The sequence below is a fragment of the Tachyglossus aculeatus genome, chromosome X2, assembly GCF_015852505.1.
Source record: "Tachyglossus aculeatus isolate mTacAcu1 chromosome X2, mTacAcu1.pri, whole genome shotgun sequence".
Taxonomy (NCBI): domain Eukaryota; kingdom Metazoa; phylum Chordata; class Mammalia; order Monotremata; family Tachyglossidae; genus Tachyglossus; species Tachyglossus aculeatus.
Genome location: NC_052100.1, coordinates 21796664 through 22073813, shown reverse-complemented (window position 1 = coordinate 22073813; position 277150 = coordinate 21796664). Strand labels below are relative to the sequence as shown.

The 277150-nt window shown below is 43.2% G+C and overlaps 2 protein-coding genes across 3 annotated transcripts; one reads left to right on the top strand and one right to left on the bottom strand.

Moving 5' to 3' along the window:
- The first annotated feature begins 33758 nt into the window (after positions 1–33758).
- FOCAD (focadhesin) lies at positions 33759–230869 on the top strand. 2 transcript variants are annotated; one of them, XM_038770570.1, is made up of 44 exons: positions 33760–33934; positions 37915–38004; positions 39374–39445; positions 39905–40059; positions 52569–52673; positions 70997–71098; positions 75870–76074; positions 82603–82809; positions 85699–85786; positions 86523–86725; positions 92850–93107; positions 114674–114778; positions 117851–117952; positions 118396–118526; positions 126033–126159; positions 144848–144982; positions 146350–146400; positions 149011–149094; positions 154591–154714; positions 157634–157822; positions 159329–159450; positions 163190–163282; positions 167380–167468; positions 175467–175508; positions 176853–176961; positions 177750–177866; positions 179987–180225; positions 190269–190358; positions 197000–197147; positions 199727–199846; positions 201033–201155; positions 201935–202012; positions 202505–202576; positions 204802–204904; positions 206856–206936; positions 213135–213263; positions 214695–214810; positions 216904–217164; positions 219508–219597; positions 220449–220626; positions 223281–223378; positions 225818–226078; positions 229186–229261; positions 230527–230869. In XM_038770570.1, exons 2-44 carry the CDS (start codon positions 37948–37950, stop codon positions 230598–230600), a joined length of 5409 nt encoding a protein of 1802 aa, XP_038626498.1. In that variant the 5' UTR covers positions 33760–33934; positions 37915–37947; the 3' UTR covers positions 230601–230869. The 2 variants fall into 2 exon arrangements, with proteins under 2 accessions (XP_038626499.1, XP_038626498.1); XM_038770571.1 differs by lacking the exons at positions 220449–220626; positions 225818–226078; positions 229186–229261; positions 230527–230869 and having other exon boundaries at positions 33759–33934; positions 223281–223372.
- A 5310-nt stretch (positions 230870–236179) lies between these two features.
- On the bottom strand, positions 236180–265647 carry HACD4 (3-hydroxyacyl-CoA dehydratase 4). Its single transcript, XM_038770572.1, has 7 exons — positions 265549–265647; positions 262263–262366; positions 253679–253806; positions 245368–245480; positions 240977–241083; positions 237098–237229; positions 236180–236654 (listed from the first exon to the last, which is right to left on the bottom strand). The coding sequence occupies exons 2-7, from the start codon at positions 262357–262359 to the stop codon at positions 236572–236574; spliced, it is 660 nt and encodes a 219-aa protein (XP_038626500.1). The 5' UTR covers positions 262360–262366; positions 265549–265647; the 3' UTR covers positions 236180–236571.
- Between the last annotated feature and the right edge of the window lie 11503 nt (positions 265648–277150).

Sequence of the window (277150 nt, the reverse complement as noted above, 5' to 3'; positions counted from 1 at the left end):
GTAATAATAATAATAATAATAACAACAATGATGGCATTTATTAAGTGCTTACTATGTGCAAAGCACTGTTTTAAGCACTGGGGAGGTAACAAAGTGATCAGGTTGTCCCACAGGGGGCTTAATCCCCATTTTACAGATGAGGTAACTGAGGCACAGTGAAGTGAAGTGACTTGCCCAAAGTCACATAGCTGACAATTGGCAGAGATGGGATTTGAACGCATGACCTCTGACTCCAAAGCCCAGGCTCTTTCCACTGAGCCATGCTGCTTCTCAGTAGGTGCTCAGTAATGATAGATGGTGGTTTCCAGGTGGTTTCCTCTCTACATTTTATTCTTTAAAAAAATCTAGGTTAATCCCCGTACATGGGATGGGGTCATTTCATTGCTCCTCATATAAGTCTGGTTAATAATAATAATAATAATAATAATGGTATTTGTTAAGTGCTTACTTTGTGCCAAGCACTGTTCTAAGCACTGGGGTGAATACAAGGTAATCAGGTTGTCCCATGTGAGGCTCACAGTCTTAAGCCCCATTTTCCAGATGAGGTAACTGAGGCACAGAGAAGTGAAGTAACTTGCCCAAGGTCACACAGCAGACAAATGGCAGAGCAGGGATTAGAACTCACCCCCTCTAACTCCCAAGCCCGTGCTCTTTCCACTAGGCTATGCTGCTTCTCAGACCCCTGCTTGTCTTACCCTCCTCTTGCTCCATTTAGTTTCAAGCTACTTGAAAAGCAACATGGGCTGAAAATAGTAAATAATGGTCAGAAAACCTCATCTTGTGTAGAGATCCATCTTTTATAAGCTTTTCAGCTGTTAACATGATACTCAATTCGAACTACTGTTCCCTGAAAAACTGTCAGTCTAGAAAGCCAATCATTAGGTGCATCTTTATCTCTGAGCTCCTCCTGAAAGATCTTTATGTGGTTTTCCTTCTTTAGATGAAATATGAACAATAGGAAAGTAACTTTCCATTCAGCTTTTACCAACTTTTACAAACCAACTTGCTTGGGAAGTACACTAGTAAAAAGATGTCTCATGGACCCCTCATGCAAATCTATTTCAAATCCCTTTTATCATTTGATTCCCCTCAATTTTGGCCTTCATTACTCAATCAATAGCATTTATTGAGTACCTCCTGAATACAGGATACTGAGCTAAGTGCTTGGAAGAGTCCTATAGTTAGTAGATATGATCTCTACCCTCAAGAAGTTAACAGTCTAGTGGAAGGAGTCAGAACACGAAAATAATTTTCAGCTAGGAAGAAGGAAAAGTGGTCATGTGTATGAGTTAGTGCTTAAGTAATAAAGTAAAATAGGTATGTAAGTGTTATGGGTGGTTGCAAGCTTGCATGTGCATAGTAGACACCAAACTACTGAACTTCAGGGAACTTCAGAAATTAATTGGAGAAAGCCTCTGGAGGAGGTGGAATTTCAGAGGGTTTTAAAGATAGGAGTCTGGCTGATTTGAAGGGGGAAGGAGTTCCATACAGAATTAAGGGCATAAACCAAGGGTCAGAGAGCCAAAAATGAAATGCAGTGAGAAGGTGAGCATGGGAGAAATGGAGATTTTGAGCTGGGGTGTAGGAGAGGGTGAATAGGTAGAAAGAAGAGAACTGGTCTTGATGCTGACAGGGATGGGCATCCATTGGAGGTTTTTGAGGAGTGGGGAGGAGTGTGCAAAATGATTTTTTAGAAAGATGATCCGGGCAGCAGAGTGAAGTCTGGACTGGAGAGGGGAGAGACAGGAGGCAGGGAAGTTGGCAAGGAGGCAGATGCAGTAGTCAAGTTGGGATAGGACAAGGACCCGGACCAGGGTGCTGGCCATTTGGGTGGAGAAGAACGGGCCAATCTGGGAAAAGTTGTGGAGAAAAAAATGACAGGATTTAGCAACAGACTGTGAGAGTTGAAAGAGAGCTCGAAATCCAGGATAACAGCAAGGCTGCAGACATCGGAAACAGAGAGGATGGTGATGTGGTCAACTGTGATGGGAAAGTTAAGGGGAGGAGAGGATTTGGGAAGGAAGGTGAGGGGTTCAGTCTGACCATTTTTCCTCTCCCCAGGTCGCATTCTCCATAGTATCATCTCAGAACGTTTACATATTACTTCTCAATGCATTTTTGTACAAATTGTTTTCCATACTATACTATTTGAACACTTCCTCCTATTGGTAAATTAGTTTAGGTTTGTGATCTCACTAGACTGTAAGCTCTCTATAGGCAAGGATCTTCTTCTTTTGTACTCTCCAAAGAACTTGCCCTGCACACAGTAGTTGTTCAATAAATATTACCGATTGATTAATAGTATTTCACCCTTTCATTTACTTATGATATGGAGACAGAAAAGAATGGCCTGCCTTATTATCCTAAAGAGAAGTGGTAAAATGGGCAAATATTGAAAGGCCAAACAGAGAAAAACTTAAGAAATAAAAAAACCCTTAAAATTTCTAATCTATTATATAAGTGAGAATGATTGAAATTGTTCCCTAGAATATAGGTTCCCGACTAAACTTGAGACTGTGTATGTATTGCAGTATTCTATTTATTTTGTTCATTCCCTCTAAATAATGCACCATCGACTCCAAAAACTATCCAAAATTAGAAGTTTACGAAGAAACTCTCTGCCAAATCTTTTGAGAGCAAGGAAAAAAAATGTATGTGGTTAATTCATTCAGTAGTATTTATTGAGAACCTACTATACAGGAGCTTGGGATCAGAGAGCAAAAGAAAAAAAGACACCATCCCCCTGTTATTTGACATCTATGATTCTCTCAGAAAAGGTAACATTGATGCTGTATCTCACAGGCTAACTTATCTTTTCACTTGGGTGGTTGTAAAGCAGCACAGAACAAGGTGCTTCGCAATACAAAAGTCTCCTCTGCCCTATCCGGTATTAATTTACTGTAACACTGGTGTCTCTGAGGTCTGGCACTAGTCACAAAGCCTGTCACTACATAAAATAGAGTGAATCAAACAACAGAAAATCACCAGAGCTTTCCTAGAAGAGTGGTAACAATTTTAGTAAGTATCCAAATTGCTGGTGGCATAACACAGAGGTAAAATCACTTCAAAAGCAGATTTTCTTTACCATTCCCATTTTAAGATCTAACCACATTAACATTTTTTTGTTTCTTGCTCTTGTTTTATGTCGCTTTTGATATTCTGGTTTTATTACCCATTCAACATATTCAATTAACCTTTATTGAGTGCCCTTGGGGTGCCCAAGACTGTACTAGATGTTATTAGACCCACAGAGAACGTTATAGCACTTTTCATTCACAGGATCTTCGAAGACAGTTTTCAATTTAATATGTTGGAACCTGTTCATGTGTAGTGCCTACTAGGCAAATAGTTGTTTATTATATACTCAACAATAGTTCCCATGAGCCCTTGGATATTTGAATCTATCTTTGAGAAAGACAGAAACGTAAAGAAAAGATCGGTTCCCAAACTGGAAATATTCCTGTTTATTTTTTTTAAATGGATAATAATTTTGATCTTCCACATTCAGAGATTAAAGAGCTAAGACCCCAGTGTAGAGCTTCAACTGACAAAGACAGTGAGCTAATTTCAGATGGCTACAATTGTTTTTATTATTTGTTCTTTTGCTGGTGAGCATTATAGTAAGATCACTGTTACTGGGGTTGGCATGAGAAAAGCCTAACACAGATTGAAAAAAAAATGTTTCTAAAGCCCCACGTTTCTCAGCATCCTTTATTCATTCTTGTTTATTTCTCAGCTAGCAAGAGAGGAATATGATCCTAGTATGTTTTTGTCATATTTAAACATAGGAGGGCTAAAAAGTGTTAGGATGAAGTTGTACAGACAAATTACTTTCTCCATGAGACTGTATCCTCATGCCACATGAATGGCTAGGGAATCTGCCCAATCAACAGTTGTTGTTCAGGTATACAAGCCTTTTCTCTCCACTCAAACAGCTGCTATCCTGATCAAAGTCATAGTCGTATCATGGCTAGAATATCGTATCAAGCCTCCTCACTGGTCTCTCTGCCTTCTGCTTCTATCCACTCTAATCTATAACTTCACGCTGCTGAATGAATCAAGGCTATCAACTAACTCACCCCACCTTACATATCTGCTTCCTTCACCTGCTACTCCCCTCTTCGCTCTTTTCATTCCTCCCAAGCTAAACCAGCTGTACCTCGCTCTTGAATCTATTCCCTTGTGCAGGTTTTTCCCCTGCTTAGAACTCCCTCCCTCCCTCTCTCCCTAAATCCAACAGACTCCGCCAACCAGCCTTCCCCATTTAATTCTTGGTGCCCCAAGTCATATAAAATCCACCAGCTATGCCTCACACTCATGTACTCGTTTACTGGCATACAAGTAATCAATGGCATTTATTGAGTGCTTGCTGTGGGCAAAGCACTCTACTAAGCATTTGGGATACTACAATAAGGTAGACCCAATCCCTGCCTTCAGGGAGTTTCCAATCTAGTGGGGACAGGAAAATCCACCCGGCCGGTCAGCAGATTGGAAAGTGAACTGGCTGCCCAATATCGAGGGCCAGGGAGTACGGGAGGAGAGAGCAGAAGAGGCAGGTGGAGAACTTCCCTCCCCTTAGGACAGCAGGACACTCTTTTATTTATTTATTTATTTTTTAATCGTAGTATTTATTAGGCACTCACTACAGATACAAGATAATCAGGTCAGACACTGTCCCTGTCCCACATTGAGCTTACACACTCACAGTCTTTGGGGCTTTACTCAATTGTCTATTCAATTGTTTATCTTGATTACTCTAGTTGTAAATATTTTTAAGTCTGTTGCCCCTGTTAAATAAAAAATAAATAGTCTGAAGAGGATGGACCAGGCCATAGCGGTGGATTTGGGACAGAGACTCAAGGCACTTAAACAAGGCCCCCTTTAGGACGAGAGCGGGGAAGATCCTTCCCGCATCCCTGGATCCACCGACCTGGAATTCCCTCCCCCTTTCATATCCAACAGATATCACTATCCCAGCTTTCAAAGCCCTAATAAAACCACATCTCCTTCAAGCGGCCTTCCCCGACTACACCTTCGTTTCCTCTACTCCCCCTCCATTTCGGCGTCACCCTGGCACTGGGATTTGCACCTTTTATTCACCCCAACTCAGCCCCACAGCAATTACGTACTTATCCATAATTTATTTTAATATCTGTCCGTTCCTCTAGTTGATCAAAATTGTATGGTCCTCTAGACCATAAGCTCCCTGTGGGCAGGGAACGTGTCTACCACCTCTATTGTATCGTCCCCTCCCAAGCGCTTCGTCCAGTCCTCTGCACCCAGTAGGCGCTCAATAAATACGACTGACTGATCCAGACTGGTTGAAGGCAGGGGCCGGGTTCTGGCAGGGCTGGGGCGACACTGCCATCTGGTGGCCAGGCCCTGAGATTGTAGACCTTTTGCCCCCCTCCCCTCTGCCCCCACAGGCAGGGCAGCCCTGGTTTGTAACAGCTGGGGGGAGAAGAGGAGGGGGACAGGCACATCTGGATTCATAAGGCCAGAGCGGTTTCCCCAGGAGAGTGAGGCAGAGAGTGAAACCAGGCGGAGGAAGAGCTAGATGGGTCTGACACCCTCAAAGAGATGGGCTCTTTGTGGTCTGCCATCTCTACTATACTGTCCTCTCCTAAGTGCACACAGTAAGCACTCAAGAAATACCATTGGTTGATTGATTGAAACTTTTCCCTTCCATTCTGGGCCGATTTAACCCAATCTAGTGGTGTTCATGTACACTCACTTTGTAGCCAGCAGGACCCACGAAAGGGATAGTGGTGATAGGGTGTAGTGGTTAGAGTACGGGCCTGGGAGTCAGAAGGTCATGGGTTCTAATTCCTGGTCCACCACTTGTCTGCTGTGTGACCTTGGGCAAGTCACTTCACTGGGCCTCAGTTACCTCATCTGTGAAAAATGGGGGTTAAGGCTGTGAGCCCAATGTGGGACAAGGACTGTGTCCAACTTGATTAACTTGTATCTACCTCAGTACTTAGAAAAGTGCTTGGCACAGAGTAAGTGCTTAACAAATACCATTATTATTATTATTATTATTTAGTCTCTCTACCATTATTCTCCAAACTCCAGGAGCAGGGGTAGGCTGAGTGCCAGATCTGGACATCTCCACCACCCCCCACAGTATACCCCATGATAAGCTGTGATGTGTCCCTCAAAAACATTAATTTGGGCAGTCAATCAATTAGTAAGTCAGTCAATTGTATTTACTGAGCCCTTACTGTATGCACAGCACTGTACTAAGCGCTTGGGAGAGTACAATATAACAATAAACAGACACATTCCCTGCCCACAATGAGCTAACAATCTAGAGGACTTTATTATGAAAGGCTGTCTCTTGGGGTAAGTTATCCCATTTAATTACATGTTAAAAATTGGGATCCATTACAAAACCTTCAGGGAAATGATGTGAAATTCCTTTGTGTGCTATATATGGTTACATTAAGCCTCACTAAACGATAGTTCAATATTTGTTAAATTCAGAACATATCATCATCATCATCATAATAATGGTATTTGTTAAGCACTGTGTGCCAGGCACTGTACTAAGTACTGGGGCGGGGATACAAGCAAATTGGGTTGGACACAGTCCCTGTCCCTCCTGGGGCTCACAGTCTCAACCCCCATTTTACAAATTGGGCATTGTCATAGGATTAAATAAATTTTTGCAGGGGGCTGCAAAAGTAGAAGCTTGTTCTGCTGACTGGGAGAGTGGTTACTCAACTTTCGTGTAAAATTTCTCCAATTTAGATTGGACAATAGCTCCTTCCCCTCTTCACAGAATACCTCGAAGCGACTAACACCTTTTGAACACCTCTTCTCACCTTTCAACTCCTCTTTCCAACAGGGATGTCTTCTTCAAACATTTTTATACCCTTTTCTGCTTTCTTTAAACTTGATGCGAGACTTGTTAATCCCCAAATTTTAGCTGGTGGTAGAGAGATCATTCATTTATTCACTCAATTGTATTTATTGAGCACTTACTGTGTGCAAAGCACTGCACTGAGTGCTTGGGAGAGTACAATATAACAACAGACACGTTCCTGCCCACAATGAGCTCACAGTCTAGAGGGGGAGACAGACATTAATATTAATAAAGAAAGAAAGAAAGGAATTACAGATGTTTACAGATATATACATATGTGCTGTGGGAATGGGAGGGAGGATTAATGAAGGAGCAAGTAAGAGCAGTGCAGAAGGGAGTGGGAGAAGAGGAGAGGAGGGCTTAATCAGGGAAGGCTTCTTGGAGGAGCTGAGCCTTCATAATTTCACAAGGTAACTTCATAAGACTCCCAAGCCCGTGCTCTTGGTGACCTCATTCGCTCCCACGGCTTCAACTATAATCTCTACGCTGATGAGATCCAAATCTACATCTCTGCCCCTGCTCTCTTTCCCTCCCTCCAGGCTCTCATCTTCTCCTGCCTTCAGGACATCTCCATCTGGATGTCTGCCTGCCACCTAAAACTCAACATGTCCAAGACTGAACTCCTTGTCTTCCCTCCCAAAACCTGTCCTCTCCCTGACTTTCCCATCACTGTTGACGGCACTACCATCCTTCCCGTCTCACAGGCCCATAACCTTGGTGTCATCCTCGACTCCGCTCTCTCGTTCACCCCTCACATCCAAGCCGTCACCAAAACCTGCCGGTCTCACCTCCTCAACATTGCCAAGATCTGCCCTTTCCTCTCCATCCAAACCACTACCCTGCTCGTTCAAGCTCTCATCCTATCCCATCTGGATTACTGTATCAGCCTCCTCTCCAATCTCCCATCCTCCTGTCTCTCCCCTCTTCAATCCATACTTCACGCCGCTGCCCGGATTGTCTTTGTCCAGAAACGCTCTGGGCATGTTACTCCCCTCCTCAAAAATCTCCAGTGGCTACCAATCAACCTACGCATCAGGCAGAAACTCCTCACCCTCGTCTTCAAGGCTCTCCATCACCTCGCCCTGCCCTTTATGGAGCTCCCAATTTAGCGAGGGAAGACAAACGTTAATAATGAAATATCACCAATAGCATGATAACCTCTGAATAAGTGCTGCTTGGCCAAATTGCTTGAGTCCCCCTTTCCACTCCAAAATTTAATGAGGGCATCCTAGGATCCATAATCACATAAACCCATTGGCCATCTCTAAGAATAACAATAATTATTATGGTATTTGTTAAGCATTTACTATGTGCCAACACCATTCTAAACGCTGGGGTAGATACAAGTTAATCAGGTTGGACATGATCAGGTTGGACATGGCGCTTATCAATCAATCAATCAATCATATTTATTGAGCACTTACTGTGTGCAGAGCACTGTACTAAGCGCTTGGGAAGTACAAGTTGGCAACACACAGAGACGGTCCCTACCCAACAGTGGGCTCACAGTCTAGAAGGGGCAGACAGAGAACAAAACAAAACATATTAACAAAATAAAATAAATAGAATAGATATGTACAAGTAAAATAAATAGAGTAATAAGTACGTACAAACATATATACATATTTACAGGTGCTGTGGGGAAGGGAAGGAGGTAAGGCGGGGGGGTGGAGAGGGGGAGGAGGGGGAGAAGAAGGAGGGGGCTCAGTCTGGGAAGGCCTCCTGGAGGAGGTGAGCTCTCAGTAGGGCCTTGAAGGGAGGAAGAGAGCTAGCTTAGCGGATGTGGGGAGGGAGGGCATTCCAGGCCAGGGGGATGACGTGGGCCGGGGGTCGACGGCGGGACAGGCGAGAACGAGGCATGGTGAGGAGATTAGCGGCAGAGGAGCGGAGGGTGCGGGCTGGGCTGTAGAAGGAGAGAAGGCAGGTGAGGTAGGAGGGGGCGAGGTGATGGAGAGCCTTGAAGCCGAAGGTGAGGAGTTTCTGCCTGATGCGTAGGTTGATTGGTAGCCACTGGAGATTTTTGAGTCTACTCATCCTCAGCCCTTATCCAAATGCATTTATTCAACTGTTCAATCAATTACTTATCTTGATTACTGCACTTGTCAACGTTTCCTTGTGGGCAAGGAACACATGACTTGCTCATTTTGTAGTACACAGTGGGCTCTCAGTAAACAGTGAAGCAGAAAAGCAGTATGGCTTAATGGGTAGAGCATGGACTTGGGAGACAGATGGACCTGGGTTCTAATCCCGGCTCCACTCCACCACTTGTCTGCTCTGTGACCTTGGGCAAGTCACTTCACTTCTCTGTGCCTCAGTTACCTCATCTGTAAAATGAGGATTAAGAGCTCACAATACGGTGCTCTGCAGGCTGCAGTTACGGCATCTATTATGTCGAACATTAATTTTGCCCCAGGCAGATATTGGCAAACCCCCAATTTTTCTGCAAGAAAATTCTTTTCAAAAATTACACCTGCCTCATGCAAGCATGACAACTGGAGAATAGTAGGACAAGGAAGAGTAATAATAGAGAGATTCTATGTTGTTGAAAATCCCAAGCAAGTTCATTTCTGATCTCATAACTGTCTCGTTTAAAGTCTGTTTGCATCTTTACCAGTACACCTGTTTAACAGTTCCATCTTTTGCTTTTGGTAAACACTCTTCCAGTTTGGGGATTGGAACTGACTTAATCATGAGTAATTTTGTTAGCTTCCAAGTCTGTGGGAGGCAGCGGTTGTAATGGCAGCGTGGCTCTGGCAGTGTATTTTCATTGATAATTGCCAATACGGAGCCCACAAAGGGAGCACTGATGTAAACTATGGAGTTTTGTGAGTCCCATAGAAGCAGACTTTGTTCTGGAAAAGGGATCTTCATCTCAAGAGTATTTATGATAGTGGAGGTCTTCCCTCATCAGTCTCTCAGCAATTCAAAGATCATTTAATTTTGTAAATGGTGGTCCCCCTCAGACATTTCTAAAAATGAAGATCTTTTTTTAAAAATCAGCATTCAGGGATTGGCAATATCCGTATTGTCTAATTCAAGAGATGGGGTTTTTTTCTAGTTTCTCACACTGACTTTCCCCATTTTTATGGCTCAGGGGCAGGTGGGTGAGCAGCTTTGGCTCATTTTAAACCACCTAATGCTTTTGTTCTCAGTTAATATTTTTTTTAAAGGTCACCTATCTCTGCCACCAGCACTTGACTTGAACGCCAAGAAGAAGCACTTTGTCTTGATCACTGAGAAGCAGAATGGAGGCAGCAGCTTGGAAGGGGCTGCAGAAAGTCTGTACAAGTTATGGCTTTGGAAAGCTCAAAGACATTTCTGGGGACATTTTGTCAACAGGCAAGAAGGAGAAGGAAGAGAAAAGAGAGAAGAGGGAAGGGCAAAGAGCAAAATCCTATTCTTCCTTCCCCAGAGGGAAAGAAAGGCTACCACGGGTTGCCCTATTTCTTGAAAATGTCTGTCAAGGGAAGAGAATGCCTAGCTACACAAGTGAAATAAGTAAAATAATTTCCTCTCCAGAAGAAGGGAGCTACATAAATCCAAATAAATGAACAAGGCACATGCAAACTGCTTCTAAAGAGCCAATTTCAGCCTGGGTTAAAAATTGTTTCTTTGATTGCAGGGGAATTTTTTAAAGCTGTTTTTTGCCTCTGACTCAGTCAGATGGATTTTTTTATACCATAAAAATGGTGCATAGCATGGCTCATACAGTTTCCCAAACAATTAGTCAATGTACTGTGATTCCTAGTTAACTGTGGCTATTCCCACCCCTCTACCCTCCACCCAAGGGGGGGAAAAAAAGCATTACAATCGTCATTTAGCTACAGAGAAACTCTTAACATTCCTTTCAATTAAGTCCCTTGTTCAGTTGTATATTTAAAGGCCGGAGCAAGATTTGCTCTAAACCAGACTGAAATAAATAAACAAGCTGAACTAAAAGTACTGCTCATACACACAAGGCGGAAAAATTAAAGAAAGAAATATGCAAAATGACAAAAGTTGACAGGACATTCTACTAAAACATTCTTTCTAATTTTATTTTTCCCTGTATTCATCCCACCTTTGCACAGTAATCCAAGCTAGAATCAGGCCCTCAGTTCTCATCTGTGCCTAAGGTTTCCTTGCTAAACTTTTACTTTCCAAAAATAAAATCATCAATGGTAAAATTGCATATGCCACTAGATTCAAAGATCTGCAAAATGAATGCCCGGATACTTTAGGGAAAACATGAAACTGTCAAGTATTCCTCACCTGAATATCAAAATAAAAAGAGGAAAAGCAAATACGTTCTGCAAACAAAGTGATAGCATTTCAGCTATATTCAAGGTAAACAATTAAGAATGAAAGAAAAAAGAAAGAGGGGGGAGAAAGAGAAAGAGAATTAAAACACACCTCCCCACCCCAGTTCTGTAGGGACACATGAGGAAACCTGTTAAGAGTAGAAAATCCTGCTAAAATAGACTACACAGAAATATTTAACTTTTGATTTCCTTAGGATGATCTATTCCTTGGCTTGTCTTCTTGTAAGGCAAGAGATCCTATATAAAGAAAGTGCTATGGAATTTGCTAGAAATTTAAGCAACCTAGAGATGGAGAAAGCAGGCAAAGGATGGTAATTCACCACTAATGTTCAATTATGTCAGCGTCACTGAACTGCAATCAGAACCTACAGGGCAAAGAAAGACCCTGCTAGCCAGGGTAGGCCAGAATCTAGCACTTCTGATCTGATGAGTAGAAATCACCAACTGCTTTCCTGATTCTTCTAATCTGAATTGTGAGGGTTGGGATTTGTTTTATAATGTGTCATTTTATGTGGGGGTCCAACTCTGAATACTGGGTTTGAATATATTCTATTTACAGAATAGAATCGCAGAACTGTAATTCTCCTCTAGACTGTAAGCTCGTTAGGGGCAGGGAACATGTCTGCTAATTCTGTTCTACTCTCCCAAGCGCTTAGTACATTGCTCTGAACATAGTAAGTTCTCAATAAATATCACTAGTTGACGGATTGGTTTCGCTAGCCCGTTTACTCTTACATAGCTGGGGAAAGGTCTTCAAATGTACCTGGCTAATTTATGCACAGTAACATTGAAATTTGAAAACCTTGCCACCTTCTTAAGTAGGACTGCTGCATGGACCATGATGCAGGTTCTTGCTCCTGCTGTACTGTCCCAAGCCCTCTGTACTCAGTAGGCACTCAATAAATACCATTGGCTAAATTACTAAGAGAAGCAGCATGGTGTAGTGGAGAGAGCACGGGCCTGGGAGTCAGAAAGTCCTGGGTTCTAATCCTGGCTCTGCCGCGTGCCAGCTGTGCGGCCTTGGACAAGTCACTTCACTTCTCTGTGCCTCAGTTACCTCATCTGTAAAATGGGGAGTGAGACTGTGATCCCCCATGTGGGGCAGGGACTGTGTCCAATGTGATTTGCTTGTATCCACCCCAGTGCTTAGTACAGTACCTGGCACATAGTAAGTGCTTAACAAATACCATAGTTTCCTCGAGTCAGTTGTGCATAACAATGTTGCCCTGCAAATAGTAAGTGCTCAATAAATATGACTGAATGAGGAGAAATCCTGGTTCTTCAACACAGTTCTCAAAAGGATATTCTTTCACCACTAAATATTTGCCTTCCAAAAGACTTGGATTATCCACAGCAGAGGATCCCAGAACAACAAATTGGAAGTAACTTCAAGAGAAATTGTACATCACTAGGAGAATAGAAAAGTGCACTACCAGGAGTAATTTTTTATGGTATTTGTTAACCACTTACTATGTTCCAGGCACTATACTAAGTGCTGGATCTACAAGCTACAAGCTTGTATCTACAAACAAATCAGTTTGGATATGATCCATGTCCCACATGGGGGTCACAGTCTTTTAATCCCTATTTTACAAATGAGGTAACAGAGGCACAGGGAAGTGAAGTGACTTGTCTAAGGTCACACAGCAGACAAGTGGTGGAGGCAGGATTAAAACCCAAGTCCTTCTGACTCCCAGATCCGTGCGGTAGACAGAATAGAGATGAAGAACCAAACGAGGAGGCCATCAAACCCCACTTTGACTCCCTACTTAACTTCCCCTCTTTCAATAATAATGATGGTATTTGTTAAGCACTTACTATGTGCCAAGCACTGTGCTAAATGCTGGGGTGAATATAAGCAAATCAGTTTGGACACGGTCCCTGTCCCACATGGGGCTCACAGTCTTAATCCCCATTTTACAGATGGGGTAACTGAGGCACAGAGAAGTGAAGTGACTTGCCCAAGATCACACAGCAGACAAGCGGCAGAGCCGGGACTAGAACCCAGGTCCTTCTGATTCTCAGGCCCATGCTCTATCCTCTAGGCCATGCTGAAGGGGGAGTTTCAGGAAGAGGAGAGAATGTGGCCAAGAGGTCATCAGCGGAAAGATGAGAACAAGGCACAGTGATTAGTTTACCTTGAGATTAACAAAGAATTTGAGCTGGGGGTGTAGGGGGATAGGGAGAGTGGAGAGATAAGAGGAAAAGAGCTGATTGAGTGCCTTAAAACCAATTGTTAGGAGTTTCTCTTTGGTGCAGAGAGGAATTGGTGGTTTTAGAATAGTGGAGAGAATGTAGACAAACATCCAAGCAGCAGAGTGAGGCACAGACTGGAGAGGGGAGAAATTAGAAGTGGGGAGATCAGCAAGGAGGCTGGTGCAGTGGTCAAACCAGGATATACCAAAGTGCCCAGACCAGTGTGGTGGTAATTTGGATGGACAGGATAGGCCAGATTATGGAAATGTTGCAGAGGATGAACAATGGGATTTGATAGCAGACTGAATTTGGGGCTTGAACGAGAGGGAAGAGGCAAGGATAATGCCAAGATTATGGGTTTGGGATATGGGGAGATGGTGGTGGTGTTGACTGTGGTGAGATTAGTTCTTCCCCAATTAATTTCTAATCTTCCTGTGTTATATCAACTGCCATTTCAGCACAATCCTAAACACCTGTAACCTCTCGTAGTGCTTACGTACATATTTTCCAAACCCTATTACTCAAGCATTTCCTCATGTACAATAGGATAAGAGCCCACCAATTGAAGCGTGAAGGTGGTAAGTTTAAAACAAAATGCCAATACACTTCTTTTTCCCATGGGCAGCAAGTATTTGGGATCTGTTATCCTAGGAGTCATGCAGGTCAAAAACATCAGTAAGTTTGAGGGATTTGGATACATTCATGGAGCTGTCCATAAAATTGGGGATGAAGAACAGATGTAAAATGGTGTATCTCTAAATCATTAGATGGATGTTCCAAAACCTCTTGGATCTTAGATCTTTCCAGTGAGGAAATTAGTCTTTGGGAGTGATGCTGGAGTCTCATGGGAAGAGAGGAGGGTTAATACTTTCTCTGACCGTGCTTCTCTCTCTGCCCATGTGAGAGCGGCCCTGGCTATCACCTTTTCTGACACTTGTAAGCCGAGGGCAGAAGTTTGCACCTCCTGGAGGAGCCCATTTTGGTTGAGTCTTCTGTCATTACTAGACCACTTCCTCTCATCCTTGTGGGTAGGGACTGGGTCTTCCAGGTCTGTTGTTTTGTTTTGTCCAAAGCACTTAGTACAGTGTTCTGCACATAGTAAGCACTCAATAAATACCACTGATTGACTGATTGATTGATGGCTGGAGGAGGGGCACTGTACCAGAGGCCTATCACTGTCTCAGGCACAAGGAAGCAACCCAGAAACGTAAACAAAGGGAGATATCAGAGGAAAGATAAGCACCTTTGAGAAGGGGAGCTGAATATATGCGTAGGAAAGGACATATATACATATATAAAATGTGTGTGTGTGTAGGTGGATTTAACTGTGAGAGCATGTGAGTAGAAAAATCTGAATCTTGAGGGGCAGAAATGTGTTTTGAATTGAAACTCCCATTGAAGCATTTGTTTGACTCTGAATCCACATGGGGCAAACTTAATCTTCAGTACCAGTGTATAATACCTGGGATTGCTCTGTGCAGACAGATGAAATATTTCGCAGCTTCAGAGCTTGCCTCATAAACTCTGATGTCAACACTTCCACCTGAATAACAGGCTGCATTTCAGCTTTTTCCACCCACCAGTCCTTCCCTCCCTCTTTCTTTGCCTCAGGCCATTCACCTTCCCCATTGCTACTCCATGAAATCTTGAGCTATCACTGAAGTGCAGACAGGCTGACAGAGGTAGAGGTTGAGAGGAGCCTTATTACTGGCCCCTCGTCTCTGGAAGGATTAGGTGAAGTAGATAGTGAAATAGTGTGCTGCTATGACTTCTCTTTCTTCTCAGATAAATTGAATGAAACAGCAGCTAAAAAAATAAGGCTTCCCCAAGGGTTTCTCCTGTACCCATAGGGAAGCTATTACAAAGACCAAAAATCTAAATAGAAAATCCTTAAGAAATGTGAAAAAAGCAGCATTCCCAGGGTAACAGTTGTCAATCAGGTAATCTTCTGGGCCAACCAGGAGCCACACCCAAGGATGTAGTCTAATAGATCTGCTAGAGAAAGAAACCCAAATTGGTCCCACACCTTCTCCCTCTTACCCCACCGCCTCTTAATTGGCACCAGGGAATAATAATAATGATACTTGTGGTATTTGTTAAGTGCTTACTATGTGCCTGGCACTGTACTAAGTACTGGGGTGGATACAAGCAAATTGGGTTGGACTCAATCCCTGTCCCACATGGGGCTCAGGCAAGAGAAGAGGGAACAGGACCCACACCCACCCACCCACCCACATACACACACACACCCATTCAGTGGAATTGGAATTGAGGCAGTGGGAGCCAAAACAATGATCTTGGCATGGTTGCAAAATTAATCAGGTGTACAAATTTTTGTACGATTTTTCACTGTGCTTTTCAACTTTACATTAATTTCTTTTCATTTCAGCCCTTGAAATACAAATCTACATTTGTGCCTAGTAGTAAGTGGATGTATGCTGAATGAGCCTCACTCTCCCTTTTAATGAAGGCAAAAGCCAGTTGTCAAATTTGTGGAGGGAATCCCTCTTTGGCATTAAATGCCAACACTTTATTTTAAGAGATGGGGCAAAAAAGGGGACAGGGATTCTAGTGGGGGGTGATAGGCTTCAAAGAGCTAACAGGCCTGAAAGCCACCATTAGGGGTCTTTTCAGCTTTGACTGGAAACTCTCAGGTCTATAAGAAACAGAAAGGGGGTTTAGAGAGACCCTTCCTCTGTCTCCACTTGCACGCCACCCCAAATTCCAGGTTCCCCCCAGCCCTTTCTGGGATGAATGAGGATGGGAGTCCAGCTCAGAAAGCTATTGGGACAATCACCCCCGCCGACCCATGAAATTGGCACTTATGCAGTCTATGGGTTGATGCAGGGCAGGGAAAATGTCTTCACCCCTTTCCCCCCACCCTCCTTACGTCCTCACACAGACACACACCTACACTGCAATTACTCTCCCCCATCTTTTTCATTCAATTGTATTTATTGAGCGCTTACTGTGTGCAGCACTATCGAAGGCACATCTCCTCCAGGAGGGATTACCTGACTAAGCTCTCTTTTCCCTTTCTTCCACTCCCTTTTGCATCACCCTGAATTGCTCCCTTTATTCATCTCCCACTCCCAGCCCCACAGCACTAATGTATATATCTGTAATTTATTTATATTAATGTCTGGCTCCACTTCTAGACTGTAAGCTCGTTGTGGGCAGAGACTGTGTCTGTTATATTGTTATTGTTATTGTGTCTGTTAAGCTTTTTGTACAGTGCTCTGCACACAGTAAGCGCTCAATAAATACGATTGAATGAATGAATTGTTATATTGTACTCTCCCAATCGCTTAGTACAGTGCTCTGCACACAGTAAGTGCTCAATAAATGTGATTGACTGACTGCAGTGTTGGGCTGAATCAAAGAGTGGGTGTGGTGTGTATGTCTGTGGTTAGGGTAGATGCCACCCAAGGAACATGGTAAAGGTAGAATAACTCAAAACCTAGGTTGATTTTGCCACTGTGCTCCTCTGCTGCTCTATAAGAGCACAGAGCCAGCTTTTCAGTGCTCAGAAATTTCATCATTCTTTCATTTCTCAATTTTACTTGAGATTGGGATGGAAACTGAGAAGCTCACTAGGAACTGCAGGATTTTCTGGGACCGATTGGTTGCAAGTCTGGCTGACCTGGGTGATCAAAGAATAAGGGTGGAGAGAAACTTTTTTCTGCTCTCCGAGGTTTGGTACACAATCCAAAACTGAAGGGGAGAATCAATCTGAGTGTATATGAGGCATGTTGCTTTAGAATTTGAATTCCCATAGGGCACAAACCATACTGTGCATAAGTTTTCTCTGGTGTACGGCACATATTAAATAGTAAATGATGGCAACATCCACAAGTACATTTACGTGAACAGCAAGCAAACAAGAATATTTCACTGACAGCTGTAAATTAAACTCTTTGGGGTGGAGCTGTATTTTAGGTTCTTGTTCTGGTCCAAAGTAACTTTCTCACTGAGAAGATAAAATCTGACAGTGCTGATGATGACTAAGTTATAAAGACCCTAACCCTGAAATTAAAGGGTAAGGACTTAGTCGTCTTAAAGAAAGGCTGAGTCTGTGTTGGTGAAGTGCAGTGTTAGAGCTGAGAATTTAAATCCCCAAATAAAAAGTACCCAATAAATAGCTCATCTCTTGTGTTCCCATACCTACCTTAATCCTACCCATTTGGCCATATCCATGACAATAAAGTCTTTTATTCCAATGATAGAATGTCACCCATGAGTCTGGGAGCATCCCTGGGAAGACATAAAGGAGTTACCAAGGAAACCACTTGGGAAATTCCAAATATCTTTTAGGTGCTTTATAACTAACAGCTAAAGGCCTTTTAGACATGGTCACTGTTGTGATTGGGAGTATTGTTTCAGATGTCAGACAGTGCAGTGGAGGGACTGTATATGGATAACCTTGAACTTCCAGAAAGAAAGAGAGGAATTTTTTTTAAAAGCCCTCATATGGAAAGAGATTAGATTCTCTATCCTTCCAGATGGTTCCAAAAGAGGTCATTCTCCTGATTGGAGGACAACAGTGGAGCCTGATTGCTAATTTTTTTCAGGTTGTCCATAGATACAATTAGAAAGGCTTTAAGCGTGTTCCGGCCATAATGAGCAAATACACTTTCTCTTCCGTTCATCGTTCGCTTAGAGTAAAGGCTCTGTTAGATGCTTCACTTATAACGAGATTTAAGTCTTTGGTTTCCTGTAGATAAATATGTTTCCATATTTAATGGGGTAAAGAATGTCCCTGCTTATTTTTTTTCCTTCATCTGTTTTAAGTTGTCCCGAGACCAAAGCAGTAAATTGTAGCTGGACATCTATCTTATTTTTATCCATCTGTTCTTGTTACTGATTTGCAATGCTATAAAGGATTATAAGGATTATTATATAAAGTAATTTGCTCTTGATAACAGGCTTCATTTTTACAACTAGGTATTGCGAATTTAAGGAGATCAAGGTGCTTCTCAATTTATTGGAGCTAAATGAAGGCTTGGTGACAGCAAAATCCAATACATTTAGATTAGCGAATCATGACCTTGACAAAGGTTGACTCTCTGTTTGGGCCAGCTGGCCATTGACAATTACGAATATGCACCAGAACAAAATATTCTGGGCAAGTTGAATTTTAAAAGCAAAGTTGCCATTTTCTTATGTAACATCATCTGGTATCATTCTACTGCATAAAGGAAAGCCTTGGGGAGAAATTACTTCACTAGTAAATAACCGTTTAGATGGAATTCATATATATCCAGTTCTTCTCTAACGAGGGGGTTGCAGAATCCCTCATTAAGGAAAACGTGCATTGTATTACTCACCTCATGTTTGATGCCACGGACACACACACAACTGTTTCTTTCTACACTGCCTTATGCTGTGTCCGGACAGATGTGCACTGTCAGAGAAATGATTCCTATTTCTGCTGCCACGATCTAGCCAAAATGCACAGTCAAAATAAGACGTACGTCCTGGAAGAATTGGGCGCATCTCTTAGGTTTTTTTCTGTTATGCCACTGAAGTAATGCCCTGGGTGAGAATTATGGTGTCGTTGTGAAACACACAAATGAGGCAATCATTAGATCAGATAGCCCCCCCAAATCAATCAATCAATCAATCATATTTATTGAGCGCTTACTATGTGCAGAGCACTGTACTAAGCGCTTGGGAAGTACAAATTGGCAACACATAGAGACAGTCCCTACCCAACAGTGGGCTCACAGTCTAAAAGGGGGAGACAGAGAACAAAACCAAACATACCAACAAAATAAAATAAATAGGATAGAAATGTACAAGTAAAATAAATAAATAAATAAATAAATAGAGTAATAAATATGTACAACCATATATACGTATATACAGGTGCTGTGGGGAAGGGAAGGAGGTAAGATGGGGGGATGGAGAGGGGGACGAGGGGGAGAGGAAGGAAGGGGCTCAGTCTGGGAAGGCCTCCTGGAGGAGGTGAGCTCTCAGCAGGGCCTTGAAGGGAGGAAGAGAGCTAGCTTGGCGGAGGGGCAGAGGGAGGACATTCCAGGCCCGGGGGATGATGTGGGCCGGGGGTCGATGGTGGGACAGGCGAGAACGAGGTACAGTGAGGAGATTAGCGGTGGAGGAGCGGAGGCTGCGGGCTGGGCAGTAGAAGGAGAGAAGGGAGGTGAGGTAGGAGGGGGCGAGGTGATGGAGAGCCTTGAAGCCCAGGGTGAGGAGTTTCTGCCTGATGCGCAGATTGATTGGTAGCCATTGGAGGTTTTTGAGGAGGGGAGTAATATGCCCAGAGCGTTTCTGGACAAAGATAATCCGGGCAGCAGCATGAAGTATGGATTGAAGTGGAGAGAGACACGAGGATGGGAGATCAGAGAGAAGGCTGGTGCAGTAGTCCAGACGGGATAGGATGAGAGCTTGAATGAGCAGGGTAGCAGTTTGGATGGAGAGGAAAGGGCGGATCTTGGCAATGTTGCGGAGCTGAGACCGGCAGGTTTTGGTCACGGCTTGGATGTGAGGGGTGAATGAGAGAGCGGAGTCGAGGATGACATCAAGGTTGTGGGCTTGTGAGACGGGAAGGATGGTAGTGCCGTCAACAGAGTTGGGAAAGTCAGGGAGAGGACAAGGTTTGGGAGGGAAGACAAGGAGCTCAGTTTTCGACATGTTGAGCTTTAGGTGGCAGGCGGACATCCAGATGGAGATGTCCTGAAGGCAGGAGGAGATGCGAGCCTGGAGGGAGGGGGAGAGAGCAGGGGCAGAGATGTAGATCTGGGTGTCATCAGCGTAGAGATGATAGTTGAAGCCGTGGGAGCGAATGAGGTCACCAAGGGAGTGAGTGTAGATTGAGAACAGAAGGGGACCAAGAACTGAACCTTGGGGAACCCCCACAGTAAGAGGATGGAGGGGGAGGAGGAGCCTGCAAAAGAGACTGAGAAAGAATGACCGGAGAGATAAGAGGAGAACCAGGAGAGGACGGAGTCTGTGAAGCCAAGGTCAGATAGCGTGTTGAGGAGAAGGGGGTGGTCCACAGTGTCAAAGGCAGCTGAGAGGTCGAGGAGGATTAGGACAGAGTATGAGCCGTTGGATTTGGCAAGCAGGAGGTCATTGGTGACCTTTGAGAGGGCAGTTTCCGTGGAATGAAGGGGACGGAAGCCAGACTGGAGGGGGTCGAGGAGAGAGTTGTTGTTGAGGAATTCTAGGCAGCGCGTGTAGACAACTCGTTCAAGCAGTTTGGAAAGGAATGGTAGGAGTGATATGGGACGATAACTAGAAGGTGAGGTGGGGTCAAGAGAGGGTTTTTTTAGGATGGGAGAGACATGGGCATGTTTGAAGGCAGAGGGGAAGGAACCAGTGGAGAGTGAGTGGTTGAAGATGGAAGTTAAGGAGGGGAGAAGGGATGGAGCGAGAGATTTCATAAGATGAGAGGGAATGGGGTCAGAAGCACAGGTGGCCGGAGTAGCACTTGAGAGGAGGGAGGAGAGTTCCTCTGAGGATACCGCTGGGAAGGATGGGAGAGTAGCAGAGAGTGTTGAGAGCCGGGGGGTTGGAGAAAGGGGGGAAGAGACTTTGGGGAGGTCGGACCTGATGGATTTAATTTTGTTAATGAAGTAGGAGGCCAGATCGTTGGGGGTGAGGGAAGGAGGAGGGGGAGGAACCGGGGGCCTGAGAAGGGAGTTGAATGTACGGAAGAGCTGGCGGGGGGTGATGGGCATGGGTGTCAATAAGGGAGGAGAAATAGTTTTGTCTGGCAGAAGAGAGGGCTGAGTTAAGGCAGGAAAGGATAAACTTGAAGTGAACGAGGTTGGCATGGTGTTTAGACTTTTGCCAGCAGCGTTCGGCAGCTCAAGCATAAGAGCGAAGGAGGCGGACAGTGGCAGTGATCCAGGGCTGTGGGTTAGTGGTGCGAGAGCGGCGAAGGGAAAGGGGAGCGAGTGAGTCTAGCTGAGTAGAAAGGGTAGAATTGAGAGCAGTAATCTGATCATCAAGACTGGGTAGAGAGGAGAGGGCGGCGAGGTGGGGTGTGAGGCGCTCCGAAAGATGGGTGGGGTCCAGAGAGCGGAGATCTCTGTGAGGGAGTAATACGGATTTACAGGGGAAAGGAGTGTGAGTGAGGAGGCAGGTGAGAAGATTATGATCAGAGAGAGGGATTACAGAGTTGGTGAGGGTGGACACAGTGCAGCGGTAGGAGATGATGAGGTCGAGGGTATGACCAAGTTGGTGAGTGGGTGAGGTGGGGTGGAGGAAGAGGTTGGCAGCATCAAGGAGAGATAGAAGGCGGGCGGGAGAGGAGTCGTTAGGGATATCTATGTGGATATTGAAGTCTCCGAGGATCAGAGTGGGCATGGAGAAGGAGAGAAGGAGGGTGAGGAAGGGGTCAAAGTCGTTAAAGAAGTTGGAAGTGGGGCCGGGAGGGCGGTAGATGACGGCTACAAGACTCTGGAGGGGGTGGTAGAGGCGAATAATGTGGGCTTCAAAGGAAGGGAAGGAAAGGGAAGGGGGAGGAGGGATAGTGCGAAAGCGACATTGGGGGGCGAGAAGGAAACCGACACCTCCTCCAAAAAGACTCTCCACTCAAAAATACAGGGTGCTGAGCAACTTGGGAGCTAGCTAAGTGGGCTTCCTTTGGTAGAATTGCCCTATAGAATGCCCTGACGTGAGAAGGGAGAAGGAGGACAAGATTAGGAAGAAGATTAAGTCTCTCTGTCTCTGCCATGCCATGATGCAGCATGGCCTAGTGGAAAGAGCCGCAGCCAGGGAGTCAGAAGGACATGGGTTCTAATCCCGGCTCTGCTACTTGTCTGCTGTGTGACCTTGGGCAAGTCACTTCACTTCTCTGGGCCTCAGTTACCCCATCAGTAAAATGGGGATAAGAGTGTGAGACCCATGTGGGGCAGGGACTGTGTCCTACCTGATTAACTTGGGTCTACCCCAGAGCTTAGAACAGTGCTTGGCACATATTAAGCACTTAACAAGTACCATCATCCTAAAATAAAAGGGAATAGTAGGAAGAAGGAAGGGTGTCATTTGGAGATATAAGCAAGGGTAGATTTTGTGGACAAAGAGAAGACAAGTGTTTCCACTCCACTCATCAGTAATACCACCTTTGATGCTTTATAACTGGATAGACAGATAAGCTCACCTCTTTTATTCATCTACATTTTGATAGGACAATAGATTTACTTTATTAAGCAAGGTGAGTCTATCTGTGCTCTAACCCAACAGTTGCAGTTCCCAAGGACACTATTTATCAGTGATCCAACCCAAAATAGACCTTCGAATTTTAGAAACTGACTGCGTTGGTCCTTGCTCAGGTAGTTTTGCTGCCACACAGTGGCCAAACTGGAGAAAATGAACTGATCCCGGTAAAGGGCCAGCATTCCCTAATTCCCACCCCATCACTGGAGCCCCTGGGTAGGAAGAGGAGGGGTGGGGTGGGTGTGATTTTCTGCAGTGTGGTGGTGGGGGGGCAAACAAGGCCAAGGTGAATCACTTGCCTACAGAGAATCATGCCAGTAAAATGGGGTGAAAGGGGATATTTGTAGCACATGGTTTAAAAAGAGGTTGCCCAAAGCAAATGAAGAGGACAGAGAGAGAATGGTAGAGTTCTGCATACCGCCGCATTAGACTCTGACAAAGGAATAATATAAAATCCGGCCACAGGGTAGTCCTTGGCCAGGGACACAGCATGATTAATCACAAGGGGCTCAGGTTGGGCCTCAAGTGGTATCTTGAAAGGAAAGCCTTGAGTAGTGGACCCAATCCTTCCTGCGAGAGATGGTAGCTGCTTAATGAATAAAAATAATAATGATTATGGTTATTTGTTAAGCGCTTACTATGTGTCAGGCACTGTTCCAAGCACTGAACGGGACCCTGCTTCACAATCTGATCCTGAAGCTTGTTCTAAGTGGGAAATTGCTATGGAAGTGGACATTCTCTTTGGATAATCGCTGCATAATTGGACCTTATGACAACTTTCAAGGAGAATGAACTGCAAGTGAAGGCCATTTCCAGAGTGGGAAATATCTCCTTCTCTGCAGCCCCACATTTCCTCCTGCCTTTAGGGCATCTCTACTTGGAGATCCCGCCTGGACCATAACATGTCCAAAACAGAACTCCTTATCTTCCCACCCAAACCCTGTTCCCTTCCACCCCTGTCTTTCCCATCACTGTTGACAGCATCACCATCCTGTCTCACAAGCTCTTAACCCTGGTGTTATCCTTGACTCACCTCTCTCATTCACCCCACATATTCAGTGTCACCAAATCCTGTCAATTCAGCCTTCACAACATCACTAAAATCCACCTTTTCCTCTCCATCCAAAGTGCTGCTACTTTAATCCAAGCATCTATCCTATCCTGCTTTGATTACTGTATCAGCCTCCCTGCTGACCTCCCTGCCTCCTGTCTCTCCTCACTCCATTCCATACTCTTCTGCCTGGCTCATTTTTCTACAAAGTGGTTCTAAGTCCATGTTTCCCCCCTACTCCTCAAGAACCTCCAGTGGTTGCCCATCCATCTCAGCATCAAACAGAAACTCTTTACTACTGGCTAGAAAGCACTCCATCAGCTTGCCCCCTCCTACCTTACCTCACTGCTTTCCTACTACAACCCAGCCTGCACACTTTGCTCCTCTAATGCCAACCTGCTCACTGTACCTCCATCTGGTCTATCTTGCCGCTGACCTCATGCCCACTGGGGTAGATACAAGTTTATCAGGTTGGACACAGTCTCTGTCCGACTTGGGACTCACAGCCTAAATTGGAGGGAGGAGGACTTAATCCCCATTTTACAGATGAAGCAATTGAGGCACAGGGAAGTTAAGTGACTTCCATTAGGTCACACAGCAAGCAGTTGGCAGAGGTAGGATTAGAACCCAGGTCCTCTGACTCCCTTGATTGGTGTTGAGATCAGCATTAAATTAATGCAGATTGGGGTTGCTTCTTTGTAAATATATGGAATTTGAGATTCTGCAACAAATTCTGATCTTTGTTCCCTTTTTCCATTGTAAAAACATTGAAAGAAAAGCACCAAAAGAATAAAATTGCCAAACATACTTTTCACAGCCTCCACCACCTCCATCTTCACCCTCACCACTGTCTAAAATCATATTCTTACAACATTATATGGGGTAAAGATCTAGCCAACTAGTGATCAGTGCTAGAACTGGTAGTTTAAAATCTACATTTTGAAAAGAAATATTTTTGGGTTAAGACGTTCTATTTTTTATCTTGGATCAAAGGAGGCTTTTATGATTAAGTTAAATATGTAAATATGCCTTTTTCTTCAGACTTCAAAAGCACAAGTTATGTAAACAGATTAGATAGATTAAAGGAAACACCACCTTTATTGCAGGAGCACTGCAATAAGCACTTGGGAGAGAGTACAGTAATGACAGGATTGTGAGCACTTTCCCTGCTCACAAGGAGCTCACACCCTGCCTGTATTTCCCTATTTTCTTTCTTTTCGCCTGCCCGTCTCTCCTGCCCTTCTCCTCTCCGTAATCTCGGACCACTGGTCCAACCTCTGGAAGACCCAGTTCCCGACCCGCTTTGAATGGCAAAAACTTTAGCCATCTGACTTCAAGTGGGCTTATTTTCCTGTTTTGAAAGCAGAAGGCAGTGAAAACAGCAAAAGGTGCTGCAAATGGTAAACTGATCAGCCCCACATATGACAATTTTTACCTGCTTACCACCCTCTGGTTTGGTTTGAATCTACCCCTTCAGACTTCAGTGGATGCCCCCCTTGTTCTGTTGGGGTTGCCCACACTTCCTCTAGATTGTAAGCTCACTGTGGGCAGGGAATGTGTCTGTTTACTGTTATTTTGTGCTCTCCCAAGTGCTTATTACAGTGCTCTGAACACAGTAAGTGCTCGATAAATACGACTGAATGAATGAATGAATTTGGCTGTGTACATCCTTCCTAAAACGTGGAAACCAGAAGTGAAGTTTGTGTTTCATTTTTATTTTCCTTCCAGCATTTTACAGGCTTTTTCGACTCTGCCGCCACACACTGGACCGGTGATTCGAATGAAATCAACAGTGACTCTGAGACTTCTTTGAGTGATCTCTGGTTAGCTCTGAACCCATCATCATGTAGTTATAGCTGTGATTATTTTCCCCTAGATGCATTGCCTTGCATTTGCTCACATTGAAGCTCATCTGCTTTATGAGGTCTTCCTGTAGTTTATCTCCATCTGCACAGCAGTTTCGCCATCTGGAAGGGCTTAGTGTCATCTACAAACTCGGACATTTTACGGCACACCCTCTCTTCCAGGTGTTAAAAAGCATGAAGACATTACGAAGATGTTAAATCCTAGCATAGATATCTGGCAGCACTCAGTATTTATGTCTCTCCATCCTGAAAAATTGCACATCCTGCAGGAGTTCTTCCCTGATTAAGCCCTCTTTTTGAGAAGCGGCATGGCGTAGTGGCTAAAGCACGGGCCTGGGAGTCGGAATGTCATGGGTTCTAGTCCCGGCTCTGCCACTTGCCTGCTGTGTGACCTAGGGCAAGTCTCTTTACTTCTCTGGGCCTCAATTACCTCATCTGTAAAATGGGGATTGAGACTGTGAGCCCCACCTGAGACAGGGACTGTGTCCAACCTAATTTCCTTGTATCTAGCCCAGTGCTTTGTACACTGCCTGGCACATAGTAAGTGCTTAATAAATGCCATAACTTTATCATTATTATTATTTTCCCCTAATCTTTCTCCCTCCTGCATCACTTATCCTTTTGGTTCTGTACTCTTCAAGCACTTGCTTTTCACCCCACCCTAAGCCCTACAGTATTTACATATCGCTCTGTAATTTATTCATTTTAATGTCTGTCTCCCATCCAGACTGTAAGCTTCTTGTGGGCAGGGAACATGGCCATCAACTCTGTTGCATTGTCCTCTCCCAAGCCTTTAGTTCAGTGCTCTGCACACAGTACCATTGATTGAGATCCCTTCATTTCCTATCATTTAGCCAGTTCTCTAACCATAAGAGAACAGTCTCTTCAATCCCATGATTACTCAGTTTATAAAAAAACCCATTGGCGTGGAACCTGGTCAAAGGCCCTTTGAATCAAAGTATGCTATGTCCTTTGGTTCCCCTTTATTTATATGCTAATTGACTCCTTCACAGAACTCCAGCAGATTAGTGAGGCATGATTTTCCCCTTTCATAAACCATGTCTTTCCCTCAACAGATTGGGTTTTATAAGTACTCAGTGATCCTAAACTCAATTATACATCCTCCCAACATGCCAGGTATGGAAGTGAAATTCCTTAGTTCTTATTTCCCAGAATCACCTCTGGGACCTTCCTTATGGATGGGAGGTAATTTGGAGATCCTCCAGTTTTAAGTACCGTGGCCATTTTTACATTTTTGCCAAGAGCTCCCAAACTTTCCTACTGATTTCCTTCAAACTTCTTGGGTGGTTGTCATTTAGGCCTGGTAATTTGTTTAAAGCTTGTTTATCAATTTGGTCTACAATATCTTGTGAGGTTAACACAATTTCATCTGTCCTGTCTGCTACAAGAAATAACAGGATGAGGGAATCAATGGTCATCAATGGTATTCATTGAACACATACTGTGTGCAGAGCACTGTACAAAGCGTTTGGGAGAGTACAATGCAACAGAGTTGGTAGACACGTTCCTAACCACCAGCTTATTGTCTAGAGGGGGAGGCAGATATTGACATAAATTACGGGTATGTACATAAGTGCTGTGGGGCTGAGGGTGGGGTGAATAAAGGGGACAAATCCAAGTACAAGGGTGACACAGAAAGGAGAGGGGGTAAGGGAAATGAGGGCTTAGTCAGGGAAGGCCTCTTGGAGGAGATGTGCTTTTAATAAGGCTTTGAAGGTAGGGAGAGTGGTGGTCTGTCAGATAGGAAGGGGAAGGGCGTTCCAGGCCAGTGGAAAGATGTAGGCAAGGGGTCAGCGGCAAGATAGATACGGTTGAAGTTGAGCACTTACTATGGGCAGAGCACCATTTTACATGCTTGGGAAAGAACAATAGAGGTGGAAGACGCTCACTGCCCAAAATGTGCTTACAATGTACAGGGGAGAGGGGGGAGACTGAGAGCCAGTAACGTTTCTGTCTCCCCTTTCTGTGTGTGTGTGTGCGTATAAAGTCTCTCACTTATGCCTCCCTCTTTCCCCTGCACCTACCTACCCCCACCCCTTTGTACTTAGTAATAATAATAATAATAATAATGGCATTTATTAAGTGCTCACTATGTGCAAAGCACTGTTCTAAGTGCTGGGGAGGTTACAAGGTGATCAGGTTGTCCCACGGGGGGCTCACAGTCTTAATCCCCATTTTAGAGATGAGGTAACTGAGGCCCAGAGAAGTTAAGTGACTTGCTCAAAGTCACACAGCTGACAATTGGTGGAGCTGGGATTTGAACCCATGAACTCTGACTCCAAAGCCTGTGCTCTTTCCACTGAACCATGCTGCTTCTCTAGTACCTTGGGAGGGAGTGGCACAAATGCCAGGTTGTGAGCTCAGCAAAGTGGAGGAGGAATCGGTAGGCCCTTTTCACCCCACTGTCTTATGCTGTCAAGTCATAGTGAAAATAGTCTCCCAGCACGCCCCACCTCCAGCTGCAATCATTCTAGTAGTGTATCCATAGAGTTTTCTGGGTAAAAATACGGAAGTGGTTTACCATTGCCTCCTTCCATGCAGTAAACTTGAGTCTCCACACTAGACTCTGTCCCATGCTGCTGCTGCCCAGCATGGGTGAGTTTTGACTCGTAGCAGATTGCCTTCACTCGCTAGCCACTGCCCAAGCTAGGAATTAAAGGGGTATGTCTCTACTTGACTCCCCCTCCTGTAGTCGAGACTGGTATAGTAATGGAAACTCTCCAGGTGTGACCCTGAGAGGGTTCCCACCCCATATCTCAGGGTAAAAAATGTCTCCAAGAGGTTTTATTAATTTTTTAATGGTATTTGTTAAGTGCTATGTTCCAAGCACTGTACTAAACACTGGGGTAGATCCAAGCTAATCAGGTTGGACACAGTCCCTGTCCCACTGGGACTCACAGTCTTAATTCCCATTTTACAGTTGAGGTAACTGAGGCACAGAGAAGTGAAGTGACTTGCTTAGGGTCACACAGCAGAGAAGTGGCAGAGCCGGAATTAGAACCCAGGTCCTTCTGACTCCCAGGCCCCTGCTCTGTCCACTAGGCCACACTGCTTCTCTAGGAGGTGAGGTGGATCTTCCCACTCTGACATAAAAAGAAGCAGCATGGCTCAATGGAAAGAGCACGGGCTTTGGAGTTAGAAGTCATAGGTTCAAATCCCTGCTCCGCCAATTGTCAGCTTGTGATTTTGGGCAAGTCACTTAACTTCTCTGTGCCTCAGTTACCTCATCTGTGAAATGGGGATTAAGACTGTGAGCCCCTTGTGGAACAACCTGATCACCTTGTAACCTCCCCAGCACTTAGAACAGTGCTTTGCACATAGTAAGTGCTTAATAAATGCCATTATTATTATTATTATTATTATTATTATAAAAACCTACTTCAACGGTAAATAATTCTCAGTCTCTTTGACCCAAAGTGGTCCTCAGACTAAACCACTTTGAGAAATGCTGCTCTAAACACTAAACACTCAATTGAAACCTCGGATATTTAGCCCTTCCTTAAATATGTGCCATTAAAATTGCAAAGATAGCAATTAAAAAAGAAAAGCACATTTTAATTCTGATCCCAAAATTACCAGATGTTAATATTTAAATTTTCATCTACTTTTAAACTTTAATCTGCTTCCTCCATGACTTCCTTGTAAAGCTCCTATCCACTTAGAATGTAGGAGAGGAGGAAACAAAAACTGAAGGCAGAAATCAAAGAAAACAAAGTCTTAAGGCCCTCCTTTTTGGACCCAGATTGAGAACATCCTTCATGTATTACGTGCTTTCTGAAACCTCTCCAGTTCCGTGACCTCAGACCGGGAACAGAGAGAAGGCAGGTGTGGCAGTCCCCAATGCGAGTAGTCTCTTAGACTGACTCAGCTAAGGATCGGTACTAGGAAAATAGGAGTGAAATATTAAGATGATCTCCCCAGTAGAGTAGTTAGAGCAATATCTAGGAAAACATGGCCCCTGGAAAGAAGGTGGTAAAGGCAACAGGGGCAGCCCAGATGCTTCTCAAGAGCAGAGATGCCAGTAGAGGTGATGAAAGAACAAACAAAATGAATATAGTTAGGGGAAGAGAATGATAATAATAGCTGTGATATTCGTTTGGCGCTTACTATGTGCCAGGCACTGTACGAAGCACTGGGGTGGGTAGAAGCAAATCGGGTTGGACACAGTCCCTGTCCCACGTGGAGCTCACAGTCTTAATCCCCATTTTACAGATGAGGTAACTGTAAGCCCCTTGAAGGTAGGGATCATGTTTTTTAATTACTTTGCTCACCCAAGAACTTCTCTGCACCCAAAATGTACCTAATGCCATTGATCGATTGTCTTTTGATTTAAGGATGACCCTGCTGATGATGCAATGAGAGACAATCTCATCCACAAATGCCCATGAAAATACAGCTGAGCACCTTTTGCCATTCAGGTGAGCAACTGGTTAAGAGGGGAACGGTATGTTCACTGCTAGCAGAGCGCAGGCTTGAGTTGAATGCACAGTAAAGGTGGAGGCTTCATTCATTCATTCAATTGTATCTATTGAGCGCTTACTGTGTGCAGAGCACGTACTAAGCGCTTGGAAAGTACAATTCGGCAACATATAGAGACAGCCCCTACCCAACAACGGGCTCACAGATTAGAAGGGGGAGGCAGACAACAAAACAAAACAAGTAGGCAGGCATCAATAATAATCATAATAATAATAATAATAATAATAATAATAATGGCACTTATTAAGCAATAGCATCAACATAGATAAATAGAACTATAGATATTGTGCTGAGTCAGTCATGCTCTCCCACCAGGTCTCCCTATGTCCAGTGAGCTGGTTGGTCAGGACAACAGAAAGAGCCTCAATAAATACGATTGAAAAAAAAAAACGAGCCAGAGAAAAGCAGCGTGGCTGTGGACATAGGTTCTAATTCCGGCTCTGCCACTTGTCTGCTGTGTGACCTGGGGCAAACCGCTTCACTTCTCTGGGCCTCAGTTACCTCATCTGTAAAATAGGGATTGAGACTGTGATCCCCACATGGGACAGGGACTGTGTCCAACCCAATTTACTTGTATCCATCCCAGTGCTTAGTACAGTGCCTGGCACATAGTAAGCACCTAAAAAATACCATTATTAATTAACAGGCTATATATAAGCATTGAAAAACTTTATATAAATAGAACATGTAACACTTACAAATATTTCACTTTCCCTCCAGAAAATCCTGGTGGAGATCTCTCCTGTTAGGTCCATTCAATCCTCCATTGGAGGCTTTTCTGCTACGAGTGGTCTAGAGGGGGACTTATCCTTATCCTAGCCCTCCTTGACTCCTTGTTGACCTCCACGTCTCATGCCTCTTCCCGCTCCAGTCCATACTTCACTGTGCTGCCCTGCCTGGATCATTTTTCTACAAAAGTGTTCAGTCCACGTTTCCCTACTGAAGAACCTCCAGTAGTTGTCCACCCATCTACGCATCAAACAGAAACTCCTTACTAATGGCTTTAAATCACTTAATCGCCTAGCTGATTTCCTACTACAACACAGATTGCATACTTCACCTCTAATTCATTCATTCATTCAATCAATCGTATTTATTAAGCACTTACTGTGTGAAGAGCACTGTACTAAGCACTTGGGAAAGTACAATACAACAATAAGCAGTTCCCTGCCTACAAAGCGCTCACAGTCTCTAATGCCAGGCTACTCACTGTACCTCAACTAAACCCTTATTTCTCCTACTCCCTTTCCCCTTTCCATCACCCTTGCACTTGGATTTATACCCTTGATTGTCAGTCAGACAATTGTATTTACTGAGTGCTTTCTGTGTGCAGAGCACTGTACTAACCGCTTCGGAGAGTACAATTTAACAGTAAACAAGACACATTCCCTGCCCACAACGAGCTTACAGTCATCCCACCCTCATCTCCACAGCACGGATGTACATATTTGTAATTTATTTCAATGTCATTTCCCCCTCTAGACTGTAAGCTCCTTATAGGCAGGGAACACACCTGCCAACTTGGTTACCTTGTAACCTCCCTAGTACTTAGTACTGTGCGCTGCACACAGTAAGTACTCAATGAAATCGCCAAGATCCTCCCTTTCCTCTCCATCCAAACTGCTACCCTGCTGGTTCAGTCTCTCATCCTATCCCGACTGGATTACTGCATCAGCCTCCTCTCTGATCTCCCATCCTCCTCTCTCTCCCCACTTCAATCTATACTTCACGCTACTGCCCGGATCATCTTTGTGGAGAAACGCTCTGGGCATGTTACTCCCCTCCTCAAAAATCTCCAGTGGCTACCAATCAACCTACGCATCAGGCAAAAACTCCTCACTCTCGGCTTCAAGGCTCTCCATCACCTCACCCCCTCCTACCTCACCTCCCTTCTTTCCTTCTACAGCCCAGCCTGCACCCTCTGCTCCTCTGCCGCTAAGCTCTTCACTGTGCCTCGTTCTTGCCCATCCCGCCGTCGACCCCCGGCCCACGTCCTCTCCCTGGCCCAGAATGCCCTTCCTCTGCACATCCGCCAAGATAGCTCTCTTCCTCCATTCAAAGCCCTACTGAGAGCTCACCTCCTCCAGGAGGCCTTCCCAGACTGAGCCCCCTCCTTCCTCTTCCCCTCCTCCCCCTCCCCATCCCCCCGCCTTACCTCCTTCCCCTCCCCACAGCACCTGTATATATGTACATATGTTTGTACATATTTATTACTCTATTTATTTTACTTGTACATATTTATTCTATTTATTTTATTTTGTTAATATGTTTTGTTTTGTTGTCTGTCTCCCCCTTCTAGACTGTGAGCCTGCTGTTGGGTAGGGACCGTCTCTAGATGTTGCCAACTCGTACTTCCCAAGCGCTTAGTACAGTGCTCTGCACACAGTAAAGCACTCAATAAATATGATTGAATGAATGAATGAATGAAAATAATTGATTGGGAGAAGAAGACTTAAATGGGATACACTGGTTAAGTGAAAAAGATAGGAGAATGACAAAGTTATAGCCTCAAACACCTGAACCATAACCAGTATTTCTACTTTCCAGTCTCCTGGAGTCCTCCTGCCAGCCAAATGGTAGCAGCTACACCACCTAACCCAGGAAGGGCCAGGTGATCTGTTGGGGGTTGGATGCTGCAAGCCAAATTTCAGGAGCAGCAAGCAGCTCAGTTCAGATGAGGCTACTGATGGGGCTCCTGAGCCCTGACTTCTACCTCACTAGTCAGATTCTCTGGCTAGGCAGGATTAAGGGAAGCCTCCATCCCAGTTAGGGGCAAGAGAAACTTTGCAGATTTCCCGAGCTGTGACCTGTTGATAGGGAGAAAACAAATTGGTGTGGGGTGGAAGCTCCGCATCGCCATGTACATGGCACCCCAGGAAAGGCCTTTAGCTCCTAAACCCTATCTTAACCTACCACCACACCATAGAAGGCAGCGACAAATGTTCTCATGCCCATTTTACAGATGCGGAAATCAAAGCGGAGAGGTTAAGGGACTTGCCTGAGGACACCAGCAAGCTGGGTGGCGGGGGGGTGCGCTCAGGCTATTAATTTGATCACTAAATTGGCTCTGCCACTAAATTGGATGAGTGTGATCAAAGTAAAACTCACATTCCCTTCAAGGCCCTACTGAGAGCTCACCTCCTCCAGGAGGCCTTCCCAGACTGAGCCCCCTCCTTCCTCTCCCCTTCATCCCCCTCTCCATCCCCCTGTCTTACTGCCTTCCCTTCCCCACAGCACCTGTATATATGTATATATGTTTGTACATATTTATTACTCTATCTTGTACATATCTATTCTATTTATTTTATTTTGTTAATATGTTTGGTTTTGTCCTCTGTCTCCCCCTTCTAGACTGTGAGCCCACTGTTGGGTAGGGACTGTCTCTATGCGTTGCCAACTTGTACTTCCCAAGCGCTTAGTACAGTGCTCTGCACACAGTAAGCGCTCAATAAATACGATTGATGATGATGATCGTGCCTCCTTTTTTGTGTCTGAAAAACTTTGCCAAGACACTCTTACTCCGGTTCTCCTCCCCGAGGTGGGCTAAAGAACAGTGCTAAGCAGGTCAAGCGCGCCCGGCCCCACGTGTATAAAACTACGAGCCCCAGAACGCATTGCTTTCTGCACCACTCGTAGCCGCGGCAGATTGCGAGAGAACTACAAAACCCGCCCCCCGCCTCCTTCTCCTGTCTTCCCATTGGCTGGTGCCGTCCGGAGGACTTCATTTCCCAGAATTCGCGGCGGTGCCGCCATTTTGAGAGCTTGCAAATTCACCCGGAATGAGTCCCATTCATTTATGCTAGGAGGGTGGGGAATCCATCAGAACCGAAATTCGGCCGCATTTTCGTCCGCAGGGACGGGAAAGGGGGCGTCCAGACCCACCCCAGCCCAACTCGGTAGGACGGCCGAACTCGGACCCGCCGCCCCATCTGATCTGGCCAAGACTCGGCAACTTTGCATCTGAAAAAAGGTATCAGTCATGAAATCCTGTCTGATTTAGGGCCTAATTTTGCCCACCTGCACCACGCTGCTGCTATGTCTTTCTGCACTTAGTGTCCTAACAGCCGTAGCAGCTTTTTCGGTGATCGGGAAGTCACTCTGGGCTCGTGGAGAAGACCCGCAGGCTGCAAACCTCTTATTATCAATGACCGATTACCAGTTTCCGTCGTTATCGTTCAGAAAATGCAGTCCGATGCCTGGTTGCAGCCATTGTTTTAGAGCTTTAAAGCCATGCGCTTAGTTTCAGTAGCTTAAAAAATAGCACGGCTTGTGAAGTTCTGAAGTTAAGGAGATGCAGATGTGGTCCAGGTGAAATTTGTTTTATTCATTCTAACCTGCTTATTGCATTTGATGTACTTCGGAGTCTAAATCAAATTGTGACAACTTTACTGAAGGACTGGCCAAAGAAAATGCTGATTGTCCCACCCTTTTATTTTTTTTTAACATCATGCCTGTATTTTGTCACGGATGAATGTGAGTTCGAGATGACGTTCTTCCTAGGACTGTAGGAGAGTAATAATTGTTTCCAGTAATTGAAAAGTTCACTTACAACCTGTCTCATATAACAGTTCACACTCCTGGTGGATCATTTTCACAGTTCCATATTTTTCATACTTAAAAATAAAGGAGAGGATCAAAGACTAATCTTCATCAATCTTTGGTAATGTAACCTAACCCATTAAGTTTGTAGTGATCTGCAATATAAACATCATTTGTTTACATTTAAACTATACGAAACACACTGCAGGGGAAGGAAAACCCCCAACCGACACACATTATATGGGGAAATTATACTTACATTTTAAAAACTGCTGCAAAGTGAAGTACAAAGCTGTTGTGCTGTGAAATGCCAAACAAGGAAGATGTCATTAAACTTGTAGTGCAGACCTCCAGCACGAAGAAGGCAACTGTGGTTTGTAGCCCAAGAGCAAGGACCTGAGGAATGGTGCGAACTGCAACTTGGGGTAGTGTTCCTGAGCATGTCCTGGCCACTTGTTGGAAGAGATAAAGACACCCTCTTAGTAATAGATTAAAAAAAAAACAACCCCTTACCCCCTCAACTGTAATCAGTCATGCAGTAGAATTTGGGTGCCTTTGGGCAGAGCTCTGGTAGGGGCTTGGATGAGTGTGATAAAAGTGAAACTTACATGTCTGTTCTCTCCATGCTTAATCTTTCAGTGTAATGCAGTGATAAGGATCGTGCCTCCTTTTTTGTATCTGAAAAACTTTGCCATGACACTTTCACTTTGGAATTCATTTCGGGGAATACTGAGATCACCCTCTGCTCTAGAGGAGTTTAAAGTTCTTTAGTGGATCGGTGGAATCTGTCAAGAATGATGGGTGAACCTTGGTCCTGAGCCTTCAGGACCCAGAACCTGTTTGAAGGAATTGATTATTATGCTAGTGGTTTGTGTGGTCTCCCTCATCCTCGTTTTCCTGCTATATTAAAGCGTATTTCTGTAATTTAAAGAAGTTCTGCTTATTTCACTGCGGCTGTGTTAATCGAGTGGATTTAGCATGCAGCTGGGATTCAGCGACCTGAGATCCGTTACTGATTTTTATTCTACCAAGTCTCTTATCAGATCCAAGCCTCAGTTTCCCCTTTTCTGAGTGTTTATATTACACGCAGCTGTCTTTTGATGATGCTGCTGATGGTGAAATTCTGTCCACGTCTGTGTGTGACTGTGGCTAAAATTACAGGTGCATGGCTGACTCTCCCCTCCATATTATGTACATATGGTCTGGGCTGATGTGTTTATCTCCTGGGAGGCCTATTAGTTTTCTATTTGTATCTCAAGATTACAGTTCACCAGGTGGTGTTTTCTAGTGGGCTAGTTTTGAGTTTGAGAGTGGGAGGTTTTTGGACACTCTCTTTAGTCTTCCCTTTCTCTCCCCAACTCTTCCCCTCCCCCTCAACTCTGAGCATGTAATAGAGTCTCCTTTCAGACAGATGAAGCCTTGTCATGATACTTCATCATCATCAGTATTTTTTAAGCACTTACTGTGGGCGCTTAGTACAGTGCTCTGCACACAGTAAGTGCTCAATAAATACGATGAATTGAATGAATGGGCATAACAATGGACTGAGTGCTTGGGAGAGTACAGTAGAACGGAGCTGGTGGCACTTTTCCTGCCCACGGTGAGCTCACAGACCAAGGACCTGCATGGAGAAATTGATTATAATGCTCACGACTGGCCCAGTCATGCTCCCCATGGGGCACGGGGGGCAGGGAGCAAGTAGGCAGTCAGGGCTGTAGCACATTGCAAAGTTCATGTCCAGAGTCTGCCCACATTAGTAAGTTACAGGCAGGACCAAAACTAGAATCCCAGACAGTTCCCCTTCCATTGCCTCAACAGTGGGGCCTAGTTCAGGGTGAACAGTTCGTTTCCAAAGCAGTATCTCTGAACATCACTGCTGCCTATCAGTTATCATGTGAGTGATATCTTGGACTGCCTACTTTTCTTTAGGAATACCTCGTGCCAGGGGGACATTCGTTTGAGTTGTTTTTCCAGTAGCAGTGATAGTTTATTCTGAGCCATCTACCTTTTTTTCTTTCCCCAATGGTATTTGTTAAGCGCTTACTATGTGCCAGGCACTGTCCTAGGCCCTGGGGTAGATACAAGATAATCAGGTCGGACACAGTCCGTGTCCCCCATGGGGTTCACGGTCTTAATCCCCATTTTACAGATGAGGTAACTGAGGCCCAGAGAAGTGAAGTGACTTGCCGAAGTCACACAGCAGACAGGTGGTGGAGCCGGATGAGGACGCAGGTCCTTCTGACCCCCAGGCCCGTGCTCTATCCACTAGGCCACGCTGCTTCCCAGCGTGAGAATCTACCTTCTCTTACTTAGTCCCTCTGAGTTTAGCAGCACAGGTGGCAAGACAGCCAGTTGGGTTTAAGGGTCTACTCTGTGGTCAAGACCCCTCAGGATGGCACCTTTAGAGTTTCCAGTACTCTACCAGCCTCAGCTACAGGAGGGAGAGTCAAGCCAGAGGCATACCCATTCCATTCCTAGCTTGGGCAGTGGGTAGCGAGTGGAAGGCAATCTGCTACAAGTCAAAACTCACCTGTGCTGGGCAGCAGCAGCAGCATGGAAGAGAGTTGAAGGTGGAGACTCAAGTTTGCCGCATGGAAGAAGGCAGTGGTAAACCACTTTCCTATTTGCACCAAGAAAACTCTATGGATGCACTACCAGAACGGTTGCAGATGGAGGTGGGGCGTTCGGGGAGAGATACTAATAGTTATGCAGTTGCTAGGGTTGGAAATGACTCAACAGCGTAAGACAAGACTGCGGTCAGAAGACAGAATAGCTTTGTGTGCCACCTGCAGCAGCAAATCCTGCCCTGCCCTCATCCACTTTTAATACCATAATGGTGGCATTTCACAAACAGCTGAGGGATTCTACATAAGTGCAAGGTGTTAGTCTTGCCATTTTTTTTGACCCCCTTTTGGGGAGAACAGTGAATTTCAGTGAAATGAAGGCATCATGGGAACTTTCTGAGGATAGCTTTGCTTTATCCCAAACTCTTGGCCTGAGTGAATAGTGCTTAAAACTGAAGCCCAGTTTTGGAGCCTTTTGAAAATTGATGTCTCTGTAATTTTGAGGGTTGAAGTTTTACTGTAAAACAAAATTGCAATGCCTGTTGGTGGTTGGTGGATGTCTTATTTGGACTTGCTCTTTGTGACATAATTTTGTTCTCTGTAGTTTAAGTCCTAGTACGCATTTGTTTGAAGATTAGTGAGAATGGGAAAAACTAAGAATTTGAGTGCTTTTACAGGTGCATCTAGGATTTGTAGAGGCCTACCTTTTAGTTCACCTGTTAGGGATCTTTGGAATGCATTTCTTTGGACTGTGAGAATGTTTTTTGGGGGGAGCGGGGAAGAGCAGAAAATGTGCCTTAACACCCATTTTTAGTCTTAACCAGCATGCTGTTATCCTCTCTTACAGAACCTGCATTAGTATTATGTAAGATAAGCAGAAATGTCAGACGATCTCAAGAAACGATTTGAATTTCCCAACACCCTTGTCCAGTCACAGGTAATTTCCCCTTTGCATTTTGACAGTGTCATGTCATTTTTCCATTTTTGACAATGCTTTCCATTGTATAACATTAGTGATTCTCTTTAAGATGCTTCACATAGCTTAATTTGCACTAGGAGAGATGCCAAAGAGAGGCACTTTTCCCAATGAATTAAATGTCTTTGCTTGGTTCTGGCATTCTTGAGGAAGGACGGTTGGAGGGGGTTATCTGAGGAGCCCTTGATTCTTGCTTGCGGGTAACTTTGTCATCACCCCTTAAGGGGCTAAAATGGTGCCGGGGTTTGGGCATGTAAATGAGGCATAAAGGAATTAAAATTGCTATCCTGGAAAAGTAGCTAGGGTGGTAGCCCTTGAGAATCGCAAGCCTCGAGTTTTTCCTCGATCCCAGAGTATTAGGAGAGTGTATGTACTATGGTTACACTTTGGCATCTCCTGTGTGTGTTGGTTATTGGCATGATCTAATTCCTTCCTTCATGCCCTATGCACAACTACAAGAGGGGAAGCATTAGGCAATGTACAAATCTGGTGGGAAGTGATCTAGGGTCAAGTTAATGATGAATCAATAGTGTAGCCCTTTTGTTCCAATAGCGAGCACAATTTTGGAGTGCCTAAATGGGAGTGTTTTCTATGGGGGTAACTGTGAGATCCTTCTCTCAGACTGTGGTGTGAAGCCCAGTGATCTAATTAAAGAAGGATAAAAGTTTCAAAGATGCCACAGCCGTAAGAAAATATGGTTTACCATCGAATATTAAGGGAATTTGGATAATTCAACTAAACAATACTAAATACTATATATTAAGAATATGAAGGCCAGATTCTGTCAATAAGTAAGGATTTCCTGGCCATATTGGACACTAGAATGGATTGCTTAGGAAGTTTCTGGTTTTTTAATAATAACAATGGCATTTATTAAGCGCTTACTATGTGGAAAGCACTGTTCTAAGCGCTGGGGAGGCAACAAGGTGATCAAGTTGTCCCACGGGGGGCTCACAATCTTAATCCCCATTTTACAGATGAGGTAACTGAGGCACAGAGAAGTTAAGTGACTTGCCCAAAGTCAAACAGCTGACAATTGGCGGAGCTGGGTTTCGAACCCATGAACTCTGACTCCAAAGCCCGGGCTCTTTCCACTGAGCCATCATAGATTCTTACCTTGTTGGTTTGGGGATAAAGGGCTGGTAGGGGGATCTTAAATGAAGTCTTGCCTGAAGCCAGGAGGATGGAATGGATGGCCAATCTGAAATTTTATGATTCTTTCCATCACTCCGGCAACTTTGTATTATGTCTTTATCTGCCTCAAGTTAGTGGTAAGAACCTGATTTGAAGGAGCCTTTGCACAAATGCATTAATTTTATGTGTTTTCTAGGCTGTGAGTTATCTAATTGCTGCAGTGATAAAGGAAAATGTGTCAAAAAAGATATGTGAGTCCACCCTTCAGGTATGTGTTAATTTGCCTGTGTATTTTGGTGCCCTTTTCCTGCATTTCTGACTCACTACAATTTCCCCTGCTGTTTGGATAATGGTAGATGGGACTTTTGAAGAATGAAAAGTCCAAAGCTTCTGGTTGTTACAAAATGTTTTGCTTGGTGACAGAGCAATTCCCCCTATTCCCTTATGACATGCTATCTTTGATTAGTTTACAAAAAATGCCATTTCTTAGCTAGCATCTTTGCTAGGATAATTAAGTGCAGGGAATGGGCCCCCTTTTGAAGCTGGCCAGAAAAACAAATTCTATTCTAGTTGTATCCCTGTGTTCCTTTCATTGAAGTGGATTTATTTCCAGGTTTTACATATTTTAAAGTTTTGGGTTTTTTTTCCCCTCTTCAGAATTATTTGACGTAGGCGTACACACACTCTGAACAGCTCAAGTGAACTTTACTTGTTGCTTGGGTTTCAGACTCCTGCTTTGACCTTGCTTTGGGAGAAGTGCTGCAGTGACAATGTGATTGTGCGATCTACCTGCTGTGAAGGTCTGGTGGCGCTTGTTGCACAGGATTATGCGGAGTTCAGCTATATACTGGATGGAATACTCAATCTGATTCCTTCAGCCAGGTATTCTCTCCGTTAGCTGGTGTTGGAGTAAAAGCCGTTTTTACCCATGGGTGTGTACAAACAACAATATGGTGTGACCTAGTGGAAAGAGCTTGGGCCTGGGAGTCAGGGGACCTGGGTTTTAACTCCAGCACTGCCCCTTGCCTATTCTGTGACCCCGGTCAAGACACTTCACTTCTCTGAGCCTCAGTTTCCATACCTATAAAATGGGGATTCAACACTGCATCTGTCTCCTACTTAGAGCCCCCTGAGTGGGACATGGGCTGTGTCTGACGTGATTAACTTGGAATATGATTAACGTGGAAGCAGCATGGTGTAGCAGCTGGAGCACGGGCCTGGGAGTCAGAAGGTCGTGGGTTCTAATCCCAGCTCTGCCACTTGTCTGCTGTGTGACCTTGGGCAAGTCACTTCACTTTCCTGGACCTCAGTTACCTCATCTGTAAAATGGGGATTGAGACTGTGAGCCCCAAGTGCGACGGGGACTGTGTCCAACCGGATTTGCTTGTATCCATCCCAGCGCTTGGTACAGTGCTTGGCACATAGTAAGCGCTCAACAAAGACCATTGGTATTATTATGAGGTTGTATCTACCCCAGCTCTTAGTAGCGCGAAAAGCAGCGTGGCTTAGTGGAAAGAGCACGGGCTTGGGAGTCGGAGGTCGTGGGTTCTAATTCGGACTCCGCCAGTTGTCAGCTATGTGATTTTGGGCAAGTTATTTAACTTCTCTGGGCCTCAGTTACCTCATCTGTAAAATTTGGATTAAGACTGTGATCCCCCTGTGGGACAACCTGATCACTTTGTAACCTCCCCAGCGCTTAGAACAGTGCTTTGCACATAGTAAGTGCTTAATAAATGCCATCATCATCATTATTATTACTGTTAGCAGTGTGACATCGGGCAAGTCACTTAACTTCTTTGTGCCTCAGTTCCCTCATCTGTAAAATGGGGATTAAGACTGTTACGAATGAGGTAACTGAGGCGCAGAGAAGTTAAGTGACTTGCCCAAGGTCACACAGCAGACAAGTGGGGGAACTGGGATTAGAACCCATGACCTTCTGACTCCCAGGCCCATGCTCTATCCACTGTGCCATACTGTGAAACCATCCCTTCGAACCTTCCCCTGGTTTTTTTTTCCTTTAAAAATAGTTTTGAAATAGTTTATTATCACAAAATAGCTTATGGCATTTTATATTCAATTTGATTTTTTAAAAAATCCCATAGCTTGGGGCAATATTTTGTTTTAGATTATGGTAAAGATTGACTATGTGCCAAGTACTGAAGTAACTGCTGGGGTAAATGCAAGATAAACATTTCAGTCAAGGTTCATGCCCCACAAAGGGGTCATACTCTTAGTTGGGCAGGACAGGTCGGAAATAGGAATAAATTACAAGAAGCTGTGAATTCCATCATCAAAATTTGAAGAGGTTAAATAACTAGGTAAACTTCAATCAATCAATGGTATTTATTGAGTGCTTAGTATTCATTCATTCATTCAATTGTATTTGAGTGCTTACTGTGTGCAGAGCACTGTACTAAGCGCTTGGGAGAGTACAATAGAGCAGAATTAGTAGAAATGTTCCCTGTCCATAATGAGCCTATGGTCTAGAGACTTGAAGCGGGGCAATCCTCGGGCTCCAGTCTGCGGTTCTTAGTTGCAAATGACACAGCCTCTCCGAATTGCTTTTTTGCAAAAGTAAAACATACCCGTGTTAAACACCGTGGTGTTGCTTCTGGAAAATTTCCCAGCCTCCCTTTGCACTTAAAGTCTCATCCAAAAGGAAATGCATCTCATGCTGTTTGCTGAAGCACACCACCCTTTGCCTTTTTCGTGTGTTGTTTATATATATTTTTTTAATTCCAGTAATCATTGTTTTTTTTTCCATTTTGGTGTTACCAGCTTATTTCAATGTGTATTTAGGATTAAAATTGCTTTCCATTCACATTTTCACACGTCAAGTAATAACACTTCACATGTCCTTCCTTTTTTGCCATGCTTAATAGTCCTGCAGCAACTCACTTGTACTAGTTTACTGTACTATTTTTTGTTGTTAAAAGCACTTGAGTTCTGGGAGTATCTGAGGAAACTCCTATGACCCTGAAGTGGTGGTGGTGTTTTGTTGTTTTTATTGTGTGTGTGTGTGTTTTTTACTGAGGATAGAGAAGCTTGTTTGCCTATGGGTAAACAAAATCCACCCTGGAAAATGATCCCAGGGCACCTGTAGACACATGAGCTTAGGAGTGACAAGTATTTCAGCATTGATTCTCATTTTCAGAAGCCTCAGGCACCAAATTTTCTAGTTGACACTTGGTCCTATAAAAGTATTGTAAGGCATTTTAAAACCGCTTTTCTTGCTAATGATGTTATTTCAATATCCAGTACACTTGAAAAGTTGCCTGTGGTCCTGTTAAACAGGTAGCCTTTGAGTTCACGTTCAAGATGCATTGCTCTAAAGGAAGTAAAATTTGGTCTTTTGGAAAGGTAGCCTCCTAACTGCTGTAGTTCGGAGAGCTGGGTGTCATAGATTCAAAGTCCTCGGAAGAGGGTGTTTCAAGAACCTCCTTCTGGAAGCAATTCCAGATTTCATTCTGTTGGGAAATCCTGGTGACCAAATTCCACCTGCTTCTGCTTGAGCCCTTTCTTCTCCATTCCTACTAAGTACAGAACATCTGGCTACCTTCTTAGGTATAATCACCCATCAACTTGGTGCCTCTTAAATCCTCTCCGCTTTCTCTTCCATCCATACAACTTCAACTAAGGTAAGAAATGTCAATAGTGGGGCAGCCCCTTGGTCTATTCAGTCCAATATTGGGTCTACCAAGGTGTCAATAAGATGTAATGCTTGGGATAACATGGTGAGGGTCACTCTCCTTGCCAGCTATCCTAATGGTTAGGACTTTACCATCTAAAATTTCAACTGTTTCCCCTCTGCAACCCAGTATAGACCTCTTACGTAGTGATTTATCCAAAGCAGGCATGGACTTGTTGATATGTTTACACTGTGGGATCCTTTAATTTGTTTTGAACCTCCCTCTTTAATCTTCAAGGGCTGCTGCATTAAGCTGCCTCCATTGATTTCCTTGCCTCCAGTCTCTTCCCTCTTCCATCCATATTTCAGTCTTCTGCCCAGACTCTTTATCTAAAACATTGTTTTGCACCCATGGCCCCACTCTTCAGAAACTTCCAGTGGATGCCCACTCCTTTCTGCATCAAACTCCTCCCGACCATTGACTTTAAGGCACTCCATCAGCCCTCTCTCACCTACTCGTTCATTCTCTTTTCCCACCGTACTGTGGTCCTCTGATGCTAGCCTACTTACTGAGTTGCATTTCCATCTCTCCTACCTTGAGCCCTTGCTCACGCCCTTCCTCCTGCCTGGAACTTTCTTCCCCTTCGAATTGCCAGACCACAGCTCTCCCCATCTTCAGAAGTCTTCTGAAATCTCACTTCCTCCAAGAGTCTTTCCTTGTGAGCCAGTTGCTGGGTAGGGATTGTCTCTATTCGTTGCTGAATTGTACTTTCCAAGTGCTTAGTATAGTGCTCTGCATGCAGTAAGTGCTCAATAAATGTGATTGAATGAATGAATGAGAGAAGAAAGGGAGTTCCAGGAAAGGGGTAGTGGGTGAAACAGATGTTTCTAGACTGTGAGCCCATTGTTGGGTAGGGACTGTCTCTATATGTTGCCAACTTGTACTTCCCAAGCACTTAGTACAGTGCTGTGCACACAGTAAGCGCTCAATAAATACGATTGAATGAACAAATGAGATCAAGGGTCAGGTAGTAGATTTGTGTTAGAAGAGTGAAGTGTGTGGGTTGGGTTGTAGTAGGAGATCAGTGAGGTAAGGTAGGAGGGAAAGGACTGATTGAGTGTCCTAAAACTGACTACAAGGAGTTTCCATTTGACGTGCACATGGATGGGTAGAGGTTTCTGAGACGTGGACTGAACAGTGTTTCAGAAAAATGTTTCAGTCACAGAGTGAACTAGAGTGGGAAGAGGCAGGGAGGTCAGCTAGGAGGCTAAGGTAGTAGTCAAGGTGGGAGAGGATAAGTTCTTCAATCAGCATGATAGAAATTTGGGTGGAGAGAATGGAGTGGATTTTAGAGATGTTGTGAAGGTAGAACTGCCAGGATTTCGTGACAGACTGAACGTGCAGGTTGAATGAGAGAGGTGAGTCGAGGGCAATGCCAAGGTTATGGGTTTGTGACACAGGGAGGTTGTTGATGTCTATAATGATGGTAAAGTTTGGGGAGGACATGGTTTAGGTTGAAATATGAGGAGTTCCGTTTGGGATGTGTTAAGTTTGTGGCGCCAGCAGGACTTCTAAGAAGAGATGTCCCAAAGACAGTAGGAAATGTGCGACTTGAGATCAGGAGAGGGGGAGGGCTGAAGCGGCAGTTTTGGGAATCATCCGTGTAGAGGTGGTAGTTGAAGCTGTCACAGCAGGTGAGTTCTCCAAAGGAGTGGGTGTAGATGGATAATAGAAGATCCGCCCTTTCCTCTCCATCCAAACTGCTACCTTGCTGGTTCAATCTCTCATCCTATCCCAATGGGATTACTGCATCAGCCTCCTCTCTGATCTCCCATCCTCCTGTCTCTCCCCACTTCAGTCTATACTTCATGCTGCTGCCCGGATCATCTTTGTGCAGAAACGCTCTGGGCATGTTACTCCCCTCCTCAAAAATCTCCAGTGGCTGCCAGTCAACCTACGCATCAAGCAAAAACTCCTCACTCTCGGCTTCAAGGCTCTCCATCACCTCACCCCCTCCTACCTCACCTCCCTTCTCTCCTTCTGCAGCCCAGCCCGCACCCTCCGCTCCTCTGCCACTAAGTTCCTCATTGTACCTCGTTCTCGCCTGTCCCGCCGTCGACCCCCGGCCCACGTCTTCCCCCTGGCCTGGAATGCCCTCCCTCCACACATCTGCCACGCTAGCTCTCTTCCTCCCTTCAAAGCCCTACTTAGAGCTCACCTCCTCCAGGAGGCCTTCCCAGACTGAACTCCCTTTTTCCTCTCCTCCTCCCCATCCCTCCCCCAGCCCTACCTCCTTCCCCTCCCCACAGCACCTGTATATATGTGAGCCCGTTATTGGATAGGGACCGTCTCTATATGTTGCCAACTTGTACTTCCCAAGTGCTTACTACAGTGCTCTGCACACAGTAAGTGCTCAATAAATACGATTGAATGAATGAATATGTTTGTACAGATTTATTACTCTATTTTACTTGTACGTATTTACTATTCTATTTATTTTGTTAATGATGTGCATCTAGCTTTATTTCTATTTATTCTGATGACTTGACACCTGTCCACATGTTTTGTTTTGTTGTCTTGGCTTCTCCTTCTAAACTGAGCCCGTTTGTTGGATAAGGACTGTCTCTATATGTTGCCAACTTGTACTTCCCAAGTGCTTAGTACAGTGCTCTGCACACAGTAAGCGCTCAATAAATACGAATGAATGAATGAATAGAAGGGGACCCAGAACTGAGCCTTGAGGGACTCCCATATAAGGGGGTGGGAGGCAGAGGAGGAGCTGGTCAAAGACATTGCGGAGTGGCCAGAAAGGTTGGATGAGGAAGGAGAGGATGGTGTTGGTGAAGTCAAAGTTAGATAGTGTTTCCACAAAGGGGACATACTAATTGACTGATTGCCTCTTCGTCCTGGTGGTGTGAAATTCCATAAGCCTTTTCTCGTCTATCCCATTTTGCCTTTGGAATTCTCTTTAGGATCCAACCAAGGTAGCCACATCATTTGACAATTATAGTGACCATAACTAGACACAGTACTCCAATCAGGGTTCTGACTTGTAGTACTGAGTGTAAAGAAAGGATGGCCTCTTTGGTTCTTGCGTGTTAAACTGTACTTCCCTGCTGCAGGTTCTTGATGAGTCTGGGGCATGAATTCTGTGTCTTACTTTGGGGACTGAGCTACTCGGTCCTCTGTCATAAAATGCAGGCGTTGTTATTTCCTCCCTCGTGTTTTTGTACTGCTCTGACATCATTAAATGTCTGTTCTAATTACAATAAGGTATCAGTCCATCAATTGTATTTACTGAGCACTTACTGTGTGCAGAATATTTGGCCTTCTGGGCAGGGATTGTGTCCTCCAGAGGTGCCAGGTTTTCTTTCTGAGTATGGCGGGGGTGGGAGCCGGGATTAGGGGGAATGAGGACCGGAAAGGGACAGGCTTCAAAGAGCTAATAGGCCAGAAAGCCACCGTTTTGGGTCTTTACAGTCTGGATTAAAAACCTCAGGTGTTGTCAGAGATTTGGGATTAGGGAGTCTGGGAGTCCAGCTCTGACAGCTATTGCCCTCGTAGAATGGACACCTATGATGTTTACTGTGTGACCTGTCATGTGGGCACCTATGGTGTTTACTGGGTGTCTGCTGTGTGACCCTGGACAAGTCATTTAACATCTATACTTCATTTACCTCATCTGTAAAATAGGGATTAAGACTGTGAGCCCCATATGCCACAGGGACTGTTCAACCTAATTACCCCTGTATCTACCCCAGTGCTTAGAACAGTGCTTGGCACATAATAAATGCTTAACGAATACCATAATAATAATAATTCTCTTGTACTCTAAGCATTTAGTATAGTCCTGTGCCCTGTGCAGATGCTCACTATATGCTTTCTATTGGATTGATTATTTTCCTTCATTTAAACTCTGTTACATTCCCTTACCTGTCATTTATTTTAATGTTCATCTCCCCTACTTGAGTGTAAACTCTTTGGGAGCAGGAATTAGATCTATTACTACTCATAATTATAATTAATTAATAATTATGCCGTTGTTAAGCATTTACTGTGTGCCAAGCCCTGTTCTAAACTCTGGGGTAGATACAAGGTTATCAGATGCAAGGTTATCAACTTAGGTAGGAGGGAGTAGGATTTAATCTCCGTGCAGCAGATGAGGAAACCTGAGGCACAAAGAAGTGTAGTGACTTGCCCAAGGTCATACAGCAGACAAGTGGCAGAGCTGGGATTAGACCCCAGGTCCTCTGATTCCCAGGCCCATGTTCTGTTTCTACTAGGCCATGCTTCTCCTCTATTTTACCCTCCCAAGTCCTTAGTACAGTGCTCTTCACAGCATAAAACCTCAAATAATATTAATTTAATATTGTGTGTTGTGGCATTTGGTTTTCACTAGCTTTCTTGGACTTTGCCAAAGGGCAGTAGGGAAGGTTTCTGTTTTGTAAGCAGAAATTTTAATAAGACATAGAGCCGTTCTTTATTATTTTTTTTAAGTTGACTTTGTTAGGATTCTTAGGAGACTACATGTTATATAAATTATCTGATGGGGGAAATGGAGTTGCGTGGACCCTCGGTGCTCATTTTTTAATGTTTGTGAAGGATTTTGAAGATGTGCTAAATATTTGTTATTAACAAAAAACATAATAGGCATATTGTGTGGAAGAACAATGGACAATTTCTTAATTGACTCTCTCTGGTAGCAGAACTTTATGGCATCTCCTCATTTCTGGGGAGTGTTTTTTGGGCAATTACTTTGCCTGTATGCCTGTGTGTTTGTAGGCAAAACAGAAACAGATCCAATTCATGAGCCTCTTTGTTTAGAAACAGTTGCTTTGATAATATTACAGACCATAATAGGAGAGGCTGAGCTTTGCTCCTGGGTAATGATGTCTTCTCAGGGAGTTTGTGATTGCCAGTCCCACTGCCATAGCAACTGACTCCCTGTCTCAGGAATTGCGGGGAAGGGGGAAGCTGGAAGTAGTTTGGGAGCCACAGTGTTATTACCCAGTCCAACTTGGAAAAAGGCTTGGGGGATGCAAAGCTCATTGTCTGAACTCCAGGGAGTGACTGGGCGAGTGTCATTTTGCTCCAGAGAACGTCCTCTTCGAAGGAATATGCTTGTTTGTTGTGTCCTGCTGTATTCTTGTTCAGTAATAACACAACATGAAGCAATTACAAGTTTGTTCTGAAATAACTTCTGTAGACAAAGAAGGGGTATGAAGCTTTAAAAATGTTTTCTCTGGGTCGGTTCAATGTGTCTTTTATTTGGGGGCAGGATTTCTACCTCTAATGTGGAAATCAATAAATACTAGCCGGTAGACCAGTCTTTTCAAGGAAAGACAAAAAAATTCCAAGTAAGAATATGTGTCACTGGTTAACGTCCATTTTAAAGTTCACTTCAGGAGTTGTTTAGTATTTTTTCATTATGTGTTCACAAGTTATGGTATTTACTAAGTATTTACTATGTACTAAGCGATGTGGTAAATTCAGAATAATCAGGTAAGATAAGTCCTTGTCCCGTAAGAGGCACCTCGTCTAAGAGGGAGGAGAGCGATACAGAATTATAACATTGACTTTACAAGCAATCGTAACTAGCTCTTTGATCCCAGACTCTGCATTGGTTTGATCGACCTTTCCGTGCCTTGAATTTTCTCTAACGGTAAGCATCCCAAAGCGCCATGGCTCCCCGTTTTTAGCTAAAGTTTTGCCCTTAACTCTGCTGGGATCCTGACACGGCGTGCAGCTATTGTTACAGTTGCTTAGCAACTGGATTGTGAATAAAACCCACACTCGTGTGGAACAAAGTTTTCAGCTTTAGATGTTGGGGTATCATGATAACCTGTAATTTTAGCTGAACTGGTTTTTTATTCCCTGTCTTCAAAAGGGCCTTGTAAAATGGTATTTTACAAATAAACTGGGATGACACTTGTGTGTGCTTTTTGAGATTCCCCAAGGAAGGTTTGTGGCAGGATGGGATATCCACTTTTAGTGCATTTTGCATTTGGGGAAATCAAAGAACCCTTTCTGGGACTCCTGAAGTCTCTTAAGGAAATATACTTTTTATAGAATATTGCTCAGGGTGTTAAAGTTTCTTTTTTGGACCCTCTGAAGATGGTGCTAACACAAAACAGTTGGAGTCAGTGTAACTAGCTCTGATGGAATTGATACGAGTGCACCCTGTGAAAAATGATATAAAGTGGAATGACAATTATGGATAATTGAATCCACAGCTGACTTTATTTTCTAGCAATTTTGTTTCAGTAGAAATGTGGCCAACTTTTTTTTTCCAAAACACACTTTTAAGTTTCTGCCAACAGTTTAGGGGAGAGTCAATAGTTGTATTTGAAATTTGGGAACTGCAACTTGTATAAATGCAAAGAAAACCAATGATATTTAATGAGCATTTACTTTGTGCAGAACGTTGTTCTAAGCACTTGGGAGAGTACAGTACAACAGAGTTGGTAAAAACAGATCTTGTCCTCAAGGTGTTTGCAGTCTCAGTTTGTTCAGATTAGCCCCTTGCTTCCTCAGCCCCCCTGAGAAATAGCGAAGAACACTAGGATGCTGTAGAGGAACCGTATTGATTAGGAGAGGGGGCCCTTCAGGTGACCTGGAAATGCACATACTGTCTAGCTCTGAGCTCTTTAAAATGTCTCCAGTCACCGTGAAGTTACTATCCATGTGGCATTTAGGGAGAGCTGGTGTGGCAGGGTTAGTGGGGGAAGGAGAGAGAGGCAATATTCCTCCAGATATTTCCCAAACATTACACGCTTCGCCACAGAAGAAATGTAGCCTAATTTACAGGGAGGAAGAGGGGAAAGCCGAATCAGACTCAAAGAATGGTATGTTCCTAGATATATATGGGTTTTTACGAGCAGCTTTGCTCTTTCTGTCCGCAGACACTGTTCTAACCTTGTGTACACACACACGGTGGGATCTTCCATAATAATAATAATAATAATAATGGAATTTGTTAAGTGTTTATTATGTGCCGAGCACTGTTCTAAGTGCTGGGGTAGATACAAGGTTATCAGGTTTTCCCACGTAAGGCTCACAGTCTTAAGTCCCCATTTTACAGATGAGGTAACTGAGGCACAGAGACATTAAGTGAGTTGCCCAGAGTCACACACTGACAAGTGGCAGAGCCGGGATTAGAACCCACGACCTCTGACTCCCAAGCCCGTGCTCTTTCCACTAAACCACACTCCTTCCACGTGATTTCTAGCCCGGCTTCCCAGTAGACCATCCAGAGGTCGAGAAAGTACCAAAGGGAAGCAGTGTGGCCTAGTGGATATAGCGTGGGCCTGGGGGTCAGAAGGACCTGGGTTCTAATTCTGGCTCTGCCATTTTGGGCAAGTCATTTCACTTAATTGAACCTCAGTTACCTCATTTGTAAAATGGGGATTAAGACTGTGAGCCCCTGTATGGGACAGGGACTGTGTCCAACCCAATTTACTTGTATCCACCCAGGCCCTTAATACAGTGCCTGGCACATTGTAAGTGCTTAACAAACATCACAATTATTTTAGACTTCCCTTCCTGCATTTAAAAAATGAAACAAACCAAAAAGGTCCCCCAAACTCAGCTGAGTTTGATTGGGTCTCAGTTCCAGATGACTCTGGAAAGTGTTGGCCTTCTTCTTCTGGGAAATGTAGTTTTTAGGCAAGTTTCCTCCTCTGTAGACTGTGAGCCTCATGTGGGCCCGGGGCTATGTCCAACCTATCGTGTATCTACACCACCGATTAGTACAGTGCTTGGCATATAATAAGTGCTTAACAAGTACCGTATTTATTATTTCCTATTTTCCCCTTCAGTCCTTCCCCTCTCAAGGTCGAACCTGTAGAGTTTCCAGTACTATACCAGTCTAGACTATGGGAGGGAGAGTCAAGCAGAGGCCTGTCCATCCCTAGCTTGGATAGTGGCTAGCGAGTGTAAGGCAATATGCTACAAGTCAAAATTCGCCTGAGCTGGGCAGCCGCACCATGGGAGAGGGGCGAGGGTGGAGACTCAAGTTTACTTTTTAGAGGGAGGCAATGGTAAACCACTTGTGGATTTTTACCCTGAAAACTCTATGAATACAGTACCAGAATGATTGCAGATGGAAGTGGGGCATGCTGGGAGAGTAGTGTCCATGGCATCGCTATGGGTTGAAGACGACTCTGGCATGAGACAAGTGTCTCTTTTGTTATAACTCCCTTTTTGTTGGCGTATTCCAAGTTGTGTGACTTTTAATTCCTCTTTCATAAAACATCCTAAGAACCTAACTCCTGAGCAGAAATAGCTTTTTGCCACTTCCATATTTGGCACACTATTCTCTCTGCAAACCAAATTCCATTTTAATTGGATTACTTTTGTAAAATGACAATCTAATGGTTATTTTACTTGTAAAGTTATTAGATTAATTCCTTGCTTGCAAGATGCATGCTCTCCATTTGCATGCCTAAAATAATTGTAAGAATTTTGACCCCAAATAGAACATACCATTTATGTTGAAGCACGGCGTAGTGGATAGAGCACAGGCCTGGGAATCAGAAGGACCTGGGTTCCAATTCTGGCTCCCTCACTTGTCTGCTGTGTGACCGTGGGCAAGCAATTTAGTTTCTCTGGGCCTCAGTTACCTCATCCATAAAATGGGGATTGAGACTGTGAGCCCCAGGAGGGACAAAGATTGTATCTAACTTGATTTGCTTGTATCCACCCCAGTGCTTAGTGCAGTGCCTGGCACTGTAGCACATTAAGCACTTAAATACCATAATAATAATAAATATAATAATTATATTATTATTATCATTATTCTCAATTAGCTGCAGCCTCTGCTGGCCCAATCCCCTCACCCAAACTGCCCCAGCACAGTCATGCTGTCCATGTAACATATATTCTAGAAGAATGACCCATGTTTTGATCAGGCTAAAAACACATTCTCCTCTTTCTCAGCCAGTCTTCCCAAATTAAGAAACAAACAAAAAATTGTTCCTCTTTGGTACAGTCAGGCACACCCACAGAGAGATGGCCAGGTACCCATTTAACAGGCTGTTTGCCCTGTGCCAGTCAATCAGTGGATTAGTTGCCAAGGGCCAAAAGCGCACTTAAAATTGTATTCATACCTACTGGATGCACACACTGCTGAATATGTTTTAATTTTTTTACAACCAATGTAAAAACATTTGTCACTGTATCATAATTTTAGGCAGGTAGTTTGTTTCTGCATTTTTATTCCTTTTCTGATTATCCTGCTTCTGCTCTTCTCCAGGCTAAGCAATTATTCATAAGTCCCTTTTCCCAACGTTTAAAATGGCATTTTGGTTGGCCTTGAATCCTCTCGTTGTGCTTAAATCATGGGGCTCCAAACCTGGACTCATTATTTTAGAAAGAGATTGAACAGTGCTAGGTATGGTGTAAGAAACACTCCCGTTTGTTGTCTTCTTTCCTTGTTTTATTCCAGCAGTGAATCTCCCTTTTAAGAAATTTAATTGCTCAGTTGGATTCAGCTCATGGCCCACAATGACCTCCCATTCATTTGGCATTATACTCATTTATAGTCAATTGTTCTGTATCTTGACTCTGTGAGAACTGTTTTTTCCTCTGGGTCCTACTCTGCTTTCGTCCCTTCAGCACTCAAGGCCTAAATGTGTGTGTTTCCTCTGATTGTACTGCTGTGGTAATTCAATACAGATTTGTTGAAATAGAATGTCTTATGTAAACATTATATGTGCTGTGACTATACTATTTAATAGATGTACATTTGTCATGTCTTTACAGAAATACACATGATTTGGTAAAAGCTATTGTGAAATTATTGCAAATGCAGGCACTTAAGGTGGAAAAATGTGGAGAAAAGTCTACCCAGGAGCTATATAAAATCAGGTAAGCTTATTTTTTCCCCAATTTTTGTTTTTGGGGTTTTAAATAGCTCTTTTTCATAATAAGAATTGAGACATGTGGTCTGTAGGGAATGTGCCTGTCAGCATTTGTACTGAGAACTCTCATCAGTAGGTCTAGATCTTGACTTTAAGAAGTAACCACATTTGCTAGCCGGAGTGGAGCCTACAGTAAATTGGACAAGGACAGGGATTCTTGAATGTCACTTGAGGCGTCATAATAGCTTCTTCTCCGTGGAGTAGGGATTGGTAGCTTTGGACTGGGCCCACTGCTCCTGGACAGTTAAGTACTTCAAGAAACTCCTAAAACTACATTATATTTCAGTGGAGGGATTCAGGTTAGGCACTAGGAAAACCTTTCTGTCTATAAGGATGGTGGGGCAATGGACGTCGTAGCCAGGCGTGGATGGACAGTCTCCTTTTTATTAGTTTTTTGTTTTTAATTTTTAATCTTTTAAATTTTATTTTAAAACCAATTATGGACAGTTACCTTCGTGGAGGAATTTGATTGCCTGATGCAGGGGAATAGAGCAGGTGGTGCTAAAATAGAGTCTACTGTGTCAGCAGTGTTTTTCTTAAAGTACTACAATCTGTCATTTTAATTTAAGGACTGAGAAATGGTCTCAGTCCTGAAATGTAACCTCCCCCTCAAGTATTGAACTCACAGTAGGTTCTTGTGACATTAGTAATTTGAAAATATTGAAGAAACGAAGGTGGGCGGAGTAGTTTTTGGAGTTGGCATCTAGTAATTGCACCTTTTTACTTTTATGAACAATATAATGGTGGCCTTAAGTAATTTGGTGATTTCCATTTCTAGTCTCCTCTGCTATCCTACAGGCTTTAACTAGATCATGATGTAAGGAGGGGATGAACTGACTTTTCATAGTTCCAGGCTGTGTACAGATCTTGTAGGATTTCCTTTCTTGCTTTTTAAAGGTGTTCAAGCTCATCAATCTGAAGGCCAGTGCAGAAAATAATTTCGTGGTACCTTTGATGTTGTTTGGGAAGAACAAACCGTGGCTCACTGGAAAGAGCACGGGCTTTGGAGTCAGAGTTCATGGGTTCAAATCCCGGCTCCGCCAATTGTCAGCTGTGTGACTTTGGGCAAGTCACTTCACTTCTCTGGGCCTCAGTTCTCTCATCTGTAAAATGGGGATTAAGACTGTGAGCCCCCCATGGGACAACCTGATCATCATCATCATCATCATCAATCGTATTTATTGAGCGCTTACTGTGTGCAGAGCACTGTACTAAGCGCTTGGGAAGTACAAGTTGGCAACATATAGAGACAGTCCCTACCCAACAGTGGGCTCACAGTCTAAAAGGGGGAGACAGAGAACAAAACCAAACATACTAACAAAATAAAATAAATAGAATAGATATGTACAAGTAAAATAAATAAATAAATGAATAGAGTAATAAATATGTACTAACATATATACAGGTGCTGTGGGGAAGGGAAGGAGGTAAGATGGAGGGATGGAGAGGGGGACGAGGGGAAGAGGAAGGAAGGGGCTCAGTCTGGGAAGGCCTCCTGGAGGAGGTGAGCTCTCACCTTGTAAACTCCCCAGTGCTTAGAACAGTGCTTTGCACATAGTAAGTGCTTAATAAATGCCATTATTATTATTATTATTAGTTTTTGCTTGTTTGTGTCATAAGCATCAGAGAATCTGTCATTTCAACACCATCAGCTCGGGTGTATATGTGCGTTCTTGCTTTAGCTCCCAGAAAAGTGGAATTGTCACCCGATCTTCTTTGAGTAACTTATTTTCTCCTAATCAGTCAGAGGTACTAGAGTGCGTACTGTGTGCAGAAGCAGCATGGCTCAGTGGAAGGAGCACGGGCTTTGGAGTCAGAGGTCAGGGGTTCAAATTCCGGCTCCACCAATTGTCAGCTGTGTGACTTTGGGCAAGTCAGTTAACTTCTCTGTGCCTCAGTTACCTCATCTGTAAAATGGGGATTGACTGTGAGCCCCCATGGGACAACCTGATCACCTGTAACCTCCCCAGTGCTTGGAACAGTGCTTTGCATATAGTAAGTGCTTAATAAATGTTATTATTATTATTATTATATTCAGTGCTTGCAAAAGTACAACAGAGGAAGAAGACCAGATCTCTGCCTTCAAGGACCTCATATCAAGCTTGGGAGATGGACATTAAGATAAATTCCGGTTTAGGGAAAGCAACTTTATATAAAGATATGTACATTGGTGCTGTTGGGGGAGAGGGTGGTATTGAAGGTGTACAGACTCAAGGGCATGGGTGATGAAGTAGAGAGAGAGAGGGCAGCGTGGGGTCATGACGGATTAGTCAGGGAAAGCTACCTGAAAGAACCGTGATTTTTAACAGGGCTTTCTTTGAGGGTGTAGAGAGTGGTGGCCTGTGGGATATGAAAGGGGGAGGGAGTTTCAGGCAGGAGCAGGGACTGGGCGGGGTTGGCAACCCTTGGCTCTTCTTGAAACCAGCTGTGGTTTTCAAGCTTAGGTGCCCTGTCTTTTATAATAATAATAGTAATAATGATGATGATGGTATTTAAGTGCTTACTATGTACCAAGCACTGGTCTAAGCGCTGTATATAATCAGGTTGTCCCATGTGGGGCTCACAGTCTTAATCCCCATTTTGCAGATGAGGTAACTGAGGCCCAGAGAAGTTAAGTGGCTTGCCCAAGGTCACATAGCAGACGACTGGTGGAGCCGGGATTAGGACCCACGTCCTCTGACTGCCAAGTCCGTGCTCTTTCCACTAAGCCATGCTGCTGACTGTAAGCCTGTCGTGGGCAGGGACCATGCCTACCAACTCTGTGATTGTACTCTCCCAGGTGCTCAAAACAGTGTTGTGCATACAGTAAGCACTCAGTAAATGATTGATTGATTGCCCCATGGACTCATCATCCCAAAGGTGATGCCATTAGTTTTGGGGAGGGAGAGGGAGAGAGAGAGAGGGAGAGAGAGAGAGGGAGAGAGAGAGAGAGAGAGAGAGAGAGAGCTCTATACGCCCGCTGCACTCCTTGTGTCTTCTGGCAAAATGTAGCTCCACTTGTCCTGTGGACTAAGGGGAGTCTCTTTGTTCTCTGATCAGCAGGGAGAGCTAGGCTGCTTATTCCTGTGTGAGAAGTAATGCCAATGGGAACCTGAGTCTCCTGACTCCAGCCTGGTATCACCTCTGACAGTGGCAATAGCATACTTGGCGGAACTCTTTAATATGGTTGCTTTCCTTGCTATCCATCCTAATATTTAGGAGTATACCATCTAACCTTCCCCAGCTTTTCCCTCCACAGCTCTGGCTCTCCTTCTGTCCCATTATGGATCATTTGCCCACCTAGTTAGTTAATCATCCAAATCCCTCTGGAACTTGCTAGTATAGTGCATTTTCTCCCTCCCCCCCCCACCCCAACCCGTCTTACAACATCCCATAGTAATGAATTCCATATGACAGTCATGCAGGGTTTATGGTGAATCTGCCCCTCCCTCTAGGCAACACACTTTTCCTGCATTTCCTACTTAATATTTTTAAATACCCTCTGGGCTTCTCATAGACGATTTGCTTTTTGAGTTGCTTTTACTTCACTACTGTCTACATTTTCTTATTCCTTAGTCTGCAAACTTTCCCTACTTTCAAGTCACTGCTAAAGTTACGGCATTTAGGCACTTCCAAATATTTGATCAGAATTCCACTGCATCTTCAATTGGTGTTGAAGTCTCATAATTGACTATTCACGGCCCCAATAAAATTTCTTTTGATGACTCTGGTAGCCTTGTTTTATATTTTACTCTCTCGGCTTTAAAGTTTGGTGATCTTTTTGATTAAATGGTTCACTTGTGAATACATGCATCTGCTGTTATTTAAATCAGTTTATCTTGTCACTCAGTATAAGAGGAGTAGGCTGAACAAATGTAATATTTTTGTCGATAACCTAACTTTTAATTGGTTGTTTTCCTAGCAGTTTTCTGAGTTTTTGATCTTTGGCTGTTGTATTATTATTATTATTATTATTATTATTATTATGGTATTTAAGCACATATGTGTCAAGCACTGTTTTATGCCCTGAGGTGGATGCAAGTTAATCCTTTCCTTTCTACAGCCCCTGTGAGTTGCAACCTAAGGAGCCTTAGACTGGAAAATCCAACTCATTAATTTATTAGAAACTTTCTCAGATTAAAATCAGATTAAAGTACTTGAGAATTTTTTTTAATTTCCCAAACCAAAATTTAATAATGTGCTGAAAAAAATCAAGAATCAACTGGTGTTTAGGTAACAAGGGGAAATAACCAAAGTGTAATCTATAGGTTAGGATATACCACCCTTTTCACCCTGTAGTCTTTCTTTGTTTTTCTTTAGATCCTAAACCTTGCATGAGCTGCTCCCATTTGTTTGCTAAAATGAGGAAATAGCTGTTGAATTCTTGAAGGGTAATAGTCTGTTCATGTGTTCATGCATCACTCTGTCCATTACCGTCTCTCATGCACGCTACCAAATGGTTTGATTAGCATCAAGCTGTCTTTTCTGAAATATGAGGATAATTCCTTTGATTCAATATTATTTGGTTCCTTGTAATGGATGTTGGTTAAATAGATCTATTAATAGTGTGTAAATAAAACATATGCTGCACGTATGTGTTTAAATGGCATGCGTGCAAAGCTGATATTGAGTGTTGACAGATTTGGAAAGCAGGAAATGGCCAATATAAGTTCCCCTACAGCTTTTGTTTGACTCTGGCCAAATGGAGTGGCTTTCTAAGGATGGGTGAGCTCTGTGGATCCAACCCAAAGTGGGCTGAGTTGGAATAAAAATCATCAGGGCTCCTTGAAGGCAGGGATCCTATCTATCAACTCTCTTGTACTCTCCCAAGCACTTAGTACAGTTAATCCATTGATTATTTGAGTGGCTGGTGTTTGGAAACTTACCCTAAAAGCAAAAGACCCGGTTTCTGATCTGGAAGAGTTTACAGTCTGATGCATGTTTGTGACACTTGTCCCAATGTCCTTGATCTTGTTGCTGCTTTACTACCTTATCTAAACTGGCTTTGATCCCAATTAGCTTGAATAATTGGCGCTAGAATTTTTGAAAGGGCTTTTGCGGTAATAGGTTCTAATTTGCTCCTTAAGGCTGCATTTGCTCAGCAGCCAGACCTCCCCTCCTTATCTAGTGAGATGTTTCCCGATTCAGATTATGCTTACAGCAATGAAGAGACCTAGGCAGGTGAGGTAAAGGGAGAGTCATTTCATGCCAAGAGCATGCATTTAATTGCAGAGTTTATTTGAGCTTCACGGGATTGGCAGTTCAGCAGCCCGGCCTACCTGCTGTGACAAAGATACCTTCATCCTCATCCCATTTCCCACCACAGACACAAAGAAAAACGCTGCCATAAAAATGACAAGATGAAAATCATGTTTCCATCGAGTCCTCTATTTCCTAAGGCTTGTGTGGCGAGGGTATTATAGATTTGCTTTGGAATTAAATGCTACAGCTTTATCAGCCTTTGAGTTTTTTAATCTCTTTAAGCACCTTAATTTTATTTCCAGCGAACATTTTTATTTTCCATATTAATATTGCTGATCTGCTATACTAATTAGGTATGTTTTTGTCTACAGTTCAGAAGAGCTGATTTTTTTTTTATCCCTTTTTGGCTTTCGACCAGCAATTTCAAATCTAAATTCAGAGCAGGTAGGAAAATGCTTTTAAAATGCATATTTGATGTAGTAAGTGCTGTGCCATGCTTTTGAAAGAGCCAGGGTCACAGCTGCATACATGAAAATGCATGGTGACTGCAGGCATTGTTTCCTCATACTGAAAAAGCAATCTGTGTCTGTCACTAAATTTATGATGTAAATCAAATCATAGCGCTTCTGTATTCAGAGATATAACAAAAAGGTTGAGGTGACCTAAAGGTTACAAATAACTTTTGCCTTCATAGTTTTTTCCTACAATACTAATCTTTCTTTTTTTCCCCTCATTTCTATTGATTGATGTATTTACATTTGGAAAGATGAATCTGCTTATGTATTTTATCACTGCCTTTGTGCTAGTGGAATCGAGAATTTAACATTCCTTTTTTCCTCCATTTTTCAGTTAAATTGTATTGTACGTTTTATTATTCAGGGTGGACTGTATTATGAAGCAGAGGTTGCAGGGATTGTTATCTACCATCTTGGTTTTTTCAAAGTATTTTTTTTTTCTTAATCAGAATGAACTTTGGATACACATGGTTGTTTGTTTTTGGTTTTTTTAATTTGTGTTAAAATTGGTCGTCTTGACTCAGGAGATTTATTTTCTTATATTTATGGTCAAAGAATTTAGGAGGACAAGTTGTCCCAGGTTTCTTTGCATCATTGAATAAAATCGGTGCCATGTTGCCTCAAGGACAGAACAAGGTCTAACGAAAGGGCTGAATTGGAAATCAGACTGGACTGGTAATTGGTTATAATGCTCTTCCTTTAGCACTTTTTCACAATGGCACCATTGAATCTTGATGCTGGTATCCTTAGAGTGCTTTCTCGCTTCACAAAAGCACCCTAATGTTGCCTTGCATGGTCTGTGAGCATCTTATGTGCATCTAATTTCGGCTCCGCCATTTGTCTGCCGTGTGACCTTGGGCAAGTCACTTCACTTCTCTGTGCCTCAGGTCCCTCACCTGTAAAATGGGGATTGAGACTGTGAACCCCTTGTGGGACAGGGACTGTGTCTAGCCCAATTTACTTGTACCCACCCTAGCGCTTAGTACAGTGCCTGGCACACAGTAAGCACTTAAATACCATTGTTATTATTGTTATTACTGCTAATCCATTGAGTGTTGAGCAGGCACAGATTCTTTTCCCAAACCACGTCACGCTGTATTCAGGTGGGTTCCAATTATCCAGTGAGCCCCAACATGACAGAACTGAGCGCATTTGTTCTTGCAAAGTTGTGGAAGAAGTTTGGTTATGGGTCAGTTCTATCTATCATCATTACAGATAATAATAATAATAATAATGTTGATGGCATTTATTAAGCGCTTACTATGTGCAAAGCACTGTTCTAAGCGCTGGGGAGGTTACAAGGTGATCAGGTTGTCCCACGGGGGGCTCACAGTCTTAATCCCCATTTTACAGATGAGGTAACTGAGGCACAGAGAAGTTGTGACTTGCCCAAAGTCACGCAGCTGACAATTGGTGGAGCCGGGATTTGAACCCATGACCTTTGACTCCAGAGCCTGTGCTCTTTTCCATTGAGCCAAGCTGCTTCTCAATTAGATTAGAGGATAGACTCCAAACTCAAGTTGGCAGTGCTAGACAGAGAGTCCTGTGTAACCAAAATTCAAGGACAATCCCCAGATGTTTTATAACTATTAGTTTTAAATATCTCACCTCACCGACTAAACTTTTTTTTTTAAAAAAAGAAAACATAAAGCTACTAAAAAGCTGCCAAGGCAGAAATCACCAGCAAGGTCCTAAAATGCAGTGAGTCTATTAGTAATTTGGAGAATGTTCACCACATTGCAGGTTTTTCAGGCAGAAACATGGGAGAAAAAATGGATGTTTTCAGGAAACCAGGGCAGCTACATTATGGTGATAGGAAGCAGGATTGTGGCACAGAGCTAGCTCTTCATAGTCTTCAGTATTTTGGAGCACGTACCGTGAGCGGAGAACTGTCCTATGCAATTGGGAGCATATAATAAAAGTAGATATGGTTCCTATCCTTGAGGATCTTACAATAGGGTGGATCAGAGCTCACTGTCATTCCATCATCAAATATGAAAGGCTGTACCTACAGAACTGAAAGAAATAAGCTGTTCCACTTACCAGTGGCGCTATAAAATCAAGACTGAAAAGCAAGATGTTCACTTTATCTTATTTTCCCAGTCTCACTCTTGCCTCTACTGGAGTTAACTCATGCCCTTCGCCTTGCCTGGATCTCCGTCCCCCTTCAAATCAATCAGACCACAGCTCTCCTTAGCTTCAAATTCCCCTTTCTCCAGGAAGCAGTGCCCAATTGAAATTGACCACCCTAGTGATGCCTGACCATATTCACTTAAGCCTATATGTGCATACAGCTATCCTTAGCATATTGTACTTATATTGATCTATGTACCCTATCTATTCACTCATTCCCCTATCTTTCCTTCTCATTCATTCATTCAATCATTCAGTTGTATTTGACTGCTTACTGTGTGCAGAGCACTGTACTAAGTGCTTAGAATGTACAATTTGGCATTGTACATTCCTATCCTGATTGTGTATCTATCCTTAATCCTCCCAATAACTGGAAATAATTCATATCTGTGTGTCGTCCCTGTTAGAGTGTAAGCTCCTCTAGGGCAGGGATGGTGCCTCTTAAGGTTCCAGCCCAAGTGTGTAATTCATTGCCTTCATGTAAGACCTCAACTACTGTTGATTTTTTTTCTTTGTATTTTGCCAACTCAGCAGTGAGAGGAATATCTTTATTGAGTGATGATTTGAGCAAACACAAGTAGATAAGACAAACACAGCTAGAGAGGGAGGATATCTCACAAGTGGTCATTTTATTTGACTGGTGAACCAAGTTGACTCATTTTGAACCCCAGCTGAAGTAAAATTGACTGGTTTTGAGCTTCAACGTTTCTGCTTCCTTGTCCATTCCCAGAGGAGGAGTTAATCACTAACGAAGCGGCTATTCATCAAGCAGTCAGAGAGAGGAAGAGACTGGAGCAAGAGACCTGGATAATCAGTCAGAATAATCAAGAACTGACTATTTAACCTCATGGAATTTAAAAAGCCATGATTACAAAACCACCTGGAATAATTAGATAACTATTTCTTACATATCAAATGAGAGACTATATTGATAGTGCTAAGTAATGTGGAACATGGTCAAATATTAAGTAGAGGTGACAGTTTTGCATTTATGATGGTATTTTTAAGATTTTCAATTCTCTTGTGTATGTACAGTGTTTTTTGGTTCATTTTGATGACTGAAGCAGAGATCTGATTCTCCCAACTGTAAACTGGTTTGCGTCAGAGTTTGAAATTATAATCCAGTTGAAAATTAAATCCTAGAATTATAAGGATGGAAGGGATACCAGAAGTTCATTTACTCCAGGTTTTGCTTCCAATGTATTCAGTCTAGACAGGGCCACATTTGGTATCTTTTAAATCATCACTTATTTCTCCTTGTATTACCTTTATGATGCTTATACAAATTTGGTGTCTCAAGAGGCAGAAATAAAATCCTGGCTGAATTTGTCGTTCTCCTGCCCCGGAGTAAATGTATGACCTGACTTTTAGTGCCTGGTCTCTAAATTAGGTTATTTCAGTTTGGCCTGAGTTAGACATATATCCTTTTTTTTTTTTCCATGCACCCTCTTGCTGCCTCCTGGGCTGTATTTGCTAGTTACTTATTGGATTAAAATGCAATTCTTCCTTAATCCTGATGGTTTCATTGAAAAGTAGCCCTGCTTATTTGAAGCATCAATTTGTTAGTAACATCAGCTGGGAAATCCCATCAGTGTATATTCAAAAATGCTTTCTTTTGAAATACAGTCTTCACCATTATTTGATAAATGGTGTATATGAAGACTTTTAGTGAAATTTTACAATTTAGAAGTTTTAAATTTTCACGTGGAATTTCTTCTTAGAGTGACAAATAGTAGCTCTGACAAAATAATCATGGTACTAAATGCTTATGAGGTGCCAAAGTACTGTGCTAAGTCCTGGGGTGGATACAAGATAAGCTTATCAGACCCAGCCCTGTGCCACATTGGATACAAGCAAATAGGGATGGTGTCCAACCCGATTTGCATGTATCCCCCCCTGGGCTTAGTACAGTGTCTGGCACATAATAAGTCCTTAACAAATACCACAATTATTATTATTAGGTCTTCTGATCTGAGATAGGGGGACCAGGTATCTTATCCCCAATATACAGATGAGGAAATTGAGGCCCAGAGAGGTTGCGACTTTCCAGGGTGAACGACAGACCAGTGGTAGTTCTGGGGCCACAGTGTGGGCCTCTTGACTCCAGCCCTGTGTTCTTTTCGCTACTCAATACTGTTGTTATCCAAGTGAAAATCCTGATAAATTGGTCAGGTGGATTACAAGATGATATTTTCATATCTATTATTTCATTTTGGAGCTTCCTGGTGAAAGGCCTACAGCCAAGCAAATTGCAAATGCTCTTTAGGTGCTTTTAGATGGAGATGTAGCTGAAAATGACCCACTGAACTCTTGCAGTCTTGTAGCTCAGCTGACACTGCATAGCCGTGGGGCTTTGAGGATTTGTAACATCCTTCTCATAATAATCTGTGGCAGCCAGAATGGAAGCAAGTTCTAATGTGATGTTTTCTTGCCACCGGGTTGGAAACTTGGAAGAGCGAGCCTGATTTGATTTTTGAATAATGTTTGGCAGAAAAGGGGTCTTGGAAAGGAAACACTTCCAATGGCAGTAATTTGGTTACAAATCAGGAGTAATGTGTTCTGTTTATACTGTTGGCAGCCTGTGAGTTGGTTGTTAGTGCATGCTTTGGGGTATGTTTATGGAGTTCGGAATGAGATGGTAGACTATCCTTGAGCCATGTAGAGGGGCTAGGTACAGATTTTATAAGAGACCACTTAATGTGGTGAGGCTGGAATTCTGCTGTGAATCTGTAGGCTGAATCACATTGCCTGCTCTCTGGTTCAAACCATTGGTTTGTCCAAGCCAGTGTCTTGGCAGAAGACTCCAGTACCTGAAGCATCTGAAGCTCGTTGTGGGCAGGGAATGTGTTTGTTTACTGTTATATTGTACTCTCCAAAGCACCCAGTACAGTGCTGCACACACAGTAAGCACTCAATAAATAAAATTGAATTGAACTGAAAGTCAGTCTGGTCACCAGCCAGCCCGGGGCAAGGAATATATTTACATTTGCAACTTCTCCTTGACCTGTGGGTACACACAACCAAAGGTAATAGTGTTTTGATGCAGGATCTGGATCGAATGCGGATAAGTGCTGCGGCAGAACTGCCCTCACTCCACAAGGTCGAAGAGGTGAGCTGGCTTAAGAATCCCAAAGACAGCTGACTGACTTGTGGGAGGGGGGCGATGAGGACTGCAGCACCAACCCCAGCACTCGTATGCAGTCACTTTGGCCCTAAATTATTTTTGCCTGTAAAATTCCTGGGAGTCAGAAGGATCTGGGTTCTAATCCCAGCTCTGCCACATGTCTGCTTTGTGTCCTTGGGCAAGTCGCTTAACGTCTCTGGACCTCAGTTACCTCATCTGGAAAATGGGGATTAAGAGCGTGAGCCCCATGTGGGACAGGGACTGTGGCCAACCTGCTACTCCAGTGCTTGACACATAGTATATGCTTAACAAGTACCATAATTATTATTTTTATTAAATTCCTTTGTGCGCTTTACCACATGCCCCACCCCTCTCCGCCTCCTCACTCATTGTACTGGTTTCCTCACGGGCGCTATACTCCATTCCTTCATGCAGGTTCTTGTGCCCAGAGTCTTGTGACAGAACTGAAGCTTGTCCATCATTTACAATGGAAGACTCTCGCAGCACTGTAAAAAAAAAAAAATCCCTTTAGACGTAAGCTCCTTGTGGGCAGGGAATGTGTCTATGAACTCTGTATTCTGCTTAGTGCAGTGCTCTGCACATAGTAAGTGCTCAATAAATACCATTGATTACTGAGACTTTTAGCTACTATTTGTCCCCACACAGTTTTGTATTTTCTTTGAGTGAGTGTAGGGGAGGAAAGGAGAGCTGTTTGGCATGAAGATGAGCTGCTACAAGCCCCTCTAGATTCTAAGCTCGTTGTGGGTGGGGAATGTCAGTTTAATGTTATATTTTACTCTCCCAAACTCTTAGTATGGTGCTCTGCACACAGTAAGCGCTCCATAAATACAATTTACTACTACTACCTCCCCTCCAAAACCTTTGAATTACATTTGTTGATCATACCTAACCATTTGACACCATCAACGGTGCAGGTCTCTGGAAATTGCAAAGCAAGTTTGACTGTCCTGGGAAATTCTCCAAGAGTCTTCAGCTACTCCGTGATGGGGTGGTTGGTTGGGTCGGAGTTGAAAGAACCCTGGGTGATCCATACCCCACCTTTGTCGTGGTGAAGCTGGGCTGTGGATCTGGGCTTACTCTCCCTATTCTGTGCCACCATGCTCAAGGATGCAAAGAGATCTGTAAGCTTGTTTTGGGCAGGGAACGAGTCTGCTAATTCTCTTGTATTGTATTCTCCCAAGCGCTTAGTACAGTGTTCTGCACATAGGAAGCACTCAGTAAATACCATTGATTGATTCATTGATCTGCAGATCTTCTGGGCCACTGGGAAACTTTTCAGCTCTACATATTGTCTTCTACAAAGCTGCTGAATCCAGTGGCCATCGGTTCTCTAGAGGAATATACTCCAGAAGACATCCAATTGATTATGCGTGTGCAGCACTGTGCAATGTCTTACATTGTCTTGAAAAAAAAAGCTCAGAAGTCATGTTAGGTAATTAGTGTAACCCTGTGGAAAAAGCATGGGCCTGGGAGTCAGGACCTGAATTCTAATCCTGGCTCCACCACTTGCCTGGTGTGTGACCCTGGGCAAGTCACTTAACTTCTCTGGGCCTCAGTGTCCTCAACTGTAAATTGGGGACTCAGTGCCCATTCTCCTTCCTAGTTAAGCTGTGGGACAGGGAATTTATTCAACCTGGTTAACTTATATCTACCCCAGCACTTAGAACAGTGCTGACACCTAGTAAAGGCTTACCAAATACTACAGTTATTATTAGTGTTCTATTTCCTACCACCAGAAAACCCCATACACAACCAAAACTCATCACCAACACGAAACTTAATGCTGTCACTGAATTCTGCAACATACCCAGGAGTAATCCACCTATCTGTAATAGAAATAGAAATAAAAAATGCCAGCAGGACAGAGGGTGGTGATTAACATAGCATCAAACTCCATACCAAATTGATGGTCTGCCTGGCTGTTAAGCTGTTCAACCTCCTATATGGCGGTAATAAATTAGTGGTAGGTATGTAAATACCATTGAGATACTGAGCGCTTATTGTGTGCAGAGCTACTGTACTATAATACCTGGGAATCTGTCAATCAGTGGTCAACCAGAAACTCCTCATCGTTGGCTTTAAAGCACTCAATCACCTCACCCCCTCCCACCTCACTACAACCCAGCCCGCACGCTTCACTCCTCTAATACTAACCTTCTCACTGAACCTTGATCTTGTCTATCTTGCTGCCAACCTCTCACCCACGTCCCGCCTCTAGCCTGAAACACCCTCCCTCATATCCGCCAGACAATTACTTCAAAGCCTGATTGAAGGTACATCTCCAAGAGGCCTTCCCTGACTAAGCCCTCATTTCCTTTTCAACTCCCTTCTGTGGCAACCTGACTTGCTCCCTTTATTCACCCCACTTCCAGCCCCACAGCACTTATGTGCATATCCGTAATTTATTTATTTATATTGCCGTCTATCTCCCTTTCTAACTGTAAGCTCATTGTGGGAAGGCAATGTGTTTATTATATTGTTATATTGCACTCTCCCAAGTGCTTAATACAGTGCTCTGCACACAGCGTTCAGTAAACACGACTGACTGACATAGCACAGTTCAACAGAGTTGGTACACAAGTTCCGTACACACAATCTTACAATCTAGAGGTGGGAGATGATTATGAATCCATAATTTAAGATAGGAGACACATCTATCCCCTAAAGCCACCTCATCGGTGTCATCTATGAACCAGACTCCGTGTCGTGACAGAATGAGATTTCCAGCAACAAACTCCAAAAATGTAGTCATTCAACCTACTTTGAAACAGTGCCTTCGTGTCCTTAGGTAGAATGTATGAAGAGAATGGCTAGCAGCAGGATACTCATACAGCTGCCGTATGAAGAACTGGAAGGGGACACAAACAGCCCCAGAGGGTAGAAGAAAAATGTTTCAAACGTAAGACTGGGCTGGCTAAATGCCAGGAGGGGCATTGTTCTCCTAGATTAAAGGCTTCATGAAGGCTGAGACCCATAAGGAGGTCTGAAAACGGACACTGCCCAGTGAGGGACAGACCCACTGGTGAGCCTAAGGATCTAGCCTTACCTGTGACCTCAACCTCTTGTTCACAACCCCAACACACCACCCTGGCCTGGTTCTTCATCCCTCTTCAAATCTGTCTGACCACAACTCTCCCAATTATCAAAGCTCTTCTGAAACCCCGTCTCCTCCAGGAGGCCTTCCTCAATTAATTGCTAATCATCCCATCTTCTGTCCCCCACCTTACTTCCTAGTCAGCACCCCTTACCATCTGTATTATTTTAGAACTGTTATACCTCTCTTATCTTATTATTCATTCATTCAATCATGTTGAGCACCTACTGTGTGCAAACCACCGTACTAAGCGCCTGGGAGAGTGCAGCAACAAACAAATTCCTGCCCACAATGAGCTCACAATCTAGAAGGGGAAACAGACCTTAATATAAATAAAAAATTACAGATATGTACATATCAATCAATCCATCAATCATATTTATTGAGCACTTACTGTGTGCAGAGCACTGTACTAAGCACTTGGGAAGTACAAGATGGCAACATATAGAGACAGTCCCTACCCAACAGTGGGCTCACAGTCTAAAAGGGGGAGACAGAGAACAAAACCAAACATACTAACAAAATAAAATAAATAGAATAGATATGTACAAGTAAAATAAATAAGTAGAGTAATAAATATGTACAAACATATATGCATATATACAGGTGCTGTGGGGAAGGGAAGGTGGTAAGATGAGGGGGATGGAGAGGGGGACGAGGGGGAGAGGAAGGAAGGGACTCAGTCTGGGAAGGCCTCCTGGAGGAGGTGAGCTCTCAGTAGGGCCTCGAAGGGAGGAAGAGAGCTAGCTTGGCGGATGGGCAGAGGGAGGGCATTCCAGGCCCCGGGGGATGACGTGGGCCGGGGGTCCATGGTGGGACAGGCGAGAACGAGGCACGGTGAGGAGATTAGCGGCAGAGGAGCGGAGGGTGCGGGGTGGGCTGTAGAAGGAGAGAAGGGAGGTGAGGTAGGAGGGGCGAGGTGATGGAGAGCCTTGAAGCCCAGGGTGAGGAGTTTCTGCCTGATGCGCAGATTGATTGGTAGCCACTGGAGATTTTTGAAGGGGGGAGTAACATACCCAGAGCATTTCTGGACAAAGACAATCCGGGCAGCAGCGTGAAGTATGGATTGAAGTGGGGAGAGACACGAGGATGGGAGGATGGGAGATCAGAGAGAAGGCTGATGCAGTAGTCCAGATGGGATAGGATGAGAGCTTGAACGAGCAGGGTAGCGGTTTGGATGGAGAGGAAAGGGTGGATCTTGGCAATGCTGAGACCGGCAGGTTTTGGTGACGACTTGGATGTGAGGGGTGAATGAGAGAGCGGAGTTGAGGATGACACCAAGGTTGCGGGCTTGTGATACGGGAAGGATGGTAGTGCCGTCAACAGAGATGGGAAAGTCAGGGAGAGGGCAGAGTTTGGGAGGGAAGACAAGGACATGTTGAGTTTTAGGTGGCGGGCAGACATCCAGATGGAGATGTCCTGAAAGCAGGAAGAGATGCGAGCCTTGAGAGAGGGGGACAGAGCAGGGGCAGAGATGTAGATGTAGATGTAGATCTGGGTGTCATCAGCGTAGAGATGATAGTTGAAGCCGTGGGAGCAAATGAGGTCACCAAGGGAGTGAGTGTAGATTGAGAACAGAAGGGGACCAAGCACTGAACCTTGGGGAACGCCCACAGTAAGAGGATGGGAGGGGGAGGAGGAGCCTGCAAAAGAGACTGAGAAAGAACGACCGGAGAGATAAGAGGAGAACCAGGAGAGGACGGAGTCTGTGAAGCCAAGGTCGGATAGCGTGTTGAGGAGAAGCGGGTGGTCCACAGAGTCGAAGGCAGCTGAGAGGTCGAGGAGGATTAGGATAGAGTAGGAGCTGTTGGATTTGGCAAGCAGGAGGTCATTGGTGACCTTTGAGAGGGCAGTTTCTGTGGAATGTAGGGGATGGAAGCCAGACTGGAGGGGGTCGAGGAGAGAGTTGGTGTTGAGGAATTCGAGGCAGCGCATGTAGACAACTCATTCAAGGAGTTTGGAAAGGAATGGTAGGAGGGATATGGGGCGATAACTAGAAGGTGAGGTGGGGTCAAGAGAGGGTTTTTTTAGGATGGGAGAGACATGGGCATGTTTGAAGGCAGAGGGGAAGGAACCAGTGGAGAGTGAGTGGTTGAAGATGGAAGTTAAGGAGGGGAGAAGGGATGGAGCGAGAGAGTTCATGAGATGAGAGGGAATGGGGTCAGAAGCACAGGTGGCTGGAGTAGCACTTGAGAGGAGGGAGGAGAGCTCCTCTGAGGATCCTGCTGGGAAGGATGGGAGAGTAGCAGAGAGTGTTGAGAGCCAGGGGGTTGGAGAAGCGGGGGGAGTGACTTTGGGAAGGTCGGACCTCCCCAAAGTGCTGTGCTGTGGGAATGGGAGGGAGGATGAATGAAGGAGCAGGTAAGAGCGGTGCAGAAGGGAGTCGGAGGAAAGGAGAGGAGGGCTTAGTCAAGGAAGTCTTCTTGTAGGAAATGTGCCTTCAATAAGGTTTTGAAGTGGGGGAGAGCAATTATCAGCCTGATTTGAGGAGAGAGGGCATTCCAGGCCAGAGGTAGAGTGCGGGCGAGAGGTCGGCAGCAAGATAGATGAGCACTATTACCTAGGCACTAACTCATGTACATATCCTCTTTTTCTTTTTCAGCCTAATTGGAACTTATTTTAGCTATTTGCTCCATCCCATCCTTGCTAGATTATAAACTCCTTGAGAGTGGGGATCATGTTTCCTAATTCTGCTGTAGTCTGCCACGTCCACTGTCTGCCCGCTGCCTTTCCCATCAGTGTGGACAGCACCACTGTCTATCCTGTCTCATGGGCATTGTCTTTGGTTCGTTGTAAGCTTGTTGTGGACAAGGAATGTGTCTGTTTATTGTTATATTGTACTCTCCCAAGCGCTTAGTACAGTGCTCTGCACATGCAACTGAATGAATGAATCATTAAACCCACATCATTCCTGTCCATTCCGTCTTCACAACATTGCTGTAGCATGCCCTTTCCTCTCCCTCCAAAACTGTTGTTGTGCTGGTCCTACCACTCGTCTTGCCCCACCTTGACTACTGCATCGGCCTCCTCTCTGGCCTCCCTGCCTTCTTTTTCTCTCAACCCCAGTCCGGGCTTCACTCTCCTGCCTGGATCATTTTTCTAAAAAGAAAAAACAACAAAAAAACCCAATGGGTCCATGTCTCTCCACTCCTCAGGAGTCTCCAGTGGTTGCCCATCTACCTCCACATCAAGCAGAAGCTTCTCGCCATTGGTTTTGAAGCACTTGGTCAGCTCACCCCCTCCTACCTTACCTCCCTGATTTCCCACTGCAGCCCAGGCCGTGCACATTGCTCCTCCGACGCCAACTTGCTTGCTGTGTGTCGTCTCACCTGTCTCAAAGCCGGTCGCTCGCCCGTGTCATCCTTCTGGCTTTGACCTCCCTTCCCCTTCATGTGCTGTTCCCCGCCTTCAAGGCCTTGTTGAGTTGTGTCTCCTTTGGGGGGCCTTCTCTGTTTGGGCTTCCTTTTTCCCTGCTCCCTCTCCCGTCCACATTGCCTGCACACTTGGATCCGTGCCCTTAGAATGCTGCCCATAGTTTGGTCTGTGACTCCTCGTGGGCAGGGAATGTGTCTACCAACTCTGTTGTGTGGTACTCTCCCAAGCGCTTAGTCAGTGCTCTGCACACAGTAAGCACTCAATAAATGCCATTGATGGTTGAAGTACAGAACCCTGAACACGGAGAGTCAAGGAATACTACTGAGGAAGTGATTGATTGACCCATCTTCAGCCACATTCACACGAATAAGTACTATAGTTTCATATGTGTGTATATAAATATATATATATTTAATCTGTTGAAGAAAGCATTTTTAAAATCTTCCATGAAAGGTAAAAATAGGAGTTGAGTTGCTTAATGCTTTGGTTGTTGACTGTGTAGTTAAGATATGTATGTGAAGCAGTGTGGCCTAGTGAATAGGGCACAGGCCTGGGAGTCAGTAGGACCTGGGTTCTACTCCCGGATCTGCCGCATGTCCTTGGGCAAGTCACTTCACTTCTCTGTGCCTCAGTTACCTCATCTGTAAATTAGGGATTAAGACTGTGAGCCCCGTGTGGGACAGGGACTGTGTCCAACCTGATTAGCTTGTGTGTACCCCAGTGCTTAGAACAGTGCCTGGCACATAGTAAGCACTTTAACGAATACCCTTATTATTATTATTACAATAATGACGGTTGCAAATCTATCTTTTCTGTGTGTGTTTCAGTTATCCTCCTCACCCTCTTATCACCGTGCTTGAATACAGACCTGATTGTTGGCCAGTTCTTCTGCAACAGTTGACTTTGTTTTTCCAACACTGCCCAGAAAGGTAAGTCGAAGAGTTGCATTTGGTGAGTGCTCACTTTTATGGCATGTTTTATATTTCCCATTTAGGCAACATTAACTTCTGAAGAATAAACCATGGGTCAAAGCAGGAAGGCTTTTGATGTTTGGTGTTTGTTTTTGTTTGTTTCATACCTTTTTAGAACATTATAAATGTAATTATTTCTTCAGTCTTGAATTTGAGGGGAAAGCCATTTTAAAGGCATGAAACTTTGTTCTGTGGTTTTGGAAGCAGGCTTGAGATGTTGGGTAAACTACTGGGGAATGTATACAGGAGATTGGTTCACTCTCATTCTTGGAAATGTAGTTGGAGACTTTGTGGCCCTAGCAGTCTTATCTGATGGAACAGTTGGGTACAGAAGGTTAGATAGCAAGCATGTGTGCAGTTGGTGTCGGAATGTTTTCAGATTAGAGAAGCCCAGGCTCTGGGCTGTGAAGTTCCCCAAACCACTCTAATGAAAAGTTAACGCCAGAAACCAGTGACAGCAGCTATGCTATTTTTTTAGTGGTGTCTATTAAGGTCTTACCAAGTGCTAAACGCTATACTAAGAGCTGGGGTAGTTACCACCTAATCAGGTTGGATGCAGCCCACATGGATGCAGTCTCACATGGGGCTCAGAGTCTTAATCCCCATTTTACATATGAGGAAACCAAGACACAGAGAAGTTAAGTGACTTGCCCAAGGTCCCACACAGACATGTGGCAGAGCCGGGATTAGAACCGAGATTCTTTTTTTCTCCCAGGCCCGGGCTCTATCCACTAGATCACACTGCTTCTCATTTCCCACATCCCAAGGATGTGGGCTGACTACATATTCTCGGTGCTGAAGTTCCCTGTGGGTGGGGAGCGTGTCTACCAACTCTATCGTACTCTCCCAAGTGCTTAGCACAGTACTCTGCACATAATCACTATTGGTTTTTTTTTTAATGAGTTTTCCAACTTCAGGGTGAATAAACTACTTTTGAAGATATGCGTGTCTTTAAAGTAGTGGAGTTTTATTGAAACCTACCTGATATCCAGGAGAATTTTGAGGAGAGATGAGCAGTTTTTAGACTGGAAGGCCACTTAATGAATTTTTAGTAAGCTGTCGTGGACCACGCACAGAAAATATTTGATGTTCACAATAACGATCAAGAAAATAGTTCCATTATTTATTGTATATTGAGTGCTTCTTGTTAATACGATGTTGCCACACAAGTTTGCTTTCATAAACATACTTAAATGATATAGGTACTGTCATTGATGCTATACGTATCTATTACCAGATACCACAGCCTAGTGGACAGAGCAGGGGGCCTAGGAGTCAGAGGACCTGACTTCTAATTCTGGCTCCACCACATGTCTGCTGTGTGACCTTAGACAAGTCACTTAGTTTCTCTGTGCCAGTTACCTCATCTATAAAATGGGGATTAAGACTGTGAGCCCCAAGTTGGCCATGGACTGTGTCCGACCTGGTTACCTTGTTTCTACTCCAGCTCTTAGAACAGTGCTTGGCACATAGTAAGTGCGTAACAAATGCCACAATTGTTACATCCAATATGTAGACACACAGTTTTGGCTGGACATAGTGGTGAGTTAGAATCAAGTGATGGACTGGATATGGCCTTGCCCTGTATTTTGCCCATGTCTGGTCTAGAGGTATAGGGTGTCTTATAATAATAATAATGATGATGATGATGATGGTATGTGTTAGGTGCTTACTATGTGCCAGGTGCTGTACTAAGCGCTGGGGCGGGTACAAGCAAATCGAGTTGGACACAGTCCCTGTCCCATGTGGGGCTCACAGTCTCGATCCCCATTTTACGGATGAGGTAACAGGCACAGAGAAGTGAAGTAATTTGCCCAAGGTCACATGGCAGTGAAGTGGCAGAGTTGGAATTAGAACCCATGACCTTCTGACTCCTGGGCCTATGCTCTATCCACTAGGCCACGCTTCTTCTCTGTCCTATGTAGAACAGTCCATGAGATTAATCCATGCCCTGCTCGAACGGTCAAATGCAAGCTCTCTAGAATACAGGAATTCTAAGAGCCAAGGTAAATGTAACAATTCCATTTCAAACAAGCTTTGACTCAAGGAGCTAGCTCCTGCTTGCACGTTTTGATTGAGCTGACCTCCCGGCCTTCTACAAATGAAGAATTCTTTTTCCTAAGAATGTATTATGGGTGTCACTTTAGAACAGTGGTTAGGAATGGTATACAGGAAATAATATGGGCATTCAGAGATTCCTATTGATGTTGTTCTAATGGGGATTCTTGATAGTGGGCCCATCTACTTATCTCACGGATTGTCTGTTGAGTGCCTAACCCTAAAATGAAGTCATCGTGTGGGATGTGTGCCAGGCCCTACTGCCGAAATTGTGCTTCACGTTCTGATGAAAAGGAGCGTGATAATAATTTTTCTTTTTGCTCCTTCCAATAAAGGACCTGCCGATCCGGTGGTTCTGCTTGAATAGGTGCCTCGGTCACTTAGCCCTGAACCACATTATTGCCTTCTGTCCACAACCTTTTCCAAATCCTAAATTGTTTGGTGTTTCTTGTGTATAACAATTTTAAGTGGCTTCTTTTTCCTTTTTTCCCTTCGAGATAGACTACATTTTGTTTATTGTATTTCTCGGCAGACAGTATTTCTCTGGAAATTCAATTTAATTTTCAATTGGTTTGGGCGAGTTGCATTTTTAAACTCAGGAACTGATGGTAACAGTGTCTAGAACATAGGTGTTTTTTCTCCAAGTTTTGTTTATAAGCATCTAAGAAGGGAAATGACATTCCTGTTTTTGGAGTGGGATTTTCGGTTTTGGGTAGGAAATGGGGTAAAAAGGAATATATAGAAGTCGGTCCATTTTACAGTATATCGTAATTCACTAGTATTGCTTCTTGAATCACGTATGTCTGGTTAATTTATTTTTTGCATAAATATTCCTTTATACAAGAGTGACTAATCTGGGATTTTGAGAGGCGTCAAGGTTAATTTCTTTAATTGTACAGACCTGATCAATTCTCTGTTCTGGAAGCAAACAGTCACGGTATATATTTCGACGGGATGACATGATTATAGAGATGGTGACAACATTCTTTTTACCTTGTTTTGCGGTTTTTTGAAAAACCCATTTTTCAGTCTATTCACTTGTTGAAATGCAAGCTCTTGGCATTTTATTTTCCAAAAACGGGGGTGGTTGGCACTAGGAAAATAAATGTTTGGAGTGATAATGAGCTATAAACATGTTTAGAGTGATATAGAGTCACAAGTGATTTCTCACCCCACCTCTGGAAGGTAAGGTAGTGAGTAGGCTAATTCCTGTTGGACAGAGGTTGGGGTCCGAGAAATGGAACATAATTCAGCGTTTCATATTAAGTCACTGGCAGATCTAGGATTGGAACCTTCTTTGTCTTGGTCCCATATATCGTCCTTTTGACTGCAGTAATACTCTACTTCCTGGAGTTCATTGCAAGTTCAGCTCTACTCTATACAAAGATGGATCTATTTTCCATGAGTAGCAGCTTGCTTGGACTGAGGTTATAATGGACAGATTGCAGTGACTTGATGCAATCTATCTTTAGTCCCCCTTGCTTACAATTATTAGATCGACTTTTATTACTCGATACGATTCTATTAAGCAACTTGAAAAATAGTACATTTGTTAAGATATTGCTTTAGACACAATCTCTGATCCACAGTGGGCTCACAGTCTAAAAGGAGAGGAAGCTGATGGCAGACTCACAAGGAAAGGCATTCAATATATGTTTTAACATGTTTGTCTTTTTATGCATTCAATCCCTGTGGTAGCCAGTGCAACTGAACTTGGGCCCAATTTTTTTTTTTCCCCGTGCTGCTTTCAGACCAGAAATATTTCACCCTCTAGGCTGTAAGCTCGTCATGGGCAGGAAAAGGGTCTACCAACTCTGTTATAGTGTACTCTTCCAAGTGCTTAGTACAGTGCCCTGCACCCAGTAAGCACTCAATAAATACGATCAGTCGATTGACCCGTAGCCTGAACTGATGTTTTCACGTGCCGCCAATCTACTTAATTTTTAGTGCAACCAAACCCTGGCACAGCTTCACTTGCCTCCAGAAGCAGGTTTCAGACATCTTTGGGGCATTCATCTGTGAACTGCTTGTTTGCCTCTTGGTCGGTTTCCTGCTGCATTTTCAAAAGTTAAGATTGGGTAGGATCTTACTTTTTCTCCTAGTGGAAAACCAAAAAAGCATTGTAACCACCTTGCCGTGAAATAGAAGTAAAATGAGAAGGAAAGTTTGATACTGAGTTTATTTGCCGGGCATTGCCAGGTATGGATGCTGGCAGTTTGGTAAAGTAAGTTCCTTGTGGGCAGGGCACATGTCTACCAACTCTGTTATATTGTACTCTCCCAAGAGTTTAGGACAGTGCTCCGCCCACAGTAAACGCTCAATAAGTACGATTGAATGAAATAATGAATGAATGAATGATCTATCTAAAAGATGCCACTATTCCTCAAGCGGAAATATACTCGAAGAGAGAAAGGAAAGGTGGAAGGTTTCCAACTTGGCACAAAAATTAGTTAATTCAATGGTCAACTCCATTTTGAGGTGAACCGGAAATGAGGTGTAGTAGTGGTAAAGTGACTAATATACTGTGTTCGATGAATAATTTCTAATATGTTTTAAATGCTGACTCTTTTAGTGTATGAATAGTTTTGCCGTCTTGAGTATGTTTTTATATTTAATGCTGGCTGTTGGAATGCAGAGTGTGTTATCAGTAAATTAATCCTTTGTATTGCAGGGCAGAGACTTCATGTGTCCATGTGATGGCTCCATTTCTGCAGTATCTATATTGTGAACCATCCCAGCTGCACGAGTATTCTCAGTTGAGAATGGGTCTGCTTAAGCCTTTATTTCGGTCCCAGGGTCCATGGGACAAGGAAAAACCATCAACTTTGGTACAAAATATCCTTCAGCTGTTTTGTGACTTAGTTCCACACTTTCGGGTAAGTTTTTTCCATCCTAATCATCGTCAGCACCTATCAATATTTGAATACCAAAGAGTTGGTCTCGCCAATCTTCTAGGTGCTATGAAATTAATCAAATTTGACTAATTTCCAACGTAATGGGGTAGAAAAGCCATACAGACTAATGTGTACAAGTGTGCGACTTCCAGGATTTGCAATAATTTTTTTTTTCCACATTAATCACATCCAGCAATTTTTTGGTTTTAGGTTTGATAATGAAAATTCAGTGGCAGGGAAGTTGTTAGAGCAATTGCCTCAGCCCCCATGGTTTTAGAGGCTAAAGCACTCCAACTCCTGAAATTCCCCCATCTGAGACTATAGATTCTGAAAGCATAGAGCCTCTTCCAAAAATAACAGTGCAAAAAGACTTAATCTCTTAGCAGCACTAGTGACCACCCCTTTCTAGCGGCTTGTCAGTCTGTTGTGTGACTTCGGGCAAGTCATTTAACTTCTCCATACCTCAGTTTCCTCCTCTGTAAAATAGGGATTAAATTCTACTCTCTTCTACTTAGACGGAGTGAGCCCCATGTGGGATAGGCTCTGTGCCCAACCTGACTATTTTATATCTACTCCGGCGCTTAGTACAGTGCTTGGCCCATAGTAAGTGCTTAACAAGTACTGTAATTATTACTATTTACCCTTTCTGAAAACATCCTGGCAAAACAATAATCGGGAGTGCCTGCATGCAGAGGTTTTGGTGCAGTGATGCATTCTGTTCATTCATTCAGTCATTCATTCAGTCAAGACTGTGAGCCCACTGTTGGGTAGGGACTGTCTCTATATGTTGCCAACTTGTACTTCCCAAGTGCTTAGTACAGTGCTCTGCACACAGTAAGCGCTCAATAAATACGATTGATTGATTTATTGAGTGCTTTCTGTGTGTAGAGCACTGTACTAGGCACTTGGGAAAGTACAATACAACAATAAATAGTGACATTGCCTGCCCACAACGAGCTTACATTCCATAAACTAAATTAGACCACTTGCCTGGAAGCCAGCCTATGTAAGCAACTGGAGAGACTCCATCAATTTTCTTGCCTTTTAATTATCACTGTAAGAGCTAGGTATCCTATTTGAAGTGTATATTAGCAGAGGGTAGCTGAAGTGAAAGTTCCATGAAAAGCAGTGTGGCATAGTGGATAGAGCACTGGCCTGGGAGCTAGAAGGACCTTGTTTCTAATCCTGGCTCCGCCACTTATCTGCTGTGTGACTTTGGGCAAGTCAGTTCACTTTTCTGGGCCTCAGTTACCTCAGCTGTAAAGTGGGGATTAAGACCGTGAGCCCCATGTGGGACAGGGACTGCGTCCAACCTTATTATCTTGTATCTACCCCGGCCCTTAATACAGTGTCTGGCACATAGTAAGCACTAAACAAATACGGTTAATCTAGTAGTTCTGATTAAATGGACCTGTGTGACATGTCCCTCTGTACCTCTACTTAAATGATGTAATTGATGTATTTATTTAGATGGAATAAATCTTGGCAGAAAAGTTTCCAAGTTTTTTGTACTTCCAAAAATATTTTGGATGGATATGAAATTTCTTACAGACTATTGTTTCCCCATTTGGGGAATTGGATTTAGTCATTCTAACATAATTCCATGAGTCTCCATGTACTAGAACCCAAAGTAATAAAGAGCTATAGCAGTTGAGGAGCTAACAAAAAAAGATGTACCAGTAACAGTAGGCAGGTCTGCTGTCATGCAGACATCATTCATTCAATCGTATTTATTGAGCACTTACTGTGTGTAGAGCACTGTACTAAGCGCTTGGGAAGTACAAGTTGGCAACATATAGAGATGGTCCCTACCCAACAGTGGGCTCACAGTCTAGAAGGGGGAGACAGACAACAAAACATATTAACAAAATAAAATAAGTAGAATAAATATGTACAAGTAAAGTAAATAAATAAATAGAGTAATAAATATGTACAAACATATATACATATATACAGGTGCTGTGGGGAGGGGAAGGAGGTAAGGCGGGGGCGAGGGGGAGGAGGGGGAGAGGAAGGAGGGGGCTCAGTCTGAGAGTCATCATCCTCCCTGCAGTTTCTTTAGGGTTCCAACTATTTGACCTTATCCAGATTGTGAAATCCTGCCTTTCAAAGGACAATCTTCAGAGAAAGGTAGACTACAAAGATTGCATTGAAGCCCTCTTGATGAGACTGTAAACTCATTATGGGCAGGGAACGTGTCTGCTAATTCTGTTGTATCGTACCCTCCCAAGCGCTTAGAACAGTGCCCTGCATGTAGTAAGTGTACAATAAATACCACTGATTGATTGACTGATTGATTGATTATGGCTAGAGCCTAATGCCTACTCCCTCCTCAAACCCCCTGTTCCCTCGCCTCCACTTTCTCTTTACCCTAATGACTTGGCCATGTAGTTCATTGAAAAAAATGGAAACCATCAGGTGTGGTCTCCCCCAAATCTCCCCTGCTCCTCTCCAGTCCCTTCCTCCTCCTGTCCCTTTGTTAACTCTCCCATCTTTCCTAGCACTACCTAAAGAGGAGATCTCCTGCCTCCTCTCAAAGTCCACCCCCTCCACCTGCTCTTCTGACCCCATCCCTTTTGCACCTTATCAAAGCACTTGCTTCCTCCCTGACCTGCATCTTCAACTGTTCACTCTCCAGTGAGTTTTTTCCCCACTGCTTTCAAACATGTTCATGTCATCCTATCCTAAAGAAACCCTCCCTTGAACCCATGGCTCCCTCCAGTTATCTCCCCAACTCCCTGCTACCATTCCTCTCCAAACTCCTTGAATGAGTTGTCTACACCCGCTGCCTCCACTTCCTCTCCTCCAATTCTCTCCTTGACCCCCTCCAATCTGGCTTCCACCCCCTACGCTCTCTCATTGGTCACCAGTGACCTCCTTCTTGCCAAATCCAATGGCCTCTAATTCATCTTAATCCTCCTCGACCTCTAAGCTGCCTTTGACACTGTCGACCAACCCCTTCTCCTGGAAACATTATCTAACCTTGGCTTCCCTGATGCTGTCCTCTCCCGGTTCTCCTATCTGCCTGGCTGCTCATTCTCAGTCTCTTCTGTGGGCTCCTCCTCTGCCTTTCATCCCGTAACTGTGGGGGTCCCTCAAGGCTCAGTTCTGGGTCCCTTTCTTTTCTCCATCTACACTCAGTCCCCTGGAAAACTCATTCGCTCTTATGGCTTCAACTACCACCCCTATGTAGATGATTCCCAAATCTACATCTTCTGTCCTGATCTCTCTCCCTCCCTGCAGTCTCACATGTCCTCCTGCCCTCAAGACATCTCTATTGGCTGTCTTGCCATCACCTCAAACTTAACGTGTGCAAAACAGAACTCCTTATCTTCCCACCCAACCCTGTCCTCCCCCGACTTTCCCATCACTGAAGACAGCACCACCATCCTCCCCATCTCACAAGCCCGTAACCTTGGTGTTATCAATTCATCTCTCTCATTCAACTCACATATTCAGTCTGTCACCAAATCCTGTCAGTTCAGCCTTTACGACATCACCAAAATCCGCCCTTTCCTCTCCATCCAAACTCCTACCACTTTAATCCGAGCACCTACCCTATACTTCACACTGCTGCCCGGATTGTCTTTGTCCAGAAACGCTCTGGGCATATTACTCCCCTCCTCAAAAATCTCCAGTGGCTACCAATCAACCTGTGCATCAGGCAGAAACTCCTCACCCTCGGTTTCAAGGCTCTCCATCACCTCGCCCCCTCCTACCTCCCCTCCCTTCTCTCCTTCTACAGCCCAGCCCGTACCCTCCGCTCCTCTGCCGCTAATCTCCTCACCGTGCCTTGTTCTCGCCTGTCCCACCGTCGACCCCCGGCCCACATCATCCCCCTGGCCTGGAATGCCCTCCCTCCCCACATCCGCCAAGCTAGCTCTCTTCCTCCCTTCAAAGCCCTACTGAGAGCTCACCTCCTCCAGGAGGCCTTTCCAGACTGAGCCCCCTCCTTCCTCTCCCCCTCCTTCCCCTCTCCACCCCCCCGCTTTACCTCCCTCCCTTCCCCACAGCACCTGTATATATGTATATACGTTTGTATGTATTTATTACTCTGTTTTACTTGTGCATATCTATTCTATTTATTTTATTTTGTTAATATGTTTTGTTTTGTTCTCTGTCTGCCCCTTCTAGACTGTGAGTCCACTGTTGGGTAGGGACCGTCTCTATATGTTGACAACTTGTACTTCCCAAGCGCTTAGTACAGTGCTCTGCACACAGTAAGCACTCAATAAATACGATTGATTGATCCTGCCTTGATTACCCTATCAGCCTCTTTGCTGACCTCCCTGCCTCCTGTCTCTCCCCTCTCCAGTCATACTTCACTCTGCTGCCTGAATCATTTTTCTACAAAACTGTTCAGTCCACATTTCCCCACTCCTCCAGAACCTCCAGTGGTTGCCTATCCACTGTCACGTCAAACAGAAACACCTTACCGTCGACTTTAAAGCACTTAATCAACTTGCTCCCTCCTACCTCACCTCACTACTCTCCTACTACAACCCAGCCTGCACACTTAGCTCCTCTAATGCCAGCCTATTCACTGAACCTCAAACTCCTCCATCTTGCTGCTGACCCCTCGCCCGTGTCCTTCCTCTGGCCAGGAATGCCCTCTCTCTGTTCATATCTGACAGACGATCACTCTCTCCACCCTCAAAGCCTTATTAAAAGCAAATCTCCAAGAGGCTTTCCCTGACTAAGCCCCTGTTTCCTCTTCCCTTCTGCCTCACTTTTGCACTTGGATTTGCACCCTTTATTCCCCCCTCCCTCAGCCCCACAGTCCTTATGTACATATCCATAATTTATTCATTTATAAGAGTGTCTGTCTCCCCCTTTAGCTGGTAAGCTCGTTGTTGACAGAGAACTCTTATACTGTGTTCTCCCAAGGACTTAGTACAGTGCTCTGCACACAGTAAGTTCTCAATAAATATGATCGACTGATTGATAATCCCTGATGGCTCTTAGTCAGTTATCAATACCATGAGAGCTAGCTGGCTTATTTCCAGCTTTACTATTGTGTGTTTGTTTTATGGTATTTGTTAAGAGCTTACCATGTGTCAAACACTGTTCTAAGCACTGTGGTAGGTACAAGTTAATTAGGTCGGACAAAGCCCCTTTCCTGCATGGGGCTCACGATCTAAGTAGGAGGGAGAACAGGTATTTAATCCCCATTTTGCTGTTGAGGAGGCTGAATCCCAGAAAAGTTGTTACTTTCCCAAGGTCACACAGAAAGCAATAGGCAGAGTTGGGATTAGAACCCAGGTCCTCTGACTCCGAGGCCAATGCTCTTTCCGCTTGGCCATGGTGTTTGATGGCCTTTGGGGTCCAATCTGTAATTTATATTCTGTTTGCTAGCATTACACTACCATTTAATTTAAAAAATCTGTTCACTATACATGAAGCTTCTAATGCTCTGTTTCTGTCTTGCTCTTTTTATTGTACCTCTTCACTTGCCATGGTTTGGCAAAATAACAGAAGAATTTGGTCACTAGACCATTCACATTTATATTTGTAATCTAACATTTTCTCCATTTCACCCACCTCTGATCTGTAATGTCTTTTTGTTTCTCCTTTCTCTAGGAAAGGAGTGAGTTCTCTGCATATTACTTGTACTTTGAAATCTTTCAGAGTCATTTTGGGTTATTATGGTGATAACCACTGGTGAAAGGTACAGCTGGTCAACTGGAGACTTGTCTCTTGATGAATTTAGCAGGCACAAGGTTCCTGATTGAAGCAGATGGTTCATTGTTTTTAATCTTGGAGAGTAAATGCCAACATGGCTGAGATCAGGACCTTATCCTTCATATGAACTCCAGAATTTTGATTGGAACAGCTGGGCTTGAATTGAATTGGAATTTTCAAGAGCACCAGGTCCTTCATATCCAACACTTTAGCCTGTTGAGAAGATACTCCACCGTTCGAGTTGTTTTCCATTATGTTTGCCAAAATTTTAAGTGATGCTTTCAGTTGAAACAGTCTAGGCTAATGTTTTGTACATGTGTATAATGGTGCATTAAAATAGCATGACAAGTTATTGCCAGAGACCAAGGTTGAAATCCTGATAAGACAGAAAGAAGAGTCATTTTGGAGATATCAGATTTAGGACCTGGTGAATATTTTTTCACTATGTCAGCACCGTCACATAGTTTACCCTAAATAGTGCCCAGAGAAGCCGTGCTATTTGCTGGCCAGAAATGGCAAAAACAGTACAAGCAAGACTTTTTCTTGGGAGGAAGTAGAGTCTTCAAAGTTGGCTGGTTGAAGAGCTAATTGTAACCCCCTCCCCACCTCTGCCTTTCTCCAAACCCCAGATGCCCATAAGGCATTAGCTTGTATGCCCCAGCACTTAGTAAAGCGCCTGGTGCATAATAAGCGCTCAACAAATACCATTGAAGAAAAAAAATAGTATGGAGTGAAAGTGTTCTTGCTGAGCATTTTGAAACTACCCAAAAAAGCTGCACGACATTTTATATATGTGTGTGTATGTGTATTTTTTTTTCCTCTTTACAGATGAAGGATGAGATACAAGTCACAGAAATTACATTGTTGCTTGAGGAACTGTGTTTAAGTCTTTTGCGCCATCCCTGTTTTTGGAAGATTGAGCTTACCCAACTGAGCTTTCAGCTTCTCTGCCTCTCTGAGGTCAGCCTGAGGATAACTGGGGAATGTGCATCTTTTATTCATCTTATAGAGCAAAGTTATGAACAAGGGAAAGAGGTAAGGTTTAGAAGAAGTTAACGGGCAATTATTGCAGTAGTTGGGAACATGAGGGCAGTTTTCCTGAATGGGTCTTCAAGTCCTTTTCAGCCACAGGATGAGTTCTTTGCCTATCAGAAGGGATTTGATTTTTTTGTGGGTTCAAGTTGTTGATACCCAGGATAGCTTGAAATAATGTTTCCCCTATCTATAATTCATTTTAATCTTTGTTTCTGCTTTTAGAATGTAAGTCCCTAGTAGGCAGAGAACATGTTTACCAACTCTATATTGTATTCTTTCCCAAGTGCTTAGTACAGTGCTCTGCATTTAGGATGCACTCAAATGGCATTGATTGATTGGATTTGTATTCACATTTGCTTGCCCTCACCCCAGTCTCCCCAGCAGCCAGAACATTTTTTCATCCTTTAGAGAAGATGTTATGCAAATCAAATAGTGTTGGTACCTAGATGATTGCCCCCCAGATTGTCACTTAGTGTTATTAGGCTGTTAGCCCTTATATGACCAACTGTATTATACTGTTCAGTGTAGTGCATACCTTGGGTAACTGCCACCCCACACAGTGTGCAGCGAGGATATATGCCCTACATAATTTGCCAACACCCCAGCATCAGCACGCCCCACCATCAACATTACATTCAACCACGACAAGTACGTCATCCCTTTCCCCGTCCCCTCGTCTCCTCAGTTCCCTCTCTCTCCTGTTTCCAGCAGTTTCCTTGCCATTTCTAAACGAATAATAATAATTGCGGTACTTGTTAAGTGCTTACTATGAGCCAGCCATTGTACTAAGTTCTGGAACAGATACAAGATCACTGGGTTGGACACAGTCCCCACCTCACATAGAACCCCTTGTGAGGCGCTCAGTCTTAATCTCCATTTTCCAGATGAGGAAACAGGACCAGAGAAGGGGAAGTGACTTGCTCAGGGTCACACAGCAGATGAGCGGTGGAGCCGGGATTAGAACCCAGGTCCTTCTGACTTCCAGGCCCATGCTCTATCCACCAGGCCACGCTGCTTCTCCTCAGTGCTCATGGCTGCTACTCCCAGCTGCACATGCACCAGCACTTTGAGCTCTTTGTGCAGCTCCATCCTGCCTCCTTTTCCCTTTCCTCTTGAAGCTCTGGCCGTGGAATGTGGTCAGCGACTCACTGGGGTAGGAGGGGGGCTGCTTCCAGAGCTATCACGCTGCCCTTTCCCTTCCCGTCCTCGATTTAATCACTGACTGCTGGGGCTAGTGTGGAGAGGTGGGGCCATGAAGGGGAAAGGGGAGGGAGGTGGCCTAGTGGCTCCACCACTTGTCTGCTCTGTGACCTTGGGCAAGTCACTTCACTTCTCTGGGCCTCAGTTACCTCATCTGTAAAATGAGGATTGAGACTGTGAGCCCCACCTGGGACAGGGACTGTTTGTCTAACCCGATTTGCCCGTATCCTCCCCAGCGCTTAGTACAGTCCCAGGTACGTGGTAAGCGCTTAACGAATACCATAATTATCATTATTATTACAGTGCTTAGTACTCAGTACAGTGCTCTGCACACAGTAGGTGCTCAGTAAATATGATTGATTGCGAGAATCCAGAAAGAAACAGATCAGTAGCAACAGGTACGCAGGGACACAAACTCTGTATAATGCAGAAAGAAGCGGAACAGCAACCGGAGCAGGTGAGAATAGAATCCTGCCCATGGATTTTTTGAGCGCCAACTGCAGCAGCAGATGGTTTCTGTTATTCCTTGTTCCAATTGCTGCTACTTGGCTTCCACAGAATTATTACTTGTTGCATGTATTAAATTTCATTCATTCATTCAGTTGTATTGAGCGCTTACTGTGTGCAGAGCACTGTACTAAGCGCTTGGAAAGTACAGTTAGACAACAGAGACAATCCCTACCCAACAACAGGCTCACAGTCTAGAAGGGAGAGACAAGAAAACAAAAACAAAACAAGTAGACAGGCATCAATAGCATAAAAATAGATAAATAGAATTATAGATATATACACATCAGTAATAAAATAAATAGAATAATAAATAAAATAAGTGAATAAAATGCTTTTACAATTTGCCAGGCACTGTCCTGAGCCCTGAGAAAAGGTACAAGGTTGATGATTGAGACATAGTTCTTGGTTCATAGCCTTATAGGTAGACAAAATTGTTGATAGTCCCACAGGGAACAAATAGCATGATAAAGCAAACACTGTTAACAACAGCAGCAAAAATAAGAGCTCTAGAGTGTAAACTCGCTGTGGGCTGGGAATGTGTCTGCCAACTCTGTTGTATTGTCCTCTCCTAAGCACTTAGTACAGTATTCTGCACTCAGTAAGCGCTCAATAAATACCATTGAGTGATTACTGCTAAGGAAACCATATTCAAGCTCTTCATTACTGTGGCAGGGCTGTCCTTATTTCCATAATCATAACTTCAATCAGTCATTCGTATTTATTGAGCACGTACTGCATGCAGAGCCCTGTACGAAGTGTTCTCCCCAGAATTCTAATAATTTGGGAAGAGATACTGCAGCTCCAGCTTCTTCCTGTCCTGTTCAGACGGGACTTGACCTAGCGGACCTTGGCAGTGATGGCCGAGGGGGAAGGTGGCATTGTTCCACAAACCCCCAAACCCCATGAGAGCCTCAGCTCAGATCTGGTAAGTATTTCTGTTGGCATCTGTGTGAATGGGAGAGTTTCAGTGTCAGGGTGCGTGAGCCTTTTGGGGAAAAAAGTTCTTGGTGCAATGCAGTTGATAGGCCACAAATAATCTCCCATACCAAACTTGAAATGGATTCTGTTGACTATACAGTGCTTCATTATGGCACTTTGAACGGCTAGGGATTTGGGATTTGGACTGGAAAACTGAAATTTTTTTCAAAAGCCCATTTTTTTCCCCGCCCCCCCCCCCAGGATTTTCCAGTTGAACAAGCCATAATGGGAATAGCTGTACTTATTCTACAGGCTCCATTAAGTCAGCAGAAGCCATTGTTAAGTCTAGGTAAGTACATTTGAAAAAGGAATTTTTGAGGTTGAATTTCTGGTCACCAAGTAATTTGAACTGAAACCTGGTCACAAATATGAACGTGGTTCAGAGCTGGTGGGATTTTATGGATATTTTTTCTAATCGGTTTGTTTCCGGCAAACCTACGCAACTTAAGGTCTTTTTAATCACCAAAATGGGTAATTAATAAGTGCAGCCTTGTGCCTTTAAGACGACTCGCCAATCCGGCAGTGTCTGATAATAATAATGATGGCATTTGTTAAGCGCTTACTATGTGCGAAGCACTGTTCTAAGCGCTGGGGCGATACAAGGTGATCAGGTTGTCCCATGTGGGGCTCACAGTCTTCATCCCCATTTTACAGATGAGGTAACTGTGGCTCAGAGAAGTTAAGTGACTTGCCCAAGGTCACACAGCAGACATGTGGCAGAGCCGGGATTAGAACCCCGGCAGGTAATACATGCAGGTCAAGGTTTCTTTCTCTTTGGGTCTGGGGTGCCCTCCAGCTACCCATCCGTGCCTTTCTTTTCCACTGGAAGTTGAATGTTTTCACAGAAAAGACATTCATTTCCACACCTGCAAGCATGGTCTGTCTGTGGTTTCTCCCTTTCCTCCCCATCTCTGCTCTGGGTTCAAATCACCTCTGGATTCTGTCACCCCAGGTTAAACCAAGCATCCTCATTTCTAAATGTGATATTGGTTTTTCACTCCCGATATTTTGCTCCGGGTGACCAGCTTTTCAGCTCCTCTCTTATGCCGGATCCCACCACTCCCCAAGCTCAGCCCAGCTGCTGCTGATACCAGTACTGCAGATCGTCTCCTCCTCTGCCCCTGAGGACAGCATATCAGAGCAAGATGATGGCCCATCTAGGCACCATCTGGCTTTAAAGCTTTTGGAAATGATACAGCAAGAGAGTCCCAAAGAACCAAACCAATTGGTAACTATTCCTATTCTCTCTCTCTCTCTCTCTCTTCCCCCCCCCCCCCCCCTTTGGGTTTCTCATTGGGTTTCCCGGTACTCAGTTTCAGGGACAGCACCAGTTCAGAGCTGTGAACCAAATCGCTGTTGAATTTGAAGCAATAGAATCTGGCAATCTGATTTCCGTTCTAAGTGTGCTATTTTTAAAATGGCATTTGTTAAGTGCTACTATGTGACAAGCTCTGTTGTAAGCACTGGTGTAGATACAGGGTTATCGGGTTGGACACAGTCCCTGTGCCACCTGGGGCTCGTGGTCTTAGACATGTCTTTTGAAACTAACTGTCCTCATCAGTAACAGAGAGGGGGAAAACCATGGCGTTCTTTCAGTTGGAGCAGAAAATTTGTCTAAAATCTATCTTGGGAGTTGTTCATCTTTAAGCTTCTCTTACCTTTACACACATGCACCTACTCCAACTCATCCGTTGATAAATTCAAGAATAATAGCTGGTCACCATTGTGATTCAGTTATCTGGTTTACTGTTCTGACCCTTGAATTCACAATTAGCATTTACTAAGAGAAAGACCAACTTGAATACGTATTTGACAACTGGCTGTTCTCACCCCCTGAGTAAGGCTCCGTTTTTGTTCCCCTTTCTTGTTCTACATTCTCTCCCTTGGGGACCTCGGCCACTCCCATGGCTTCAGCTACAACCTCTGTGGATGGCTCCTAGGTCCGCCGCAGGGCTAGAGAGGTGGATTTGGGAGCCATCCACAGAGGAGGTTGCTGACTAGCCCTGACCCCTCTCCTCTTTTTCAGTCAATCAATCAGTGGTATTTATTGAGCACTTACTGTGGGCAGAGCACTTTACTAAGCACTGTACTAAGCACTTGGGACAGTACAGTATTTGAATTGTACTTTTCAAGTGCTTAGTACAGTGCTCTGCTCCCAGTAAGTGCTCAATAAATACTATTGAATGAATACAGTGCAACAGAGAGGGTAGACACATTCCCTGCCCACAGTGAGCTCACAGCCTAGAGGGGTAGACAGACACTGATATGAATAAATAAATTACAGGTATGCATTTTCTTGCATTTCATTCTTGCTTCCAAGACATCTTTACATGGATGTGTAGCCAGAATTAGTATTAGTATTAGTGCAGTCAAAAGGACTGTGGCTCGTTCTCGCCTGTCCCGACGTTGACCCCTGGCCCACGTTGTATCTCTGGCCTGGAATGCCCTCCCTCTTCAAATCTGCCAAACTAGCACACTTCCCCCCCCTTCAAAGCCTACTAAAAGCTCACCTCCTCCAGGAGGCCTTCCCAGACTAAGCCCCCCCTTTCCCCTGCCCCCCTTCCCCTCCCTATCGCCCCGACTCGCTCCTTTTGCTCTACCTCCATCCCACAGCACTAGTGTATATATGTACCTATGTATAATTCTACTTATTTATATTAATGCCTGTTCACCTGTTTTGATGTGTATATATCTATAATTCTATTTATATTGATGTTATTGATGCCTGTTTACTTGTTTTGATGTCTGTCTCCCCCCTTCTCGACTATAAGCCCATTGTGGGCAGGGATTGTCTCTCTTTGTTGCTGAATTGTACTTTCCAAGTGCTTAGTGCAGTGCTCTGCACACAGTAAGCTCTCAATAAATACGATTGAATGAAATGAATGAATGAATGAATAAGTGCTTAGTAAACACCATTGATTCGTTGTGCAATGGAATTATAGTATAACACCAAATTTAAGATGACCTTAAAACCTAATTGGAGACAGATGGGAAGGGGACAAAATATGAAGCATAAAGTGAATACCAACCTTTGGCCATTCTCTATGGTCCAGCTGCTGAAAAGCATAGCCTGGTGACCTGGAAGTCAGAGGGTGACCAGCGGGTCCTAATCCCATCTCTGCTATTTGCCTGCTGTGTGATCTTGGGCCAGCCACTTAACTTCTCTGTGCCTAATCACCTGTTCTTCCTCTGACTTAGACCGTGAGCCCAATGTGGGATAGGGACAGTGTCCAACCTGATTATTTTATATCTACCCCAGTGCTTGGCACATGGAAGTGCTTAACAAGTACCAAAGTTATAATTATTTATAGCTCTTCTTGTTGCTTTTTGTGAGCAGGGGCACTTTCAAGCACTTTGTTCCTGTGATGAGCTGCCCCCTCACCTCTCCTTGTCTGGCATAGTGATAAAAAAGATATGGGAGCAGAATGTGCGGTGCCTCAACTCCCAGAAACCTGTTTGCTTACACAGTTATTTACTTGATGATTTGAAGATGAAGCATTGTTTTTATGGCTTAAAATGCAAAAAAGAAAATGAGGTATACTTTCAAACCTTTACTTAGCTCCTGACTCCAACACTGCCTCCTCACTAATATGGTTTCCCCAGCTTCGAAATCCCTCCCCACATCAGACAGACCACAGCTTTCTCCACATTTAAATCCCTTCTAATATCCTTCCAATAAAGCTTTCCCCAATAAATTTCCTAACATCGTGAGTCATATCATCCTTTTAGCCAGCTCCAGTACATATGAACTTATTTGCAACTTTCTTAGTACTCGTCTTATCTATGAGTACTCATCTCTTTGTTTTTCTTTCCCCATTAGAGTGTCCTTGTGGACAACAAATGTTATTGGTTATTCTGTACGTCCATGCGCCTAGTATAGTGCAGTGTACCAAATAGCCACTCAATAAATGCAACTACTGCTATATACCATAGCCCCTGAAATGTTCGTTTTTCTTTCTGTAATAGGTGATGAGGATGGAAGAAGGACCCTAAAATTACTCTTTTTAATACTGGGTCAGTGAGATTTTATTTTGCAAGGAGCTGCAGCTACCCTCTTCAGAAAAGTAAAAATTTACTACATTCGTTGGTTGCCGCTCCCACTAAATCTGTCCGGAGTCTAGAAAAAACTTGCCATTGTGGCAACAGAGACCTTTGTTTAAAAACAAACAAAAAACCCCTCTGTTTTTCAATTCTCAATTCCTTTTAAAACCTGGTGTTATTTCTGATCTTTTACTAAAAGTGATAGCTGCTTTTAATGGGCCCAAAGTGGTTGATGAGTTAAAATCAGGTGAAGCCTTTTGCTTAAAGTGGAAGTATTTATAAATATGGTGTTTTGTTCTCAGAACTGGTTTGTTCTCAGTTTCTAGGAATTAAAAACAAAACTAGTCCTCCTTTAACTTGAAGAGAGAAGCATGGTATCCCCTGAGATTTGGAACTCATATTTAAAGCATCCTCATTAATGTTCAGCACAAAGTACAAAATTTTGAGCAGGGTTGTTAAAATTAAATTCTGAAGTGCTATTACACCTCTTTTTCTGAGAGACTGTTGGGGATGAAAGAATGAGCCAGCAGGAGAGAGACGGAAATGGTTGTTTTTTTGGAATAAAAGCTGCTTCCTGCTGTTAGATGGCAAGTAGAAGAAATGCATTTCCACAAAAGGAGTTCTGATCCTCACAAGATTTAGAAATAGCATGATTGAACTGGGGACTACAGAATGTGGTCATTTTTCCTCCCTGGTGATTAAAGCACTAAGATGTGCTCATTTCATGGTTTAAATGGAATTTGCCTAGAGTATTTGGGGGGAAGCTTAATACTTAGTCCTGAATACCTTGTAATTGTTAGTATTAGTCTTTACTGGTTGCTTGGTAGGTTTGCAGGAACCGAAAACTTAATCCTAAATATTTGCTAATAATAGTAGTATATTTGCTACGTACTTGGTTCCATACACTGTACTAAGCACTTAGGATGATTAAAACAGAACATTGACATATGCCCTACCCACAAGAAATTTACACTGTGATGGAGGGGAGACAAACGTAACTATTTACAGTTAGAGTTGTTAAGGTAAATAATTGAATGTATAGTCGAGGAAACATGTACAAAAGTGCTGAGGACAGTTTTAAATAAATACATAAGGATTGGAAAATGACTGGCCGCTTTGTATAGCTTGGGGGTCTGGGAATTAATTGGGGAAGACTCGATGGAGGAGGTGGGATTTCAAGAGGGTTTTGAATGTGGGGAAAGGCGTGGGCCATAGGATTTGGGCAGGAAAAGACTTCCAAACCGGGTGAGCAGCCTGAAAGAAGGAGTGGAAGTGGGGAAATCGGGAGAGGTATAGTTAGGTCGGCTGGGAAGGAACAAAGCCAGTGTGCAGGTGAATAGCGGATGAAGGAACAGAAAGGTAAAGTGGGGTGAGTTTCTGGGGAGTTGAAGCCTACTGTGAGGAGTTTTTGTTGGTCACAAAGCAACTCAGGAAGCAAGTCGAGGGTTTTGAAGAAAGGAGAGATGTGGGCCAAGCAGCACTTGAAGAAGATGGTCCCAGGGGAGCAGCATGGCCTAGTGGAAAAAGCACGGGCCTGGGAGTCAGAGGACCTGGGTTCTAATCCCGGCTCTGCCACTTGTCTGTTGTGTGACCTTGGGCAAGTCAGTTCACTTCTCTGTGTCTCAGTTGCCTCATCTGTAAAATGGGGATTAAGACTGCGAGCCCCATGTGGGACAGGGACTGTGTCCAACCCGATTTGCTCGTACCCACCCCAGCACTTAGTACAGTGCCTGGCACATAATAAATGCCACTGTTATTATGATCCGTGCAATAGTGGGGAGTGTAAATTAGAAGAGAGAGAGGCTAGAGGCAAGGAGTCTAGCCAAGCAACTGATGCAGTAGTCTAGCCACGATATGACTGGAGTATATTTTGGCAGAGGGGAAAAGGGCAGACTTGGGAGATATTGTGTTTGAAAGTCCAGTGGGATTTGGCAGTAGATTGAATTTGTGAATTGAGAAACAGTGAAGATTTATTCTGAGGTGTGGGCATCTGGGATGGGGAGGATAGTGTTGTTGTCGAGGCCATATTTTGAATATACTATTAAAGGTTCAAACTTAGTCTTCAATTTCAACTCAAGTTACTGGGAACTGTACATGTGAATAGACTACAGAATCTCAATCCATTAAATTTGGGGTACACAAACAAGAGTGTTCCAGGTTAATAGGTGTAATCTTGTTTGGTCAAAGCAGACTCTAACTGCTTAGGTATTGCATGGTTGAAATGAAATAGGAAAGCTTTCCTTTTACATTCGATTAAACAAATTCAAAATAAAATGTGGCAACCACGATTTTAGGGATTCTGATCAGTTGTGGATTCGAGGACTTCTTTCTGAACTGAGGAGTGTTTAAAGCTTATTGGTTCACTGTTTCAATCAACTCTTCCCAGATGTCTCCACTCCTTTTCTCGAGACTCCTCATGCGCCTCTCTATTCTCCAAAGGGCCTCATTAAAGACTAAAATTCTGAGTAGGAAGGTTGATGCACCACACATGTTGGGTAAAATTCCAGGAAACAAGTCCATTAGTTAGTGGGCCTAAGGTATTTGTTGTCATTTCAAAAGATTTCAAGTTACATAAAGTAATATGACTTAAAAGCATTTTTAAAGAAAGTGAATATGGCATTTTACTGAGAAACATAAAGCCATTGTTGATGAATGTGAATTTTTGTCTGTACCAATACTACTTAGAGCTTGCATGCCCTTTTTCATTTAAAACGTTTGGAAATTTCAGGGTCAGGTCTTGTATCTTTCAGGCTTGACACACTTTTTAGGGCAGAGAACCATCCGGAATGAAAATGAAAAGTTTTGGGCCAAAGGACTGTCTGTTCAGTTGGGCTTATTAGTAGTAAATTTGAGTGCTTTGTAAGTGGCTCCTTCCATAGGTGAATGTGAGTTTTTTGGTGATGCTGACTAGTCTCTGAAGTGATTTGCTCATCTGTGCTTGTTCCCCAATCCCATCGTGTCTGCTCTGGTGGAGGGCAGAATATCATTACTATCTACCAATCTTTGTAATATGGAGTTAAAATAGATTATGAGCTTGTATCTGATCTGATCTGATCTTGTATCTACACCAGTGCTTAGCACATAGTAAGTGCTTAAGAAAAACCATACAATATAGTAATTGCTAGCTGCTCAAGATGCAATTCCAAAGCAGTTTGCAAAATTTCCCCTTATATTTTCATTCATGGATAGATGTGTGGAGAGAGATTTGGTCAGTTGTTATTCATTGTATATTATTAGAATGAGGGAGAGGTTCAGAAAAAGAAGTACTGTTCTTTGGCTAACCTCCCTTTTTTTTTTTTTAAATTTGGCAGTTGCCTTGGAAGCTTTCTTTCCCCGTGACAAATATGTATGGATCGTTGTTTACCACCTGGCGGATCTTCGAACTCATGAAAGACGAGGCCAATGTGCGTGACTGGTTGTCTTCCATTAAATCATTGCTGCCTATCACTACTCAAGTTCCTGTACATGTTTATCTTCTTCTGGCTCACCTCCTGATTCAAGAAAATGGACCCAGTCTTCAGAACGTTCTGTGCGCCACCACAGAAATCGCTAAAGTTGATTCTTCTCAGGTATGGCCTGAAGCCACCTGTTGGTTGTTCTCTGCAGAAGAAATGTTGTTAATTTTTTTAAGAGCTTTTTGTTCTGGGTGAGGGGACCTGGGGATGAAAAGGTGCATGACCGGAATACCTTTAAGGACCTGGATCATTTTCCCTTTTCCAATTTGCCAAGCTCTAGTAGTAATGGTATTTATTGAGCACCTATTAGGTGCAAGCCTCTGTAATAAACACCAGAGAAGTACAAAACAAGCGATGCATTCCCTGCCCACAAGGAGCTTAGGTTCTAGCCTCCCTTTCCATTCCTAAACCATTCCTAAAATCCCATGAAACCTTTCCCAACTCCCTGAAAAGGGAGATAATTTCCCTCCATCTCCTCTTGTCAGAACATGCGAGTCCCGCCACCGGTCTCCCTTTGCTTTATCGATGCAAATTACTGTACTGATCATGTTAGTTATTAGAAACTCCTACACATGTGTGAGGACCTTTTGTCCTTGCTCTTGTCCTGGAGAGCGAGCTGATCCAGGGATCTTTTGGGGAGGAACTTGCAGGGGTTCCTGGGAGAGATCTGGCTCCCCATAGCTGGGTAATCCTCAGGCCTCCCCGGTGAGCCGGTGACAGATCTCCTCCCGGCTCCCCATGATCGGTTCACACGAGAAAGAGCAGAGGGCAGACCATGTCATCTGGGGAGAGCCCAACTTTCAGTGATGAAAAGGAGGAGTAGTAATAATAATGATAATCATGGCATTTGTTAAGCCCTTACTATGTGCAAGGCACTGTACTCAGTGCTAGGGTAGATACAAGCAAATCGGGTTGGACCCAGTCCCCCCACGTGGGGCTCACTGTTTCAATCCCCATTTTGCAGATGAGGGAACTGAGGTAGAGAGAAGTGAAGTGACTTGCCCAGGGTCACACAGCAGGCAAGTGGCGGAGCCGGGATTAGAACTCAGAACCTTCTGACTCCCAGGCCCGTGCTCTATCTGCTATGTGAACCAACAAGATTTAGTAATAGATTGAATATGGGTTCAGTGAGAGAGAGGAGTCAAGGATAATGCCAAAGTTACAGGCTTGTGAGACAGGAAGGGTGGTGGTACTATCTACAGTGATGGGCAAGTCGGGGGCAGGACAGGGTTTGTGTGGGAAGTTGCATTCTGTTTCAGACATGTTGTTTGAGGTCATGGCAGGACATCCAAGTACAGATGTCTTGAAGGCAGGCGGAAATGTGAATCTGCAGAAAGAGAGAGAGATCAGGGCTGGAGATGTAGATTTGGGTATCATCCATGGTAGTTGAAGTCTTGGGAACAAATGAGTTTTCCAGGGGAGTGGGTGTAGAGATGGAGAATAGAAGGGTTCCCAGAACTGAACCTTGAGGGGCACCAACATTCATTCATTCATTCATTCAATCGTATTTATTGAGCGCTTACTGTGTGCAGAGCACTGTACTAAGCGCTTGGGAAGTACAAGTCGGCAGCATATAGAGACGGTCACTATCCAACAATGGGGGTGGGAGGCAGAGGAGGAGCCTGCAAAGGAGACTGTGAATGAGTGGCCAGAAGGATAGAAGGGAAACCAGGAGAGGACAGTGTCATTAGTGAAACCGAAGTTGGGTAATGTTTCCAGGAGAAGGGCGTGGTTGACAGTGTTGAAGGCAGCCGAGAGATGGGGAGGATTTAGGATGGAGTAGAGGCTGTTGGATTTGGCATGAGGGAGAGCATTTGTGACCTTTGAGAGGGCAGTTTCAGTGGAGTGAAGGGGACAGAAACCAGATTGGAGGGGGTTAAGGGAAGAATTGTATTTATTCCAGCACTTAGAGCAATGCTTGGTACATAAGTAAGTGCTTAACAAATATTATTATTGGTATCATTGAACCAGGGTAATGGAAATAGGAGTGAGAGGAAGGGGTGGATCAGGGTATATCGTGGGGGAAAAATTGTCAGGATTTAGAGTCAGTGATTCTGCAGTATAGTTCAAGTCATTTAAACTTTATGGTTCAGGTTTCCTTACATGCAGTATGGGCATAATAATACTTTTCAAAAGAATTCAAATCACTTTACAGCCATTAAGGTTAACAGGAATGTTAATGGCTGTAAAGTGCTTTGAATTCCTTTGAAGAGGTTTCAAATAATACAGAAATGCATTGTTAACACTGGATAGTTATACTACTAAACAGTTAATATAATGTCATCGGCATTTTCTTTTTTTAAAAAGATTTCTAGTTTCAGAAATACTGTGAGTATTTAAGAAAATGTAGTGGGTTTTCAGTCCTGCCCCACTCCTCTTGTGGAATTTTCTTTGTACATGGTTGAGCCCAAGCAGCTTTTTCTTTTTAAGAGCTTTAAGTTTTTGGTTACTGTTAGGGGCTAAGGGAGATAAAGGAGGGCTCTTCTTGAATTTTCTGGGGAATGATTGAAAAACAGCATGCAAAATGAACTTCTGTGGCACACTTGAAGGTTGCATTGTTTGAAAAAACAGTTTTCAACATGATGTAAGTGCCAACTTCCCATCCTACTATAAATTAATCCGCATTATATTTCAATGGGGAATATTAACTGCATTTCTCCTGAAGAGATCAATCCACACTTTTCAGAAACGGAGTGCCCCCCCCCCCCCCCCACCAAATTCTGTTGATATAATAAATCATTCAACCTGCCTTTTCAAGTTCCCTTAAGGGACATTTGATGTCTTTATAGTTATCTCCCTATTATCTATTATCTTGTTAGGGCCATTCAGATTGCATGCCCTACTCAAGAACAGTAAATGCCTCTAAAATCTGATTGAAGTTAGGTAACAGTCCAGTGAAATTTGTGTAGCTCTAAATATTCTGAGCTCAATGTTGATTTCTTTCAGGAAAAACTCACTTAGAACCTGGGTTCAGGGATGACAGCTTAACTCTAGGCAACAAAAGCAGGTTGTTAATAGAGGGTCCTTAAAGAGAAGCCAGTACAAAATGTGTTATAGTAGTTGGTTTAGCGGAGGCCAATCTCTAACCCCCTCTGTGGTGTACCCCAACCTCTCATCCCTCCATGTTATTCTTGCTGAGTTCCCAGTGAAGTATCCTGCTGCCTGAAGGATTAAGTCTGTGGTCAGGATCACACCTCTTAAGGGACTTTTGGATAATAATGCAAATGCACTCAGATCACCCAGGTTGACCTCTGATATTTCAGGGACAGTGAGAGCCTCTGGTGTGACCACAGGTCATTCACACTGCCCTCTAGAGAGTAGCATGAGGTTTTGAAGCGATGGACATTTAGGATTCAAAAAGATTACTTTTTGTCGACCTGTGGACTACCCACAAGCAAAGGGAAAAAATGTGACTTCAGATCAGGGAAATCTGTAGGCATGCATGCCTAGTGTTCAGCGCTTATTTATCGTAAAGTTGATTTTTTTTTGTATTTAGGTAGACCGGATTGCTCCGGATCAACCAATATTAAAGTTTGGTTGATTCCTTAGACTGGCTGCCTTCCAAATGGTGTATTTTTTTTTTCCTTTGGCGAACATTGATGTTATTGACTTGTTTCTGAAATCGACTGGGTTCCTTGCTAGTTGAAGTGCTCTTTAAAACCGAAGGGGGTTCCTAACACCCAACTGTCTAGCTGAGAAAAAATGCAGGGTTTGGTGTAATTCAGGTTTAGTGCAGTGCCTCTCTCTCCACTATTCTTCCTTGCCTTTAATTCTTATGCCCTTTTGATACTTATTTCCCACTTGCATGTTTTCAGTGCAGCATAAAACATTCCATATGACTGGTTCAAAGCTAATCATTCACTGGTCCTTCTTTCATGCCCAGAGAGTATAGCAGACGACCATCATCCCAAGCAGAGATTTCAGATTCCTGTTTCAGCTGCTTATTGGAGCCACAAGCAATATTCCAACATGGAAAATGTGTAAAATATGTGACCTTTCGTAATGTCTATGACACCCCCTGTGAGGAAAGGGGGGGAAATACATTATGCTAAAAAGGAACAAAAAGGCAAGCCAACTAAAAAAGCCTTTGGACACGGTGCTACTTAGCTCTATTGTAGTTGAGTCTCATGAATAGTCTACCCCCTGAAGTCAGCGGCTTACCCGGCTCACCATACAAGCAAAAGGAGACCAGAAAGAACAGTACTTTAAGGAAGAGCTCTGCAGATACGTGCTGTTGTTTCCGTAACCATAACATTGATTATGTTTGGGAGTAAACTTCGGATGAGTGTATCAGCATGAGACAAGTAAACAAAGAGAAACAGAAAAATTACAAACCGAAGCTAAAGGTACATCTACCTCATTCTGTGGCGACATATTTATTTGGGCATTAAAAACCCCATGTAGCCATATGTTGGCCAGAAAGCTGTTATCTAGGACTTGGATCTTACGGCCCTTCTGTGTAGTCGTATTCATTAAATGAGGAGCACCTGCTTTGACTTCAGGCTTGCTTTCTTGAGTTTTCTGCCTCAGCGTGATTCAGCCATTACGGGGCGGAATATCTTGTTCGGGTCCGGCCGTTGAATCGTATAAATCGCATCTGCACTAAGAGGTGCAAGGTGATTTAAGAGACTCAGCCTAGATTTCTTCCAGAAAAAGAGGGTTTATTTGAATTTGCAAGCACAAGTCCATGGCACTTGGACACTTTCCAGCACATTGATATGGGTGGGTCGTATAACCCTGTTGCCTGATAGGGCTAATGGAATAAAGCCCAACAGTTGCTCTCTAGATTACTATGCGGTGTACTGTACCGTGGAAGTAGAGCAGTGATGGTGGAGGGAGTGGGATTAGTGCCAACCAGCCTCACCCACTAAAGTTCATTCAATAACCCTGTATTCTACTGATAACTGTGCTCTTTTTTTCCTATTTATTGCATGCTTTTAATTTGTGCCTGCTTGTACACCTCCCCCCCCGCCCCCCCCCCGCCCCACGGAGACTGTAAGGCTGTAGGAGACTGTGCCTTTTACTTCTCTGGAATGTTCCCAAACACATTAATGCCTACTTAACAAGTGTCTTGTTGAAAAAAGAGTAAAATGTTTGGCCCCCTACTGAGAGGGCCATATATATATATATATATATATCTATATATGGAAGAAGGCTAGGGCTAACTACTTCCGTATTTTGACCAATTAAACTCTATGGATACACTACTGGAACAATTGCTGATGGAAGTGAGGCATTCTGGGAGAGATGTGTCCATGGCATCGCTAGGGGTTAGAGACGACTCGACGGCATAAGACACAATATATATATATACACATATATATACATATATATATGTAAATATATGGTTTAGGTATATTAACATCAGATTGTAAACTTTGTTGACTTGCTACATAGTTGACTTGCTACCATATTATTGTCTGTATTCTTTCTATGTTCTTTGTATGGATTTTTATTCATTTCTCTATACAATATAAATTGTTTACTGAAGGCATCTAATTTTGTATATACTTGTCTAGCCCATAAATTGAAACCAAAGTAACAGCAAACTCCCCGAGTACAAAGTAGCTCAGCATAATACTCTAATATCTCACATCTGTGCCCTCATACAGTTACCTCGACACTATTTTCAATTTATTTTTTGTCTTCCAATTTTCTTTCTTAACTCCCCTCTCTCTCTCTCTCTCTCTCTCTCTCTCTCTCTCCCCCTCTCTCTCTTTCCCCCTCCCTCCCTGCCTCTCCCTCTCCCTCCCTCTCTCTCTCCCTCTCTCTCTCTCTCTCTCTCTCTCTCCCTCTCTCTCTCTCTCTCTCTCTCTCTCTCTCTCTCTCATCGAGTTTCAAGTGGCAGTAGTGACTAAATAATTCCTTAAATGGAATTGCAGTTCTTGGGGGTGGGAATCAAAAGTTGGCAGGTGTTTCTGAAGAGGTTTATAGAGTATTAATTGAAAGCAGCTCCATCTAAATTCTTTTGGGCAGGAATTTGGGACTTTGGGAATTTGTAACAATTCTTTTCTTGGCTACTTTTCACATGCCTTGCTTGAGGTCTTCATTGAGGTTAAAAAAAGCACATTTGCTGATTTGGTCATATTGTAGGAAAATATATAAGAACTCAATTGCAGGGAATGCCATTGAGTGGTTGGGTTTGTTTTATGTTATTTGTAGAATCATAGAAAAGGGCACGACCACATCCAGTAATAATAATAATAATGATGGTAGTTGTTAAGCACTTACTATGTGCCAAGCACTGTTCTAAGCGCTGGGGGAGGTACAAGATAATCAGGTTGTCCCACATGGGGCTCACAGTCTTCATCCCCATTTTCCAGATGAGGTAACTGAGGCCCAGAGAAGTGAAGTGACTTGCCCAAAGTCACACAGCTGACAAGTGGCAGAGCTGGGATTAGAACCCATGTCTTCTGACTAATCCAAGCCCGCACTCTTTCCACTGAGCCATGCTGCTTCTCTACAATAAACTACAGTGCCCAGTGCTTAGTACAGTGCCTGGCACATAGTGCTTAACAAATACCATAATTATTATTCATTATTATTATTATTTATCCAGTGTTACTCTGGTTCTGAAAACAGTTATGTAGTTTTAGCTTGTGAGCTGACAGCGGCAAGTTTTCATAAAATCCGAAATCAACAATTGGTGATGGATTTATGGCTTTTAATAGCAGTCGCAATAGCATGTATCGAGCACGGATTGAGTGAAATGCCCTTTATTAAGGGCCTGGGAAATACAAAACAAAGACGACACATTCCCTTCCCACAAAGCTTATATTCGGCATTCAGAGCAAGAAATTATTTCACAACAAACGTATGGATGCAGTCTCATCAAGGAGTGTCATCTTCAAACACACAAAAAATGTCTAATACTTCTTAGACCCTGAGAAAATTACTAAGGAGGAAACAAGACCTGGCTCTTCCCCAGAAGAGTTTGCACTCCAGTAGGAGAGGCAAGATTAATTCAAATATACATTGTAAAAGTAGGCGAAAATAATTGACATGTAATAATAACAATAATACTTGTGGTATTTGTTATATGTGCCAGGCACTGTACTAAGCACTGGGGTAGATACAAGGTAATCAGGTTGAACACAGTCCCTGTACCACTTGGGGCTCACAATCTTAATTCCCATTTTACAGATGAGGTAACCAAGGCACAGAGAAGCGAAGCGACTTGCTCAAGGTCACACAGGCAGACAAGTGGCAGAGCTGGGATTAGAACCCAGGTCCTTCTGACTCCCAGGCCCATGCTCTGTCCACTAGGCCACACTACTTCTCTGAGGCATCTGTTACCCCTCATGGCTATACATTCAACTTAATAACCTAAAGAAACTTTCTCATTCCTCTGACTTACTCTAGATTGGGTTCAATTAATTAGTGAATACCTTCACATCTTGTCCAACTGAAGTTCTACTTCCTCATATACTCAAGACATTTTTCCGGTTGAGGAATACCGTTATACATATATATCTTTGACTTGCTTATAGCCAATGAAGAGGATACTTCTCCTAGGATAATACTCTCGAGCTGGACATTGTACTTGAAACTTGTGTAAAATCTTGAAGCTCCTCGTGGGCAGGGAAGGTGTCTACAAACTCTGTTCTTTTGTACTCTCCCAAGTTCTTAGCACAGTACAGTACAGCCTAGTGGCAAGAGCATGGGCTTGGGAGTCAGAGGATGTGGATTCTAATCCCGGCTCCGCCACTTGTCTGCTGTGTGACCTTGGGCAAGCCACTTCACTTCTCTGTGCCTCAGTTACCTCATCTGTAAAATGGGGATTAAATCTGTGAGCCCCATGTGGGACAACCTGATTACCTCGTATCTACCCCAGCGCTTAGAACAGTGCTTTGGCATGTAGTAAGTGCTTAACAAATACCCCAATTATTATTATTATTACCCCGCACACAGTAAGTGTTCAATAAATACCATTGATTGATGCACCTTTAAACCCTTCTTAATTGTATCACCTGATTTAGTAGTTTGGTGACTAATCTAACTTGAGGCAATGTGGTTCATTGGGAGTTTTGAATCCTGCCATATCAGCTGGTTGCTCAACCATTTCCATGTCCCTATCACTCTTCTTTTGCCCATTTGTCCCTCCTGGACATGGGTAACTGGTGACTGAGATTTTCACCCAACAGCTCTTCCGTTCTTTGATGGTCATACATATTGGGAAGAGACCCTAATTTCAAAAGAGAACAACGTTTTCTTCACTTTAAAGAGTTTTGCTCATTTAAAAAAAAATGTTGGCCGAAACACTTTATGGTGAGACCAGGGTGGATTTGATTTAATGTTTATGATCCTGGCTCAGCCTAAACTGGTTTACTGTAACAGTCTCCTTACCCCAAGCCTCTCCCCTATTCTGAGTTATAAAAATGTGGTACATGCAATGGTACGGAAGATAAATCATTACATGTGTCATATTTTTCTAACCCTGTTAAGGAACACATTATCCTCCTCTTCTTCCCCCACCCAACTCCCTGACTTTTTCCTCACATGAAATAAAACCTCCTAACAATTGGTTTCAGTGCTGTTTCCATCATACATGTCGACTCTCTTCTCTCATTCTCTCCCAGGCTGTACTCTTAACTCTTCTCCAAATAGCTTATTTTGCTTCTGACTCCTGTTTCTGACCCATTGCTCGCCCCTATTCCTCTTGCCTGAAAGTCCCTCCCCGCCACAAATCCACCAAACCACAAACCACAGAGAAGCAGCATGGCTCAGTGGAAAGAACACGGGCTTTGGAGTCAGAGGTCATGGGTTCAAATCCAGGCTCTGCCACTTGTCAGCTGTGTGACTTTGGGCAAGTCACTTAACTTCTCTGTGCCTCAGTTACCTCATCTGTAAAATGGGGATTAAGATTGTGAACCCCACATGGGACAACCTGATCACCTTGTATCCTCCCCAGCGCTTAGAACAGTGCTTTGCACATAGTAAGTGCTTAATAAATGCTATCATTATTATTATTATCCCTCCCCACCTTTGAAGGCATCTAGAAAGCCCAGCCACACTTAGTACAATGATCTGTACACGGTAAGGACTCCATAAATTCCATTGATTCATCTACATCTTCCAGGTCATGCCATCTCACCAGCCATCCCAGCATTTTGTGTAAACAGGTTTCTCCTGCCAACCACAACTTTTCCAGCTGGGTTTTTAAGTGCCCATGCTCAATTTTCTGTGTGCTAATTTGGCTACCACAATGTACAGTTCAAGTAACCACCGTTTTTCATGCATGTGATAACATTACACTCAGTTCTTCAGTTAATCACGTGTTTTCACTCTGTGCTGGCGGGGGAGCCTGGGTTTAGCGAGCTCCAAGATAAAGCTCATTGTGCTTTGGGGAATCCCAGGCAGGGGAAGCTGATACCAAGGTGGTGGGGACAGAGACCCTGAGTTGAATAAAGCACCCTCTTGCAACCCCTGACTTCCCCCTGCCACTGGGCCCTGGCTTGGAATGCCACCTGTGTGCCTCAGAGACTTGCTGTCAGGGGCACCTCACAGCCCGGCCCTGGCTAAAGAAAAACTCTGGGCCACCCCGCTAAAGATTGTTTCCCCAGTATCCCCCAACCCACGCCCAGAGTCCAAGGATTGTACTCCCTTTTTACCAAAGGAGGTAAATAATTCCTTGATGTTTAAACAAAAAATCAAACTTTAAAAAGCACTCTTTTATTTCTGAATGGAGAATCAGAGGAGCCATGTAAAAATACAACTCAGAATGGCTGCTACAGGTGCAGAGAGAGGAGAGAGGCATAAAAAATAAATAAATTGTGGTATTCGTTAAGTACTTACTATGTGCCAACTACTGTTCCAAATGCTGGGGTAGATACAGGATAATCGGGTTGAATACAGTTCCTGCCACACAGGGGAATCACAATCTTAATCCCCATTTTACAGATGACGGAACTGAGGCACAGAGAATTTAAGTGATTTGCCCAAGGTCATGTGATAGACATGTGGCAGAGACTGAATTAGAACCCAAGTTTTCTCTGTCCCAAACCCATGCTCTTTTCACTAGGCTAGATTTAACTCTGCAGATGTGTGGTGGCCACTTTGATAAGGCGGTCTGGTGTGGGCTCCATCTTAAATAGCTGCCAATTGGCAGGGTTGAAAGCCCCTGCTGCATGCCACTTTGAATCAACTGCTTACCTTGCTTGCAACCTGAAGTTGGCCCTGAGTACTGAAGCTGATTTTCACTGCAACTTGTACAGTATATAACTAACATATTTAGAATACTTCCCCTCCCACAAACATTCCCTAATAATAATAATTGTGGTATTAAGCTCTTTCTATGCACCAAGCACTGTACTAAGCCCCAGGGTTGAAACAACCAGGTCAGACACAGACCTTGTCCCACACGGCCCTCACAGTTTAAGCAGGGGAGAGAACAGATATCAAATCCTTGTTTTACAGCTGAGGAAAGTGAGGCACAGAGGAGTTAAGTGACATGTGCAAGGTCACACAGCAGGCATGTGGCTCAGCGATGATCGGAACCCAGGTCATCTGACTCCCAGGCCAGTACTCTTTCCAGGGTGCTTCCTGTGGCCCAGTGGAAAGATAATTTTGCCAGGTAGCTCCCAACATTCTTTACCTCATACCAGCTGCATTTACCTTCAGGGACCCAATGCCCACTGTTGGCAAGGGAAACCTGTGTGTCTGTTGCATTATTTATATATCTTTTAAATCATTTGGATCTTTACTGTCACCCTTTTATCTAGTCTACATTTGGCCACTTGGGCCTGCTTGTCTCCTCCATTACATGGTAAATTCCTCTAGGGCGCAGGTTGTCTGGTATTTCTTTTGTATGTTTCCAAGTGGGCTGGCAGCATGGTATCAAGCTCCAGACCAAACTAAAGATCTCTAGAGCTCTGTAGTGTTTTCCACCTTTTCTATAGCTGTGAGACCAGGATTCCACACAACTGGTGTCCTTTTATCCACCCCAGCATGTAGTACAGTGCCTGGCACATAAGCGCTTAACAAATACCATAATTATTGTTGTTATTATCCACCCTCAGCTCCTAGAGCAGTTCCAACAGCCTCAGGGTTATCCTCAATAGCAAATAGTAAAGGCAGGATCATAGACAAGTAGTTCTGGAACCAACTATGGTCACCTCAACACAGCCACACTGGGTGGAACATAGGAGAGTGAGTGACAGCAGGATGACTAAACAACTGGGATTTTTTGTTTGTTTTTTCGGGGGAGGAGTTTGTGGTATTTGTTAAGCACTTACTATGCACGGGCACTGTACCAAGCACTGGGTTAGATACAAGGTTGGATACAGTCCATGTCCCACATGGGGCTCACAGTCTTAATTCCCATTTTACAGATGAGGTAACAGGCATAGAGAAATTAAGTAACATGCCCAAGGTTATTCAACAGGCAAGTGGTAGAGCTGAGATTAGAACCCAGGTAGAGCCGAGAGTAGAACCCAGGTCCATCTGACTCCTAGGGCCATGCTCTATCCACTAGACTACACTGCTTTTCTGTATTATATGGAGTGCTGAAATTAGGAAGCCTAAAACCTAAACTTTCAGGACATATCCAGGAAAATGTCAGACTACATACATACCGGATGAAAACTGGGATGTTACTTGCCAAGGATAGACCAGCATGGCATACATGGCCTAATGTTATCAAGGAAAGAAATGGCCTTTTTGGAGCAAAAGCTTCATAAGGAGCAAGAGACAAGGAGGCAAAAGTAAAAATAACATCAGTTGCTCTGAACATGGCAACACATCAAGGGATGACCTTTTTGTGTGCACAATCAATCAATCAATCACATTTATTGAGCACTTTCCTCCCCTCCTCTTACTTATTTTCTTTCTTTCTTTCCCTCATTTTTCTTTTCCTTCTTTCTCTTCTTTCTTTCTTTCCCTCATTTTTCTTTTCCTTCTTTCCCTTCTTTCTTTCTTTTGTCTTTTCCTCTTCCTTTTCCTCTTTCTTTTCCTTTCTTTTCCTTTCTTTCTTTTCCTCTTTCTCTCTTCCATTTTCTTTCCTTTTTTCTTTTCCTTCTTTACCTTCTTTCATCTTTCTTTTCCTCTTTCTTCCTTTTCCCCTTCCCCCCTTCATCCCTCCCTCCCTCCCTCCCTTCCTTGTGTCCTTCCTTCCTTCCTTCCTTCCTTCCTTCCTTCCTTCCTTCCTTCCTTCCTTCCTTCCTTCCTTCCTTCCACTAAGATAAACTATGCTACAAGTAGAAGGAAGCAAGTGCTCGTAAAGATACGGACTTAAGTGCTATGGGATTGGCATGAGGACCCATGCACTTTGATGATGCAAAGGTGTTGAAGTAGCAGTAATGAGTGAATAAGGTGGGGACATGAGAGAATACTCAGGGAAGGCCTCCAGGAGGAGAGGTCATTTCAGGAGGACTTTAAAGATGGAGAGAGCCATGGTGCGCCAGATGGGAGGGAAGAGGGAGTTCCAGGCAGAAGGGAGGGTGTGATCAAGAGGTTAGCAATGGACACGTGTGCAACAGTGCTCAGTCAGTCAACCATATATACTGAGAGCTTACTGTGTGCAGAGAACCGTGCTAAGCACTTGGGAGAGTACAATATAGCAGACACGTTCCCTGCCCACAGTGAGCTAAGGACTGGAGTGAATAAAAGGTAAATAGATTTCCCTGTCCATGTCCATGGGGCACATGGTGTAAGTGGTGGGTTGAAGAATGAGAGCCTAACAACAATAAATTACAAAATCAACAATTCAAGATAACTGTATGAAAGCACGTAGCTAAGTCGAGTTCTTGGAAAGAGGAGTCCTCATACTCCTCAAGGGTAGAGGCCCAGTCTCTATTTCCTAACTACGGCCATCAATGGTATTTATTGAGTGTTTACTGTGTGCAGAGCACTGTCCTAAGTGCTTGGATATGTACAGTACAATAGAGTGGGAGAAGCAGCAGGGCCTAGTGGAAAGAGCACAGGCCTGGGCGTCGAGGACCTGGGTTCTAATCCCGGCTCTGCCAAATACTTGCTGCGTGACCATGGTACTTCTCTGTGTCACATAACTTCTCTGTGCCTCAGTTCTCCTGTTCTCCCTCCTACTTAGACTGTGAGCCCCATGTGGGACAGGGAATGTGTCCAATATAATTCACTTATATCTACCCCAGTGCTTAGAACAGTGTTGGTCACATAGTAAGTGTTTAACAAATACCATTAAAACAATATAAAGTGGTAAACACGCTCCCTGCCCGCAAGGAACTTGTAGTCTAGAGGGGGAGACAGTCCTTAAATTAGAGATAGGGTAAATGGCACAGTATAGGGGGGGGTGTGTGTGTGTGTGTGTGTGTGTGTTCGTTCAGGGGTGAATATCAAGAGCTTGAGTATAGACCCAATACAGTACAGAAAGCAGGGTGAAAAGGGGAGATGAGGGCGTAATCCAGGAAGGCCTCTTGGAGGAGACATATATATGTCTGTTCTGTTGATTTTGCCCACTCTAGTTGTCAATTTTTTTCACATCTGTCTCCTCAGAGGGATAGCAGGCAAAGAATCTGTTGCTTGACTGTTCCATACTTCCCAAGTGCCGAGTTCAGTGCAGTGCACCGAGTAGCCACTAGACAAATGCTGCTGCTATTGTTTCTGGATGCTCCAAGCCACAAGGGTCTCCGACGCCGCTCACCCCAAGTCCTGCAGGGCAATGAGGGTTGTATTGTGCATTGTAAATCCTTAGGACACAATACAATGTCCTTCAGCTGATGGCATTCAGAAAACGTTTGTTGACGATGAATAGGAGGGCTAGGGTTAGTTAGTGAGAAAGTAAAGTATTGTGCCGTTCAACAAAGAGGGACTCCCCACATCAGTCCACAGTCTTTCTGCTCTTTTATTATCCGATGTCCTTTTCTAGCATCTTCCAAGTTGGAGACAGGGACTATTACTCATTCCCAGTTAGCTGTGCAACCACATTGGGGTCTTCTAGTTGCTAGAGGAGGAAGGTGGGCTGGTGGATGAGGGTTGAGCTCTGGGTGGGACGGTACTGCCTAGTGCTGGCCGTTGGATTAATGGTGAGCCAGGGGTTTAAGCCCTCAAGTTGTATCTTACGGTCTGAGTTTGCCCAGTCAATCAACCAGTGATGTTTACTGAGTGCTTACAGTGTGCGAGCACTGTGCTCGGTGCTAGGGAGAGTACAGTATAACAAAGTTGGTAAATATGTTCCCTGCCCACAACAAGTTTATAGTCTAAACAGGATACTGTCACTGTTGACGGCACTACCATCCTTCCTATCTCACAGGCCCGCAACCTTGGTGTCATCTCGACTCCGCTCTCTCGTTCACCCCTCACATCCAAGCCGTCACCAAAACCTGTCCATCTCAGCTCCGCAACATTGCCAAGATCCGCCCTTTCCTCTCCATCCAAACCGCTACCCTGCTCGTTCAAGCTCTCATCCTATCCCGTCTGGACTACTGTATCAGCCTCCTCTCTGATCTCCCATCCTCTTGTCTCTCCCCACTTCAATCCATACTTCACGCCGCCGCCCGGATTGTCTTTGTCCAGAAACGCTCTGGACATGTTACTCCGCTCCTCAAAAATCTCCAGTGGCTACCAATCAACCTACGCATCAGGCAGAAACTCCTCACCCTCGGCTTCAAGGCTGTCCATCACCTCACCCCCTCCTACCTCACCTCCCTTCTCTCCTTCTACAGCCCAGCCCGCACCCTCCGCTCCTCTGCCGCTAATCTCCTCACCATGCCTCGTTCTTGCCTGTCCCGCCGTCGACCCCCAGCCCACGTCATCCCCCTGGCCTGGAATGCCCTCCTTCCCAACATCTGCCAAGCTAGCTCTCTTCCTCCCTTCAAGTCCCTAATGAGAGCTCACCTCCTCCAGGAGACCTTCCCAGACTGAGCCCCCTCCTTCCTCTCCCCCTCTTTCCCCTCTCCATCCCCCCCGCCTTAACCTCCTTCCCTTCCCCACAGCACCTGTATATATGTATATATGTTTGTACATATTTATTACTCTATTTATTTTACTTGTACGTATCTATTCTATTTATTTTATTTTGTTAATATGTTTGGTTTTGTTCTCTTTCTCCCCCTTCTAGACTGTGAGCCCACTGTTGGGTAGGGACCGTCTCTATATGTTGCCAACTTGTACTTCCCAAGCGCTTAGTACAGTGCTCTGCACACAGTAAGCGCTCAATAAATATGATTGATTGATTGATAGCTGGAGGTGGAGTAGAAGAATTGTTTTTATCTCTTCAGAAGATCATTCAGAGTGATACAAGCTCCTTGTGGGCAGGCAATGTGTCTACCAACCCTGTTATATTGTTCTATTTTACTCTCCCAAGCACTTAGCAGAGTGCTCAGCACACAGTAAGTGCTTAATAAATAGCATTGATTGATTGATACAGCTTGTCTTGGAAGAGCGGGTGATACTCTTTTTCTGAAGGACTTTTAGAAGGGATGAAATATTTGCCATCCAGAACTAAGATGGGGGAACAATGACTTGTGTTGGTCAAGCCCCTTAGTGATTTAATGCTGCTCTGAAAACTTGAAAGCACGCTGTGGTGAGTCGATTTGCTATCCTGCTGTGGTTTGAGCCAAGAAAAGAATGGGAGGACCCACTCTAGCGCAGCTCTGGGCAGGGTGGCCCCGACCAGTTAATGGATGCCATATAGTGAATTAATTTGTTCACCCTCTAATGGGATGGTAGTTGGGCGGAGGGAGACGGGGAAAGGAGATGAAAGAGAAGATAAAAATGAGACAGAGTGTGATTGTGACACTTGTCATTCATTCTTTCAGTCATATTTATTGAGCACTTACTGTGTGCAGAGCACTGTACCAAGTGCTTGGAAAGTACCCAACTCACAGAGCAGGGAAGCCCCCTGATTTCCAGTGCCATATTCTCTTCCCTGAACCACACTGCCTCCATTTTAGAAGCTCCAACACCAGCGATTCGGTCAATCAATCAATCAGTCATGTTTATTGAGCACTTACTCTGCAAAGAGCACTGTACTAAGCACTGGGGGTAGGGTCTGAACTAGTTGATCGTGCTTCTGTAGAACCACGAGAGATGCAATAACGCTTGTGACCATGAGGGTCTATGCCCTTGAAGAGCCTGCCGAGGTTTTTTGTTCAATTGGGGTTTTATTTACAGTACTTGTTAAGTGCTTATTCCATCGTATTTTTTGAGTGCTGCCTGTGTGCAGGGCACTGTACTAAGCGCTTAGCACTGTACTATGTGTCAGGCACTGTTCAAAATCCCAGGCGGTTCCAGTCCCACTCCCACACGGGGCTCACGGTCAAAGTAGGAGGGAGAACAGTTTAAATAGGAGGGTTCAGAAATGTGGCATCACAGCCTTCCAGGTGGGCAGTTGAGGGAGAGGAGGAATTCTCACAACCCTTAGGGGTTTCCCTTGGACCCCTTATTGGTCCTCTGAACCCCAGGGAGAGAGGTGATAGCTTAGTTTTGTCTATGTTGCCATCTGGGGGTGTTAGGAAGGGTGGAGATTAGAAGGGGCAAGCTGTAGCTGACTTGGGAGTGAGCCTTGCTGTCAAGTGGCACAATGTTGTCTTTAATAACTTCATGCCAGATGTTGCCAGATAAGGATCCTTCTCCCCCCCCACCTTTCTTCAGTTCCCTTTCTTTGGCTTCCCTCTTTTTGAGTCTTGGTAAGTTTTGCACATGGAAGTCTTCCATTAAAACTGTTCAAGGAGTATAATCCATTATGCATTGCTGAAATGTTGTGAGGCATAAAATTAATTGAAGTAACTAGTTGGTCTGATTCTGTCATTTTTTTTTTCCTTTGGAGACAATACGCAGTTTCGTTGAACCAGTTTTGTGTGCATACATTATCTAGAGGGGAATCTTGAAATCCTGTTTTATGGCTCACAGGGAATGATTGTCTTTGATCAGGCTATAGATATCTTTTCGGTGGAGGGGAGTGGGAGGAATGTTCTGAAACATTCCAGAAGAAAGTCCAGAAATCATTTTACAAAGTGGAGAAAAATGAAGAACTGTGAGTTCCTTGATTGGGTTGTCTTAAATCAAGCTATTGCTGAAGCTACAGCGACACACATGCTGTTCATGAAAGACTTAATACAGTCTCTTTAATCGGATGAATTGTCTTGTTGTGCAAAAACTGTTATTACACTGTGTGTGAAACCAACCGTGCTGCAAGGGAAAAAAATTAAATTGTCTGACTGAGAGGTCACTTGTGAATAGTAACACAAGATCTATTACCATTATTAGAGCCTCTGGAGAACATTCAGCCTTTTATGGTCTTTCAACTGCTGGAATGAAATATTTTAGTGGTAAATGACATCCTTCCAGGAAATTCTTCTAAAGATTCATTATCTGCTGTTTCTGAGTGAAAACAGGGAGAAGGGGGGAAAAAAGAACAAATGGCATTGTTTTATTCAGGTAGAAATCATGTGTGTGAGAGAAAAATCCATCAAAGTTGATTTGTTTGGGTGACAGTCACCTTTAAATGTTTCTTTATTACACATCATTCTTAATCTGTTTAGCGCAGTACCACAGATTGCTTTAGTAGTGTGTTGTGAGTATTTTGTAGACTATTCCTTTGGGTAGATTTTTGATGGGATGTTTTTCTGTTTGTTTTTTTCTTTACTAGTTTATGTGTTATGGCTTTGCAGTGGTTTACCCCCAAACCTTCAATTTAGTATCTCAGAATCTGAAGTCATAAGTATTGTTTTGGGGGGTTTATTTGTTTTTCACATAATGGCTTTGTTTTTAATTTGAGGATATTGGTGGTGGTGAGATTTCCTCAAGTAAATATGTTAGCTTTTAACAAAGGACAATCACACTTCAGGATCTGTATTTTAAGCAACCTCTTCCAGAAGTGAATGAGCACCTATTGTTTAGAATGTGAAGCACTCCAACCTGGTTTTCCTTTCCAATGGATGACTCTCATTATGAACCTCCAATTTATTTGGTTATAGTTTATAGTACTCTTTCTTATAGCTGCACTGCATGTTTTTGTTTTGGGGGTTATTACCCATAGCATAACAGCTGATTTGGAAATTTATTGTCTGTCAAATGAATGACTTTTTTTTCTTCAGTTATTTAGCTACAGCATCCCAGTTTCACCGCCCCCGCCCCCCCCCCCCCCCCCAAAAAAAAAGATACACTCTCATAGCTGAAAAGACCCATGCCTGTTAGAGGGATATGAATTGCCGGATAGAAATGCTGGCAGGTTGGGCATTGGAGGAGGCTTTTGTTACAGGTAGACATTTTAATGTGTGCTTTGTAAGTTGTTTGTTGAAATAGGGGTTGAGGGATGGAGTAGAAAAAGGAGAGTAATTGTCATTAAGGCTAATACCCAGATCTTGAGCTTCATTTAGAAATACAAATAATTTTACAAAATGAGAGCTGAAAACCCTTTGTCAGATTGCTAATGGGAGGCTTGACCTAGCTGCTGTCGCTGCTGCTGCATCTTTGGGGATGGTGAGAGATGCAAAATGCAGTGTTGCTAGGCAACTCACTTGGCTGCCTTGTGAGCAGGTTCATAGGCACTGAGAGCTAATGAATCCTCATGTCTGCTTTTTGAAGCTGTTCAGAAGCCAATGAAGTCATACCCAATCATTTAGCATTTACAAGTACCTGGGTCAGTCTTGCCATCATTTCCCCATTAAATTAGGCTGGATGTTTAGTCTGTATTGAATATTGACTTACTTTGTAATGCTGGGAGGTATTGGGGAGGAGTTGGAGTGATAAAGTTCTCTTTAAAGAGCAAGAAATACATTTTAGGTCATGTGTCTAAATTATGCCATTTACCAAGAGCTTCCCACCCCTCACCCCTGACCTAATCTCACCCTCACTTCCCCACTAATCTTCTTTAAGGTGAATAGGCTGAACTGTTTAACCTCTCATCATATATTTTTTTTCTAAACCTTGACTATGCTTGATACCCACAGTCTTTATTGAAGTAGATTGCCCAAATCCGGAAACACTCTAGTTGGAGTTTTAATGGTGGCAAGTGGAGGGAGAATTACTTTGTCTGCCTTTCAGACAATTCTGTCGAGGTCTCTCTAAATTCAGTTTGAGGATAGCATTGATTTATGTTCAGTCTGCTTTTCTCATGCCATTTTCCAACCTCTTCTTTTCCATTTTACAAGCGTGGGATTTTTTTAAATTCCTTAGGTGAATTTCCTTGTGTTTGTCTTGTATATTTTTTGCCTCATTTTATTCGGGCCAGCAGTCGCTCTCCTCCTTCTACCCTCTTCCTACATTTGCAGAACCCACTCTCTACCTTTTCTTATTTTTTTCCCTCTCTCCTCGGAAGTCTGTTTCCCTTTCCCAAAACAGTAACTCCTTGCCACAGCCCTTCAATCTTCCTCCCACCTCTCTACCCTGGTTTCTGAGCATGGCAGGAGAACAGCATCTTCTAGCTCTGAGGAATCTGCCATTTCAATTATAAAGAATCCTTAGGTGCACTGTGGCCATCACAGGGGTAATAATAATAATAACAACAGTATTTGTTAAGTGCTTACAATGTGCCAGGCACTGTATTAGGTGCTGGGGTGGATACCAGCAAATCGAGTTGGACACAGCCCCTGTCCCACGTGCGGCTCACGGTCTCAACCATTTCTCCCCCTTCCTAGATTTGGGAGATTCCTTTTCTGCCCAACACCAACAATAAGTACATAAGTGCTATGGGGTTGGAGGTGGGGTGAATATCACGTGTCCGAAGGTCACAGATTGAAGCGTGTAGTGCACTAAATCAGTTCTCCCCCTTCTGCCTTGCCTCGTTGATTTCCTGCTACATCCCAGGCCGCTCACTTTGGTCCTCTGATGCCAATTAACTCACGATACCTCGATCTCTCCTGTCCCACCACCATCCTCCTGTCCACATCCTCCCACTGGCCTGGAACTCCCTTTCCCTTCTTATCCCCTAGACCACTACTCTCCCCATCATCGTAGCTCTCCTAAAATCATACCTCTTCCCAGAGACCTTCCGTGACCAACCCCTCATTTCCTTTATTCACCTTCTCCTCTGTGTCGCTTACACACTCGGATCTGTACCCCATAAACAATGAATCAGCCTGTCAATTAATTGTATTTATTGAGTGCTTACCGTATACATAGCACTGTACTAAGCGAACACTTGATATTTATCCAACCCTCAGCCCTACAGCACTTAAGTACATAACCTTACACTCTGCCAATTCACTTGTCTGCAATTTATTTTAGTGTCTGTCTTCCCCTCTGGACTGAAAGCCCCCTGTGGAAAGGGATCGTGTCTCCCAACTCCATTGTAGTGTACTCTCCCTAGCACTTACTACAGTGCTCTGCACATAGTTATCATTCAATAAATGCCATTGATTATTTGATTGATTCGCTCCCATGGCTTACAGTCTAATAGGGGAGACAGACGTTAAAATAAATTACAGAAAGGGGACGCAGCAGAGATTTACATAAGTGCTGTGGGCGCTGCGAGTATCAAAGGGCTTAGAGGATACAGACCCAAGTGTCTGCGTGTTGCAGGAGGGAAGTAAAATGCGGTGGGGAGATGAGGGATTAATCAGGGAGGGCTTCCTGGAGAAGATGTGATTTTTAGAACGGCTTTGAGGAATGGAAGAGTGGTGGACTGTCACATATGAAGGGGAAAGGAGTTCCAGGCAGAAGGGTGGGGTGTGAACAAGGGATCAAAGGCAAGGGAGATGAGATCAAGGTACAGTCAATAAGTTGGTGTTAGAAGAGCAAAGTTAGCACACTGGGTTGTAGTGGGAGGTTAGGTCGGAGGAGGAGAGCTGATTGAGTTCCTTAAAGCTAATGGTAAGGAGTATCTGATGTGGAGGTGGGTGGGTGACCACCCCTGGAGGTTTCTGAAGAGTGAGTAGATGTGCACAGAATGATTTTTTATAAAAAATGATCCTGGCAGCAGAATGAAGTATGGACTCAAGAGGAGAGAGGGAGGCAGGGAGGTCAGCGAGGAGGCTGATGCAGTAATCCAAGTGGGATATAGGAAATGTTTGTAACAGCCTGGTAGGAGTTTAAATGGAGAGGAAGATGTGGATTCTGGAGAAGTTGTGAAGATAGAACCAACAGGATTTGGTGACTGACTGAATACGTGGATTGAAGGGGAGAGAGGAGTCAAGGATAATGCCAAGTTTGCGGGCTTTTGAGTCTGAGAGGATGGTGGTGGTGTCATCAGTCAATCAAACAACTGTGTGTCTTGAGCACTGTACTAAGCAATTGGGAGAATACAATAGAGTAAGTAAACATGATCCTTACCCTCAAGGAGTTGACAATCTAGTGAATAATTGTAATATTTGTTAATCACTTACTATGTACTAAAGTCTGGGATAGGCACCATATAAGCAGATTGAACATGGGGCCCACAGTCCAAGAGGGAAGGAGAACAGGTATTGAATCCCCATTTTACAGCTAAGGAAATTGAGGCACAAAGAAGCGAAGTGCCCAAGAGCAGGAAAGTGACAGAGTTGGGATTAGAACCAAGGTCTCCTGACTTCCAGGTGTGCTCTTTCCACTAGACTATGCTGCTTCTGGAAAGTCAGGGGGAGCGTGGGGTTTGTGTGGGAAGATGAGGAGTTCAATTTTGACTGACCAGCTATAAAGTAATGGTATCATTTTACCCAACAAAGATGTCTTTGAGAACTCAAATTGACTTTTGCCAGAGCTTCAGCTTGGACATTTTCCTCAACAGTATTCATTGCTTTTCAATAGATCACGTTTTTTTTTTCTTATGCTCTTTCCATTTATTCTAGGTACCAAATCTAGTCTCAGTCTTGATGTTTAAGTTGGGAAAGCCACTGGAACCTGAACTTTATCGTGACATCTTGTATACTTTGCCAGCCCTGGGGGTCCACAAGGTTAGTATGTTAAAATTATCTTTTCGCTTTTCAGTCAATCAGTCACATGTATTGAGTGCTTACTATGTTCAGGGCACTTACTAAGCTCTTGGGAAAGCAAAACACAATAATAAAGCGGACACATTCCCTGCCCTTAACGAGCTTACAGTCTAGAGGGGGAGATATACATTAATATAAATAAATAAATTGTGGATATGTTTATAAGTGTTGGTGGGGTGGTGGTGGTGAATAAAATGAACAAGTTAGGGTGACAGAAGGGAGTGGGAAAAGAGGAAATAAGGGCTTAGATAGGGAAGGCCTCTTGGAGAGGATGTGCTTTTGAAGCTTTGAAGGTGGGGAGAGTAATTGTGGGATATGTAAAGGGAGGGCGTTTCAGACCAGAGGCAGGACGTGGGTGAGAGGTCTGCGGTGAGTTAGACGAGATCGAGGTACAGTGAGTAGATTGACATTACAGGAGTGAAGTGTGTCATCTGGGTTTTAGTATGAGAGTAGCGAGGTGACATAGGAGGGGGCAAGATGATTGAGTGCTTTAAAGCCAATCGTGAGGAGTTTCTGTTTGATGTTGGGTAGGGACCCTCTCTATATGTTGCCTATTTGTACTTTCCAAGCGCTTAGTACAGTGCTCTGCACACAGTAAGGGCTCAATAAATGCAATTGAATGAATGAATGCGGAGGTGAATGGGAAACCACTGGAGGTTCTTGAGGAATGGGGAAGCAGACTGAACAGTTTTGTGAAAAAATGATCCGGGCAGCAGAGTGAAGTATGGACTGGAATGAGGAGAGACAGGAGGCTGATACAGTAATCAAGGCCAGATAGGATAAGTACTTGGATTAATGTTTTCAGGGAAAATGGGGTGGGAATAGGGAAATGTGGGAACCTTAGATGGAAAAATATGATTTTCCTCCCGTAAGTGCTCCACTGCATAATTTCCCCACCCTATTTTTTAAGGAGAAAAAAAATACATTTTTTGCACCACATACTGTAGTTGTAGGAGCGATAAGTAATAATAATAATGATGGCATTTGTTCATTCATTCATTCCTTCAATCATATTTATTGAGCTCTTACTGTGTGCAGAGCACTGTACTAAGCGCTTGGGAAGTACAAGTTGGCAACATATAGAGACGGTCCCTACCCAACAGCGGGCTCACAGTCTAGAAGGGGGAGACAGACAACAAAACAAAACATATTAACAAAATAAAATAAATAGAATAAATATGTACAAGTAAAATAAATAAAATAAAATAAAGTAAAACAAATAAATAGAGTAATAAATATGTACAAACATATATACATATATACAGGTGCTGTGGGGAGGGGAAGGAGGTAAGGCGGAGGATGGGGAGGGGGAGGATGGGGAGAGGAAGGAGGGGACTCAGTCTGGGAAGGCTTCCTGGAGGAGGTGAGCTCTCAGTAGGGCTTTAAAGGGAAAGCCCTTACTATGTTAAGCGCTTACTATGTGCGAAGCACTGTTTTAAGCGTCAGGGGGGATACAAGGTGATTAGGTTGTCCCATGTGGGGCTCACAGTCTTAATCCCTATTTTACAGATGAGGTAACTGAGATACAGAGAAGTTAAGTGACTTGTCCAAATTCACACAGCAGACAAGTGGCGGAGCCAGGATTAGAACTCATGGCCACGCTTCTTGACAGAGATGGGTTAGAAAATGCTAAAATGGTAGTTTCTATACTATGGGGAAGTTTCTTCAGTGATATTTGTGAACTCTGGTCTAGGAAGAGGAGTAGGGACTGCCTATTGTATGCAGCACTTAGGAGAGGAAAATAGAAGAGAAGTAGTCTCAAGTGCCCTCTTTCCTTTCTCTCCTCCTACCTCTTCTTTCCTCCTCCTTTTCTTTCCTCTTCCTTTTTTCTTCCCTTTTTTCCCTTGGTCACCTTTTAGGTAGACTTGGTTCTTATTTTACCCCTTCATAATAGCCCAATGCCTGTTTTTGTGCTGCAAAAATTATGCAAATGTGGGGAAATTATGTGAGTAAATTCAGCAATATTTCCTCCGATTTATCATACAACCTTTGGCCTCAGAACTCAAAGTATTTTTACACAATTTCATCATAATTCACCCCTACATTTTTGTTAGGAAATTTCTCTGTGACTGAGGGGTGGCATGGGGTTTTACCTATAGTTTTCTGTGTCTCTAAATTGATGGGGGGCAGAAGGCATTTCATCAGAAAACAAGTGTTAGAGCTAGTGTTTTTTTCTAGGTGATCACAACTACAAGCTAATCTCCTGAGATCTGTTGAATAGTATCAAAAATATAGGTGTGTTTACGGAACACAGTTATCATCACTTATTTCATTAGGTCATAGTCCCACCAGCTATTAAATTTAAAAGCAGAAATTGTTGCTCGGATTTTGTTCCGCCCATTCTTTATATTTACCAGAGCTGAAGCTTTCACCAAATATTTACATTGAGGAAGTTTCCATCATCCCCTCTCAGGATCGCACCTGGTGAGTTTCCAGTACTCTACCAGTCTCGGCCATGGGAGGGAGAGTCAAGCAGAGGCACACCCATTCAATTCCTAGCTTGGGCAGTGGCTTCCAAGTGAAAGCCAATCTGCTACAAGTCAAAACTCACCTGTGCTGGGCAACAGCAGCACGGGAGAGAGTTGAGGGTAGAGATTCAAGTTTGCTGCACAGAAGAAGGCAATGATAAACCACTTCCATATTTTTACCAAGAAAACTCTGTGGATACACTACTTGAACAGTTGCAGTTGGAGAGTGGGGTGTTCTGGGAAAGATGTGTCCATGGAGTCTCTATGGATCAGAGATGACTCGATAACAGAAGACAAGGCAAGGTCCCATCATATGACTGAAAGGGAAGCGGGCTCTTTTGTTTATTTGTGTTCTCAACATCGTGTCTTAGGTTTGGTTTTAATTATTATAAAGCTTGTTTCTAGATTGTAAACTTGTTGTGGGCAGGGAATGAGTCTGCCAATTCTGTTGTATTGTGCTCTCCCAAGTGCCAAGTACAGTGCTCTCCACACAGTAAGTACTCAATAAATACCGTTGATTCATTAAGATTAATGTATGTCAAAAATGCTTTTGTATTTTTTCCAGATCGGTGTAGTTCAGATTTTGCGAATAATTAAGATCCTGGGAAACACCCCCAAACTTGGAGCCATCGCTCTACGTCTGATGACATCTTTGTGGGAAAAACAGGTCAGAAAAAAAAGAATCTTTTGGATAGTAACTCCTACTAAAGAGTGTACGGATAATTCCACACATGTCCAGTTAACGGTAGTAATCAGCCAGGGCTATCGGAAGGCATGTAGTAGTTTAGGAGGACTTCACCATTAAACAAGTTGTTCTGTTCAGTACCATTTGTGACTTCCCTCTAGGGTTCAGATAATAAGCTATCTTCCTTCTGAAAGCCATCTGTCCATTTTTGAGGGATGCACCAGAGGGTTATGCTGCTTTTATTTGCTGTGACCAAGTTGCTACAATAATCACAACATCGTATGCTTATCTGCCGAGTAGAGGAAATGCGTTCAAATTTGCACTCTAAATGTGAAGCATTGAGCGAGCATTTTGACCACATACAATTCTGCTCTAAGGTTTTACAGTCTAAATCAGTGACCACTTTTTTGACTCAAACCTTATAGGATCGCATCTACCCTGATTTGCAGCAGTCCATGGCAACATCTGATGGACCAACTCTGCTTGTTGGCAAGGACACTCAATGGGAGAAATTGATTGCCAAAGCCTCCTCCATAAGAGATATTTGTCGGCATAGGTAAGCTCTATACGGCTTTAGTGGATGCTCCAGAGATCATATCAAGTTCAAGCTCTTTTTTTCTAGGGATTATTCTTCCGGGAAGGGCGGTAGAGGACTCATCGGCGCCTCTAGACTGCAAGCTCGTTGTGGGCAGGGAACGTATCTACCAACTCTGTTGTAGGGTCCTCTCCCAAGTGCTTCCCAAGTGAAGCAGCGTGGCTCAGTGGAAAGAGCCCGGGCTTTGGAGTCAGAGGTCATGGGTTCAAATCCCGGCTTTGCCAATTATCAGCTGTGTGACTTTGGGCAAGTCACCTAACTTCTCTGTGCCTCAGTTACTTCATCTGTAAAATGGAGATTAAGACTGTGAGCCTCCAGTGGGACAACCTGATCAGTTTGTAACCTCCCCAGTGCTTGGAACAGTGCTTTGCACATAGTAAGTGCTTAATAAATGCCATCATTAAGTGCTCAGTACAGTGCTCTGCACACTCTAAGCACTCAGTAAGTACCAGTGATTGATCGATTAATTAGGTAAGCTTTCCAGATTGCCTGTGGAATTGGAGCTGTTGCTGTTATAAATCTTCAGGAGACCTGGTACCTGCCCGATGGGGCCCAGGACCATGGTTTCCAGCTGAGACCGTCCTCCCTCTTCAGATTTCCTCTCTCTGAGCAAGGAAAGAAAGCTGGGAATGGGAACTCCTTCAGTGTGTTTCTGAAGAAGCTTCTCCTTCAAGGAAACACCATTCCCTTGGACCCAGGGTAAGGTTGGGGTGCATAACCACCCTCTCCCCTCCCTGTCTGAACAGATGGCATCATCACACTTCATATCCTCAGCTTGCAGGTCGTCTGCTAGTGCCCACTTTCCCCCTTCTGTTTCTGGTCAGGTAAGAAGGTTGGGGAAAGGGGATTCTTCCACTCTTCCCTCTTTCTCACTTCCCACCCTACCATTTTGAGTTTCCCCTCTCTCTCTTTTTATAGTATTTGTTAAGCGCTTACTAGGTGCTGGGCACTGTACAAAGTGCTGGGGTAGATACAAGATCATCAGGTTGGACACAGTCCCTGTCCCACATGGGACTCACAGTCTTAACCTCCATTTTGCAGATGAGGTAACTGAGGCCCAAAGAAGTGAACTCACTTGTCCAATGTCACGCAGCAGACAAGTCACAGTAAGAGCTCAATACATACGATTGAATAAATGAATGAAAATGGCGGAGCCGGGATTAGAACCCAGGTCCTTCTGACTTTATCTGTTGGAGTCAGGGATCTTCACCCTGTCTCCACCCAGTGTCCCTCTGCCCTCTAGGCAGACTTTTTATATGCAGTGGGCCGAGGGAAGAGGCCCTGGACCGGGAAGCAGCTGTCTTCTTCCTGGGGCCTCTTAGGTTGCCTGCTGGTATCCCAGCTCCCTCCTTTCTGGGGTAGGCTTGTGCTCAGCCCCCTTTCTTCCCCTCTGCCCTTGCCTGCTACTCCTGGGCTGTGGCCAGACTCCCTCCTCCCCACAAACCTTTGGCTGAGTCCACTCTTGGTTTTAGCTCCAGCCTTGTTGGGGAAGGAATCTGCTGCCTATTCCTCCCCATCTCCCCTTCCCCCTCCTCCTTCTTGTCTTCCTCCTCCTCCTCCTCCTATTCCTCCTCCTTCCCCCTCCTCCCTCTTCTTTTCCTCCTCCTTCCCCCTCCTTCCCCTCTCCTCCCCCTCCTTCTCTTCCTCCTTCTCCTCCCCTTCTTCCCCCTTCTCTTTCTCCGCCATCTCCTCTTCCTCCTCCCTCCTCCTCTCCCTCCTTCCCCTCCTCCCCCTCCTCCTCTCCCTCTCTTCCCCCTCCTCCAGTCCCTCCTCTTGTCATTCATTCAATTGTATTTATTGAGCGCTTACTGTGTGCAGACCACTGTACTAAGCGCTTGGGAAGTACAAGTTGGCAACGTATAGAGACGGTCCCTACCCAACAGCGGGCTCACAGTCTAGGAGGGAGAGACAGACAACCAAACAAAACATATTAACAAAATAAAATAAATAGAATAGTAAATATGTACAAGTAAAATAGAGTAATAAATATGTACAAACATGTATACACGTGCTGTGGGGAGGGGAAAGAGGTCGGGCTAGCTTTCCTACCTACCTAAGCTAGGGGTTAGCTTTCCTGTAGTCTTTCAGAACCTCTGGAAAACTAAAATGAAATTCCTTTATGTGCTTTATATGGTAATGATAAATCAATCAATCAATTAATCAGTCGTATTTATTGAGCGCTTACTGTGTGCAAAGCACTGTACTAAGTGCTTGGGAAGTACAAGTTGGCAACATATAGAGACAGTCCCTACCCAACAGTGGGCTCACAGTCTAAAAGGGGGAGACAGAGAACAAAACCAAACATACTAACAAAATAAAATAAATAGAATAGATGTGTACAAGTAAAATAAATAAATAAATAGAGTAATAAATATGTACAAACATATATACATATATGCAGGTGCTGTGGGGAAGGGAAGGAGGTAAGATGGGGGGATGGAGAGGGGGACGAGGGGGAGAGGAAGGAAGGGGCTCAGTCTGGGAAGGCCTCCTGGAGGAGGTGAGCTCTCAGTAGGGCCTTGAAGGGAGGAAGAGAGCTAGCTTGGCGGATGGGCAGAGGGAGGGCATTCCAGGCCCGGGGGATGACGTGGGCCGGGGGTCGATGGCGGGACAGGCGAGAACAAGGTACGGTGAGGAGATTAGCGGCAGAAGAGCGGAGGGTGCGGGGTGGGCTGTAGTAGAAGGAGAGAAGGGAGGTGAGGTAGGAGGGGGCGAGGTGATGGAGAGCCTCGAAGCCCAGGGTGAGGAGTTTCTGCCTGATGCCTGATAAATGACACTAAATTATCATTTAACCTTTATTATAGTAATTCAAAGCATTCATCACAATATTAAATAAATGAAGAGTTGTAATATGATTATGAGTCTTTGTAGAAAGCTGCCAAAGAAGAAGCTTATTTTACTTTGCTGAAGAAGCTTGACTAGTGGCAGTTTTTCAACTTTTGGTGAAATTTCAAATATCAATTATTTAATTGATTAGTGAAGAATATATCCAAATTGAAAGTGGGGGTGGGGAGGGGGAGGAGGGGGAGAGGAAGGAGGGGGCTCAGTCTGGGAAGGCCTCCTGTCAACCCCTGGTTTAGCAAGCAGAAACATGTTCCTGGCTTTTAGTTTCTGGCAGAGCCTCCCAGCAAGGCTGACAGTGGCCAATTTGGACTGCAAGCATTGCTGGCAGAAGCCATTCTGTGCTATTGCTTCCCTCATAGTGGTTGGTGGGGAGTGTGAACCTGACCAGCAAATGCACACCGTCCCCTCCCTTCTCCCCTCTCTCCTCTCCCACTGAGAGAGCCTAGTCTCAAGTGCTTAAATGAATAGAGGCTTTTCTTTTTCTCCAGAGCAGAGGGAAAAGCAGTCATTTTCCTACCCTTCCTACTTTGTAGCATCAAAGCAGGTCTGGGATTGGAAGCTCCTGTGGGGGAAAAATCTCTCTCCCTGATAAGACTGGGGATGGATCTTGGGGTCCAGGGTCCTTAAGAGGAGAATCTCCAGGGAAGAGGTCTCACTCTTGCTTCTCCTTTGAAATCAACAGTGTGTGATAGGGTGGTGGGCTTATAGAGGGCAAAACCTCTTTTTCCATTGGCTTCGCCCCCCAACCCCGACACCTAGCTGCCTACTCACCTGACCTAGGGGCTAGCCTCTCACTGCTCCGGTGGCTCACCACCTCGTGCCCTGATGCCAGGGCTTCAACTGCCAAATCTACAGCCCACATATGCCTGCTTTGTGGATCAAGGCTTTCCTGTGATCAGATGGATCAGTGTAAACACTGCACGGTCTTCGCCATTCTACTGGATCCTATTATGCCTTTGGATTCTGTGGAAACACTCTATGCCTGTGGGAGCTCTGGACACGCTAAGCTCCTGGGATGGCCTCAGCTCCAGCTGACTCCTCTCTGGGTCTTCTGCCCCTACCTACAGCCTCTACCGACCCTGTTCCAATGGAGGTGCCCCATAAGGGGCACCTCCGTACAAAGCCTGGCGCTTCTGTTCTGAAGTCACCCCTTTCCTGCCGGAAATAATTTCCACAGTCATCCCATAGCAGGTTCTTGCTACCCCACTGCTACGGCTTTATTTTTCCATTGTTCCAGAAGCCATATGTGTTCACCAGAGGCTGCCATGTTCCTTGAGTCCTTGCATCACAGGAAAAATGGAAGGGAGATCCCATCTTACAGGATTTCATATTGCTTACCTCTCCAGTTCATCACTTGGTAGGGAGTAAAGGAGTCTCCTCTTATGTGTGGACCTGTCAGTGGCAGAGGAACAGACATCTGAAATTGGCTAGCTGTGTGGAGATGAATCGGATGTCAAGGAGGGCAACTATCACATGATTCCCCCAGGCGTGGTTTTGCCATCGTCGGAGACAGAATGCTTGGCTGGATGGACCACTGGTCTCACTCTTAGGCTAAGAAGAGCTCTCAAGAAGATGCTTATCCCATAGTTCCTTGCGGGCAGGGAATGTGTCTAACAACTGTATTGTATTATGTTTTCCCAAGTGCTTAGTACAGTGCTCTGCACACAGTGAGCACTCAGTAAATACCATTGATTGATTGATTGACTGTTCACTCCTATCTCAGCATTGGATCCCATGTTCAGAGTTCTAAACTGGTCCATCGACTATGTGCCACCTTGTCAGCATAGCTACCAGAATGTCCAGCTATCTGCCTGGTCTACTTCATCCAGAACCAGAGATGATTGTGGGCCAAAGTTCAAAAACAGCTCTCCGCTCAAGCACTGAAGACAGGCTGAACTTGGGGTCCCTATAAATCCAGGGTCTAAGGGTTTTTATCGTCCTCGCCTCGTGAGATGCTATGCTCTGGCTGCATCTAACTGACCTCTCCGCTAGGACACAGTCCTCCATCAGAGACACGGTGTTTGATGAGGAACAACCAGCCAGAGAGTCCCTGCCATGAAAGGGACACTGGCCACCGCCTGAAGGCAAGTGGGAGCCCTGCTGGAGAAAAGAGCTCTCAAGTTGGTCCCCTGAAATAAAGGGGCCAGCCCTTCAACTCCCTCCTCTTCCTTGTGCCCCAAATGTCGGGGGGCATAAGACCCTTCCTGGACCTCAGCAAGATTGATCCTTCAGGGAAGAAAGATTCAAGATAGTCTTTGAAGAGAAAATCTTCACTTCCATACCAACTGTCTAAGCACCCCGGACCTCGACAGCATGTACCTCTACTTCTCAATGTGCCCATTCCACTAAAAACACCTCAGAACCTAGGTGAGTTGCCACCATTTCCCATTCAGGGCCCTACAGTTTGGGTCTGCCTTGACCCCATGGTGATTTTTGAAAGGCTTGATGGTTCTGGGAGTCTGCCACAGAAAAAAGGGAATCATGTGTTTCCCATACCTAGGTGACAGGCTCATCAAGAGTCAAATGTGTCTACAAACTGTGTGTATTGTATTTTCCCAAGTGCTTAGTATAGTGCTCTGCCCACAGTAAACGCTCAATACATGCCATTGATTGATTGATCGACTAAAATGATCAGCTCGGTGGGGGGGCCTAGGCATAACCCCGACACTCTGGAATTAACACCTAAATTCCCTCAAAGCCCAACAGCTCAGGCCAAACAATCAATGGTCTTTACCACAGTAAGCACTCAGTAAATACCATTGATCAGGGCCCACCCAATTCAACAGCAGCAAACAAAGCCAAGGGCAACTGGGACCCCATCCCCTCCATCCTGACTTTTACATTTCCATCTTTTTGAGTTAAAAGACAAGAAGCTTTGTGGGCAGAGAATGTGTCTGTTTATTGTTCTGCTGTACTCTCCCAAGTGCTTAGTTCAGTGCTCTGCGCACTGTAAGCGCTCAATAAATACAACTGAATGAGTGAGTGATGCCACACGCGCGCACACACACACACACACGCTCGTGCGCGCCTTCTGGAGTTCAGTAGTGCCACCAGTGAATGGCTCCCAGGCCCTATAAAGAGACCGTGTAGCATAGACCGGTGAAATGGGTGGGGGACGGTGAGAGCTGTTCTGGTACTCCGTGCAGCTCGGTGAGGGTCGTAGGAGCCCCACAGGTTCTGGCATTGGATCCTGCCGATGGAAAGAGCTGGGGAGTGAGAGCATGCTCTCCGTGCCCTTCCTGGACCTTTTGTTCAAACTCATGTCTTCCGGGGGAGCCTTTCTTCACCATTTTAGGAGACCCAAAGACCACAAGGAATTAATTCCTACTCTGTAGGGCTGCCACAGCCCTTATGTAAGTATTCTTTTACTCTATGTCTCCTATCCATAATTTATTTTCATGTCTGTCTCCCCCTGTAGACTTCCAGCTCCTTTTGATTGGCATTTATTGAGTACTTACTCTGTGCAGAGCACTGTACTATGCACCTGGGAGTGGACAATGCAACAGAGTTTTGGGTGGGGATTGCATCTTCCAATTTGGGTGCATTGTACTTTCCTGAGCACTTAGTACAGTGCTCTGTACACAGTAAGCATTCAGTAAATACCATTGATTGATTACTGACATACATATTGTAAAAGTCACCCATGCTGAGCCCAGTGCTCAAATGAGGGATGAAAAACATCTCCTTTGAAACAGTTCACACCATAGTGGCCACACCAACACTTGTTTGCTGGTGCGGCATTCCAAATGGTTCTACCTTACTTTCATCTCTGGGCATAGTTAACAGGGTGTGGATCGGGAATTTATGGGGCACTCCTTGCCCATTGGTGACTTTTCAATAAAAGGAAGCCACAAAGAGAGTGTGATACAAGGCTGGAAAGTATACATGCAGATTAGTGGGAACTCAGTTGCATGAATTTGTGCTGGAAAGCTTTTCTAGATCGGGAAATAAAACTCCCACATTCCTGTCCAAAAGCATAGAAACATTCCCGTCCTTGGAGGAAGGTCCTTATTTCATAACAGCTGAGGAGTAGAATAATGGACCTAAGATGGGCAGTGTGTGAGGAGAAAGTGCTTTTATTTAAAAAAAATCTATGTATTCCAGTACAGTAATAATGGTCACTAAGCCGTCATTCATAATGGGGAGGCATGATAATAATTAAGGTATTTGTTAAGCATTTACTGTGTGCCAAGCACTGTTCTAATCAGTGGGGTAGATACAAGGTAATCAGGTTGGACACAGTCCCTGTCTCACATGAGGCTCTCAGTCTCAATCCCCATTTTCCAGGTGAGGTAACTGAGGCCCAGAGAAGTGAAATGACTTGCCCAAGGTCAAACAGCAGACAAGTGGGGAAACCTGGATTAGAACCCATGATTCCCAAGCCTGTGCTCTTGCCACGAGGCCTTGCTGCTTCCCAGTATGGCATAAAATTATGGGGGGAGTAAGCAGTATGGTAAAGTTGGATAGAGGAAAACTCTGGTGCCAATCTGTAGAGAAAGGCTAAGAACTGGAGGAAAGTAAAAGATCGTATTACGTTCCATTTATCATCCTGCTTCAAGGGAAAAGGCTGCATCAATGCTGAGTGGTATCTTAATTGTTCTCGGTGTGTGCTCTTCCCAACAGGCCATATCAGCACGGTGCAGACATGTTGGCAGCAATTTCTAAGGTGCTGAATGAGTGTACTAAGCTTGATCAGTCTACACCAGCAGCCTTGGTGTTACAAGGTCTTCATGCACTCTGTCAAGCTGAGGTAAGCTTAATATGGCAGAATTTGGTGAAAATATGTGGAGAGATTGTTACTCGGGTAACTGATAGGATAAGCAGAGCTCACTCACATCATTCATTTACATTATGTGTTGATTATCCAGAATAGAGTGTCTCCGTCCGGAAAATTAGCTGATACTTATGAATACAGGGCTGAATGAAAATCAGGCTGGGCATAAAAAACTCCAACTAAACGAACAAGCAGGTATTGGGTCCCAAAACATCTTTTAGTTTCTCTTGGTTTTTGATTGTCATGTGTTTTTATAGGAGTATTCAGAACATGGTTGCCTCTTGCAGTTCAGACAGCTCTTTTGGGAGCAGTGGGGAAGGATGACATAGTGAAGCCTTATTAATAGAGGCAAAGGAGGAGGGAATGCGGTCTGAATTGTTGAAAAAAATGTGTATCAGTCAGTGATACTTATTGTGTGCTTATGTACAGAACACTGTATTAAGTGCTTGGGAAAGTATAATTTGGTAGACACAGTCCCTGCCCACATACGTGTACAGTTTTTTATTTATGTGTGTATATTAATGTATGTCTCCCCCTCTAGATTGTGAGCTCATTGTGGACAGAGAATGTGTCTGTTTATTGTTATATTGTATTCTCCCAAGTGCTTAGTACAGTGTTTTGCACACAGTAAGCCCTCAAGAAATATGATTGAATGAATGAATGCAGTCTAGAGGGTTTAAGAGGTACTTTAAGAAATATAGTGCTCACAGTACCTTGCCTCGACTTCTTGAATTTCTGAATTTCCGTGGCTGTATCTTTCCCTATGTGTGGGCCCTCCTCCTACCTGTCAGATTGTTAGCGTCCTAGGTGGAAGGGACTTTTTCTGACTTATTATCATTGAACCTTTCCCAGTGCTTAGCACAGTGCTGTGCACTACATATGTAACAAATCTCAAAAATGTTAGTAATAAGGTCCAAGTCAAATATTGAATTAGCAAATCTAAACCTCTGTCTCCGGAAATAATCCCCATAACTCATTGCTTCAAGGGTGCTTATCAGTTTTCACTGGCTTCCCTTTTTCCTTTCAGTGGAGTTTCAATATTTTATCAAATCTGTTCTCCACCCTGCCCATTTCTATGCGTCTTCTCAGTCCTACTTTATTCACTCTAGTCAAATATTTTTTCCTTTTTTTCCATACTTTCTCTAACATTTGCTTCTTTGCCTTGTTCCATATGCAGCAGCCTACCTCCATAGCCTCCTGTCAAGCTGCCTCCCTTTCCCTCCTTCAATTTTGTCAAAGCTCATATCTTCCAGGAAGCCTTTCTTTACCTTCTTAGGAGACCCAAAAACCAATCAATCAATCTATCAATCATATTTATTGAGTGCTTACTATGCGCAGAGCACTGTACTGAGCTTTTGGGAGAGTGCATTGCAACAGATTTAACAGACTCGTTCCCTGCCCATAATGAGCTCACAGTCTAGAGGGGGAGATAGACATTAATATGAATGAATAAGTAATGGATAATCTATAATTTAAAGATATGATGATTATGATATTTGTTAAGCATTTACTATGTGCCAAGCACTGTTCTAAGCACTGGAGCACTGTTCTAAGTGCTGTGCTGTGGGGTTGGGGGTGAAGCAAATAGTGAATGTCCAGTGGTCACAGGTCGAAGCGCCTAGATGACACAGAAGGGAGAGCGAGTCGGGGAAAAGAGGACTTAATCCAGGAAGGCCTCTTGGAGGAGATGTGACCTTAGTAATGCTTTGAAGGTGGAGAGAGTTGTGGTCTGGCAGATAGGGAAGGGGAGGGAGTTTCAGGCTGGGGGAGGACATGGGAAAGGGATCGGTGGTGAGATAGACGAGATCGGGACACAGTGAGCAAGCTGACACTAGAGGAGTAGAGTGTGCAGGCTGGGCTGTAGTAGGAGAACAGAAATTAATTCACACTGTATATATTGCTGCCATTAACTCTGTATTGATACACTTCTTTAAGTCATGCACTTCTGGGTTTTCTGTCTATCCAGTCCATATCGCAAACCCACTTGTAAGGATTAGAAGCTAAATGTTTGTTTGCTTGCTTTGGCTTACGATGCTCAAGGCTGAGCACTAAGCGGTGGAAAAAGTTACAAATTTTTATTCATTCACCTCTTCACCAATGAGGAGCAAGGCTTGGAGCCACGGTAGTAGGCGATGGATTTACTGATCTAGATTGCAGCTCACAAAAGCTTTATTTTTATTTTGTATTTTGATCGTAACTACTGCTGAAGTGGAAATGCACCAAACTTTGGAATTAAAAGTAACTTCTTTGAAAACAAGCACAGTAAACTGTCAGGTGTGGACTAGTGGAAAGAGCACCAAACTGGGAATGAGGAAACCTGGGTTCTAATCCTGACTCTTCCACTTGCCAGCTTTGTGACTTTGGGCAAGTCCCTTATGTGCTCTGTGTCTGTTTCCTCATCTGTAAAAATGGGACAAAAATAGCTGTTCTCCTGCCCAATTAGACTGTGAGCCCCCTGTGGACACTTATACAGCTATAAATGAATCCCAGCTGCAAAAGTGAGTTCTTTGTATATGGTTAAAGTATACATTAAGCACTATAGTTAAGATTCTATCTGAGAAGTTCAGAAATCTGTTCACTTTTGTATGAACCCAAGGTGGTTATTTCTTTCAGGGAGCACATACTTTATTTGATAACGTTTTAGTCTACATTTTGATGTGTCTGGGTTGATTTAAATAAAGTGTAGCTAATTGTATGGTGACCAGCAAGTGAAGGACAGTCTCATTGTTTTTTCCCAACCCTTTTCTGGAAATTAGCACCTCTTTATCTTTTCCTTGCTCTTCTCTTCTGCACATTCACTGATCTCTGACCATTAGTAAGCTCAGCAACATATAATAATATCCTAAAGCTACAAAATGAAAACTGTGATATCCAGTTACATTGATCGAGTATGCCTTTCAATAGAAATTCATTTTTGCAGTTATTTCCTATTAAAGTTAGATTTTTGCAGCATTACAATTTTTGGTATCATTCATACTTGAGAACCCATTGCTCATTATGGGCAGGGAGCATGTCTACTAATTCTGTTGTACTCTCCCAAGCTCTTAGTATAGTGCTTAGCTTAGAACAGTGCTTGGCACATAGTAAGCGCTTAACAAATACCATCATTATTATTATAGTGCTCTGCACATAGTAAGCGCTTAGTAAATACCATTGATGGATGGAAGAAAGTTGCTTGACATTCAGAGATGGGGGAATAGTATATTTATTGAGGACTGCTGATTCTGAGTATAAACAGTTTACAAATTAGTTTAGGATTTCATTTTGACTTTATTTTCACTTCATGGAGCTTTGATGGAGAAAAAAGTGAATTGGCTGAAATTCCAAATGCAATTTTCCTAACTTCTGAAAGCAGAAGATCCATAGCCCAACCACTATTATATTCCTGTCAAATTCTTCTCTCCTTCTGACTTAGTTTCCCATCCTTATTTTCATGACCCATTTTCTTATCTCCTTCCCTGATTCAGTTATACATGAAATAGTAAGAGAGTTGGTTAGATTTAATTTCTCAAGTGAGGAATGGAGCCCTGAAGTTTAAGCTCCATCCTTGATCATAGCACAAGCTGTCCGTAAATGAAATACACCAGGAGTCCTCTTTCTAAATTCTTCTCCCAAGACTGTTTACCAAAGTTTTAAACACTGAAGCTCACTTCCGAGCTTCTTCCCATGTAACTTTTCTCTACATACAACATCTGTATTTTTAGACGTAATCTAATAGCCCTTACTCGTCAGTGATTTCTCATGCATACTAATTTCTTCCTAGTCATTGAGAAATGTATAAAGGCTTGATCCACAGTAAACGTTTCAATCAGAATTTAAAAATAAGTTAAAATGGTTCACAACAATTTCATTTCACAGAGCTTGGCCTTTTTTCTGTTTTTCAAAGTCATCAAAGCTCAACTAACCGAATAATAATAATAATAATGATAGTATTTGTTAAGCGCTTACTATGTGCCAGGCACTTTACTAAGTGCTGGGGTGGCTACAAGCAAATGGAGTTGGACACAGTCCCTGTCTCATATGGGGCTCACAGTCTCTTTCCCCATTTTACAGATGAGGTAACTGAGGCCCAGAGAAGGAAGTGACTTGCCCAAGGTGACACAGCAGACAAGTGTCAGAGCCATAATTAGAACCACGACCTTCAGACTCCTGGGCCCGTGCTCTATCCACTATGCTGCGCTGCTTTCTTGTGCTATTGTTTGTTTCTAAATATTGCTTGTGCCAGTTCTGATTTCTGCTTCCAGGTGGTTTCATCAGTTATTCTCACTGAAGATCAGATGCCCAGGGTGCCTTTTCCAGGATTTTTCGATTGGCAGCCTTTTTGCCAAACACAGATTAGCCAGCGTGGAGAACTGGGAGAGTGACCATAAGCTTCTTGAGGGCAGGGATCAATGTCTACCCTCTCAGTCAATCAATTCATCAGTGTCACTGATTGATTGAGTGGGGTAGAAAAAGGAATAGGAGTACTACAACGTTCTGCTGCTCCTAGGGAAAAATAAAGTGAGTTCTCCTTGCAAAATTGCCACCCTGGCAAAAATATCCATGAATTTGCCTCATCTCTAAACTACCGAAAGCTTGGGCACCTCCCCCACCCCACCACCCAACCCCAGTTTTGCCCTTGTCCGAACAGTTAAGGGAATAGATTCTCCTCTCTGGTGATTAACTGCCGTGACCCTGTTGGGAACTTTGAAGCCATTTAGTCACCTGTAGCACACTTCACTATTAGATTAGTAATGATGATGATGACAAATGGTAATGATACCCACCGCCTTGAGCTGGGTTCCCTTCCTCCCCTGGAGATTGGGAAACTTGGTTTACTTGCCGTTTTATTCCTCCAACAAATGGCTTTAAACCCATTTCTTTGGCCTGCAAGAGCCATTGCATTTCTGAAAGGAAACTCTTTCGCAGGGGGGGTCTTAGAGATAAATTAATTATGCGACTGCTCATGCTTTAGGGTGGGAAGGGGCTTTCATTCTAAACAAACATCGCATACCAGAAAAACCCCTGCTCTCAGAAGATGAAAACCAGCATGCTCACAAAGAGAACCTTCCCTAAAAGCTTGCAAGTAGAATGGCTAGAGTCATAATCTGTCTATGTCACTTGATCAGCTGGGATTCTGAAGTGGCAAAAATTAATAGGCATCATGGCATGGTGAAGCAAAGCTGTTTCATCTTTCTCAGTTCCAAGAGGGTGCTGTATTTTAAAAGAACAGTAGTGTACAATTGAGGACTAGGTTTTGAGATGAAGGGCATTTACTGGAAATTCCTGACAGGCCAAAAGAGGTCATCCCGGGCCATCTGTGACAGAGTTAAGTGGTTTCCCCGGAAATGTTCTCGGCCAAGGTTGTTTTTGATATTTTAACCTTTTAAGAGTAATAATAATAATAATTGTGGTATTTGTTAAGCGCTTACTCTTTGCCAGGCATTGCACTAAGCATGAGATGAATACAAGCATATCAGGTTGGACACAGTCACTGTCCTGCGTGGGGCTCCTAGTCTCAATCCCCATTTTCCAGATGAGGTTACTGAGGCACAGAGACGTTATGTAACTTGCCCAGGGTCGCATAGCAGGCAAGTGGTGGAGCCGGGATCAGTGCCTACGACCTTCTGATTCCCAGGCCCATGCTCTATCCACTCCAGCATGCTGCTTCTCAATGCTTTTACTTTGTAAATGGAAGGGAAATGGTGTCTTTCCCCATCGCTTCTCATCCTTTCTGGTTCTTTCATTACACGCAAGATGTTGGGGATTTCTCAATGGCACGGCTGCTTCTGTGTTAGGAAGCTTTCTGTAATAATAATAATAATGATGGCATTTATTAAGCACTTACTATGTGCAAAGCACTGTTCTAAGCGCTGGGGAGGTTACAAGGTGATCAGGTTGTCCCACGGGGGGGTGCTCACAGTCTTAATCCCCATTTGACAGATGAGGTAACTGAGGCGTGGAGAAATGAAGTGACTTGCCCAAAGTCACACAGCTGACAAGCGGCGGAGCCGGGATTTGAACCCATGACCTCTGACTCCAAGGCCCGTGCTCTTTCCACTGAGCCACACTGCTTCTCTTGTCTGGGTAACTCTGCCAATCGACAGTCTAGATTTTGTTGGGGAAAGTTAGAACATGAGCCTGGGAGTCGGAAAGACTCCATCACATGTCTGCCGTGTGACCTTGGGCAAGCCACTTAATTTCTCTGGGCCTCAGTTCCCTCATCTGTAAAATGGAGGTTAAGAGTGTGAGCCCTATGTGGGACATGTACTGTGTCCCAACTGATTAACTTATATCTACCCCAGTGCTTAGAACAGTGCTTGGCATATAGTGCTTAGAAGTACCATAGTTATTATTATTACTAGAAATCGATGAATTATTGAAAGGTAGTTTTGTACCAGTTGGGTACAGTAAGTTTTCTTTCATAGATCAGTTCTTCTGTATTTATAATATGCAAGAAATGGTTTTTGTGATTTTTAAGAGCAGAGCTTATTTGTGTTGCCTTGTAGAGCCATTAGATGTGTTTTACTTATTATTTTTCAACCAGAGGAGTTTGTTCCTTTGCCTTGGTGATTGGGGTATTTGTAGATGAGACCCGTTTTCATTTCTGAGTGCTCCTGCTGGCAGGCAGTTTTTTTTTAAAAAACCTACAAATCTGTTTTCATGCTAGCCATTTTTTGTATGCACCGCAAAGATTTTTTTCTCTTGAACTTGCACCTCTTTCATATTTTTAACTTTAAATGGAAAGCAGGAACCTATCCTGGATTAAATATGAGAAGTTCTTCCTCCCTGAATTCCATGAGTGTCTCTCATAGTAAAGAAAAATTAAATCCGGCATGTAGATCAAAGAAAGACTTTCAGTTCCCACGATAAAATTGAACCGTGACTGTGAACTAGAACAAATGTGAGAGACACTGTTATTGGGAGACTGATGAGCAGGAAAATATTATTTTTTTCCTTGAAGAAGTGACTGTGGCTTCCCGTATTCCTGAATTTGTGTTTCTGTTTTTAAAAAGAAGAATCCTGTATGAAAATAAGGCTTTCGGTTAAGATCTTCAAAATCCCAACACTCCCTCCATCCCTACTCACTCCTCTCATCATTCCCACACTTAGAAAACGTAACCTTTTTCGGATCGAATTGTAGTTTCCAAGCATTTAGTAAAGCATTCTGCACAAAGTAAGCTCTCAATAAATGCAGTTGATTGAATGAATGAATGATGGGTTTTTGAAGACACTAGAATCCTAACTTTTGAAGCCGTCATGCTTATTCAACCAAAGGGCCGCCATCTCCGCAGATTGTGTTTGCTGGATTGAAAGAATGGTGGAAAGCCATTTTCGTACTTGAACCGGAATAATGATCTCAGTGGGTTATTCGGATGTAATCTCATTGGACCATCTGTTTATGATGAAAAAAATGTTTATGTGGGTAATCTATGCCAGAACATGAACACTGTTCAGGGTGTCCAGCCGTGCATTTCCGGACCTCCGTCAAGCACCGAGGGCATTCTTTCAAAGATCAAATGCTACGGACACTGGGAGGGTTTTAATTATGCCAGTTAACATCAGAGGAGCTAGGCTCAGTGGCTGCAGATCATGTTCATCTGAATGAATGCCACTGAGCTGGAAATAATGTCATGACTGAGATGATGATAATTGTGTGCCATTATGATATTCCAGTGAATAAAGAATATTGATTTTAGGCTTAAATGTGGGAGTGGATTTTTTTTTTGACCATTAGGGGGTGGGGACAGAAAGAAAGCGGGAAATTGGCTTTCTTGCATTGATGTTTATAAATATAGTTGAATTCCAGTTCCTGGCAGGGTATCTTGTTGGCCCTGAATAAATAAATTGGGTCAATTTGGGGGTGACAACCTTTTGAGTTATTTTATTTAAAGTGCTGAAGAATGGTGCATTTCATGTGTCATTTTCACTTTCGGCGGCTTGACCTCTTTTGACGTCTCCTCCACAGATGTATCAGTCGAGTCTCCGTAAAGCAATAGCTTTTTGCAGTATTGCAGAGGAGAAAAAAAAGCAAGGATTCCATTGATTAGGGCTTGAATTTACTAGACTCATAAATGTACATCGAATGATATAATGGAGAGCTAGGCACTAAACCTTTTAAAGGGATGTTTGCCCGTGAAATAGCAGGTCTGTTTACCATATGGTTGAAGGGAATTTGCAAACCGGGTGGGGCAGAATAGCACAGCGCGGGGATGGAGGGATTCAGCATGAATTGAGCACATATTCCTATTTATAATAATAGTGATTATTATTATTCTTATGGCATTTGTTAAGCACTTACTATGTGCCAGGCACTGTACTAGGCGCTGGGGTAGGTACAAGCAAATCGGGTTGGACACAGTCCCTGTCCCACATGGAGCTCACAGCCTTAATCCCCATTTTACAGATGAGGCAACTGAAGCACATGGAAGGGAACTGACTTGCCCAGGTCACACAGCAGACAATGATGATGATGATGATGGCACTTATTAAGCGCTTACTATGTGCAAAGCACTGTTCTAAGCGCTAGGGAGGTTACAGAGTGATCAGGTTGTCCCACTGGGGGCTCACAGGCTTCATCCTCATTTTACAGATGAGGGAACTGAGGCACAGCGAAGTTAAGTGACTTGCCCAAAGTCACACAGCTGACAAGTAGCAAAGCCGGGATTAGAACCCAGGACCTCTGACTCCCGGGCCCGTGCTCTTTCCACTAGGCCACGCTGCTCCCCTAAGATCATCTTCTTGAAGTGCTGCTTGGCCCCCATCTCTCCTTTCTTCAGAACCCTCCACTTGCTTCCTGAGTTGCTTCTCGGCCAACAGAAACTCCTCACAATAGGCTTTGAGGCTCTCCAGAAACTCACCCCACTTTACCTCAATCCCCATTTTACAGATGAGGTAACTGAGGCACAGAGAAGTGAAGTGAATTGCCCAAAATCACACAGCAGACAAGTGGCGGAGCCGGGATTAGAACCCATGACCTTCTGACTCCCAGGCCCATGTTCTATCCACTACGCCATGTAGCTGCTCCTATTAGAAGGTGATGTCTGTTCATCTGAAGAGAAACTGGCGTGTCAGAAGCCTGTCGGCTGGATTTTGGTTTCAATATACACATCAACTCACAGGGGGATGGATTGTAAAATAACTTGGAGTGTTAGGTGACTTTCATTCAATATCATTTGGCCCATTGTATTTTACTCAATCATATGTACATTTCAGGCCTGATTTTCTTTAGTAGAGTCAAAATGGCAGGCTGATATTTTTCTGCCTTTGTTAAACACAGTTGCAATAGGTAGGATGCTCTCAAGTTCTGGCCAAGTCGTGATGGACTATTATTTCTATTTCTCCCTTCTTATTGCTCCTTTGAGCAATTCACTTGTTTATGCAGCTAACCAGGATTTATGATTTTGCTCCGAAAGAGAAGAGTTGTTGCACATTTATGGATTCCAAAGGATGTTTTCATGCCTCATTTCTTTAGTTTGAATACCTTTCTTCCAGATTCAACACAGACACTGACTGCCAGCGGGGAGTGGCTAATCCTATGTGTAATTGGCAATCATATAGCAGATACAGAGAAATATAGAGAAAAGGCTTCTAACAAGTTCAATCAAGAGATCCACTTAAGATCGCACACTACAAGAAGAGAGTATCTGAACTAGTGGTATTTTTCTCTGACTGGTGAACAAACTCAGCTACCCTACAGAGACAATAATTGTGGGGAAAAAATGAATGATAATAATTATGGTATTTGTTAAGTGCTTACTACGTGGTCAGCACTGTTCTAAGCGCTGAGGTAGATGCAAGGCAATCAGCTTGTCCCACGTGGGTATCACAGTTTTAATCCCCATTTTACAGATGAGGGAACTGAGATACAGAGAGGTTAAGTGACTTGCCCAAGGTCACACAGCAGACGTGGCAGAGCCAGGATTAGAACTCACATCCTTCTGACTCCCAGGCCTGTTCTCTATGCACTAGGCCACACTGCTTCTCAAGTTGTGGTGGTTTTGTCCGGGGAAGAGCCAAGGAGACCAAGGAGTATTCCTTACCTGCTGTAACGAATTGTTAGTTTGTCAGTCCATGGTGTTTATCCAGCACTTACTATGTGCAGAGCACTGTACTAAGTGCTTGGAAGAGTACACTATAACAAAATAACAGACACATTCCCTGCCCACAACAAACTGGGTTTTGTGTTTTTTGTTTGTCTTCTTTCTTTTTCATTTCTTTCCTTTCCCTTCTACTGGTTTTGTCTCCCTCCTCCCATTCCCCCACTCCCTCCTCATCCACTGGTCACCTTGGGTCTGCTTCAGAGTCGACTGCTTAGCTCTGCTAATGGTATTGGTGCTTTTGTAAGGTCTCTGAATACATTAGAATAGACACCAGCAATTATTAACCTCTCTGATTATGTAGTCGCAATGAATAGAATACAGAGTGTGAGTCTCTCCCTATTCACTCCCTCCTCCTCTCATCCATAAATTAACCAAAAGACCCTCATGGGCACAGCCCAGTGCTGATGTGAGTAACTGTCCAACTGTCAAAGTAAAGTTGAGGAAAAATGATTTTAAGATGCCTTTTTTTCCCTCAAAGTTTTATTAGCTGAGGAAAGCCATAGAGCTCTGAAAAGAAATATACTTCAGCAGAAAACATTTGAAGATTCAGCTTATGTGTGTCATTTTTTCTTTCTTCCTCTATTCTGCCAGAAGTGAAAGGGAGGGATTGTAAAGAACCCAGGAAAAGTTGGTCGTTTCTTTTCATTTCCTCATATGGAAATAATTTATCTTCTATTCATTGAGTTTTGAAAAACAATAGTCTCCTCAATCCAGAATAAGGTAGACCATCTAAACTGATGATTAATAACTTTTCAATTTCCAGGCTGATGGTTTTGTATTGCGAACTTATATTCTGCCAACTTTGTATGTTTCTTATTTATTGGCTTTGGTAGAATGACCCAACAGTTGCTTATGTTTCTTAGCGCAATGTACACGTTCCATCCTAGGTGTTTGTAGACAGTCCTTTTGTTATATCCATGAGGTATCACACGGTGTTGCATTCCTTGCTTTTCTGCAGGTAGGTTTTTAACCTCTTGAGTTGCTTTCAGCTCACCCATCCTGATAGTTTCGCCTTGTCATACCCACTGTCTTGTGACAGACAGTGCCTGATGGCCAGCGTCTCTTTAAGGAGCTCACATTCGCTGATCATTCTGTTGTGGTGTACTCTCCCAAATGCTTAGCACAGTGCTCTGCACTCAGTAAGCTCTCAATAAATGCCATTGATTGATTTGTTACGTTTATTTGGGACTCCTAGTTCCCACAGAACTGCTGCCAGGGTGTACCTTACGGGTTTCTGTATTCTGGAGTTTGAGGTTTAGTCTTCTTGAAGGTTTGAATGCCACTTTTTAATGAATTGGTTATGGTCCTAGTTTGGGATCGGAATATGTGGGTCAGTGATCATTGATGATGATGATGGTATTTGTTAAGGACTTATTATGTGCCAAGCACTGTTCTAAGCGCTGGAATAGATACAAGGTTATCAGGTTGTCCCATGTGGGGCTCACAGTCTTAATCCCTGTTTGGCAGGTGAGGTAACTGAGGCACAGAGAAGTTAAATGACTTGCCCAAAGTCACACAGCTGACAAGTAGCGGAGCCAGGATTAGAACCCATGACCTCTGACTCCCAAGCCCGGGCTCTTTCCACTAAGCAACACCATGCATTTTTAAATTCCCACTGATGGGTGATGATAGAATCGATGAAATTAAATGATTTAGACCATGGTTGTATTTGAGAGATCCTTCTTTTGGGGGCGAAGCAGAAGGTAGTGCTGGTGATTAAGAGCTGATGGTTGGCCCATATACTGAGCAGAAGTAGTCCATTGCTATGTAGATTTTTTTATGGTATTTGTTAATCGCTTACTATAGGTCAAACACTGTTCATTCAATTGTATTTATTGAGTGCTTATTGTGTGAAGAGCACTGTACTAAGTGCTTGGGAAGTACAAGTCAGAAACATATAGAGACGGTCCCTACCCAACAGTGGGCTCACAGAAGCGCTAAGGTATCTGAGAGATTGGATAACTTTTTACATGTTACAGCATCTCATAAACTCATTGTGGGCAGGGAATATCTCGTATAATAATAATAATAATAATGGCATTTATTAAGTGTTTATTATGTGCAAAGCACTGTTCTAAGCACTGGGGAGGTTACAAGGTGATCAGGTTGTCCCACGGGGGGACAATATGTTGTTATCGCACTCTCCCAAGAGCTTGGTACAGTGCACACAGTAAGTGCTCAATAAATATGATTGATTGATCATCAGTATTTATTGGGCACCTACCATATGAAGCTCCCTCTACTAGGTGCGTGGGGGCTTATGATAAATGAAAAAGACATGCTCTCTGTCCCTATGGAGCTTGTAGTCTAATGGCAGAGAAAAGAAGACACATTATTTTTATATGCATATAAAATAATGTATATATGTATTTACACATATATACGTATACACACGTGTCAGTCTGTCAATCTTATTTAGTGCTTACTGTGTGCAGAGCACAGTATTAAGTGCTTGGGAGCGTAAAATATAACGATAAATGACAGATTGCCCACAACGAGCTTACAGTTTAGAGGGGGAGACAGACATTAATGTAAATAAATAAATTACAGATATGTACATAAGTGCTATGGGGTTGGGAGGGGGGATGAATAAAGGAAGCAAGTCAGGGCAGCGTAGAAGGGAGTGGGAGAAGAGGAAAGGAGGGTTTAGTCAGGGAAGGCCTATTGGAGGGAATATGCCTTCAGTAGGGCTTTGGAGAGGGCAGAGTCATTGTCTGTCTGATATGAGAAGAGAGGGCGTTCCAGACCAGAGGATATTGTTCTATTGTACTCTCCCAAACACTTAGTACAGTGCTCTGCACATAGTAAGCGCTCAGTGAATACAGTTGACTGATTGACTGACTGATTAAAAGGTTAGAAAAGGAATAGGAGCCAGCAGAGGAGCCTGAGAAGGTTCAAAGCCTTATTGAAGGCACACCTCCTCCATGAGGCCATCCCTGGCAAAGCCCCCCCCCCCCCCACTTTACTCTTCTCTCACTCCCTCTGTGTCGCCCCAACTTGCTCCCATTGTTCTTCCCCTCACAGCACTTATGTTCATATCTGTAATTTATTTCTATTAAGGTCTGTCTCCCCCACTCTAGACTGTAAGCTGTGGGCGGGGAATGTGTCTGTTTTGTTTTGTTGTCTGTCTCCCCCTTCTAGACTATGAGCCCGTTGTTGGCTAGGGACCGTCTCTATATGTTGCCGACTTGTACTTCCCAAGTGTTTAGTACAGTGCTCTGCACACAGTAAGCGCTCAATAAATATAATTGAATGAATGAATGAATGTTTATTGTTACACTGTACTCTCCCAAGCACTTAGTACAGTTCTCTGCACGTGCAGTAAGCGCTCAATAAATACAATCAAATGGGGTAGGAGAACCAGGAGAGTACTGTGTTGATGAAATCAAGGCTGGGGAGAATGTCCCAGGGAAGGGAATGGTCAGTGGGTGTCAAAGACAGTCAAGAAGGTAAGGAGTACTCAAAGGAGGTGAGTGTGGTCTCAGTGGAGTGAGAGAGTAAAAAATAGATTGCAGGGAGTCAGGAAGAGAACCGCCCGAGAGGAAGTGATGTCAGTTGATATATATGTGCCATTCGAGGTGTTTGGACAAGAACAGGAAGGGGAAGATTGGGGGAAAGCTGTGCTGGAGGAGAGATATTTTAAGATCAGACAGGAGACTTCCTCTTCAGAGACACTTGGCAGTGTGAAAGCGGGAGAAAAGAGCGGTGAGGAAGGGAAGGTGGTTCATGGGAAAGTTCATCTCCAGTGCCCTGTTTCTTGCCAAGTTCATGAGATTGTCAGGTCTTAGGCAGGAAGTCGGGGGTGTCGGTCTCGTCTGGTTAGATGTTGCTTTGGATTTGGGGACCTTCATCCAGCTGGAAAACCAAGCAATATTAAGTGGCATGCTGATTTGCTTAGCCTTTTTTTCCTCTTTGGATTTAGATTCTTACCTCATTAGAAGCAAGACTTGAAATTTTAGGTTTGCAACCTGGGATGCAAAGGAGTAGGTGGCAAGTTGTGCTGTGCAATTCTAAAACAAACAGCTCTCCGCCTGTTTCCCTGTACTTCACATTTTTACAAAAAGTGAATGAAATAGGAATAGAGGTACAGAGTCCTAAGAAGTTACTTCATTTTAGTGGATCATTTTGCCTTTTCTAACCTTTTTAGTGCTTAGCCCTTCTGCAGAAGGAGCCCTACACTAATTGTGGTATTTGTTAAGTGCTTACTATGTGCCCAATAGAGTACTAAACGCTGGGGTAGATACAAGATCATCAGGCCCCACATTGGGCTCGCTTTCTAAGTAGGAGGGAGAACAGGAATTGAATCCCCATTTTACAGATAAGGGAAGTGAGGCCTGGAGAAGTGAAGTGACTTGCATAAGGTCACAAAGCAGGTGAATGACAAAGTCAGGATTAGAACCAGGTCCTCTGACTCCCAGGCCCAGTTCTCTTTCCATTAGGTGTCACGCTTCTTCTGTTTTAAGTGTCTATGCAAATGCCTTAGACTTCTCTCTCCAGTAATAATAATAGTTTCCCTTTGGTGTGAAGACAATTAGTACCCGCTGTTGTTCAGGTGACAGAAATATTCTGTTCTCTGACCACAGACTCCACCCATTTTCCCTACCAGCTGCCTCTTAATGAATGTCTCTGAGTGACCAGATGAGAGTGTGTGGATGACTTAGTGCAAATCATCACCACTACTACAAAAGCCATTCTAGTGCATATACTGCTGGTGGTAGGGCATTCATTATTACCCTTTTTAAACATCGGTGTCTAGGCAAACCACATTTTGAAAAACAAGGGGCCCCAAAAGGTACAGTTTTTTTCTTAAATGGTATTTCTAAGCATTAGGGTAGATGCACATTCATTACAGTCCAAGTGGGAGGGAGAACAGGAGAACTGAAGCACAGAGAATTTAAATGACTTGCCCAAGGTCACACAGCAAACATTTGGCAGAGGCAGGATTAGAACCCAGGCCCTTTGACTCTCAGGCCCTTGCTGCTCCACTAGCCCATGCTGCTTCCTCTACTTCTCTGGGGAGAGATGGGTGGGGAGGAGATCTGCTCCTGCCAGAGAGATGTGGGGCCTCCAGTGATGTATCCAGCCCCAACACCCTGACCAATTAAAAATGCTGAGGAAATGCATACACCCTGTATGACATTGGTTAATTTACCTGGCAGCCAGGTAAATTCAGAAACCATGTAGCCTAATGGCTAGAGCATAGGCCTGGAAATCAGAAGGACCTGGGTTCTAATTCCAACTTTGCCAATTGTCTGCTGTGGGACTTGGGCAAGTCATTTAACTTCTCTGTGTCTCAGTTCCCTCATCTGTAAAATGGGGATTAATACTGTGAACCCCATGTGGGACAGGGACTGTGTCCAACCCAACAACCTTGTATCTACCCCAGCGGTTAGAACAGTACTTAACCCATAGTAAACACTTAACAAATACCATTCAAAAAATAAAAAATGAGCCAGAGGAGGAAGGGATCTGGGACTAAGGTTCCGTGACAGCCAGAAGTGACGGAAAGTATTTGGATGGGGTTTGGTGACCAAATGTGTCTCCTAGTCCCAGCATTGGATTATACTACTTTAGTTCAAAGCAGAGGCGTGATGAGTAGACTGCCCTGGGGTGTATATTCCTTAAATTTGGAACAGCGTTTAGGTAATCAACCTCATTATGGTTCCTTCATTTGGGAATAACGAAGTGGTTGTGGTTAGAAGCAGGCCGAAAATAATTTTCATTTATACCTTGGGGATTTGTGTTTTGCCCTGGATCAGGTGAATAGTCTCCGCTTTCCCTGATTTAGGTTGGTTTGATTTTTTTTGAGTTTTAGTTTTGTTTTGGTGTTTTGCCTTGGGACAGTGTTCAGATGCATTGCCCGCTTTCGGGGACTTTAAACAGACCTGCTGAAAATAAAGACTCATCTTTTGGTGTGGTCTTTCAAAAAAGGCCTGTCATTTTTCTACTAGCTTCAAATCTGTGTCTGTGTAATGCAATGGGGGCAACGGGGTGAGGGGAGAAGGGTCATTTTCATTCAGTATGTAATCAGGTTAAGTTTCAGGAGCTGTCAACATTGGTTACACTGGAAATGTATTCATGGAACTGTCTATTCGTAAAATGGACTTAATTCAATAGATATTCCTAAAAGCTTCATCTTTACAGTTTAAAATTGCTCTCTAAAGTGTTTTCAGAGCCATTGAAGTGACTACTTAATTCAGCAATTACGTCAGATACACAGCATGCTGATTTTTCAATATAAAATGGCACTAAACTGTATTTCTCAATACCTTTATGGAATGGGCTCATAACGGTCCCTTTGACTCTTTTTAAGCTTTGATGGATAATATTCGATTCTCATTGCTGCCTGAGATTTGCATATTTTGCTTATAATTCAGTATCCTCTGTAAAATTTTTCAGCGGATTGGTTTTGTTGGTTTTAAGCAACTGTTATAATTTCACAGCCTTTTCTTTCACTACTCCAGGCTTCCGTTAACATTAAGGTATAAGAGCTCAAATTTAAAAAAAATTACTTATTAAGACTCCGGCCCTGTTTACTTCGATATCGAGAAATATTTTTCAAGATGTCTTTCTCTTTCTTGCCATTATTGTTCCGATGCAAACCCGAAGGGTGCCAGACAACAAGTTAGAGAATTAATCCAGTCAGAATCCTCCATGCTGCAAAGTGAAATCCCCTTCAGGAAACTCTTTGTGACACTGTTAGATTCCATGGGGAAATTAATCAAGTCTGCATTATTAGACATTGTCCCTCTAGTGAAAGGTCTCAGGGAACCTTCAGCTTCTTATAGGGATGAGGTGAAGAAAGGGGATGGAGCTAAAAGGTAACTTTACATCACATCCTATTGAGTAATGGGCTCCTTGAGGGATTGGATGAACCAGAATCACTCTCAAGTCTACAATTCTTTAGAATTCCGTAGTTATACAGTTGGAGCAATTCCTGCCCCTTCTGGAAGGATGGCAGAGAAGAAGTGTTTTGCACTTTTGCAAAACCACTGTATTGAGAAGCAGCGTGGCTCAGTGGAAAGAGCACGGGCTTTGGAGTCAGAGGTCATGGGTTCAAATCCCACCTCTGCCAATTGTCAGCTGTGTGACTTTGGGCAAGTCACTTAACTTCTCTGTGCCTCTGTTACCTCATCTGTAAAATGGGGATTAAAACTGTGAGCCCCCCGTGGAACAACCTGATCACCTTGTAACCTCCTCAGTGCTTGGAACAGTGTTTTGCACATAGTAAGCACTTAGTAAATGCCATTATTATTATTATTACTGATACCTGTTCAAAAGTGAGGAATTTTAAGTATCTCTTGTCTTATGCTGTCGAGTAGTTTCCGACCCACAGTGACACCACAGTCACATCTCTCCCAGAATGCCCTGCTCTCCATCTGCAGTCATTCTGCTAGTGTAGCCATAGAGTTTTCTTGGTAAAAATTCAGAAGCGGTTTACCATTGCCACCTTCCATGCAGTAAACTCTAGTCTCCACCCTCGACTCTCTCCTAAGCTGCTGCTGCCCAGCATGGGTGAGTTTTGCCTTGTAGCAAATTGCCTTCCACTCATTAGCCACTGCCCAAGCTAAAAATGGAATGGGTATGCGTCTGCTTCACTCTCATTCCTGTAGCCGAGACTGGTAAAGTACTGGAAACTCTCCGGGTGCGACCCTGAGAGGGGTTTAAGTACCTAGTACAGTGTTATGCCTCCAAGTGGGTGTTGCAAAATGACACATAGCCTAACTGACAAAAGATGCATCACGGTAGCAGCTACTTGTAGAACCACCAGTACCAATTTTGTCCTTAGGATTGTATGTTGATATTTAAGCACTCTCTTCAAAACAAAACACCATGAAAGAAATGTAGTCTCAGGACCCCAAAGAATTTAAAAGCTTGAGGAAACTGTGGCAAATTATTTCCCCCATCTACGGACTCCCCCTAAGGAATTTAGATTATCTCTTTGGTTTGGCTTGGGTGGTTTTTTGGAGTGTTTTTTTGAATGTTCCTTAAGCATTCATCCATGTCTGCATTTTGTTTACCGGCATATTCTGACTTGAATAAACAGGGTTTCATTGCATGGAGATATAAACTCCTCAAGGGCAGAAACTGTACCTTTCACTTGTGTGGTTTGTTCTAAAGCATCTAGTTAAAATGTTCTGCTATTGTTGACGATGATTATATGATTTCAGGTGACTGAAATCTGGTCACTTGCTGATGGGAAGCAATGTGTCGAAGTGGAAAGACACAGTACTGAGAATCAGTAGAACTGGGTTCTAATGTAGATTAGACCTGGGGGAATATTTTGAATTTCACCTTTAGCAGTTTCTCTTTAAATTTATGTACATATTTTCAATGTATATATTATAAATTACTTATTCATATTAATGTCTGTCTCCCCCTCTAGACTGTAAGGTCATTATGGGCAGGGGACATGTCTGCCAATTCTGTTGTGTCATATTCCCCCAAGTACTCTGCACATAGTAAGCGCTCAATAAATACAACTGATTGATTGATTCAGAATAGCAAAATGTTCCAAACCAAAGAACTGACTTGTGAGTTGAGATTTCTCCTGGTGATGTCCCTTTCTTCTTTCTTTCCAGGTGGTTTGTATTCGCTCTGTGTGGGAGGTACTGTCCCCAGAGTTGGGCTGTGAAGCACGACCTCTCATTTTAAAGGCAATCAGCGAACTCTTTGCTCTGGTCCCTTCTTTGACAGTGAACACACCAGAATATGAGGTATTTGTGGTAGATTTGCATGTAAGGGTGCAACTTTTCCCTGGTGGAGTTTGGGGATTGTGTTAGAACTGCTGCCATTCATTCATATCTTTTGCTTCGACCCACGTGTTTTTGTTCGTGGAACCTAGGATGTGCTAGAAGGAAAAGTATATAAGGGTTTCTTCTTTCTCCATTCCTGGAGCTTAGGTTTCTTACAGGAAAGAACTGAGCCCCTACCCTCTTACTTGGTATTTAAAAAATGCCGAGTAGTTATATCATTTCAACAAAAAACAGCGTGGCCTTGTTGATAGAGCACAGGCTCGGGAGTCAAAAGGATCTGGGTCTAATCCCAGCTCCGCCCCGCATCTGCTGTGTGACCTTGGGCAAGTAACTTAACTTCCATGTGCCTCATCTGTAAAATGGGGGTGAAGATTGTGAGCCCCACATGGGATTACACAGTCCATCCTGATTTGCTTATATCCACCCTAGCCCTTAGTACAGTGCCTGGCACATAGCACTTAACAAATACCATTTTAAAAAAATGTAATTCTAGATGGCTAATGCAGTGTGATCATTAAAATGGTCAATAGCTTCAAGGTGTAAGAAATTATATTCCATTAGTTAAATTCTGAGTTTCCCAAATAACTCATTGAAAGCTGCCTCTTTTTAGACCGATAACTTGGTCCAATGGAAGGGAATGCAACAGGCTGCTTGGGACCCTGACGTTAAGTAATTTATAATCTAATGATCTAGAGATGTAGGTTCAATCAGCCATCCTTGATTTTGACTTGTGGATAAATATGAAAGCCATACAGCTGTTTGTCATGTCAAGCCATGTAGTTGTCAGTAGGTTCCCCTTCTCCTGGTACCATTTCTTCACCTTTCTAAGTTGTCAGTTCCTCACACTGGCAATGAAAAACCAAATTATCTCCTGTGTGAGCTTTATTCAAACAGTTATATCCAGTGGTGATTATTTTTTTCCTTCTTTTATAACTAAATTAGATATTACTCTATCTTATGAGCATCTTACTCTCCACAGAGCAGTTTTATGTGGATGTCGATGAGGGTTTTTATCCTTAAACTGTGTAAAATTAAATAGTTTTGGTAGAGTAGAAACTGGATTATCTGAACATCTAGGATCTTAACCGAAAGATTTTTAGTGCCAAGGATACCTTTGAATTCTCCCTTCTCCCCCTGCCAAGAAAAGATAATCTGAAAAATTGAACAAAATCGAGCATGTGCTTATCCTTGTCTGTGTTCTGTTGAGTTTTGACTGTGGCCAGCTTTCCACTATAGTCTTCCCTATATTTTATTTGAGTCCAAAAATTTCCCTTTGGCATAAATAAAGCTTTTTTCTAATGTGTGTTTATTGATTGTTAATTTTACAGAAATTTAAAGCCCAAGTTGTCAGCTTCCTTTGGAATCACTCTCAAAGCAAGGTAACGAGGGAATCGTATGCAATCGATCAAAAGTATTTATTGAGTACTTACTGTGTGCAGAGCACTGTATTAAGCGCTTGGGAGAGTACAATACAATAGAGTTGGTAAAGCTCAAGAAGCTTACAACCTAGTCGGGAAGACAGACATCACAGGAAATTGAATATAAGAGAAGCAGTAAATTTTGTGGGGCGAATATCCGAGTGCTTAAGGAGTATAGACCCAAGTGCATCGGTGACACAGAAGGGAGAGTGGATAGGGTGAGGAAATATATAGATGAATGAGAGTTACTGAGAAATTGGTTAAAGTGGAAACAGATGTTTGAAAAATATTTAAACAATTTACATGGTAGTAGTAATTAACACTATAAGCACGTGTGTATTTAATTTTCCTGAAAAATGTTTTCCCTTTTCCTTTACCCCTCCTATACATTCTTACTTCTGTAAGACTTGCAAATTTGACAAGTAGGCAGACTAATAATGCCTACTTAATAATGCTCTGGAAGTGCAGAGCATTTTCACCCATATCACTCCTCACCCTCGGCTTCAAGGCTCTCTATCACCTCGCCCCCTCCTACCTCACCTCCCTTCTCTCCTTCTACAATCCAGCCCGCACCCTCCGCTCCTCTGCCACTAATCTCCTCACTGTGCCTCGTTCTCGCCTGTCCTGCCGTCGACCTCCGGCCCACGTCATCCCCCTGGCCTGGAATGCCCTCCCTCCGCACATCCGCCAAGCTAGCTCTCTTCCTCCCTTCAAAGCCCTACTGAGAGCTCACCTCCTCCAGGAGGCCTTCCCAGACTGAGCCCCCTCCTTCCTCTCCCCCTCCTCCCCCTCCTCATCCCCCCGCCTTACCTCCTTCCCCTCCCCATAGCACCTGTATATATGTATATATGTTTGTACGTATTTATTACTCTATTTATTTATTTTGTTTGTACATATTTATGCTATTTATTTTATCTTGTTAATATGTTTTGTTTTGTTGTCTGTCTCCCCCTTCTAGACTGTGAGCCCGCTGTTGGGTAGGGACCGTCTCTATATGTTGCCAACTTGTACTTCCCAAGCGCTTAATACAGTGCTCTGCACACAGTAAGCGCTCAATAAATACAATTGAATGAATGAATGAATGAATCATCCACCTTTACGAGTGTCTGTGCACTAAGGTGGCAGTCGTTTTAAAGCCCATTATGCAGATAGGGATAAGGCTCATGCAGTATCGAAGGTTGAAGCTAGTGGCAGAACCTGGGTTTCCTGACTCACAGGCCTGTTTTCTTTCCATTCAGCAGTCTGCCTCCCCCTAAATCATTTTGTTTGTCTAAAGAGGCATCACAAGAGTAAAATAATTTTCGAAGATGCTTTCGGCTTAGCTTAGATATGATTATTTTCAGGAGGTAAGAAATGGTTCAGTCTCAAGCAACTTAATTTTTCTCACCCATCTACTAAGAGTGGCAATGAGATTGCACCTATTTTAAAAATCCAGGGAAAGATAGTTATGGATCTGATTTTTCCCCTGGGGACAGTACAGAATAAGCAAGAGTCTATAGCGTGTATTAAGCACTTACGACATGCAGGGCTTTGTACTAAGTGGTAGGAAGAATACTTGGTCACTGAATTAAGACGTTGGGTGTGGCCCCCAAGGAGTTCAGTCTGAAACGAGGAAGGTGAGTAGGAGGGGGCCCTATCCATAAGGGAAAGGGCAATAATTTAAAGTGAATCAAAACAGGGAAGAACACACAATAGGACAGTCAAACACTTAGAACAGCAAAAGTGTTATACTACTGTCCTGTCTTCAGGCACCACACAGCTCTGGGAACACTGCACTGTGTGGAAAAACTGCCACCAACTTTCCAACCCTTTAATCCAGTAGACCAGGGTTCCATCCAAACAAAAATAATTAGGGATGGAAGAGCTACCCCCAATGTCTGTGATGCGCTGGGTAGAGGTAGAGGTTTCCATCTTCTGCTCTTCTGGGGATGTAGGGTAGCTTTTGCAGTGCAGTAGGAGAAGCAATGTGGCCTACCGGAAAGAGCATGGGCCTGGGAGTCGGGGGACCTGGGTCCAATCCTGGCTCCGCCAGCTTCCTGTCCTGTGACCCTGGGCAAGTCACTTTACTTCTTTGTACCTTGGTGTCCTCATCTGTAAAATGGGGATTTGGTACCTGCCCTCCCTCCCATGTAGACTCTGAGCCCCCTGTGGGACAGGGACTGTACCTGACCTGATTACCTTATATCTACCTCAGTGCTTAGTACAGTGTCTGGCACATAGTAGGTACTTAACAAATACCATAAAAGAAAGAGAGAAAGAGAGGAGATTCAAAATGGTTGGGGCGGGAAGCGGGAAAGAGGGAGGAGTGGAACCCCCCCCCCCTTCCCCAGCCTCATTAGCTGGTGACCAGGGGGTGTGGTGCAATCTTCTGTTCTCCCTCTGCTCCCACGGTAGGGGAGGGAAAGGGGGCGTGAGGAGAGGTGGGTAGAGAAAGGGCAATCCTAGGCCTTGGACAGCTCTGTGTGGTCCCCAAGAATAGCACTGTAGGCTAGTGTATTTCCCCTAGGTCAGAATTCCTACAGCATTAAGCAAAACCAGTGAGCCTGCGTTGACATGTGTTTGTTTCCTTAGGACCCCATGGTAGCCTCCGCTGCATACAAATCTCTATCAGAATTTGGTTCAGAAGAAAACAACATCTATCATCTGCCTGAAAAGGTAGAGTTTTTTTTTTTCTCTTTTCTTTGTACCCCCCTGTTGCCTTAGCAGGTGCTGTACATTTGTCTGCCATTCCTGCAGGAGCATTGCTAGCTAACTTAGAAGCAGAGTGGCTTAGTTGAAAGAGCATGGGCTAGGAAGTCAGAGGTCATGGGTTCTAATAATGCTTCCACCACTTGTCAGCTGTGTGACTTTGGGCAAATCACTTAACTTCTCTGTGCCCCAGTTACCTCATCTGTAAAATGGGGGTGAAAACTGTGAGCCCCAAGTGGGACAACCTGATTACCTTGTATCTACCCTAGCGTTTAGAACAATGCTTGGCACATAGTAAGCACTTAACAAATACCATTATCATTATTATTGTTATTAACCTGTCTCTAGCTCCAGGTTTGGGTCTCCTAAAGTATGAGGACAAAAGCATCAAGTGGGGTCGGGGAGGGAGGATGAGTCCAAGGAGGAAGGAATAAAGGAGTGAAAAGAGTAAGTCAAATTAGAAATGCTTCAAGTACATGTTGGGGTTAGGGAACCCCGTGACAAGTGACGGTGAAATGCATAGTACAGTGCTCTGCACACAGAAAGTACTCAATAAATATGATTGATTGAAACGCACACTAGATGGCAGATGATTAATTGGTGTGCAGGTAGCAGTAGGAGGCAGGCCCTGGCAAGTGTCACAGGTGAGCGTCCCATTTCAATTAAGCGTATATCTGCATTTGCCTTTGGGAATTGGACAGATGGCAAAAGTCACATCCACAGTTTGCCATTGTTATCGCAATCACTCCCAAGTCATAAGCGCCCCAGGTGGAAATATAAGGTCACCAATAATCAATCCATCAGTCCTATTTATTGAGCATTTACTCTGTGCAGAGCACTGAACTAAATGTTTGGGAGAAGACAATAGAGGAAGAAACGATCCCTGCCCACGAGGAGTTTGTAATCTAGGGAGACGCATTGAATAACTACAAAAAGAAAAAAGTATTCAAGTAAGCAGTGAGTGCAAAAGTGCTGGGGTGATAGTAAGGAGGATGTTCATTCATTCATTAAATCGTATTTATTGAGCGCTTACTGTGTGCAGAGCACTGTACTAAGCGCTTGGAAAGTACAATTTGGCAACAGAGACAACCCCTACCCAACAACGGGCTCACAGTCTAGAAAGGGGGAGACAGACAAGAAAACAAAGCAAAACAAGTAGACAGGCATCAATAGCATCAATATAAATAAATAGAATTATTGATATATTTGCATCATTAATAAAATACATAGAATAATAAATATGTACATTTATGTACATATATGTACATACTTTTTTCTTGGCTCGTAATAATAAATAATAATAATAATTGTGGTCTTTGTTAAGCACTTACTATGTGCCAGGCACTGTATCAATCAATCAATCGTATTTATTGAGCGCTTACTTTGTGCAGAGCACTGTACAAGTGCTGTGGTAGATACAAGGTATTTGGGCTTTACAAGGTATTTGAGAACCCAGCAGGCTATTGCCTTGGTAGCCACTGCAGTCTTTGCTGCCCACAATAGTCAGCTATTTTTCAGGATTCCTACTGGGCCTGGCCACCTCGAAGGCCCCCGCCCCCCGATAGTTCTTTGCTTAGAAATCTTCCCCACTGATAGCCTAGCTAGAGCAGGTAGTCTCTTAATTGAAGACCTAGGACTAGACCCTAGATCTCTGGATTCTCCAGGTCATGGTGTTTTTCACTAGACCACCAGGCATTTGCTAATGACCACCACGTGCTAACTTTGTTGTGCTCCTCACATCACATACTTGTCAATTTAAAAGGTCAATCAATCAGTAATATTTATTGGGCGCTTACTGTGTGCCAAGAGCTACACTAGGCACTTGGAACAGAGAAGAAGCATGGCATAGTTGTCAGAGCACGGGCCTGGGAGTCAGAAGGTCATGGGTTCTAATCCCAGCTCCGCCACTGATCTCCTGTGTGACCTTGGGCAAGTCACTTCACTTCTCTGTGCCTCAGTTACCTCATCTATAAAATAGGGATTTAGTTTGTGACCCCAATGTGGGACAGGGACTGTGTCCAACACGACTTGCTTGTACTCCTCCCTCAGCGCTTAGTACAGTGCCTGGCACATAGTAAGCACTTAACAAATACCACAATTATTATTATTATTTATCTGTAAAATGGGGATTGAGACTGTGAGCCCCACGTGGGACAGGGACTGTGTCTAACACGATTTGCTTGTATCCTCCCCGCACTTAGAACGGTGCCTGGCATATTTTAAGCACTTAACAAATACCATAATTATTATTATTATTACAGTATATTCCCTGTCCACATGGAGCTCATAGTCTAGGCGGGGAGATAGATGGCTCAGCGGCAAGAGCACGGGCTTGGGGGTCAGAGGTCATGGGTTCTAATCCCGGCTCTGCCACATCTGCTGTGTGACCTTGGGCAAGTCACTTCACTTCTCTGAACCTCAATTGCCTCATCTGTAAAATGGGGATTAAGACTATGAGCCCCACGTGGGACAACCTGATCACCTTGTATTCCCCCCCAGTGCTTAGAACAGTGCCTCGCACATAGTAAGTGCTTAACAAATTCCATCTTTATTATTACTGATAGGGGAATGGGAGAGTGTAGGGGATATGTACTTAAGTGCTGTGGGGCTGAGGACAGGGTAAATATCAAGTGTTTTTAAGGGGTACAGTTCCAAGTGCAAGGGCAAGGTGGATTTAGTGAAGAAATTACTGTTGTTTGTTACATACTTAAAGTGCAGCAAATTGAATTTTAACAGACTGGACTGATCAAAGTGAGATAAAGAGGAAGCTGATAGAAAGAAGCAGCCAAGGATGATTTAGAATGGTCGCTAAGCTTGAAGTCAGTGTAAAACACATTATCGAAGAGGAGAGCTGAAATCATATTGCCTATTTTTTTTTTGGTTTTTTAATGGTATTCGTTAAGTGCTGCTATGTGCTAGGCACTGTACCAAGCGCTGGGGTAGGTACGGGATAATCAGATTGGACACAGTCTCTGTCCCACATCTGACTCACAGTCTTAATACCCATTTTGCAGATGAGGTAACTGAGGCACAGAGAAGTTAAGTGACTTGCCCAAGGTTACACAGCAGATAAGCAGCGGAGCTGGGATTAGAACATAGGTCCTCTGACTCCCAGGCCCATGCTCTTTCCACTACACCACACTGCTTCCCTGTTTTGAGATTTTAAAACTAAATTTGTGATGTCTTTTTTGCGTTGGGTGGATAGGTGAGTTATTAGGCAGTACACAGGCCTGTAGTCCTAGAAAAGGAAAAATTGATGGTTTTTATCAAAAATGTAATTTTGACAGTTTGTATGTTTGTCCAGTACCCATTGGTTTTAATGCATGTATTGGGAGAGATGAAAATTTCAGTATTTATTGTTTTGTTTTCTTCGTAGTTGTTTTCTACCTTTGCTATAGTGCCATCTCTTGTTTCCATGGTCTTTGACGAGTGTAACACCAATTGAGCTCAGAAGAGAATCAAAGGGAGTAGAATTGGAGCCAAAGCTTAGGTGGTTTCCTTGATTTAGCTCTTTAATAGGTGTATAGACATTTTCTTGCAATTCCTCGTTTTATCAGAGTTCTTTAGATGGGCTGTTTGTGATGATTCTGTCAGTTCCTTTTAGAAACAGAGACATGGGTGCCAGCTTTGTGAGTGTGATGGGGAGGAGGACTGGGCTGATTGTATTGTATTCATTCAATTGTATTTATTGAGCGCTTAGTACGTACAGTAGTGCTTTTACTAAGCATTTTACAAATGCCACCATTATTATTACTGAGAGGGAACTAATCATATACCTAGTGTTGGTGTAAATGTGGTTCAACCCATTTGGTTTTGATTTAAGAGAATGCTCCAAGATTCATTAAAAACCGCTTCCTCCCCTAAATGTATTCATGTAGATCCCTGAGGAGGTCCAATAGCAGAACTCTACCACTCTGCAGTCTGCTAAATTTGCATAGGCCAAACATACAGAAAGCTGGGTGGAAGGTGCTATATGTCAGAGTAAGCATCAACAAGATTTACTGTGCGCTGAGCACCAAACTCATTGGTTTGGATTAGACAGTAAAACTAAAGGACACTGCCCCTGGCCTCAAGATGCTCATAATTTAATAGAGGAGACAAATGGATGTAAATTGCTGCATTTTCAATAAGTAAAAGAGAAAACTAGTAACTACAGTGAGAAAAACAAAAGCCAGCAATTGCATGGTAAACATATACACACATGGTAAGGTGGCTGATTTATTATTTGCGTTCGGATATCCTCCTAGCCGGATGTCGAAAAGTATGGCTTAAAAAAAAAATCAAATAGAATAAGAGTCCTGGTGCAGCGTGTGTACTAAACTGGTGTAATGCTCAAATGTCCCTACATGTCTGCAGCGAACACCGGAATGATTTGGGGTCCCTTGGGGAGGTGCGAAAATGTCAAACTGATGGTTTGGTAACTTCTGAATTGTTGCTGACTTGGCTATCTGTTAGGCATTCCATTTTGAATCCGAACTAAATCTTTTCTAGGAAAGGGTTGGCACATGTGTGCTGCTTTAATTCCTCGTTTTTGTTAGGGAGAGCATGCTGGTTCTGGTTGAATGGCTTCTTTAGAGTTGAGCTTATTATACTTAAGAGAAGCATTTCCTCTCTGCTTCCCCGGGTAAGAATCCCGACTCAGTGCAGTTCCAAAGTGGAACAATGCTTTGGGGACCCATGAAGAAGGCAGACTGCAGGAATTGTTAATTATTTCTAAAAATAACTCCAGGAGGCAGGCTAACAGTAATGACTGAGCTCTGGCATTTTATAGTTATGTTAACCACTTTTGTATGTTTTGATTTCCTGCACTAATGCTTAATTGGCTCCATGTGGGCGTGATGCTTGGATGTCATTGAAAGTATTAAAAATGTAATTAATTGCTTAACAGTTGTATCTTATGGAAGCTGACATATAAGGGCTATCTTTTTATTTGAGTAAAAACCCCAACCGATCACTGCACAATCGCAAATTCATGCAAATTAGGCACAATAAAACAAGCCCATGCTATTACAGAGCCACATATTTCAGTACATTATTGGTATTCCCAGAGACCACAGAACTAAAACCTAAGCATTGTGCCTGGGTAGGCAAAGAAACAGTCTCCTCCCCGGCATGTAAATAGAGTTAAAAGGGCTCCAATTTGAAGTTGAGCCGCAACGGTGCATAGTGGGAATCCGAAGCATTCAAGTTCTGAATTTGGACCTAGCAAATTTCACAACTCCAAACAAGTAATCCAACCATGGATGGTCTGTGGAACATGTTTGCATTTTGTGATCTTTTTACCCAGTGTTGTAGAGTTGACTGTAGTAATTTTGCCGCATATTACCGTGTAGTCATTTTGGGGGGCTGCAGTCACTAGTGGTATTTTTTTTAAAAAAAGGACTGGGCATTTAAATCTTAAATACAAACAAAACAAAACACCTTGGGTTGGTGGGTTGGTTTCCTCAATTTGTATCTTTCCAGGCAAGACCAGAAATGGAACTCGAGGAAGAACTGAATGAAGATGAAGAAAAAGAGGAGGACCTCTCAGTCCCTGGTTCTTCATATATCAAACTGCTGTCCCTCAGTCTTCCTGCTGTCTTTCCAGGTGATTTCCATTAGGCAGTGGGGTTTGAAATTAGAGCCTGTTCTATTGTAGACCTTATTAGGACTCCCTGGGTTATATTTGTTCACCTCTCTTAATGTGATTTAGGCTCTTTCCACACCAAAAGACAAAATAAATAAAATGTTTGCATCAGAGCAGGTGTCAGATTACAAAAATAAATAAGGATTTGAGATACAGTAAATTAAAAACTGGCAGAATGACATATTTGGCTAGAAATACATATGTTCTAATCAAAATGAAGTGAGGTAGTGTGTGCTAGGACTGATTGTTTAAAATCACCCAGATGGAAAAGCAGCAAAGCCACAACTAAGCCAAACTGGAAAGCAGTTTTTACTCCTCCCCAAACCCAATTTTGCCCATCATAGACACCACTGTGCCTGAGACCCATCAGGAAGATGAGAAGGAAGGGGGAAGAAGCTGGTGGCGGTTCAAATAATGTTTCAGGCTTGTACTTTGCGGTATTGTTTTGTAATGAATTGAAAGAGTATCCAGATCTTTTCCACCCTGAATTGTCAACTCCAGTATTGTCATTGGGAGACTATTTTCCCTATAGAATCCTCTTGAATATGGTGCTGATGTTTGGAAATTTGTAAACACAATGCTTTTTAAGTGGGCTAAATTTGTGAAGCTGTCAACCTTGGGGTCACCATCTCTTCAAGGGGAAGAATGAATGCATAGAAAAAGAAAAGGAATTTATATGGTCCAAGACCCATTTACCGTATTTATTCTCATAAAGTTGCACTTATTCCAATTTTATGAGCTCAGGATGGTTTTTGAGAAATAGAGGCATCCTTTGGATGAAAATTCCAATTTTTAATGTTTACGTGCAACAGTTGTACAGAGACTTCCATTTTATTAACAAATGCCTCATTTATTCAGTGGTCCCACTGCAGATGATAGAAAAAAAAGGTATGCAGTCTCCACTGAAGAAATCAATTGATGATTGATGTGGGGTTAATGACTGACGTGAGGTTTGCAGGATTGCTTTCCCCTCTCAATTTTCTTCAAAAGATTACCAGCCCATTAAAAGGTGTGAAAAACGCCATGTTGCAATTAGATAATACACTGAAAAGTAGGCTTTGAGGAGAACAAATATGTTGGGTTGTATGCCTCTATTTTTTGTTTTTTCTCCCCAGTTTAGGAATGCTTTTACTGTATTTCTATGAAGGAAGGCAGGTACATATTGGGTATTGCGGTATAACAACCTAGCAAGTAGCCAGTTGCCCATGGTGAGTAACAGTTGCCAGACAAACATTAATGCTAATTTCGTTGATTCAGCTAACCTGCAAGTGAGAAAGCTGAAATGCTGTTTGGATCGGTTTGTGAGACTGGCTCAGAGGGCCTTGAAATTTGCTATCAGGGAACATCCTGAAAGTCATTTTCTTTCAGCAACACTTTAAGGTCACTTATGTATGAAACTGTAGAACTTGCTATCCTTGACTGAAACATCAGCTCCTCTAGGAGATTACAGGGCCAGGTAGGTAAGAGATGGTGTGGATCTTTTAAAAATTTTCTACAATCAATTTTCTACTCAGGCTAATGTTTTTCCTTTAAAGTCTGTATCTGGCAGCCTCTAGTGGTGCTTATGAAAATTACATTTGTACTCATTGGGTTTTTTTTTTATGAGAATCGGGGGAGGAGTGGAGCGCATCCCCCATTTTTCTTTGCTGGTGTTTCTAGAATATAAGCCCAATTTGTCACAGTGGAGGTGCAGAGTTCAACTGATAAAAGTGAGTGTATTCTGATACTATGTGGGCAGTGGGTATTTTCTTAACCAAAGCAATCCTCTGTGTCTCAGTTTCTAATTTGTACCACTCCCCAGCCTTATGTAAAACCTTCCTACCTACCTACACACACACACACTCTCTCTCTCTCGTGCTCTCTCTCTCTCATGCTCTCTCTCTCTCTCTCTCTCTTTCTCTCTCTCTTTCTCTCTCTCTCCCCCCCACCCCCCTTCCTGGAAGCCTACTAAATAATAATGGAAAAACATAAATACGATTGAATATAATAAAAAAACTTGATTCTGATTTCAAAGTCAAGTGCAGAAACATGTTTTCTTTATAAATGGCCCTTAGAGAAAGAACAAAAAGCCAGGACTTTTTATAATTGCCCTATAAACAGAATCTACCACTGATCATGTTAGAAAGGAAGGGAAGGTCTTCCACATAACGCTTGACTCATCTCGAAGCACTTTATTCTCCTCTTGCCTCCCCCCACAAAAATAGCTCATCAGTAGTAGTAGCAGCAGCATAAAAATAATAATTGTGTTATTTGTTAAGTGCTTACTGTGTGCAGAGCACTGTACTAACCGTTGGAGTAGATACAATATAATCATGTTGGACACAGACTCCGTAACACATGGGGCTCACAGTCTTAAGTAGGAGGAAGAACAGGTACTGAACCCCCATTTTTCAGAGAAGGAAACTGAGGCACAGAGAAGTTAAGTGACTTGTCCAAGGTCATGCAGGAAAGAAGCAGAGCTGGGATCAGAACCCAGGTCCTCTAACTCCCAGGCTCATGCTCTTTCCACTAGGCCACATTTCCTCCTGCCCACAGAGAGCATACACTCTTAATGGGGAAGACAAAATTATTTGCAAAGGTGAATTCTATGTCTCTGCTCAGCTTTCTTATTCAAACCATATTTCTGTCGTAAAAATTGTACAAATGCACATTGATAACTAGACAAAAGACTGAAGATTCCTTCACCCCAGCCTCTGATATCACTTATTCAAAACTTCCTTAGCCAAAGTTTGAGTGAAGTCAAATCTCTGGCCTTAGAGCTTTCCTCTGAACTCAGTTGCTACTTGGATATGTGTCACTGCCCTGAAACACATAAGCAGAGTATGTTTTCTGCTTTTGCACATCTTCTCAACCGTCGATCCTCCTCTCTTTATCTTGTAGCACTGGAAGAGTTTTTTGTGTCACTTGTGAAGCAGGAGATGGTGAATATGCCCCGTGGTGTGTATCATTCTGCACTACGAGGATCCATGGCACGTTCAGACCAAGGAAAGATTGTCGCAGGAATCCCCAATTTCATGTTGAAAATGTACGAGAGGAACAAGCAACCAGGACTGAAACCAAGCCTTTCAGGTGAACCTCTCTCTGATAGCAATCAAATGGCATTAAAATAACTTGTTGATAACTTACTTGAAAGCAGTTGTTCTTAACGATGCAGCTTTGAGCACTGGTAGTCCAGGCTGTCCTTTGCACATCAGTAACTCCAAAGACCTTTAAAATGTTGAGATGTTAATCCAATTTTCCAGGGGAGGATCCGAGGCAAAAGGGTGAAATGCCTGGCCCAAGATCACTCTGTGTGAATTAATGACAAATTCTAGAAATATTATCTGGGACTCTGACTCCCAAATCCTTGCCTACATACTTACAGTAAGACCTTTTAATATGGGGTCATGTAAGTTCAGAAGCATGTCACACTTCTTAGTCCCCCCAAATTCCCCGGTTGATGGGATCAAGAAAAAGATTTGGCTCGGCCCTGGTCCACGTTAAACTGGGATTGGAAGGGGGAGCCTATCCTCACTTTTGAAGGGGTGCATGCATGGCCCCTTCCATTTCCCCCAGACGCTGGTCGTGATGTTGGAGGGCGGGCTGCTCAAGCCCTACTCGAACCCAGCCAGGTTTTTTCTAGCCCCACCCCAGACTTGGTCCCTGGGCTTGGGATCCACAGAGTGAGTAGTGCTTGAGTAGGTTAATTAGGAGCCATAGATTAGTAGGAATCTGTCTGCTCAGTGGTATTCGGTTTGCTTCTCACTACTAGTTTTAGCTGCTAATTTGGGCGATGTAGAGGCGGCACTTGTACTTGTTGGGAAATTCATCAGTGAAACTTTCTGTCACCATTGGAGTGGCCATGTGTTAGTTATAGGTAGGACTCCTCACCCTTTAGTTTTTGTTCTTGCCCAGGTTCCTTCAGTATAGACCAGCTGCAGGGAGCAGGTGGTTCCTTTTCAACGACCTTTCAGTCCCTCCATGCATGGCTATTTCTTTCTTTCATCAGTCAACAGCATTTATTGAACGCTCATTGTATGCAAATAATAATAATGATTGTGTTTGTTAAGCGCTTACTATGTGCCAAGCACTATATTCATTCATTCAATAGTATTTGTTGAGCATGTACTGTATGTAAAGCACTGTACTAAGCGCTTGGGAGAGTACAATATAACACACTGTACTAAGGTGGCATTGTGAGATGGGTGCTCTGTTGGGTTATTAGCTTCAGTTCCTAGTAGCAGAGATGACTGGTAGATAGTTGTAGCAGTGGATATACCTAATGACAAAATAGAACAAAATCCTTTCCTCTCCCTTCTCATCTCTCCTTCTCCTACACCCTCTTACCTCTCCAAAAGGAGCACTACCCACTCCCCTTCAGGAGCTGGCTGCCCATGAAGGAGCAATGGAAAACAACCTTTCTAGTACTTGGGTGGATCTGGTGGTGGTGAAGGAAGGAGGGGGGCGGTGACAGGACCCCCCAGGCATTGAACACTTTTGAAAACTTTGCCCCCCACCCCCCACCCCCAAGCCTGACTATGCTTAGATGCATCTGGGTCCTTTATCTGTTGTTCATGCAAACCTTTTTGCTTTCAGCTGGCATGCTACTGTGTTATGATATTCCCATCCATGTGGACAAAGATGGCAGGCCCATTAACCGTTTTCTAGCCAGTAGAGGGCGGAGTTTCCAGCAAACGTTAGTAGCTCTTTTACATGAGGTAAGCAAAATGTTCTTCTCTTTTGTGTTCAGCATAGCTGTTGTTGGTATGTGGCTCTTTTCCATGTTGGTTAGGAAGAGTTAATTATCAAATGTTAAGTTCTACATAGAATAATTAAAGATTTTATGATAGGTAACTAAAATGAACAGATGTTATAAGGGCATTTGATTTCCCTTTACTAAAATATTTTTGTATTTCATCTGGTGGTAGCTGGCATACACTGAAAATGACTTCCCTTCTCTTCTACTGTGTAATTACTATATATATTCAGGTGGAAGTGCTCCAAAACTGTTCTATATTTAAATAACAAGTAGCAGATTTCAGTGTCTGAAATGGTCCCCAACTCTTAGTTATAGAACCAGCATAGCATATCTTCTCATTTATTATCAGTTCCTTGGAACTCAATGATGTGACATGAAATCCTCCCTGAAAATTCTCATGGAGCACTACCATCTAAATTTGAGGGCCCTGAAAATTAACAGGAAGCAAGTATTGAATATGAGTGTGACCTTTAGAAATGTTGGGTTTTTTTAATCCTCTTTTCAATATATCATATGGAAATTTTTACACATTGTCTTAGCTTCATATGAAATCTGATCGCAGAAAACATACTGGGCCAATGTATGCCTCTCTCAGTTTTCAGTTTTGCTCCAATATTCTTGTTCTAGAATTTACACTGTACTAAGCACTGGGGTATATACAAGCTAATCAGTTTGGACACAGTCCCTATCCCATGTGAGGCTCACAATCATAACCCCCATTTTACAGATGAGGTAACTGAGGCACAGAGAACTGTAGTGACTTGCCCAAGGTTACACAGCAGACAAGCGACAGAACTGGGAATGAAACCCAGATCCTTCTGACCCCCAGGCCCGTGCTCTATCCAGTAGGCCCTGCTGCTTCTTTCCTGTGGGAGTGCGATGCTGGGCTATTGCTTTTGTATTTCCCTTACTTCTTGGCCCTGTTGTCTATGAGCTTTGGCCATTCTAACAAGACTCACATGAACATTTAATTGATATGGCACTGACTGCCCTAGGGAGATGGTTAGCACTTCTATTCCTTTATTTCCCCCAGCCATTGGAATACAGAAATTGTTCCTCATTTGCAGACCCCCACAATAACATAACTTCAGTTGAGGTAATGATCCCTTCTTTGCCTTAAAGAGAAACCCAGCTGGGAGTCATTAGTGAAATCACTCTGGTCTTGGCTCTGTGGTTCTCACTAAATCTCTTTAAAAGGAATCATCTTATCCTTTTTCCAGTTTGTTAATATTAGATTTTAACCTGTATGACCTTTTTTTTCTGGGTCCTGAAAGGGTGCTTGTGGCTTTAGTGTATTATTCATGACATGAAAGTGTATCTCCTTTTCCTTACTGGTTTTAAAAAAATTCTTTTGAATAAAAAGTGGAAAGAGTACAGACTAAAAGAATTTAGGAAAATATTCTAAATAATAACTGGGAGTAGTGCGTCTGTACTTATACATTTTGCCAAGAAAACACTGTCAAAAGTATAGTTTCGCTATATTCTAGGTATTCCATAATTACCGTGTGATGAATGAGTTGTTATGGTAACTAGAATTCTTCTCCTATTAAATAGCAGAGTAAATGTTGCTTGAAATATGATTGAATTGTCAGCTTGCCAGCTAATGTTATCCTGGAGAAAGGCGAGAGGACCCTATCTAGGTGATTATGCACGTGACAGAGAGAATACCCAAAGTACATCTATTTGAGCGAAGATGCAAGTCCCTTGTGATTTCCTGCCTGTTCTCTTCCTAGGGGAAGAAGATATAGGGAGTTGATGCGTAAACAAAAGCAATATTAGCAGAAAATTGAGTCGTCGTCCTTCCTGGATTCAAGGGATGCAAAATTTGAGTGATTCGTATGGTGTCAATTGTGTGTGAGTGTGTTTGTGTGTGTTCATTCTGTAGGCCCCCCAAAATGTGGTGCCTGTTTATAGCATACATTTTTGCCTTTTTGGGGACAACTGATGAGAAGTCCTTTAAAAAAATAACACATCCTGGGAACATGACAGTTCCTTAATTTATGAGCTTTTGTTTTAATGCTTAATTGAGTAGCTTTGCTTGTCTCCAATTTTTACTTTAGCATTTATCTTAAATTTTCTCTTTGGATCATCATTCCTTTCCTTGGTCCCCTTAGTCCATCAGTAGTATTTGTTGAGCACTTACTGTGTGCAGAATACTCTACTAAGCGCTTGGGAGAGTACTATCGTGATTTTTATTTTCTTCTTTGGTTTCAGCTACATTAAAAACCTAGAAAGGAATTTGCTTTCGATGTTAGTCAAGGGTGAAGTTGGTATTTTCATTGTTAACTGATTGAGGGATTTTTATTTAAGATACAGGCAAGGCAAAACACCTTGCTCAATTTCAGGGCAAATTATGCCAGTGAGACATCAATACAATCAAGTAATCCCTAAATACATCAACAAGACAAAAAGAATGTAGCTTTCCTTTGTATCCCACACACCCTTGTGTTTGAGAATTGCTGTTCCTCTGCAAGAAATTTTATGTTGAACTGGCATTTCAAGCATTCTTATTTGAAACACAGAGGTCTTCATTTTCTGAACACCAAAAGTGTAGTAGACAATTTGCAAAAGATGAAGGTTTTTATGCATGCTCTTCATTTTACTTTATCTGGCTGTAGCCCTGTAGTGAAATAAACATCTTACAGCTGATTCCAGGGGTACTGGGGAAGCAATGGAGGGGTTAATTAACTAATAGGTAATATAAGTCACTATGAGGCATGGTCTAGTGGATCGAGCACAGTCCTGGGAGTAAAAAGGATCTGGGTTCTTATCCTGACTCTTCCAGGTGTCTGCTGTGTGACCTTGAGCAAGTCACTTCACTTCTCTGGACCTCAGTTACCTCGCATGTAAAATGGGGATTAAAATTGCAAGTCCCACATGGGACAGGGACTGTGTCCAACCCAATTTGCTTGTATCCACCCCAGCACTTAGAGTAGTGCCTGGCATATAGTAAGCACTTAACAAATGCCGCAATTATTATTAAGTCCTTTTTGGATTTGGGTTATGAAATTTCCCATCTGGGTTTAATGTGAGCATAGTCCATTTCTCTTTTGTTTAGCCACATTGATTAAAGCATACATTTCTAGGGGTTACAGAACAGTTGCTGGATAGGATATTATGATACTTTGCATTTCCGAGTGCTTAGTACAGTGCTCTGCACACAGCACTCAATAAATATGATTGAATGAATGAATGAACTGAATATGAATTTGTTTTGCTCTGTTTTTGTTGACAGTCATTTATTACTCTTGCTCTGTATTTCAAAGCTAATAAGTTCGTAGACTTCTTAGAAATTTGGGATGTGTAGAAAATTTGTTTTTATCTATGACTGTTGTAGAATTTAATAGGTGATACCTGATTTCTTGTCAGTGAGAAGGGACTTTACAGAATTCTCCTCTTTTACAAGAAGCTTGTATTGGACCCACCTTGTGTCCTTCTATTATGACATTGTTTTGTGTGATCATTTCATTTGCTTTTAATTTTAAGTCTAAGTAACAAATACTCCTACCCTCACCCCCCAAAAAAAAATCCACTAAAAAACTGGATATTTCCAAAGAATTGTTTGAAGCGGGTCTTATTTTGTTTTGAAAAATGAAGACTTCAGAACTTTGAAATAATTGGGTTCAGTAAGATGTTGTGGATTGATGTTTATAATTGTATGCAATCTAACCTATCTCGGGGTGCAATTTTTTGTCTAGGTGGGCTTCCAGTCCTCAGAGTGGCATCGGTCCATTATGCTGCCATACTCCTGGCTTGGATTTATGAATAGAACATTCCATGCAGCTCTACAGGTAATTGAAATTCTGCAGGCAGTTTGTCTTTTGGCTAATTTCGTTCTGACCCAAAGGTTCCCTGAAAATATTTTAACTTACATGCAATTCTGCCATCATGCATGTTGTTCACTATGCATTTTGCCTAGAAGGCTATTAGGGAATTAGGGAATTTTCTTCAGCCAACACGAGGTGGTTTGAATAAAACATGCCATGGTAGCAGAAGGTTTGCATGTGCGTGCATGTTTGTAACGGACAAAAGGAATCCTGTAGCCTGTATTTTCCTTAGCGTAGAGTTTGCAAGAATGCAACCACCATGTTATTGAACTAAGGATATCAGTTTTTGTAAAGTTAACTTCTGTGTCTCAACTCCAAGTATGTAAGAAGTATGCACTGAACCCGCTGTATTTTCTGTCCTCTGTTGCTCTTTGTAGGTTTATAAAGCAAGGAATTTTCATTTAAGTTAAAAACAGAGAGAAGTTCATTTCAAAATATTCTTGATTTACCAGTTTGCATTCTTAATATTTTTCTTGAGAGGAACTACATTATTATAGTCCCAGCATAAAACCAAAGCTATCTCAAGCCTTATCTGTAGTTTTTTTAGCAGTAATAAATAAAGGGGAGAGGGCGGGGTGGGGTCGAAGGGTTCTCTAATGCCAACTAGTAACAATTAAATATCTTTGTACTCTGTTTCTCCTATCCATAATCTACTATAATGTCCATCTCCTTCAGTAGACTGTAAACTCCTTGTGAACAGGAATTGTGTCTACCAACTTCACTGTAGTGTACTTTCCCAAGCGTTTAGTACAGTGCTCTGCACAGAGTAAACATGCAATAAATACCATTGATTGGTTGGTAAGTAAAAGAGTGGCCTAATGGATAGAGCACAGGTCTGGAAGTCAGAAGGACCTGGGTTCTAATTCCGGTTCTGCTGTTTGTTGTGTGACCGTGGGCATGTCACTTAGCTTCTCTGTGCCTCAGTTTCCTCATCTGTGAAAGAGGGATTAAAACTGTGAGCCCCATGTGGGACACAGATGGTGTCCAACCTTATTAGCTTGTATCTACCCCAGTGCTTAGTACAGTGTCTGGCACATAGTAAACACTTAACAAATACCATTAAAAAAAGTACTCAAGTGCATAGGTGGCATGAAAGCACTGAAGATATAAGGTGGGGAGTTGAAAAATTAATCCAGGAAGACCTCCTGGAGGAGATGTGATTTCAGAAGGGCCTTCTGCAAGATGGGGAGAGTTCTGATCTGCCAGAGATTGGGGGCAGGGAATTCCAGGTAGGGTGTGTGAGTAATAGATTGGTGGCGAGAGAGAGAAATGAGAATGAGGCTCAATGAGTAGATTGGCTTGAGGGGAATGAAGCAGGTGCACTAGGTTGAGTGGGAGAAGAGAGTGGGAGAATGGATAAGTAGGAGTGAGATGATTGAGTACCTTAAAGCTGTTGGCCAGGAGTTTCTGACTTGATGAGAAGAATGGGCAACTATTCGAGATTTTTGAGGAGCAGTGAAATAATAAATAATGACATTTGTTAAGCGCTTACTATGTGCAAAGCACTGTTCTAAGCGCTGGGGGTGATACAAGGTGATCAGGTTGTCCCACGTGGGGCTCACAGTCTTCATCCCCATTTTACAGATGAGGTAACTGAGGCTCAGAGAAGTTAAGTGACTTGCCTAAGGTCACACAGCAGACATGTGGCGGAACCGGGATTAGAACCCATGACCTCTGACTCCCAAGCCCGTGCTCTTTCCACTGAGCCACGCTGCTTCATTCCGTGAAGTGTGCACAGAATGACATTTCCAAAAAATGATCTGGGCAGCAGAGTGAAGTATGGACTTGAGAGAGAAGTCTAGCTATGACTAGCTCCTGGACCAGCATGGTGTCCATTTGAGTGGAGAGAAGGGAGGAGATCGTGGCAACTCAGAAAGCTCTTGAAACTAGCCCCTGCTGATTACCTACTTATCCACTAATTTATCTCCTACTCTTTATTACCTTTGCTGTTAGTGGAGTGAGCCACCTGGATTTCATCCACTTCCCTCTCATCAGGGGACCTAAGGAAAGCAGAGAGAGCCTGAACTACTTAGATTTAAACAAGAGACAGAAGGTAGTGGCCTCCACATTTAAGGAGACATGTTTACGTTCTCACAGTTTGTTCTGACAATGGTAATGTAACGTTTATAGAGACTTTATGGGAAAGAAGAGCAGCGTTGCCTTATAACTTTTCATTATTTATGAGAAATGCCTTTAATAGTCCAAGTTCAAACTCTTAGTCAGGAATTTGAGGTCTTGCCTCTACCATGGTCCATTTTCAGCTGTGCCTTCCAGTACAGAATCAGTAAATCAATGATATGTATTGAGCGCTTACTGTGTGCAAAGCGCTTGGTAGAGTACAGTACAACAGAGTTTGTAGACAGGTTCCCTGCCCGCAAGGAGCTTATGGTCTAGAGTGTACAGTCACAAAAATTTGAATTCTCTTTAGAAAGGACCACAAATGGGCACTAGACAGTGTTATCCGGGTTATTTTGCCATCTAGATCATCATTCACTAATCTTTCTATCGGATTTATCTGCTAGGAACTCTTGCTTCATCACAAACAATGCATGTATTCATTTTGCTAAAGAGTGGCAGAAAATATAATGAAAGGCTGGTGAAACATTAGAAATGACAAACAAGGCACAGAAACAAACATAATTTGAAATGTTTGTAGTAATTGACTCCTTTTACAAGGAAACAAAGAGGCTGTAAAATTTCCAAGAGCAAGGGTCGGATTCTTTCCAATTCAAGAAGTGTAGAAATCAGCCCTGGTTACCAGCAGAGGCAATCCACACCTTTTGTGCTGACAATACATGTTATTCAGATGGCTTACCAGCTCTGACAGCTGTGTCAGCCGTTTTGAGTCCAGTTTCAGCAGACCTGCCATCCTTTCCCCATTTGCGAGGTGGATCTTAAGCGATGAAAAGAATTTCGCCTTGCTTGAATCATTGTGTAGTTCCATTTTTCCCCCCGCATTCACCTAAAAATATTGCCAGCTGCACTTGTGATAGAAATGTATTATTTTAACAGAGCAAGAATGGTCATCAAAACACCCTAAACGTGTGTGAAGAAATGCTCCCTGAGCAGCGTCCATCCTGTGCAGCGTCCATTTAGGTTGGCCCTGTGCAGGAGTAGCTTTCCTTACCAATTTTCAGTCTGAGATCGTAATTCAGTGAGAAGCAGCATGGCTTAGTGGAAAGATCCCGGGCTTGGGAGCCCGAGGACATGGGTTTTAAACCCGGCTCTGCCACTTGTCTGCTTTGTGACCTTGGGCAAGCCACATCACTTCTCTGGGCTTCAGTTCCCTCATCGGTAAAATGGGGATTAAGACTGTGAGCCCCTCGTGAGACAATCTGATTACCTTGTATCTACCCTGGCACTTAGAACAGTGCTTGGCACTTAGTAAGCACTTAATAAATGCCATTATTATTATTATTATTATTTTGCTCTGCTTCCTGCTGGGTTCTCCTCTTATAGGGAAGGAAGGAGTGGGGAGCAGAAAAGGGGTTTGCTCAAATAAGGAGGAGAGGGGCAGAGGGAATTCTGGGGCCTATATTTTCTCACTAGTCTTTCTAAATCTTTTCCCAGGTTCCCTGGGCCTACTCTTGAACTACCCCCCCTTGCCCATGCCTCTTGCCCCCTGTCCTTTGATGGGGGAGTGGGGGGTCTTTAAACTAGAAAAGGAAGTTATCCTTTGAGACCCTGTAGCATCCTGTGTGACTCAGGCTCCTGTTGTAATTTGACATTTATGCTTTCATTTGCAGAGCAAAGTAACTTTAAGGAAACTGTTGAAACTGATCTTGGATGTATAACAGCACTAACAAATCTAGGAAGAATTAACTGGCAAACTGCAGGCAGTGGCTTTATTTGTAGTAGAATCGTACAGTGTTCAGAGATGTAGTTCTGTTCCTTCATACACTAATTCTCTAATGAAATATCCTTACAAGAAAAAATCAGATACAGTTATGAAATGGTTCTCCAGAGAAAGGTTACATCTGTCACCCTGCTGTTTCCCCAGAAATGCCACGGTGATTTCAACCATGAAAGTTACCTTGCTGATTTGTGCTCTGACTTTTTAGGGAAGGCAGGCAGATCTGGACTTGCAGTTAAAACATGGAAAAGATAATTCTGAAGAGTTGCAGAACAAAAAAATTACAGCCTGGCTCTGGTAAGGGAATTATGTTCTGTTCCTCATCACTTGTGGCGTGGGAGCGTTGGAGTGGGGGATGGGGGTGAAGGGCTGAGGGTAAGAGAGCTACTTCAAGGGCTTTACTGCTGCATGTTTTAACTTCTGAGTGCTAAGGAAAAAAAGTATGATTTGCTATGTGAGTTTTTAAAGAAAGATGAGAGGCGTTCATAAGTGAAGAGAGATAGTCATAGGTGTGTCTGCAAGTATACATGTTCATTTTATTTTTCAGTAAGATTATCGTGAACAAGACCGGCAAAGTTTTATAAACTGCAAGGGACTATCAATCAACCATTCATGTTTATTGAGTGCTTAATGTGTGCAGAGCACTGTACTAAACGCTTGGGAGAATACAATACAGTAGAGTTGGTATGCACTGTAGCAAAAAATCTCTCCCCTATTCTCAGCCTGCCATTTCATATTTAGTTAAGCAGTTTTGTGTTTGAAGGCATCTTTCAGTATAATTTTGTATCATGTCCAGACTTTAATTTCTTCATCATGACCATATCTTTTTAATTTTCGTATCTGACCCAATTGGAGGTAAAAAAAAATGATGCAAACTTTTAGATTGTTGGGAAGACCGTCCTGTCTGATTAATGCTATTCTTCATCGGGTATACTTTCAAACCTGCCCGAAACTCTATTGCTTGGAACCCCCGCTCCGTTTTAAGTAAGATCCCTTTTATCCTGGACCTATTCCTTTCCAGCTCTCTACTCCTTCTCGCCCTAACTGAAACATGGTTGTCTCCGAATGACACGGTCTCTTCTGCTGCTCTCTCCAGTGGAGGCCTCTTCTTCTCCCACTCCCCCAGACTCACCGGAAAAGGAGGAGTGTCGGTTTCCTTCTCGCCCCCCAATGTCGCTTTCGCACTATCCCTCCTCCCCCTTCCCTTTCCTTCCCTTCCTTTGAAGCCCACATTATTCGTCTCTGCCACCCCCTCCAGATTCTTGTAACCGTCATCTACTGGCTCCCCGGCCCCACCTCCAACTTCTTTAACAATTTTGACCCCTTCCTCACCTTCCTTCTCTCCTTTTCCATACCCACTCTGATCCTCAGAGACTTCAACATCCACATGGATATCCCTGATGACTCCTCTGCCGCCTGCCTTCTATCTCTCCTTGACGCTGCCAACCTCTTGCTTCACCCCACCTCACCCACTCACCAACTTGGTCATACCCTCGACCTCATCATCTCCTACCACTGCACTGTGTCCACCCTCACCAACTCTGAAATCCCTCTCTCTGATCATAATCTTCTCACCTGCCTTCTCACTCACACTCCTTTCCCCTGTAAATCCATATTACTCCCTCACAGAGATCTCCGCTCTTTTGACCCCATCCATCTTTCTGAGCGCCTCACACCCCACCTCGCCTCCCTCTCCTCTCTACCCAGTCTTGATGATCAGATTACTTCTCTCAACTCTACCCTTTCTACTCAGCTAGACTCGCTCGCTCCCCTTTCCCTTCGCCACTCTGGTACCACTAACCCACAGCCCTGGATCACTGCCACTGTCCGCCTCCTTCGCTCTTATGCTCGAGCTGCCGAATGCTGCTGGCGAAAGTCTAAACACCATGCCAACCTCGTTCACTTCAAGTTTATCCTTTCCTGCCTTAACTCAGCCCTCTCCTCTGCCAGACAAAACTATTTCTCCTCCCTTATTGACACCCATGCCCATCATCCCCGTCAGCTCTTCCGTACATTCAACTCCCTTCTCAGGCCCCCGGTTCCTCCCCCTCCACCTTCCCTCACCCCCAACGATCTGGCCTCCTACTTCATTAATAAAATTAAATCCATCAGGTCTGACCTCCCCAAAGTCACTCCCCCCACTTTTCCAACCCCCCGCCTCTCAACACTCTCTGCTACTCTCCCATCCTTCCCAGCAGTATCCTCAGAGGAGCTCTCCTCCCTCCTCTCAAGTGCTACTCCAGCCACCTGTGCTTCTGACCCCATTCCCTCTCATCTCATGAAATCTCTCACTCCGTCCCTTCTCCCCTCCTTAACATCCATCTTCAACCGCTCACTCTCCACTGGTTCCTTCCCCTCTGCCTTCAAACATGCCCATGTCTCTCCCATCCTAAAAAAACCCTCTCTTGACCCCTCTTCACCTTCTAGTTATCGCCCCATCTCCCTCCTACCATTCCTTTCCAAACTCCTTGAACGAGTCGTCTACACGCGCTTCCTCGAATTCCTCAACACCAACTCTCTCCTCGACCCCCTCCAGTCTGGCTTCCGTCCCCTACATTCCACGGAAACTGCCCTCTCAAAGGTCACCAATGACCTCCTGCTTGCCAAATCCAACGGCTCCTACACTATCCTAATCCTCCTCGACCTCTCAGCTGCCTTCGACACTGTGGACCACCCCCTTCTCCTCAACACGCTATCCAACCTTGGCTTCACAGACTCCGTCCTCTCCTGGTTCTCCTCTTATCTCTCCGGTCGTTCATTCTCAGTCTCTTTTGCAGGCTCCCCCTCCCCCTCCCATCCCCTTACTCTGGGGGTACCCCAAGGTTCAGTTATTGGTCCCCTTCTGTTCTCCATCTACACTCACTCCCTTGGTGACATCATTCGCTCCCACGGCTTCAACTATCATCTCTACGCTGATGACACCCAGATCTACATCTCTGCTCCTGCTCTCTCCCCCTCCCTCCAGGCTCGCATCTCATCCTGTCTTCAGGACATCTCCATCTGGATGTCCACCCGCCATCTAAAACTCAACGTGTCCAAGACTGAACTCCTTGTCTTCCCTCCCAAACCCTGCCCTTTCCCTGACTTTCCCATCACTGTTGACGGCACTACCATCCTTCCTGTCTCACAAGCCCGCAACCTTGGTGTCATCCTCGACTCCGCTGTCTCATTCACCCCTCACATCCAAGCCGTCAGCAAAACCTGCCAGTCTCAGCTCCGCAACATTGCCAAGATCCGCCCTTTCCTCTCCATCCAGACCGCTACCCTGCTCGTTCAAGCTCTCATCCTATCCTATCTGGACTACTGTATCAGCCTCCTCTCTGATCTCCCATCCTCGTGTCTCTCCCCACTTCAATCCATACTTCACGCCGCTGCCCGGATTGTCTTTGTCCAGAAACGCTCTGGGCATGTTACTCCCCTCCTCAAAAATCTCCAGTGGCTACCAATCAATCTGTGCATCAGGCAGAAACTCCTCACCCTGGGCTTCAAGGCTCTCCATCACCTCGCCCCCTCCTACCTCACCTCCCTTCTCTCCTTCTACAGCCCAGCCCGCACCCTCCGCTCCTCTGCCGCTAATCCTCACCGTGCCTCGTTCTTGCCTGTCCCGCCGTCGACCCCCGGCCCACGTCATCCCCCTGGCCTGGAATGCCCTCCCTCTGCCCATCCGCCAAGCTAGCTCTCTTCCTCCCTTCAAGTCCCTACTGAGAGCTCACCTCCTCCAGGAGGCCTTCCCAGACTGAGCCCCCTCCTTCCTCTCCCCTTCATTCCCCTCTGCATCCCCCCCCTTACCTCCTTCCCTTTCCCACAGCACCTGTATATATGTATATATGTTTGTACATATTTATTACTCCATTTATTTATTTTACTTGTACATATCTATTCTATTTATTTTATTTTGTTAATATGTTTGGTTTTGTTCTCTGTCTCCCCCTTCTAGACTGTGAGCCCACTGTTGAGTAGGGACTGTCTCTATATGTTGCCAACTTGTATTTCCCAAGCACTTAGTACAGTGCTCTGCACACAGTAAGCACTCAATAAATACGATTGATTGATTTTATCTAATAATGGGTGTTTTCTTTCTGAAGTAAAGATGAAGGGATGCTATTTTCTGCTTGGAGCGTCTTGTTTGTTTTGTTTTCAAGAGGTAGAACTGCATGTTTTTCGTATCTGCTCTGAAGAAACTTCATGAGAGACCCAAAGCACCCAAGGAACTGAGGAGAGGACTAAAGAACACGAGCTTTGTTTTGCTTAGGGCTATACATTTATGTATGGTTGTGTAGTTGTCCTTCATATTCAAATACAACACCACTGATGATCAAGTTCACCTGTGAGTGCATATGTGGTTTAAAAGGCTGCTGGGAGACCTACAGTCCAGGCCACATTTTGCATTGAAAAAGGTTGTCCCTTGCTGAGATGGTGTTTTTAATGATTGTAGTGCCTGAAGCTGTTTCTTCTTTTGCCTCCTTATCTCTCATTCCATCCAAAGCTTTTGCTGCAAGAGAACCACTCCTTCCTTGATAGTGTGCCATGCTGGTCTCTCTTCAGTGACTTCAGTGTCTCTTCAGTGACAGGCAATGCAGCATTGCCTGAGGCTAATTTTTACAGGGACCTAAAACGCTTCCTCTGCCCCCCTTGCTTTTAGGTTTTCCCCTTCAGCTCCCCGCGCAGCAGTTGTTTCGCTGTCCTGCCATCAATCAATCAATCAATCGTATTTATTGAGCGCTTACTATGTGCAGAGCACTGTACTAAGCGCTTGGGAAGTACAAATTGGCATCACATAGAGACAGTCCCTACCCAACAGTGGGCTCACAGTCTAAAAGGGGGAGACAGAGAACAGAACCAAACATACCAACAAAATAAAATAAGTAGGATAGAAATGTACAAGTAAAATAAATAAATAAATAAATAAATAGAGTAATAAATATGTACAACTGTATATACATATATACAGGTGCTGTGGGGAAGGGAAGGAGGTAAGACGGGGGGATGGGGAGGGGGGCGAGGGGGAGAGGAAAGAAGGGGCTCAGTCTGGGAAGGCCTCCTGGAGGAGGTGAGCTCTCAGCAGGGCCTTGAAGGGAGGAAGAGAGCTAGCATGGCGGAGGGGCAGAGGGAGGGCATTCCAGGCCCGGGGGATGACGTGGGCCGGGGGTCGATGGCGGGACAGGCGAGAGCGAGGTACAGTGAGGAGATTAGTGGTGGAGGAGCGGAGGGTGCGGGCTGGGCAGTAGAAGGAGAGAAGGGAGGTGAGGTAGGAGGGGGCGAGGTGATGGAGAGCCTTGAAGCCCAGGGTGAGGAGTTTCTGCCTGATGCGCAGATTGATCGGTAGCCATTGGAGGTTTCTGAGGAGGGGAGTAATATGTCCAGAGCGTTTCTGGACAAAGATAATCCGGGCAGCAGCATGAAGTATGCTAATCAGGCGTTTCCATCTCTGTGTGAAGACATTGCCTTCGTGCGTAGAGAAGCAGTGTGGCTTAGTGGAAATAGCGCGGGCTTGGGTGTCAGAGGACGTGGGTTCTAATCCCAGTTCTACTACTTGTCTGCTGGGTGACCTTGGCCAAGTCACTTAACTTCTCTGTGCCTCGGTTACCTCATCTGTAAAATGGGGATTAAGACTGTAAGCCACATGTGGGACAACCTGATCACCTTGTAACTCCCCCAGCGCTTAGAACAGTCTTTGGCACATAGTAATGCTTAACAAATACCATCATTATTATTCCCTCACATGTCTTGCCCTGTATAGCTGTGTTAACGTGAGAAGCAGTGTGGCTCAGTGGAAAGAGCACGGCCTTTGGAGTCAGAGGTCAGGGGTTCAAATCCTGGCTCCACCAATTGTCAGCTGTGTGACTTTGAGCAAGTCACTTAACTTCTCTGGGCCTCAGTTACCTCATCTGTAAAATGGGGATGAAGACTGTGAGCCCCCGTGGGACAACCTGATCACCTTGTAACCTCCCCAGCACTTAGAACAGTGCTTTGCACGTAGTAAGTGCTTAATAAATGCCATCATTATTATTATTAAAGTGAGCATCGCTTTGATGCGAGGAGCTAGACTCTGTTGTAGAATTTCACCATTCTATGGTCTTATGTTGCCTTTTGATAGCGAGTTTGGTCTGGAAATGGTGCTTGATGGGACTGGTCAAGGAGCCGCATGTGATGCCTTTGTGGCATCCAAGTCCCACAACTGTAGACAGTTATTTAACTGTAGGTTAAATAATGCTATGCCACCACACCCTATTCACCAGTTTCCCAAAGGATGTGTTGACCTTCTTAATTCAGTTCTCTCGCTCCTTGTCTGTCATTGAGTGGTTGGTCAGTATGCCGGGTTCTACACCCAGTTTGGTATTTGACCCCAAGAAAATGAATATTTCTAATGAATGTTTTTCAGTCAATCAATCAGTGGTATTTATTAATAATGGTACTTGTTAAGTGTTTACTATGTGCCAAGCACTGTTCTAAGCACTGGGGTTGATACAAGATAATCAGTCTGCCCCCTGTGGGGCTCACAGTCTTAATCCCCATTTTACAGATGAGGAACTGAGGCACAGAGAAGTTAAGTGACTTGCCAAAGGTCACACAGCAGATAAATGGCAGAGCGGGATTAGAACCCATGACCTCTGACTCCCAAGCCCGTGCTCTCTCTATGTGCAAAGCACTGTACTAAGCTCTTGGGAGAGTACGATAGAACAGAATTAGCGGACATGGTCCCTGGCCATAACAAGCTTACAGTTTAGAGGGATATCAGTTAATCAGCTGTCCTTATTGAGTGTGTATTTTGTGAAGAGCGGTGTACTGTGGGCTTGAGAAAGTACAACAGAGTTAGTAGGTAAGATTTCTGTGGAATTACCGATATTTTACATGCATTCCATTTACACCTTTTTCTTATGTACTATTTATTTAAAAGCCTGAAATGTTCTACTTTTTATTATAAATAAATATAGATGTTATACTCTTCACCCTTTAAATAGGATTTGGTGAAGGTGGCATGTAGATAGGGAAGAGGCAGGCAGATGTCCTGAAAGAGAGCTGATCTGACAAGTAAAATTGAGGCTTGCTTTCCTAGAATATTTAGATTTCTAAGCAAAAGAAATAGGGTTTGGGGGGCTCCCTGACTTTCAGTGATGGAATAGAGAGAGAACTCTCTAGGTCACAGTTGAAAATAGCTTCATTGCAGGATGTGATTTGGAAAGGCTATAGTGCAAAGCCAATAAGGAAAATGGTGCAGTCACCTTCAAAAAAGGAAAACTAGAGTCTGACAAGATTGCAGTTTTATGTAAATGCCACCAGATTTATTTAGGTTCAAGTCACGCTGTTACGTGAAAGGAATATACAGTGATCAGCCCCCACATGAGTGAATGTTTAAGGTAGGCCGGTACACAGTGATATGATATAGCTACGATGTATCCACTAGAAGTCTGTCGGCCATAATAACAATCCAGAAAGGTTAAAGCCAGTGCAGTTTTGATTTTCTTAATGAAATGCAAAACCCGTGTAAACCTTTGAAGAGACATTGACGACTAATTTAATATTGTAGATGTTTTCCCTGCCCAAAGAAGTAATGTGTGTCTTATTAACATGGAAGGGAAATAGCCTCCTATTTCTTCAGCCTTGCAGATGAAAAGTCACCAATCATACATTACAGAAAATGCCATCTTATGAAGTTATTATAAGCAGACATCATAATCTTACTTAAATCTTTAATCTGACTTGAAACTTAAAAGAAAAGGCCTGTGATATTTGTGTACGCTATCTTTTTTGTTTGAAGGATAGAGCTATCTTTTAGGAAGTTGTTGACAGTTTAACATAGGACTAGGTAATTGGATTGTTAACTATTTGCAACATAAGAAAATTCCCTATGTCCCTCCTCTGGTCTTGATTGGAATGCAAAACTAGAAGAAGGTAGTTGGGTTGTGAGTCTTTAAGTGCTTTAGGAGAGGCAAAAGTGTTGAAACTGCGGGTAGGGAAGTTTTAGGCAAGGGGGAAATTGATGTTAGTACATTTTCTCATAAAAGTATCTGTAAAATATGATGATCATATTACTTTGGACTTTGATTTTCTTAAATTCATAATTGGAACAGAGCCATTAGGGGAGAGATGCTTTTTGTGGAACTCAGCTTAAGCCTGGAAAAATGGAGCCCCATTTTTTAGGTTGTCATTATAGCACTTCCCCCTTCTACTGGAACCATCAAGTAGCTGATTGTCATGACCAGAAAGTTCTTATTGGTTAGCTGGCTAGAGGTGAGTCACGGACAGGTTCCTACTGAATTGTAAACCGGACTAATTTTTTTTTCTTTGTTTCAGGGTCAGAGACATGCTCACTGATGTTATCAAGTTGGCTTCAAAGTAAGATTTTTCAATAAGATATCACATTTCCCAGTTATATCAATCAATCAGAATTCCACAATGGGGCAACAGCAGTGAAAACAGAGCAGAGCAAGGAGCAACTAGAACTTTGTCTTTGGGACGGAGTGAGGTGGGAAAAGTGGGGCAAGTTGGTGGAGAGCCTTGAAACGAATTATGAGGAGTTTTTATTAGCTGCAGGACGAGAAAGGAAGCCAGTGCAAGGTTTGGTTGGGGGGAAAGATGTGTGCTAAGCACAACGTCAAGAAGATGATTAGTACAACAGTGTATAGTATAATTGGGTGGGGGAGAGGCTGGATGCAAGGAAACCAGTGAGGAGGCTGATGCAATGGTCTGACCAGAGTTTGTACCAAGGTGGGAGCAATTTGGGTTGAGAGGAAGAGGGGCATTTATGGAGATGTTCTGTAGGAAGAACCAGCAGGGTTTGGCAGTAGATTGAATGTGAAAATTGAACAAGAGCAAAATCTCGAGGATGAAACCAGGGGTGTGTGTTTCTGGGCTGGGGAAGTTGGTGATATGTACACATATAGGTATGAGAAATCCCATTGGGCTGCTTCATTAAATTTAATAAAAAATTTGGATTTAGCTGAAGCCTCTATATCTGGGAATTTCGTATCTGGGAAATGCCACACCTGTCAACTCTTTTATTTTTGTGAAGCAAAAAGCATGTTGTTGATGTGTTTTTGGCAAAATTGTCAATGGAATATGGAAAGGGAAGCCTTGAGTAAAGCTGTTTCATTGTCAAAGAAATCCCGGGGATTTAAGTGTAAATTCCAGCTGCTCGAGAAGAACGGAAAAGGAATAAAATTTCAAATGAAAAGAAATGTCCTTATAAGAAATAATCTTAGAGTTTTAAGGGTTCTATTGGAAAAAATTGCTTTCAAAAATCAAAAGGAAGGAAGCCTGTTTTAAAAGGCAAAGGAAAGAACCAATTGCAATAGCAGGAGGAAAGAGAACAAAAAAACATAGGAGAAAACTCAGTCTCCCTTCATTAGTGTCATGGTGTATTGCATGCATTTGAAATCTTTTGTTATGTTAATAACCGTTCAAACCTAAGACGTCAGTGAAACAGTCAGCTAGTGAGTTCATTCAAGGTGTTTGGGCATTATTTGCATTCTAGCAAGGGAGACTAATAGAAAAGTAACATACAGGTAGGAAGAAGCAATGGAGTTTAAAGTTACGTATGTAAAGTTCTGTTGGGGTCGGGTGGGGAGTGGCTACCTTGCACACAGTATGTGCTCAGTAAGTACTCTTGCTGGTACTTTATCTTCTCTATGTCTTTGTTGTACCTGAGTGTTTTTCACTGATAATTTTTGTCATTCATAGGGACAATCCAGTGGTTAAAGGGAACTCACTCCTAGCCTTAAGCAGTCTTATCATTGTTGTATCTAAGTATGAAAGCAGTCTATCCACAGAAATTGACCGCAGACTAGAGGTAAGGATGTCTTGTATCACTTTTTCTCTTAGTGAAAATGTAGAAACGTAACATCTTTGCAAGACTGATATTGGGTGGGGTATTGAACTCCAGAGTTGCCTAGATGGTTACTGAGGGTCCCTTCCATGCCCATGTGATTGCCTTGCTCATAGTCAAGTCCAAGTTTTTGAATTTCATTATATCCAGGCATATCTTCCTGGCAGTTATATGCTCCTTGGCTCCTGTTTCTCTTCTTACATTCAGTCAATTAGTGGTATTTATTGAGCTTACTGTGTGCGGAGGCTGTTCTACAGTATCATCTCCTCCAAGAGGCCTTCCCCGTTTATCCCTCTCCCATCTGTGTCATCTTTGCCCTTGGAGCTCTGACTTTTGGGTATTTGATATTTGCCCCGCTGTCAACCCCACAGCACTTAAGTACATATCTATAAATTATATATTATAATTTATTTATATTAATGTCTGCCTCCTCCACTAGACTGTCGGGTCACTGTGGGTAGGAAACGTGTTTACAAATTCTGTTGTGTCGTACTTTCCCAAGCGCTTAGTACAGTGCTCTGCTCACAGTAAACCCTCAATAAATACTATTGAAGATGGTGATGATGATGATACTAGTCCTTGGGAAAATGCAATACAGTAGAATTGGTAGATGTGATCCCTGCCCATAAGAAGCTTACGGTCTAAATTGGGAGACAGACATTCAGATGAGTAGTTTTGGAATTTAAAAGACAATTATTATTAAGAGCTATTTTGTCTTCCCACTGTGACATTATGTTCTTTCCTATCTGCAGGCTGAGCGTGATTTTCTTCCCACCATCCAGTGGATTTCTATTGTGGTGGAGACCCTCCTGACTATTGTAGATGGTCATTACCACCCCAGGGGACAAGTGTATTCTTGGTTCTATCATGTACGTTTGAAAATATAAAGATGATTTTAAAGAAGTGTTCAGTCTGTCTAAGAAAATCTCCTCTTGCTGATCTAGTCACTACATAGTCAACCAGTCATATTCTTAAAGTGAAACAGTCCATTGCTCAGTCATCCAGTTTCTGCTGCGCTTGACTCAGTGGATTAATCCTAACTAGACCTGGGTGTCTTGTGATTTGGTTTCTGGTTCCTTATTGGCTGTGTTTCATACCGGGCCAGCATTTCTCCAATAGCATTATTCTATCTGCCCTATCACCGTCTATTGTTCGGAGAATTAATGGTGATCCTGGGTCAGATGGCTGAAGGGGGAGGATTACAGCTGGTTTAGATAAATATATAAAACCAAGCAGTGCTGGAGCTGAGAACGGGAATTAACGCTGCAGTTCAGTTACCTTTTGTCTTTCCTCTGTACTCTTCACCTCCTTGCCTTCAGCAGAGACTGAAGCTAATTTGCAGCTAAAGTTTAGGGATCAAAATGGACCGTTTGGTAATGCAAAATCTGGTTACTAGGTGGACTTTGCTCAGCAGGGACACTCCCGTTCTAATGATTTGAACGTTATCTTCGTTGCTGTTTGTGATTTAGTATTGGCAAAGTTGTCTAAATGCTCATCCGTGGGTCTGGTCATTAAATTCAAAATCCTTCCAGAACAAGATACTCTATGAGATTTCTAATGCCTCTTGGTTCTTGAAAACCAGTAAAAAGTAACTCTCCCAATGTGGCTTGTATTTTATCCTTTGCTCATTATTTTTACAAGCCCTATTTCCAAATTCATCTCTGTTATCCCCAGTATTCTAGCATCCTGGTCACTTTGAGTGGTAGTCTCATCATAATGAGGTAGTTTATCGTCGTACATTACTTAGCACAGGCTTCAATCTTCTACATGAGGTATTGCAAGCTTAGGGCCAGAATGAGCACTGAATGAAAACCTTCTGAGTGCTCTACTGCTGTGTGACAAGGCTGATTTTCCAGTGGATCTGAAAATTTGAAGCAAAACCCAGTTAGAAGTGGTAGGTGAGCTATTTTTGCCACTTGGACTGCATTTTCAAATGACTCTCATGTCTAGTAGATCTCACGAGCACGAGCTGTTTGGACAAGCAGTTCATGTTCTGCTGCTCAGTAGTTTCCTTTCCCACATCCATTTCTCCCCCTTTTCATTCATTCATTCGTATTTATTGGGTGCTTACTGTGTGCAGAGCACTATGAAGTGCTCGGGAGAGTGCAACGCAACAATAAACAGTAGATCTCATGATCACGAGATTTTTGGACAAGCAGTTCATGTTCTGCTGCTCAGTAGTTTCCTTTCCCACATCCATTTCTCCCCCTTTTCATTCATTCATTCATATTTATTGGGCGCTTACTGTGTGCAGAGCACTGTGTGAAGTGCTTGGGAGAGTGCAACACAACAATAAACAGACACATTCCCTGCCTAGAGCGAGCACTTCTCCCCCCTCCCTTAACTTCACTAAATTGCTTCTTATATAGTTTGCTTTTGGATTTCAACTTCCTTTTTGGTTAAAAGACATTAACCCTTTGTAGTAAATAATCCTTCTTCTGGGAAGCATTCCCACCAGAAATTGTCAGAACTCTAGACTAAACATAAACCTCCCTTCTACTACTATAGCATTTTTTCCTCTCTACTTCAGAATCATATTTAGAATGCGGATTAGCAATTTGTCCTTGAATGGATTACTAGTGTTTACTTTCTGTTTACTTCTTCTGAGAGAAGGCCAAATATTAAAACACTGTTATATCACTTGAAGTGCATATTCAGTGGCTATGGAGTAAAGTTGGACATTTCCAAAGAGGCACTTTTTAAAACCCTTTTTAATAATCAAGAAACCAAATTATCAGTAACAATAAAGCTGAACTGCCTAGCTTTTTGGAGGGTGTTTGTTTAATGGCATTTACTGAATTAGAAAATTGTTCAAATGTGAGTAAGAGCATAAACTGTTCACTAGATGTGTGCATTTTGTTGTAAGAGAAAAGTTTAGATAACTTGAAATCCTGTTTAAATGTTTTGTAATGTAAATACTTTTTTCCTCTTCTCTTTCCCCATGCCCCTCACAAGTAAAACCTCTTGTTTTTCTTTGGCTTTACCCTAGAAATCCTACACTGGTGAAAACACAGCAAGTGCCATTGTCCAGTCCTGTGCTGCCATAGGGCTGGCTCTCTTGGTGCCAGTTTTCATTATATCTTTCAAGGAGAAGATTAAGGAAATAGTGAACATGCTGACTGCCAGGTTACCTGGGAAACCAGGTGCTGATGAGTCTCAAACTGTTCAAGTCCACGTGGGCCTGGCTTTGGGGATGTTTCTCGCTCGTTTGTGTGAAGAAAAAGTCAGGTAGGTTAAATTGCTCTTGGGTTCCATAATAATCGTGGCATTTGTTAAGAGCTTAAGCACTACGCTAAGTGCTGGGGTAGATACAAGAGAATTGGGTCTTCTCTGGGCCACATGGGGCTCACTAAATTGTACTGCATTGTACTTTGGGACTTCATTTTATATTTTGCAATCCAATGTTTTCTAATCTTTTGTGGTGAGGGGCAAGTTGAGGGAAATACCAACTTGAAGAAGCAGCATGGCCTAGTGGAAAGAGCAGGGGCTTGGGAGTCAGAGGACCTAAATTCTAATCCCAGCTCTGCCAACTGCCTGCTGTATGACCATGGGCAAGTTATTTAACTTCTCTGTGCCTCAGTTTCCTCATCTGTGAAATGGGGATGCAGTACCAGTTCTCGTACTTAGACTGTGATCCCCATTTAGGACAGGAACTGTGTCCAATCTGATTAACCTATATCTGCCCCAGCACTTAGAGCAGTGCTTGACACACAGTAAGCCCTTAATGAATACCATAAAAAAATACCAACACTTCTGCCTTTTTTGGGCTTAAACAACTTTCTTTCCCTTTCTATTGCAGTTCAATTTCTACCGGGGCTTGTGGGAATAATAAATAACAATAATAATAATAATGATAATGGTATTTGTTAAGCACTTACTATGTGCCAGGCACTATACTAAGTGCTGGAATCAGCCCCAGCACCTACAGAGCCCTTTGGGGTACCAGACGTCATGGCATTAGAGCCATTATTGCTCCTGGGAGCTATGAATCTATTATTCATGACTTCCCCAAAGTTATTTAGGGCTCCTCAGAAGCTACTAAGTAGAAGTCCCCCTTTGCCCCTGGACCATTCATTCATTCATTCATTCATTCATTCAATCATATTTATTGATCACTTACTGCATGGAAAGCACTGTACTAAGCACTTGGGAGAGTACAATGTAACAACAAACAGATACATTCCCTACCCACAACGAGCTCACAGGCTGGAGGGGGTGGACAGACATTAATATACATAAATGAATAAATAAATAAAAGGAGAGCATATCTCCCTGCTCCTCCTTTCTCTCCATTTCCTAATGCACTAAACCCAAAGTGATGGAAGTAGAAGAGATTCTGCCAGTTAGAGCCCTGGTGGTTATACGTCCCATTGAACTGCTTCCAATGAGTATGGATTTGCTCCTCAACGGCATTAGTAGTAGCTGCCGATCCAGTTTAAATGTTGGTCTTTCAGAACCAATCGGCTTCACGAGTTTCAAGGTTCATGAATGCCACTTGGATGTTTGGGGTGAGTGTGTGAAAATCTTCAGGTTTAGAGCACTGCATGTAGTAAAAGGGTTCTGTTAGTATTTGCACTGCCCAGAAACAAAAATTACACTTGTAGACTAAATGTCATAGTAAAATGGAAAAAAGAACGTAATTGCCTGTTGAAGTTTCATGGTATTTCAGGAAAGCATATCATTTTCCTTTGTATCCATGCATTGTGCAGCACTAAATCACTCAAGAACTACATGTCCTAGTTTTAAATATTGCTTTTATTTACTCCTTCTGTATCAAGTTTTGTAATCCCGAGTTAAGGAGACTTAATCCGTGTATGTTTCACTGGCTGCTTTACTCAGTCGATTCTGAGTGCACTTTTGGGGTTGCCAACTTTCCAGTAGAACCCGTGTAATATCAAGGACCAAGATGGAAAACTCCACTGTGTGAAAGCTCTTTCTGTTCACAAACCATTTTCTATTAGGTTCAGCGTATCCATTTAGTATTAACCGCCTCGAAAGAACATAAGAAATGTCATTATTGAGTCAGATAAATGCTTTTTCCAGATCTTTTTATTTTGTCACCAGTCATGGGACAGGGTGTTGAGAGGAACTGTGGGATGACTCTCCTCCTTGAAATCCACCCTAATTTTTAGGGATATGCCTTCTATCATTCCCTAACCTTCTCTTTAGTAACCTACTATGGACTTCTCAACCATGCATTTATCAAAACCCCTCATGGGCCTATTGATCTTTTTGACTTGTCAAACTTTCTGTGATAGATTCCATATTTTTAGCAATTATTATAAGAAGTATTCCCTTCTGTTTATTTTGAAGCTATCAATCAATCAGTGGTATTTATTGAGCTCTTACCATATGCAGAGCTCTGTACTAAGCACTTGGGAGAGGACAGTATGCAGAGTTAGCAGACATCTTCCCTGCCCACAACAAGCTTACAGTCTAGCTATCATCTTCAGGCTTCAGTAGGTACCCCCTCATTGTGATTTTGTGGCATTTGATGGGCAACTATTGTGTATTTGCCCTTTGTTGACTTCAATCATGTCGGCTTCAAGGCTCTCCATCACCTTCCCCCTCCTACATCACCTCCCTTCTCTCCTTCTACAGCCCAGCCCGCACCCTCCGCTCCTCTGCCACTAATCTCCTCACCATGCCTCGTTCTTGCCTGTCCCGCTGTCGACCGCCAGCCCACGTCATCCCCCTGTCCTGGAATGCCCTCCCTCCCCACATCCGCCAAGCTAGCTCTCTTCCTCCCTTCAAAGCCCTACTGAGAGCTCACCTCCTCCAGGAGGCCTTCCCAGACTGAGCCCCCTCCTTCTTCTCCCCCTCCTCCCCCTCTCCATCACCCCCGCCTTACCTCCTTCCCTTCCTCACAGCACCTGTATATATGTATATATGTTTGTACGTATTTATTACTCTATTTTACTTGTACATATTTATTCTACTTGTTTTGTTAATATGTTTTGTTGTGTTCTCTGTCTCCCCCTTCTAGACTGTGAGCCCACTGTTGGGTAGGGACCATCTCTATATGTTGCCAAATTGTACTTCCCAAGCGCTTAGTACAGTGCTCTGCACACAGTAAGCGCTCAATAAATACGAATGAATGAATGAATGAATGTCCCCTCTCTGCTGTCTTCTTGCCAGATTGAAGAGTTCCAACCTATTTGAGATAACCTCATACGGAAACTTAACACATGCCATTGTCATTATTATTATTAAGTGTTTACTACATGCTAAACACTGTACTAAGTGCTGGGGTAGATACAGTGCAATCAGATCAGGTGTAGTCCCTGTCCCACATGGTGTTCACAGTCTAAGGGGGAGAGAGAACAGGAATGGGACCACATTTTACAAATGAGGGAACTGAGGCACCAAGAAGTTAGGTGACTTGCCCAAGATCACAGCAGGCAAGTGGCGGAGCCGGGTTTAGAACCCAGGTCTCCTCACTCCCGGGCTGATGCTCTCTTCACTGGGCCAAGCTACTTATCCATCCCTCTAATCACCCTGGTTGCACTCTAAACTCAAAGGCCAGTTTTGACACCGTTACCCTTTTTTCAGTGTCAACCTATATAATCCTTGGATTCTGACTTTTCTTTGTGATTTTGCTCTCCCACCAAGTGTGAAACCTTGGCATGGAAGGATTTGGAACAACCAATTTGAGATAAACAAGTAAACACAGATACCTTTCTTATCTTGTGGAGTACCTACCTGATATTTGAAAGGAAAAGGATTTGTTGATTTTCTGTAATTACCCCAGTGCTTAGTAGGGTGCTTTTACACATTTGTAAGTGCTTGGCAAGTGTAAGTAGTTGGCAGGTCATCGAGTCCTTCACATATAACTGAGAGTCTAGTGAGCTTCACAGGCTGGCTTGTTTTTCAGCGTTTTAAAGTATCAAATTTTAAGACTAAAATAGAGTCCTGGCGGCTCAGCAGAAGAAAGCCTAGCCATTCGGGTCCTGCGCAAAGCTCTATTGCCTTTTATTGGTCTCAGATGAGCTTTTCCGAGGCTTAGTGTTGAGAGAATTGGGTTTTTGGTGTTTTTGTCATGTTGCCTGCCTAAAACTAATAAAGCTCTCTGTGCATAGCATTTATTCCTGACTCACTCAAGTGTCTTGGGTCCCTATTAGCTTATTTTGCACCTATTGCTGTGCAAGTACAGTAGCTTCAGATCTTACTATACTCACAGATAAATTTTGGCCCTTGAGTTCCCACACTGATCAGTCTAATCAGTGGAATTTATTGAGTGCTTACTGTGTGCAGAGCACCTTATTAAGTGCTTGGGAGAGTACAGTACAACAGAGTTGTACTTGAATCTTGAATTTTCTCCATTACAGAATCCTCCGCTTCCCCACCTTCCCCTAACAGCTCCTCCATAGCACCCCAAAACCAAAGGAATCCTGTAAAAGGGTTTGGCTTTTAATAATAATAATAATATTAATGATATTTGTTATACCCTTACTATGTGCCAGGCACTGTAATAAACACTGGGGTGGATACAAGCAAGTCTTGATGGACACAGTCCCTGTTCCTCATGGGGCTCATAGTCTTAATCCCCATTTTACAGATGAAGTAACTGAGGCACAGAGAAGTGAATCGACTTGCCCAAGGCCACACAGCAGACAAGTGGCGGAGTGGGGATGACCTTTTGACTCCTAGGCTGCACTCTATCCACTAGGCCATTCGCTGTGTGATCAATTTATCTGTTATTAAGCACCAGGGAGCTGCATTGCAGCAAAAAACTACTTGATTGGGGGAACCTGGAGCTATGAGTGGCTGAGTGTGGCTTGCTCTGACCCCTGGGAGTAGCAGGGAGACATCTGATTTTTTGGTGGGGGTGGGGGTGGGGGATGGCCGTTTTGGACTAGAGTCTCTCTGTATCTCAACAACAGTAGCAGATCAGCAGCAGCTATCCTCAGTGCTGAGTCAGAGCTGTCCGCTTGTCACAGCCCCCATCCATTCAGGGGCAGGATGGGCCTGGGAGTTAGAAGGACCTGGGTTTTAATCCCAGCTCCACCACTTGTCTGCTGCGTGACTTGGGGCAAGTCACTTCATTCATTCATTCAATCATATTTATTGAGCGCTTACTGTGTGCAGAGCACTGTACTAAGCATTTGGGAAGTACAAGTTGGCAACATATAGAGACGGTCCCTACCCAACAACAGGCTCACAGCTGGGCCTCAGTTACCTCATCTGTAAAATGGGGATTAAGACTGCAAGTCCCAAGTGGGACAGGGAAAGCATCCAACCCAATTTGCTTGTATCTACCCCAGCGCTTAGCACAGTGCCTGGCACATAGTAAGTGCTTAACAAATAATACACTTATTATTATTCATTCATTCAATCGTATTTATTGAGTGCTTACTATGTGCAAAGCACTGTAGTAAGTGCTCAGGAGAGTTCAATAAAACAACAGACACATTCCCTGCCCACAGTGAGCTTCCAGTCTAGAGGGGAAGACAGACATTAATATACATTAAAAAAATAAATAATATTTTCCACTACTTTGTCCCTGGCTTTTGTTGAGCCTCTGCAGCTGCTTTCCCACCACGGCTTTTTTTTTTTTTGTCCCTTTCCTGTCCTCCAATTTCTGAGGCTCTCCATCCCGATCTGCTCCACCTCAAGTACCTAGCTGCTGCCACCTGCCTACTACCAGCCCCAAGATGCAAGCAGTCCTAGCAGGATGCCTGTGTGGTGTAGTGGATAGAACCCGGGCCTGGGAATCAGAAGATCATGGATTCTGATCCCAGCTCCACCACTTGTCTGCTCTGTGACCTTGGGCAAGTTACTCAACTTCTCTGTGCCTCAGTTACCTCATCTGGAAAATGGGGAATGAGACTGTGAGCCCCAGGTGGGTCAGGGACTGTGTCCAACCCGATTTGCTTGTGTCCACCCCAGTGCTTAGTACAGTGCCTGGCACATAGTAAGTGCTTAACAAATACCATCATTACTATTATTACTATTATAACACCAAGGGTTATGGAGCTGAAACCACCACGACAGAGCCCATGGGCTTGGACCTGTCCTTCTAACATCCCTCCCTCTGGCCCCTGAAATAAAATTGTTTCCAGGTTTTTTCATTCTTTTATTTCTGTATTTCAAAAGTGGTTTAACAGTTGGATTGTACTTTATCCCCACCCCAGCCCTGGGTTTCTGCCTATCCCTGAGTCTCCCACCCCAGCAACACCTCCAAGTATGGGTATAGGCATATGCGGGGCCGCCATTTTTTTAATGGTATTTGTTAAGTGCGTACTATGTGCCAGACGCTGTACTAAGCGCTGGGGTAGATACAAGATAATCGAGTTGGACACAGTAACTGTCCCACATAGGGCTCACAGTATTAATCCCCATTTTACAGCTGGGGTAACTGAGGCACAGAAAAGTGAAGTAACTTGCCCAAGGTGATGTAGAAGACAAGTGGTAGAGCTGGATTAGAGCCCAGGTCCTCTGACTCCCAGGCCCATGCTATTTCTACTAGTCCATGCTGCTTCTCAGCATTCTGAAGACAGCCCTGTTTAGTGGCAGAGGGAGGAAGTCCAAACTGGAGGTAGAGGACAAAGATAATCTTAAAACCTGAGAAGGGAGAGAAGAGGATAGAAGCATACTTATATTTTAAAAAAAAATATGAGCACGTCATGGGTGCTGGCTAGTTTTTCTGTTATTAGCGTAACTTTATAAAGGTTGCAATGACCAGACTATTATGGTGGCTGTGTATGTGACCACAGTTGCTGAAAATTTTACGTTAGTACTGCTGCAAGGAAAGCTAAAATAACACATTGTGAGCCTCTCCCTTCTCCCGTTTAGTTTATAAGGATGGAAAATATGTAAATTCATACTCAGGCAAGAGCTTTCTGGCAGTTTGAAGGGAAAAAAGGGATCGTAGATATAGATTCTCATAGATAAATGAGAATGTCAGTCGCAGATTATTGGGGCTCTCAAGGAAGTCGCCAAGGTCTGTTAGCTCATTTCTGGCATTCGTTTTATTGCCTGCTTCCTGTGGTTGCAAAGAAAACTAAGCAAATGAATTGGGTCACCAGTGACCTTGCCAAATTTTGTGGATGATGTCCCTCCTCGACCTCTCAGATGCCATTGTCACCGTGAACCATTCCCTTCCCTTGGAAACACTGTCTAATCTTGGTTTGTCTGACACTGTTCTCTCCTGATTTTCCTCTCAATCGTGGTACTTAAATGCTTACCGTGTACCAAACACTGTACTAAGCACTGGGGTAGATACAAGATAATCAGGATGGACACAGTCCCTGTCCCACATGGGGCTCACAGTCGTAATCGGAGGGAGAACAGGTATTTTATCCGCATTTTACAGATGAAGAAACAGGCACAGAGAAGTGCCTTGCCCGAAGTCCCAAAGTTGGCAAGTGGCAGAACTGGGATTAGAACCCATTTCCCCAGACTCCCAGGCCCGTGCTGTATTCACTAGGCCACGCTGCCTCCCTGAAGCAGCTGTAGTTTGGCTTGCAGTTTATGAGGGCAAAAGCAATTGGAAAGGAGGTCAGAAACCAGGTCCCCAGCCATTTTCCACAGGGAAATGGCCGATCCTCATTCATCACCCAGGCCTAACTGAGCAGGCAGCGGGTAGCCCCCTGCCCTGGCACAGAAGAGCCAAGTTCCGAGAACAACTGGCTATTATCGTTATGGGCAGGGAGTATGTCCAACTACTCCATTGTATTGTACTCTCCCACAGACTTAGCACTGTGCTCTTCACACAGTAAGCACTCAGTAAAGCTCAGTGCTCTGCACACAGTAAGTGCTCAGTAAACACGATTGATCAACCGTGGTTCTCTCTGCCTGTGTGGGCAAGAGGCTATATTAACATCGGCTTGAACAAACTCCTTTTTATTAGTAGTAGTAGTAATAATAATAATTTATAATAATGGTATTCATACAAGCACTCACTAGGTTCCAAGCACTGTGCCAAATGCTGGAGTAGACAGGAAATAATCAGGCTAGATTGTCACTCTCGGCTTCAAGGCTCTCCATCACCTCGCCCCCTCCTACCTCACCTCCCTTCTTTCCTTCTACAGCCCAGCCCGCACCCTCCGCTCCTCTGCCGCTAACCTCCTCACTGTGCCTCGTTCTCTCCTGTCCCACCGTCAACCCCCGGCCCACGTCCTCCCCCTGGCCTGGAATGCCCTCCCATCGCACACCCGCCAAGCTAGCTCTCTTCCTCCCTTCAAAGTCCTACTGAGAGCTCACCTCCTCCAGGAGGCCTTCCCAGACTGAGCCCTCTCCTTCCTCTCCCCCTCCTTCCCCTCCCCACAGCACCTTTATATATGTATATATGTTTGTATATATTTATTACTCTATTTATTTTACTTGTACATATTTATTCTATTTATTTTATTTTGTTAATATGTTTTGTTTTGTTGTCTGTCTCCCCCTTCTAGACTGTGAACCCGCTGTTGGGTAGGGACCATCTCTATATGTTGCCAACTTGTACTTCCCAAGCGCTTAGTACAGTGCTCTGCACACAGTAAGCTCTCAATAAATATGATTGAATTAATGAGTGAATGAAAGAATCCCCTTCCCCAAACGAGGTCCACAATCCCAAAGATGGACTCCGTGGCTGATCTTTCTCAGTCTCTTTCATTGGCTTTTATTCTGTCTCACATCCCCTATCTTTGGGCATCCCTCAAGGCTCAGGTCTGGGTCCCTTTACCGTATTTGGCACTCATACCCTTGGGGAAATGATCCACTCCCAAGACCTCAACTGCCCCACCTCTATATGAAGGCTAACTACCTCACAATCTTGCATTTCCTCCTGTCTCCCGGACATCGCCGTATGGATGTCCTGCCGACACCTCTTGCTCGGTGTGTCCAAAACTGAGCTCCTCATCATCCTGTTCAAATCGTCGCCTTCACATAACTTTCCCATCAATGCTGATAACAGCACTGTACTCCTTGCCTCTGAAACCTGTAACCTGGGTATTATCCTTGAGTCCTCCCTCTCTTTCAAACCACACATTGTCTGTCTCCAAATCCTGCCAGATTTTCCTACAAAACATTTCCAGAATCAGCCCCTTCCTCTTCATCCACGTGGCCACCATATACTGGTCCTGACACTAGTCATATCCCAGATTGACTACTGCATCAGCTCACTCACCGGTGTCCTTGCCTCCGGTCTCTCCTCACCTCAGCCCATCCCTCACCCTGCTGCTTGGATTATTTTTCTAAGATGTCATTCCCACTCCTCCAAAACCTCAGAATATTGGCCAAGCAGGAACTCATGACTATTGGTTTTAAGGTACTCAATCAGCTCTCTCCCTCCTTATTCACTCTTTTCTTTAACTACACCCCAGCTTGCTGTCTTGATTCCGCTCAAGCCAATCTACTTGCTGTTCCTCATTCTCTTTTCTTCCACAATGACCTCTTGCTCATACCCTCCACCGTTCCTGGAACACTCTCCCCGTTCAAATCTGACAGACTGCAGCTCTCTGAATCCTCAAAACCCTTCTGAAATCACATCTCTTTGTAGAAGTCTCTAATTTCCCCACCTATGCCCCTCAACTGACACTTAAGCACTTCTGCACCACCTAAGCATTTAAAGACTCATAACCTCCCATAGCCCTTATGTACATATGTTACATAACCTATTACTTAAACACTAGCTCACGTACCTGTATCCTTTTCTTTCTTCCTCCTATTTGTAATTTATTTGGTGCCTGTATTCCCTGCTAGACCTTAAGCTTCACGTGGGCAGAGAACATGTCTACCAACTCTGTACTGGTCGGCACACAGTACATCTATGCGCTTGGATCTGTGATCTTTGGCCATTTGATATTCACCCCACCCCCAATCTAACAGTACATATCTTGAAATTATATATTATAAAATATTTAGTTATATTAATGTGTCTCCCCCTCTAGGCTGTACGCTTGTTATGGGCAGGGAACATGTCCATTAATTCTGCTGTATCATACTCTCTCAAGTGCTTAGTGCTGTGCTTTGCACATAGTAAGAGCTCCATAAATACCGTTGATTAATTGTTGCTAATTCTCTAACTCTTCCAAGCACTAAGTGTAGTGCTCTGCATACAGCAGGAGCTCAATAAATACTATTGATTGACTCATCGATTACATAGGTAGCCACAGTATGTAATGTTCAGGCATTTATTGATTGGGTAAATCAGTGAGTCTCTGATTCAGTTTCTCTACCTGTTAATGATAAATAGGTTGATGGTGTACAGATAATGAATTGATGTTTATAAAGACGTGCTGTCTCTGACTTGTTTTTCCCTCTTGTTTCCTCATCCCATATCTCAGTGATATATCCGGCCACCAGATAAACATTATTTTGATGAGATCCCTCGACATGTTGGAAAACTGCTGCTTTGACACTAATCTGGAGTACAAGTATGTTTCTTCTACTGTCCCTAAACCAAATCTTTAATGCCTGTACATGCTCTCCCTCCTGACTTTCTTGTTTTATATTTAGGCTTCTATCCAAGAACAATATTCTTATTCATGCCTCAAAACCTTTTTTGGCTTTAAGCGGTTGGTTCTAACCAGCATATAACATAGGGCATCTTACAAACTGAATTACTTGCAATTTTGTGTCTCAGCGTTAGTTTTCAAATGATCTACTGAGACAAGTGCCTAAGTGTGGGTAACCCAATTCAGTCTTTGAGCCATGATAAAAGTTACATTTTGAAATCCAGTGCCTTGTCAAGGGACAGAGACGTGTGATCAAGTTAAATCAAGAAAGATCTCTGGTCACTCGATCATAAGCAAGCCAAGAAAATTTTAAAAATCATAAAGCGTAACAATTTTTGAATGTATATGGCCTATGAATAAATTGTCAGAAAGAAAATGCCAAATGGTAAATCTTTGACAAACCCATTGTTGGCAGTCCAGTTGTTAATAACACCAATTGTCTAGCTAGAACTCTGACCTCAGCACTAATCTTTGCCTAATTGGGGTTGTTGACAAATTGATTTCATTTTTCAGAAATAAGAATGATCACAGTTTATTGAAGATTAGATTTTAGAGGTTTACTTTCAAGTGATTTGTCACACCTCCTATGCTTAACCTATGTTTGACCCTGCTCTAGACTTGGTACAAAGTGAATTGCCTATCTTCCCTGCTTTTTAGGATCCTAAGTGTGTGACAGCCAACACTGACACAGACTTCCATTTAAAGGGCATAATGACAAATGAACAAACACATTACGTTATTCACATTAAGAAAAGGATTTTCTTTCTTTATAAGTGCTTTTAGTGGGGCTGCGAATGAAGGAGGCTTTCATGGAAGTTGATTGCTTAGGCAGGGTGGGATGGGGGAAAACGATGAACTGTAGACAGGAGGCTTTAAAGAATAGGTGGGATTTCATGAGCTGTTTGAATAATGAGAGAGAGAATTTGGTAAACTGGGTGGAGAGGGGCTCTGACACCATAACAAACAGATTCCCACGTCTTCAAGAGGCAAGCTGAGAAATTAATGAAGAAGTGGAAGAAGTAGAGATTTCCTTTTACCTTATGCTAACTCGGTGTGCGGGTGTGTGTGTGTGTGTGTGTGTGTGTGAGGTGGTGAGATTCACGTATGGGTACAGCAAAACTATGCGGCTGTATTCTTGGAACATTTAAGTTCAGTTCTATTATTGTGTGTTCACTTATTGGGTCTTATTGTGTCTTATTTTCTTCACACACCCTTTTATAAGTTTAGGTGTCCTTCACCAGAAGTAGTGGTGGGAGGGGGAATGAAGAACAAAAGGAAGGGTGAGTGGTGACTGAGAGGGCCATTGAAAACTTCTGCTGGGACTCCAGCTAAAGAACATTCATGTAAATTGAATGGGAAAGTGGTGCTGGACTGGACATTCATTTTTGCTCCAATCTTCACAGGTCAAGCCTCATACCAGTAGCCTATTCAATATTAAATGTGAACTAGCACTTTCCAGACCATCAGAGTTCAGTTGTGTCAAAAAAGAGTAGTAGCTCTCAAGGCCCCTTGTTAACTTGCTAATGTGTTGGTTCCTCTTGGTCCTTTTTAAATACGATGACTCCAATCTGGTATCGGGTTTACTGTGCAGACACAAGCCATCTGTCGATGGCATCTTGTTGAAATAGAAGTGTCTAAAATATTTAGAGAAACTGGCCAGGGCAAAGAAAGAAGAGACGTATGCCTAGGAGAAGAGTTCCCAAAGTTCTTATAGCTTTAGCCCAATCAAATCCAGTTCCTGACTGGGGAAGGTCCAGAGAAGTCCTGTAGCAATTCTCAAATGCATATGCACACTTCCTTGTTTCATGTTTATGTTTCTATCCAAGAGCAATATTCTCGTTCATGACACAAAACCTTTTTTGGCTTTAAGCAGTTGGTTCTAACCTGCATGTAACATAGGGCATCTTGCAAACTGAATTTCTTGCAATTTTGTGTCTCAGCGTTAGCTTTCAAATGATCTACTGAGCCAAGTGTATTTGTTGTTGTATTTGCTGAGTGCTTCCTGTGTGCAGAACACTGCACTAAGCGCCTGGAAGAGTACAATATAGCAATAAACAGACATCCCCAGTCGAAAGGATGTCCAGTTCTGTAAATCCTTTGTGCATCAATGAGATTTTTGTCAAGTAACTAGTCCTTGATACATCTAAGAGCTACCTCAAGTGCTAGAGCTCATTGGGGACAAATTTACCTGGGAATGTGGTTTTCATCAAGAGGTCCCTGTTAAGTGAGCTGAGCATCTTGTGAAATGCTTCATAGGATACTGTCATGTAATCGCAATGAAATTTAGTGTTGTCCCCCATGTCAGAAATGGCTCAAGAGGCAGAGTTCCCCTCTCGAAACTCCATTGCTTTCTTTTCCACTCAGAATTCTTGACTTTGTTCTTTTGTAATATCTGAATAGCTGCAATGACAGAACAATAGATTTTTTCATATAAAGACAGAGAATTGACCCATGGGATTTGAAGATTGACGCAACCAATAGTGGAAATGTATCAGTGTGTGCAGGTTTGGCCATAAGACTGTTGTCTAACTAGAAATCCCACACCATAGTCGTGGACAGATGGACATCTGCTAAATTTGAACGTGTGTTCTCCTAGTGTGTGGAACGATTATCATTTTGACCTCTAGGGGTAATGATCAATCACAGTTTTGCTGAATCAATCAAATGGCAAGTGTTTCATATTATCTTCATAATCTCATGTGTTTCACCAGGGTCATTTTTATGACTTTATCTCATTTTTATGCCTATAGGGTACTTCTTCATGAACTCTGAAAGTGGTTAGCTAAATAATTTCACAAATTATATATATTCATATATATATATATATATATATACATAAATGTACAATAAAAAGGTAAAGGAATATATTTGGAGTCGATATGAACCAAGAACTTTCAGATGCTGCTGCAGTTGTGAAAGTGTGATTTTTCTTGAAGGGATGAAATACTCAGATATTAGATTTTTATTGAACCAAGATTGAAGGCACATTATTTCCTGCCAAATTCACATTAGTGATATAAACAGTCCTGCTTTGGGAATGAGTTATGATGTGTCATTGCATTGTCAGAGCTGCATAAAATACCCATTTAACAAATGCAATAAATAATACTAATTTATAAGGACTTTTGAATACTTCATGGATTTAGAAAGCTGGCATTGAAATGAGGTAATTGTTCTTTTAAACCCTTTACATTTTCTCTGGGGGTTGGGTAGGGTAATCTCACTCCAATTTAGAATTTGGGTAGGATGCAGATTTGTCTGGCTCTGGTGAAGGATGAGCAAACTGGTTCTCGAACCAGGTGTGCCGCTTAAAAGAAAATGGGTGGCTCCCAGGCAATTCTAGAGAACACATCTTTGGTGGCACTTTCTTTCAGTTGATGGTTGTTGATTGGTAATCTCCATATATTATTTCATTCTTCAGAGATGGTCAGAATAAAAGTTAATTGAGAGACAGCACTGTTTTTTTTTCCCAAGGATGAAGTACCACATTCCATCAGAGTTACTAGGAATGCTAGCTCTGGATAGCTAGAGAGTATGTTTTAGTGTCGACAATCATCATCATCATCATCAATCGTATTTATTGAGCGCTTACTATGTGCAGAGCACTGTACTAAGCGCTTGGGAAGTACAAATTGGCAACATATAGAGACAGTCCCTACCGAACAGTGGGCTCACAGTCTAAAAGGGGGAGACAGAGAACAAAACCAAACATACTAACAAAATAAAATAAATAGAATAGATATGTACAAATAAAATAAATAAATAAATAGAGTAATAAATATGTACAAACATATATACATATATACAGGTGCTGTGGGGAAGGGAAGGAGGTAAGATGGGGGGATGGAGAGGGGGACGAGGGGGAGAGGAAGGAAGGGGCTCAGTCTGCGAAGGCCTCCTGGAGGAGGTGAGCTCTCAGCAGGGCCTTGAAGGGAGGAAGAGAGCTAGCTTGGCGGATGGGCAGAGGGAGGGCATTCCAGGCCCGGGGGATGATGTGGGCCGGGGGTCGATGGCGGGACAGGCAAGAGCGAGGTACGGTGAGGAGATTAGCGGCGGAGGAGCGGAGGGTGCGGGCTGGGCTGTAGAAGGAGAGAAGGGAGGTGAGGTAGGAGGGGGCGAGGTGATGGAGAGCCTTGAAGCCCAGGGTGAGGAGTTTCTGCCTGATGTGCAGATTGATTGGTAGCCACTGGAGATTTTTGAGGAGGGGAGTAATATGCCCAGAGCGTTTCTGGACAAAGATAATCCGGGCAGCAGCATGAAGTATGGATTGAAGTGGGGAGAGACACGAGGATGGGAGATCAGAGAGTAGTGCTTTGCGAGAAACCATTATTTTTGTCCTCCTCTGCCCTGTGATTTTCTCAGAGGATCACTGGTGGTACCAACTGTAGGATTAGAGAAAAAGACAAAGCTCGCTGCATATTCTTCAAGGCACACGTATTTCTAATCCTCCTCTTCCCTGATCCTAGAAGAATATGCAGCTAGGTTTCTCTTTTTCTCTAATCCTCTAGAATCTTAAGTGGAAAATATCAAACATTGAAAAATCTGTAAACATGCTTTGCTTTTGTTGGTGCGGAATGTGTCAGTTGCTTGTTTTGTACTTCTCAAGTACTTAGTATAGCGCATTGCACCCAAATAAACACTTGATAAATATGATTACTGCTACTTTGACAGCTATTTTTCATTTGCTCTGTTATTTTCAGCAGGTTTTCCTGGACTTTCTTTTAAATTATTATTATTATATTTGTTAAGCGCTTACTATGTGCCAGACACTGTACTAAGCGCTGGGGCGGATACAGGCAAATCAGGTTGGACCCAGTCCTTGTCCCACATGGGATTCCCAGTCTCAATCCCCATTTTCCCACTACATTAATTGCTGCAGTTCAGAAGTCACGTAACAGTGCGTCTGATATGGAGGGATAGCGTATTTCCAGGAGGAGTATTCCAGGAGGGCAGGCTTCACCTCTTTGAGTCCTTTAATCCTTCATTCCTCTCATAATAATAATAATTGTGCTATTTAAGTGCTTACTATGTGCCGAGCGCTGTACTAAATGCTTGGGAAAATACAAGATAATCAGGTCCCATATGAGGCTCACAGTCTAAGTAGGAAATCAGATATTGAATCCCCATTTTGCAGATGAGGGAACTGAGGCACAGAGAAGGGAAGTGACTTGTCCAAAGTCACAGAGCAGGTAAGTGATGGAGACGGGATTAGAACCCAGGTCCTCTGACTCCCATACCCCATGCTTTTTCCACTAAGCCATGCTGTTTCATTTCTGTATCTTTTCCAGTGTGTGTGATTAGCAGAGTGGTTCCCTTTCAGAAATGGACATGTGATAGTAGGTTAAGTTGTGTAAACTGAAGGGTTTCATTTGGGATTTCAAAGGGTGTGCTTGGGAGATGGTGTTGGGTGATGGGATGCACTTTTAAAGCTAATCAAAGCATAACTAGAGATTCCATATTTTAGGGTTTAGAATATCACGCTCTCCCAAAGTGAGCCAGGATCTCTTTGTGTTCTAACATGTGATTTGGACAAAAAAAGAAAAAAAACACTCCTGACCATTGGCTTTGCAGTTCTTAATCAGCTAACACTCCCTCTTATCTATCTGATCTCTTTTTCCTCTGCACTGCAGTTCTCAAGTGAGAGTCATAACTGTCCCTCATTTTCACCTCTCCCTATTTGGTATATTGCTCTCACCTTACCCCTTACCTAGAATGCTGTGCCCTCCTAAGTAGCCATCTCCTCTAGGAGGTGTTCCCTGACTAATCCCCCTGCCCTTGCTGCTCAAATACCTCACCATTAATAAATTTATTGACTAAGCGCTTGGGAGAGTACAGTTTAACAATATAAACAGACACATTCCCTTCCCACAATGAGCTTACAGTCTAGGGGGGAGACTGCCATTAGTAAGCCTTAATAAGCCATTGAGAAACAGCGTGGCTTAGTGGAAAGAGCACAAGCTTGGGAGTCAGTGGTTGTGGGTGCTAATCCCAGCTCCGCCACTTGTCAGCTGTGTGACTTTTGGCCAGTCACTTCTCTGTGCCTCAGTTACCTCAACTGTAAAATGGGGATTAAGACTATGAGCCCCACATGAGACAACCTGATTAACTTGTATCTACCCCATCAGTTAGAACAGTACTTGGCACATAGTAAGTGCTTAACAAATACCATCATTATTATTATTATTAATATAAATAAATACATCATGGATATGTCCATAGATGCGCTGAGGGTGCATCACCCTGATTTGATGCAGAAGGGAGTGGGAGAAAAGGAAATAAGGGTTTAGTCAGGGAAGGCCTCTTGGAGGAGATGTGCCTTCAACAAGGCTTTGAGGGTGGGGAAAGTAATTTTCTGTTGGATATGAACAGGGAGGGCATTCCAGGCCAGAGGCCTCTTAATTATGAGTTATTTTACAGTTTGTCTGCCATATTCTCACATTAGATTGTATACTCTTTGAGGGGAGCAACCATGTCTTTTATCTGTTCCTCAAATGCCAAAGTAAGAACTCAGTAAGTACTGTTTATATCTTCTAATGATGACTTGTGTTTTTTTATTTAAGCTCCGGCTGTATCTTGGGAGTAGGACTTGTCCTATCCTATATGAGCCACAGCAGCCAAACAGAATCCCGAGTTCATGTCACTGCAACTCTCCGGAAGCTCTCTTCATATCTGAGTGATAGTGAGGGCCAAAGCAGAACAATTCAAGAGGTAAAGGGGCTTAAGCTCTAGTCTTTATTCCCATCACAATCTTTCTCCTTTTTCCTAATTGCTTCTTATGATCTGCTTCTCTTGGGATGGTTTTTGATGGTGTCTGGATGATAAACCAGGTTTTCATGGTAGCTACTTGTGTTCAAAGGGACTTGGGTTTAAATGTGGCATCAATCAGTCAGTCAGTGGTATTTATTGATTGCCTACTCTTGCAGAGCACTGTATGAAGCACTTGGGATAGTTACAATAGAGGTAGAAGACGTAATGCCTGCTCACAAGCAGTGTACACTCTAATAGGGGGAAACAGACCAACAATAATTTACAGATGGGAGAAAATCTTGCTTAAATAGTGGCATATGTAAATTGATATGTACAGAAACACAATGGGAGGTGTGGGTGCAAGGCTGTGTTGGTGGAGTAAAAGTGCTGAGATGGTAGGTGGGAGGATATAACCAGAGAGAGGAAATAATATGATTTATATGATATATGATAAATATTTGATAATATGGTAAATACACTAGACTGAAGAAATATTGGTTCGGGGAAAGTTTCTGGGAGGAGGTGGGTTTTCAGACTTTGAAGAGGGGGAGAGCTGTAATCTGGTGGATTGGAAAGGGGAAGGAGTTTTGAATGACCATATGAAACTTTTCAGTGGAAAAAAAACCTCAATCATTATCACAAGAATACATATTTCAGGACTTTTTGCTCCTGGAGAAAGCCTAAATAGAATATTACAGAGTTTCCCTGAGGCAAAAAAAAAAACAGAAAAATGAGTTTCCTGTTGAAAATCAGCTTAGCCAATTTCAGGCTAGCAGGCTGCTTGTTTTCTGAATGTACCTAGGATTAGAAATTATAGTGAAAATTCCTTTTCTGCTCTTTGAAAGGTTTCCCCCATTGCAAAACCATGCCTGTTGTCAGATTTGCCCTCTACATAGCTGTTGTCCTGTGGATGCAATCCTTGTGTCTTCAGCACATGCATGTGAGACTTTTTCTGAAACAGGAGTTTCTAATGCCTCCTGTAGCCCAAGAGGAGCCAAAGCTCTTACGTTGTTTTGTGGGAAGACTTGGGGATGACACCATGACCTGGCCAAATTCCCTTTCTTATTAAAGCTGGTTTTCTTTATCCAAGTCTGACCATGAGCTATTGATGAATGCATAATAGCCTCTGTGTTTCTCTGTGAAGCTTCTCCATTTTCAATAATGGGACTCATTAAATCTCTGAATTACTCTGGGACAGAAAGAATTGAAATTTTGTTCGTGCATGTGCACTCCATTTTCATTTTTGAAAGTACGGAATATGATTTCATAATTTTTAAAACAAGAGAGGAAAAGTTCCAGTCATCTTCATATTTAGGGAATGGACTGAAGTTTCTTTTAGGAATATAATTTGATTACAACATAGAAGAAGGTTTTTACAATGAAGACTACTATTACTGTTGATAGGCATTAAATAGCTTGTCGATTTAGGTACTTAGATAGAAAATTACTGCTTAGGGAATGTCTACATTGCCCTATTTTCTGACTTCTGGCTTTAGAAATTAGTTGAATCTGTCACACTGAACCAATGATGACTGCAACTAATTTCCACTCACCTCAAAATCTTCCTGGCTTTTTTTCTTTTGGCTTTTCATTCATCATCGTACTTTATTACATTTATTCTTTTGTGCACGGTGTCCAGGAATTTGCCCATATTACCTTAGGTTATGTAAACATACATCTATTCTGCAGTAACAATCATAATGCTTTATAGAACCTTTGATTTTCAAATTCTTTATATTCATGAGCCTAGTCATGAGCATAGTCACTGGCCCAAGATCTAAAAGAAATCTGAGCTTGCCTAAAGAAAGTCAGATATTGGTGTCAATGAGGAATTTAATATACTTTACCTCTGATTTTTTTTTTTCCTGTTCTACTGGAGGGAAATTTTTTGTATGTGTTCCCTCAGAAATGGGGAGTTGTAGAAAGAGGTGGGTTTAACAAGAAGGGATGGGGATAAATGGTGACAAAGAAAAATGGTGAAAAGGTAAAAAAAAACTTCTCCTTCCTCCTAATCCTGACACTGATTCAGAATCAGTGTGAGAAGCAGCATGGCTCAGTGGAAAAGAGCCTGGGCTTTGGAGTCAGTGGTCATGGGTTCAAATCCTGGCTCTGCCAACTGTCAGCTGTGTGACTTTGGTCAAGTCACTTAACTTCTCTGTGTCTCAGTTACCTCATCTGTAAAATGGGGATTGACTGTGAGCTCCCCGTGGGACAACCTGATCACCTTGTATCCCCCAGTGCTTAGAACAGTGCTTTGTACATAGTAAGCGCTTAATAAATGTCATCAAAAAAATCAGTATTAGGTGTATTAACTATAGAAGATTTGTCTTGGTGGCTTCCTTTTCCTTTATCTTGTTCTATTTGTTTTCTTGGTTTAATTTCTTCCTCCTTTAAATCCCAAGGTTCTGTGGAGTGATGACTATTGATACACATGGGGAGTTTAATCAAATATTTGTTTTAGCTAAGGAACTTATTGTTTTTCACCTCTGGAAAACATTACTCAATTATTTTTACTGGCTCTTTCAATGTCCTTCCTTCAGGTTCTCGCATACTCCCTGAGCTGTGTCTGCATTTCAGCTTTCAGCGTAGGCATCATTGAAGCAGCAGAGGCTGAAGATGTGATGAACAAGATTCGGATGCTAACAGAAAAGAATCAGCAGGTCAACATGATCTTCACATGACAAATCTCTCTGGGGTGCCCTCTTTTGTTTGTGCTTTACAATCTTCTGGGTGTAGAAATTATAATGGGAGGAATAAGTACTGTTTTCAGGAATATCCTAGTACCTCAAAATGCAGTCCTATCCTTTAGGATTCTTGGAGTCATAAGCTTTAAGTCCTCTTCACTTGGTATACGAAATGTACACTTCATTCTGCTGTCACATGTGTTTTCACTCCTCGTTTTGGCTAGAACACTATTAAGGAATTAAGTGAGTGTTCAACTGACAATCAAGCTTGTTTGTATAAAGTGTACCAATGATGTGGAGAGTCAGTGTGGCTCAGTGGAAAGAGCATGGGCTTTGGAGTCAGAGGTCATGGGTTCAAATCCCGGCTCCACCAATTGTCAGCTGTGTGACTTTGGGCAAGTCACTTAACTTCTCTGTGCCTCAGTTACCTCATCTGTAAAATGGGGATTAAGATTGTGAGCCCCCTGTGGGACAACCTGATCACCTCGTAACTTCCCCAGCGCTTAGAACAGTGCTTTGCACGTAGTAAGCGCTTAATAAATGCCATTATTATTATTATTATTATGTCAGAAGAAGCAGTGTATGTGTGTGCACCCAGCATTGCACATGGTCAGTACCACACCACGTGTTGGCTTTAACGTGAGGTTTTGATTAAGATGCTGGGGTAATTCAAAGAATTTATTAAGATTATTGAAATTCCCTTTAAACTTAGAATTGGTTTACCGTTTATTTCTAAAGTAATTCACTTTAATTGATTTTAATATGGAATTCAGTACCAAAGTTCTGGGTCTACTTTGGTGCTCAAGACTCCTAATCAAAACAAAAGCAATATTGTCTTCCCAGGGTATTCAAACTGTTTCTCTGGATTAAGTTCACAACCTTTGTTGTAGCTTGTTTTAGCTCAGCAGGGAAATGTTGCTTTCTTAAGTTGGCATGCCCTAGGTAATTGAAATCCTTGTCTGTGTGGTTTCTGTCACAAACCAAAGTTCACATTACAAAATAACTGCAAACTGCTGGGTTTTTAATAGTGAAGGAAGATGTTGGTGGTAATCCACTCCTGGGAAACATTTTTTTCTTTCCATCTTTTGGAAACTGAATGCCTTCACTACTGTATTTAAACACTCTCAATCTGTGTCATTTTTCTTCTCTCTTTTTTAAACAGACCCCAGGATTTGCCTTAGCATTAGGAAATATAGTCCATGGTTTGTCAGTGTGTGGACATGGAAAAGCAGAAGATTTGAGTAACAAACTTCTTCCTCCCTGGATAAAGATTGTTCTTACAGAGGTATGGAAGGGCCCCATAAGCTATTTTGTAATACATGTATTGTTCTGGGTGTTCTATACCTCACTCTCTCCAACAACCTCATTTTGCTTCCCATCCCTCTGTTGTTCTCCCACCTCCCACCTTCAGTTCTTGTTCACCGCCGCAATCTGCTTCCCCAGTACAGTGTAGCTGAACACAGGTGGTGGAAATCCAGACTCCAGGCCAACTTCTCTCACTACATATTCAAACTCTCATGCTCTAATGCCACTCTTGTTTTCTGCCTGACAGCTTGACTATTCCTCCCTCATTGACTCACAAGCACTCATGCTCTGCCAGATCTTCAGTTCCCTCCCTAACTCCGCAATCCCTTCAGCCACTTCCCTCCCCAACCCCAGTGACCTTGCCAACTACTTTGCTAACTTGCCAACTAATTCCCTACCAGCGATGGCCTTGCCACGAGACTGTAAGCTTGTTGTGGGCTGGGAATGTGTCTGTTATATTGCACTCTTCCCAAGAGCTTGGTACAGTGCTCTGCACACAATAAGCACTCAATAAATAGGACTGATTGCTTTGTTGGTAAAATCAAAGCCATCAGGTAAGAACTTCCCAAAATCTCTCCATAATTCCCTCAACACCTGCTTCCTCATCTTTCTCCTACTTCCCAGCTGTTTCTCAAGAGATCTCCCATCATCTCTGCAAACCCATCCCCAATAGTTGCACCTCTGACCCTAAACCAAGTTTTAGCAGGAAACATTTGGCTGTTTTCATTCCCTACAGTATTTCTTTTGTTTGTGTTTCAGGGATCTCCCACAATGCAGTGCCTGGCTGCACTGAATGGTCTGGTTTCCTTGGTGGGTTCTGAAGGAGTTCTGTTTCAGGTAAAAGAAATGATGCTATCTGGGGAAAGAAATTGAAATGGATAGTGTCCAAAATGAGCCCTCAAATGATGTCCTGCTGGGTGAAAGTGGAGTCCTTTAAAGATGGCCCTTGACTCTGAAATACATTTACAGAGTCTTTTCATGTTTACAGAGCCTAATTTGATAAACTTCAACACTTAGCATGAAGCTCTCTGCCTGAGAGACCATGACAAGGGATGGAATTTCAAAGACATTTTGAGATGACTCCATTTTGAGCCAGTATTTGTCAGTTTATGATTTTGTAATTGTTCTGGACTCTGACTCTTTCCTAATAAGGATGTATTTTGTGTGTCAGCCATTAGCTGATTAAGCCTTAGGGATGTGAAAGCATTAAGCTAAGCATGATTTGCCTCAATGATGTCACTATGTTCTGAAACATAAAAGCATAGCAATAAAGGATCTTTTACGTTATTTAGATGATGGCAAGTTACTGTGGCTTTTCTTCCTTTGCAGATGAAATCAGATCCTATCCAATCCTCTCAGTTTCAAGGCAAATTAAAAGAAGTCATCAGAACCATCATTCAGGTAAAAATTTGAGTCCTGTCCTTGGCTTGGAAATCTCGTTTGTGGGTGAGCATGCTTTCTTCCTCCAGGCTACACCATTTTCACAAGTATATTGATGTTTGCAGATTGGTTGAAAATTTAGATCTCCTGAGCATTTAAGGGGCATTTTAAGATGATTTTGTGACCTATAAGACCCTATGTTGATTTTTTTTTAAATGATATGTTATATGCTTAATATGTGCCAGGCACTGAACTAAGGTAGATACAAGCTAATCAGGGTGGATGCAGTCCATGTCCCACATGGTGCTCACAGTCTTAATCTGTACTTTACAGATGAGGTAGCTGAGACACAGAGAAGTTAAGTGACTTGCCCAAGGTCACACAGCAGATGAGGCAGATCCAGGTCCTCTGACTCCCATACCCATGCTCTTCCCACTAGACTATGCTGCTTGCCATACTGGATCCCGCCATAGACTTTGTGGGGCTGATGTTTGTTACATTATTTTTTGGATTCTTTGCACGAGCCCCAATTTGGCTTAAATCAAGTGAGATTTCACAAATCAGATGGGAATAGGAGGGGAGTGAAGAGGGCAAGAGAGCAAGAGAAGGGATTGGGACATGATCCTAAACAGTCAGTGACGTGTTGAATGCAGTATTCCTTAAAAAAAAAAAAGTGAAAGTCTTCCCAGCCCAAACATTATGATTCAGGGATTTAAGGGATCAGTTTGGGTGGGGTCAATCTTCAGCTCAGAGATTGCTATTGATGGCAAAGTTCGTAAACTACTTTCATTCATTCAGTTGTATTTATTGAGCGCTTACTGTGAGCAGAGCACTGTACTAAGTGCTTGGAAAGTACAATTCAGCAACAGAGACAATCCCTGCCCAATAACGGGCTCACAATCTAGAAAGGGGGAGACTGACAAATAACAACTCAAAACAAGTAAACAGGCATCAATAGCATCAATATAAATAAATAGAATTATAGATATATACACATCATTAATAAAATGAATAGAATAATAAATAATACTTGTAGGCAGGGAGTATGTCTACCAACTCTATTGTATTATACTCTCCCAAGCGCTTAATACAGTGCTCTGCATACAATAAGCACTCAATAAATACCACTGATTGATTGATTTTACATATGCAAGTGTCACACTGAGGTTCACATTGTTCAGACACCAATCCTTCAGAGGGAAATGGTGTGTCATGCCACCTGCAGTGCACGCACTTGAATTGTTTGGGCAGTTGTGGTGATGGTTTGCACTGAACCATCCACACTCTGTTGCCCAGTTCCTCGTGCTCAGCAGCACACATTGCAGTGTAGCTAGTAGAGAGAACAACTGCAGTCTGTGGCCCTGGAAAATAATATCTCTGATACCTCAACAAGAGGTATTACCACAACAGCACCTTGTCCTCACCCATTTCATAAGCCATTGTTGAGTATTCTCTTCAGAGTTGTTAAACCCCTTAGCACTCCCATGTGTATTGGTTTATTTATGCGTTTATTTGGAGTGGATCCATAGGTGGTGAGCCATTGCAATAGGAGATAAGATAGATCCTCTTGAAGTATTTCCCTGGTAAGTGCCTCGTTGAATACATCAAATCCATAGTATTTATTGAGTCCTCTGTGTGCAGAGTAGAGTTAGTAGACATGGACCCTGTCTTCAAGATGTTTATAATCCAGCGGGAGGAGACAGACACTAAAATAATTTACAGATTTGGAGGTAAAAAGAAAGAAGGATTTGTGTACGTTAGTGCTTAAGTAATAAGCACTGCAGGATAAACAGAAAATCTGTGCTGAGGCACCAGCATTTGGGTGCTTTCTAGTTAAACAGGGGAGCAGTGGTGAGGACTTCAGCCAAATGTAGGAGGCAGCATGGTCTGGTGGAAAGAGCATAGGACTGAGAGTCAGGAGACCTACGTTCTAGTCCCACCTCTACCACTGGCCTGTTGTGTGACCTTGGGAAAGTTTCTCAACCTCTCTGGGCCTCAGTTTCCTCATCTGTAAAATGGGAAGCCCCTTGTGTGACAGGAACAGTGTTCGATCTGATAGCTGTATATTTTCCCCACCACCTCACACTTCTACTTAATGAATGTCATTTAAAATATATGCATATATATATGCACATATATAAAATCCACTTATAAAATAGACATGTGTATATTTTATAGGTGGATTTTTCCCAGGAGAGAATTTAGATCTTGTCTGGTTTTATGAACTGCTCTTTTTGCCTTTACAGCTTACCAGTTTATCTGCAGTTATTGGTGTGCAGTCAAATGCAGTCTGGCTTCTAGGACATCTTCACCTATCCAGCCTGTCCACAAATCAGAGCAGAGCATCTGGTGAGATGAGTCTTACTGCAGTTCTGATAATAATACTACTAGTAATAATAGTATGTGTTAAGCACTTACTATGTGTCAAGCACTGTTCTAAGCACCAGGGTAGGTACAAGTTTATATGAGCTATTGCTTCTTAAAGTACCAGCATTTGTTACCATTCATTCATTCATTCAATCATATTTATTGAACTCTTACTGTGTGCAAAGCACTGTACTAAGCTCTTGGGAGAGTACAGTATAACAACAAACAGATACATTCCTGCCCACAACGAACTCATAGTGTAGAAGGGGAGACAGACATTAATGTAAATAAATAAATAAATAGATAAATAAATAAATTACAGATATATATGCTGTGGGGATGGGAGGGGGGTTGAATGAAGGAGCAAGTAAGAGCAGTATAGAAGGAAGTAGCAGGAGAGGAGGGCTAAGGGAAGGCTTCTTGGAGGAGATGTACCTTCAATAAGGTTTTGAAGTGGGGGAGAGCAATTATATGTCTGCGTGGCTCAGTGGAAAGAATGCGGGCTTTGGAGTCAGAGGTCATGGGTTCAAATCCCGGCTCTGCCAATTGTCAGCTGTGTGACTTTGGGCAAGTCACTTAACTTCTCTGTGCCTCAGTTACCTCATCTGTAAAATGGGGATTAAGACTTTGAGCCCCCCGTGGGACAACCTGATCACCTTGTAAACTCCCCAGCACTTAGAACAGTGCTTTGCACATAGTAAGTGCTTAATAAATGCCATTATTATATAAGAAGAGAGGGCATTCCAGGCCTGAGATAGGATGTGGGCGGAGGTTCAGCGGCGAGATAGACAAGATCGAGGCACAGTGAAAATTTTTGCAATTCAAAAAACAACTTGTTGGATTATTTTTGTTTAATTGTTGCTGCCATTAGCCCTTAGGGCATGTTTCAAAGGATATATCTAACTGGGCCATAAACTAACTGTTCCTTCAGTTCTAGTTTTTTGTCCTGCTAACCCAAGCTCCGTTCTGGACAGGGTGCCAATTTGGGTTTGGGCTCCGTGGTTTTAGGAAGAAAATATCACCATTCTATGCTAATAGCAATCTCTCCCTTCCAGTCATTCGCAGTGACTCCATAACTACTGAAAAGCCAGGCCCAGCATCCTGTCCAGAATAGCACACTTCAGACAACTCAGAAAGAGAGCATAGATAGAAAAGAACTCCAGTAATTCTCTCCAAATGAGGTGTTTGTAGTGGATTCTCTGCAGCCAGAATCATAGGATAAAACAATTGTAGTTGATCAGGAAAGGGAGGATTAGGGGACTTCAGATCAATAAGGTCAGGTGGCTATTTTCATTATTGTGGTATTTGTATGCACTAACTATGTGTCAAAACCCTATCCTAAGCACTGGGGATTATTTTTAAGCACTGGAGTAGATCTAGCTTAATCGGATTGGATGCTGTCTTTGTCCCATAAGTGGCTCGCAGTGGAAGATGAAGATGAGGTTGAGGTGATCACCTGTGCCTTGTGAAATGAATTACTCATGTTCTTCCCAGTTGTTGAGTTTCCATAGATCTTGTCCTATGAGTTAATATGCCTTGAAATAACCAATGGGATGGTGGTACCAGGAAAGAAGCCAAATCGGGAAAAAACACTTTTCTCTCTCCCTCAAATGGCCCGGCTAAGGCTCCTAGGCTGACAGGGTAGAGAAGTTTGCCTAGCCATAAAATTGCACTCCTTTTAGTGGTATGTGTTTCTCTCTTTCTGTCAATCAGTTCCACAACTTCTTTCATGTTATTTTCTCTAACAAAGCCTCAGTGATTATTTTAACAGTCACTTAACGTAATCGAATAGATTCTGCCAGAGAGCATTTTGCTGGGATTAATGGAATAAGCCTCTCAGTTTTATCTCAAGGATGATATGGCAGCCGGATATCATTATCTTCATTAGTCCCTCCAAGTCCACTGACTAATTTGATCATGTTCATCTCTGCAGTTCCTGCTGACTTTAGCTACTTGTCTGAAAACAGTTTTATCAGAGCGGCCATTGACTTTCTCATTGATGGAGGAAAGAAAGGTAAGAATGTGCAAACTCTTTGGATTCTAACTCTGTCTTCGTGCTTTTGTAAATAGGCACATTCAAACCATTCCTTTGCAGCACAAAACAACCCAAAAGAGAGAGGAAAATATCTCCTCTTATTCTAAACTCTAGACTGTTCTGGAACAAAGCCTGGTTCACTCAAAGGTCAAAGGCCATGACAAAAAAAAATGGGTCATATCTCTTGCTCAACAATATGTCTTAACTTAGCTTGAACTAGTCTTAATTGAGCAAGCCCCCCTCCCTTTTATTTCTCAGGAACTTTATGCTGGATTCATTCAAATGCTCTCTACCAAGTGGACAGTAACTAGAAGAGTGCAGGTTACTTACCAGGGCCTGTTGTGAGAGTGATTTTTCTCCTTTTTCAACCACCTATTCTAAAATGCAGCTTCTCCCGCATCAAAACCATTAGTACATGTGTGTCCACTTTATAACTATTTGGTGTATTTAATTTAGCTCGCCAGTGTTTGTATGAGTGTCCTCTTGTCTGTTTGTCCTTCTAGATATTTTCTGAATTGCTAATGTCCATTTTAAATTTCAAGCTCCCACGGAACTTGCCTAATAATTCATTCTTTACTTAAGCCAGAATAGACTCCTCTTAATTTGGACCCTTGCTGACTAAATATGCAGTAAGTGTCCCAGAACCTTCATCAGAATTTTGATTTGATGCAGGAGTCCCCAATTTGGGGGTGATGTGATGTTGCTGAGCAGCTGCAAGTAGTGAATCCCTTGCTGTGTTTTGCGTCCACTGAAGCGTTGAGGAGCTAGCAGAGACTGTTACATTATGGTCTAAAGAGAACCGGGGCCTCTCTCACTGCAGACTGGTCTTAATCTCTGAGAAAGAAATTCATTTTCTTTTACATGTAATTGGAGCAACCACTTTGCCTGTCAAAACTTCCCTGACAGCAAGCGTGATTAATGATACAACTAGCAGGAGTCCTAATTTGTAGATCAACTGACATTCTGCAAAAAAACTCCATCAGTATTGGAAGCTCTATGAAGGGTAATGGTATTTTATAATCAGCAGTGCTGACAGAAAACTAGAATGGGTCGGGGCTTGGCTCTGGTCAAAGAAAAGATCCCAGAAAGGCCAGCCTGCTATGAAAATTATTTTGCTGCAGTGGTCCTTTTGGCGAGCAGGAGGCGATACACCTGCCCATTCCTGCCCCCCCCAAACTCTGGGGACAATCCAGGCTCTTCCCCTGGAGGCGAAGTGATCCCGGGCTAGTTGCCCACTCCCTTAATCCCCCACCTAAAAGCCCTCATGCCTCTCCCCGAAGCAATAGCCTCCCAGTTAGAATTTTTTTTTTCAGCCTTGATAATCCCTGCAATGCTGGTGTTTATTTAATTTTAAAATGGTATTGCTATCATTATTAACTTCATTTCTTAATATAGGTTTAAAAACTTCCAACTGTTTTGGCTAAGATGTTGTAATTTTCTGAAATAAGAACCTGAGCTCATTTGAAATTAATAGCAAGAGTAAAGGTGGAAAATATGTCTTAGGTGTTTAAAGAAAATAAATAAATTGTTGTTTTAGTGTTGAACCTGTGCTGTTGGTATGAAAACTTTCATTTTCCACAGTGGTTGGAATCTGGACATTTTTGCTGCCCAGATCCCCGATTGACAGAGAAGAATTTGCCACAAATTAATTTTGAAATTTTTTCTAATATAGAAAGCTTTGTCAGTACTCAAAACCCAAGTTAATAGGGAGTTTTTGTACTGTAAACCTGCTCATTATTACAATTAGAATTGTTTACGTGCCTTTTTTTAACTACGTTATATAACAAATGTGATATTTAGTTAATGCTGTGTTTCTCATGTGCAGTTAATATGAAATCCTCTTTAAAACAGTTGACACAAAATATCAAATTCCATGTTAATCAGGTCTTTGCATTTGTGGAGACTAAGAGCTGCTGCCTTGTAAGGCCTGTTGACTGGATTCAGTCAAAAATCTATTCAGCCTTCCACATTACTAATGATGACCCTAGAGTGGGGGCCGTGGGAGGCTGACCTCTCCATCACAGGATTTGGCCTGCCCATTTAAAAAAACAAAACCGAACTCTGTTCTGCAGAGCTAAATGGTAGAGCCAATGGCGAGGTGTGCATGTAAAGAAGTTTTCCTCCCATGCCCAGCTCATTTGCATTATTAAAACCCCCTTCTGCAGTGACCTTCTCTCCAAATGCCTAAATGTCATAGTAAGGTTTGGCTGATAGGGAGGATGGCAGTTTTGATGATCTGTCTTGAAAAGAATTCTCCATTTTAAATATATATATATATATATATATCATTCTTTTTTATGGTGTTTGTTAAGTACTTGTTATGTGCCAGGCACTGTACTAAGCTCTGGGGTAGATACAAGCTAATCAGGTTGGACACAGTCCATATTTCACATGGGGCCCACAGTCTTAATCCCCATTGTACAGATGAGGTAACTGAGGCACAGAGAAGTTCAGCGACTTGCCCAAGGTCACACAGCAGACAAGTGGCAGAGCTGGGATTAGAGCCCACGTCCTTCTGACTCCCGGGCCCGTGCTCTATCCACTAGGCTATACTACTTCTCTTCCATTGATTCTTAGCCTGGTATCAATCAGTAGTATTTACTGTGCAGTTACTATGTGCACAGCACTGTACTAAATGCTTGGGAGGGTACAATAGAATTAGTAGCTAAGATTTTGCAATCTTGGAATCAAGTCTTTTATGTAGCAGAATTCCCGAAAAAGACCTAAAGGTCTTGTTCCAGCCTGGGATTGCTTCTGACAGGACTCCCAGCCCCTTTTCCTGCTTTCTTTATATTGCATTTATATTTATTTCTTATATTGTACTCTCCCAAGCACTTAATACAATGCTCAATAAATACGATTGATTGACTCTTTAGCATACAAGAACAGACTTGCACATAACGGACACCTCCGTTGAGTTCATAAAATCATGGGGCTTCGCAAGGTCATTTAGCCCATTCCCTCTGGACTCCTTTATTCAGGGGAATATTTAAATCAGTTCAGACAAATGAGCGTGGGAGTTTTCAGCTCTTCAATTTGACTTTCCGTTTCCTTAATTGTTCTGCCTACTGTAATCATACCTACTTTTTCCAGGTGGATTGGGAGCAAGGATTCAAGGTGGTCAAGCATACCTAATTCAGCAAAGTGATATTTTAGGTTAGCTAGAATATTGCTTTAAAAGGAATACATGCTGAAAACAGTTCAATTAGTCATGATTTGGTGACAAAGATGCAAATTCCCTCTTTTTTCCAGATCACTAACAAGGTGTAAAAATGTCAAGAACTTCTCAATCCTAACATTTGTCAAACACTTATAAGATGCAAAACCCCATGTGGATATGGGTGCCAACAGGGTTTGACCCACGAACATTTTATAATCTAAAGCAGGGGCCAGGCCTACAAAGAGTCATAGTAGTAATGGTGTTTATTGAGCACCCATTGGCTGCACAGGAAAAAGTGGGCGAGAGTGAATTAGCGAAACGCACAGACACACACACATTTAGCTGGCAACATTCCCTGCAAGCAGAAGCCAAGTTTGCCACGCCAGCCCCTGTTGCCACTTGGGGTGGAAGGCGGGAAGTGATTGGCGCTTAGAACATTGCTTTGCACATAGTAAGCGCTTAATAAATGCCATTATTATTATCCCATAGCTGTACCTCAAATGCCGGTTCCAAAGTACATCCAAGTTCTTCTCACAGGCCTCCAATCCCCTACCCCCAGCAGGAATTGAGCTACTCAAAGGGCAAAGTCCCTTTTCAGTAGCCGGGCACTGCAGCCAGCAGCGGTTGAATAGATATAGCAGACTACCTGACATAGTCTGCCTCATTCCAAGGGTTCAACCTTGGGAGGATGTAGGGTGGGAGAAGCAGGCAAGTGCCCCGAGTGGTGGCCAATTTGGTAGGGTCAGAAAGAAGGTGATTGCTTTCTGAAGCAGCGCCGACTAGAGTTGTGCGTCTCTGGGTGGTGGCTGAGATTTCCCTTTACCCCTGGGCCTGAGGCTGCAGCCCCCAAAGCCTGTACATTAATCCGTTCTTGTTTGTGGACCCTGGCGTACACGCTGCTTGGATCCCAGCTTGTGTCATGGAGGCCTTCACTCCTGTAGTGTTGGGTGGTAGGAGGTAGATTTTCCCCCAGGTGCTTTTGAGAACCAAACCCAAAGAAATGGCAACTCCAACAACGAATAATTAGAAGGAAAGGGGGCATGTCTGCACCTAGGGCTGAAATTACAATTGAAATGGTAAGTCCTAATGTATTTTCCACATTATCATGAATTGGACATTTGGAACTCTCCTTTCCAATTGTCAATTTCATTCTAAAGCAGATACAGGGGAGAGAATGCATAGGTGGGTGGGCAACCACGGGAGGTTCTTGAGGAGTGGAGAAACATGTTCTGAACATTTTTGAAGGAAAATGATTCGGGCAGCAGAGTGAAGTATGGACTGGAGTGGGGAGAGACAGGAGGCTGGGATGTCAGCAAGGAAGCTGATATAGTAATTGAGGCTGGCTAAGATAAGGACATGGACATCTGATAAGGATAAGAACATCTATCCATGGGTGTCCTGTCAGCCTGTCAAGCTCGATATACATCCAAAACTGATTAAGCTCCCCATCTTCCCTTCCAAATCCTCGCCTTCATGGAACTTTCCCCTCACCTTTGACATCATCATCATTCTCCTCATCTCTCTAGTCTTCCAGCCTGTATTCCAAACTGCCACATCACCACTTCCCAACATGGATACCACCACCCTAAGCCCTTTGCATATGGTGATGGTGGTATTTGTTAAGCACTTGCTACGTGCAAAGCACTGTTCTAAATGCTGGAGGGGTACAAGGTGATCAGGTTGTCCCATGTGGGGCTCACAGTCTTCATCCCCATTTTACAGATGAGGTAACTGAGGCTCAGAGAAGTTAAGTGACTTGCCCAAGGTCACACAGCAGACATGTGGCGGAGCCAGGATTAGAACCCATGACCTCTGACTCCCAACCCCGGGCTCTTTCCACTGAGCCACGCTACTTCTCTTTGCATATCTTTACACTCTATTACTTTCTCCTATCTATAATTTATTTTAGTGTGTCTCCCCCACTAGAATGTAAGCTCCTTAAAGCCAGGAATATCTCTACTAATCCCATTTTACTCTCCGTAGCCCTTAGAATAGTGCTCTGCGCTCAATAGGGGCTCCTTAAATTCTGTTGATTAACCGAACGCAGCTGATAGCATGTGCCACAATCTCTGTTGATGATATACTTGGGCTGCATTTGGTTTTTCTCTAGTTTGGCAAGTTAGTTGTCACATTGGTGCTGAGCAGAAGAGGGTTTTCACTGTTGGGACAATAGCATGGGTTAGTTGAGGGTGGGAAGCTGGTGAGAAAAGTTGAACCGGCTCACCACTATATTGCCATGTTTCCATGGGCTGGAGGCTCAGTCCTCAGACTGCATAACCTGGCCTAGAGATTTAAATTAGAGCTGGGAAAATACATAGTATTGAACAGTTTCTTGTGAGAAATAAGTGCTTCTGTATGAAGGTTGTCTCATGAATTCTTGGTTGTATTTCTATATTGGCTTACTGAGCTGAAATGGGAGTTATTTCATTCTGCGCATAGATACGTGCTGTACCGTATGCCTGAGTTCAGCCATCTCATTCTTCTTTCATGATTCACAGGCCAAAAGGCCCTCTAAAATGGAAATGCTAATAGGGTTTTTTCTTCCTTCAAAGTTAAATACACACACCTACAGTTTGCAGCCAGTTTGGAAAGGACCATCTGCTTCACATGTTAAAAAAAAGTGATTCATTTTAAGAATTGTTTTGCCCAAGTGCCTTCTTTTTACAGTAGCAGGTACTTAGCTCTATTATGTTATTTCCTGCACTCCCCAATGAGTCTCCTTAAAATAGAAGGGTAATAAAGTTCAACCAACAGAGTATATATGCCCGGTAGATGTGATCAGCCTTACATTTTGAAAAGCAAAAACATTTTACCCACCAAATACAGAATCTACAATAGTTGAGATATAGGAGTGGAGTGTCGTATTAGAAAGGGCAACTTCATTCATTGTCATATTTATTCATTTTTCAAGGCTAATGTAAGCATTCCTATGCAATTTTGACTACTTATGTCCTTTTCTTTTTGTTGTTAAGTACTCATTATTCTACAGTGATGATTTATGATTTGCTGTGTTGCAGGTCCCGAATCTGTCCCCACTTCCTGTGTGAAAACAGTGATGAAACCCATAGTAACTGTTGGAAAAAGCTACCAATATCCTCCAGTGAACTGGGCTTCACTTCTCTCCCCTCTTTTGAGGCTGAACTTTGGTAAAGTCCACTGTCCTTAAGCTCTAGATCTGGGTTGCTCATAGCTGAAGCATGTAGGCTGGGTCCCAGCAGGAACAGGGATAGTTCTGCCTGCTTGAATGGGGGTGGCATTGTTGTCTTTGTGTGAGAGTCTGTGTTAAGGGTCCCAAAAGAGGCACCCAATGAGAACCGACCCATATTCCTTCAGATGAGTCCTTTCATTCCAGCTTGCTCTGCCATCAACATTTAAAGAAGTAAATGGAATTGATGACCAGAGGCTGTGTCTCCTGTGGGCTCCCATGACACAGATGGAGCGCCTTATCAATTTGGGAGATGCTGGACATGGTGTTAGGGGTTCTTCTAGGTCCTGCTGTGGTTCAGAGATATGGGTGCAAGACTAGTTTAATACCGCCATTACAGGATTTAGGAGCACTCATCATCAAGTGGCCCTGGTCCCCTCCACGTGCTCGTGGGCCTCTTTCAGGCCCATGTTGACTTGGATATGTAATTCAAATGGCCATGCTATCTGAGCCCAATGAGAATGAGAATCAAGCAAAAACTCCTCACTCTCGGCTTCAGTGCTCTCCATCACCTTGCCCCCTCCTACCCTACCTCCCTTCTCTCCTTCTACAGCCCAACCCGCACCCTCCGCTCCTTTGCCGCTAACCTCCTCACTGTACCTTGTTCTCGCCTGTCTCACCATCGACCCCCAGCCCACATCCTTCCCCTGGCCTGGAATGCCCTCCCTCCACACATCTGCCAAGCTAACTCTCTTCCTCCCTTCAAAGCCCTACTGAGAGCTCACCTCTTCCAAGAGGCCTTCCCAGACTGAGCCCCCTTTTTCAATCAATCAATCAATCGTATTTATTGAGTGCTTACTGTGTGCAGAGCACTGTACTAAGTGCTTGGGAAGTACAAGTCGGCAACACATAGAGACAGTCCCTACCCAACAGCGGGTTTTTCCTCTCCTCCTCCCCATCCCCCCACCCTACCTCCTTCCCCTCCCCACAGCACTTGTATATATATTTGTACAGATTTATTACTCTATTTATTTTACTTGTACATATTTACTACTCTATTTTGTTAATGATGTGCATATAGCTTTAATTCTATTAGTTCTGATGATTTTAACACCTGTCTACATGTTTTGTTTTGTTGTCTGTCTCCCCCTTCTAGACTGTGAACCTGTTGTTGGGTAGGGACTGTCTCTATATGTTGCCGACTTATACTTCCCAAGCGCTTACTTAGTACAGTGCTCTGCACACAGTAAACACTCAATAAATACGATTGAATGAATGAATGAATGAATGAATGAATGACTGGCAAAAACCCTGGCCCTCAGCAATGTTCAATGAAGCATTCATGTGGAGGGTGAGCCAAAACCATTACCTTCCAGATTGAGAGTAAATTAGAGAATCCCCTGTGTGACATTTATGTCATCTTCTCCTTTAGGTGAAGAGGTGCAGCTCCTGTGCATCCAGCTTATGGTGACCCAGGCCCAGTCATCCCAGAATGCCGCCATGTTGTTGGGGATGTGGGTCATACCACCTCTGGTTTACAGCCTGAGTGTATGTAGTAAATCCAAAGGGTTGGGATTCTAGAGGATTCTAGTGGCTTTGAGGGGAGAAAGATGAAGCGTACGGTCAAGATTTCCACCATGTCTCTGGTGCCAAATTAAATGGAATTTATTTTGTACCAGAGGTATCTGGGAACATCTTCTTCATCCTAACTTAACCCTGGAGCCAATGACCAATGATTGTGTTTAAGAATTCTTTTTCCATTTCCACTCTCATCTCCCCTGAGTTGACAGATGATAGCCAAGTCTTTCTGAAAATGTATTTGGATAATCTGACATGCTCTCAAGCAAACCAGGAAATAGATGTGTTTCACGTCCTCTAACCCCAGGCTTTCTTAATTGACCGTAGTCAGATCTAGCATCCTTAACTTCTAAGGAGTGGCTCTGTGTCACGTGGTGGGCATTCATTTTGCAGTTGAGCTGAGACATTGAGTCTATTTTTTGTTTTTTTGCTTTTTTTATGGTGTTTGTTCAGCACTTACTATGTTTCAGTCACTGTACTGAATGGTGGGGTAGAGACAAGATAATCAGGTTGGACACAGTCCACGTCCCACATAGGGCTCACAGTCTTAATCCCCGTTTTACAGACGAGGGAATTGAAGCAAAGAGAAGTTGAGTGACTTGCTCAGGGTCACACAACAGACAAATGGTGGAGCCAGAATTAGAACCCAGTTCCTTCTGACTCCACTAGGCCACACTGCATCTTGTCATCTGTGTCTGTACAGTAGACACTGAAGTGGAAGGTTGACAATTATACACTTACCTTACCACATTTTTTGGATTTAGTAGCTATTCTAGGTCATTTAGGTCTCCTAATAAGTTTTTTTAACTTGAATTATCTGGTTGGATGGCCAAATGAGCACTCAGAACAGTGCTTTGCACATAGTAAGTGCTTAGTAAATGCCCTTAAAAAAAAGTTTCCATTTCACTTTGTCCGAGTAAACCTGGTCTGAGGCTGTGTTCCACATGCAAGTTATGCACTTCACTCGGTCCTCAAAATACACTTTGACAGGAATTCTCAAGATATTTCAGGTGGATGGGATTTTTGGAGGTTAATGTTTAGCTCTGGATCATTAGCAAGTATCAACCTAAGATAGATGACAGGAAGAGAATAAAACAACTTTCAGTTCTATTTTTAATTTATTTCACCAAAAGTTTTCAAATTGGAATGGTAGTATTCATTAAGCCCCTTCTGTGTGCAGAGCACTGTTCTAAGCACTTGGCCAAGTCCAGTAGAATTTGAAAGCTAGATTCCTGCCCACAAGGAGCTGCAGTCTAGCCGGGGAGACAGGCACTAAAATAAATTACAATTAGGAGGAAGAAGGAAAAGGACATATAGGAGGCTGTGAGTTCTTAAAGTGATTAGGTGGTGCAGAAGTGCTGAAGTGGCATTCAGGGTGATATAATCCAGGGAGATTAGAGATCAATTGGGAAAGACCTCCCAGGTACAATTACATTTCAGTTACAATTAATTGTTAAACTAATATCAATTAATTCAAAGAAATTAGTATTCTCTAGCTAATGGCATTGATTTTTAATTATCAAATAAACTGAGCCCAGCTAATTTGACCTTTGATTTGGGGGAGAGGGGTGCCCCTTGTGTTTCAAATTAAGGTTTTGCTGAAATTAATCACCCTCTAGAGCCCTTTTCTTTATAGTAAATGCTGCATGGAAAAGAGCTGTTTGCATTCTGCAAGGCAAACTGCGGATTCTTTAACTAAGATGGTTTTTTTTGGGGGTGGGTGGGAAGGGCTCTTTTTTTTTTCTCCTCCAAAATGTTATTAGAACTGAATGACATTCAGCTGATATGGCACCACTTAAGATACCTGAACTGTATCTAAAACGTGGTAGCAGCTGCCTCTGTACTTATGTCCCTGAGCAACTGAACCCTGAAGGTGGGGCAAAATAAAACCCAAAGAGAGTTGCTTAATGGAAGTTTAAGCTGAGGTGGAGAAAGAAACAATCCAGAAAGACTGTTAGCTGAACCTAGGGTGGGGTATCAGTGGGGGATAATATATTTTGTGGGTCTTGAATTCTCAGGTCTCTGCTATGTCTGGTGAAATTTTGAGTGTCTCTTTTGCTCAGGTGAAATCCAGAAAATACCTTTTTGGTTCTTTGTCACTGTGGATGAAATATGTCTCGGCGGAGCAGCTGCAGGTTTTCACCAAAGTGTTTATTGTCCAACATTTTGAAGCCAAGAACCGTGACCAAAATCCTGAGCTGTGCCAGGAGAGCTTAGAAGGACTTAGCCAGGCAATGAAGCTTCCCAACCCAGCACAGCACCTCTGGAATCCTCTGTGCCAGACTGCTGAGAAAATATTTGACATTTTGCCAAATAAGATTCAGGTAAGAAAGAAAAATGCTGCCATTCATTTCTAGTTTGTACTGCAGAGGTATTCTGTTTTATAATCACAGACCACACCTGGCTTCCCAGCAAAAAGCCCAGTAATTGGTATGGAAGATGTGCTGTTTGGTAGGGACTGTCTCTATATATTGCCAACTTGTACTTCCCAAGTGCTTAGTACAGTGCTCTGCACACAGTAAGCGCTCAGTAAATACGATTTAAATGAAATGAAAAAAAGAAGTATGTCTCGCCCAACAGTAGTGTACTGACTGGATATGGGTGTGGCACCGGTACCAGCTTTTCATTTTGCATAGAGGGGGGTGGAAAGGGTCAGATTTTTGTGGGAAGCAAGTGGGATGAGGCCTTCCAAACCCTGTCCTCTCCCTGACTTTCACGTCACTGTGGATGGCAGTACCATCCTTCCTGTTTCACAAGCCCGCAACCTTGGTATCATCCTTGACTTCACTCGCTCATTCACCCCACACATTGAATCCGTCACCAAAACCTGCCGGTCTCACCTCCACAACATCGCCAAGATCTTCCCTTTCATCTCCATCCAAACCACTACCTTGTTGGCACAGTCTCTCATCCTATCCCAACTGGATTACTGCATCAGCCTCCTTTCTGATCTCCCATCCTCCTGTCTCTTCCCCCTTCAGTCTATACTTCACTCTGCTGCCCGGATTATCTTTCTACAGAAACACTCTGGGCATGTCACTCCCCTCCTCAAAAAGCTCCAACCTTTTGAGCGGATTCTTTGCTAATCAACCTTTGCATGAAGCAAAAAACTCCTCACTATTGGCTTCAAAGCTTTCCATCACCTTGCCCCCTCCTACCTCACCTCCCTTCTCTCCTTCTACAGCCCAGGCCGCACACTCCGCTCCTCTGCCGTGAACCTCCTCACTGTGCCTCGTTCTCGCCTGACCCGCTGTCGACCCCTGGCCCACATCCTACCTCTGGCCTGGAATGCCCTCTCTCCTCACATCCGCCAAACTAGCTCTCTTCCCCTCTTCAAAGCCCTACTGAGAGCTCACCTCCTCCAGGAGGCCTTCCCAGACTGAGCCCCCACCCTTTTCCTCTGCTCCTCCTCCCCTCCCCATTGCCCCTACTCCCTCCCTCTGCTCTACCCCCTTCCCCGCCCCACAGAACTTGTGTATGTTTGTACATATTTATTACTCTATTTATTTTATTAATGATGTGAATATATCTATAATTCTATTTATCTATTTTGATGCTATTGATGCCTGCCTACTTGTTTTGTTGTCTGTCTCCCTCTTCTAGACTGTGAGCCCATTGTTGGGTAGGGATTGTCTCTGTTTCCAAGAGCTTTGTACAGTGCTCTGCACACAGTAAGCGCTCAATAAGTACGATTGAATGAATGACGGTAGGTAAGTAGCAGATCTGGAATTAGACTTCTGATCTCCTGATTTCCACTTCCATACTTTTTCCACCAGGCTTTGCTTCCTATCAGCACATGAACTTTAAACTACATTGTTTTAGAGACTTTCAGACTTTCAAGGAATGTGCTCTATACTTTACTGGTAAAATGAAAGCGCCTAATAAGTTGGAACAATTCCTTTTTCACTGTTTTTCTGAGATGACAAATGTTACACTTAGCACAAATTGTTAAAATTGCCCAAATAGAAATGGATTTTTCCACCTTCAAATTACCTGAATATCTTTAGTATGGCTGTGCAATGGAAAAGCAATGCACAGTAAATAAGAATTTATGTCATCCTCATCTCCAACAGTATTTGCTGAACACCTTTGTAGTTCCATCCCAAAGCTAGAGCAGTGGTACAGTGTTGTGATCAAAGTAATTCTAAGTTATGGCCTCTGCCCTTCAGGTGTTTGCAATAGGCATAAAGAAAACAAAAAGGAATGCAGAGTAAGAGTACAGATAATAGACATAGTCATTAAAAAATTTCCATAAATGGAAGATAGGGGAGTATTTAATCTAGAAAGACTGCATATGAGTTTTTGGGGTTTTTTTCATAGTAGACATTTGATAGAGGAGTGGAATGAGGTAAGGCAAAGCAAGTAGGGCATCTCAGATAGGGGTATATTGAAGCCTGTGGTCGAGAGTTTCCGTTTGATATGAGCAAACAGGCAGCCACAGTGAATTTGGGTAAGTAGAATGACATGATCAGATCAATTCTTAAGAAAAATGATTGCTGCGGGTGGGTGGAAGGAGACAGACCACTTCATAATGATGAAAAATCTGGTCTTTGTTCACAGGAACTGAGGAATGTCATGGGGTTGTTATTACTTTAAAGAAGTAGAAATAAGATAGCCATATTGGTACCAAACCAAATTTTTATGTGCTTGGTCTTTTTCCTTGCTAGAGAAATGAAGTAGACCTGTATGTCATGATAGCAAAATGCCTTGCTGAAATGACCGACGCTGAGGTTAATCGGATTTTCCAGATTACCAAGGTAATGATTTCTGAGCCTTATTTTCATGATTCCATTTTCACTCCTTTGGTAAATATTCAGTATGATGGAGACAGGATGGTGTTGCATCTTTGGCTGGAGCCACAAGTCTAGTTGTAGAGCTCTCTTTTAAATTTTCCAGCTGTAATTAACAACTAAATATAATAATAATAATGTTGGTATTTGTTAAGCGCTTACTATGTGCCAAGCACTGTTCTAAGCACTGAGGTAGATACAAGGTGATTAGGTTGTCCCACTTGGGGCTCACAGTCTTGATCCCCATTTTACAGATGAGGTAACTGAGGCACAGAGAAGTTAAGTGACTTGCCCAAAGTCACACAGCAGACAAGTGGTGGAGCCGGGATTAGAACCCACGACCTCTGACTCCCAAGCCCAGACTCTTGCCACCGAGCCATGCTGCTTCTCATCTATAACACCCAAACAGGTGTTTAGGTCTAGCAGTGAAATAGAAATCAACCTTCGTTTTAATTTTATAATAATAATAATAATAATAGCATTTGTTAAGCGCTTACTATGTGCTGAGCACTGTTCTAAGCGCTGGGGGGGTACAAGGTGATCAGCTTGTACCACATGGGGCTCACAGTCTTAATCCCCATTTTACAGATGAGGCAACTGAGGCACAGAGAAGTTAAGTGACTTGCCCAAAGTCACACAGCTGACAAGTGGCGGAGCCAGGATTAGAACCCATGACCTCTGACTTGCAAGCCTGTGCTCTTTCCACTGAGCCACGCTGCTTCTCTTTATCTGGATTTATCTGGATTTAGCTTGGCCCTGTAAGCACAGGGAGTCACTTAGGCCAATTTAATAGTGTTTGAATAATTTGCCTTTTTTAGAGCAACGTAGAGAAGACTGTCTTTGTCCGAGTATATTTAATCTCTCAAGGTCGATTTTCCTTGATGTGTTTGAATAATGTAATTGATGCTGTTGTTGAGTGTGACCAGAGAGAAACAGTTGCCTGGATAATATTGCACAGTTTCTACCATGCACGAATTGTAAGCCATCCAAATACAGGTAAGAGACCATTGACATGTCCGTCTTCTCTTTCTGGGTTTACATGATTACCATTTTCGGACTTCAGACATCCCGCGAAGCGTTGCATTAGAGACTTGATTAGTTCTCCTCATACATTTGAGATGTTCTGGCTTGCTTTGTGAAGTGTCTTGGGTAGATTTCTTTGCCCTAAATGAGAAGCACAACCAATTGAAATGAGAGCCACTTCTGTTAATGGCAAATTTTTATTTGCTGGAGATAAGGTTCTTTGTGTTTTGGAAAATTTGCTGAGTGCTTTCTCTGTCAGACCTACTGCTAATTTTCAGCCTTTCAAGGCTATGATCATATTTAATTCTTGCAAACATGAAAATGATGAGCATTTTAGCAAGCAAAGGGGCATGGAAGGTCCAATTAAATTAACTTTTCTATTTGAAGTCATCGCTTTTAAAGCCAGATCACTATGTCGATATGGCAGTATTAATTTCCTGGGGGTGGTAATATTTAAAATTATGTGGAATATAATACCTGTACTGCTTTGGTTATAACCTGACATTATTTTTTTTAAAAAAGTTACCTGATCCAGGAGTCAAAGTTAGGGGCAAATGGCCACAATTTTTTTCTTAGACTTGTACTGTCTTGCAGAGAGGCCAGTAGCTTCATTTCTTCTTTAGTGTAAAGGTGATTGAAAAAATTGATTAGAAAACAGAAGTGAGCCCAGTTGTCCTTCAATCAGTCATCCATTGATAGCAAAATAGCTTGTTAGTATGGGAGAAGTATCTTTTGGTGCCACGTGATGGTCTTTCAAGCCAGCCTTACATATAAGAGGTGGAGCGGGAAATAATCTCAGAAATTGCTAGAACAGGTAGAAATTCAGTCCTGAGGACCCACTCCCCAAGAAAAGCTAATCTGTTTCAAATATTCATTCATTCAGTCGTATTTATTGAGCACTTACCATGTGCAAAGCACTGTACTAAGTGCTTGGGAGAGTACAGTATATCAATAAACAGACACATTCCCTGCCCACAATGATCTTACAGTCTAGAGGGGAGAGATAGACATTAATATAATTATATATAATAGTAATATAATTATAGAGAAGCAGCATGGCTTAGTGGAAAGAGCACGGGCTTGGAAGTCAGAGGTCATGGGTTCTAATCCTGGCTCTACCACTTACCAACTGTGTGACTTTGGGCAAGTCATATAACTTCTCTGTGCCTCAGTTACCTCATCTGTAAAATGGGGATTAACACTGTGAGCCCCACGTGGGACAACCTGATGACCTTGTATCTACCCCAGGTTTAGAACAGTGCTTGGCATATAGTAAGCGCTTAACGAATACCCTCATTATTATTATTATTATTATTATTATTATTATTATTATAAATAAATTACACTTATGTACAAAAGTGCTGTGAGGCAATAGCAAGGCTTACCATACCAGAAGCTGAACCAGGGCCACAAGATCCTTAACTCTCAGCTCCACCTAGAACGCAGCCAGTCTCAGGGGAGGATTGGAAATCAGTCAATCAATCATATTCATTGAGTGCTTACTGTGTGCAAAGCACTGTACTAAGCACTTGGGGGAGTACAATATAACAGAAATGGTAGACAGGTTCCCTGCCCCCAGGGAGCTTTCCATCTAGAAAAGAAGAGGAGGTTAGTTTATTGACGAGGTGAGACCCCATAATCATTTTAAGTTAATTGGACCAAGCAACCCTTAGGACAGGACATAGGAGAAACGGTTCTCCGGGTTGAGGTCCAGTGGCTAAGATCTCTGGAGAGCCATGCTCCCGCCCAAGTCAGGAAAGGCGGTCATATAGATCAGCAGCAGTTTCACCCTGGCATCTGAAAATCGGGAGAGAAGGATTTGTAACGAGTGAACTTGAAAACCATGATTCCCTGAGAGGCTGAGGAGATGGACTAGAGGAACATAAGCACCGTGTTAGTGGAAAGGGTTCAGGGGAGGGGAACATGTTAAGAGTCAGTCATTCATTCATATTTATTGAGTGCTTACTGTGTGCAGAGTACTGTACTAAGCGCTTGGGAGAGTACAGTATAGCAATAAAAGAGACACATTCCCTGCCTACAATTAGCTTACAGTCTAGAGGACAGGAAAAAACATTTTTCAGATTCTTATATACCTCTTACCTAATTGACTCATTAAAATATTTTCTATTCCTCTGTTAAAAACCCACTTAGAGGTCTAACTTGCATGTCTGCATTTGAAAGCATGGCTTGGGTGGCACCCGGATGGTAGAGGAACACTTTTGTCCGGAAAGCTGAGGAAAGGGCTTGTTGATAGGACACCTTTGAACTCCCAGTTGATAGCCTGGCTGTTCAGGGGTGTTTTTCTGAACACCAAGGCGTTGGGGATTGGGATTTGCTAGGTAGAGATCCCCAGTTCTCACCCATTTCTGGAAAGGAAAAATCGGGGAACTTCTGGGCACTGTCAGCCATCCGAACCCTCCTACAGTGGTTCTGGGGGCTATTTTGACCAGAAGAGGAGCTAAAGGAGGCCCCTATCCACCACACTCAGTCACAGGGTACCATCAAGTGTGTGAATTGTTTGACAGAGTTCTAATCACGTGTTCTCTTAGGTGGCTGCAACTGATCTAATTTTTCAAAGAAAGTAGTTATCCTGTTTTTGGTGTAAGTAACCTTTCTTGTCTTTTCAGGAGTGTTGAAGAGACTGGAGTGGATGCTGGAACTAATGGGGATTATTAGAAGTGTTGCTTACCAGTCAAAACCTGTTCAGAATGTGACTCTTGAAGAGGTACGATCTGGAGAAGTAATTGTAGTTTACCATATAAAGGCTTCCATTTGTACTCGATCAAAGAACATGTCATACCTCAGGGTTTTATTTTCTGCCTTCCTATTTTGATTTATTGAAATAAAGCCATAATTTTGCCACCTTAAAGGAAAATAGCTATTCATCCCATAATTGAAATCAGTGTTTTGCAAATAAAGCTAGGAAGTTTTGTTTCCTATTTTAGGCAAGCAAGACCCAAATAACAGTGGGAACTATATTTTAGTTTATGCAACTTAATGATTATGAATGTCTGTGACCAAAAATTAAGACAATTTTCTCACCCCTCATCCCATTACACTACCAGATAAAATTGTCTTTTCATTTTGCCAAGTTTCACTGGGTCCTGTTTAATGGGAAAGTGGAAATCAAGTGGCCTGAGAAAGCATCTGAACCTGTGCTCAGGTTTTGTGTGTGTGTGTATTTTGAGAGAGAACTGGAATTACAGAGAGTGGATTCTATCACTGGTCTGACCTTTTTGTCTAAAGATCTGCTGGATAAAGAGCAAGCCCTAGAATAATAATAATGGTATCAAGTGCTTCCTGTATGCCCAGCACTGTACTGGGGTAGATACAAGCTAATCAGATTGGGCACGGGGCTCACAGTCTAAATAGGAGGAGAAAAGAAGTGTTCAATTTGGTTAACTTTGAAGTAGAGAACAGTAAAAGCTCCCTTAGTACAATTTCAGAAGACACAAATTCACCAAGGCACACTATATATGTATACACACAAACACACATATATGTATTGGGCAAGTAATAATTATGGCATTTATTAAATGCCTACTAGGTGCTACATACTAGGGGTAGATATTAGATTATACACAGTCCCTGTCCCCACACGGGGTTCACGCTCTATCTTATCCACATTTTATAGATGAGGAAATTGAGGTCTAAAAAGGTTAAGTGACTTACCCAAGGTCAGTGGGCAGATGTAGCATGAGAAAGTTCCCAGTCAAATCAATATAGCTCTTACCTTAAAGTCTCAAGCAAGAGAATATGAAAAGTGTTGGAAAACCATTTGAAAGGATTGCTAAAGGAAATAAGCATGCTAATAATCAGCACATGGGCCTGCAGTGCTCTTTGTAAATGGTCTAGGCTTCTGGCAAATCCTGCCATTTCTAGCTCTTATTATCCTTGTTGTTATTGTATTTGTTATGTGCTTAATATATGTCCAGTACTATTCAAAGCACTGGGGTAGATACAAGATAATCGGGGTAGAGACAGGTCCTGTCCCGCATGGGACTCAGGGTCTAAGGAGGAGTTGTGGGTGATGGATTTGATGGCTGAAATTCCATCTGTTCAGCAGGGGTGTTGGAAGATAGGAAAGTAGTTCACTATTCAGACCTACTCAGCAGCAGAATTTCTCAAAGATGTCAGGCAAGGGAGAGAACACATGTAAGGGAGTTGGAAGAAGATGTAAGGAGATAAATCGTGGAAAAGAAATTACGCTTCCAACCTCTCTTTCCTCCCTACATTTTAAGTATTGTTCTCAAACACTTCTCCAAAATGTATTTTTTATGTGAAAAATCAGACTTTCAGGACACAACCCCCCCAAACCCTTGATCTTGTTCTCAAGATTCCAGCTACCTGTTGACTCAATGACCCAGTGCTTCAGAGTAAGGACTTGCATGTCTGCTATTAAGACTAGTCAAATCAAAATCAGAGAACTTTGTTTTCTTTCTTGGGCTGTCTGCCTGTCTGTCTCTCTCTCTCTCTCTCTCTCTCTCTCTCTCTCTCTCTCTCTCTCTGTTCTCCCAAATAGAAGTAGTGTGCCTAATGGATAGAGCACGGATCTGAGAGTCAGAAGGACCTGGGTTCTAATCCCAGCTCCGCCACTTGTGTACTGTGTGACCTTGGACAAGTCACTTCACTACTCTGCCTCAGTTACCTCATCTGTAAAATGGGGATAAAGAACTGTGAGCCCCCATGTGGGACATGGACTGTGTCCAACCTGATTAGCTTATATCTACACCAGTGATTAGTACAGTGCTTGGCACATACCATGTAACAAATACGATTTTTTTTAAAAAAGCAATTTCATAAGAAATGGCATTCTTCAAAACGGTAGCTCAGGATTAACATATGGCTAGAATGAAAATTAATTTTTCTTTAAACTTTGGGATAGTGTAATGACCCTGTGTTGAAATGTGTTTTATTTAGCAGTGCTTCACTGAGGCCAGTGACTACATTTTCCTTCTTCAAAAGGAAATTGCTCCCTCCTTTTAAATCTTAAAAAGACTTTTAGAGTACATCTAAACCTTCTTTGAGTGAGCTGTGAAAATCCAGGTCACTGTTCACTTTGATCACTTCCCTGGAGGTGGGTGTTATCTATGTACACAAAAATGTAACGCATATGCACGCTTGCTGAAATGTGTGACCACACTCATTTCTGTTTCCTGTTTAGGCTGTTGACTTCCTGTTCCAGATCTTTGCTGCTTTGGTGGTTGCCTGGGGTGACCATGCTACTCCACTTCTCCTTGGCTTCAGTGCTAGTTGGTTATCTTGGCATAAGGACCGTGGGGAAAGTAGCTTGGCAGCATGTTCTCCCAACTATCTTGGCCAGAGTCCACTCAACAGGCTCACCTTGAAAGAGACTCTCACCCTCCTTCCCAACAGTATGCACCTTTTACTTGCCAAAGAGCCGTGGAAAGAGCAAACACCAAAGGTAAAGTTGCACATCACTTGCTTCAGTATGAGAAACGTGATCATCTTTCCCCTTTGGATAATATGGAATCTTGGCTTCTGAGTATTTGGATAATCAAAATTTAGATAGAAAAGTTTAAAAATAAGCTCCTAATTTCTGCCACACACTTTCAAAAATAGTAAAAATGTAATAGAAACATCATTATCAATATTTATTGAGCATCAATGTACAGAGCACTGTACTAGGTCCTTGGGAGTACATAATAAAAAAAAGACTTGCTCCCTGCCTTTGAATAGTTTACATTCTAATAATGAAGGAGCAGTAATATTAATAGTATTAGTAGTAATAATATTTATTAAGCAGTTACTGTGTGCAGCCCCCTGCACTGAGCACTGGAAAGGAATACCTGGGTGGGAATTAGACACAGTCTCTGGCCCTCAAGTGGCTCAAGTTGGATTTTGGAGGTGAGGAGGAGATATAGGGAACTGGAGACAGATACATCAGGAACGATGATACTATAAAACACTAAAACAGCATAAAAGACAAATACACAAAATTAACAAAAAATTAGCAGGGTGCTGTGGCTAGAAGAGCAGAATTTCAGGCTCCTCATTGGCTTAAAGTCCAAGGCACCCACGTAGCCACAGTGACCACCACAGCAGCCTCCAGTCTTCCTGAGGTTTTGTAATAATCATAATCAATCAATCAATTGTATTTATTGAGCGCTTACTGTGTGCAGCGCACTGTACTAAGCGCTTGGGAAGTACAAGTTGGCAACATATAGAGACAGTCCCTACCCAACAGTGGGCTCACAGTCTAAAATGGGGAGACAGAGAACAAAACCAAACATACTAACAAAATAAAATAGAATAGATATGTACAAGTAAAATAAAGTAATAAATATGTACAAACATATCAATCAATCATATTTATTGAGCGCTTACTATGTGCAGAGCACTGTACTAAGTGCTTGGGAAGTACAAATTGGCAACATATAGAGACAGTCCCTACCCAACATTGGGCTCACAGTCTAAAAGGGGGAGACAGAGAACAAAACCAAACATACTAACAAAATAAAATAAATAGAATAGATATGTACAAGTAAAATAAATAAATAGAGTAATAAATATGTACAAACATATATACATATATACAGGTGCTGTGGGGAAGGGAAGGAGGTAAGATGGGGGGGATGGAGAGGGGGACGAGGGGGAGAGGAAGGAAGGGGCTCAGTCTGGGAAGGCCTCCTGGAGGAGGTGAGCTCTCAGCAGCACCTTGAAGGGAGGAAGAGAGCTAGCTTGGCGGATGGGCAGAGGGAGGGCATTCCAGGCCCGGGGGATGACGTGGGCCGGGGGTCGATGGCGGGACAGGCGAGAACGAGGTACAGTGAGGAGATTAATAATAATTGTGGTATTTGTTAAGCGCTTATGTGTCAGACACTGAAGTGAATACAAGTAAAACGGCAGCCCTGTCCCACCTGCGGCTCATGGTCTCAATCCACATTTTACAAATGAGGTGACTGAGACCCAGAGAAGTGAAGTGACTTGCCCAAGGTCACACAGCAGACATGTGGCGGAGCCGGGATTAGAATCCAGGCTCCCAGGTCCATGCTCTATACACTTCACCATGTTGTGGGTGCTTTTTTCTTTCCTGCCGGAATGGTGGCAAGCAGAATGGGATGGAGTCAGTGAAGTGGGGCACTGCGAATGTGCAGCAGCTTTTATCCCTATTGCTCAGCGTACACAGAGCGTGTCAGGAGCAGGGGCTCTGGGCGGCACAAAGGGAAGGCAGCAGGGTTCCTGGTGGATATGCTTGAGTGTGATTGAAAGAGGCAGAGGGCTCTCAGCTACAGCTTTAATACCTGCAGCCTGGTGTTCACAGAACATGATGGGAGCAGGCATCCTGTTTGGCGGGAGGGAAGGCAGAAATTACCAATTGCTTCACTCAGCCACATTGGAGAGCAGTCAGGCACAGGTATTCAGTCGTTCATTCAATTCAGTCGTATTTATTAAGTGCTTACTGTGTGCAGAGCACTGTAGTCTGAATGCAGAGCACTGTACTAAGCACTTGGGAAAGTACAGTACAACAATAAAACCGACACATTCCCTGCCCACAGTGAGCTCACAGTCTAGAGGGAAAATCTGTGGGGAGCAATAGGCTGTAGGGATGCATCCCTTTTTTTTTTTTTCCATCTGTTTGCAAATGTAAGGTGAGACTTTCCTATGTACAAAGGCTCTAAGTACCCTTGGATAGCCTAGGCTATTATGGGATTCATCACATGACCAAGGAATGTCGTTCCCACACAGTCCAGTAAGTAGGGCCACCTTATTTCAGTAGATTGAATTCACCTGATCAATTCGCTCAAGATGGCAAATACCTATGCTGACATTTTAATTAGTGACCAAATCCAGGATTTGGACTGTGAGAGCTGTTATGTGTGAGAAGTCCTTGTACCTCACACTCTCAAATTGGCTTGAGACTTTAGTCCCCTGCTCTAATTTTCTTTCTGGCCTTAATTTACCAAAAAAGAAAAAAAAAAGATTGTTGAGGAGGGCAGACCCCTGGAGGATTTCATTTACCAATAGTAAACATGAGCATTGGACACTCACAAGCCAAAATCAGGACTTTGATTTGAGGAACATTTTCTCAGATGAGAAGAATATTTCTCAGATGGAAAGCAAAATGGCATAGTTGATGGAACATGGGCTTGGGAGCTAGAAGGACCTGGCTTTTAATCCTGGCTCTGCCAATTGTCTGCTTTGTGACCTTGGGCAAGTCACTTTACTTCTCTGTGCCTCAGTTACCTCATCTATAAAAATGGGGATTAAGACTGTGAGCTCCATGAGGGACATGGACTATGTCCAACCTGATTAACTTGTATCTACCCCAGCTCATAGTACAGTGCCTGGCACATAGTAAGTGCTTAACAAATCCATTTAAAAAAAAATTCTCTCACTTGCAGCACTCTGACAGTACTCAATTTTCTACCTTATTTTCCAGATTGCTGTAAGACTTGTCTGAAATTTCTTAGTGCTGTAAAAATGCTAAATGCTGGGACAGTTCAGCCAAAAATGTTTGGGATATAATGCAGAAAGCATTTTCACTGATATTTTTCATTTTCTTTTTAGTTCATTGATTGGCTATTCAGTATCTTGGAAAGCCCTAAAGAAGCACTCTCAGCAAGTACCAGAGATATTTTGAAAGGTAATTTTATTTCTGCTTTCTCTACAACCCGGTAGGAAAATATGATATTGTGAAAGATGGAACACAGCTAGAAGAACTCATGTTCACTTTGCAGTAGGGAAGGATTCTTCTTGTATTTCCATGTGTAGCTTTTTGATCCAGGAATGGAGGTTTAAAAGGGGATCTATGCCTATTATACACCTTCATTATCTGCGGTAATGGAGGCTACACAAATCTTATTTCTGAAGAGCGTAAAATCATCATGAGTGCCAGCTCAATGATGGGTGGGGGGGCCACTGCGTCAACAGAAGAGACACATTGTGAGGGTGAAACTGATGACTTGGGTCCCCTCAGCGTATCGGGTAGGGAAGGGGATGGGCATTTGGAACAAGGAGCCTTGAAGAAATTGTCAAGGCTGATACCACTGACTGAATTGGGCAACAGATCCAATTAATAGTGCAATTCTAAAATCTAACCACCTCCAGATCTCTGAGCCATGCACTGGAGGCTTGAGTGGCAGGTGACTTTTCGGTCAGAGATAGGTTAAGGAGAAATCCAACTCATAGAGGTTGAGAGCCAGAATTAGGGATAAAGATAATCTACAGGATTATTTTTCTGCTTAGAAACCATGGATTATATAACAGAGTTGATAGATACGTTCCCTGACCACAGTGAGTTTACAGTCTAGAAGAGCAGAGTTCTTCCCCATTCTCTCCCACTCCACCCCAGCTCGCTCACTTGGTGCTTCTCTTGCCAACCCACTCACTGTGCCTCATTCTCGTCTCTCTCGATGACAGCCTGTTGCTCACGCCCTCCCTTCGGGTTAGAACTCTTTCCCCCTACACATCCAACTGACCTCTACTCTCCCCACCTTCCAAGCTCTTCTGAAATTACATCTCCTCCACAAAGCCTTCCCTGTTCCATCTATCCCCCACCCTATTCCCCCCTCTACTGCAACTTTCACACCTCTGCATCACCTAAGCACTTGGGTTCCCCCACGTACCCTGATCCCATAGCACTTACGTATATATCTTTAAACTCTAGTTTTCCCCTACCTGTAATTTATTTTAGTGGCTGTCTCTACCACTCAAATGTAAGGTCTTTGAAGGCAGGGCTCACATCCACTAATTCAGTTGCACTCCCCTGAGTGCTTAGTGCAGTGATCTACACAGAGTATGTGTTCAATAAATACTCTTCAGTGATTGCTTCTAGCTTTTGTGGTAGTACCTGTTTTTCCACATCATTCCTTAGGTTTAGTAATATGGTTTTGTTCTTCATTTCTGTAGCCACACTTCTGACCCTGAGATTTCTACCCGAGTTTAAGAGGAAAGTAGTATGGACCAGGGTATGTGGTTGGTAGCCACTTTTCAGCATCTCATCGGACAGAGAAAAAGCCACAAATTCAGAAGAAATTCTTCAAACCAGGTGTTCATATTATCATAAATGTAATGGCAAAGATATATAACTAATTGGCTGGCTGGGCAGCACATGTAGAAGCAAATTTTGGACTGAAATAGTAACTTGAATTCTCTTTATTGTATAGTTTGGGTAAGCTGCATGGTCTTCTTGTAGTCAAAGGCCTTACAATATCTCCGGCACATAACCAAAGTAAAAGAATCTTGCAAATGAGTTGCGTGTAATTGTGTTCATTTAAGGACAAAAGACAAGTTTATTTTTCCCCTTATCACCATGCAGCCTAGTAGCATTTTTGAATGACAGTAGGTGGTGGTAAATACAAGAAGTTACCCATTTTTTCTTTTTTTAACCTTTCTGTTAGTACCCTCTTTCAATGATATATGCATATCTATATACACACACACATATATGCACACACATGTTTGTTGGAAGTTACAAAGTGATATTTTTGAAAATGAGGGACCCACATGCAGATTTCCTGTTTTTTAACCACCTCAGCCTTACCATCCTTGTGTTTTATTCTAAGATTGTGAGCCCCTGGTGGGCCAGGGATCATGTCTAACTCTCACTTGTGTATCTTTCCCCCCAGTGCATAGTACAGAACTCTACACACAGTAGTTGTTTAATAAATACATTGCTATTACTACTACTATTACTCCTCCTCCTACTATGTTGCCGACTTGTACTTCCCAAGCACTTAGTACAGTGCTTTGCACACAGTAAGCGCTCAATAAATATGAATGAATGAATGAATGAGCATCCTTTGTATTAAAAATGACACTTTTGAAGATGTTGGTAGGAGTGGCAGAGATGACAAATGGTTGAACTTCAGTCCTTTTTACTCTGTCCCTAGGATAACAACTGAACTTGCTGTGAGCAGGGCTTGTCACTGTTTGCAACTCAATCTCTCTACCTCATGGGGTGCATCTTATCTTACTCAAAAAAAAGAAACAAACAAAAACCCTTGCTGAATTTTCTGTCACTGTGGTCTGAATGTAACTTCCCAGTACTCAACTACTCTCAAAGAGCGTACTGCCTAGTGATGCGCTTCAGGCTGTGACTTTGTTCTTTCCCAGTTTATTTCCCGAAAAATACATCCCTTAAAATGACTTCAAAACCTGTGTTTATATATGAAGTGTGCTCCATATAGACTGTGAGCCCACTGTTGGGTAGGGACTGTCTCTATATGTTGCCAACTTGTACTTCCCAAGTGCTTAGTACAGTGCTCTGCACACAGTAAGCGCTCAATAAATACGATTGATTGATATATAGCATATCTTCACTTTGGCACAGCGTTTAGCTACTACATAGGCTTAGAACAGTGCTTGGCACATAGTAAGCGCTTAACAAATACCATCATTATTATAGGCTAAACATAGCAATTCTTTGGGGTTCTTTTCAGAATTTTGTACTGTATATATTTGTAGGGTTGAATTATGGTATTTCAAAGGGTGTCTTCAGAGTTTGTCCCAATTGATTGGGCCATTTTACCTTATTTGACAAAGATATTAAACTACTGCAGAAGGAAACCCTACAATACGCTTTCTATAGCTAGTCAGTCTCGGTTCATTTCCTGCATTTCCAAACAGAAGCCAAGACAAATAGCGTGTAAAATTATGAGCATGAGATTAAAGTTGCCCATCTCATTCATTCATTCATTGGGGGAGATACAAGGTAATCAGTTTGTCCCACGTGGGGCTCACAGTCTTAATCCCCAATTTATAGATGAGGTAACAGGCACAGACAAGTTAAATGACTTGCCCAAAGTCACACAGCTGATGAGTGGCGGAGCCAGGATTAGAATCCCCGATCTCCAACTCCCAAGCCTGTGCTCTTGCCACTAAGCTACGCTGCTTCTCCTGCTGCTGAAACCCTCTTCAATTCTTTCTTTTCTTTTGGCCCTGGATTTTGAGGTATTTCTTTTGCATAGAGACATCACTCATGCTTATTCATTCATTCAATCGTATTTGAGCGCTTACTGTGTGCAGAGCACTGTAAAGTGCTTGGAAAGTACAATTTGGCTTACCCATCTGTTGAACAGATATTCCCAAAACACTGCAATTTAGGATAAATAACTGTAGTGTTGCCATGTATATGAAGAGGCTTTCCAACTCCACTTGCAAAATAAAGGTTAGGAGAAGGAGAAAAGTTCAGTTTTATATGCCATATTGCTGTTAGCCCTATGTGGGACAGGAGCTGTGTCTGTTCTGATTATCTTGTGTCTATTACAGTGCTTAGCACATGGTAATGTGGGCAGGGAACAAGTCTGATAATTCTGTTGTTTGTGCTCTCCCAAGTGCTTAGTACAGTGCTCTGCACATAGTAAGTGTTCAATAAATATGATGGGTTGATTAGTAAAGGCTTAACAAATACCATCATTATTATTATCAGCAAAAGAGAACTTCTTGCATTGATGAGGACCCCATAGAATCGTTGATGTTTAGGGACTTTTGAATGAAGGCTCGTGGAAGATGTTAGTTTAAGCCAAAAAATCATCAGTTCCTATATTGGCAATTCTTCTACCTATACCACCTGATCACAAAGTTTCCTTCAAAATCAGTTGGAGAATCAGTATAAATTGCAGGACCAAGAGGAAGAAAACAATGGATATCAGACCAGCTGATTTTACCCTAGTAACTTAATCAATCAATGACTCACCTGTAATTGGGAACCATTATTTGACCGAGGGAAGATTTCACATGTATTGGTAAGTTATAAAATCAGGGTAGCAATTAAGTCAGGGAGCATCTTACACAGAAAAGATTTTTAACTACATCAACGCTTTTTCTAATGAATTTTGTCCTAAGTGTTCAGAAACCTGCCTTTGCTTGGGATTGATTGTGTTTTGGATGGGTACTATATTGACTGCACCTAATCGTGTAAGATGGCTCAGTTGAGGATTCTCATTTTGCATAGTCAGAGGTACTAAGTAACCAAAGTCTCAGATCCAAAGTGCTGTATTTTACTGTGTATGTCATTAATTGCACAGCTTCTTCCATGTAAATAAGAACAAATCCAGAAATACTCATCCCTTTAGAGAAGGAAGTTTTACGTTGGGGTGGGCCAATGGGAAAACAAAACATTCTCAAAGGAAATTTTAGGAATTCATGACTAATAAATACTCAATTGAAAAAATTTTATTTCAAATCCTTTTTAAAAGTAGCAGAGTAGCAGAGTTGTCCTTCAGGGTGAAGATGAGGTAGCCAACAGATGTTACAACTCAACCGATGTGAGTGTCTTATAAACTCTTTCCATGAAAATCCAGAAGTGCACTTTTTCTGGCCACTTCTCGTTTGGGTGAGAATTGCTCAGACTCCAGCGGTTACAAAGGAAAAGGTATGTCCTACTGCTAGCACAATAATTCTATTTATTTATATTGATGCTATTGATGCCTGTTTACTTGTTTTGATGTCTGTCTCCCCACTTCTAGACTGTAAGCCCGGTGTAGATATGGACTGTACCTTTTTATTGCTGAATTGCACTTTCCAAGCACTTAGTACAGTGCTCTGCACACAGTAAGTGCTCAATAAATGCGATTGAATGAATGAATGAATTTAAGAGATGTGATGGTCACTTAAGGAAGTTATCCCCCACCCTACAGCCCCCCCATCTGCCCTCTCCTCTGTGTGAAGTGTGCACTGCTTAGCACTTTGATACTCACCACAGCCCCACAGCATTTATGTTTGTATCATTATGCTCTTACTATTTTCCCCATATTTTTTATGGTATCTGTTAAGCACTTACTATGTACCAGGCACTGTAAGAAGCACCGGGGTAGCTACAAGGTAATTGGGTTGGACGCAGTCCCTGTTCCACGTGGGGCTCACGCTCATTCATTCAGTTGTATTTACTGAGAATTTACTGTGTGCAAAGCATTGTACTAAGCACTTGAGAGAGTACAATACAATAAACAGACAAATTCCTTGCCCACAGTGACTGTACAGATGAGGTAACTGAGGCACAGAGATGTGAAATGACTTGTCTAAGGTCACGCAGCAGATAAGTGGCAGAGCTGGGGTTAGAACCCAGGTCCTTCTGGCTCCCAGGCCCATGCTCTATCCACTAAACCACGCTGCTACACTTATGGGGAGAGCAGAGCTGCTCGTGCCCAACCCCAGTGGCGGGCAGTGGAAGATGAGAGGGAGGTCCTCCTTTCATAAGTTTAGCTTCCTCTTCCTCCTCTTCTCCTCCCTCCTCCCCTTTTGGCATAGTGGCTAGAGCATGGGCCTGAGAGTCAGAAGGCCATAGCTTCTAATCCCGACTTCCCCACATGTCAGCTGTGTGACCTTGGGCAAGTCACTTTTCTGTGCCTCAGTTACCTCATCTGTAAAATGGGGATTACGACTGTGAGCCCCATGTGGAACAGAGACTGTGTCCAACCCGATTTGCTTGTATTCACCCCAGCATTTAGAAAAGTGCCTTGCACAAAGTAAGCACTTTACAAATACCATAATTATTATTATTATTATTATTATGCCCTGCCTTCTCCACTCCGAGCCCAGTCCCCAGTTTACCCCCACCATCAAAATAGAAAGTTGGTGTCCCTGTAGGGGTGGTCCCGGACCAGAGAGAGACTTGTGGTTTCTTACTGGATTTAATTTTATGCTCTTTTGACCTTGAACTGCTGTTAACTGGTTCAGTTCCATCACTGCTTTTTATTTTCCTCTAATACTAGAACCACCTTTCCTTAGCTTTAGTAAAATATTTATATCTTTTTTCTGAGAGGACCTTGTGGGTCTTGTGTTCTGAGTCTTCACATCCATACTGGGACCATGCTCCTGAGAGAGGGATGAGGATTTGGAAAAGCCTCTTTAAGCCCAGCCACTGGTCACAAGGTGGGATGGCTGAACCCCAAATTATTCCCATTTCTTTTGGGGGTGGGGGGGACTGTATCTTGAGATCATGGGACGGTGGTGGTGAATTGCCTGAGGAATCTCAGGGTACTCTAGTCAGAAACCATTCCTACAGGAGAATGAAAGGACTGGAGTCCTTTTCATTCTGTACTTCCCAAGTGCTTAGTACAGTGCACTACACCAAATGGATCCTCAATAAATTCATCTACTATTTCTATAACAAACTCCAGTGATGGAGAAATTGTCTGGCTGCTGCAAGAAGGAGGAAGCCTTGATACTGCCCCTGTGAGCCTTATGGGGGATTTTAGGGAAGGGAATCCCAGGGCAACAGCCCAGACCACCATATCCCCTCTCATACATTTGTTGCCTTGGTGCCCCCTTCAGGTCATTCGCTAGCTACTATCAATTCTTGGATGCCGTTCTTCATCTTGTTGATTCCTAGAGAGGACGGATTCACCTATTTGGTTATTTCGTTTTAGCAGTGTTTTTTCCCAAGTGAATCTAACGAATAGAGAAGGCAGTGTTTTGGACCTAGAGAATCACCTTGGTTGGCAGGGATAGGGAGAATGAATCCGTATCTGTTTCCAGAAGAATTTTGAGCACACTTAAATTTATCTACAACAAAGCAGGATACGTATTTCTCCCCCACCATCAATATGTCTCCTCTTTGTCCCGCCTCTATATTTTAGTTTATTTAAATAGAGCACAGGAAAAACAAGAAAATAAATGTGCATGCATGTTAGGAATTCAGGTTAGCAGAATGCCTGTTTTGGCTTCCAAATTTAGGTGATCCGATGATTCCTTATTTAATTTCTAGGGGGAAAAAATCTTCATAAAACGCCAAATATAACTTTAATCAACAAAGCCATAGTTCTGGTGAGGCAGAAAGCTAACAAATGAGAAGAGTGATAGGTGGGAAACTGAGAACATGCTTAGATAACTTCGGGGGGATGTTTGTTTCATTTTACATTAGAAAAAACAATGGGTATTATCAAAGATGCCACAAAATACTTATGGAGGAATGTCGTCCAAAGCATATTCTTTAGCATTGTCTTCCTTACATCAGTTGTTCTTCTCTTTGGCATAAAAGTCTTTCAGGGATGTTTTTCTTTCTGAGTAGAGGTGACTAGAGATAAAGTACATACCTAATTTGGAGAAGAGAAGGGTAATGGCTGTGGGGGTTGAATAAACATGCGCTCTCGGTGATGCTTTTCTCTACCTTATAAATGGGATGTAATATTCTTTCACAACCCAGGCTGGGTGGATAATAAGGAACTTGATTACTCCTGAGGAGGGGTGGGGGGACAGTTGGTTTAACTAAATTTCCTTGCTATCGCTTACATCAGCCTGCAATGGAAAGTTGCTTTGAATTTTTGCAAGAGGAGAAATCCAGGCCATGGCTTGCCCAGTTCGTGTCAGGTGGAAAATTTCTGCTTGTATGGTGCCCAAAGGGAAGTGATGCAGTTGAAAGAACAGGATCTCCTGCCATAGGCTTTCTGCTTCCCTCTCCCCTCAACTCCCCCACCTCCCATCCCCCCCCCCACACACAAATTTACAAATTCAAATTTTAAAAACACCCCAAACTTACCAACAAATAGGACCATCAGGTATGTTTTCAGAACGTAGGGAAAATAGATTGATAAGGCAACTGGGAATGGTAATTTGATGGAGTAAGTGCCAAAGGATTCAAAATAAGGCAGTGATTGATAGATGGCAAATGCTGTTAACATAGAAGAGACATTGTGTTAGGGCAAGTGGGCCAACTCCTCATTATGACTAATTCTCAGTTATAAAAATGGAATTTGTGCAGCGGTGCAGCAAGTCCACTGTGGGCCCTGAAGCAAAGTGCTGTGGTGAGACCCTTCTCATCAAGACCTCATGCGGTCCAATGTGAGTGAGAGGTGTGCGTGCGGGCTTCCAAGCCCCCCAGGGATTTTTGTTCCAGTCTCATCTCTTGAGAAGCAGCGTGGCCTAGTGAACAGAACACGGGCCTTGGAGTCAGAAGGACCTAGGTTCTAATTCCGGCTCTTCCACTTGTCTGCTGTGTGATCTTGGGCAAATCATTTAACTTCTATGTGCCTCAGTTACCTCATCTGTAAAATGGGCTGTGAGACTGTGAGGCCCGTGTGTGACATGGACTGTGTCCAACCTGATTAACTTAAATCTACCCCAGTGCTTAGTACAGTGTCTGGCACATAGTAAGTACTTAACAAATACCATTAAAAAAATAAACAAAAAAGTCATCCTTGGCTCCTTCCTCTGTTTCAACCTCCATATTCAGTCTGTTGCCAAATCCTGTCACAATATTTCCAGGACCCACCCTTCCCTCTCCATCCAAATGACCACCACTCTGATCTAGACCCTGGATTACTGCATCAGCCTCTGCGCTGACCTCCCTCCTCCAGTGTCTCTCCTTTCCAGTTCCTACATCACTCTGATGTCTGGATCATATTTCTAAAAAATGTTTGGGGGGTGAATGTATCCCCCCAAGAGTATGTCGATCTCTCTTTCTCTAGGTCTGCATGCATATCCGTGCTTAATACAGTGCCTGACACATAGTAAGCGCTTAACAAATACTATCATCATCATCATTATTATTATTATTATTATTATTATTATTATTTCTGGCCTTTTTCCTCCTCCCATCCACATACTCAGACCATTGACCATCCCCCATGGAACTTCGATCTGTCTGTCCCACTTTAATTTCCAGAAATCCTGGCTACTTTAGGCATAGCCCTCAAGCACAAAGAGGTACACCAATGCACACACTTCAAGGCCAAAATGTTGCCAAATTGTACTTTCCAAGCGCTTAGTACAGTGCTTTGCACACAATAAGCACTCAGTAAATACGATTGAATGAATGAATGAAAATGCAGGGGCCCAGGTTTTAAAAAAAATAAAAAAAAAATCCCAAAGGGAACCTAGGATCAACTAACTTTACGAATAGACTCTATAAAAGAGAACCTGGCTGCCTCAGCTTAGTCCTTTTCCTGAATTTGTGGATTTGTAAGCATACACTTTGCTTCTTTGTATTGAAATGATTAGACATGACCAGTGTCTGGTTGCATTCACACAGTTATTTGAAAAGCCATAGGCGCTCTTAACGGGCAATGCCTTGTGTGGCATTTCTACACATCTGGCATTTTGTTCTGCCTGCGGAGTAGTAACCTGAAATAGTTGGTGCGAAAAGTGGAGATGAGGTCTAAAGATGTCAGTAGAGGAGGAACTACAACTTGACTTGTGGCTTTGGCCTACTCTCTAATTACCAACCCTGATAATTGCCTCTGGCTAATTCATGACTCAGTTTCGGCCACTCCTGGAGAGTGTGAAGATTTTCATTAGGCAAGAGGCTTGTAAATTTAGCTATGCCAGTAGAACAGGCCTGTTAGGATTTCTACATAACCCCCTAGTATTTTGTAAGAAGTCCATTTGGTTATTTATGGGAATCTGGCTTCTCCTTTCTGTGGTAGCATAAATAGTCAAAGATTTATACATCTTTTAGGTAAACAAAAATGGACTCCCAACTTGTACAGTAAGCAAATGAGGACTGAACACAGGTCGGCCTTGACTTTTTATGAGCCTGCTTTTACAAGAAGAATTTGGGCCTAAGGACTGCCAGGCGAATTACTCGCATGGAACAGAGGTTTGTCTCAGGAAAGGTCATAGAATTATAGAATAACAGGAATGGAAAGAGAGAAGGGCTTGAGTTAAACTGACTAGATGGTAGATTCCCAGCACATCCCCCCCCCCCCCCGACCCCAGTATCAGGCAGAAGGGAACCCCTTTTCAGCAGGCTTCCCCAACCTCACCAGACAGACGCTGCCCGCGTCCCCTGGAGCGTGAGACTCCGAGGCTTGTCGGTTTCAGGATGGCCTGATTCAGAGTTCAGAACAGGCCAAAAAAAAAAAAAAAAAAGGATAAATCCTGGATGGTTTAAATGGCACCCAAAACTCCAAGGAAAAAATAACAAAATGTGATTTACCTCAGATCAGTCAGCACTGTTCATTCATTTATCCAATTATATTTATTGAGTACTTACTGTGCACAGAGCACTGTACTAAGCACTTGGGAGGGTACAATATAACAATAAACAGACACATTCCCTGCCCACAATGAGCTTACAGTGTAGAAGTGTGGCTGGGATGTCAGGGTCTTTCTCTGCCAATGAGACACACAGTTTGGAACTCTCTGACTATACACCCCTCTTCTATCTTTAGCCAAGGTAACTCTTACCTTTGTTAGGGGTTTTTCCTTGTGGCCAACTTTATTATTATTATGATTATTATTTGTCAATTAGGTGCTATGTATGTACTAAGAATAAGGTAATCATATCAGTCCCACATGGGGCTCATAGTCAAAGTCATGGGGTCTGGGAGGAGGAGAACTGCTATTTCATCCCCATTTTACCAATGAGAAAACTGAGGCACAGAGAGATTAAGTGACTTGCCCTAGGTCACACAGCAGGCAAGTGGTGGAGCTTGGGTTAGAATTCAGGTCACCTGATTTCCAGGCCTATGTTCTTTCCATTAGTCCATGGGATTTAAGCCTACTTTCTCTTATTACTTCTCTAGACTAGAAAAGAGTTCACCCTCCATATAATAAAAGGAATATATTTGAGAAGCAGCTTGGCGTAGTGGATGGAAGAGCATGGGCCTGGGAGTCAGAAGGTTATGGGTTCTAGTCCCAGCTCCAGCACTTGTCTGTGTGCCTCAGTTACCTCATCTGTAAAATGGGGATTGAGACTGTGAACCCCATGTGGGACAGGGACTGTGTCCAACCCCATTTGCTTGTATCCACCCCAGCACTTAGTAGAATGCCTGGCACATAGTAAGTGCTTAACAAATACCATAATTATTATTATTAATAATACTCTTCATACATTCTTCTTTCAACTTTCTATTTTCCCAAAGCTTATGGATCCCTAAGACTCCTGATTCTCTACATTTTTACCATCTTTTGCTTCTTCCCATTCTATTAGGCTCATCATTCTGTCCTGTGAGCAGTTATAGTATACCTGTCAGTTTTATTTCTTCACAAAGCAGCAGTGGTTATATTAATCCAGATCTTAATATTTTATAGCGCTCTGCAAATAGATGTTGATGATTTATTTGAATTTTGGTGGGGCTTCAAAGCTATATCCCATTCCGAAACCAAGCAAACAATATAAGTAACAGCATAAAATTTCACATTTTAATGATTTATCACATTGTAGAGCAGACTCAAATCTTTAACTTTCATTTCCTCAAATCTGAATATTGAATGCCCTGTATTAGTTCAAGGGTCATTTAACTTTATGAGTATCTGTTAGATAAACAAAAGTGAGAAGCCAAGAAAAATATACCAGAATACCAGTGAGAAAAATGCTGGCCCCAAATCATCTTATGATCTAGGAAAGTTATTCATCTGTGAAAACTAGAAAGCACTTTATAGAAAACAGGTCATAAACAAGCCATAAGCGCCTTACCTTCAGCAAGAACACATAGAGGGTAAATTAGCATCCACAGTGTATGTCTGAGCCATGTCAAAATAGGATAGTGTATTTCAATTACTGATAGCATACTATATGTATATCTGAAGAGAGAATAGAAAGAACTATCAGAAAAGTGTTTTTTTGGTCTCTGGGGAGTAAAAGGATAAGGAAACAGTCTTTCATGAACTCGACCAATATAATTGGAAAGTACCCAAACTATAAAACAGCTAGTATTCTTTCTCTGCCTATAGCAAGGGGATTATTGATATCGTTATTATGGTTCTCATTAAGTACTTACTATGTGCCAAGCACTGTAGTAAGCAGTGGGGTAGATACAAAATAATCAGGTTAGACACAGTTCCTGTCCCTCATGGAGTTCACAGTCTAAGTAGGAGAGAGTAGGATTTAATCCCCATAAGGAATTAGATGAGGAAATTGAGGCACAGAAATTAAGTGATTTGCCCAAGGTCACACAGAAGGTAAGTGGCAGAACCAGGATTAGAACCCAGGTTCTCTGACTCCCAAGCCTGTGCTCTCTCCACTAAGCAACACTGCTTCCTGCTGGGAGAAATTGTGTGTGATGATTGCCCTTCTTGACATCCACTCTGATATTTAAGGAGGTGGACTATAACATCTGTACCTTTTCCCCTCTCCTACTTACCGTCTAGTGGACCTAACTATGAGTTTATTCAAGTCTCTCTTGAGTCTGCACAGCTTCCTGTGGTAATGAATCCCAGATGTTTACCACCCACTGTATGTAAAAGTATTTCCTTTTGTTTGTTTTGAATTTACCACCTCCTGGCTTGAACTGAGCTGTTGTGGACAGGGAGTGTGTCTGTTTATTGGTGTATTGTTCTCTCCCAAGCGCTTAGTACAGTGCTCTGCACACAGTAGGTGCTCAGTAAATACAATTGAATGAATGAATGAACTGGGTGCTCCCTCACCCTGTGGGATTTGGCCAACAAAAATCCGGTTTCCCCCCTGTCCGCACCCTTCAATGATTTGGTCAACTTCAAGCATATTCCCTCTCAACTTGCATTTTTCTATACAGAAGTTTCTCCATCCCCCAATCAACTTCATTTTCCTTTTCTGTATCTTCTCCAGCTCTACTGTGTCCTTCTTAAAATGCAGGGAAAAGAGCTGCACATACCATTCCAGGTGAGAAGGTTGTATATAGGTTGCATACAGTGACATAATTGTGCCTTCCTAATGATGCTCAGTGTTAGCTTGGTTTTCAGTATTTTTGGCTGTTGCTTTGCATTGGATTGATGTGCTTTTTTATGGTATTTGTTCAGCACCCACTATGTGCCAGGCATAGTATTAAACGCTGGGGTAGATAAAAGATAATCAGGTTGGTCACAGTGATTCTGAGATAGCTCTAAGGCAGGACAGATAACTCCAAGCCCATCATCCTGGAGGCACATTGGGATTATTTTTCTGTGGATGCACTTGCTCATATTGAAATTTATCTGACATTTCTCAGCACACTTGCTCAGCTTTATGAACTCTTCTGTAGTTTATCTCTGTCTGCACTGGCTTTTCACCACCTGGAAGAGTTTAGAGTCATTTACAAATTTGGAGGTTTTGTTATGTGCTCCCTTGTTAGTCAATCAATCAATCAATAGAGGGTATTTATCGAGAATTTGCTGTATGCAGAGCACTTTACTAAGCTTTTGGGAGAGTTCAATATAACAGAGTTGGAAGACATGTTCCCTGCCCCCAAGGAGCTTACAGTCTAGATGTTAACCAAAATTTATCCCGGCACCAATGAGACCCCACCATTTCCATTTTTCTATCCCCAAAAGTACCCATGAATCCCTTCCCTTTGCTTTATATCTTTCTGCCAGTTTTCTATTCCTGACAGAACATTCCCTCCAATACTGTGATGACTCAATTTTTAAGAAGTCTTTGTTATGAAACCTTGTCAAAAGCCAATGAAAATCTAAATATATTATGTCTACTCGTTCCACTCTATTCATAGCATACTTATGAGCCCACTGAAAAATTTCCAAGTTAGTGAGGCAGGATTTCTCTTTATAGAAACCACATTGATGTTCCCCAAGAAGGTTGTATTTTTCCAAGTGTTCACTATTCCCAAACTTGAGAGTCTACTAGTTGTCTAGGTATAAAAGTGAAACTCACTGGTTTAATAATTCCTGGATCACCCTCCAAAATCTTTCTTATAGATGGGAGTTACAAGGGGAAGCTGTAGTCTTCTGGTACAGGGTTCAGTGCTTGGCACATAAGTAAGCGCTTAACAAATACCATCGTTATTATACACTCTCAGGCCAAAAGTTCTCCAACTTCCCCTAAAAGATCCTTCAGAAGTGTTGGGTATATGTCATGGAGCTCCAGTGATTGATTTACATCTAGTTTAGCAGTTTGATTTAAAACATCCTGTTTAGTTTACCACAATTGAATCCAGACTGATTACTTAGTGACAACCTGACTTTTCTACTGGTTAGAGTTGGATTTGATCCCCTTTTGCCCCCCACACTCAGTTTCACTTAGCATTTCAAAGGTCTTAGGATCTCTGTGGAAGAAATCCCTGTGTCAAGTTAATTTTGTAATGTTGCAGGTGAAACTTGTCCCTAGTTAGAAGGGTTTTTAAATCATCATGCTAATCTTTCTTCATGTCTGCATGTTTCTGACACATTTTCCAATTTTACCTTCAGTGCATGGGTTTACAGACATTCAGAGCTTAATAGACCTAATCAGAATAAGGATCAATCAAATTTGGTATTTGGCCTTTAGCAGTGACCAGAACCTGAAATTTCAGGAAAAAGTGGTGATGAAAAAAAATCTGGATGCATTTATAAATAATTATATCTGGCTGACTCAGTGCTCAAGCCTCACCTTACGCTTCCAAAGTTATCTCAAGAACAACAGGTTTCATAACATTGCCTGTTAGAAGGAAATGAGAAATTGATGCTTTTCTAAACTACTTTTTTCAATTTCCCAATTCACCTCTTTCCTGGTGAGAAACAGATTGGCTAAATCCATGACTCCTTTTATTTATATCTTGATCCTAATGATAGACCTGTCCTTCCTTGAGAAGCAGCATGGCATAGTGGATAGAGCACGGGCCTGGGAGTCAGAAGGTCATTCATTCATTCATTCAATTGTATTTATTGAGCGCTTACTGTGTGCAGAGCACTGTACTAAGCGCTTGGGAAGTACAAGTCGGCAACATTTAGAGACGGTCCCTACCCAACAGAAGGCTCACAGTCTAGAAGGTCATTGCTTCTAATTCCCAGCTCTACCACTTGTCTGCTGTGTGACCTTGGGCTAGTCATACAGTTACCTGTGCCTCAGTTACCTCATCTGTAAAATGGGGATTTGAGACTGTGAGCCCCACATGGGACAGGGATTATGTCCAACCCGATTTGCTTGTATCTACCCCAGCATTTAGTACTGTGTCTGGCACATAGTAAGCATTTAACAAATGCCATAATTATTATTATTATTGTTCTCAGCTGCCACTACTGACAGTGAGGCTCTATTCTCCCGTGTGAGGATGGGCCTGAAAAGACTGATGTGTGATTGGCACTTCCTTTCAAATTGTTTGAACATATAGCTTGATCCTGTCTATGTTAAAGGGCCTGTCCCATGTGGGGTCTATCTCTGTTTTCAAGCCTGTATCTTGGTTACCTGATCTAAGCCCCGATTCCAAGCACATTATTTCGGTTCATTTTGTTCCAACTGAGATGGAAGTATTATGATGAACATGCAGGCGATCTATTAAAGGGCATATTAACTTTTAGCTACTTTAATTTTTGTCTTTAAATTGTGACATCTTAAAACCCTAACCCATATTGCCCTATGCTTGATTGAGAGGAAGAAGGAAATTGCTCACTTCTTGGAGAACATTAAAGCTCATTCAGGCCACTGAAGTAGACTTGACACACAAGAAGAGATTATTTAATGCCCTGCCTCTAAATGAACAATTTTACAATAGAATTTCCCCCCAGTGGAATGAGGTCCTGTATTTTAGTTATTTGTAAATCAGTAGGAACCTAGTTTATAAATTCTGTTTATAATTTAGAAAGAACATGTCTAATTTATTGAGTATGTACTAGAGCATATGTGAAGAATGTCTTTCATTAGGAAATAGCTATGAGATTTATTCCAAATTGGTTTTATGCTGAGCCTCCTGAACTGGAAAACTGAATGCAATAATTTGCTTTTGTAATATAATGGGGAGGTTTTCATTATCTTTGATATGTGCATTATAGAAAATATTGAAAATAATATTCCATATCAAGATAAACCAATTCAAATATGGATCGTGCTTTTCCGTCCCATTCAAAAGAACAAAATGAAAGTATGTAACCATTTATATAACCATTTTCTTTGATTTTTAAGAGATCTTTTAAACATCTTACCTAACCACATCCAATAGGTTCCAAAAGAAAAATAACACACACACAACGTATTTCCCTTGGACCTCATCCTGACTGGTGATCACCACGAACAGGATGATTATTCTCTCTGTTAGCTGTTAAAAAAATAATAAAGAATGAATTCCACATTACAATAAACCATTATGGATGATAGCTTACAAAAAATGTATTAAAATTGTTAAATTTTTCCCTCAAACTGGTGCTCTGAAGTTCTTGTTTAAATTAGAATCCTTCTGTGTCTGTGTTTTCTTACTCCCACTCTCCAATCGCACAACAAAGACAGTGGGAAAAGAAAAAAATACATTCATTTATTTCTGGCCTTTTTTCTTCAATCTTTCAAACTTTTTGAAATGGGTAAATGCAAACTTTCCCTAAATTTGCAAATCAATTGCAAAACTTTTCACACTGCCATTTTGCTTCAACTTTGGTTCTCATAAAACCCTTTTCCTTTAAAGTAGGCTTTCAGCACTTTCTTTTGTTCTATTAATAGTTGCTTCCACATTACTATGATTCTTTATTTCTTCTGTGGAAAGAGTTATGCTAGATCAGATATTGTTTGCACTTTGACACCAAAAGACGCCTGAGGTAGGGTTAGGAGGAGAGAGTTATTGACAAAAGCAATACAGGAAAAGGGAAAAATTTTGCACTCTTCTAACAATAGTTTTAACGTCAAAGGAGGAGGGAGAGGAGGAAAAAAATCGAGCCAATATTCAATTTGTGGGTGAAATTCCAAGGTCAGTGAGCTCTTCTAAAATAGTAAGTGTGTACTGGCAACATGATTTGGAGTCAGGACAACATTCCCATTTAAGAAATTTGAATTTCCCCTAGTATTTTCAACCATCTAACAATTTGAGACACACTTCTAATTCCAGAGGCTACCTTAATGTACAAATTGCATGTTTCATAAATTCTGCTCCATAGAGTCAATCAGTCCTGCAATTGTGCCAGAACTCATATTTGAAATTTGCATGAACTAGCCCAAATTTACCTGACCAGGGGGCACAGGACAGCACCTTACCAGGCATCCTTGTGCCCATCTTGATGATTGTGATTTTGAGTGAATGCTGAAAGCACGACTCCCCTGCTCAAATCATTCATTCAATCATATTTATTGAGTGCTTACTGTATGCAGAGCACTGTACTAAGCTCTTTGGAGAGTACAGTATTACAATAAACAGTCACATTCCCTGCCCATGATGAGTTTAAGTGGCAAGTCTGAAAACAGATCCTGATGGCAGACTTTTTACCTGGAAAATTGACCCTAAATCATGGGCTAGAATGGAATTGCCTGGCTAGATGTCCCTCTCTATGTCACCTTTCCCAAGGTAAAAAAAATAATGCCTCACTCTTTCACAGTTAGGACAGGTGATGATAAAAAAAAATCATCATGAGAAGCAGCATGACCTAGTGGATAGATCATGGGCCTGGGGGTCAGAAGGACCTGGGGGAGGTCTCATCCCAACTCCTCCACTTGTCTACTATGTGACCTTGGGCAAGTTGCTTAACTTCTCTGTGCCTTAGTTACCTTATCTGTAAAATGGGGATTAAGACCGTAAGGCCCATGTGGGGCATGGACTCTGTCCAATCTGATTAACTTGTATCTACCCCAGTGCTTTTTTTACCACAAAAAAAATCCTAATAGTGGTTATGGATGAGACCCATTGCTGGAGGCAATTTCTCTGAGATTACTGGTAATGTACACCTAAGGCAAAATAAAAATTCACTAGAGGGGCAGTGCTAGGACCCAGGGCCTTCTGGTTCCAGCTATGGAGCAGAGGATCCAGGGATTGGAGCCGCTTGCAGAAGGGAAGCCATGAGAGTGGGACACTCAAAGTCTGGCCAGAATCTACTTCACTCTGTGGAAGGTTTGATGATCTTCATCCAACCAAAATGAGTTTAGGTGCCCAAGACCTAGAGGAAATCTGGATGGGTCAACCGGAAATCAGGCATCTATAGAAAAACAATTCCTTGTGCCCTCCTCTTTTTTTTTTAAGTTCCTCTTTGGCTTTCTGCTTGTGGTCCTCTCAGCCTAGCCATTCGAAGAGGAATAAAAGGATGTGAGAATGTGTTTAGAGTGGGCCCCACTGGAACATATGGAGAGTACAGTACGAAATTTGGGATCAGACATTCTTGTAGGTCTAGTGATTTTTAGTGGTTACTGGCAAAGTGAATAATCTTTACATCAAAATATTTGGATTAATAGCCTGTAACAATGGAAATAAATTTAAATAATGGATAAAGCTCTTATTTATATTTTCATAATTAATCTAACAGTTCTGGTTTGAAGAAAAGAACAAATAAGGTGTTTGTGCATAAATGTTCAAAAAAGCAATATAGTATATGGGCTTGCTGGGCAGTCTTTTGCTTGAGATTGGAGTAAAATCTAATTATTATGTGTATATAAAAAATAAAATATACATAAGATAAACATTGTGTGTGTGTGTGTGTGTGTGTGTGTGTGTGTGTATGTGTTTCTGCCTCTCCCTCTCCCTCTCCCAATCCTGAGGCGAGATTCAATAAAAACTCTATCTTGCTTCCACAACACTGAAGCCTGAACAAAACCAGCTCGTTGTGGGCAGGGAATGTGACCGTTTATTGTTGTACTTCCCAAGCGCTTAGTACAGTGCTCTGCACACAGTAAGTGCTCAATAAATACAATTGAATGAATGAATAAATATGATTATATGAATGAAAGCCCTTCAAAATCAATTTTTCAGAGTTTGTAGGACTTCCGCTTTGTGAAAGTCAAATAGTTTTGATTAACTCTATCGCTGAATAATAAACTCATTTCCCCATTTGACGTGTTTGGCTAAACAGTATAAATGCAAACTGATTTTCTTCAAAATCCTCTGCTTTCATTCTGATGGTTAATATTTCTCCTAATGGCTACATGTTGCTCTTGAACTTTTCTTTTTTTTCCTGTTTTGAATGGAACTCCAAACCAGAATAGCTCGTTTGACTATGCTTTCTCATGTTTCTCCTTTAAATTATCCTTGCACAGTTTCAAGTCACTGAACAAACCAAACAGGGATCGGTTTTCAGAATGATTTGCTTTTACCTTCGTGTGCAAAGAGCACTAGAAATTAGTGCCCACATTCTGTTCAGTCTGACTGGGGCTTTGTTTTCATATAGCAAGTTCAACGGTCCTTGGCTGAATCCCACTTGAACTTCATCCGTCTTAGGGTATATATTTGGATAAACTATCTTATACCAGCTGTTAGATGGAAGACTTTCTAAAAGAAAAGAGGAAGACCCCCATCTGAATGCTAATTGCTCAGTCAGATGACATAAGGGAACTTGTTTCCTCCGCCAAGACTGGCCTTGGCTACGAGGAAACTACATGTAGCCAGCTACAGATGGAGTTCCTCATTTTGAACGCTTTGAAAGTAACTGCAAAGACCAATCCCTGAAGAGTTACAATTCACGTAATCCATTCCTAACAAGAACTGGTCCCAATTACTAGCTAGTTAGGAGAATGCTAGTTGAAACGTGTTGACCTCCTTGCCCTTTTTAACATTGCACAGTAATTAGAGGTAGCCTCGGGCATTTAACCTAACCTTTCTGTGCACCAGTTTCCTCATTTTAATCAATGGGGAAATAGGCAGCCCAAGAAGCATTATGCAACTTTAAATGAAAACAACTCCACTCTTCCCCCCCATACCACTTCAATGCCTCTCTGCAATACCACCTGCCCCAGCTACCAACTGTTATATTGTACTCTCCCAAGCTCTTAGTACATTGCTTTGCCGACAGTAAGTGCTCAATAAATGTGATTGATTAAATAGGAGGGAATAGGATTTAATCCCAATTTTACAGATGACAAAATTGAGGCACAGAGAATTAAGTGACTTGCCCAAGGTCATTACAGCAGACAAGTGGTGCACCTGAGATTAGAACCCAGGTCCTTTAACTCCCAAGTCACTCTTTCCACTAGGCCACACTACTTTATTAAGCACTTGCTATGTTTCGGGCACTGGGGTAGATGCAAGATAATCCAATTGAATGCAGTCCCTGTCCTACATGGGGCTCACATCCTAAGTAGTAATAATACCTATTATGCACTTACTGTATGAAGAATGCTGTACTAAATGCTGGGAAAGTATATAGGGGTGGGAGAAGGGTATCGAATCCCCATTTTATAGATGAGGAAACTGAGGCCTAGAGAAGTTAAGAGAAGCAGAATGACCAAGTGTAAAAAGCTCAAGCCTGGGAGTCAGAGGACCTGGGTTCTAATCCCCACTCTCTCATGTGTTTGCTGTGTGATGTTGGCCAAGTCACTTAACTTCTCTGGTCCTCAGTTACCTCATCTGTAAAATGGGGATTAAGACCGTGAGCCCGTTATGGGAAAGGGACTGTGTCCAATTTAATAATAATAATTATTATTATTATTATTATTATTATTATGGTATTTGTTAAGCACTTACTATGTGCCAAGCACTGTTTTAGGCACTGGGGTAGTTGCAAGGTAATCAGGATATCCCACGTGGGGCTCACAGCCTTAATCCCCATTTTACAGATGAGGTAACTGAGGCACAGAGAAGTTGAGTGGCTTGCCCAAGGTCATCCAGCAGACAAGTGGAGGAGCTGGGATTAGAACCCATGTCCTCTGACTCCCAAGCCCATGTTCTTTCCACTAAGCCATGCTGCTTTTCCAACCTGATGATCTTGTATCTACCCCAGTACTTAATAATAATAATAATAATGATGATGGTATTTGTTAAGTGCTTACTATGTACCAAGCACTGTTCTAAATCCTGGGGGGGAATACAAGGTAACCAGGTTGTCCCATGTGGGGCTCACAGTCTTCTTCCCGATTTTACAGATGAGGAAACTGAGGCATAGAGAAGTGAAGTGACTTGCCCAAAGTCACACAGCTGACAAGTGGCAGAGTCAGGATTAGAACCCACGTCTTCTGACTCCCAAGCCCGGGCTCTTTCTGCTGAGCCACGCTGCCTGGCACATAGTAATGTGGTTAACTAATAATATAAAAAAATGACTTGCCCAAGGTCACGCAGGAGTCAAGTAATGGAGCTAGGACTACAACCCAGATCTCCTGACCCCAACTCCCATGTTTTTTCCACTAGGCCACACTAGTTTATTCAGCATTTACTATGTGCTTACTGGGAGTGGTTATTTTATCCACAATGTTGATGGCTGAAAAGTAATTATTTTCCTCCATTAGAGGGAATAATAAAATGGAAAGGTTTCTGAACATCAAAAGGTCGAGGTAAGAAATTCTTAATTTCCAGTTCTGCAGCATTTATCTGTCATAGTAGTACTAAGGAGGGGAAAGAAAGATCTCCGTGCAAGAGACCAGATAGATGCAAAGGAAAATAAATAAAAAGGACAACATCTGGTTTAAAACACCCCTCTTCTCCCCCAGGCCTGGGGCTTTCAGCCCTCAGAAACATGAACAGTCTTGGCTTCTTATGTGCTCATGTGTCTTCCCCAACTGAGGGATTGGTTTGGTTTAGCTGAGTGATTGAGATTTGGTTTAACAGCATCGTGTTGATACAGAACGAGACTACAGTTCTCTAGTTAATAGTGCAGGTTGACTTCATGCTATAGCAGTTTTCAGAGAAGGGATGGAACTGACTTGATATTCTGGAGGGCTTTAACTCAGCCAGACTTGGCTAGAGGATCCCTGCACTCAGTATAGGCTACCTGACTTTTCATATTTCATGGAAATCGATTCTCCACACTTAAAGTCAGAAAAATTTTGGTCAACATCTGCATCTAGCATTTTGCCTGGGAAGGATGACATGAAAAGTCCATGCTGGCCTCTATCCCAGGCGATTTTAAAGAAAAGGTCAACTACTTCATTTAAAAATCTAAGCCTGATTCCTTTTTGCAGAATCAACTGAATAAAAATTCCTAAGAATTGACAATTCAAAAAATATTCTTTGGATTTCTTATCTTTCATTTCTGCTAAAATGCAACCCTGCATATTTGGGAAGGCTGAACATGATAACTGCATATTTTCTAAACCCCTAGTATAAATTCACCCACATGTTCTGTAAGATCCTCTCACTGCCTACACCAATTACTCTCCTTCTGCTTATTCCATTACATGTTTCCTGTCTGGTATTGATTAGCAGGACCCCTGAACATTTGGATTTAGGCCGATGATTAAAGTGACCATTTTTTCTGAAGCTCCAAGAGGGAAATACTTTAAAGGAGAAGGAGCGTGGCCTAGTGGATAGACCTCAGGCCTGGGATCTAATCCTGACTCTACCATTTCCCCTTTGTGTGAACTTGGACAAGAGACAGCTTCTCAGGGCCTCAGTTTCCTCATCTGCAAAATGGGGATTCAATACCTGTTTTCCCTCCTACTTAGACTGTAAGCAAAGAGACTGCACCAACCTGATTATTTTGTATCTACCCCAGTATTTAGTACAGTGCTTGGCACGTAATAACACTTAACAAATATTACAATTATTATTATTAGATGAAAAAATTGAAGCACTGAACAGTTAAGTTACTTGCCCAAAGTCACACAACAGGCATGTGGCAGAGGTGGGATTAGAACCCATATCCTCTGACTCCCAGTCCTGGGCTCTCTCCACTAGGGCACACTGCTTGGGTCTTAATCATAACATTATTTCTGGTTTTCTCTTTGGTAAGTAGAATTAGCATTTCCGTCTGAATGGGAAATACTGAAATGCTAATTAGCATCCCTAGTGTTGGCTACCTGCTAAGAAATCTTCAATGATTTCATCATAGTTTAGTTGTAGTGAGGTGTCACAATTAAGCATTGAGTCTGTTTCCAATTCTGATTCTGATTTTTGGAGTGGAGGAGTAAAACAACATTCTTTCTTGATCTATGACAGTGCCAGTATCACTTCATAAGTATGGTAAATATTATTTAAGCACCCTATAAAGGTTGCAATGTTTTAAATTTTTATAGCAGCACAGTGAAAAATTTTCATTATTGCATATTTATTTTTTAATTTGTGGCCTTTGTGGTCTTTTTCATTCTGATTAGTTGTATTTATCAAGCAGTTACCGGGTGCAAAGCACTGTACTAAGCCCTTGGGAAAACGCAGTAGATGTAAAAGACATGGTCCCTGTTCTCAAGGAACTTACAATCTAAAGAAGAGACAGGCAAATGTAAATAATTTATAAATAGTAAAAGCCGGAGAAAGAAGCAAAGATGCAGAATATGTAAAGAAGAATAAATGAATAAACAAGGAGAGTATAGGTAGTAGATTGAACGGTGAGGGTTAAAAGACAGAGAGGAGTCGAAGATAACTCGAAGGTTGCAGGTTTCTGGGATGGAGAAAATGATAGTGTCATTAATGGATGGGAAAGTTAGGAGAAGGAGTTGGCTTAAGATGGAATATGAGGAGTTCAGTTTTCATCATATTGACTTTAAGGTGCAGGCAGGACATCCGTGTGGAGATGCCCTTTTGACAAGAGGAGTGCAAGTAGAGAAAGAGGTCGGGACTGGTGAGGTAGATTTGGACATCATCCACATCGAGGTGAGGCCATGCGAGTGAATGAACTCCCTCAGAGAGTGAGCATAAGGTGAGAAGAATTGAGGAGCCGGAACAGAGCCACGTGGGGGCATCCATGGCTAGGAGACAAGAGCTGGAAAAAGAGTCAGCAAATGAAATGGGAAAGGAACAGTGACAGAGGTAGGAGGAAAACCAGGTGAGTACTATATCGGTGAAGACGGGGTCAGAGAGTGCTTCCGGGAAGAAGGAGTGGCCAAGAGGTCAAGGAGGATTAAAGCAGAGTAGAGACCATTAGACTTGATTCTTCTTTTCTGCACTCATCCACATTTCCTTATGCTACGTCCCCATCTCCTTCCCTTCGCCGATCATTGCCCCCGATAGCGTTTGGGGCATCTATCCATATCATCCTGTTGGTGCCAGTACCAAGATGGCTGCAGCATTCTTCCCAGAACTCTTTGTGTGCCCCACTCCCTCAGGGGAAGTGGACTCTAGAGATTAGAGGAACAGCAGAAACGGTACCTGTGATCTGCTGTTGACTATGGCAGGGGCAGCAGGAGGCAGAGCAAGATGGGTAGCTGCAGTTAATTGCATAGTTGAGCTATTGGCAGCATAGAACAGCAACCGCTGCTATCCTCTGAGCCTCTATGTTTTCACTCAGGGTCCCAGTGGTTAGTCCAAACCTGAACTGTCACGTTTGGTAAAGTACTTGAAGTAATTCAGGACCGAAAGAAATAAAGGCCAAGAATGATCTTTTCAGCTACTGCCATGCTAGAAGATGAAGGAGTAAATTGGATAGACAGTGTGAGTTTCTCTGGTACAAAGCGATGAGAACATACCTGTAGAAATCTAGGGAAAAGGCGATTTGGTTCAATGCCAACGTATAGGTGCAACAGCTCCAAAAGGGAAAGGGACTGGCAAAGACGCATCACAAGTCCAATAGCGTAGAAGGTGTCGACTAAAGAATCTGGGGCCGGAGAGTGAAAAATACAAAAATTGTAAATGAAAGAATATCATAAAATGTGACACTAAAAGAGAAAGCGCTGACGCATTTTAAAGTCATTGTTCTTGGGTGGGTGTCAAGTGGAGCCTGCTCAATTGCTCCTCTGCTTCAACCAAAATACATGAAAGCAAACCACTCAACAGGGCAGAACACTGTTCAACCTGCTTAACAGGACTCTTATCTTGAGCCCTATTAACAGCCCACTCTTCTTAGCAGTGGGGAAGATTTCAAAATCAATGTTGGAGTAGGTGTTCCACTAGTGGAATTTGAACAGCCCAACTGAAACACAATCCCTGTAGGAAAGGGGCTGCTTAAGTGTTGGAGAAAGATCAGGAAGAAGGATTGGGCTGGGTTGAAACCTGAAACAACAAAGAAAATCACAAAAATGAGGCAAGCCAGGGTTTTCTGGAGGAGGAAAACACATTCATGATTATCAACTTATTTCTTATAATTTTCTAGCAGCCCTGCCCGAGGATCTCAAAGTGCTTCACAGACTTGATTTTCTGGGTCTTTTTGGGGGGGGTAGGAGGAAGGGCGGCAGAGGTTTGGCTCAAGGTTTTGTAAGGGCCTACTCACTCTGCTAGCATAGAAATGAAAGAAACAGCTGGAACTATAGGGAAATCATTGTTTACTCTAGTATAGGACAGTTCATTCCCTCTTGCCAAGAAAACTTTGCAAGGGCTTGAGAAACTGTGAGTCACATAGGATCTGAGCTTCTGTGACTGGATTGGGTGGCCATAAAGCAGAAACTGCCCTTGTTTGGACTAGGTCCCCCAAGTGTTCACAGCCCCGACATTTCATGTGGGGGCCCCAACGCCACCAGACTACAAGTGCTTGTTGTCAATCTGGAAATGGGCAGAAACCAGAAGTGGCTGGAGCCTTACTTCGATAGGGGAGGAGGTGGGAAGGGGAAATGGACCACTCTGCACACTCCAAAAGTACAGTGAGTCGATCGCAGCATTATTCTCTGCTTGTAGGAAAGAGATAATCCCAAGCCAAGCTTGGGACACCATTTCATTACCTGTCAGGGTCCCTATAAGGTGGAAGATATAATTAGCTCCATTTTATAAGTGGAATAATGCAATGGTGAATGATCTGGGATCACTAGTAATGAGCTGATAAGCCCCAAATTCCAAAGTTTGGGGGCTACAGCTTAATTAAGAGCCAAGTAAAAGATGTAGACATCTTGAAGGTTTTTGATTTGTGAATAAGAGGCACTGGGGAGGAGGCTAACCTGTGCCTGTGCACAGATCTGATGGGTGAACTCAGCAAGAGGGGACTGAAGAATCCCAGCTGACAGTGGGTCAGCATTATTCACTGTAGAAAAGTGAGACCAAAATGCTACACCAAAAGCGTAGCCATCATGCCATCAGCGTGAACCATTCTCAACATAAAATGATAACATGGAATTGCAAAAAATAGATCCTACAACCCACTGAGGCAATGCTCGCTGAGGCACAAGCATTTTGAAAGATGTAATGAAATGCAGTTTCAAATAGACGAGGCCGGCAAGCAGACAGCAATCCAGAAAGGGATGACATGATGTCATGATAGGATGGTGTAGTATATGGGATTCTGGTTACAGTTGGGAACGGCCAGAGAAAGTATTCCTCTTTCAGTTGTATTTGATGTAATGGGAGGTATATAGTCATATATGTAAAGCCTGGAGATAAGTTTTCTATGCAGTGCCTTCTTTAGCTGAATGCATTTTTGCATACTTTTTTGAGATCTCCCATCCCTTTTACCTGTGAGAAGAAGATTACAAGGTTCTGATGACTCTTTGCAATGTCTGTAATGATTTTTTCAGAGGAATGATAGTGTGCTGGAATGTGGTATGTAGCAAATGAATGAAATGTGGGAGGTTGGAAGTTAAATGGAGAAAAATTAGACTTCTAGACTGTGAAGTCTAGATTTTTAGATTAGATTTCTAGACTGTGAGCTCGTTGTTGGGTAGGGACCGTCTCTATATGTCACCAACTTGTACTTCCCAAGCGCTTAGTACAGTGCTCTGCACACAGTAAGTGCTCAATAAATACAATTGAATGAATGAATGATTAAGCAGAATTGTGAAATTTTCCAAACAAAAATTAAAGTGAACAAGATACGGTTGGTATTAAGGCATGAGCAATAATGAAACAATCTCGTAGAATTGGACCAATTTAGATTCTTCCCTGCCATCCCCCTGTGTTGGCTGTGGGGTGCAGTCACCATGGAATGAGGAATTAGGTGATACCAGCATAGGAATGGAATATTTGGCCCTTGGGAAAATTTCAACATTTGTAAGCAAAACTGGTACTTGTGGAATTGGGGTAAGGGTAACTGTGGTGAAGCCATATATTTCAAGTAAAACTCTAAAAAATATAGTAACTCGAGAGAGGCATAATTTCCTTCTCTCTTAGTTCTCAAGTCCCTCAAAGGAAGGAAAACAACCTTCCATCAAGATGCCAGTCCCAAACCATTCTGGCTTACAACTCCTTTGCCTGGTAGTGGTTTGGTGGAGAGGTGGAGGTGTGGGGGGTGTGGGGCAGGATTTGGGATGTGAATGTTATCTGTTGGAGAAGGATGCATGACCCTTGTGGGACTGGGAGAGGCATTTGCTGATGTGGGCAAAGAAAGGTGGAAGTCACTAGGGTGATGAGTGTGTGGAAGAGTTGCAGTAGTAGTGACACAGTTGTGTGTGGGGGGGGGTGCTTCTGAGGCAGGATATTTGGTGGGATGGTTTGGGGGACCAGGGTCCTAATATCTTGCGATTAACAATTGGAGAAAAGTCAAGGGGAGCTATCTTGATTTTTGCTCATGACGGAACTTGGATCACAGCAGCGTGGCTTAGTGGAAAGAGTCCGGGCTTGGGAGTCTGAGATCGTGGGTTCTAATCCCGCTTCTGCCACTTGTCAGGTGTGTGACTTTGGGCAAGTCAATTTCTCTGTGCCTCAGTTACCTCATCTGGAAAATGGGGATTAAGACTGAGAGTCCCATTTGGGACAACCTGATTACCTTGTATCTCCCCTAGCACTTAGAACAGTGCTTGGCACATAGTAAGCGATTAACAAATACCAAAATTATTATTATTATTATTATTATCCCTTATACCACTTGAGAGAGAACAAATGTTCCAGTCATTTCTGTAACCCTCAGAAATCAATCATATTTATTGAGTGCTTACTGTGTGCAGAGCAGTGTACTAGGGGCTTGGGAGAGCACAATCTAGCAGAGCTGGTAGACCCATTCCATGCCCACAGAGGAGTTTACAGGCTGGAATATTTGGTGCTCAAAAAGCCATACAATTTGTGTGATACGTGACATTATTACGTCACGCTGCACAAGGTGCAATGAGATGGTGACATTGCACTATGCTGTTGCTTCATAGCAACAGTTTTTACTACCAGCAGGGATGGTCAAAGCAGTAGAAAGGGAGAGAAAGTGAGAATGGAAGGAAAAAGGAAGAAGGAAGGGAATGGGAAAAAAAGAGGTGAGAGAAAGGTATGAAGAAGAAGAGTGGGAGGGGAAAAGAAAAGGAAAGAAGAGAGGGAGATAGAAGGGAAAGGAGAGGGGAAGAAAAGGACAGAATGGAAATAGGAGAGGGGAAGAAAAAAGAGAATGGAAATGGAAGAGGGGATGAGAAGGAAGAGAGGAAGAAGACAGGACAGGGAAGAGAGTCAGCAATAGGTAGCTGTGGGGGGACCTCTGCTAGGTGGGATGGCTTGGTGTCAACTCCCAGAAGGCCACAGATGTGGACCCCACAGGGCTTGGATTCACACTGCTCTCACCTGGGAATCTCCATCCTGATCTGCCCAGGGAAGGAGTTTCCAATCCTCGTATGAGCCAGAGGGAGAGGAATCCCCCACCCACCCACCCAGGAGGCTCCTGAGCACATGGCAGCTTTGCAGCCAGCTCACGTCCCTGACTCCTGCCTCCAAAATGCTGCCAAACTGAGAGGGGAGGAGGCAGGTGGGAGCCCCCATTCCAGTTCTCAACCCTGTTCCTTCTCCTGGCCGCACTCCCCTGACTCGCAACTTTCTCCTTTCAGCTCTGCAAAGCTGCAGGTTCCTGCCCCTGCTCCCTCCCCTCTTCCTGCTTCTGTCTGTTTCGCAGGGCCCACTGAGGAAGCACTCCTCCCAACTAGAGCCTGAAGGGTAAACTGCGCAAGGAATGGGCAGGGGGATTTCATGAGTTGGTCGTTTGTTCTATTCTGCTGACAATGAGGAGAACAGGGAGACAGAGGGAGAGGGAGACAGAGAGAACCAAACTTACATTTTATTGTTTTCTTCCTCCTCCTCCTCCACTACCACAACCGCCTGGGGGCTTGCAAACCTGGCATAGCAGCTGAACTTGCCCTATGCCTTGGTGTCTTCCTGCCCAGCCCTTAGTCCATCCACAGCTGTTATCAGTGCGTGTGGCACCCGTGACCTCTGCATGTAATCAATCAATCGTATTTATTGAGCGCTTACTGTGTGCAGAGCACTGTACTAAGCGCTTGGGAAGTACAAGTTGGCAACATACAGAGACAGTCCCTACCCAACAGTGGGCTCACAGTCTAAAAGGAGGAGACGGAGAACAAAACCAAACATACTAACAAAATAAAATAAATAGAATAGATATGAACAAGTAAAATAAATAAATAAATAAATAAATAGAGTAATAAATATGTACAAACATATATACATATATTCAGGTGCTGTGGGGAAGAGAAGGAGGTAAGATGAGGGGATGGAGAGGGGGACGAGGGGGAGAGGAAGGAAGGGGCTCAGTCTGGGAAGGCCTCCTGGAAGAGGTGAGCTCTCAGTACAGCCTTGAAGGGAGGAAGAGAGCTAGCTTGGTGGGTTGGTAGAGAGAGGGCATTCCAGGCCAGGGGGATGACGTGGGCCGGGGGTCGATGGCGGGACAGGCGAGAACGAGGTACGGTGAGGAGATTAGTGGCAGAGGAGCGGAGGGTGTGGGTGGGCTGTAGAAGGAGAGAAGGGAGGTGAGGTAGGAGGGGACGAGGTGATGGACAGCCTTGAAGCCCAGGGTGAGGAGTTTCTGCCTGATGCTCAGATTGATTGGTAGCCACTGGAGATTTTTGAGGAGGGGAGTAACATGCCCAGAGCATTTCTGGACAAAGACAATCCGGGCAGCAGCATGAAGTATGGATTGAAGTGGGGAGAGACAAGAGGATGGGAGATCAGAGAGAAGGCTGATGCAGTAGTCCAGACGGGATAGGATGATAGGATGTAAGAGGGGTGAACAGTCTCCTCTGGGTGAACAGTCTCCTCTGCCCAGCATGGCTGGACTCCTTTGACAACACTGTTGCTTGTTGTAGGGGACTAGGGGGGTAAGAACAGTTCAACCTCACCCTGCAGTTCAGTGAGGTGTCAATCAGTGGTATTTACTGAGTACTACTTCTGTGCAGAGCACCGTGCTAAGAGCTTGGGAGAGTACAGTACAATAGAATTGGTAGACAGGTTCCCTGCCCACAAGGAGCCTACTGTCTAGAGGAGGTGCTTACGTGGAACTGCCATCTTGACTCCTGCTCAGTCATTTTCGGCCTCTGAGAGGCAGGGCAGCTCACCTACTTCCTGCCCAGCTTTCTGTAAAGCTGTGAGCTCATTATGGGAAGGGACTATGTCTATTTGTTGTTGTATTGTGCTCTCCCAAGTGCTTAGTACAGTGCTTCGCACACAGTAAGCACTCAATAAATACAATTGAATGAATGAATGAGGAGGTAAAGCTAATGGAGTCACCTTTGAGGCACTGAATCTTGTGTGGGTTAAGTGTAGGTTTGAGAGAAACATTTGATTCCAAGAAAAGCTGTATATAGCTCACAATAATAATAATAATAATAATTATAATTATAATAATGGTATTTGTTAAGTGCTTATTATGTGCCAAGCACTGTACTAAGTGCTGGGGTGGATACAAGCAAATCGGGTTGGTCACAGTCAAGCCATAGCTTATTCATCCCTTGTCTATTGAATAGCACTGCATTGAAAGAAGCTGGCCAACCTCCTTAAGGATTAATTTTCATATTAACTATTTATGCCACTGGTACTGCGTATAGAGTCTGGTCAGCCCCAAAGAAAGAGTTTCCCCTGTTCAGGGACACATAAACTTCCCTGATTAGGGATAAAGAGCCCTGATCTCCTATCTAAATACACAATAATGGTCAGTAAATTTTGGATTTCATCAGTAAATTTAGGAGAGATACAGAGTCCAACTGGGGAATGGCAACATTTGCTTAGAGGATGTGTCCATTAACACAAACTCATTATGCCTTTCTGCAAATTTAGGATCTTTAAGGCCATGTCAGGTGGCCTAGAGGCCAATCAGGGAGCAACAATCATTATGGGTTTTTTTAAATAAAGGTGGAGTATTTTGTTGGAATGACACCAATCAAAATTGATTCCCTTCCTTGACAGTTAAATGTATTAAGAAATTATTGTGGTTCTGTGGCCCATTATGGTCCCTCAGAGGAGTAAGGGTGAAGAGCCCAAAATTAAAGTCCCCTTGGATTAACAAGTCCTGATATTTTGGAGAGAGACACTATGGCTGGGGAGGATACCGAAGTGAAACTATAATGCTATATATGAATAGTGTAATATAGTTTTTAATAAAATGGCGGTATGTTATACTAATGATTTGCATGCAGTAAACACTCAACAAAAACCTTTGATTGATTAATTGAGTTCTGGGGATATCTGGATGAAACATTGTTAAACAACCTACCCCTGGAAAGACAGCACCTTTGTAGTGGAATGTCTCTTGGACGAATTGGACCTTTGGGAGATTGGCCCAAAGCTTGTGCTGACAGAATCAATCAATCGGTGGTATTTATTGAGCACCTATTGTGTACAGAGAACTGTTCTAAGTGCTTGGGAAAATACAATACAACAGAGATGGTAGACATGTGCCCCGCCTACAAGGAGCTTCCAGTCTACAGGGGGAGATTGACATTAAAGACTTGTTCAAGAGTCTGGGCTAAGGAGTTGCTAAGGATAGTACACAAAGGGGATGGTCGTCATGTCCTACGGCTGGTCAAGGAATGTTGCTGGAAGTGTGGATTCTTGGGGGTATTGAGGGAGAGTGGTTTTATGGAGACGTTTAGCATGATCGAATCAGAACTCATGGGGACAGCCACTGGGGGGAATCATGTGGGTTTACTGTAGCAGTATGTGTAATTGGACGAAGCCTTGGGTATAAAATGATCGAACCACACATGCCATCCTGTGCAAAGCCAGAAAGGCCAAAGGATAGAGAAAGGATTATTTGGATCTTCTAAAATCAAACAAAACAAACATTGGGGTTGGATGGGTATGGAAAGGAGGGAGGACCAGGATGGAATGGAAATAGTGAACAAACTATTAATAAAGAAACCCAGTGCCATTTTTATACTCCAAGGTCGGCTGAGTGGAAACAGTGAGAAACAGAAGAAACCGGCTACTGCTGATAGTTACTTATCTTTCTTTCAGTATAGGAGGGCTAGGGAGGAAGAGAAGCTATGCAAAACACACACACACACACACACACACACACACACACACACACACACACACACACACCTGCTGCTCAGTAGTAACTTAGAGTCACCTTTGATAGAGGTTGTGTCTATGCAGTCCACTGCATCACATATTGTTCAGCAAATGGGGACTAAATATAATTAGGGGTGGGTCCTGCATTGTGGAGGAACTGCGGTGGGGAGAAAGAGTGAACTAGAAGTATGTAGAGGCAAAATCTGCATTATGGGGGCTCCTCTCTCCTTGGTATATGGTACTGAAGACAAATGCGAGAAAGCCCTGGGATGCAACTGTAGCGGGATCATAAGGAACTTTGAGTTGCTTCCCTGTGCCCCTTCACATTACTTGGAATTGTGGGCAATGTTACTTAATAAATTAATGCTGTGGTCTACTGAAACATCTTAGGAGCTTGAAAGAATATTAATGTACTTCCTAATTTAACTATCATGCCAAGGAAAGATCTGGAACTTTAGGTCTGGAAAATCTAGGTGAGTTGGGGTTTGCTGAGCTGAGTTTTATTTACTCAAGTTAAATCTAAAAATTACACTTTGACAGACATAATTTATACTTCATGTTCAATTTTAAGGCAAAAGAATTAGTGATTTGAGAGACTGGACAATAGTGATGGCACCTGGTTTTAATGCTCAAAGCTTCACTGCCCAATTACCTGATCCCAAAGAGATCTATTAAATGAAGTTAGTTTTGACTGGGATTTTAAAGGGGCACAAAATTCACAATGTTTTTCAGTATCCCAGGCTAAGTGAACATTTGAGAGAAAATCAAGCAGAGACATTTGAAAGGAATGAAGGATGTGGTGAGAAATTAAATTGAAAGGAAGAAAATGAAATATTAAGGTAGCAAAAAAGCCACACAACCTTGGAGATAAAGGTAAGATTAATAGAAAAAAATAAAACAATGTTGGAGTTTTACCTTTCCCAAATGAGAAGAGTCTGACCATCATATTTGTAAATATCCATGAGTGTCCACAGAACTGGATTAAATAATAGATGAAAAGGTAGGTATTCATTCTATACCTGCCAACGCAGAAAAGTTCTGTTAAGAATGAGGAAAAATCTCCGCTATTAATGAAGTATAGACGTTGGTTGGTTTCAGAAACTTTGGTGCATGTTTCAGGAATTTCCCATCAACCAACACTGGTCCTGGACAAAAGCCAGAGAGAGAAAGGTGGCCTGGAGAAGCTTGGTGGGGGAGCAGCCAGGGGTCAGGGAGAAATTCCATGGTAGGGAGCTGGAGGGGAAGCTGATGGAGTCTGCCATAGCTGAGTCTCACCCCAGTTTACTGATGGACTGGAGGGAACCAAACAGATTCAGGCTTCCTACCCTGGGGCTTTTATTGCCCTTCCGACCTCTCCTCCCTCAAGTTTCCCTAGGACAGCTTTTCATTCATTCAATCATATTTACTGAGCACGTACTGTGTGTAAAGCACTGTACTAAATGCTTATAATTATGGTATTTTTAAGTGCTTATTATATGCCAGGCACTGTACTAAGCACTAGGGTGGATACAAGCAAATCAGGTTGGACACAGTCCCTGTCCCACGTGGGGCTCACAGTCTTGATCCCCCTTTTACAGATGAGGCACAGAGAAGTTAAGTGACTTGCCCAAGGTCACACAGCAGACAAGTGGCAGAGCCAGGATTAGGATTCATGACCTTCTGACTCCCAGGGCTGTGCTCTACTCCTAGGGCCGTGCTCTACTCACTACACCATGCACCTGCCTGTCCCAATTCACCACTGCTATCACAATCATATGACTGGATGAATATTTAATTCTTTTGTAAAATGATGAGAGGCAAAGTACCCAAAATACATTGCAACCTCTTAGAGTGCATATTTACTTTGATTCTCAAGTTAATACATATATATCAACTTCCCAGTTGGTGTATAGCAGAGGCAGGGCATGCTTGAATTGGGGAGAGCGCAGGTCCTCTCTGATGTCAGTACCCACATCAGAAACACTGGGGAAAGACATCTCTATTCAGGTGAATATCAAGGCAACGTAAATCCAGGGGAATGAGGTGGCCAGATAAGGATACAAGTTGCCATTTTTGTCAGTATTCTCTTTCTTTTCCCCATTAGGCACAGTGTCTGGAAACATTTGATCAGTGCCATGCCATAATTAGGGGGTGTCTTGGTGTCAGAACCACCATTAATTGATTTCATTCCTAAAACATCCCCACTATCCTATGGTTTATGGACAAGGAATGCCTCAGCATGGCCTAGTGGAAAGGGCACAGGTCTGGGAGTCAGAAGACCTGGGTTTTAATCCCGACTCCATCATTTGCCTGCTGTCTGACCTTGGACAAGTCACTTCACATCTCTGTGCCCCAGTCGTCTCATTTGTAGAATGAGGCATCAATGCCTGTCTCCCTCCCTCTTAGACTGTGAGCCCCGGGTAGGACGGGGACTGTGTGTCTGATCTGCTTATCTTGTATCTACCCTAGCCCTTAGCTTGGTGCTTGGCATGTCATAAATGCTGCGCAAATACCACAGTCATCATTATTATTTAGACTTAGAACATAGTTGGAGCAGAATGGAGAGCTCATTTGGAAACTGGAAGACCAGGCATCCTTTAGATAGGGGGAGGTGGACTGGTGTGAGGTGCAGGGAGCATGTGAAGGGGTAGTGGGATGCTCAAAACTGGAGACTGTTGTTCCTTCTGGGCAGCTCAACCAAGACATGCTTCGGGGTACAGATGGGAAAGTCAAGGAAAACAGGCTCTGGGAGACTGGCTAAAGAAGGGTGTCATAATAATAATAATAATAATAATAATAATAGTATTAATAGTATTTCTTACATGCTATGTGCCAAGCACTGTACTATGTGCTGGGGAGGATACAAGGAAATCAGGCTGGACCCAATCCCTGCCCCATGTGGGACTCACAGTCTTAATCACCATTTTGCAGAGGAGATAACAGAGGCCCAGAGAATAATAATAATAATAATAATAATAATAATGTTGGTATTTCTTAAGCGCTTACTATGTGCCAAGCACTGTTCTAAGCGCTGGGGTAGTACAAGGTAATCAGGTCCCTCCCTCATGGGACTCACAGTCTTAATCCCCATTTTACAGCTGAGGTAACTGAGGCCCACAGAATAATAAATAATAATAATGTTGGTATTTGTAAAGCACTTACTATGTGCCAAGCACTGTTCTAGCCCTGGGGTAGATACAAGGTAATCAGGTTGTCCCTCCTGGGGCTCACAGTCTTCATCCCCATTTTACAGCTGAGGTAACTGAGGCCCAGAGAATAATAAATAATAATAATAATAATGTTGGTATTTGTTAAGTGCTTACTATGTGCAAAGCTCTGTTCTAAGTGCAGGGGTAGTACAAGGTAATCAGACCCCTCATGGGGCTCACAGTCTTAATCCCCATTTTACAGCTGAGAAGTGAAGTGACTTGTCCAAGGTCACACAGCAGACAAGTGGTGGATCCGAGATTAGAACCTTCCTAATCTTCTGCCTTCCAGGCCCGGGCTCTAACCCACTACTCCACGGTCTCGCCCCACAGCTCGTTGTGGGCAGGGAACGCGTCTACCAACTCCGTTATACTGTACTCTCCAAAGTGCTTAGGTCAGTGCTTTGCACCAGTAAGCGCTCTATAAATACGGCTGATTGATTTAACTGACTGATTCCCGTCCCCGTCCCCAGTTTGAGCCTGGGCGCCGCGGGAGGCGGGGAGACCAGAGAGAAAGAGAGAGAGACAGAGATGTTCCCTTTTCGGAAGAGGGCCGGGCCGGTGGGCGGAATGGCGTGGGTTCGGCTCCTGCCAACTCAGCCTGAGCCTGGTCGCGGTGCTCAGTCAAAGCCTGAATCTTCGGGCCTCCCTCCCCCAGCCCACCCGCCTCTCCCCGCGTCTCCTTAACCCACTCTGGATGTCCCTGATCAACTCTGTCTCTGTTTCTCTTCTCTCTCTCCTCTCTCTTTTCTCTCTCCTCTCTTTCTTCTCTCCTCTCTTCTTCTCTCTCTCCTCTCTTTTTTCTCTCTCTTCTTTCCTCTTCTCTCTCTAATCTCACTTTTCTCTCTCCCCCCCTCCTCTATCTCTTCTCTCTTCTCTTTCTTCTCTTCCTCTCTCCTTTCTCTCCCCTCTCTATTTTTCTCTCTCCTCTCTTTCTGCTCTCTCTTCTCTCTCCTCTTTTCTCTCTCTGTCTCTCGCCCCGCGTCGGCGCCCCCTCCGTGAGCCCCCCGCGATACCTCTGCTGAAGACGCCGCACTGGGACCCTGCGCTGGGGCTGCGGCCACTCCCGCTCCGGCCCCCGCCGCCGCTACTGGCCCGTGCCCAGTCGCACACGCAACTGCGCTTCTTCTCGGGGCGGGGAGGAAGACGAGGAAGAGCAGGACGAGAAGGATAATGAGAAGGAGGAGGAGGAGACGCTGCGACTCCGCCCTTCTCCCCGCAGCCCCTCCCGCTTGCCCCCCACCATGACCCTTCCTTTCCCCCCTAGCTTGTCTCCCCCGTTTTCCGACTCACGCTTTCCCACTTTCTCTCCTTGTCTTCCTCGAGAAAGATTGACCCGCTGCCCCGTTATCTGCGCTTGTCCTCTTCCCTTTGGCACCATCCGGCGGGGCCCCCCGGCCCCTACATTTGACTCTGTAATTTAAAAGGACCAGTGACATCCTCGTGGGCAACACGGGCAAGGCTTGTCAGCTCCAGATGTCTTCTTATTGCTCCCCTTGGTTTGCTGAGCTGTGAACCGTAGCATTAGAACAGTGCTCGGCACGTAGTAAGTGCTTAACAAATACCATAATCATCATTTATAGAGAAGCAGCGTGGCTCAGTGGAAAGAGCACGGGCTTGGGAGTCAGAGGTCGTGGATTCTAATCCCGGCTCCACCACTTGTCAGCTGCGTGACATTGGGCAAGTCACTTAATTTCTCTGTGCCTCAGTTGCCTCATCTATAAAATGGGGATTAAGACTGCGAGCCCCACGTGGGACAACCTGATTACCTTGTATCTCCCCTAGCGTTTAGAACAGTGCTTGGCACATAGTAAACACTATGCAAATACCATTTAGAGAGGGCATGCCTCTTCGAAAGAACTAGGACACTTTTCAAGACCCAACTGTAACCTCATTGTGGACGGGGAATGTGTCTATCAACTCTCTTATACTGTACTCTCCCAAGCACTTAGTATTTTTTTAGGATAAGGGATATGTAAGAATGGTTGAAAGCAGTGGGGAAGAAGCCATTGGCTAGTGAACAGTAGAAAATGGCAGTCAAGAAAGAAAGAAGGGAGGGGGCGAGTGCTTAAAAAAGATGTAAAGGGTTGGGTTCAGAAGCACAGGTGGAGGAGGTAGATTTAGAAAGGAACTGAGAGATCTCTTCTTGTGTTATTGTAGGAATTACAGGGAGAGTCAAAGAGAGTGGAGGAGGGGGTTGGAGAGGAGCAGGGGAGATTTTAGGGTGATCACCTCTGATGGTTTCAATTTTGTTGATGATGTATGTGGGCCAGGTCATTAGGGGAAAGAGATGATGGGGGTGGAAGGACAGGAGATTTGAGGTGGGAGTTAAATGTCAGGAACAGCTAGGGGGGCAGTGTATATGGGAGTGAATTAGGAAGGAGAAGTATTGTCATTGGGCAGAAGAGAGGGCCTAATCGAAGCAGATGAGGATGAATTTAGGCTGGGGTTGTGATGCCGCAACAGCATTGATGCTATGCTGTGGTCACTTCAGCTGTAAATGGGTACTGGACTTAAACAACCTTTTTGTGAACTTTGTGATGTGTTATGCCCCTGCCAACCCACTCACTCCTTACACTATGTGCTCCAGTGGGAACATGACTATCAGGAAACAGAATTGTGAGTGACCCCGGGCAAACGACTGTCACCGTAATCAATTCCTTCACACAGGTTCTCGATCTTGAGTTCTCAGGTGTGAGGCTCATCTGCTGTTACTGGTGGGAGACTCTGTCACCATTAGATTCATTGGGAAATGCATCCAGCATGGCTCAGTGGAAAGAGCACGGGCTTTGGAGTCAGAGGTCATGGGTTCAAATCCAGACTCCACCAATTGTCTGCTGTGTGACTTTGGGCAAGTCACTAAACTTCTCTGTGCCTCAGTTCTCTCATCTGTAAAATGGGGATTAAGACTGTGAGCCCCATGTGGGACAACCTGATCACCTTGTATCTCCCCAGTGCTTAGAACAGTGCTTTGCATATAGTAAGTGCTTAACAAATACCATTATTATTATTATTATTATCCAGTTTGATCGGTTAGGAGCATATTCAAAAGACTCTGAGATGGTGATTCAGGAAACGCTAGCTGCAGATGATTGTGCTCTAGAGGCACATTCACGAGAAAACACGCAAATGATTATGAATCACTTTGAAGATTCAGCACAGTGCTGTGTCTGACAATAAGTCTGAAGAAAACCAAAGTTTTATACCAGCTCATACTCAGGACATCCTTTTTGAATAACTGACTTTATTTAAATAGCTGCTGGGGTTGGGTGGGGTGGGGACAGTGAACTTCAGTGAGTATAATTTAATTTAAAAATGAAGAAGGCTTGGAAAGTTGTTCAACTGGGACTTTAAAAGGTTCTTCCATATTTCTTGTGGATATTGTTCTTGGATCTTAATTTCAAAGCTGAAATGAATTGAGTTTTTTTCAGGCCATAATGGCAAAGAGTAAACAACATGCGTTGTGTGTTGGAGTCATGAAGATGTCTGCAAATGACATGTAAGTCCCATTTCCCACTCAGTTCTACAGCTGTGTGGTGCCTTACCTAAAAGGCTTCAATGATAGGTGAAGGTTTGTTAGCTATTCCAAGTGGATAGAAGCAGTGTGTCCTAGTGGAAAGTGCACACAGGCTTGGGAGTCAGAGGACCTGGGTTCTATATCCCAGCTCTGCCACTTGCCTGCTGTGTGACCTTGGTCACTTAACTTCTCTGGGCCTCAGTTTTCTCATCTGTAAAATGGGGATTCAAAACCTGTTCTCCCTCCCACTTAAATTGTGAACCTCAGGTGAGACCTGATTATCTTGTACCTACCCAATCGCTTAGTGCTAAGCTTGGAACATAGTAAATGTTTAACCAAAACCACAACTGTTGTGATGATGATGACGGTATTTGTTAAGCATTTACTATGTGCCAGGTACAGAACTGAGCACTGGGGTAGATACCAGATAATCAGGTTAGGCACAGCATTTACTATGTTCCAAGCTTTGCACATAAGGCTTACAGTCTAAACAGGAGGAAGAACAGGTGTTGAGTCCCCATTTTGAGATGAGGAAACTGAGGCACAGAGGTTAAGTGATTTGCCCAGGGTCACACAGCAGTTATGTGGTGGAGCTGGGATTAGAACCCAGGTCCTTTGCCTCCCAGGCCCATGCTCTTTTCATTAGACCATGCTATTTCTCATCATCATCAAAGCTTTAATTTCACTTGATACTCAGCCCACACTTAGCCCCACAGACCTTATGTACATAGCCATAATTTATTTTAACATCTGCTTCCCCCTATAGATTGTAAGCTTCTTGTGAGCTGGGAATGCATCTGCAAACTGTTGTATTGTACTCTCCCAAACAATATATTACTCTGCTCACAGTAAGCGCTCACTAAATACCAGTGAATAATAGATTGAATTGACCATGCAGAATTTTAAGCAGTCTTTGAATTGCATAGATAGTACATTGTCCATTGTCAGTGGTGACCAGATAGAGAGAGAAAATTAAATCAGAAAGGGCAGTATGGCCTTTGGAAGAATGCAAAGCAGTGTAGGAAGGACTCAAGAAGTGGCAGCCCAAAGCCTCTGACTTCTTGGTCCATCGGACTGCCTTGTCACACTGCCTGGGTCTCATGTTCCCCTCTCACAGCATCATTCTTTTTTATGGTATTTGTTAAGTGCTTACTATGTGCCAGGCACTGTACTAAGTGCTGGGGCAGGAACAAGTTAATCAAGTTGGACACAGTCCCTATCCCAAATAGGGCTCACAGTCTTAATCCCCATTTTAAAGATGAGGTAACTGAAGCCCAGAGAAGTTAAGTGACTTGTCCAAGGTCACACAGCAGACACGTGGAGGAGCTGGGATTAGAACCCAGCTCCTTCTGACTCCAATCTTGCTTTGCCTGAGCAGGTTGGGAAGGACTCAGGCAGTGGCAGTGTTGCTTCCGTAGATTTTAAAATGTTGAGAAGGCTTTGCCTGGAACTGTTGTGATGTTTATAGTCGTTCTTTGTATCAGAAGAAGGCCCCATTGATGGTAAAATTGACCTTTAGGTGCATTATGATTGAAAAGGCTAATCAATCAATTTATCAATCAGTGGTATTTATGGAACGCTTGGAGCACTTCCCACTCTTCAAGTGAAGACAAATGAAATTAAAAAAACATAATTTTTCAAATGTGTGATGAATATAAAATCAGTATTCAAGAATGTGAGAATAAAATTGGGTAACTGACGGTAGTAAGCTTTGGATTACAAGTTTGTAGTAATAAAAAGACACCCCGTTTTCAAGAAAGAATTGTTACAACACTACATGCTGATTATAATTTGTTTTAAGAAGTGTTTAATGAGTATAAAAATATGCTTGCGGTTGAGTCTTTGACTCACCAGCTCTCCAAAGAGGAAACCAGAACAATGGGAGGAAACCAGGATAATGTTTTAAACAGACCCAGCTGCAACTCAAGAGAACTTGCATATTGCAGAAGTTGAGGAAAAGGCTGACCATACTATTAAGTAAACTGATTAAACACATAAACCTCTACTGAAAACAACCAAATCCATTTTTTCCACAATCAAATGATTTGGTTGCCTTCATTTTAATGGAAGTGCTTTTCAGCGTGGAGGAGTGAACAGAGCACGGGCCTGGAATCAATCAATCAATCAATCATATTTATTGAGCGCTTACTGTGTGCAGAGCACTTAACTAAGTGCTTGGGAAGTACAAGTTAACATATAGAGATGGTCCCTACCCAACAGTGGGCTCACAATCTAGAAGACTGGAAGTCTGGAAGTCAGAAGGTCATGAGTTCTAATCCCACCTCTGCCACATGTCTGCTGTGTGATCTTGGGCAAGTCATTTAACTTCTCTGGGCCTGTTACCTCATCTGTAAAATGGGGATTGAGTTGTGAGCCCCATGTGGGACAGAGACTGTGTCCAACCTAATTAACTTGTATCTACTCCAGTGCTTAGAACAGTACTCAGCACATAATTAGCACTTAACAAGTACCATAATTATTATATTTTTAATGCTATTATTGCCTCACTTGTTTTCGATGGACTGCTCAATCAGTCCATCAATCAATAGTATTTATCAGCTTGCTCATGTAGACAGGGAACGTGTCTATCAACTCCCTATTGTATTCTCCCAAGCACTTAGTACTGCACTCAGTGCTCTGCACAAAGTAAGTGCTCAATATATACTATTTATTGATCGATGGAGCATTTACTGTGTGCAGAGCACTGTACTAAGCAATTGGGAGAGTACGATACACTAGAGTTGGTTGGCAAGTTCCCTGCCCACAAGGAGCTTGTAGTTTAGATGGGGAGATGACCATTAAAATAGATTATAGATATGTTCATAATGATGATGATGATGGTATTTGTTAAGCGCTTACTTTGTGCCAAGCACTGTTCTAAGTACTGGGGTAGATACAAGGTAATCAGGTTGTCCCACGTGGGGCTCACAGTCTTAATCCTCATTTTACAGATGAGGTAACTGAGGCACAGAGACTTGCCCAAAGTCACACAGCTGATAAGGAGCTGGGATTAGCACCCACAGCCAGTGACTCCCAAGCCCGTGCTTTTTCCACTAAGCCATGCTGCTACCACAAAGTGTTGTGGGGTTGAGGGTGGGGTGAATAAAAATTGCAAATCCAAGTGCAAGGGCAATGCAACACCTGCTTTTAGCCTTCCAAAATATCTAAGAATGCTGGTTGCTGACAACTTTTTGTTAGGCAGCTCATATCAGCAATAGCCACCATACACTTATTATAGACATTTGTGAAACTGCCAAACACGAGGCTGAAGAATTACTTGTTGACTGATGGACTTGCTGGTGATGAATGGATCTCTGCTCTCAGTTTTGTGAGTTACTGCCTTCAGGCTGGGACTGAGCCGTAGAGGGAGGGAGCATTTGCTAAGAAGCAGCAAAAGAAGTTCAGGGATTTTAGTGACGAGCGACAACAGAGGAGACGGCTCATGCATTCCCTTTCTTCTACTCCTCTCCATTCCCCCCACTCTACCCCGCCCTAATCAATCAGTCAATCAATCAATGGCATTTGTTAAGTGCTTACTGTATGCAGAGAGCACTTGGGAGCGTAATAATAATTATTATTATGGTATTTGTTAAGCACTTACTATGTGCCAAGCACTGTTCTAAGCGCTAGGGTAGATACAGAGTAATTAGGTTGTCCTACATGGGGCTCACACTTTTAATCCCCATTTTACAGATGAGGTAATTGAGGCACAGAGAAGTTAAGTGACTTGCCCAAGGTCCCACAGCAGACATGTGGCGGAGCCGGGATTAGAACCCATGTCCTCTGACTCCCAAGCCTATGCTCTTTCCACTAAGCCACGCAGACACCACCTCTGCCCTCCAGGAGCTTCCAGTGTTCTTTCCTTCATTCTTTCCCATAATTGTAATTGTAATACCTGTAATTACCCATTCACATGCTCCTGCCTCTTTCCCTCTATGACCAGTGGCATACACTGTAAGAGTTAAGTGGAGGGTGGAGCTGATGGAGTTAATGGGGCAGCCTGTGGCTTTGAAACATGCCCTCCTCAGCAGCAAACAACTGCTAATAACAGGAATATGGCAGGATAAATAGAAAATTAAATGGAAACTAGCATAAAATGAAATACAATAATAATAATTATGGTATTTGTTAAGTGCTATCTATGTGTCAGGCATTATACTAAGCACTGGTGTGAATACAAGGAAATTGGTTTGGACATAGGCCCTGTCCCACGAGGGGCTCACAGTCTCCATCCCCATTTTACAGATGAGGTAACTGAGGCACAGAGAAGTGAAATGACTTGCTCAAGGTCACACAGCAGACAAGTGGCGGAGCCGGGATTAGAAGTGCTGTGCTGTGGGCCCGGGTCCGTGCTTATAGACACTACACCGTGTCTATTAAGTGCTCAGGGTAGACATGTAAATACAAGTGCTAAGGGGAGTTGTCAGATTCACTGTAAACGGGGAAGTAAGGGATTAATTGGAGAACGTCTTCTGGAGGAGGTGCTAGTGTTGCCAAACAAACTCGGCTCTGCCAGCCATGTTCCTGCTGGGGCGTGAAATGTGAAAAGTGAGTAGGCGGGCAAAGGTGCAGCATATTGCAAAGTGCTCACAAAAAGGTTACATACAAAAGCCATTTTTGGCCAAAATGTCTGTGGCCAAGTGCCCAGTTCCAGCAGGCGATTACCGGGGAGCTGCTGCAGTCTTCACCACCCATGTTAACCAGTTATATTCAGGAATCCAGTAGAGCCTGTCTTCTTACTGTTAATTGACTTTAGTGTCCACCTCCCCTGTGGGACTGTAAATTATTCGAGGGCAGGGTTCATGTCTGCTTACTCTATTGTACTCTCCCAAGTACTTACTTCATTGCTTGGCACAGAGTAAGCATTCATTAAATACGGTTGACTGACTGATAGTGTTGTCTAAGAAAACCTACTCCTTCCTCCGACTTGGACTGTGAGCCCCATGTGGGACAGGTACTGTGTCAGACCTGATGATCTTGTATCTAACTCAGTGCTTAATATGGTGCCTGACACATAGTAAGCACTCAATGGGTACCATTTAAAAAGAGCAACAACAAAAAAACCATTTCAAATAGGCCTCCGGTAAAATGGGGCTTTAAAAAAAAACATGGAAATGATTACTTGATGTTTTGTTCCTCAACAGTAGCTCCCTTAAAAATCAATCCAACTAACTAGTGATGAGGTCATCACTCATCCTATCCCGCCTAGATTACTTGCTAACTTCCCCACCTCCTGCCTCTCCCCACTCCAGTGAATACTTCATTCCGCTGCCCAGATCATCTGTCTACAGAAATATTCAGGACATGTCATTCCCCCCACCCTTTAAAAATTTCCAGTGGTTGCCTATCCATCTCTGTATCAAACAAAAACTCCTCACCATTGGCTTTAAAGCACTCCATCACCTCACACCCCTCCTACCTCACCTTGCTTCGCTCCTACAATGTAGCTCACATACTTCTCCCCTCTAGTGCTAACCTTCTCACTGAGCCCCGATCTCGCTTGTCTTGCCGCCAACCCCTGGCACATGTCCTACCTCTGGCCTGGAATGCCCTCTCTCCTCAAATCTGCCAGACAATTACTCTCCCCCAACTTCAAGGCCTTATTGAAGGCATATCCCCTCCAAGAAGCATTCCCAGACTAAGTCCCACTTTTCCCCATTTCCCACTCCCTTCTGCGTCACCCTGACTTGCTCCCTTTGTTCCCTCCATCCATACCAGTCCCACAGCACTTATGTATGTATCTGTAATTTTATTTATTTTTTTGATGTCTGTCTCCCTCACCCCCAGACAGTGAGCTCGTTGTGGGCAGGGATGTCACTGCTTATTGCTGTATTGTACTTTCCCAAGCGCTTAGTACAGTGCTCTGCACACAGTAAGCTCTTAATAAATATGATTGAATGAATGAATGAGGTCGAGTGAGAAAGAATTGGGAAAAAATACCAGGAAAGTTATTATTAATTTCTACTATGCTAGAATTCAAAAAATGGAGTATGCATTGAACCAAAATGCCCTGAATCAGTGATTTCGAACTCAAGGCCCTCTCTGGGGTTGCCTGTAGCCTGTGTCAATATTGTGAACAGAGGTGCTTGGGCTTGAGAAGGGCTGGATACCCAATGTTGGGGTTCAGGAGATCTATTGTTAGAACTTAGAGTCTAGAACCTGATAGTGGAGTTGCTCAGAGAGATGAGAGGCACCACCGTTGACTTTGTCCCTGACCCCTTTTGCTGATGCCAACTCCAGAGTGGCTCCCCAAGTGACTCAGCCCCTTCTTTAGTCCTTTCTTCCTCCTCGCATCTGTCATCACCGCTGTGGCTGCCCATCATATTACCATTCCTGCACTGTTCTTTTGTGGGGAACCATGACAAAATCTTCAGGAAACAGATGCCGCAGGAGAAAACACTGGACATGGAGTCAGGAGCCAGGGGTTCTAGTCCCAGCTCTGCTATGTGCCTGCTGTGTGACCTTGGACAAGTCATCTAACTTTTCTGTGCTTCAGTTTCCTCATCTGTAAATTGGGGATTCAATACCTGTTCCCCCTCCCCCTTAGAGTGTGAGCCCCCTCTGGGACAGGGACTATGTCCTACCTGATTTTTTTGTATCTTCCCTAGTGTGCCATTGTTATAAGGGCCAAGTACGGTGCTTGGCACATACTAAGCATTTAAGAGTAGTAGTAGTAACAGTATTTACTATTACTCACTGTATGCACAGCACTGCACTAAGCACTGGGAAATAATACACAGTGGTAAATATACATATTGTATTAACCCGGGGTGGGATTGGCTCTTCTGCCTTTCTGTATATGTCTATGTGCTGTGGTTGTATGTGCTCTGGGTGTTACTGTGTGCTGGCTGGGTGTGTACCTGCCTGTGTACTATGTGTGCCTCTATGTATTTGGGATGTATGCAGCTGAATGTCTGGAGTGTTTACCCTCCTTGCTGCTCTCTTTGCCTCTGCATGTTGGTTTCTCTGTCTCTCAGACTCTCTCTGTCTCTGACTTTTTCCATCTTTGTGCCCTAGAAATTATGGTCCCCTTAGGCAGGATTCCTGGGTTGCTTCTAGCTGGGGATGAACCCCTCCATGCATTTCATTCAACTGGCAACTGGTCCCCTCTGGGTGGCCCTGAAAATTGTAACCAAATGTTGTTTTCCTTTTCCCTTTCAGTTTTACTTCTCAGGCATAAACTCATGCCTTTTGGGAATTTCAGAACTTTAGGGAATGTTTTCAATTTAGAAACAGCAGAACAGCATTCACTGTAACTGGATAACAAAAGCATTTCTCTTCATCATATGTTTTATACATTACTGGTCCCTCAGTTTGAATTTCTCGATTTGGGCATTCAATTATCTTAAACTTCAAAGAAAGTATAAAAAGGAATATGGAAAAATATGGGCATATCTTAAATAGCAGAAAATTACTGTTGGAGCCTGGAAAAGTGTAAGTATAATATCACCAAGGAAGATCAAATTGGCAAACCATGAACTGGGAATACATTCATTTTCTCAGTTAATTTGTGTATGTACTACGCAGAAAAGGACAGATGATATCACAAGGACATGCTTAATTATGGCTGCTATTATAGACACTAACTTTTCATTGTAAATGTAGAAGTGAACCGATTCAGTAGTGGGAGGAAGAGAGCTTTCAGGGGTAGAGGTTAAAAAAAAATCCAAAAAGAGAAAACCAGCTGGGATCCCAGAGATGCTCAAGCACTTAGAATAGTGCTTTGCACAGGGTGAGTTCTCAATAAATGTCATTGATCGATTGACCGAAGCAGCCAGGAATTCAAAAATGAATCCATGAACCCAAAGACACACCCAGAGCAAAAACCCTTCGGCTAGGGCCAGTGGCTGCAGCTAGAGAAAGAACTCCAGAGGTCATAGCCAGTGGCAGAGAGAAACAGAAGGAGACAGAGACACAAGGAAAGAAATCCTATGCTTCCTCCTCCAGTCTGCTATTAGTTATGGGATAGATTGAGCTCTTTTCTGGTCTGCCCAAAGGGGAGCCAGTTGGGGTGCTACCAGAGCTGGGGAGAGGTAACTTGAACACGCAGCCCATCTTGGATTGGCTATGGTTAGTCACGCTGCCTAAAAATCCTGGTTGGGGAAGAAAGAGACAGGAGAAAGGGATGAGGTGCCTTGTCTTCACAGTCCTCATTCTGAGGGAAGACGGTCAGTCTCAACACCCTTCAGACTGTAAACTCGTTGTGGGAAGGGAATGTCATTGTTTATTGTATTGTGCTTTCCCAAGTGCTTAGTATAGAGCTCTGCACATAGTAAGTGCTCAATAAGTATGATTGAATGAATGACCCCTCCAAAGTTGACACTTCTGGTTGCTACTGCTTAGTTTGGCAATGAATTCATCAACTGAGAAGCATCAATATCAATATCAACATCAATATCAAGCATCAATTCAATCAATCAATCATATTTATTGAGTGCTTACTGTGTGTAGAGCACTGTACTAAGCGCTTGGGAAGTACAAGTTGGCAATATATAGAGATGGTCCCTACCCAACAGTGGGCTCACAGTCTAGAAGGGGGAGACAAAGAACAAAACAAAACATATTAACAAAATAAAATAAATAGAATAGATATGTACGAGTAAAATAAATAAATAAATAGAGTAATAAATACATACAAACATATATACATATATACAGGTGCTGTGGGGTAAGGAAGGAGGTAAGGCAGGGGGGATGGAGGGGGAGGAGGGGGAGAGGAAGGAGGGGGGCTCAGTCTGGAAAGGCCTGCTGGAGGAGGTGAGCTCTCAGTAGGGCCTTGAAGGGAGGAAGAGAGCTAGCTTGGCGGAAGTTGGGAGGAAGGGCATTCCAGGCCAGGGGGATGATGTGGGCCGGGGGTCGACGGCGGGACAGATGAGAATGAGGCACAGTGAGGAGATTAGCGGCAGAGGAGCAGAGGGTGCGGGCTGGGCTGTAGAAGGAGAGAAGGGAGGTGAGGTAGGAGGGGGTGAGGTGATGGAGAGCCTTGAAGCCCAGGGTGAGGAGTTTCTGCCTGATGCATAGGTTGATTGGTAGCCACTGGAGATTTTTGAGGAGGGGAGTAACATGCCCAGAGCATTTCTGGACAAAAACAATCCGGGCAG

Coding starts and splice junctions, on each gene's coding strand:
- FOCAD (XM_038770570.1), top strand. CDS start 37,948: ATGTCAGACGATCTCAAGAAACGATTTGAATTTCCCAACACCCTTGTC. Junction 180,226..190,268: donor TTGTGTGAAGAAAAAGTCAG/GTAGGTTAAATT, acceptor CCCATATCTCAG/TGATATATCCGGCCACCAGA. Junction 219,598..220,448: donor GGATTTTCCAGATTACCAAG/GTAATGATTTCT, acceptor TGCCTTTTTTAG/AGCAACGTAGAGAAGACTGT.
- HACD4 (XM_038770572.1), bottom strand. CDS start 262,359: ATGAATACCTACCTTTTCATCTATTATTTAATCCAGTTCTGTGGACAC. Junction 253,807..262,262: donor ACTCTTCTCATTTGGGAAAG/GTAAAACTCCAA, acceptor CTCCGGCCCCAG/ATTCTTTAGTCGACACCTTC. Junction 241,084..245,367: donor AACCTATTGGATGTGGTTAG/GTAAGATGTTTA, acceptor TTCTCTCTTCAG/ATATACATATAGTATGCTAT.